The sequence below is a fragment of the Myxocyprinus asiaticus genome, chromosome 14, assembly GCF_019703515.2.
Source record: "Myxocyprinus asiaticus isolate MX2 ecotype Aquarium Trade chromosome 14, UBuf_Myxa_2, whole genome shotgun sequence".
Classification (NCBI taxonomy): domain Eukaryota; kingdom Metazoa; phylum Chordata; class Actinopteri; order Cypriniformes; family Catostomidae; genus Myxocyprinus; species Myxocyprinus asiaticus.
In genome coordinates, this window is record NC_059357.1 from 33746614 (window position 1) to 34034971 (window position 288358).

General features: G+C 39.8%; 1 protein-coding gene across 2 annotated transcripts; it reads right to left on the bottom strand.

The window, feature by feature from the left end:
* Positions 1-115927: 115927 nt before the first annotated feature.
* Positions 115928-213022, bottom strand: LOC127452106 (protein shisa-9B-like). 2 transcript variants are annotated; one of them, XM_051717313.1, is made up of 5 exons: positions 212992-213015; positions 212229-212767; positions 193156-193277; positions 126579-126725; positions 115928-118784 (listed from the first exon to the last, which is right to left on the bottom strand). In XM_051717313.1, exons 1-5 carry the CDS (start codon positions 212992-212994, stop codon positions 118387-118389), a joined length of 1209 nt encoding a protein of 402 aa, XP_051573273.1. In that variant the 5' UTR covers positions 212995-213015; the 3' UTR covers positions 115928-118386. The 2 variants fall into 2 exon arrangements, with proteins under 2 accessions (XP_051573273.1, XP_051573272.1); XM_051717312.1 differs by having other exon boundaries at positions 212229-213022.
* Positions 213023-288358: the final 75336 nt, after the last annotated feature.

Consider the following 288358-nt stretch of genomic DNA (forward strand, 5'->3'; position numbering starts at 1 on the left):
CGCTTTAAGGAATATCTTTGAGCTAAAATCAGCTCCGTTTGGAATTTCCCTCATGCTTTCCCCCCGCGGCTCGCGCTGGGAAATTAGTTGTTCAAGGCAATGCTTTTGTTCGCGAGGGTGTTTCATGCTATCTGGGTACTACATGTTGTTCCCCCATTATATGCTGGGATCAGTTTAGGGTCTAACTGTCATAAACCAGGGTGATGCAAGGTCAAGGGAACTGAGCTCAGGAAAAATGGGGAATGATGGTTCTACACGGGCGGAGGCCCCTATTTTTTTGCCCACAAAGAAGAACCCTGCTCCTGCAGGTGAGGTGGAGGCTCAGATGAAGCCAGAAGCTAGGGACTTGGAGATATACTTGTCCATGGCAGCCCGCTCGGGAGGAGACAATGAGAAGATTCTGCCTCTGGGGGGAGCAGAGCCGGGTAACAGGTCAATAGCGCAGTCGTAGGGCCAGTGCGGGGGAAGTGTGGTTGCCCTACATTTGCTGAAATGTCTTGGAGATTGTGATAGACGGGGGGAACTCAAGAGAGGTCAAGTGACTCTTGTGACTTGGAAATAGACTTGGGAGGGCTCGAGATGAGACAGGTGGATTGGCAGGCTTGATGTGAGGGTTATGGAGAAGGGGCCGGGGTAACCAAGGACTAATGGAAAGTCGGGGGACTCGATGAGGTGGAAGGATATCTCCTCACTGTGCTGGTCAATGGACAGACGGCAGGAAGTAGTGCGCCTAATTATCTCTCCGCCACCCAGAGGTCTTCCATCTAGGGCAGTGACGGTCAAGGGAACAGGGATAGCCTCACAGGGAATATGAAGTTCCTGGGCTAGATTTGAATACATGAAATTTCCAGCCGCACCAGAGTCCACCCAGACTTGGAGGGAGTGCCGCTGGTTTCCCCAGGAGAGTGTGGGAGGTAAGAGCATTCCAGCTTCGGCAGGGGGAGAGAGTCGGGTTACTCCCATCGCAGACCTCCCCTGTCTGCGTGGAACTGGGCTTTTCCCAAAAGCTCGGGACATGAGTCTTTGTAGTGTCCAGGTTGGCCACAGTAGAGACAGCATCGCTCCTTCATTCAGCGATCACGCTCCACAGGTGAAATCCTGGTGCGTCCCAGTTGTATGGGCTCCGGATTTACCTGGGCATCTTGGAAGCAGGGAGATGTATGAATCGGATGAGTTACTGGGATCAAAGGGCTGGCAGTGGACTTACGACTCCAATCTCTCTCTTTCAGACGGTTTTCTAACCGGATGGCCATGTCGATGAGAGTCTCGAGGTCGTTTGGGGTTTCCCGGGTGGGAAGCTCATTCTGAATGGCTGACGAGAAGCCGTTCTGGAAGCAGACAATGAGAGCCTCAGCATTCCAGCCACTGGAGGCAGCGATGGTCTGGAACTTGATGGCATAATCTGCTATAGAGCGGTCCCCTTGCTGAATGGACAGGAGCTTCTTCGACACCTCTCGGCCATGGAGAGGATGGTTGAAGACCTTCAGAAACTCAGCCACAAAGGTGTCATAACTTGCGCAGAAGGGGCTGCGTGCCTCCCAAACTGCAGTGGCCCAGACAAAGCTCTTCCTGAGAGCAAGGCGATGATGTATGCGACCCAGGATCGGTCGGAGGGAAACGAAGAGGGCTGGAGCTCAAAGGTAAGGGCACACTGAATCAGAAAGCCTTGGCAGGTGCTCGGGTCTCCAGAGAAGCATTGAGGAGGTGGAAGATGGGGTTCAGCCACTGGACCGAGACACGGCTGTGTGTTTTGGCACTCGGTGACTGAGGATGGCCTTGGTGGTTCAGGGAGCCATTAAAAAATCTCCTTGAGAGAGGTCATTATATCGGCCAACAGTCCATCATGTCTAGCCATCAGGGTCTTGTGTTGGGCTAGAGTGGCCTCCTGTTGGGCTACAGCATCAACCAGTTCCTAAGCACTGGGGTTCTTTGCTGGGTCCATGGAATGGCTCAGTTTTTCTGTCATAAACCGGGCTGATGAAAGGTCAAGAGAACTGAGCTCAGGGAAAACGGGGAATGTGGACCCAGTTGCAGAAAACGCTTGGAAGTCAGGATAAAGCAAAAACAAGTCTTTAATAATCCAAAGGAGAACTCAGGAGCAATGCCAAAAAGTAAATCCAGTTAAACATAAAGTTCATGGCAGTAAAATTCCACAGGGTTTCAAAGAACATAAATCCAGAAAACAAAAAGTATTTCCAAACAATAACAGTCAGTAAACCACAGAGTTTCGGGAGCAACAGAGAACAGGTCTGATTAAATCAAAAACTGAGCAAGGAATGAACAGAAACAACCAACTTAAATAGATCACAGAAAACGAGGCTCAGTTGAAATGAATGATCAAAAACAAGCATGGGAACACAGGGAAAACACAATGAGGACATCAAGTGTACAAAAATAAGAATGACAGGACCAAAACACTGACAATAACCCATTTGTCAGTACACCAATTTAGTTCAGTTTCACCTGTAATTTACACTGGCGAATGAGCATTGAATATTTTCAGCTTAAGTTTGGCCTCTACCTCCATGACCAACGGTCTTGGGGCACATGTAATAAAACTCAGTGTATGATAAAAGTATGTCTACACATGAGCCTGATGGGCCTTCTGTGTATGAAGGATGAACCCCCATTCAGTGAATGAAATTGGACCATATAAACGTATCCGTTTCTCTCCTGTTTGCCCTTCGGTCAGTATTGGAATGAGTTTGCCATTGTAACATGTGCGAATGTCCGATAACCAGAGTATGGTATAGTTTTCCCCCACAGCTTGCTGGGGAGCGAACATAAAAAAAAGCCTCCCAAATTCAGCCTCTGTCTCCATGACCAAGTGTCTCGAGATATGCGTAACAGAATTCGATGTTCACCAAGAAAAAGTGTACACAAAACACACAGTGAACATAAATGCCACACGTTGTCCCCCCATAAGAATGCTGGAGCCATTGTGGAAGCCTGCTTGCTTTCAATTCCCCTCCATGTTTGCACATTCTTCCCCATTCTATGCTAGGGAAGATGATTTATCTGGTGTCCTCTGCTGTAAATACATTCAGAGTGACCATTATTTATAATTGCCTGATTGAATTCGGCCTCTGTCTCCATGACCAAAGGTTTCGAGACATGTATAACAGAATTAGATGTTCATCGGGCACAAGTGTACACAAAACACACAGTGAACATAAGCACCACACATTGCCCCCCATAAAGAATGCTGTGGCCGTTGTGTCGAACCAGTTTTCTTAAACATTCTCCCCAATGTTAATACATTTTCCCCCATTCAAATACCAGAGAAAAGGTTTATTCTGTCAGCGTCCCTGCTGTAGATACATTTCAGGGTGATCATTATTTATGCCTAAATACAATAAAGGCAAAAAACATTATTAAATTCCCTTCAACCAGCCACAGTATTGGAGAAGTGAAGGCTCCCTCCACTGTGCTGCTGGTTCTGGGGCAGTTGCCAAAGGTAAGCCAAGCATGCCATCTAGTGGTTACAGGTCGCGCTGCAGGCAAAAGCCAAGCATTAATCCCTCTGTCTGCCCATCTGTCGGCTTGACAGCAGCTGTAGGGCATTTCGAACTGGGTACTTAGAATGATAAAGCATGGTTATGTAATTCAATTCAAATTTACTCTCTCTTAGAAAAAGGGGCAATAGAGGAGATAACCTCCTTCTCTGAGAGAATGAGGCTTTTACAGATGGTATTTTCTGTTCCCGATAAAGGCGGCGGCTTGCATCCCATTCTGGATTTTGAGATTTTGCTCTAATGAAATGTCAATTCAGAATGCTGACGCAGAAACAAATAATGTCACAAGTGCAGCCGGGGGACTGGTTTGTGACAATAGATTTGAAGGATGTTTATTTCCATATTCAGATTGTGACGAACCACAGGCATTTTCTCAGATTTGCTTTCGGGGGCAAGCGCATCAATTTTGCATCCTTCCGTTCGGACTTGCACTGGCAACACGCACCTTCACAAAATGCATGGATGCAGCTTATGATACCCTTGAGGATTCAAGGCATCTGTGTTTTGAATTATCACGATGATTGGTTGGTGTTTGCCCACTCAGAGACTTTGGCTGCCCAACATCGAGATGTCATTCTCAGCCATTTGATCTAGGGCTGTGTGTAACCTAGACAAGAGTGTCCTTTTGCCAGGGCAACAGACTCTGTTTCTAGAGGTGGAGCTGGATTCATGAGCGATGCAGGCGCATCTGTCTCCAGTTCACATTCTGTCATTTCGCCAGTGTCTAGCGATGTTCAGAGTGGGACGCGTTCTCCCTGCGAGAACATTTCACAGGCTTTTGGGGCTCATGATCGCAGCTTCCACTGTCATTACCCGGGCATGTTGCATGCAAGTCCTTTGCAGTGCTGAATGAACTCCACAAAGGGACTTCAACCACTGACGCATGCGTTCCATCTATTCAAAGTGATGCGTGGGTGCTACCGAACTCTGTTACCATGGAAACGGACCCGACTTTTGATGTTGGGCATTCCGTTGGGACAGGTGTTTCACTGCAAAGTTATAATGACAGACACCTCTTCCACTGGTTGGGGTGCTGTATACAAGGGTCATCCAGCCTACGGGGTTTGGATGGGCCAGCTGCAATATTGGCACATAAACTGTCTGGAGATGTTCACGGTGCTGCTGGCATTAAATATTTTCCTCCCGGAGATTCAGGGCAGCCATGTCCTCAGTCAGTCAGGCAACAGGACAGTGGTGTCCTACATCAGTCACCAGGGAGAAGTGCGTTCTCATACCATGCTGAGACTGGCACGTCACATTCATCTGTGAGCACAAGAGAATGTGCTGTCTCTATGATCCATGCATGTCACAGGACAGTTGAATTTGGGGGCAGATCTCCTGTCCAGACAGGGCTTGATGCCTGGAGAGTGGACATTACATCCTCAGATTAGGGAACAAATCTGGAAAAGGTTCAGCAGGGTGGAAGGGGACCTGTTCGCTTCGAGCAAAATGTCACATTCTCTCCTCTGGTTTTCTCTCTCATCCTTGGCACCGCTGGGCATCGATGCATTGGCACGAGAGTTTGGGAGGATCAGGTTCGGCTTCTGTTAGTTGTGCCATTTCACAAGTATGGTTTTTGACTCTGGTCTCTCTCCCTGAGAAACTGCCTTGGGAGATTCAAGTCAGATCAGAATGTTATCTCTGACTCAGGGCAGCATTTGGCACCCCGGCCAGACTTGTGGAAGTTATGGGTATGGCCCCTCAATGGGGCGCTCTTTTGAATGATGGGTTATCCCCACTGTGGTTGATACCATTCTGAATGCTAGAGCTCCATAAACTAGGAAGCTTTATATGTTCAAGTGGCATATTTTTGCTTCTTGGAGTACAGTGTGAGGTGAAAATCCAGTTCTCTGCCCTGTCGGTACAGTGCTGGATTTTTTTGTTTTTGCAAGAGCATTTTGGGGCTGGGGTTGCCCCAGCAACATTTAAAGTCTATGTTGCCGCTATAGCGGCTGAGCATGCGCTTATCAATGGAGTCTTTGCCAGTAGGCATTCTTTTGTCTCTCGTTTTATGCACGAGTTATGCAGGCTTAGACCTTTTGGTCCCATCCACGTTCCTTTATGGGATTTATCTTTTGTTTTAGAGGTGCTCTCGTATGCTCCGTTTGAGCCCTTGGTAATAGTCGCTGATACGTTTCTGACTCTTAAAACAGTCCTGCTAGTAGCATTGGCATCGTCATGGGCTTTGGCTACAGGTGCGTCCTCTCTACATACATTTGTTAGATTTTAAAATCTGGATGAGGGTGTGACTCCTGCTTCCCAGTTTTTCTATGTTGGAACAGGAGTAAACTCATAATTCCCTCTGTTTTATTCAGACGCTTTAGCTCACTTGTGTGCCGCTACATGCTTGCCACACATGTATAGACAGTTGGAAGCTACTGTTTGCATGCTGTGATCGTATATCGTTCCCAATGCGATTACGCAGCCCGAGTTCCTACGAAAGGGAACGTGTTTCCCTGAGTGGGAACGAGACACTGCGTAAGCTGGTCATACTCTCTAGCTGATGCATAGGCTCGTGCCTTCCTGCAGAAAATCTGACTCGATGGCACGAAAGCGTGCACTTTTATGGAGCCTGTGACATAGCTCCCTAGGGGCGTCGTTTAAGCTCCATCAGCCAATAAATTGGCGTGATTGTATAAGGGCTTCAGACCACGTGACACTCAGGGTGTGTCCCAGTGCGTTTACACAGCATCTCGTTCTGTTTAATTTTTGTGTAAAGGAAGGATAGGGTTAGGTTTAGGGGTAGGGGTTGGTGTAGGGATGTCTGTGGGACTCTAAATAAACAATAAATATGCTGCAGTGATGCCCCTATACTGTTAGTATTTAAGTAGGGGTGAAAATAGTATCTGCCACTATTTGCATCAGGGTGCAAACAGCATCTACAGTTATTTGTATCAAAGTTGGGATGCTAATAATATTTGCCACTATTTGCACAGGAGTATAAATAACATCTACCTTTTTTTGCACCAGAGTGCAAATAACTCTTTTTAGGATGCAGCGCTTATGTAACATACTAAAAAGAATGCATTTTGTCTGGAGCTGTGTCAAATCCACTAACACTCACTCTTTTCCACTCCCTGTTTCTATTGTGAACTATGTGACTGTGAAATTCGCATTTTCATCCTCTCTTTCCACTCTGACAGCTACTCTCAGTTGGTGTTAAGAAAGTCTCTTGGCTTAGTACTGATGGTTGAATCATTACTATGGCAGCCAATGTAGATATACTGGATATTAATGTCTACTGATTATATCACTTGCAAAATTACATTGCGAAAAGTCAGCATTGATCATCAGCAAATCGTGTGGCAGCAGTGCAATGCATAAAATCATGCAGAAACAGGTCAGGAGCTTCAGTAAATGTTCAAATCAACCATCAGAATGGGGAAAAATGTGATCTCTATAATTCCTAACTTGGCATGATTGTTGGTGCCAGATGCGCTGGTTTGAGTATTTTTATGTAATATGTAAAATCTCCAGGGATTTTCATGCACAACAGTCTCTAGAGTTTACTCAGAATGGTGCCAAAAAAAATATATTTATATACTTATATATATCCAGTGAGCAGCAGTTCTGTGGATGGAAATGCCTTGTTGATGAGAGAGGTCAACAGAGAATGGCCAGACTGGTTTGAGCTGACAGAAAGGCTACGGTAACTCAGATAACCACTCTGTACAATTGTAGTGAACAGAATAGCATTTCAGAATGCACAACACGTCGAACCCAGTACAACTATAGTGTTCCTGATAAAGTGCTCAATTAGTGTATGTGCAGTGTAAACAAAGCCTTAGTTACCAAATCAGATTTGGTTCGGTGTACTTTTTGTCATCACATTTAAAAAACAAAAGCCTAAAATATACAAATACTGTAATATTTAAGCTGTTTGTTTTCCTAGCAAACCCACAGTGCAGAATACAAAACACTCAGAGCACAGAGCATCCGTATTTCTTATTAAAATTGTAGGGGTAGATTGTTCTGTGGTGGAGAAAGTGCATTATGAAAAATGTCATTGACTCTGTTGAGGAACATTCTTTCTACAAATGCATATCAATAGTTTTGTAATTTATTTCCCTGGCTTAAAAACAAATAATTAAACAACCCCCCGCCCCAAACACCACCACCTACTCACAATCTAGGGATGAATGGAATAAATCAGAGGCTTGAAGTGCATTTTAGCTCTGAATAAACAGATAAAACGGTGGGGGAAAAGGGAATGATGAAAGTAGTGCTCTGTAACCAAGCAGCCCTAGGCTAACGCACGAGACTGGGCAAACACAGAGGAACAGAGTAAAATAATAAATTAGGGGAAAAGTATAGGTTAATAACAAAGTAAAATTCTGCCCTGGGATGAGTCAGATACTTTGTTAATGTTGTTTTATTTATATAATTTGTCTTTGGTCCTAGGCTGTACTTTTTAAAGGATGCACCATGCAGTTCACAAGATCTCTCTTTTTCTCACATACTGAGCACATTGCTTTGTGTTGGTTCTGGTGGAAAACGCAACGCGATGTCCGGAAGCAGTGCCTCTACGCAACATTTCAGCACATAGTTTTGCGAGTGGGGATTGTGAAAGAATTCCACACTGATCAAGGCACAACTTTCATGTCACGTACATACATACATACATACATACATACAGTAGATAGACAGTCAGACAGACAGATAGATTTTTCGGTTGAATCCGCTGGTTTCGGCTTGCCTCAGGACACACCCCCATAGGCTTCATCAGCTCCCAGTGCCCCTTGGTGCCCAGAGGCATAAATCCTCCCTCCGGCTCCATTCTCAGGTGAGGGATCCTTTTTATCCCAATGTACTCTGTTATTCATGTAGGTTCTACTGGTTGTTTAGATCAGTTTTACTATCAGAATATAAGAGTTATTAATTCATATTTAAATTACATAATAGAATCTAACTCATTAAAGCCTCATACGGGGCACCAGTAAATGTAGTGCGCTATGTTCAGGAGCGGGTTTGGTTATTAGCAATAATGAATAATATTATCAAAGATAATCATCAATTATTAAAATCAATAGAACATTGATTTGAATCAATGTTAGCTCTTTTAATCCTTCACATCAACAATCAGAGATAACCATCAAATTCAATAGAATATTAATCATTATCAAGGATAATCATTAATTATTAAAATCAATGGAACATTGATTAGAATTAACACTAGCTTATTGATCCTTCAAATTCAACAATCATCAAAGATAATTATCAATTATCAAAATCAATAGAATATTAATAAGGATTAATGTCACTGGGGCACTACCCTGGAATCAGGGACTAATAATCATACAGTATAACAGTCTCAATATTAGATTGTTCTCTTAAGAAAATCGACATTCAAAAGGAAACAATGAAGGCATGAATCCGAGCACTGACATCCCCTGCGAGCATTTGACACAGGTGTATGCAAAACAAACCAAAACACTTCTCTTTGAAATATAACAAAGTTTATTTATGCAGTAATATCAATTAATAATCAATACAATGCAGTCAATAAACTTCTGACTTACAACTACAAACTAAACAGTGATATGATTAGATATGGTAACCAAAATAAGCCTATAACACAAGAGAGGAAAGTGTGTGTGTGTATGTGAATGGATGGGTGTGTGTGTGTGTGTGTGTGTGTAAGGAGTGACGCACACAAAATGGTGAACGTGACTCTCGTGGAGAGTACGTCACGTGAGATTTCTGGCCAGAGAATATGGCCGCGAATGTGGGCGGAGGGAAGCCGGTTAATGGCATCTGCCCGTTTACCGCGTGTCTCCGCTTGTATGATAACTTAGGGACAAAGCTGAGCTTTATCACGAAGTTATCTGCTAGCCAAAAGTGTGTGCGAGAATGTTTGTGAGGGGTCGTGTGTGTGTGTGTGTGTGTGTGTGTGTGTGTGTGTGTGTGGTTAGTACGAGAGAGAGAGAGAATAAAGTGGCGGCACCAAAGCCGGTTTCGCGATCGTGGGAGAGAAAGCAACTGTTAGTTTATCACTCAGAGATGCGGTGGATGGCTCGTAAACCATCCCGCGGTCTTTGGTTCTTTAATGGATAAACTCAGTGTGCCGGTCTCACCCGCGATGGCGGAAATACACAACAGTCCAATGTGGTTGGACTACAACACAGCAGATCTCATTCATGATAACAGTACATTACAATAATACCTTGTGTATTATTAGCAGCAATGAGCGGACTCGGCAGTCCGTAAACTGTACAAGCAATAACCTTGATGCACAAGAATAACACACTATAATATTCTATCTCTGCCCAGACTTAACCTCTTACTTGAATCGCATGAGGATGCAGCTAGAATGTGTGTTCATCCGTCGTTTGACTCCGACTCGGTTCCTCGAGGCTCGGGTGATGACGGGAGGACGTTTCCTCACTCTGTCGGCTGGCAGTATGGCTGCTGATTCTCAGCGGGCTGGCGGAGAAATCAGCGATGTCGACTTGATTGAAGATGGAAGAGAAATCTTTTATCTCTTCACTTCTGCAGGCAAACGGATGAAGATGCGGATTGCTCAGCAGTCTCCTTCGGATCCATTAGAGTGTTCAGTGGAACACAGAGTAATCTCAACTCATCCAGTAAGACTGAGATTGTATGGCCACAGTTTCAAGTTGGAAGTTACTTCCTTGTGCCACGAGGCTACACCTGAGAGCAGCGATGAGCTGCGTCTACACACGGCGAGCAAAGTTGCTGGAAGCAAATCCCGGAAGCATCTCAGGGATATTTCTACTCCTGATGATGTCATGGTTGAGGGGCGTTCTGTCATGTGCCTCATCCAATAGGAGTTGAGAATTCAATCCTTTAGTGAGCAAGGCTTCATGGGATTTGTAGTCTGTTTTGGACTCCCTTTGTTTGATTTTGGCGCGGTTTTTATCAATAAGATTTATGACTTTGTGTGTGGGCCTCAGTTAGGTTTTACGACTGTGTTAGGCCTGCCTTTGTCTTCTATCTGAATACATGAGGCCCAACATTCACTTCGCAGCCCTCTGCTTTCCCATCTGAGAAGGTGAAGGTGGCTAACACCATCCTGCTCCTCACCGGACTGGCTGCCAATTGGGGAATCAGCATGTGGGACAACGAATGCCAGTGTTGCGCCTCATTCCTGGATTTCGGCTAGGAGCTCTGTCAAGTGTTTGACCCAGTCGTGCTGCAGTGTGGTGAATCGATCACTGCTCGGGGGAGGAGGAGCAAGATGCTGTTTCTCTGCCGCTGTCAGTTTCTGCTGCCATGGAGGCAATTTCTCTGCCACTGCCAATTTCCACAGCCATGAGGGCCATACCCCAGTTGCTGCCAGCACTCACAGCCACTGAGACTGTTCCCCTGTCCTTGCCAGTGCCCATGACCGTGGAGGTTGTTCCTCTGTTCCTGCCTGTGTTCACAGCCATGAAGGCTGGTCCCCTGCCACTGTCCATGGCCACGGAGTTCCCCCATCACAGCCTGTGCTCATAGCCACGGAGGCTGTTTCACTGTCTCTGCCAGTACTCACAGCCATGGAGGCTGTTCCCCCATCACAGCCAGTGCTCATTGCCATGGAGGCTGTTCCCTTACCACAGCCTGTGCTCATAGCCAAGGAGGCTCTTCCCCTGTCACTGCCAGTTCTCACAGCTACAGAAGCTGTTCCTCTGTCACTGCCAGTTCTCACAGCCATGGAGGTTGTTCCCCTGTCACTACCTGAGCTCACGGCCACGGAGGCCATTCCCCAGTTGCGGCTGCCAGTGCTCATGGCCACGAAGGCTGTTCCCCTACCACTATCAGTGTCCAAGTTTGAGCTGTCTGCGGCTCTGCCCCACTGCCAGTTCTCACAGCTACAAAAGCTGTTCCCCTGTCACTGCCAGTTCTCACAGCCATGGAGGCTGTTCCCCTGTCACTACCTGAGCTCACGGCCATAAAGGCCATCCCCAAGTTGCGGCTGCCAGTGCTCACGGCCATGAAGGCCGTTCCCCTGCCACTATCAGTGTCCATGTTTGAGCTGTCTGTGTCTCCACCCTCTGAGCCGCTCCCCCCGAACCCTGTCCGGCAGTGGCCACCCAGTTCTCTGTCCTTGCCCTGAGGCCCCCTCACAGGCTGCCAGACCCCTCTCCTTTCCATAAACACCCTCCCTGGTTCCCTCCCTTCCTTACCTTTCTTTGATGTTTCTTGTTCTTTGTGTAATGTTTGTGTTGTTTTTTTCTTTTGTTTGAACCTTTACAAAAAGACTGCCAGTACCATGGTACAGGGATATTGGATGGTAATTGCATGGTAATTTGATATATGGGTAGTTGATGCATAACATGGATTTTTTTTTCAACATCAAGAGTTTATGTTAAATGTATAATATTCATATTTATATGTTAAAATTTATATTAATGTATATAGAAAAGTGTATATATTAAGTCATTTAATTTCTGTTAAGCTTTAACAATTTTAAAAACATTTTTGCTTTCACAAGCTTATTTTAAAAAGTACTGTAATGTAACAAATTAATTTTAAAAAGTATAAATATTCCATGTAGTCTCCCAATGGAGAAGATATAAAAAGATGGAAATAATAAAAAGAAGTCCTATACAAGCAAGAAGAAACCATTCACAGCCACAAAGACTGTTCTCCTGCCACTGCCCACAACCATGGAGGTCGTTTCCCTATCCCAGCCTGGGTTCAAAGCCACAAAGGCTGTTCCCCTGCCATTGCCAGTGCCCAAGCCCACGGAGGCTGTTTCCCCATCACAGCCTGTGCTCATAGTCACGGAGGCTGTTCCCCTGTCTCTGCCAGTACTCACAGCCATGGAGCCCTGTCACAGCCTGTGCTCATGGCTAAGGAGGCCATTCCCCTGTCACTGCCAGTTCTCAAAGCTATTAAAGTTATTCTCCTGTCACTGCCAGTTCTCACAGCCACTGAGGCTGTTCCCCTGTCACTACCTGAGCTCACGGCCACTGAGGCTATTCCCAGTTGCGGCTTGCAGTGCATACGGCCACGAAGGCTGTTCCCCTGCCGCTACCAGTGTCCAAGTTTGAGCTGTCTTCATCTCCGCCCCCTGAACCCTGGTCGGCAGTGGCCACCCAGTTCCCTGTCCTTGCCCTGAGGCCCCCTCCCAGGCCACCAGACCCCTCTCCTTTCCATAAACTCCCTCCCTGGTTTCCCTCCCTTCCCTCTTTGATGATTCTTGTTCTTTGATAAGTGTTTGTGTTGTTTTGTCTTTTTTCTTTTGTTTGATGTTCCGTTGGGACGCCAGGATGTGTCCCTTCGAGGGGGGATACTGTCACGTGTTTTGTGTTTCTTCTTTGTGTAAGTGCACGGTCCGGTTGTTTGGGACCGCTGTGCACGTGTTACCGCCGTGCGCTCTCCGGCGATGTCATGGTCCTGTCAACCGGTCAGGTTGGATTTTGTCTGACGAGGACAATAATATCATTGTTCCCTGTCTGTCTTATGTTTCGTCTCAGGAGATTCGTCTGGGCTTTACTTGCTTTGAGTTTTGAAAAATAACTGTTGAGTTGTAAATAAATTCCCATTGAACTTTCCCTCTGCTTTTGGGTACTGTCTTCCCCGCACCGTGACAGGTGTGGGTGAGAGACAGTTCAATATTTCAAGAAAACATTCCATTTTTGCTAGAAATTCTTCTCCCTGCCCAGTAGGGGTGTATGCATGAAAAATGTGAATCACCAAAAACATAAAAAGAAGAATGTGAAAGTGAAAGTTAAAGTGGAGATTGACTGAGCAGCGAGGAGAATGTATAGTAAAAATGTACTAAAATATTGATCTATTTCTCACCCACACCTATCAAATCGCTTCTGAAGACATTGATTTAACCACTGGAGTCTTATGGATTACTTTTATGGATTAATATTTTTCTTCTAAAAATCTTCATTTGTGTTCTGCTGAAGAAAGAAAGTCATACACATCTGGGATGACATAAGAATTAAAATTTTTGGGTGAACTATTCCTTTAATGATTTGATTTGAATAACAGTCTGTTCATCATCAAGACTTGGAATATGGTGCATGTGTTGCATGGAGTGCTTTTATGACACTGTTGGCTGCTTTTTAAGCTTTAAAGGTAGTTACTATCAAATGCTATTGTACTGAAATCAGCCATTTGAAAATCCATTGATAATTATCCTTTTGTGTTTTGCTGAAGAAAGAAAGTCATAGGAGTTTGGAACAAGATTGGGGTGTGTAAACAATGACAGAATTTTAATTTTGGGGTGAACTATTCCTTCAACATTTTGAAATTTGTGATTACTAATCTCAACATTAAAAGTTTAGAATCTGCGAATCCTTTTTCTTCAGTGGTTTATTTTGTAGTGTTTTGGGAAATGGTGACTTAGCTACTCTATCTAAGTTGATAACTTAAGATGCTCACTCATGCAAGATGTCAAGCAGATTTTTATTAAAGAAGACTTATAGCAGATTTGACAGATCACAAGCTGTTGCAGGCATGGTATCATCTGTTGACAGCTAATTTATAGGCAATTAATTATCTATGAGTAAACAGGAGCTGTATGTTTGTTAAATGGTTAGAAACCATGACTGAGATGTTTGAAGATCTAACCTCAGAATTGGAGCCTGATATTTTGGAAAGTGAAGTTAGATGGGCTTTAAAAGTCATGGCAAAACATAAGGCAGCTGAAACAAACTGAATACCAATTGAGATATTCAGAACAACAGAAAAGCTACAGTCAAACTTTTGACTGCTGTTTGTCAGCAGATATGGAAGAAGATAAAGTGGCCAAATGACTGGACGAGATCTACATTTGTACCTATCCCAAAGAAGGGGGGATGCAAAGGACTCTTCAAACTACCACACAAAAGCCTTGATATTGCATACCAGCAAGATCATGTTGAAAATCATACAAGAAAGAATACAACTATATTTACATGGAATGAGAATTGCTGGATGTGCAAGCTGGATTCAGAAAGGAAGGGGAACATGGGACCAGATTTCCAACAGCCGGTGAATAATCGAAAAAGTAAAATAATTTCAGAATGACATCTATTTTTTTTTCTGAAAAATAGATGTTGAAACATCTAATCGACCTCGTGAAGAACTTGTACACCATTTATGAGGCAATGGTGAGGACTGACTATGGATAAACAGAGTGGTTTAGTGTTGCAAAAGGTGTAAGACAAGGCTGTATTCTGACGCCACACTTCTTCAACCTTTACGCTCTAATTGCAGGAAGTGCACAAGTTCTCAAAGCAATGATTGTCATGATCAAAGAAAATAGTGCTACAGAAGGACTAAAGCTGAACGTAAAAAAGACGAAAATCATGTCAACAGGAACTTTGCAAAGCCTCAGGATTTGTGATGAAGAACTAGAGACCTTTAAAGTTTCTGTGGCGGGTAAGTCAAGACGTAATTGCTGTGCTAAAAACAGAAGACGGCTATTCCTGGGAAGAAAAGCAATGATGAGCTTGGACAAATCAAAGTGTACAGACAACTTTTGGACAACAAAATTATAAATCTTCAAGGATTCTTTCCTGTAACGATGTATGGATGCAAAAGTTGGAAAGTAAAAAAAAAAAACCTATTGTCGGTGGTAGTGTTGGCAGAGGCTTTTGTACATTGGACTGCAAGAGGAATCAATCAATAAATTGTAGATCAAATTAAGCCAGAACTTTTGCCTGAATCATTTATGACTAAACTAAATCTCACACATTTATGGGCACATAATGAGGAGAGAAGACTCTTTGGAAAAAAAAAAAAAACATCATGCTTGGTATGATGGAAGGAAAACAGAGAAGGGGAAGGTCAAGATCATGGTGGTTGGACATTGTCAAAAATGATATGAAAAGGAGTTTCGAAGGTCTTCTTCAAAAATGTCCAAAACCCACTGTATTGCCATGGTGTTTGTCCAAAAAATAATAATAATAATAATAATAATAATAATAACAAAATCATATTATAGTATTTTTGTGTGGCTTTTTTGTTAGTGCAAAAATGTAAACAACAACTTTACACTACATAGAGTATAACAAAACAAACAGTTATTATTATTATTATTATTATTATTATTATTTGGGTTATTTCGAGCTGTAAACCTTTTGAACAAACTTATGAACTTGTGTTAACATTAGCCTTGTTAGACCTCAAAATCCTGTCTTCTTTTTTTTAATAAGATCATTGTTGAGTCATATTTTTTATATTCCAAACAGGACAATCACACACCTGCTCCCATTGTATTGACACACATATGCCCATTCAAACATAGACAGACAAATCAAAGTGAATTGTACTGTCTTGCACAAACAAAGGGCTTGTTGCACGGGGAATTAAATTGCTACCCTGTGGCAGGGAAGGTTAATAAGTTTGGCGGTAGCAGAAGCTAGATTTCAGCCTGTGAAATAGACTTGTTAGTTGCAGTAAGGAGGGCAATAGAAGGTAATTCTATCTCACACTGAGTTTTAAGGAAATCCTACTGCATCAGGCATGGCTGCTGGCACTGGGTAAATGAGGTCTAGTCATGCTTGCTACTACTAAAGGAAAAGTTGGAAAATTAAAATGCTGTGCTACACAGTTACATATTTAAGTGGTTTACGAGGACTTTTTTTTTTTCTTATTTAGGTTAAAAACTGGTAATTACAAGGGTATTATGCTATAAATGTGGTTTATGAGGAGATTTTTAGTGTCCCCATAATTCAAATAGCTTAAAAAACATACTAAATGATGTTTTATTGAAAATGTAAAAATGCAGAAAGTTTTCTTGTGAGGGTTAGGTTTAGGGGTAGGGTTAGGGGATAGAATCTATAGTTCATACAGTATAAAAGTCATTATGTCTATTGAGAGTCCTCATAATGATAGCTGCACCAACAAGTTCGAGTCAAAACTAAGACCAGAAGAGGCTCATTCTGAGACAAGACACATTTAGACCTAATGCAGTTTCAATGAATGTGTTAAATGTAGTGTAAAACTAAATTGACTCTAAAGCCTTGTTCAGACTGCCACTAAAATTCTGATTTTTTGCATATCCAGATTGTATCCAGATGAGATTTTGATAGTCTGGACAGCAAAAAAACCACTTGAAATCAGATTTTTCAGAATCTGATTCAAACCACATCGGGATGTGGTTTCAAATGCAATTGAAATCTGATTTTTTCAGATACGTCTCGGCCTGGACGCTCTGGCTGCTCAAATCGGATTTCAAATGGTCTTTGACATGCTTAACACGACACACAACGATGGTGTCAAAATCGGTGACTGTAGCACGGAACATCACAATATTTACCAGTCTCCTTTGTCGCTGAGTTTTTCTTGTGCGATGGAGGAGTTTTGCACCGTGACTGGACAGGGCGCTTATTTGGAGAGCGAGATGATGCACCTCCATTTTTCCCGCATCTGTTTTGAAAGCATCGTCACGTGGGTATGCTTACGTCATTACCAAAGCAACCCATGAAGATAGGTTGGTTATGTCTGAATGCACAAATCTGATTTGATCACTTGCAATTAATAGTGCAGACAGTCTGCCTGAAAAGATCTGATTTGAGAAAAAAATCAGATTTGCCTGCAGTCTGAACATAGCCTAAGTGCATCATATATCAAAAATGCCTCATATGTTATTTGCTTATGCTTATTTTGTTTTAAACAATACCAGTCACGAATAAAAATTAAATAAATGCAATGTCCTAGGTAAAGTGAACACAATTTTAATAAAATTATGACATGTCAATGTTAACAATCTTTCAGTTAAAAAAACTCAAATTTAAGGTGCAAAGCTCCTTTGGCTTAGCATGGTAATACTACCAGCTTCTGTGTTCTATTATATTACATTCACTGGAAGTCAAGTTAAATTTTCTGGTATATGAAATAGCCTTATTGTACTGTAACTAAAATAAAATAAATACCGTATTTAATGTACCTGTTAATGCAGTAAGTGAACCGAAACCTTTACTTTAAATGTGTTTACAATTTCTTCAGTTGCACTATTATATTTCCTTCACTGTAAGCCATGTAAGCATTTCAGATATATAAAATACAGTATCACTGAATTATAGCTTCAGGTCTTGACAGCTACAGCAGGGAATAATTACTTTTAAAAAAAATATGAGAGAGACCACCCTGTTACCCAAACATGTACCAGGCTCCAGATAACCTCTTTTATTATAGCCATTTATAAATAAAATGGCTATAATAATAAATAAAAAAAACCTAAAAGGTCCCACTAACCTTCGTCTCAACCTCAGATTCACTCAAAGAGCACAATTTGTGTAATGTAATACTATGCACTTTAAAAAGTGATTTAGTCCCTTGTGGCTTTCTGTAGTTAAATCACATTGTGCACAATGGACAATATTATATAACTGTTTCATTGTGTGTTTTATAAGTTAGTTTAGAAGTTAGCAGGCTGTTAAAAATAGGTGCTTATGCTTAAGTTTGGGGGGTTCAAAAATAGTTTTTCAAAAAAACACTAATGTCGTGTCTTAAAGCTTGCAAATTCCTCAGGTACATCTATATAGTACTCTTTGTTTCTGTGGAGAGACCAAGTCAACACAGTTTTTAATATCTCACCAAGACAGGCATTTTGACTGTTCCCAAACACAGACACATTAGCAAATTGCGAATATGTGCTCGAAAGCCAGACAACCCATGATAAAAAGCAGGCTTTTTCTTTTTTTCCAGAGACTGGAGAGGGTCACGTCCATGACAAAACCAAGACCATAAAAATATGGTCTCGAGACCGAGTTCAACACAGAGTTATGCATACAGTATGGATTACAGATGCTTTTCTCTTGCACAGATGTGCAGATGTTTTTCACAATTAAATCAGTTTCAAACCAGTTTCGGACAATTTTCTCAAATGGATCTTAGGGGATAGGGCTTAAAAAAAAAAAAGAAAGAAAGCATTACATCTTGATGGATTTTGGATGTGCTTTGAGATTACAACCTAACATTTTTCACATTTTGTTCATGTTACTCCTGTTAACACACAGAAATTGTTTCTCTCTTCAATAACACAATACATTCTACACATTTATTAATCAAATATGTTTTTATTCCAAAACATCTGTTTCTCCCTAATGAGACTTATATTTGTCATTTACAAAAGAATTTGACCCTCCCTCCTCGACTTGAGTCAATATTTTGTTCAAAGCCTTTTAGCAGTAATTACATTTGGCAGTCTGCACTTACACAATTACATTTTTGCCCATTCATCAATCAAATATGCTTTAAAGGTGTCATGAATTGGATTTTTATTTTATTTTATAATGTTCCTTGAGGTCCACTTATAATGTTAGTGTGATTTTTTCATTAAAAGTAGTCATAATTTATCCAGTTTTCTATCCAGTTTTTGTGCCTCTGATTCAAACGCTCAGTTTTTTGGGTGTCTGTTCTTGAAGACATCAGTGTAAACGCCCACTGCTTGTTCTGCCAACAGAACAAGAAAATATGCTGCTTAGAGATCCCTGTGCATTAAAACTAATACACGAGCGTCTAAAATCACTAGGATCAAATCAAATTCTCAGTACACATCTAACAGTCTGTAACATATGAAGCAATACAACTAACATGGATACTCACACTTGTTTGTTGCAACATCACTGTTGGGTCCAATATAGTTGGCACTGCATCAACTTTTAATTTAAGTCTCTCTGCAAAGCCTGCTTCGAACTGTGTCTTGTTTGTGAAAGAATCATCTGTAAAATGAAGCGAACAAACAAACACGTTCTTACCGATGTGATCAGGGACTTCATTAAAAAAAACCGTCAGCCACTCTTTCTTAATGTTGGGATCCTTGCAAAGGAAATTCAAGAAATCTAGTTTCCCACAACCTGGCACTGCAATGTCTTGACATCTTCGTGGCCATCGTGAGACCTCCTGTTGCTCCAAAAATAATCTCACCGCTCTACTCTAACCGCAAGACCGGTGGGCGGGCATAAGCAGTGTCGACGATAAAGTAGGCGTTGATTTGTTTATGCAGAGGCTGGCCTGTGCTGATGTAATACCTCACTATGACGTATTAGTGAGGAGGAAGTAGAGAACAAGCCAGTTTGGCACCTTGGTTTCAATAAAGCCTTTTTTTTTTTTTTTTTGGACTAATGAAGAAATTTTCGGTTCTGAAATTTACAGTATGTTTTTATAGTGCTATGAACTCTTATATGTCAAAATATCATGGTAAGTTTGATTTTCCAGTTCATGACCCCTTTAACCCTGCAAATTTGAATGGGAAGACTTGGTGGACAACAATTGTCAATTATTTTCAATTAGATTTGCGGTAATGCTTTGGCTGGTTCATTCCAAAATATTTAAATCCCAAAGAAATCGAAATTGAAGTCTTTTGGCTCATAGTCTATGTTTGGTTTAAGGTCATCTATGCTAGTTGCAGTAGAGATTTTAACCACCATGCAAACCACACAATTGCGTGGGGCCCCGGACATCGAGAGGGCCCTCACCCCTGTAGGAAAGCTCAGCAAAAACCACTTGAAGTGACATGTTGTTCTGGGTACATGCATGAACATGCCGTTGTCAGTGCTCTCAGAGCGGTTCACGTTAGAAGCTGCCAAGTTCAGGTCAGTAGGACTTTGGGTTTGTAATTTATGAAAAACTATATAGGCCTTCCGAATTTGTTTCACTCACATGCTCAGATACGCATGAACGGATGAGATAGGGGCCGTTCACACCAAATGTGTTTTTGTGTGCATCTGCTCTGTTTTTTCCTATGTAAATGGACTGGACAAACATCCTTGACTGCTGCACCGTGTCTCGCTGTTTCTTCAGTATCTCACGCAGTGACCGGCACATTTTTAGACACTGTTTGAAGTTAATAAGAACTTCAGGTTTCAAAAACACGTCAGTACACCTGCTTTCTGTTTCATTCATTGTGCTGCGTCTAGACTGTTTTTAGTGCAGGTGTCACAAAGATTTAACGTTCAGGTTGCAAAGAGGTGACTGTTACAATGTTTAACATTATTCCAGATTGTTCTGCACCAAGCAAAGTTTCAGTGCTTGATAAATGGCAGTGTTTTTTTCCCCTTCTTCTCTAGTGTACTGAGGGGCTGCTGTGCTTTTGTGTTTACTGTTACTGTTATAAATGTTGCCTACGATGCTTACAAAAAATACAGCCTTTTGCAACATGGTGAACAATACACTGCAGCATAAGAATATGAGCTCCAGGTGAAAGTAAAGTAAATAAGACAGGAATATAATACTAATGTATAAAACAATCCTCAAAGTAATAATAATAATACTGTATCATGTTATAATGACAAACTGGACAACAATAAATACTGTAATTGATGGGTTATAATATTAATAAATACCACCTAAATTTCAAAATGTTACTGGGTGAAGTAGTAGGTTTTTGCACACCCTGTTCACAAAAAATAATAAAAAATAAATTAAAAAAATGTTTTGTAAAAATATATGTAGGTAAATATTGCTTTTTTACCTGTGGAAAAACTGGAAAACATGTATTCATTATATTTAACTAGATTTTTATTTCATTAAACATTTTGAATGAACTTGGCTATAACAGCTTATAGGATGAATTTAAAATTATGATTTAAAATCAATTTTATGTAATTTTTTAAGCAAAAGTTTTCAAAATGGGGCCCTGAGTTGGTCGGTTGCTTGGGGCCTCAGAAATTGTAAAGCCACCCCTGGCTAGTTGACAAAATTATGTTTAAGCAGATATATGTATTTAAAATGTACAGTATTTATCTTATGGGAATACGGAGGAAAAATTATGATTACTCTTGCACTTTGTTCAATGTTTTCCAATAAAATACTCTCTAGATTGTGAATGACCTTCCCCTTTTACCACATACTGTATCTCTGATTAGCAAGAGCAGGTAGCAAATCATGGCTCAGGACTATGACTTTAACTAAAGGTTATTGGCTATTTTTTTTATTTGGTCAAGCCCTTTGATACATCCCACCTCAACTTCCTGTTTCAATGGGAAATATGTCAACACAGGAAAGAAAACTGTGCAGTTTTCAAAAAAAAAAAAAAAAAAAATCAAGTCATTCTTTCATAGTTTTATTTTTTATTTTTTTTTATACTCTGCTGTTTGATTCACTATATTCATTATTTGCCCTAAACACAGAGCTCTGGATAGCATGTTCTCCTCAAGGATTTGTCTATTTGACTCCATTTATGTTGCCCTTGATGACAACAAGCTTTGCTTTTCTTTTTGCAGCTGCGTTTGCAGGCATGTAGTTACCTGTGTTTGTGCCAAAATATTTGCTTTCTATCTGGAAGTCTTGTCTTATGAAAAAAGATTTTCACACAGTCTATGTCCAGTTTTAATGTCTGGCTTTCTGCAAACTCCAGACATGACTTAATGTTGGCCTTTCACAAAAGTAGCAATTTTATCAGTGTTTAGCCACCTGTCATGTCATTGACAGCTGCCCTTCTTTAAATTTGTTAGGATGGTCTGATCTTTAGTGGCTTGGTTGTGCCATGTTTTTCTGTTTTGTTTCAATGGACAGAGCTTATAGGAAAGATTAAATCTTTTATAATCTCTTCAATTGATTTTCCTCTTAACAGCTTAATCTCAAAATTATTGAACCTGTTCTTTGGTCTTCATTACAGCAGGACTGATCTGATGTTTTAATGTGCAGTAAGACCTGACATCATCATTATTGTGCAATCAAGCATTTGGTAGATTGTTTACACATGTGAATTCAACATGTCAGTGCTTTTAGTCATGTATCTGTGTAGTTTTTCTAAATACTTTTAACATTTTTAAATTTCAATATGCTTTTATTTGACTTTGCAACATGGGGATTTTAGGAAGGCACAGAATGCCCTGATCAAATGTACTCTGATTTTGTTTACTGATAGCCTATTGCAACTGAACAGTTGTCAAGAATGTTTGCAGGGGCGGGCATGCTGTGTGAATCCAAAAAGGTTATTGATCTGCTGACAGTTTTGTTAATAGTTCATTTAATAATGTGTGAATGCATGATTGATAAAGAAACAACTTGATACATAATGGAAACTCTGAAATACCCACAAGTGGACTGTTTAAATTATGATTATTATTGTAATATCTTATTAGAACAGTTCACTGAAATTATTATGGCTATAGCCAACCCAATGTTTTGTTCCCTCTTTCCAAAATCTATTAAGTTTGTTGTTCTTCCCCTGTTTAATGTCCCAGGGCAATGTTTATCTTGTACTGCTGAAACCCATAGCTGTTCATTTTATTCTGCTCTTGTCCTACAAGCTCCTGACAGGAAGAGCAGTTGCCTAATTCCATGGTAAGATGTGGGTGAGAGTCTGTTTAGACTGACAGGGGATTTTAGTACACAGTTTTTATAAACCTCAACCCCACTCTTGCTAAATACTGCAAGTATGAGGTAATACTGTAATATACAAAACAGCTGAAGCTGTGAATTTTATTGCAGATATGCAGCATACATATCATCAGTGTCCTTAAACAAATTCAAATATAGGGTCACACTTTGTTGTGATATAAAATTTGGATATTTTTGACTAAGGCCCAGTAGAACAATCCGACATTATTTAAAAGGACATGTAATGGAATGGAGAGAATGGTGTTGCTTGGCTCTCTAGGTGCAATATGGCCTTTTAAAACTAGAGGGAACTGGACCTTTTCAAAAATTCATCAACTTGACTTTAATTATTCAGCTCTACTCTCACAGGAATAAAACATATTACTCTCTTAAACAATTAATCTAACTTATCAGAACATTGTTCACAATATAGGGCATAAGTCTGCCCTCTAAGGTTTTGTTCTTGTGGTTTTTGTATTGGTCTTATTCTTGTGGGTTTTGGTCTTCTTCTTGTATTTTTGGTCTTGGTTTTGGTCTTGCTCTTGTTTTTTTAGTATTGTTCATGTTCTTGTGGTCTTGGCCTTCTTGTTCGCCAACATTTTTTATTTTATGAAACTTTATCTTTTTTATTTTTTATTTTTTTAATATAGAACATTTTATTATTCTTGGTCTTGTTCTTGTAGTTTTGGTCTTGTTCTTGTGTTTTTTTGTCTCATTCTTAGTCTTGGTCTTGCAGTGCTGGTCTTGGTTTTGGTCTTGTTTTTGAGGTCTAAGTCTAACTCTTGTGTTTTTTGTCTTGTTTTTGAGGTTTTCTTGCAGTTTTGTTCTTGGTTTTGGTCTTGGTTTTGAGGTCTTGTTCTTGTGGTTTTAGTCTTGTTCTTGTAACTTTGGTCTTGTTTATGAGGTCTTGGTCTTGAGGTTTTGTACTTTTGGTTTTGGTCTTGATCATTTTCTTATGGTTTTGTTCTTGTGGTTTGATCTTGTTTGTGAGGTCTTGGTCTAGTTTTGTGGCTTTGGTCTTTATCTTGTTCTTGTGGTTTTGGTCTTGTTCTTGTGGTTTTGGCCTTGGTCTTGTGGTTCTAGCCTTGGTCTTGTTTGTGGTTTTGGTCTTGATCTTGTTCTTGTAGTTTTGGTGTTGGTCTTGTGGTTTTGGTCTTGTAGTTTTGGTCTTGTGGTTTTGGTCCAGACATTGTTCTTGTGGTTTTGGTGTTGGTCTTGTAGTTTTGATCTTGTAGTTTAAGTTTTGGTCTTGGTTTTGATCTTGTGGTTGCGGTCTTGGTCGTGTTCTTGTGGTTTTGGTGTTGGTCTTGTGGTTTTGGTCTTGATCTTGTTCTTGTGGTTTTGGTGTTGTTATTGGTCCTGTGGTTTTGGTCTTGTGGTTTTGGTGCCGGTGCTGGTCTTGTGGTTTTGGTCTTGTAGTTTTCGTCTTGACATTGTTCTTGTGGTTTTGGTGTTGGTCTTGTAGTTTTGGTGCCGGTGCTGGTCTTGTGGTTTTGGTCTTGTAGTTTTCGTCCTGACATTGTTCTTGTGGTTTTGGTGTTGGTCTTGTAGTTTTGATCTTGTAGTTTAAGTTTTGGTCTTGGTCTTGGTTTTGATCTTGTGGTTGCGGTCTTGGTCGTGTTCTTGTGGTTTTGGTCTTGATCTTGTTCTTGTGGTTTTGGTCTTGTGGCTTTGGTCTTGTGGTTTTGGTCTTGACATTGTTCTTGTGGTTTTGGTGTTGGTCTTGTAGTTTTGATCTTGTAGTTTAAGTTTTGGTCTTGGTTTTGATCTTGTGGTTTTGGTGTTGGTCTTGTGGTTTTAGTGTTGATCTTGTTCTTGTGGTTTTGGTGTTGATCTTGTGGTTTTGGTCTTGTGGTTTTGGTGCTGGTGTTGGTCTTGTGGTTTTGGTCTTGGTTTTGGTCTTGTTCTTGAGGTCTTGGCCTTGATCTTGTGGTTGCGATCATGGTCTTCTTTTTGGCCCATTTTTTTTTTCTTCTTTGGAACTTAATCTTTTATTTTATTTATATTACAGAAAATTTTTAGGCAATATCCTAGATTTACTGTGAAGGCTGGAACAAAAGTGAGAAATATTCAGTTGAATACAAAAATCGTACAGAAGTAAATTGGTGCTCTCCTTGTTTATAAGGAGAGTTCTCAATGTACTGTGAATAATGCCCTTGTTCATGCTTCAGAGGGACATATAAGTCCCTTGGGCTGAGAGGGGACTGTGATTCTCCACACCGAGATGTCTCTTATTAAAACTAAGCAAACCATTTTTATTTTTTATTTTTTTTAAAAGATCAAATGCCAACCCTGCTCTTACAAATAAAAGTGAATGTTTTGCCCTCTCCTGCATGCAGTTTATTACAAAGAAATCACTCTTGGTACAGTAGAGGTTACTGTCTCTGTGATTTTTATCTTTTGAGACACACACACACACACACACACACACACACACACCATCTCACACACACATACCATCTCACACACAGCAGAGAGAGATATGAATTATTAAGCAGTCCTACAGTGCTGTAGCTGCAGGAGGACTCATCATTGCACATCAATGTGAGGCGATCCACAGCATTTTGATCAGCAGGGATCTGCTCTTAGTGTACTTAGTGTTTAAAAAAAAAAAAAAAACCTCTATATGGCTCCATCTCTAAGAGGCCTTTCAGAGCTTTTGGGTTCCCTGCCTTCTTTCTCTCCATCGAAACAGTAATAAGGGTTCTATGGAGACACAGAAGTTATTTCCACTGCAAATGACTCATTATGCCCTACACTGCCAGGCTGTCCTGACTGTTGCATCAGTTGCAATTCTGAGTTTATGTTGAAGCTAACTTGAAAATACAAGCTACTAATAATTTAAAGTAACTAAACTACAGTCAAGCTACCCTTTTAAAAGTAGTAGTTAGATACACTGTCTTCGGCTTACTAGCAAAGAGTAGCTAACTGCATTAAAGTTACTTTCCAATGTTTCCAATACCTAAGCAAGAAATCAAATATTGACACTAGGCAAGAGCCCTATGTGTCACTATATAGATACCAAAAATGTCACTCTGCATCCATTTATATCGGCAGCATTGTTTAAGCGCAGTATTTGATGCATTGGAAGTAAGAACCAATTTTTTTTTTGCCTCTTTTTTTCTGACACACACAAAAAAAAAAAAAAAAAAAATGAGGATCTCAATTAAACCAGATACATTTACATTAAATACAACCTACAGAACTTGAAAATAATGATGAACTACATACTGTTTCACGCAATTAATCGTTTTGTTGTTGTTGTTGTTGTTGTTTTTAACTGGTCAATTTACAGGAAATGTCTAAACAAACAGATTTATCGTTTTTGGGTGAACTTTTCCTTTAAATGCCCGGGCACCTGCAACCAACATACAGTAACAAGCAATTGGTTATCGATAGCACAAGATTACAGAAACTAAAAGACATATCATAGCCCTGTGAGAATATTTAGCTTTTTTATTATTTAAAATATAAAAGAAACAAAACAGAAAGGCAATGTCAGTTTGGGCACTCAATGTGGTTTAAATGGATATAGACAATGGATCTTGGCCTTCTAGGTCCCATATTGATTTCATGTATTGAATCAAAAGTTGTAAATATCATGTGGTCTTGGCTTGAATGGTTGAATCTCTAATGGATGCCTAACAATCATCTCTCTAACTGCAAAGTGCATTGTGACAACCATTCCGGACCCCACTGAGGACACTGCGAGGACAAGGCCCTTGACATGATATCTTTGTGAAATTCCTCTGAGAGGGGCATCTTTTAAAGAGCAAGTTTTGTTATCCAGCTGGATGCAGACCAACAAACCTTGTTCCCCTGTGGCAGTGTCATGGATAATTATGCCACAGGAGACTCCAGCACTGTAATACTTCAAGACAAATCACAGTGTAAATACTTTTTATAGACAGTAATTAGGTAACAAATCATTCAGTTAGTCATTCTCCAAACCCACACTGTTTTTGCAATTTATTTTCCCCTAGAGAAAATCAAAGCGTTAAGGATTGCTTTGGGATAGCTGTTGTTTCCTAATGGGAATTTGAAGTGAAGCCCAATGAAGTTTGAAATACAGTTGGAGTATAAAGGACTCAATACATGTGAAAGCACAAAAATTCCAAGCTCAAACAGTAAGAATTTTACAACTGTACTCAAACCCAGCTGAAATGAATGTATTTTATAAGAAGTGGTATTGGAATTAAGACAAGATCATTTACATTTATTCATTCGGCAGACGCTTTTATCCAAAGCAACTTACAAAAGAGGAATAAAATACATCATAAGCAATTCATCTTAAGACAGTGGTATGAAAAGTATCCAAGACAGATTAGAGTGCAACAATATATATATATATATATATATATATATATATATACCAAATCGCACTGGGGGCGATTTGGGGACCCCAGTGGGAGCTGCTCCGCCGGGTAACCCCCCACGGACCTCCCATTCCCCGGCATGCTCGTTCACCCCGGTCGAGTTCTGGGATGAGACTGCCGCTCTCTGGGTGATGAAGGTCACACCGCAGACTCTCGGGCAGGCAATGTCCACCCTTGTGGTCCAGGAACGCCACCTTTGGCTCAACCTGGTCGAGATGAGGGAGGCTGACAAGGCACGGTTCCTTGACGCCCCCATCTCCCAGGTTGGCCTATTCGGTGACACCGTCGAGGACTTTGCCCAGCAGTTCTCGGCGGTTAAGAAGCCAAGGGCGTCCCCCTGCGGCAAAAACACCGGCTCCGCCGCAGCCTGCCCTGGTGGCCCGGCCCCAGCGTGGAGCCAGGAAGAAGACGCCCCCCTGTCTCACGGCCCGCCACCAAGAACCCGAGGAAGGCTTCGAAGCCCCCTGCCCCTGTGTGCCCAGCTTTGGCACAAACACACCCACGCCAGGGTGATTTTGATGGACTATGAGGACGATTTCCCTCCTCCCCCATCCCTGACCAGTCCTATGGTGGGTATCCGGAGCCAGGTAAGTGCTTTGATGTCCACTGACTCAGCATGGCCACGAGTTCGGGGCTCGAGCCCCCTCAACATGGCGCCTCAGGCTCCGCCCTGCCACGAGGCCCCACCCACCAGTATGTCCGACGTGACGTGAACCTGCAAGCGCTGCCCCAGGAGGAGGCGGACCCAGCCTTGTCTTTGCTGTGTCCAGTGTGCACTTTGCACATCTATTTGGATCGCACACAGAGCTTTAGATGCTCTTTGTCTGCTTTGGAGGATAGCGGAAAGGGAGCGCTGTCTCCAAACAGAGGATCGCCAACTGGGTCATTGATGCCATCGCCTTGGCATATCATGCCCAGGACGTGCCGCCCCCCTTGTGGCTACGAGCACACTCTACCAGGACTGTGGCGGCCTCCTGGACCCTGACCAGTGGCGCCTCTTTAGCAGACACCTGTAGAGCAGTGGGCTGGGCAACACCCAATACCTTCGCGAGATTCTACAATCTTGGTTTCGTCCCGTGTATTGTCAGGTACGAACAGGTAAGTGTGCAGGACAACTGGCTGGGTTTACCACTTGCGTACAGCACCTTTCCCCTCCTGAATGGGGAGATGTGCGCCTTTACCCCCAGCCATGTTCACGAGACCGTGGACCTTGGATGACCTTCCTCCTTAGCCCTGTGGCAGGGGAGTTCGCAGAGAAACTCGATGCCGGCCCAGTACATGTGCTAGTAGGCCCTGTACTGGGGTAGGTGCTCCTCATGTGCTGGTTGCCTGTCTGTAACCCCGTGTGATGTATCTTCTGTGAGACGGTTTCCCCGTTGGTAAACCCACGTCTTCCTTGGGCAGAGTCCCCTCTGCCACCGGTCGCCGTGTTTGTAGAGCTCCTTCCCCTCTGGGTAGGACCTACCACGGGGACTTCTCCACATGCGACACTGCCGACAAAACTTGGTAAGACTATGTGACGTATTTCCACACATTACCTCCCCTTCGGGCAGGGTGTGGTCTCCGCGGTGTCTTCCCCTTGGGAGTGACACCCCCCCCCCCCCCCGATGTGGACAATTATGGCCCCCAGTCGATTGATTTCCACTCTTTTTTGGGGAGAAGAAAGAAGAGAAGAGGCCACGGCTGGGGTAGCCTGTCCCCTTTTTTGGGCAGTCGACTTGTCCCAGAGGTGCCAAACAGAGACTGATACTTACCAAGATCTGCTGGATCTTTAGATTTCCGCCATCTCCCCCCAGCCACCCTGAAGTTAGTCCGATGTTCACAAAGAACATCAGAGAGCCAGGGGCTGGGTGGTGTCATATCTGCAGGCCTAGAGGAGAGGTTGTTAGAGTCTAGACAGGTTGTTAAAGTAGAGCCTAGTGTGTCTGTGGCAGTGTTTACATCCAGGTGGAAAATAAGATTTGTGTATGAAGAGAGGTAGAGACAGCAGTGGAAAGGCATGTGGATGAAAGAGAAAGGAGGTTACACCAAAAGGAAACCAAAGGCAGAGTCTGTTTTAATATAGATGGGAGAGTCATGTTGAATTGAACAAATTAGTGATCAGAGACATGTAAAGGAGTAACAAGAATATTTGTGTTGGTACAGTTACATGTAAAAATGAGGTCCAGCTAGTTGCCCGATATGTGAGTTGCTGTAGTGCTTAGTCTTTCCAAGTCAAACGAGGCCAGAAGAGCATTAAGTTCAGTGGCCTGGGGCTTGTCTTTTGTATTTTGAAATCTCCAAGAAACAAAGGTGACCTACCATCTTCAGGGAAGGAGGACAGCAGGACATCCAGCTCCTCAAGAAAGTTTTCCAGCTGACCTGGAGGGCGATAGATGACAACATGGATTTTTGCGGGTTGCATTATAGTAATAGCATGGAATTAAAAAAAAAAAGTATTGTTACATAGAGAGGAGTGTGGTGAAAATGTCCAGTTGTTTGGAATGAGCAAACCAGTTCCCCCACCCCTACCGGTATGTCGAGGGGTATGAGAGAAGAAGAAGTTGTTGGAGAGAGCAGAGGGTGTTGCTGTATCCTCTGGACGTATCCATGTTTCTGTCAGTGCGAGGATGATGAGGGTGGACTGTGTGGCGAAGGCTGGAATGAAGCCAGCTTTGTTCACAGCTGACTGGCAGTTCCAGAGTCCCACCGAAAGTGAGAGTGGAGCAGGTGCTGATGTGCAAAATGACCATAGGTTGTGTGGGTTGTATTGTGTCTTGCGTCTATATCGTGTAAACTGTCTGTAACAGATAACAGGGATGTGCTTGAAGGCACAAGTTATGTGTGGAGTATCCATATGGGAATGTATAAGGAAAATATAAAAAATAAATACAATTTAAAAGATACTTAAGTGCTATGGTGAGTGGCGTCTTGTCGGTGTCCTTGCCAGGTAGACTCGCTGGTCTTTATACAAGTAGGTCTTCACATGAGGAGGGCTTTACACAAGGGCTGCCACTTCCTCTGCCGCAGCATTCATGTCAAATATATACAATCTGCTATCGGATCATTAAGTGAAAAAAGCTGGACATGCCTTAGTGCTGCTTAGCACAACAAAGCTAGTCACATGGGTAACCGAAACTAAGGATCACACAAAACGTGGGAACAAATGTGACTTCAGTACACCGTAAACAAACAATGCTAAACTTTAGCAATAAATAATACTCTAAAACAAGTGAAGCACTGTTTAGAGACACACTAAATACAATGCTAGTTTTACACACACATAAATAAACAACTCTAAACCTAGCAGTGAATATCCTGTCAAGTCAAAACAATGTAGCACACACACACAATGTAACTTAAGCAACGCGAGTTCAACACAGTACAACACAGTAAAAAAACAGCACAAGTCTAGCGATGAATACTACTCTAAAACAAAGTGAAACAATGAAATAAACACACACTTACACGCAACTGCAGACTCCTGTAGATAGATTGCTTCTGATCATATATATTCCACAATGAAATATGAACATTTTGCACACTTCAAGTGACAGATAGTTCAGACAAAAATTAAATCATCATCTACGATATGTGTCGTCATCTACTTACCCTTATGTCAGTCAAAACAAATAATTTTTTTCTTCCTGTGGCGGCGGGTGTGTGGTCGAGCGTTCCTTCGGTGAGAGAGAGAAAGCGGTAAGGCTACACACCTGAGCACTTTGATGTCTAACACCTGTTTCTGATTGCAGCAAGCACTGGGGAGAGTGATATAAGGAGGGACCATGCCAAAGACAAAGGAGAGAGTGCTAGACACCCGCACGCAGAGACGGTGGTGTTTCATGTTATGCTGAAAAGCGAGTTTATGAGTTGGAAAATAAATATATCTTTTGAGTTGAACGTCCCTGAGTCCCACTTCCTCCTTCCATAAGATACAAACTTTGTTAAACTTCCTCTGTGAAACACAAAAGGAGCTGGCAAAATGTCCAGGCTCCTCAATTTCATACAACAAAACTAGGTGGGTTCTTTTAAAGCTATTAAATGGCTCTAAGTGAATAACAGACTGAAAGTTGTTATTTGCAAAAAGTGCTGCTTTCTGTCTTAGCTCTGAAATCTTCTTCCTCTTCTTTTTCCTTTTACTCTTCAATTTCTTCTTCTCCTTCCTTTTTATCTTTTTCTCCTTCATATTCTTCCTTTTTTCATCCTCTTCTTCCTATTCTTCTTCATCTTATTCTTCCTCTTCCTCTTTGTATTTCTCCTTACTCTTCTTCTTTCACTTTATATTCCTCTTCTTCTTCCTCCTCTTTGTCTTATTCTTCATCTGCCTCTTTGTGGTCTTCAACTTCTTCTTCCTCTTTTTTTCTTCTTTTTCCTCTTTCTCTTTGTCTTCTTTCTCTGCTTCTTCCTTCACTTCTTTATCTTCCTCTTCTTCTTCCTCCTCCTCCTCTACTTCTTTTTTGTTTTCTTCTGTTCTTCCACTTCTTTATCTTTATCTTTTTCATATTTTTTCTATACTTCTTTTCCACATCTGTTCTCCTTCCTCATTTTAGTTTTTTTCTTCCTCTTCTTCTTTGTCATCTTCTTAGTTTTCTTCTTCCTCCTCGTTTTCCTCTTCCTTATTTTCTTCTTCCTCCTCTTCCAATTCTTTATCTTCTTCTTCTTCCATATTGTCAATGTTGTTTCCAGCTGTATGCAAACAAAAAAGTTCTTACATATCATGTATAGTGTGAGAACTAGGAAGAAGGCCAGATTTTCAGTGAATAACAACTTTCTGTTCCTCACATATAGCTATCGCATGACTTCAAATATACAACACAAGTTATATGGAATATTTTTATGTTACTGTAACGGGTAGAGTCTCTGCTTAAGGGAAAGCAAAAGCAAAGTTTTAATGATACAAAAAAAAACTGAGACATAACATAAAACCCACAACAGAGTGGCTGTGTGTGTGTGTGTGTGTCTCTCTCTCTATAACTGGCACCTCTGGCTTGTCTTTATCCCCCTCCTGTCTGATGAGGACAAATCAGCGCCGGGCGTGCATCCTCACAACCTGGCCACGCCTGCCTCCTCGTCACACTCCTCCACCGCCCGACTCAGGCCGGGGAAGCCTCAGGCTTGACGTGAGGGTGATTAGATGATGACACTTCATTTTTGAGTTCCCTTTATAAAATATTCATCTTTAATGTGACCTCAAACAAAACAGAAAACTGAAAAACCTAAAAAGATTATATGAATATATATATATATATATATATATATATATATATATATATATATATATATATATATATATATTGTAAATAAATAGGTCAATTCTGTCAGTCTTTTTCACAAGCTCATGAATTTTCAGTCAATGGTTGAAACTGATGTTACAAATCAAATGTGCTAACCTTCACACAAATGTCGTTTTCCCAGTCCGCCTTTATCCGTCTTCACATATTGCTCTCATTAATATTTTTCCTCTGCATTAGTGGGCCACACAGAGGTGAAGACCTAGAAGCCTAATATAGGCCAGCATTTTCTGTGACTTTGATGCTGTGTGTGTGTCCCAGTTCTGAGCAACAGTTGGGGAATGGCAACTTCCATTTATAGAGCAGTCTGTTGGTGCTGCCACTCAATGTGATGGACAATCTGACCAGAGGGACATGAATGCTTCAGATCAGACATCCTGTAACGTTCGTTAGCATATGGTGTTCTTATTAATTGCATGCACAACATGATTCATTGGTTGTTGTCCTTCAGTTAATGAGGATAAACCAAGGGTGTTTTCTCTGAGGAGAGAGCCAGTGCCTCTTCAAACAAACAAACAAACAAAAAAACAAACATAAGAAAATAATTAATAGTAAACAAAAGAAAAAGAAAAAGTAAAACGAAATATTAAAAAATATACCAAATAGTTTGAAAAAACATTTTTTTTTTTTTTTTCCTGAATTAAACTTTTCAATAGCAACTCCAGCAGATAAAATGTTCAGAGGAAGTCAAAATCTCTTTCACCCTTCTTGAATTCACTGTGCTCTTATTGAAGTCCTAAAGTGTGGGGTGAATGTGAGGAGGGTAACTGCAAAATACCCCCCCCCCCCCCCTTTTTTTTTCTTTCTTTTTCTTCTTTCTTTTTCTTTCTTTTTGACAGTGCAATAATGCCTTTCTATCATGTGACTATCACAACTGGTTTTCAAATTGGCCTGAATGGACCAAACAGGTGGTAATGTATAGACTATTTACAAAGTAAACAACTCATCTACTTGGAAATTACCACTTTCAGTCACATTCATATCGAAATTAACTTGAAATTACTTGAAGCTTAAAGGTTCACCTGCGTGCCTGCGACCATCAATACACTTGCAGTGTTTGCAGAGGAGTTGTTGACTAATCATCTTAATAATAATAGTCTAACAACAGCCAGTAGTAGCAAATAAAAAAAGAATGAAATATGCATTTTACTCTGTCATTCCATTCATTTATTTTCTATACCCACATGTCCTATGAAGGGTTGCAGGGGGTGCTGGAGCCTATTCCAGCCACCTAATGCCTAAAGGAGGGAAACACCCTGAACAGGTGGCCAATTACTCTATTATTGTAGTTTTTATTCTGAAGCAATGTAAAACATATTTAAAATGCATAAATTTGAAAAGACTTTGATGTGAATTCAATATATAGTATGTTGATATAAGCATACAAATATATATAGTACTGGTTCCTTGTTGATAATGCCAAATGTGGGGTAAATGGTGCTCTATATGCCCTTAGCCCAAAAACCTTGCTAACAAATGCAGAGAGGGGAGAAAAAAAAAAAAAAAAATATATATATATATATATATATATATATATATATATATATATATATACACTATATTGCCAAAAGTATTCGCTCACCCATCCAAATAATTGAATTCAGGTGTTCCAATCACTTCCATGGCCACAGGTGTATAAAATGAAGCACCTAGGCATGCAGACTGCTTCTACAAACATTTGTGAAAGAATGGGCCGCTCTCAGGAGCTCAGTGAATTCCAGCGTGGTACTGTGATAGGATGCCACCTGTGCAACAAGTCCAGTCATGAAATTTCCTCGCTACTAAATATTCCACAGTCAACTGTCAGTGGTATTATAACAAAGTGGAAACGATTGGGAATGACAGCAACTCAGCCACGAAGTGGTAGGCCACGTAAAATGACAGAGCGGGGTCAGCGGATGCTGAGGCGCATAGTGCGCAGAGGTCGCCAACTTGCTGCAGAGTCAATCGCTACAGACCTCCAGAGTTCATGTGGACTTCAGATTAGCTCAAGAACAGTGTGTAGAGAGCTTCATGGAATGGGTTTCCATGGCCGAGCAGCTGCATCCAAGCCATACATCACCAAGTGCAATGCAAAGCGTCGGATGCAGTGGTGTAAAGCACACCGCCTCTGGACTCTAGAGCAGTGGAGACGCGTTCTCTGGAGTGACGAATCACGCTTCTCCATCTGGCAATCTGATGGACGAGTCTGGGTTTGGCGGTTGCCAGGAGAACGGTACTTGTCTGACTGCATTGTGCTAACTGTGAAGTTTGGTGGAGGGGGGATTATGGTGTGGGGTTGTTTTTCAGGAGATGGGCTTGGCCCCTTAGTTCCAGTGAAAGGAACTCTGAATGCTTCAGCATACCAAGAGATTTTGGACAATTCCATGCTCCCAACTTTGTGGGAACAGTTTGGGGATGGCCCCTTCCTGTTCCAACATGACTGCGCACCAGCGCACAAAGCAAGGTCCATAAAGACATGGATGAGCGAGTTTGGTGTGGAAGAACTTGACTGGCCTGCACAGAGTCCTGACCTCAACCCGATAGAGCACCTTTGGGATGAATTAGAGCGAAGACTGCGAGCCAGGCCTTCTCGTCCAACATCAGTGTCTGACCTCACAAATGCGCTTCTGGAAGAATGGTCAAAAATTCCCATAAACACACTCTTAAACCTTGTGGAAAACCTTCCCAGAAGAGTTGCAAAGGGTGGGCCGACGTCATATTAAACCCTATGGATTAAGAATGGGATGTCACTTAAGTTCATATGCGTCTAAAGGCAGATGAGCGAATACTTTTGGCAATATAGTGTATATATATATATATATATATATATATATATATATATATATATATATATATATATATATATATAAATAATTATTTCTTTAATTTGTCATTTCAAACCGACACAATCTGCTCTCATGGCCTTTTCGGCTAAACTTACAAGAAGTTTAGATATTCTCTTTTTTCCATTAAAGATAATAGTGCTAAAAGCATTTATAATTCTTCTGAAGGCTGTCTGCTAAAACAATATCAGACAGTACTGTTAAAGGAATAGTTCACCCAAAAATGAAAATTTGCTGATAATTTACTCACCCTCAGGCCATCCAAGATCTGAGTATCTTTCTTCATCAAAACTTGAATGACGCACTTCCTGACTCTTCCTCCACGTGACGCGTGACCTTACCAATGAGCTTACGTCATCCCTCTCATGAGCGCACGTCACAGAGATGTACAGAAGCGGACATTTGTAGTTAAAAATATATAAGTATTGTTTTGTTTCTAAAAATAATCAATCGTTTGGGTTCAGAAGAACTTTATTTGTCGACTGGAGTCGTGTGGATTATTTTGATGCACCCTAAATATGCATTTTGGACAATCAAAAAATGGAGGACATTCACTTGCATTGTTTAGAGGAGGTGGCCTGAAATGAAATCTTAAATTCTGTTTTGATGAAGAAAGAAACACCTGAGGGTGAGTAAAATATCAGCAAATTTTCATTTTTGGGTGAACTATTCCTTTAAGATAAGTAATCTTGGGTAACACTTTAGAATACTGTTTCATAGGTTACTATGCAGGAATTAATGCAGGACAAATGAGTATTAGGCTACTGCATTACCACTTTAGTAACTGCTATTAACTAATATGGAAACATGATAAACTAACCATTAAGTAATAGTGAGATAATGACTGTGGTAGTTCAATGTTAGCTAATAAATAATGACTGATTTTGATTTGCCTCGCTGAGAATTATTAATTAACTATGGCTGGGTTAGTGTTCATTTAAAATAACTACTAACAAATTACTCATTAACTCCTCAAAATTCAGTGTCTGAAATGTAAACAATGAAACAATTGAAAATGCATCTTCAGAGATGAATCTGCGTTAAGTGTTTTAACACATCAGTGTTAATCAGTTTTTTGAACGTAACATCACTCTAAATCACAGTGCCTGGTACAGTATCATGACTAGGCAGCTCACCTTAAACAAAGGGATGTTGTATGTGTCCAATGTTTTTATTTTTTGTAGTATCTCTTTTCATCATTACAAATTAATAACTTGTTCATGTTATATAATGACTGAGTTCTTCTCCATAAATGTATACACTGCCTGAAAAAAAAAAAAAAAAAAAAAAGAAAAAGGAAAAAAAAAATACCGTTTGGATTTAAATAAGCAGATACTTAAGAGCCTATGATTGGATCATTATTGCAGTGATTACTATGTTTCAGCTCGCAACAATTCTTTTAACCCTAACTGATGCAGTGTGTAGCTTCTCATTTCCATGTCGGAAGATGTATCCCATGTTCATGGAAAAGATGATACTGTGTTTCAGAAGGGGCAAATTATTGGCCTGCATCAAGCAAAGAAAACAACTAAGAATTGTATTAAGAACTGTCCAACGCATTATTAAAACCTGGAAGGATAGTGGTGAACCGTCAGTTTCATGGAAGAAATGTGGTCAGATAAAAATATTGAATGATCGTGATCGGAGATCACAAAAACGCTTGAAGTCATATCGTAAAAAAAAATCGACATATCAATAGAACTCACGGCTATGTTTAATAGTGAAAGTAAGAGCATTTCCACATGCACAATGTGATGAGAACTTACAGGATTGGTACTAAACAGCTGTGTGGCCACAAGAAAGCCACTTGTTAGTGAGGCTAATCGGAAAAAACTACTTCAGTTTGCTAGGGAGCATAAAGATTGGACTGTGGAGCAATGGAAAAAGGTCACGTGGTCTGATCAGTCCAGATTTACCCTATTCCAAAGCAATGGGCGCGTCAGGGTAAGAAGAGAAGCGCATGAAGCGATGCACCCATCATGCATAGTGCCCACTGTACAAGCCTCTGGAGGAAGTGTTATGATCTGGTGTTGCTTCAGTTGGTTAGGCTCAGCAATGTTATGTGGCAATAGAATGAAGTCAACTGAATACCTGAATGTACTGAATGACCAGGTTATCCCATCAATGGATGTTTTCTTCCTTGACGGCACGGGCGTATTCCAGAATGAAAATGCCAAGATTCATCGCGCTCAAATTGAAAGGGTGGTTCAGGGACAATAAGCAATAATTTTCACACATGAATTGGCCACCACAGAGTCCTGACCTTAACTCCATTGAAAGTCATGTGCTGGAAAATACTTTATGGAGTGGTTTGACTCTCCCGTCATCAATACCAGATTTCGGCCAAAAATTAATGCAACTGTAGGGCTTTACTGGTTGTTTAGATCAGTGTTTCTATCAGAAATAATTAATATTTATTTCTGTAGTTATTAATTAATATTTAAATTAATCAATTGAATCTAACTCATTAAAACCTCATATGGGGCTCCAGTAAATGTAGTGTGCTACGTTTAGGAGCAAGTTTGGTTATTAGCAAAATTATCAAAGATAATTATTAATCATTAAAATCAATAGAACATTGATGAGAATCAATGTTAGCTTTTTTAAATCCTTTAAATCAACAATTATCAAAGATAATCGTTAATTGTTAACATCGATGAAACATTAATTAAAATTAACACTAGCTTATTGATCATTCAAATTCGATCATCAAAGATAATTATCAATTATCAAAAATCAATAGAATATTAATAAGGATTAACATTGACGGGGCACCACCCTGAAATCAGGGACTAATAACCAAATAGTAAATCAATATTAGATTGTTTTCTTAGGAAAATCGACATGAAGAATATCGATTTTCCGGAAAAAAAACAATGAATGAAGGTTTGAATCCGAGCACTGACATCCCGTCAGCATGACACAGGCGTATGCAAAACAAACCAAAACACTTCTCTTTGTAATATAAACAAAGTTTATTTATGCAGTAATATCAATTAATAATTAATACAATGTAGTCAATAAACTTCCGACTTACAACTACAAACTAAACAGTGATATGATTAGATATGGAAATAAAAATAATTCTATAACACACAAGGTGTGTGTGTGTGACAGTGTGTGTGTGACAGTGTGTGTGTGTAAGGAGGGACGCGCACAAAATGGCGGACGTGACTCTCGTGGAGAGTATGTCACGCGAGACTTCCGGCCAGGGAATATGACCGCGAATGGGGGCGGAGATGGCGTCTACCAGTTACCGCGTGTATCCGCTTGTATGATAGCTTAGGGACAAAGCTGGGCTTTAGCATTTAAGCTATCTACGAGCCAAAATGTGTGCCAGAATGTTTGTGAGGGGTCACGTGCCTGCGTGTGTGTGTGTGCGAGTGTGTGGTTAGTACGAGAGAGAGAGAGAAGTGACAGCCCTAAAGCCGATTTCGCGATCGTGGGAGAGAAAGGAGCTGTTTAGTTCATCACTCAGAGACGCGGTGGACGGCTCGTAAACAGTCCCGCGTACTTTGACTATTTAATGGATGAACTCAGTTTACCTGTCTCACCCGCGATGGCGAAATTGCACAACATTCCAATTTGGTTGGACCACAATACAGCAAAACAAAATCGTGATAATTAATACCATGAGTATTAATAATGAGCGGACATGGCGGTCCGTAAACTGTACAAGCAAAAACCTTGAAACACAAGAATAGCACACTATAATATTCTATCTCTGCCCAGACGTAAACCTCTTACTTGAATCGCATGAGGACACAGGTAGAATGTGTTTTCCTCCGTCCTTTAACTCTGACCCGGTTCCTTGAGGCTCGGGTGATGACGGGAGGCCGTTTCTTCGCTCTGTCGGTGGGTGGTATGGCTGTTGATTCTCGGCGGGCTGGCGGAGAACTCAGAAATGTCGACTTGATTGAAGATGGAAGAGAAATCTTTAATCTCTTCACTTCTGTAGGCAAATGGATGAAGATGCGAATTGGTCGGCGGTCTCCTTCAGATCCATTAGAGTGTTCGGTTGAACACAGAGTAATCTCAACTCGTCCAGCAAGATGGAGATTGTATGGCCACAGTTTCAAGTCGGACGTTACTTCCTTGTGCCACGAGGTTGCACCTGAGAGCAGCGAATAAACTACGTCTATACTCGGTGAACAAAGTCGCTGGAAGCAAATCACGAAAGCATTTCAGAGGTATTTCAACTCCTGATGATGTCATGGTTGAGGTGCGTTCTGTTGTGTGCCTCATCCAATAGGAGTTGAGAGTTCGATCCTTTAGTGAGCAAGGCTTCATGGGATTTGTAGTCTGTTTTGGACTCCCTTTGTTTGATTTTGGCACGATTTTTATCAGTAAGATTTACGACTTGGTGTGTGTGGGCTGAGTTAGGTTTCACGACTTGTGTTAGGCCTGCCTTTGTCTTCTATCTGAATCCATGAGCCCAACACAACTCTGGATGGAAATAAATGTTGTGATGTTGCATAAGGTTGTCGAAACAATGGCATGATGAATGCATGCCGTAATCAAAGCTAAAGGCGGTCCAATTAAAATTTTTTTAGGCAGTGGCTAGGCAGTGTATTTATGCATTAAGCAGACGCTTTATCCAAAGCAACTTACAGTACAGTGCATTCAATTTATACATTTTATCAGTTTGTGTGTTCCCTGGTAATCAAACCCATGATCATGGCATTGCAAGCACCATGCTTTACCAGTTGAGCTACAGGAAATTGCTTAGAATAGTAAATTGAAACTCTTGGTTAACCCTTAGAAATGAGTCAAGTGTTACCACATCTTTCTGAAGGAACTACTAATGATCTGGAACAGTATTCTAAAATGAGGCTCATAGTAATGCATTACTAATGAATGAGATCTTATTGTTTCCTTCCTTATGAGTTAATGGATATCTTGAACAGTAAAGTGAAACCACATTATAAACTATTAATGGTAACAGGTCTGTTACTTGTGTGGCAGGATGAATGAGGCACAGACAGACAATTCTCAAGTGCACGGTCCCACAAGTGGGTATTTTATTGTGATTGTGGCAATAGTGAGAGGTTTAAGACTTAATAGTGTGAGGTGTCTTCGGTGCCTGGCCATGGGGTGCGAGTGGGCCAACTCAAGCACGATCTCCGTCTTCATGCGCGGCACCACCAAGAGGCGTTTCTCCTCCCCCTGCCTGTAAGCGACACAGTAAAGCAGACCATTTTCTTTGCCGTTGACTATTCTGACCTGTGACCAGTAGTTCTTTAGATGGTCATCCTCTCGTTGTTCCTTGCCGAATGCGCCCCCTTCCATTATCTGTTGGAACAAGTCAGAATACACATTAGGGGCAATCACTCTCAACTCGCCATCGCTCGTGGTCAGTGGCTAGCAGCACCAGACGTCTCGGTGGCCTCTGGTTGGGACCCCTGCGGCATTGCCCCCGGCGGCTGGCAGGTTGGACAGCATGGGCCAACAGCTGTTCAAACCCCGGCCAGTCTCGTCCTAAGAGCAGGGGCACTGGCAGATCCTTGACAATCCCGACCTCCACTGGCCAGCTTCCTGGTTCGGCCTTGATGGTGACTGTGTCACCGTGCACACAGGTGATTGGAATTGAGGCTTTGCTGTGTGGTCGGGGGGGAACTATCTGGGTCTGTGCCAGGCACACTGTGCTCCCAGAATTCAGGAGGGCTTTCACACAGCAGCCCTCAAACTTCACCTCCCTCTCTGTGGCTTCCCGGGGCACTGCTCGGTGTACGATGCAACCTGCCAGCCAGGCCCGGGTGTCCGGGGGGTTTGGGTCCATGGTCATGGGTTCATCCCGAATGGATGGTGTCGCTGGTCCCCTGATCGTCTGCGAGGTGCCCTCCAGCGGTCGCTTTTCCTGGTGTGTCTTCCGGGAATAGGTGCCAGCTCTCTCTCCGCATCACAGGCTTGCATCACCTGCAAGGGTCTCAGGGTTCCGCATTCCTACAGCCCGCCGTTGCATGCGGGAGAGGCCCGGAGAAACTTGTCCACCACCACTCATTCCGCTACCTACTCTGGTGTTGGCTGCCTGGTTAACAGCCAGAGGCGGGCCAGATGGGACAACTGCAAAGCCTGTACGTGGGCGGGAACCTGAGCATCATACACCCATTCATGGAAGCGCTGCACCACACATATTGGTGAAAGCCCCACCAATGCCAAGATCTCGTTTTTCAGCTCTCTATAGTTTTCAGCGGAGGCTGGGCTGAGTGCGAAATAGGCATGCTGCACTTCCCTCGTCAGGAAGGGCGCAAGCGTTCTCGCCCACTCGCTCTCATCCCACCCCTCCCTTTCAGCTATCACCTCAAACGTGTGCAGATACGCCTCCACATCATCATGCTTCTTTCACTTGGTGATCAGCTGACTAGCTCGGGCACGGGGTTCGGGGATCGGTATGTGAGCAACAGCTTCCAATCACAGCTGTATGAGTTCTCATTCCGCCCGCTCGTCGTGCTGTTAGTTGTTCCATGAACTGTTGCTGGTGGAGGGAGATGTTCACGAGCTGACGCACCAGATCTTCCATCATCTTCAGAGAGAGATACAATATATTTTATCAAACCTAGAACAGGATATGATGCTTTTAAAGGCTGGTGCTCACAGTCACAGTCTATTACACAGGCTGTGTGCTGTAAATGAGTGCTGATCAACTTCCATAATTTCAATATAATGTCTCAGGCTCTGTTTACACTTAGTATTAAGATGCTTTTTGGTGATCCAATCACATGTGGTCAGCCGAGACGCATTCCTGTTTCCACATGGTATTACCATGCGTCTTCTGTGACCACTTATGGTTGCATTTCGAGGAGAGGATCTCTTATTTCATGTGGACATGCATGAATCACTAAGTCAGTGTGTTACAGAATGATAAAAACTGCAAAAAAAAGTCATAAAAGACAAAGAGTAGATGAAAAAACAGCACACATTTTCTCTAAGATGCTGCTGAAATTTGAAACACAGATGCAATATTTCAATCATAATTCTCCATCATTTTAGTATTAACCTGAGCTTCAGATGTGTGTGCATGTCATCTGTGTCTCTAGTGAGGGGTGGCACATCGCAGCTGTCCAGGATGCATTCAGGACGGATTGTGTTTCACACCTCAAATGTGATGAGATGGCATGCGTTTTTGACTACCTCTGTATATTGTTTCAGTTTTCCGTTCACAAAACGTTTTGGAAACGGGGCCTATGTCTGACTCCAATATACAGTATATGCTTAGATGTGGGAGCCGCACTTTCCAGGTAAAACACTGCATATTTCTACTATGGAAACAAAGAAACTTAAGTTAACTAATTTACTTTATTGAGTTATTAAATTTTTATATTTGAAATAAATTATTGGTAGCAAAATGCTTATTCTTAGTCTTCTCTTTGTAACACTATTGTCAGGTTTGACTGTAAGCATAATGTGACATTATTGCAAAAACTGACACTACAAAACGATAAAAAAAGCTAAAAAAACTTTGAAATATAAGTTTGATAGTGACTATATATATTATATATATATATATATATATATATATATATATATATGCACTATACAGCACACAGCCTTATTATTGTCATGACATGATTTTCAAGTCATGTAATTGTTCTTTTTTTCAACCAGATGTCAGCAATTTGCCCCCAATACACGGAACATTCTTATATCTTCTTCATGTTTCAGCTTATATACAGTAAGTGTAGAATTCTACTGAAGTGATGTTAACATACATTTGCTTTGTATATGCAAATGATTGGTGTAATTAAGGAATTTACAGGTAAATAAGATCTAAAACAGCAGCATATCACCCGCAGCACTCGCCTGGTTACCCTCTGAAATTAAGCAGGGCTGAGCCTGGTTAGTACCTGGATGGGAGACCTCCTGGGGAAAACTATGTTTGCTGTTAGAAGAGGTATTAGTCTGTACGGGTCCTAATGCCCCAGTATAGTGACAGTATAGCACCGTCTTTCATATGAGACATTAAAAACCAAGGTCCTGACTCTCTGTGGTCATTAAAAATCCAAGGGCATTTCTCGGAAAGAGTAGGGGTGTAACCCCAGTGTCCTGGCCAAATTTTCCCATTGGCCTCTATCCATCATGTCTTCATAATAATACACTATATACACACACTGAGTACTTTATTAGTAACACCTGTACACCTACTTATTTATGTGATTATCTATCTAATTTAGTTAATGTTCACATCAACCATCAGAATGGGGCAAAAAAAAAAAAAAGATCAGTGATTTAGACTGTGGCATCATTGTTGGTGCCAGATGGGCTGGTTTGAGTATTTCTGTAACTGCTGATCTCCTGGGATTTTCACGTACAACAGTTTCTAGAGTTTACTCAGAATGGTGCCAAAACCAAAAAAACATCCAGTATTTGGCATTTGTGTTGATGGAAATGCCTAATTGATGAGAGTGGTCAACAGAGAATGGCCAGACTGATCTGAGCTGACATAAAGGCTATGGTAACTCAGATAACCACTCTGTACTCTTCCTCAGTTTGAGCATTGAATATCACAATGCCTGATTGTATTAGAGGTTTAACATTAAGTTATTAAAAACATAAAATATAGAAATTAAATAAATTCATATAAAAATTACTTGAACACACCTCTGCTATAATTATCATATTTATGATTAAAAAAGAATGTATTTTTTACCTTGAAAAATATGCTTGATTTTTATTTTTTATTTATTTATTTGTTTATTTTGAGAATAAGGATTAAGTTTCATGGTGCTAGGTCAGTTTTTTTAGTAGGCCTTCTTTTTACTTTTTACGCAAGAAAAAATAAATACATTCTTAGAGTAATTAAATCAAATTGTTTGTCAAAGAAATAGTGCAAATGTTTGTAAAAAAAATTATGAAACCAACATGAATACACATTAAATGTATAAGAACTTGGCACATGCATTGTAAACTAGATTTTTAAAAGAATTTTCCTTTCTCATCATCTTTGACATCCTTATTTGCCATTAGATACCAGAAACTGAAGAATTCTAATATTTTTCCACCAGGCAGTGATTTAGAGGGGTGTTTATAAGTTGATCTGGTTAAGTCTGGTTCATATGTTTGGTAAAAGAACACAGTCACAATGTCATGCTTCTCTGATCATGTTGATTATATAAAAATATAATTATTTAAATTTTTGACACTGTATTTTGAGGAGTTAATGTTGTGATGAGTAATTAATTATAGTTATTTTAATTTACTCATAGTTTGTTAATAGTTCTCAATGAGGCAAATACAATTCAGTAATTACTGATTAGCTAACAGTGATTTACCACTGTCATTAGTTTGCTATTACTTACTGACAGGGTTGGGGAGTAATGGAATACATGTAACGGGATTACATATTTAAAATACAAAATTCCACTACTGTATTCCAGTACAGTTACAATTTAAATCATTGGTAATTAGAATACAGTTACATTCAAAAAGTATTTTGATTACTGAAGAGATTACTTTGCATTTTATTGTCATTTGTTTAATTTAATATTAGGTCCTTTCAAATGGAAAACATATATACATATAAATGATGCGATCAAAAGTGCATTTGAACAGCGGTGAAACATTTTCTTATGATGTGTTACATTCATACGAGCAGACAGAGAAGTAAGTCTGAAGTAAGTTTGGAGCAGAAGAAATATAAATAAATCTTGTGTAAATTGTCAGCTTTACGCTAAGCTAAAATGCTTTTTCTAGCCATTTTACATGCATATGTTACCAGGCACGATCATATATTTATCAAGAAAATTCACGTTGAATCATAATTTCTTTTTTTCTAGTAAGACCTTTGATATTAAGGCAAAAATCATATTCTTGATAATAATTTTTTATTGTTTTCCTGTAAAAATATCTAAAAATTTTATTTATCTTGTTTTAGAAACAACACTGCATAAGATATTTAGGTTTTTCAGAGAATGTATTTTTAACGTGTATTTTGTCTTACTCTACTGGCAGAGTTTTCATAGTCAAAACAAGTGAAAAAATCTACCAGTGCTGAAGAAGTAATCCAGTGTATTTAGAATACGTTACTGACCTTGAGTAACCTAATGGAATATGTTACAAATGACATTTTACAGCATGTTCTGTAATCTGTAGTGGAATACATTTCAAAAGTAACCCTCCTAACCCTGCTTACTGATTAGGTAATTGTGTTTCCATATCAGTTAATAGTAGTAACTAAAGTGTAATTAATGAAGTACTACTCATTTGTCCTGCATTAATTTCTGCATAGTTACCTATTAATGATGGAACAGTATTATAAAGTGTTACCTACTGTAATATTTTCTTGCCAAATAAAATCTTCAGAGTGCCACCAAAAAAAGCAATTCAGTGTGACTCTTGATGTTTTTTAAATGTCTCCTGTAAATTCTTCAATAAATGCGATTTCATTGTTGTTGACAACATTATTGCTATTTCTGTTTTGTTGACGATAATGATGTTTTTGTTGTTGCTGTTCTCATCTCTCCAATATTAAGGGACAGTTGCTCTACAAAGCACTTTGATGAATGCAATGTTCAACCAACACAGTCATTTATTAGAGGAAATCAATTTATCACATGCACTTGAGTGCAAAACAGATTTCAGGTTAGAAAAAATCACTAAGAACAAAAATCAATTGGACCTTCAAGTGCTCCCTTGAGACACGACAGCCTTGTTTTTGCTGCGGTTAACTTTCGTGTTTTGTACTCATTTTATTCATGATCAGATATAAAAGGGAAAATTGACATGCTTATCCATGCTTTCCTGCTTTCATTCCTGGCATGTTAAGAGCTTTTGAAGAGGCTACAGAACATGAGAGCTGGATTAAATGGAGGTGGATTAAATCATAATGCATATGTGACAGTGTGTTCGAGGGAGCTTGCAGTGGGAGACCATGAGTAATGTAATTGCATTGCTAGCTGACAGGCTATAAATATAGCATAATCATTTAACAAGTGCATTTAGGCAAGCGCATACTAGATGCAATGTGTAGCGTCATTCAGACACCCTCTGTCTTATATCAATTGTGGATATAAACTGCAAAAGGATTTAAAATGATACAGTAATACAGTAAAAATGTAATCATGAATTGATACTGCTTCTATTGAATCAACATTTTCCCTATCTGTCACTCACTCGACGTTGTGTCGATGTAGTGACACTAGGGGTCACTCTTGTGAGCCCGAGACACCTCTGGTCTTAGATAAAAGGCCAATGAAAATTGGCGAGTGGTATTTGCATACCACTCCCCTGGACATACGGGTATAAAAAGAGCTGGTATGCAACCACTCATTCAGATTTTCTCTTCGGAGCCGAACGGTCGATGTTTACTGAGCTGACTGTTCATTAACCTCTGCTGGATCTGACAGCGTATTTCAGCGGCTTCTCCCTCCTCTGCACTGGTGCACTGCAGAGAACGCCCCTGGGTGCTTCGGCAGAAAAAAGAGAGTATATTTTTCTGAAAGAGTATATTTCTTTAAAAGAGCAGCACACATGGAACGTCTTTTTAAAGATGCCTTTCCGTTTGTGTGTTATTCCTGGTTGTGGTCATTACCTCTCAACTTTGGATGGTGACGATCGCTGTCTTTCGTGTCTGGGCGCGACCCATGCGGAGACAGCATTCGTGGATGGATCATGTACTCACTGCGAGAACATGACCATGACAACGGAAAGCAAGCCACCCCAGCGGCTCCCTGCCTCGGTCCTTCTACCTATGGGTATGAGGCCAGTGCGGCAAGCACCGGGGGCGATTTGGGGACCCCAGTGGGACCACCTCCGCCGGGTATTCCCCATAGACCTCCCATTCCCCAGCATGCTCGTCTGCCCCAATCAGGCTTCTGGATGAGTCCGCCGGCTCATCTCACGGCGAGTTTGACCTCTTGTTCGGAGCCTGCGAAGCTGATGAGCTCTTGAGCGCAGCATCAGAGAGTGGGCTCGTCCAGTCAAACGCAGAAGCCTCAGCTGAGCTCCCCCCCTCGGGTATGGTTGCCCAGTCACAGGCTGATGCGGAAATGACAAACATGCTTTCCCGGGCGGCCATGAGCATCGGGATACAGAGGAACCCAACGCGCTCCCCTGAACCCTCGCGGCTCGATGATTGGTTCTTGGGCTCGCGGCGCCGCTCAAAGCAGCCACGCCCCACTCCAGTCCCTTTCTTTCCAGAAGTGCAGGAGGAGCTGACAAAATCATGGGAGGCGCCTTTTACTGCCCGGTCCTGATCTTTCAGCTCCCGCCCTCACTACCCTCGATGGCGGGGCAGCCAGGGGCTATTCGGCGATTCCCCGGTGGATAAGGTGCTCGCGCTGCACCTATGCCCGCAGAGCGCCGCCACCTAGCGCGGATGCCCAAACTCCCGTCCAAGGCCTGTAGGTTCACATCGTCCCTGACGGCCAAAGCCTACAATGCCGCTGGACAAGCCGCCTCCGCCCTCCACGCCATGACTCTCCTGCAGGTCCACCAAGCCAAGGCGTTAAAATAACTGCACGAGGATAGTTCTGCCCCAGATTTGATGCAGGAGCTGTGCTCAGTGACCAACCTCACTCTCTGGGCGATGAAGGTCACGGAGCGGTCTCTTGGGTGGGCGATGTCCACCTTCGTGGTCCAAGAGTGCCACCTTTGGCTCAACCTGGTCGAGATGGGTGAGGCCGACAAGGCACGGTTTCTTGCTGCCCCATCTCCCAGGTTGGCCTATTCGGCGACACCGTCGAGGACTTTGCCCAGCAGTCCTCAACGGTGAAGCAGCAGACGGAGGCTATCTGGCACATCCTGCCACGGCACGGCTCAAGATCCCGCACCCCGCCTGCTCATCGCCAAGGGCGTCCCCCTGCGGTGACTGCACTGGCTCCGCTGCAGCCCGCCCCTTCGGCCCGGCCCTGGCGTGGAGCCCACCGCAGGAAGCAGACACCACCCGTCTCATGGCCGGCCACCAAGAACCCACGGAAGGCTTCGAAGCGCCCCTAAGACGGGCGACCCAGGGATGACGAAACCCACCTTGGAGCTGGTAAGCAGACCACTCCATCCCCCGGTGTTCTTCCTGACGGGAAGACCCCCAGAGATGCACAGTCAGATCGGTGCTTTCCTTCCTGCAGGAGAGGTTGGAAGGGCGGCTGTCCCCTTCCACCTTGAAGGTGTATGTAGCCGCTATAGCGGTACACCACGACACAGTGGATGGAAAATCCTTAGGGAAGCATGACCTGATCATCAGGTTCCTGAGAGGCACCAGGAGGCTGAATCCCTCCAGACCGTGCCTCGTTCCCTCATGGGACCTCTCTGTAGTTCTTCAGGGTCTACAGAGAGCCCACTTTGAGCTTTTGCACTCAGCTGAGCTTAAGGCACTCTCCTTGAAGATTGCCCTCCTGACTGCACTCACTTCCATCAAGAGGGTAGGAGACCTGCAAGCGTTCTCTGTCAGCGAAACGTTCCTGGAGTTCGGTCTGGGCTACTCTCACGTGATCCTGAGACCCTGACCGGGCTATGTGCCCAAGGTTCCCATGACCCCTATTAGAGACCAGGTGGTGAACCTGCAAGCGCTGCCCCAGGAGGAGGCAGACCCAGCCCTGATGTTGCTGTGTCCGGTGTGCGCTTTACGCATCTATTTGGATCACACGCAGAGCTTTAGAGTGTCTGAGCAGCTCTTTGTCTGCTTTGGTGCAAAGCAGAAAGGAAGCGCTGTCTCCAAGCAGAGGATCGCCCACTGGCTCATTGACGCCATAACTATGGCATATCACGCCCAGGACATGCCGCCCCCGGTAGGGCTATGAGCCCATTCTACCAGGGGTATAGCGGCCTCCTGGGCCTTGACAGTCGGTTAATCCCCCTTTTTTTGGGGGGAGTGGGAAAAAAAAGGGGATAAGAGGCCACGACTGGGCTAGCCCGTCTCTATCTTTTGGGTAGTCCACTTGTCCCAAAGAGCCGTTCGACACTCATAACAGTGTTGGGGGAGGTTACTTGTCGGCCTGGTGCACTGGCTACGAGGCACACAATGGTCTGCCCGTCACACACCGCCAGTTCACGTAACACAGTTCAGCCAGTTGCGGCGTTTTGTATAGGGATCCCTAGTGTCACTACATTGACTCAGTGTCGAGTGAGTGACAGATAGGGAATGTCCTGGTTACTTGCGTAACCTCCGTTCCCTGATGGAGGGAATGAGACGTTGTGTCCCTCCTACCACAACGCTGAACTACAAGCTGAAATGGCTGGGACCTTGTCTCGGCTCCTCAGCACAAAACCTGAATGAGTGGTTGCATACAAGCTCCTTTTATACCCGTATGTCCGGGGGAGTGGTATGCAAATACCACTCGCCAATTTTCTTTGGCCTTTTATCAAGGACCAGAGGTGTCTCGGGCTCCCAAGAGTGACCCCTAGTGTCACCACATCGACACAATGTCTCGTTCCCTCCATCAGGAAACGGAGGTTACACAAGTAACCAGGACGTTTTCCACCTTAATTACTTGTGCCTTGCATTATGTACTAGGAGGCATCACTTTACCTTCATCTTTTTGGGTTGGACATGTTTGATGTTGTCTGCTTGGCTTTGTGTCGCACCAGCTGAAATTGAATTGTTTTACATCTGTATTTTGATCATCTTTTCTGAATCTGCAGCATCCAGCTCTATTACACTATTCAAACTGTAGCAAACTGACTGCATGTTTTGTAAGTGTTGCGTGCTCAGGGCTGGGTCAAGATGGTAAGGGAGTTTAAAGTGCTGTCATTGTTGATTTTTTTAATCAAGTGTTGAGTTTTCAGTGACTTTCATCCAGTTTCTCAATGTTTAGTTAGCTCCCCTACTCTTTGCGCAAATTAGTAGTTGACAACAAAATAACATAACAAATATCTAACATCATGATCCAAGTTTTTTCTGCCAAATTCCATTTCATCTTCATAATTTCATCATCTCTTCAGTGCATTCAGTTTATCAGACTAAATTATTTTTGGTAATACTATTTTTATTTTGGTTTTAATTGGGTTACAGTTACAAAGAGACTGACCATTCTTGCAACAACACAACAAGAGCATAAAACATATCACAACCCGTTCCAACCCAGCCCACATCTGACAAATGCAACAATTAAAACAAAACCATTTTTCCTATACAGTCAAATACAGATTTGGGTAAGTTACTTAAAAAGACTACTTACTCCTCTAAAATTGTAATCAGCTTACTTTACTGACTACTTTATTTAAAAAAGTAATCACATGACTAATTACTTACTAAAACACGTAACAGAAACGCAAACTTGTTATTTGTATTGCACTGTGGTCATCTGTGCCTTAATTGATTTTTACCTTGAATTTTGTTTACGTGATCAAATATGTTTGATATGATGTTAAAAAGATGCCTCTCACATTCAGCTTTCTCACATATGCTTTCATTGATAACATACCTATTGATCAGCCTTGACATGTTTCTGCTCAGCCCTCTCTGCTTCAGCATGCAATATCTTCCTCCTATTTTAGACTCTCAACATGCCACTCACAGCCTCAGAAGAGGAAGGGTGCTCCAGACTCACTCAATGGAGCCAGTGGAACTTGGCAGACAGTCAGTAATTAGAAACTTAATCATGTAAGTCAAAGTCTGATGGCGGGAAATGAGGCCCTGCAGGAAGAGGAAGGCAAGATGTGGCCACAATTGACAGATGCCTTGAGTGGTGCTTTGCACATGTTTCATGCCACATTTCCTTTTTCCTTTCCCATTAATATGCAGGGAAATGCCATCATAACCAAAATGAAGCTCCAAGTAAAACAGCAGGGTATGACCCACATTTAACCATTTTTATCTATTTTTGCAAATTAGTCTATAATGTGGGTTTATTTGACCCGTTTTGCATGGCAGAAATAGATACCGAAAGGTTGTTGGCAAACCCTCTACACATAAGATGTTTTCTTTGACATTCAGGTTCTTTGAAGTAGGTAACCTGTTTTCACATGGCACTGGAAAGCTGAACCTCAAGATGGATCAGAAAATCAGCTTCTTTTCACAGAAGAGACAAGCTGAAAGTTTTAGGCCAAAACTTTCTCTCTTTCAAGGGCACTTGCAAAACAATGGTGCCAAAATGATTTGATCCAGGTTAACAGAATTTATATCACCCTGTATAAATGTTCACTGCCAGCCCAACATATTCAGTCAGTCAGCCGGTGCACGCTGTGTGATTAATACGCACATCCTGTTATGGGCAGTGTGACCCAAAAAGCGAGGAACATTTCCAAGTAAATAGAGATATGCCAAAGAAAAGAAAGAGTTTTCCCTGCTTAATAAATTAACTTAAACCATCCTAAGCTGGTTTGCTGTTTTTTTTTTTTTTTTTTTTTTTTTTTTTGCTGGCTTAAGCAGGTCAAGCTGATTTCCCAGTCTTGCCAAGCTGGTGTTCAGCTGATTTAACTAGTCAGCAAGTTGATCTCTGACCATGCTGGGAGACCAGCTAAGACCAGCAAAGCAGCTTAGGCCAGAAAAGTAGTCGACTAGTCAACAGGTCAGTATTTCCTTGTGTAAATGTCTCACAATATGCCGTGCAGCTTCAGCTGTCTTACTGTTTCTGGCAGGTCCAATGATTCATTGTGCTTGTGGTGTCATGAAAACAATAATGTCCCATTCACTTTAGGGCGTTCACACGGACAGTGATTTGCAACAACAAAGCGACCATTTTCAATGAGATTTGACAATTTGAGGTCACATGAGCAACAGATACCATTCACAATGGATAGCAAATCTGTTACCTCCAGCGATTGTATCGCTCTCAGTGTGAATGCATTTTTATAGTTTCTGCCAACCATTGGTAAATACTTGAAGATTTTCAGGATGGTTTGCAAGAATTCTGGCTTGCACTGTGTGTGAACACTCTAAATGAACTCAGACCATCTCAGATGTCCACAGCAGGGCATGCGGTGTATGCAGTGTTTTGCTTATAACCTGCTTTGTGAGCACAAAGTGCTCCAGGTTAATTGTTCCAAAGTTCAGCCATGGAACTTTATGTGGTGCAAGCTGATAGGTTCTTTGACTTTTTATCTGTTAGCCAATCGGCTCGCTCACATATGACATGTTAAGCCAATCGTTTGCATTGCATAAGCTGATTGGTTCTCTGAATTGTTATCGGGTAGCCAATCATCTTGTGTATCTATCCTTGACTTTTATTTAATTGGCTCAGTTTTGCCGTTAAGCTGGTTTTTTTGCAGCGCACTGTGAGAGTTTATTCTCTGAAAGTGCTATTTTCTCAGGTGGTTTGCTGGGGGTTCCTTCTTACAGCTTGCACAGTAAGGTCTGCTTTGGCCATGACACATAAAAGCGTGTCTTAATAATATAAGTCTTAAATTAGATTAAATACACTCACTTAGCACTTAGCATAAGGAATACTATAGCCCTAATAAAGTGCCCGACATGGTCTTCTACTGTTGTAGCCAATCCGCCTCAAGGTTTGACAAGTTGTGCATTCCGAGATGCTATTCTGCTCACTACAATTGTAGAGTGGTTATCTGAGTTACCGTAGACTTTCTGTCAGCTTGAACCAGTCTGGCCATTCTCCATTGACCCTTTCTCATCAATAAGGCATTTTGGATGTTTTTTGTTTCTGGCACCATTCTGAGTAAACTCTAGAAACTGTTATGCATGAAAATCCCAGGAGATCAACAGTTACAGAAATACTCAAACCAGCCCATCTAGCACCAACAATCATGCCACGGTCAAAATCACTGAGATCACATTTTTTCCCCATACTGATGGTTGATGTGAACATTAACTGAAGCTCCTGACCTGTATCTGCATGATTTGCCACATGATTGGTTGATTACATAATGGCATGAATAAGAAGGTGTACAGGTGTTCCTAATAAAGTGCTCATTGAGTGTAAATCCACACATAGCTAGTTTAAGTCACTAGTTAAATAATCTCCAGGCTTTCCTAGCTCAGGAACCCACTATGAGTTAGGTCACTAGCGTTTCAGCTATTCGGCTAAGCAGGCCGAGGCACACATATAAATTTAGTTTATTATCATTACACCATTTGGCCTGTGGCCTAGGCTCACCTAGCTAGCATACACTCTGTGCACATGGCTTTTCGGAACAGTAGCAGCACACAAGTCTTGGCGAATTATATGCTTGGTTGGGGTTGTGTTTTGTGTTTATGTATTATGCATTTGTGCAGCTTCCCTGCTTTGTTGGGGGACTGCTTATTTCTATTTGTGCAACAGCATGTAAGAGATGCTCGATGCAGAATACCTTGCATTTTGTCTCATTGTGCAGCAGCAGCAGCAGCAGCATCTCCACATGCTAACTCAGTATGCATGTGTTTTTATAGCAGAAGCAAATCTTCTTACTTGCTCGGCAGCAGTGTAGCAAATTTTGTCCGCCAAGACCAATATCCTATCAATATGTCATACCCAATATTCACCTGCTAAATCATTCTGAGAGTTGGCATAACTGAACTTTATTTTTACTTTTGCATAACTCCAGATATATTTGACCATTTTCCATGAATGGTTGACACTGACCCAACATGTCGACTAGTGGCAGAACTAAATAAGTTTTCGTACTTTAGTTTAATCTAGTTTTCCATCTCTGTAGTGATACTGTGAACCATTATATTGGTTCTGTTTTCTGTTTCCACTTTTTAATGGAACAAACTCTGGAAGAGGAGGTCAGATAAGGTGAGGAAAAAGGGAGTGGAATATTTTTTAAATCAGTAGAATGGCAGAGCAATTATGACTTTATCTCAAGACTGGAATTCCCACCCCGGGCAGGCTTGCGATAGTGAAATGTTAACTTTTCAATTTTGTGAAGGGCAATTAAAAAAAAAAAAAAAAAAGCAGGGGATCCAAAATAATATTCTGTTTAGTGGCATTGATGTTATGACCTTCTATGTAACATGAACCTCATGCAGATTGATATTAGTCTGTTTTATTCTAAATTGACCTTTTCATATTTCTGGTCCAACCCGATGGTTAAGTGGTCATAGGAGATGAGTCAACCCCATCTCTCATGGTCATGGGATGAAGGTTCAAACAAAGCCTTTATTAAAACATTCTAGGGTGAATTCACTAAACAGCTAAGGCACTTTAGAGCATATTATTTCAATGCAAAAACCCGCTTCTTATTCACTAAGCAGATGCAATCTACCAGGCACTAAGCACGCTTAAATTGCACTGCTGCATGAGTATTTAAATTAAGTCATAATCCTTCTTTTCTCACAAACACACAGGGTTGGGAGAGTTACTTTTAAAATGTATTCCACTAAAGATTACAGAATACCTGCTGAAAAATGTCACTTGATGAAAAGCTGGACCTCTAGCAGCCTCTGCAGGACCTGGCGGACATGCTGGATGTGTACCTGGAGATACTGGGAGAAGATCAGTATATCTCCCCGATACACAAACACAAACTGATTCACCATATCATGCAGCACGTCATTAACAAGAGCTTGGAAGACAGCTGGAGCATTGGTGAGCCCAAAAGGCATCACCAGGTACTCAAAGTGCCCCGTGGGTGTGTTGAATGCTGTCACCTGCCAAGTGGTAGGTGTTGCGGAGGTCCAAATTTGTAAAGATGGTCACCCCTGCAACAACTCAAAGACTGAAGTCATCAGAGGTAATGGATACCTATTCTTAACAGTGATGTTGTTCAGCCCCCGATAATCGATGCAGGGATGCAGCAAACCAACCTTCTCCACAAAGAAGGACCCCGCACCTGCCAGAGATGAAGAGGGATGAATTAGGCTGGCTGCCAGGGACTCGTTAATGTACTTCTGCACGGCCTCATGCTGACAAGGAGTACAATCACCCCCGAGATAGAGTAGCACCAGGCAGGAGGTCAATGACACAGTCATGGGGCAATGCAGAGGGAGAGATGCAGCCCTGGACCTACTGAACACCCTCCTCAGATCATGGTTCTCAACAGGAACACCAGTTAGATTTATCAGCTCGTCCTGAAAAACAGAAGAAACAGAGACAGGAGACAGAGCCGATCCCAAACACTCCTTATGACAAAAGCCACTCCAAGAAAGGATCGAGCCATTTCCCAATTAATTTGGGGATTGTGTTTTACCAACCAGGGGTGACCCAGCACAAGAGGTGCTTATGGGTACCTTATTAAGTAAAACATAATCTGTTCCTCGTGATTACCTGAGATCAACAGACTCACCGTGGCTGTGGATTTAGACACTCTCTGCAAAGGCTTGCCACTGATGTCCCTGGTAGCAATCTGGAAACAGGTACACCCCATCGAAGGGCCAAAGCAGAGTCTATGAAGTTCCCCTCAGCCCCAGATTCCACAAATACAGAGCACTGGTGAGTAGTCTTTCCCCACTGCAGCATAGCCGGGAGGAGAGTGCACTGTGCAGGGGCATTTTCCACTGTGTTCACACACACCAGTAAGCCCCTTACTGGTGAGCCGCCACTTTTAACGGACAGGAGTGGGCACGATGTCCAGGCTTGCCGCAATACAGACATAACTCCTGCTCAAGTCGGCAATGTCTCTCCTCCTGACTAAGGCTGGTCCGACCGATCTGCATGGGCTCTGCCTCCTGGTGGTGGTCCGTGGAGACAGCACCAGCAGTTGGCCACGAGAGGATACCCCCTTCCTCTGAGCGATGGGCACAGGGATGGTGACGGCGAAGGGCGAGCCTATTATCCACTCAAATGGCCAAGTCAATCAGATCATCCACCCCGGAAGGCAGATCCATCACATAGATCTCATCTTGGATCCGATCAGAGAGCCCATGCAGAAATCGGCTCCACAGCACCCCCTCATTCCAGTCACAAGCAGCCGCCAGGGTCCGAAATTAAATAGCATAATCCGAGACTGACCTCTCTCCTTGACAAACATCAGCAAGTAGGTGGGCTGCCTCTCTGCCCCGTGAGGAATGATCGAAGACCTTCTTCATTTCAGCAGATAACACCTTGAAGGAACTGCAGCAGGGATGCTTTTTGTCCCAAACTGATGTTCCCCACTCCCGGGCCTATCCAGTGAGGAGAGTAATGACATAAGCGACCTTGGCATCTTCTGAAGGGAAGGCAGAGGGCTGCAGAGCAATGACAAGAAAGCACTGAGATAAGAAAGACTGGCATGATTTTGGCTAACCATCATAGGGTGCTGGGGATTCAGTCAGGGCTCTGAGACCGAAGGAATGGTGTGAGGTGTGGGGGGCACTGTGGCTGCAGATGATGGTTCCATTAGGAGGCTCTGCAGCTGGTGGGAGGGCTCTGTGATGCAGGCAGCCATCTCCTCCATGACTTGGCAAGAGACAATGATGAGTTCTTCATAGCGGCCAAGAAGAATCCCTTTTTGGGTCACAGCAGTTTCCAGGTTCACCTCATCCCCTGGGTCCATATTGGCTAGACTGTAGTATTAGGGGAGGAACAAAGTGCACTCAACCACTGCAGATCAAACAAACAGGGTTTATTGGGTTCTCAACTTAAAGCAAAAACTGTGTAGATGAGGCATCTGACCACAACAAAACCACCAAGGGCAACCAGGGAGGCGAGAATGGTGAGTGTGGCTGTAGGAAGTGGAGTGGTTGGGACTGAGGGGTGAGCCACTGAAAAGCTGGCTAGAAGAAGATTCCGGGAAGCCACCAGGAGAATCCGTTGACCGACTGGAGAGTAGAGCATGGGGGCTGACGGGAACCAATGAAACCAGAGCAGACTGAGAGGTAGGTTGTAATCCACAGAAGAGACAACAAGGGGAGAGCAGAGAGGGACCAGTAGGGAAATGGTGAGACTGATGTGTGACTGATGTGGTAGAGCTGAAATGCCTGGGATGGCAGGAAACAAATAGGCAAGGTAGAAGAAAATACAACAAACAAACTGACCGACTGACAGATGAAGCACAACAGCTTGGCTGAATGCACAAGACAATCTGGCACAAGGCAACACACACAAGGGAGTTAAATAGGGAGGGAGTGCAATTAACAAAACAAGACACAGGTGATGCAAATCAGACAATGGGCTAGCAGGGCTGCAACCCCTGTGGGGAAACCCCACACCAGCTGCCAGCACATGGCAAACAAAAACAGGGAAACACAACAAGGAAACACAAAGGGAATATGGGAACACACAGACACAGAACAGACTCATCAAACAGATCAGCCAGAGAACCTGACAAATATCATTCAACACATTTAAAAAGACTGTCAAGAGTATAATGGTGCTGTCTAAATGGATGAGTCCACAGGGGACCTTGTCTTTATGTCAAGAAGAACATGGTAAATTATGTGCACTTTTTCCTATAGGACCCCTCCTATAGACTGTCAACATTTACTTCAACAGCTATTTCAAAGAACGGTTACTGCTGTTGCCACGGCAACCTCAAAATCCATAAACTAAAACGAGCTGAGCAGAGCAATTCCCCGGAGAGTTCTTCTCATCACTGGATGTTTCATGCTGATACTTTTATGGTATGAGAGTGTCTTTTCTTTGTATGTTTTATGCGTAAGTGTGTGACGTAAAGAGGCATGGTCCACTTATAGCTCACAATGTGGCCGTTCACGGAAATAAGAACTCTGAGTAATCATGTTTACATTCTAGTGCTAGCTGTTCCATCAGAAATGAGTCTCCAATAAAATGTTTCAAATGTGTGCGCACCTTGTTTGTCTTTCAGCTCTTATTGTAAAAGCACCAAAGTATTAGGAAAACAGTAAAGGGAGGAAGACAGCACAAATTTAAAAGCACCTCAGATTCCACTGCAGATGTCATAAATGTTGAAATCTGCAGTCTCCTTGGCACAATCATGATTTGAAGATTGATTACACTTTCTTGTGCTTGACCCATGCACAGAGTGCTGTAAACGCATCAAGCGCGAGAAAGTGTAATCAAAGGGGGCATGATTAACTGGGTTTATTTTTTTAATGGATTCATTTGTATCTAATTAATCACACTGAATTAACATGTTAAATCGACAGCCTTATTACATCAAAATGGATCCATGTGTAGCTTATTTATGACAAAATCACATTTAATCACTACTCATTCATTAAATCACCTCTATATGCACTTGCAAAATGTTTAAGAACATAGAAAGTGCTCTAGGTAACGATGGCTATATGAAAGTAGCAAATCAAACAGAAATATGTGTAAAGGTATCTAACTAAGTTTAACTGGTAAAGCTGCTGCAATTTTGCTTCCTTACATGATGGCACAATGGCCAAATTAGAGCTTTCATGAAACTGAGTTTCCAACTTGTAATTACAAATTCGGCAAAGACGTGAATGATTTTTACTTTTGGAAACTCTTGGAAAATTACAGTTATTCTGACATGATGTGAACGCAGCATAAGAATTGTCTATTGGTTTTAAACCCTAACTTTATAACCTTGTTGGTTGGAAAGAAGTTACATTACTGTTTTAATAGAAGTTGCATTACTGTTTCAATTGTTTTTTCCTTCTCTGCTCTCAATAAATTAAGACCTGTTCCTAGTAGAGATGTTTTCACTTCTTATATCCAATCAAAAAATCCTAACACAGCTACTGGCAGAAGCTGTTTGGTCCTCCCTCTGGGCTTCGCTTGTGAAACATGATTGTATCACCAAGGGGAGAAAACAATTAATCCCTTCCTCCCTTTAGCACTGCCATGAAGTATTTCACCTCGGTGTATGGAAAGACAGGGAGCGTCACCCCAAGAGGTGATTTTTATCTGTCTAATCCACTCTCTCTCTTTCCTTTAAAGGCAAACTTTTAGACACTTGAAGGCTTAAATCTTCAGAAGGTGCCATGGAGAGGTGATGGGACTTCCATCTAAATTTGTCTGCCATGTCTTTGTGGTCTGGACTCGCAATCCTACACATCTAAACTCAACCTGCATGATTTAGTTTGCTCTTCTCTTCACATCTCATACTGGTGATCTATCAGTGTTGCTGTTTCAATGGATGGATGAAACGTTGCAGATTAGCAGAGTTTGGATAACTGGCAGTGGCTCCTACAGCAAAAAGGTCCCTCACTACAGTGCCTCCAGAAAGTATTCACAGCGCTTCACTTTTTCCACATTTAGTTATGTTACAGCCTTATTCCAAAATGGATTAAATTCATTATTTTCCTCAAAATTCTACAAACAATACCCCATAATGACAACGTGAAAGAAGTTTGTTTGAAATCTTTGCAAATTTATTAAAAAGAAAAAAGAAAAAGAAAAAAAAAATCACATGTACATAAGTATTCACAGCCTTTGCTCAATACTTTGTTGAGGCACCTTTGGCACCAATTACAGCCTCAAGTCTTTTTGAGTATGATGCTACAAGCTTGGCACACCTATTTTTGGGCAGTTTCTCCCATTCTTCTTTGCAGGACCTCTCAAGCTCCATCAGGTTGGATGGGGAGCATCGGTGCACAGCCATTTTCAGATCTCTCCAGAGATGTTCAATCGGGAACAAGTCTGGGCTCTGGCTGGGCCACTCAAGGACATTCACAGAGCTGTCCCATAGCCACTCCTTTGTTATCTTGGCTGTGTGCTTAGGGTCGTTGTCCTGTTGGAAGATGAACCTTCACCCCAGTCTGAGGTCCAGAGTGCTCTGGAGCAGGTTTTCATCAAGGAAGTCTCTGTACATTGCTGCATTCATCTTTCCCTCGATCCTGACTTGTCTCCCAGTTCCTGCCGCTGAAAAACATCCCCACAGCATGATGCTGCCACCACCATGCTTCACTGTAGGGATGGTATTGTCCAGGTGATGAGCGGTGCCTTGTTTCCTCCAGGCATGACGCTTGCCATTCAGGCCAAAGAGTTCAATCTTTGTTTCTCATGGTCTGAGAGTCCTTCAGGTGCCTTTTGGCAAACTCCAGGCGGGCTGTCATGTGCCTTTTACTGAGGAGTGGCTTCCGTCCGTTCCGTAACAAAATGTGGAAAAAGTGAAGCGCTCTGAATACTTTCTGGATGCACTGTATTATGCATGTGACTGATGGAAAAGAGTTATAAGTGATTAGCAGAAAATATCTAAAATTACCATAGCAGGAAGTACACGCATCCATTAAAACATCTTCTTCATTAGTTAATGAATAGAACTAAACTTTAAAAGTGCAGAAGGGCCTTGAGAGACATGCTGATGTGAACACTGCTTTGAAGAGCAGGAATACACTAGATTACCTTGTAGGAGCCTCTGGTACCTGTAACACTAATTGCGGTTGTTAAGAGCTCAGAAACATTTAATAGGTATGTAATTATTCTGACATTCCACAAGGATATTCACACGCATTACAGGTCCCCTGGAAAAGTGAGCAGCAATTCGTGGAGCACGGGCATGTCTGACATCCCATATTTTCTGTGTGCTGTGTACCTAATATACTTTTCTATTTTTATTGACTATATGGGGAGTTGAAGAAGGATGGGAAATAATGGGGAGAAGAGGGCGGAACAGGATTGGCAAATGACACAAGCCAGATTTAAATCTGTGTTGCTTGCATGAGCACCATGCAACCAATAGCCCCTGGCCTAGATAGCATGTACAATTGCTCCAAAAAGAATTTGGACACTTAGTTCACACTTACAAAATATATTACACACATAAATGCACACTTGTCCAAAAGAACCAAAACAAAACAAACAAACAACAACAACAACAACAACAACAACAACAAAAAAAAACATTTCACATAAAGATGTTCTTTTACTTCACACTTCAACTAAAAATGATTGTAACATCAATTGGCAAAAAAATGAATGGCAAAAATGGCCAGTAAAGTTAAGTTAGTTCTTGAAAAGAGGTTTTGCATTGTTTTGTTTGCTGATACTTCTTTTGATATTTCATTATCTAATGCAATGAAAATCATACATTTAAATTGAGGAAGTGTCCAAATGCCTTTTGGGACTACTTAATACATACATTAAACACGAAAATTATAGCGAAAATTATTTTTCATGGCAGTGTAGAAAGGATAGTGTCATCTGCATATTTGCCCTACTGTACCTATCACATACAGTGCATCCGGAAAGTATTCACAGAGCTTCACTTTTTCCACATTTTGTTATGTTACAGCCTTATTCCAAAATGGATTAAATTCGTTATTTTCCTCAAAATTCTACAAACAATACCCCATAATGACAACGTGAAAGAAGTTTGTTTGAAATCTTTGCAAATTTATTAAAAATAAAAAAACGAAAAAATCACATGTACATAAGTATTCACAGCCTTTGCCATGACACACAAAATTGAGCTCAGGTGCAACCTGTTTCCACTGATCATCCTTGAGATGTTTCTACAACTTGATTGGAGTCCACCTGTGGTAAATTCAGTTGACTGGACATGATTTGGAAAGGCACACACCTGTCTATATAAGGTCCCACAGTTAACAGTGCATGTCAGAGCACAAACCAAGCCATGAAGTCCAAGGAATTGTCTGTAGACCTCCGAGACAGGATTGTATCAAGGCACAGATCTGGGGAAGGGTACAGAAAAATTTCTGCAGCATTGAAGGTCCCAGTGAGCACAGTGGCCTCCATCATCCGTAAATGGAAGAAGTTTGGAACCACCAGGACTCTTCCTAGAGCTGGCCACTTATAACTCTTGGTCACTTATAACTCTTTTCCATCAGTCACATGCATAATACAGTGCATCCAGAAAGTATTCAGAGCGCTTCACTTTTTCCACATTTTGTTACGGAACGGACGGAAGCCACTCCTCAGTAAAAGGCACATGACAGCCCGCCTGGAGTTTGCCAAAAGGCACCTGAAGGACTCTCAGACCATGAGAAACAAAGATTGAACTCTTTGGCCTGAATGGCAAGTGTCATGCCTGGAGGAAACAAGGCACCGCTCATCACCTGGACAATACCATCCCTACAGTGAAGCATGGTGGTGGCAGCATCATGCTGTGGGGATGTTTTTCAGCGGCAGGAACTGGGAGACAAGTCAGGATCGAGGGAAAGATGAATGCAGCAATGTACAGAGACATCCTTGATGAAAACCTGCTCCAGAGCGCTCTGGACCTCAGACTGGGGTGAAGGTTCATCTTCCAACAGGACAACGACCCTAAGCACACAGCCAAGATAACAAAGGAGTGGCTACGGGACAGCTCTGTGAATGTCCTTGAGTGGCCCAGCCAGAGCCCAGACTTGTTCCCGATTGAACATCTCTGGAGAGATCTGAAAATGGCTGTGCACCGATGCTCCCCATCCAACCTGATGGAGCTTGAGAGGTCCTGCAAAGAAGAATGGGAGAAACTGCCCAAAAATAGGTGTGCCAAGCTTGTAGCATCATACTCAAAAAGACTTGAGGCTGTAATTGGTGCCAAAGGTGCCTCAACAAAGTATTGAGCAAAGGCTGTGAATACTTATGTACGTGTGATTTTTTTTTCTTTTTCTTTTTTCTTTTTAATAAATTTGCAAAGATTTCAAACAAACTTCTTTCACGTTGTCATTATGGGGTATTGTTTGTAGAATTTTGAGGAAAATAATGAATTTAATCCATTTTGGAATAAGGCTGTAACATAACTAAATGTGGAAAAAGTGAAGCGCTGTGAATACTTTTTGGATGCACTGTACCTGTCAACTAAAATAAAGCTATAGCTAATCATTTGCTATTAATTTTATGGCAGAGGCTATTTGCACTTAGTGTAAATAGCAACAAAAAGCATCTTCTTTACACTAAGTGCAAATAGTGTTAGATGCTATTTGCATTCCGGTATTAAATACTAACATACAGTATCACTGCAGTGTGTTTATTGTGTTTATTTAGAGTCACACCAACCCCTCAACCTAACCCTAACCCTACACTAAACCTAACCATGGTTAACAAAAATTAAACATGGTTTTACTACAGTAACCATAGTATAACTATGGTATTTTGTTACCAAAATTATACATGGTTAAGGTATTAACACCATATTACTGTAATAACACCATGATTAATTGCATTAAAACTATGGCTTCCATTGGTTAATTTTACTCAGAAAAAAAACTCTCTCAACTCCCCGACCGTCACCGTTATGAAATCATTGCGAGGCAATCAACCTTTATATTATTAGTATTTTTATTATTATAAGTTTTTTTTTTATTGTTATAAGTTTATTATTATAAGTATTATAAGCATTAATATTAAGAGTGGAAATACTGTAAGGAAGGGAAAAAGAGGGACAAAATGGGGAATCGAACCCTGGCCGTCAACATGAAAAAAAAAAGCACATCCACACCAAATTTACACACTACACCATTGCAGCAACACTTAAAGATGCAGTTTGTCTTCAACTTTTGTTTCTAGACTATTTGGGTGCAAATAGCCTCACTGTGTGGCAGGTGCTATTTAAGCCTAGTATAAATAGTCGCTCTGGAATTTTATTTGTTAGCAAAAACAAATTTTCTAGTTTATTCAAGCATACAAGCTGTTGCAGGGGCGGACTGGAACTAAAAAGTGGCCCTGGACTTTCTGGCCCAGAGCGGCCCATCAAACCCGGCCCGCAACATACCACACCATAACACACCAGTTCATTGATTTAATTTTCCGGCTCAATTTCAAATCTTTGTGTTGAAAAAAAAAAAAAGACATTTCTATTGACTGCTAGTCATGACAACGGGCCCCACTAGTGCAAAAATTGTCAAAACTTTAAAACAAATTAAACCACTGTAAATGTGATGAGTGGATTTTTTTAGAGAAATAACATGTCCGAAAACTTTTTTCCCAACGTACAGATGTTAGGTTAAAATTTACATGAAAGTACAAGGGAAAGTGTGCACTTTAGGAGCTGTAACAAGATCTTAATCACCTTTCAACTTTTTCTAGAAGTGCAAATAAACTATTGTCTTAGTTAATATGAGGTTGTGGAAACAACAAGTATAATATATATATATATATATATATATATATATATATATATATATATATATATATATATATATACATACATACATACATACTATTATTATACTTGTTGTTTCCACAACCTCATATTAACTATAGCTATACAAGTTCATAAAAATTAGTTTAAAATAGTTAGATGAAGAAAGTGCCACACAGCAGGACACTCGTGACAATGCTCAAAATTTCATGTCAATTACTCACATAACTATGTGTAAAAGTTTATAAAAACAAATATAAATATATGTAAAACAAAATAAACATACCTCTTAAAGTGAAGAACTTTGCAGATATTTTGCAGATTAATTGCTCATATTTTCACTCTCTGTGAGTTTGTTGCATCTTTATATCTGCAGTGTTTTAATTCCTTCCCCAGATTATTCTCGAGAATAAATGTAAAGCCCTATGCTTTGACAAGCACTGTTTCTGCTGTCCTTTATACAAAGTAAGCCATCAAAGACTCAAATAGCCACAAAGTAGTCTTTTTCATGACTTATATTAAGCATTTTTATCAGGTGTGAGCATTATTCAGCAAGCTGGACTTCAGCTCCCAGTAATGCTGCTCATAGCTTTACTGTTTGCAGATTTTATATACACTGCTGTTGTAGTTGTTGTAACTTGCAGTTATTTGTCATTTTGTGATTATTCAGAGCTCATTTTATACTTAATATGTGGTCTTTGGTTGTCACCATTATTGTGATTTGTATGTCAAATAATGAGGTCCACACGAGGTACATCGTTAATTCATATGTACGGAGATGCGATTCAATGTGTAATTAATTCCAAAATATATTAATTTCAGTTTTTGAAAAATAAATGTCATTGTGTTGACTTTACCTTACAGAGTTTTTTGAAAATGTATTCTGTACTGGGGTCTGCGCAGGCATGTTGGAGCCCAGGGTGGCTGCCTATATCGCCTGTAGGACGGACCGGTACTTGCGCACTTGTAGTTACCCAGTGGCCTACTGGGAATGTGCCCGGTGCTCCCACCAGCCAGTCCACCCCTGAGCTGTTGTGCTGCACTTACCCTATAACTACATGGAAAAAGGGGGTAACAAGTTGGACTTACACTGTAACAACACGGAACAATGGTATATTTACACAGTAACTACAGAAAAATGTTTTGCAATAGTTCTAATTTTACTTGCCTTGTATTCCCAGTTGCCTTGCCTAGTTTTAATTTTGTTTGACGACCCAACTAAGTCCTCTACTCTTTTGCTATATATATATATGTATATTATAATATAATACCTATGTATTATTACAAAAAGTTATGCAGTGTATGTTCTTGCTAAATTGCTCGCAAATGTAAGATTGTTGTTTAGCATAGTAGGTCATAAATACCACGTAATATTAGAATAGTTACACCTTAGTTATAAAATACTTACAGTATAAATTATTTGTAATTTTCCATGTTGTTTAGCATAGTAGGTCATACATACCACGTAATATTAGAATAGTTACCCCTTAATTATAAAATACTTACAGTATAAATTATTTGTAATTTTCCAGGGTGTTACCCCTTTATTCCCAAAGCTTTGCATATTGTTCCCTTATACCTACACGTAAGTAATTTATAGGTACACTATTATTACAAAAATGTATGCTGTAAATTCGGTGTACTTACGCTGTAAATTGCAGGCTGTAATCTAAAGCGTTACCGAAATGTGCATATGCAATGTCCCACGCACACATCAGGATTTATAAAACATAAACTTGGTGTAAATGCTGTATGTGTGCACATTTTGCACACTTTTGACTGTGTGTACACACACTTTTACTGGTGTGTGTAAACTGGCGACTCCAACTTGACAAGTAATGAACTCTACAGATTGATTCTAAACTCCACTTTTCATTTAATACATTTAACATTTAAAATAAAAGTATAGAATTAAGCACTCGAATTAGAAGTCCATATTAAACTACTGTAAATTAAGTGTACGTAACTAATTGAAAAGGCATTAAAATATGAGCTATAAAAAAGAAATATTGGTAATGCATGTGCTGCTTTTGGAAGACTTTCTGTGGCATCATACGGAGGGAGCATAATTTTAACGGCAGCTAGGATTACTTGGCTCATTATATTTTCGATTGACAAAGGCCAGCCACTTGGAATAGTGTTCTATTACAGAAATCACTTTCTGAGGTAACAGACAACATTGGAATAAAGATAATGTGTGCGTCTCATTACGAAGGCTGTTGCTGGGTAGGATGTATCCTCTGTAGGCAGTGGTATACCAAGCGTCCTCAACTTAGAATTAGCTTCATTTAAACGAGACGGCCTTCGTAGGACAAACGGAAACAGAACATATCATGGTTGCTATGACAGCACGCATCGCTATCAACCTGCATGAGCACTCTGAGTGAGAAGAGAATCTCTGAGGTAAACTTTAGGAGAGTTACAAAAGAGCACAGATAGCACACGTACGTCTCCGAGATGTCTGTTTTAGATGTTTTCATCTGGAAAGCATCACAATCTTAATTAACATGCTAAACATCTTAAAAAGATCAGATTTACAAACATTCTAAATCATAAATGTCTCAAAGACATCTGATGAATGTCTTAATGACATCTGAGAGGAAACGTCTTATAGATGTACTGCAAATGAGTAAACAACCTAAACCTTACATCTTCCAGATGTAAATACACATTGAATAAACATCTGGGTGAAGTACGTGTGCTATAAGGGAGACTATTTAGCAGATACAGACCACTTCTATTAAAATTAATGGGAGAAATTGAAATGCCCAATGGTTGCAAAAAAGGAAGTCCAGCATTACAGCTAGGGAAAAGAGCCAATCAGCTTTTAGACATCGCCTGTCAAAAGAGTTCAACTGTGCCCACCCACTTATTTATTTGAGTCGCTCCGAGGCACATTTTGCGGACTTTGTTGTCAGCGGTTCTCTGATTGGTGAAGCTTTCTCTGCTGGATTATGGGTAATGAAGTTGTTTACCATGAATTCCACTATCAAACACAATTTTTAAACAATGATGTTTAAATTATGCAGACGGATGGCTTCAATGGAAGCATATACCATCGATGAACAACCTTATAGCTCAAGGTAGGTCTGTCTTTAAAGTTTTATAAGTTATCATCGAAAATCAATTTGTGCATGGAAAAAATTAATGGGATTTTTATTTCCGGAACAAGACTGCTGCGCTCTATTAACTCGAGAACGCATATGCGCATAAGCCAAACCAGCCTGAAATTTTTATTTTTTTATTTTTTTATTTTTTTATTTATTACGTGATCCGAGCTAAAAAAACAGTTGTCAGATTTTACTGCTGATTTTAAAGATTATGGATTTTGCAGCTGTACGGCTTTTATTTTACATTATATATTATTATAATTTTCCATATTATATATTTTACACCCATCTACTGAGGTTAGAATCAACATAACTTGCATTTAAACATAATATTTTTGGGTAAATCTGGGTCTTTTTTCCAGAGAAATTATGTGTTTCTGTTGACGCACAGAATTGTGTTTTGTGAGTGCCAGTTAAGGATACACCTCCTGCATCCTCCGAATTCCTGTGAAAGAAGATCGAAGGCTGCATTCAGAGTGTCCTAACTGAACGAGACAGCCTCTGTTACGTGTATGCGGCTGACAAAAGTGACCTCCAAGTCTGCGTTCCACTTCATTTTAACATCCACTCGTTAACTCCCCTAAGTACTTCCCCTCAAGGGAATCCCCACCACCATTTTGGAATTCTGTTCCACTTCATTCAGTGAGCGTGGGAAGTTTCTATTGACAGACCCTCAACCCCTCAATTTTGACAAAGGGAACGAGCCAACTCTGATGATGCAGCTCCATATCCCACAATGCAACATGATTGTGATGTGACAGCAACCCCTCCCCCACACAACTCTAAGGTATAATGAAAGTGAAGGTAGGTCAGTTAAGCAGTTTAGAAAAGTTATATTGCGATTTAACAGCACAATACTTGTAGCTACCTACCTTAAACTATCTGTTTGTCACACAGTTATAGCCTATGTGTTCATTGTTATGTTACCATTTTTATTTTTGTAAAGCTTGATTAATCCTATCAAGTAATTCTAATAAAAAACAAAAAAAAAATAAACATATGAGATTTATACATAAGTCTCTGAAATTACAACTAAACTTTACCTGAATTGGTGGTTGCATCAATCTCTGAAAACGTTGTTTTCTCAGTTGCAAAAATCACTTAATAATTCCACAAATTGACATCAGCCTTCAACGTGCTCCAAGTGATCAAGGGTTTAGGGCAGGGGTCGAGAACCTTTTTTCACTAAGGAGACAATTTTAAACTTTTTGATTGATGCATTTTTTCGAAAGAGCCGTAGCACAAACAAATAATTTACTATTTTCAAAAACAAAGTTTTTCAATAAAATAAAATGTTTATATTGCCCATAGATTACTCAAAAATACAAAAACAAACAAATATGCAAAAATTAATAGGTAACATGTTGCAATATAGAATAGAGTACACGTGTTTGTGTGGGTCTCCATAAAATTACTTCATTTTACAATTTTTCATGAAAATATTAACTTCCCTTTTGGGCTGGGCGATATGTAAAAAATATTTTAACGATAATCGCCTTTAAAATATCGCGATATCCGATTATATGGTCAACCCCCCTGCCAAGGGTCAGTGAATATTTTTGCTTTATTGATTTTGCTTTAAAAATGTAATTATTTTATTGAAACACGAAAAACTAAGACCTAAGACATTTCTAAACTCAAATTGCAGTTTAAATGAAACGAAAAAACAATTAAAACAACGAAGTGATTAAAAAATTGTATATGTAACCACCTCCCCAAATCCAAACATTTACTGTCTCCAATGGCCCCATTTGCTATCACGCAAGCATCTGTCAGTGACACCAGGTGAAAAATTACTAATAGCCTACAAATTAAGAACTAAAGACAATTATAAATGTAAAGATAATTATAATAATCATCATAATAAATAAGCTTAATAAATTCCCTTGTGTTCCCAAAAAAAATGCTGCCAAATGTGTGTTCTTATCTAATGTGTTTGTATTGCATTTTGGTAATACAGTTAATGCTTCCTAAAGGAAATAAACTAGAACTAAATTTTAAGTTCAAGGTGAACGTGTCTTGTATTACTTTATGATTTAATCACTTTCGTCTTTGTTTCTTTAATACAAAGATACCTTTATATATTACTGGACCTGCAGAGTTGCTATCACAATGTGTAAGAGCAAACTGCTCCGTGGAAATAAAGCAAACTAAACTCACAGCACCTCACGAGATGATCAGAGATCATTTGCAGCATTCTCATAGACTACTTTATTCTTGCAGTTTTCAGTTGAATGAAACAGAGAAAAAGGAGTGATAACTCTTTACATGTGCTTGTTCCACATGACAGGCTAGCACTGCACGCCTCTGAACAAACAGCGAATCAGACACAAACATTGACGGCTTTTCTTTTGGCTTTTCTTAAAAATATAAGAAAGTGTGTTTCTAGCACGTGTCTTTTTGAATAACAGCATTTCTTTACACGTGTCACTCCATGACATCTTACAGGTCACCCGCCTGTTGTGGGTAGATGAGCAAAATTACTCACGCATGAAATAACTGTATTTGAATGAGGAGCTCATGAACTGGATTGAGCCTTGTCGCATTTGGAGAGTGGCGGGTGCTATTTCATACCATGGTTGCAAATAAAAAATAACGAACGTTCATCAAATCGCTCGTAGAAAATGCTCTTAACAGCTAAGATAGTTATTGGGAGACAAGAACTCTATGAATGTGCATGTCTTGGAGAAGCACTTTCATTGCACTCGTGAACAGCGGAGCTCACTGCGCACACAAATAAAATCAGATGCGCATCGGCAGCTTTTCTTTCATCTGTTCATCAAAATATAATCACGTTTCGTCAAACACGCATCTTTGTGTCTAATTTCTTGTAATATATGACTCTGAGAAATCTTACAGGTCACCCTCCACAGTGGCTGGTACATCAACAAAATACTCTGCATGAAAAATCCGCATTTGGAGGGTGTTCATTTCAAACCTTGTTCACCAGGAGAAGGCTGTAAGACAAATTCGGGATAAAGGCAATCAAAACAGTGTCACTGACTTCAAGCTTTGCAATTGCACCCACACTTTCTACAGGAAAATGATCTCTAGAAAGTTTTAAACGATCATGTGTTGGTGAATGGCGAGACACCTGGCGAGCCACTTGATTTTTAAAAAAAGATCCACTTGTGGCTCGCGAGCCATAGGTTCCCGACCCCTGGTTAGGGTGTTCCAGTTAAACCCATTGCACGGGTTCCGCCAGTAGTGTGCACTCGTGCAGCATAAGTAATGACATACATCAGAGTCGGTGAGACGGAGGAAAGTTAGTGAGGGAAGGGCATAACACATTTAAGTGGAACGCAGCCCAAAGCATACAGCCTTTGAAACAAGACAGCTAATGTATGATGCGCACTTTACTCTGAATGTCATGGAATGGCCTGGTGAAACACGTTCAGCACTGCACAACATGGGCATAAAATGTGCTGCCAGTCCCATTTATAGGTAATTAAAACATGAAACACAATGATAACTCATCATTGTAAAGAAAAACATAATGAAAAATGTCATTGCTGTTTATCAGTGTTGTGGTATAATAAGCCGAATATAAAACAAAAGATAAGCTTACACATTGCACATTGTATTTCTTTATAAAAGCTGCAATCCAGTGTTGTTAGATAGCGTATTACATTTTATTTTATTTTTTATTATTTTTATTATTATTATTATTATTATTATTATTATATTTATTTTTTTGCTTACAGAAAAAATCTAACATTTAGGGATCTATAAAAATCCTAAAAATTCAGTTTTAAAAATTAACTGAGAGGCATAAATGTAGGTTAGGTTTATGCTCAATATACATTAAACAATAATTTTTAAATGGTGTGAGAATCAGACACTTAATATAATAATAAGATTTATACCATGCTCTGTTCGAAAACTTGATTCTGACTGGCTTGAATGTGTGCGGTTCAAACCTTTGAATGCACAGGTAGTTCCAGTCAGTTTTAATCACCGTTCGATATTAATGTGCTGTTTGTAACCATAGCAACATAACACTACAAAGCAAGCAGAGTGAGCTATGGCAATTGAAAACATTTCCTAATCACTTTCATCAGCATGGCTAATATAATGGAATTCAGCTTGTTTTGCAAGGAGGGTGAGAGAAGGAAATAAGGACCTATTAAATGCGTCTTTTGCTGTCCGGCAAGGCGATGCAAGACGATTTAAACTGTAAAGTGCTGTGTATATTATGTGCTGAAGTGCCGCCTGTAGCCACTAGAGGCCCCCACACTCACTCATCTCTGACTCAAACGCTGAAGTAGAAGCACTGTTGTTCACAAAATGCACGCAGCATTTTGCGGTGAAGCACTACCGTTCATGGACAAATTGCAATTTAATTCTTAATTCAGTCAACCATGCACCCTTGATGGAGGTTCCAGAGTGTTATGAATTGTTTTCCCCTTATCAAACAGTAAGTGCTACTTATACTGTCACTGCCACGTTTGTAACAACAGTTTTTCCACACTTATGTGAAAATTACAATTAAATAATTAAATAATACATTTTCTCTGGAGTGCCAACCCCTCTACTTTCTGTGGATATTATTATTTCTGGATTGTGCATTTAAATTCACAGTTTTGACCAAGTGTGTGGTTGCACTACTTTTTCTCTGTGTCTAAACAGGCGGAGCTGCAGATCTAACGACCATTAGATAAAATTAACCATTATTTTTTTTGTTTTTCCAGTCAGAATTTTCACTGCAAAAAATGTATGACAGCTGTAACTAATCAATTCTGGCAAGTGACCATGGTATAGGAGGGATAATCCATGGCTAGGTGTACATTAAACGATTTTAAATGCACTCCGCTTTGCGTCGGGTGGTTCTTAAAATCGTTTAATGCACACCTATCCGTGGATTATCCCTTATATATTCTCTGTTAAGTCTTATATTAAGTCTTTATATACAATTATGTTTCTTGGTAAATTGTTGTTTAAAAGATGTTTCAATTTTTTATACTAAAACAAGACAAAAATTAAGAAATAATTTTTAGCAGCAATGTCTATCCACATGCAACATATTATCTTCTGTTTTCCTGGTTTCTCTTACTGTTAATTGCAGTAGTGTCATGTGTCTGGGTGATGTAATGCATAGTAAATACAGGAGGTGTATGCTCCATATTATTCCGGGGAGGAGATTGGGAGGGGAATGCCAAGTACATGGGCTAGGAACAACAGCATATGCGCTAAATGGAGCAGAACGTTTATCTCTGTCTGAATCACACACCGGGCCTGCATGACTGCTCAGCGGGCGGCAGAGGTGATCAGCCATGTGGAGGCTGGGGAGGGAGTCACTTGGGACTCATTCAAATGATCCCACTCATTCAAATGATCCCAGATGATACAGTTTGCGAATGTGTGCGTTTGAGTGGGAATGCGCTGACAGATTGTGCCTGACATTAAAGGTATACAGCATATTGGTAAATCCACCAGAGAGCATCAATCAGAAAATATTCTGTCTCCTTTTGGAGGTGAAAATTACTCTAGAATATAACATTAAAACAAGATTCATTAGTTAAAGTATTTCCTCAAAGACATCTGCTCATCTCAACATTTGGTCTAGAGCTCCCAGCTGTGTGCTATCAAGTTTATGCCACTTGTCACAGTGAAATTAGAAAGCTAATCTATTAGGTGTGTGTGTGTGTGTGTGTGCGTGTGTGTGTGTGTGTGTGTGTCCATCCGTGAGAGGGAGTTCTGCATTTGTCAATATCTCAGGCAAGCATCTCGCTGTTTTCCTGCTTTTTGGTTGGCTAGCTGGCTTCACAATGGGAAGTTCTGTTTCCTGTGACCTACTATACTCAATACTCATAAAAAAAAATATTTTTTATCATCAGCATTTTTCTAATTCTTTTATAATTATCATGCGTGCAGTTTTTATGATGTCACATTGAGAAACTACAGTATATGGAATATTTGTTCTTTCAATATTTGTACTTTAAAAACAAAATCAGTTGTCACAACGCAAGACCATTTAAAAGGAATTAGTGAAGCCAAAATGTGATTAAAATGGTGGAAAACATGGTGTACTTGCAAATGGTGAATAGTCACAGCGCCTAAAATATATATTTGCTTAAAACCCGAAATTTTGATGTTGATTCAATATTAAGAATAAAGTAACATTTCAAGATATCACAATGCATGTTCAGTAGACCTACAGTATTGTTTTTCCTCTCACAGTCTACATGCACATACACAAATGGTATTGTAAATGCATTAGTGCAGTGCACTGCTCACAGATACAAATCAATGTCTTGAATAGGCCTGCTTAGTACAGAACGAAGCATACATTTAGCATGCAGCATGTGATTTAATCATGATGTTTCAAGAGGAAATGTAACTGAAGATGAGCACAACAAAAACGAACACTCAAAAACCTGTTGACACACTTTATTTGGTTTTCTGATGGGATGCAGGAGGGGTGGAGTGATTCCCAACTGAGATCCCAGTGTCAAATACTGCCAAATTCAGGATCTTGATGGGCACAGAAGGGTTTTCAATTCGATGGCACTTTGCTGAGGTAGCTACTTAGCTTTACTGACAAAAATGCTCAAAACAATGTTTTAGATCTCTCATAGATAGCAAACAATGTTGAATAAATAAATTCTATGCCATGGACTGAAATCTTTCAGTATATGCATTTCTGCATTTTTGTTTTAGGATCATAAATTAATTTTCAATAATAACTCATATTTCACTTTTATTTTTTGGAATACCATGCAAAGTATTCCTACTACTTGTCACTGAAAGATGTGTCAAGAAATCACACCCAGCTTGGGTGACAGCAAATAGGAGCAGCAGGGGAGTGGCCTCCGGTTTTCTAGCCAACCGGAAAACTATTAAATGAGAAACGCTCTCTGCCTATTAATTGTTTTGCGCATTCAGTTGTTCTGACATCGGGTGGGATTTTGGAGAGAATATGTGTTGTTGATTTTAGCAAGATGGGTTGCTTCTTATTTCTGAAATTATGAATCCTCATTTCCTTTTCTTGCTTCCTTTCCTTGCGTCCTAGCTCCACCCTAGGAATGAGGAAAGAATGAAAGGAAACAAGAATAGGATCCGCAAAGGATCCACCTGTGCATCCTTGCTTAAGCTTACTCAACATGATCCCTCTGTCCTCGTCCTCACCTCCTCACAGTGCATTTAGAAAATGTATACATCCTTCATGCTGGTGGACTTTGATCGGTTTCCACGTCACAGGCTCGAGGACAGAGGAGCAAGGAAACGAGGATGCACTATGTATGAAATGAGAAGCACCCAAGGTGTAAGTATGGTATGCTGCTGCACAATTATACACAAATACAATCCATGTATCAGATCTAGATCTAGTGGATTTGGGGAGATGGAGGGTTTCAGAGAAAATTCTTGCAGCACTCTGCAGTTAAAACCGGCTGTAGAGACGAGGAGGGCGGGGCCGGGTTGGAATGACGCACGCCCAGTCCCCAATCAGCCTGATTGACGCGAGGGATAAAGGCGGCCGGGGACGACAATTTGAGAGAGAGAGAATGACAGGCAGCTGTACTGCGTGTTTATAGTTGTGTGTTTTGTTTAAGTTGTTTATTAAATTATTATTTATTTTCTTAAGCCGGTTCTCGCCTCCTCCTTTCCACCGAACCCCCTTACACTGGTGCCGAAACCCGGGAAGGAGGAGGGATTCCCGTCGCGTGGTCCTCGATCACTAGTCCACCCTCTCAGGCGGACGGCAGCTGCTCCTCCCCGGGCGGACCGGAGTCAGACCTCCGACCCCCAGCGGACAGAACGCCCCTCCGCGTTCCCGGCATCCCGTGGGGACACTCCTCCGCCCCTGGCAGCGGCCCTACCACTCCAGGCGGTCGGGGAGTCGCTTCCTCCCCCGCGGACGGCGGTCTTCTCTCGACCCCTCCGCGTTCTCGGGGGACGGCAGGGCACTCCTCCGCCCCCGGCAGCGGCTCCCTCGCTCCAGGCGGTCGGGGAGTCCCGTCCCCACTCGCCTCGCGGACGGCGGCCGTTCCCCATGTCCGGGTGGTCGGGCTACTCCGTCCCCCGTTGGATGGCAGCGGCGCTCCCCTGGGTGGATGGCAGTGTCGAGGACTCTGCGACGGGAATCCCTCCTCCTTCCCGGGTTTCGGCACCAGTGTAAGGGGGTTCGGTGGAAAGGAGGAGGCGAGAACCGGCTTGACAATTTAAATAATAATTTAATAAACAACTTAAACACACAACCAAAAACCACACAGTACAGCTGCCTGCAATTCTCTCTCTCTCGAACTGTCATCCCCGGCCGCCTTTATCCCTCGCACGCCCCATCAGGCTGATTGGGGACCGGGCGTGCGTCATTCCAACCCGGCCCCGCCCTCCTCGGCTCTACACCGGCTTACTTGCAAAATGAGCAAATTTAAATGTGAGGCAAAGAGAGAGTACGCAAGTTGATTGGCTACCCGATTACACGTCAAAAGACCTGTCAGCTTACACCATGTGAGCCGACTGGCTTGACATATCACATGTGAGCAAACTGATTGGCTAACTGATAACAAGTTCAAAGAACCTTTCAGCTTGCGCCATTCAGAGTTACGTGCCTGAACTTAGTAATTTCAGTCATGACAACTCTCAGAAAGGTTTAGCATGTTAATGTGGGTATGACATATTGATAGGATATTGGTCTTGATGGTGTAGTGATTAGAGACAGAAAAATTATTAAGAGAATAATACAGAGGCCCTGCAAGCCACACTGGAAATTCCTCAAAGCCATAAATGAGATAAACCCCACATCTGGCTAATGTTAACTGCCTTGAAAACAAAGGTAGATCTGTTAAACTCTACCCCCCATATATTCATATATGCTCATATTGTGTGACTTGTACATTGAATATTCATGAAAGTGTTTTATATTTACTATCATTGAGTTTCATTTTGCATGTCTCGAATGCTAATGAAGGATATGTTATTATACACCTTAGTGTATGAATGATATTAAAACGTATGATTGAACATTGCCCTATTTCAAGCAGGAGACTTGAGAACAATGATCATAAATCACCTTTGAAGAAGGAGGGAAAGAGGTGACCATGTGACATAGCAAAAGACACTTCTGATTGGCTCAAGAAACCTTTGGGGTGCAGCCAAACTCAACTCAAAATCTCCCCGCCTTGAACAATAGTTGTCCTTCTCTTCCCAGAAAAGTTCCAGCAAGATGAGTTCTCATGTTACCATCACGCTAGTTTCCAAGGCAAACTCTCCTGAGACCACGAGGTCCCTCGTGGCTGTCCTCGTTTCAAATTCTGCGATGTCTCTAGAATGTAGTAGTTGCAAACGTCTCCTGCAGCCGTCTCTGAGGCTCCGCTGAGCTTTCCATCATCCGCTGGGCTTTCCAGTGTGCATAATCAATTTCTGACGAAATCGACTCTCCAGCTGCATCGGAACCTCAAGACCATCGAACTCAACACAGACCTCCCTGAACCCAACCCAAGGACTTCTCTTCAATGCAACGTAAGGCAAGTACATTACCTGGTAATAAATCTGGTGCTTTGATATATAATTTGAGGAACCTGATCTCAAATGGAGATGTTGTGAATGAAGTATTGTGGTTGTTAAGGACAAACTGATCTCTAGACTCAACACACATTCCTTTTCCTCTGTTACGGTTAAATTCCATTAATTTCTTGTCAAAACTCATCCAATAACCTGTGTTCATGTTTGGCTATATGTATTAGTTTAGTTTATGTTGTAGATTAGTAAATACATTTTGTTTGTATTCAAAAGAGTAGTTGACTGGTAAATAAATATATTCTGTCCCTTGAACTTTAAGATCCAAAAAACTGATGCTCATAAACAATATTTCAATATATTTGTGATGTTATTTTCAATGGCCAAGAGAGTAAAATTGCTAATATTTAAGAGTTAACAAATACATCACATCAACTCAATGCTGGCTGCCGGTTGATTAGACGTAGCCATTAATTATTTGAGTGGTGGTGGTGTAGTGGACTAAAGCACTGAACTGGTAAGCAGAAGGTTGTTGGTTCAATCCCCATAGCCACCACCATTGTGTACTTGAGCAAGGCACTTAACGCCAGGTTGCTCCAGGGGGATTGTCCCTGTAATCAGGACACTGTAAGTTGCTTTGGATAAAAGCATAGCCAAATGCATAAATGTAAATGTAATTATTTCAAGATTCCCCAGAATTAATCATAATTATTTTCTTGAGGTAAATTCCTTACATTATTACATAAAAGGGTGAATAACGCAGACATACATTCCAGTGTTGCTAAATCCCCTACATATTGTAAATGCAAGACATGCGGGCAAGTCCAGCCTGATGTCTTACATTTAATGGTGGTGTATATTTGAAATCAGTTTTCTAAACTGACCCTTGTCGTAATCCTAAACATTTTGTTTGAGAAGTCTAGGCAGATTTCCTACATATAATGATGGAGAATGCTAGGCAGATTTCCTACAGTGGACTAGATCTGCAAGTACAGAGACTTGCTTCTGCTAGAACATACTAACTGAGATAAGCATGTGGATATGCTGCTGCTGCTGCTGCACATTTAAAAAACACAAGACATGCTGTGGCAAGTATGCATGACATGCTGCTGCACAATTAGCCATAAACACAATCCCCAAACAAAGCAGGGAAGCTGCAAAAACACATAACACAAAACACAACCACCCAAACAAGCAGATCTACCACCACGTCTTGTGTACTGCTGCTGTTCCAAAGAGCCATGCGCACACACCATGTGTGTGCTAGCTAAGTGTGCCTTGACCTGCTTTGCCGATTGACATAATGTTAATGAACTAAATCTCTATGTGTGTGTAACAGAATAAGGATGGGCAAGGAGGAGGTGGGAACCGGCTGAACAGTCAACATAAAGTTTAATGTAAAACTCAACTTAAAACAACATAAAACAAACACACAAACATGCAGCACGGCCATGTACATCTCTCTCTCTTGAACCGGTGTCTCCAGCTGCCCTTTATCTCGCTCTCCCACAGAGCAGCTGATTCAGTGCCAGCCGTGCTCCATCACGGTCCGGCCATGCCCTCTTCCTCGTCACAATGTGTTTGGGCCTGCTTAGACGGAATGCTTAAATGGCTAGTGAAATGGCCAGGAAAGCCCAGAGCTTTTTTAACTAATGACTAGCCTAGCTATGTGTAATTTATTTAATCTGATGAAGCTCATGGTCCGATTAAAACTCGCATTGTCTACTGCGTATGAAAGAAAAATAAATAAAATACTTTCCCATTATATGTATCTGAGTCATGCACATTAGTAGTTAAATTGACCAAAACAACTGTTAATTTTATCACTTTAGTTGTTATGTTCATTTTTAATGCATTTTTGAGGAGTCTCAGCCATCCTTACTTTCTCTGAAGGATCGCCAATGTATGTAATATGAAACGTTACTACAGTACTGTATCACATAACTGTTCCACACTTAGAAGGAAGGGTGGGCCACACTATGTGTGTCACCTCTGATTTCAACAGCCAATCAGAAAACTGGAACAGGAAGGCACCAAACTGACCCTTCACAAAGCTCCGTCCCCCCTTGGTTACGGTCGCTCGCTCTGACAAGCTCTGCAGAACTCCCCATACGAATGAATGGGAGATTCAGGGCTTCATCTGTATGTTCCAGATTGCAAGGACCATTTCAGTGCTCCAGGAGATCAGGATTACTCAGCGCTTCTTTCAAGGTGTTGAAACGGTATCCAGCTCCTTTTCCCACTGCAACACAGATGAGCATGACCAGTGGAAGACGTGGCCAGCACCAAGCTCATCACTCGATCAAGCAGAACATAAATGTCACTATCCAAATAGAGACCTTGGCATTAGTGTATACAACCAGTGTACAATTATCTAATGTTCTTTTGATATTGCGTAACTGATATCACATGTCTTGCAATTAATCTTGAATTATTTTTTAATGAGAAAGTAGGTCATCACCTTATTAGTTAACAGAGAAACAGCAGTTTATCTTTCCATTTGATAACAATAATATCCAACTCAAACACTTGCATCTTTCTATTCTAAGCACTTTATTTTCTTTACCATTCCAAGTATTCTTTAACATAATAGTACAATCCCATAGGTGTTGGTATTCCGTCTGATTTATTTGGATATTTTTTAGACTGTTAAGGTGAAATTCCTTAGCTGGTGCTCCAAAGTAAATGGAGGGAAGGGCCATCTGATATTCATACACATACACACACTTACAAAATCACCAAAAAATAATTACATACTTTGATGTCTTGTGTGAGGTCCTCTACATATTTGGGTGGCCTTGTGATTATTACTACATCTGGAGTATCTGGAAATAAAGTGTAGCAACAGGGAATAAAAATAGCAAAGCCGTCCTCAGACATTTCTCCATTGCTGTGGAGAAAGGTGCTTACTGATAAAGCCGCATGTATTGAACTGTTTCATGTGACATCACTGTATGAACATGTTGCCATGTTTGTGCTGTGCTGTGGGATGCGGCAAAAGCCAGCAATGTTTTTTTTTTTTTTTTTTTTCCTATTTAGAAATCATGAAAAGGTGATACTGCTGTTTAATTACCAAAGCCAAAATGTAATTTTTCTTTCAATAAAGTTTTATTTTTTAAGTGACGGCTTCATTTCCCCAAAGTCAAGCAGTGATGAAGGGGGAAGAGCAGGGATAAAAACACTTGTGGGTTTTTGCTCATTTATTCAGACATGTTAGTTATCTTTACATGTGTCAATTATATTTATAACATCATCAATTTGGAAACAATTAAACTGGAAATGCACATGTTATTCATAACACCCAGTATGTCCTAAAAAAACAAAAACAAACAAAAAACACTATAATGTGAATATATGGTATATATTTAATGTGTATATACTAATGTTAGTCGATAAACAACACATCATAAGCTCATGAAGGACAGATTTTATTCCCTCCACCAGACGACAACATAAACATATTAGTCTTATACACTGATATGCCTTGGTTGCTTTCTGTGTATTCTTCATGAGTTTAAAGCAGCTATTACATTCATACAGACGGGATCATCACAGATATTTTTTAAATATTGTGGCCAAATCAAAGCAGAAACTTCTTAATGAGAGATGTTAATGGTGACGTATCACTGGGTGTGTGCACTTGCCAGTATACGGAGATGAATTGTGGATAAAATATATTTAAATGTCCGCGAAAGTCAAATTTGGCAATATTTGTGCTGACTTCAGACCTGTATACACCTTTCCTGGGACTTGGCATGGATCAAAAGCATTTTTTGAGGTTTTTCTTGACATCGTTTTATGGGTGTTTTTACATTCACCACCATTGTTTCCTTCCGATGATGGTCACAAATATGGCCACTGTGGAGAAAAAGTGAGGTCACTGAAACAGGTCAATACGGGGGTAAAGAGAAAGTCGCTAACAGTAACTACGTTTCCATCCAAGTGGGTTTTTTTGCGACAAAAAGTGTAGCGCATCAATAAGTTTACCGATATAGCTGATGGAAACATAAATTATCGCTAAAATGTGTCTACATAATATTTTTCCGTTTAACTCTAGTGCATAAACTCTTATGTCGATAATTCAAATGTCACGAAAAACTGAAAATTGGTATTAATGCAAAAATGTTGTGTCACATGACAGAATTTACCCAAATCGTTAGCCTGTGTTAATCATGACGACAAGGTATACATCCTTGAAAGACAATACATTGTACATGAAGCATTACTCGCACTGTTATGGATTGGTCTTAATGGCATACCTGCACCGATCCGATGCTGCAAACACATCTGCATCATGACACTTCCAGGAATGCCAACACATATATCTCGTATCATAAATGGCCACTCTTTGTGATTAACTTAATCACGGTAGCCATCCATTTATTTAATAAAGCTGCTTTTCCATACCATTTAAAACAATAGACGGCAGTCATGGAATTAGCCCACAATACAAAAAAAAAAAAAAACATAATTTATATGCACAAATATGTTTTAAATTAAAAATTATTACAAAATACTAGGAGAAAAGATTCAGTGTTCTTTGTTTGGAATACTAACACATAGCCATCTATAAAATTGTTTAGTTTTTACATTTTACTTTTGAAAAAATGCTGGCAAAATTCCCTGTATTAAATAAAATAAATTACCAAACGAATAAAGCATTAAATAAAAATAATAAATTACCAAATGAAAAAAATATATTGTTAGGCCTATATACTTGCCTTTTCTTTACACAAACTTAAATTAGCCTTACCCTGTTCTGTAAACGAAAAAAGTCGGCTGAATGACATTCTCAGAATGTTCTACACATTTTTTTTAAAGACTAGATATAACTATTTGTCCAATGCTGAGTTCACTTTCAGAAAGCTAGCTTTTGAAAATTGTACAACTTTTAAATATTTTAAATCTAACCCCTTTTACCTTGGATCGCATTTGCTGAGCTTCTTCAGAAAATGTAAATTGCATTATGACGCTACAATTAATTTGAGATGACAATCAAGTTCAGTTGCTTGTTAAAAGTTGCTGGAAAAATATGCGGGACATAATGCAGTTGTGATGGCAATGCTTTAGATTAGATGATTGTTCAAAATAGCCTATTGAATTTCAGGAATGTATCATATATGTAAGCCCTGATATTATACCACATACATTTTTCTCCTGTTGCTGACGGAATGCTGCACGAGTGTTTGTAGCTTGCTAGCCTGCTTTGCATTGCTTATTCTTATACGTTCATCATTTTATCCTTTGCCATTTTACCACGTGCTTTAGGGTTTTCCCCTTTTCTACTGTTTCATCTGTGTACATTATACTGCGCACACCTGTTTCTCTTTTTTTCTCTCGCTTTTTTCCGCTTGTCTACATCTCGCATTTCAACTGCGTGTATTCATTTTCTCCACTGTGTTTTACACGGATTATTGCATCAATCTCAAACATCTGCCGATTAGGAACCACATCAATCTCAAACCCTCGCCACTCAAGAACAACCATAACAACAACAACAGCAATTGCTGTAAGTCATGGCATCTACTCATGTTATTGCTTCCTGCATTACATGCCACATGTTTACTATAGCTTCTTCCATCAGCAGTGAGGGATTTATTAGTCAGGCGGATGGAGAGGGTTAACGAGTTAGAGGCACACATCCGAACACTAGTGGAGGTCAATGAGAAAGAGAAGCCGGTAGATACTGTTTCGGATGCGGGTTGTACAGCAAGCTACACACACAATTTGGTTCCGCCTCTAGTGCCCCCGCAGCAGGGCGAATGGGTGACGTCTCAGCAGCATACTCGCTCAGCAAAGCAACACCACTCTCCCGTTCCTGTTAGGGTTTCCAATCAATTCTCAGTGATGCATCCTTTCATGTTGAAAGAGCCCTAATAATTGATGATTCTATTGTAAGGAACGTGGAAATATCATTGTTAAATGCAATTCGGGGGCTCAGGCATCTGACATCAGATCAAATTTACAAGTGCTGGCAAATGCTAAACATAGATTTTCTAAAATTGTTATTCATGTCGGCACTAATGATGTCTGGCTTCACCAGTCGGAGATCACTAGAGATAATGTTAAAGAGGTGTGTGAACTTGCAAAATTATGTCAGACACTATAGTATGCTCAGGCCCTCTCCTTAATCGTGTCACTGAATGGCAGGATGTCTGAGTGGTGTCTGGAGAATAGCATAGGATTTATAGACAATTGGAAGAGTTTTTGGGGTAGACCTGACCTGCTAAAGAGAGAAGGACTCCATCCCTCCAGGAAATGTGCCACTCTCCTCTCTAGTAATTTGGCTCATGGTCTTAATAATGATAGTATTTGACTAACTGGGGCCCAGGTCAGGAAGCAGACAAACTGGTTAATTTGAACGTCTGCTAGCTGCCTTGAGACATCACATAGGTCACATAAACTACAACACATAGAGACTGTATCACCTGGATATCATATAGGGACTGTGTCTGTTCCCCAAACTACCAAACACAAAACTCTCACTAAATCATTTAGAAAAAAATTGTATTACGGTCAAACTTAAAAAAATAATAATTAAGATAAACGTCATATAAAGGTAGGGCTACTAAAAATGAGATCTCTTTCTACCAAAGCACTAATTGTAAATGAAATTATTACAGATCATAGTTTGGATGTGTTATACAAGATGAATATATTCGTTTAAATGAATCTATTCCCCCAGGTTATTGTTATAAACATGAGCCTCCTCTGAAGGGTCGAGGAGGAGGTGTTGCTATAATTTACAGTGACGTTTTTGGTGTTACTCAGAGAACAGGATATAAGTTTAAGTCTTTTGAACTAATAATGCTTAATATGACACGGTCAGATATAATAAAAAAACTCTGTCATCTTTTACCTTTGCTACATTATATAGATCACTCGGGCCTTACTCTGGTTTCCTTGGTGAATTTGCAGTCTGATCTAGTAGTTAATGTAGATAGAGCTTTAATTGTTGGTGACTTCAACATTCACATATATAATGAAAATTACACATTGGGATATGCATTTATTGATATTCTCAACTCTCTTGGAGTCAGACAAAATGTGACAGGACCAACTCATCGGCATAATCATATGCTAGATTTAATTCTGTCATATGGAGTTGATGTTGATACTATAGAAGTTCTACCGCAGAGCGATGACATCTCTGATCATTACCTCATCTCTTGTTTGTTGCGATCTGCTAATGTCACTCAATCTACACCATGCTATCGTTCAGGTAGAACTATTCTTTCAACCACTAAAGATAGCTTCACTAATAATCTTCCAGAATTGTTTCACATACTCATTTGCCAAAAAGTCTAGAAGTACTTGATGAAATAACAGAAAATATAAATACTTCTTCTCTAGCACTCTTGATAGTGTCATCCCCCTTCAATTAAAGAAAATTAAAAGAAAAAAATCCTTGCAACATGGTACAATGATCAGCTCAGAAAATGGAGCGCAAGTGAAAGAATACAAAATTATAGGTATTTCGCTGTGCATGGAAGGATAGTGTCTGTAGCTACAGACAAGCACTAAAAACTGCCAGGTCCGCATATTTTAGCAATAATTTATTCAGTACTGTGGGCCAGTATCCCCCCAAAATCAGTTTTAGGGCCTCTGCTTTTCTCCTTATTTATGCTTATCCTGGGAGATATTATCAGGAATCGTGGAATAAGTTTTCACTGTTATGCCAACAACACCCAACTTTATATTTCTTCTTAACCCAACGAAAATTCACAATTCTCCAAATTAGCAGTGTATCAATGAAATCTGATTGGAAGGCTAGAAGTTTCCTTCTACTCAATTCCGACAAAACAGAGGTACTAATGATTGGACCAAAAAACCTCTAAAAATAAGCAGCTAAAATATAATTTGACTCTTGATGGATGTACTGTTACATTGTCTTCTACAGCAAAGAACTTAGGTGTTATATTTGATACCAATCTGTCCTTCAAAAATCAAATTTCCAATGTTTGTAGAACAGCATTCTTCCACCTGAGAAATATTGCTAAATTACGACACATGCTCTCTGTTGCTGATGCCGAAAAATGTATTCATGCGTTCATGACCTCAAGACTAGATTATTGTAATGCATTACTGGGAGGATGTCCAGCAAGTTCAATAAATAAACTTCAGTTGGTTCAAAATGCAGCTGCCAGAGTGCTGACTAGAACTAAGATATACGATCATATTAGCCCAATTTTATTGTCGTTACATTGGCTACCTGTTAAATTTCATATAAATTTTAAAATTCTGTTAACTACATACAAAGCTTTGAATGGTCTAGCTCCACAGTATTTAAGTGACCTTCTGACATGCTATATTCCATCACGTTCATTACGATCACAAAATTTTGGCTTGTTAATAATTCCAAGAATATCAAAATCCACAAAAGGAGGTAGATCCTTTTCATATTTGGCTCCTAAACTATGGAATAGTCTCCCTAACACTGTTCGAGATGCAGACACACTCACTCAGTTTAAGTCTAGACTAAAGACTCATCTATTTAGCCAGGCATACACCTAATTTATCCTTCAACTCACAATTAGGCTACTTTAGTTGGGTCTGCCGGAACCTGAACTTCTATCATGATCTATAACTCTATATAAAATTGAATGGCATCTACACTAATATTATTCTATTTGTTTCCATGTCTCAACCTCAGGATTCATATCTCGAGGTTACCAGAGCTTGCCAGATCCAGCTCCGTTCCTGCTTGGTGTGGGACTCCACTGCTACATGTTGCTGAGAGATGACGACAAACTACAGCTGATACTAGCCAGACATCAATTCCATTTTTTTACTTCAGAGAATGAACTGATGCCAACTCCAACTGTAAGACATCTGATTTTTCATATGCCACTGCCTGAACCTTGGACTTAGGATGGACCCCACCGAACCTCACCGAAATGACCTGCAGGTTGAACTGCGACACACCTCATCATTTATCTCTGCCTGCATTACCCTTGTCTATTGATGGACTACACACTTGAAATGGAATACATACAGTACACTATCATTTAATTGCCAACAAAGGACATTGCATCTATTTAAACGTCTGCAGTTAATCCAGAATCAAATCAATCAGAATCAAATCATTTTTATTGTCACACAACCATATGCACAAGTGCAACAGTGGGGGAAAGTCTTGGGTGCAGTTCTGAGCAACATAGCAGTCATGACATTGATGAGACATATACCAATTTACAATAAACATCAGATTTACACAACACAATTTACATATCTAATATACACATAATTACACAACATAATAATAATATATAATGTACAGTATACAATATACACAATATAGAACACACATACAATAAAAATAGTATATAAATTATATATAAAATATACAGTAGGTTGTATTGTACTGTATTGACATTCAGGCTGTCGGTTGATAGTCAGTTGCCAGTGTGTTGTTAAGAGAGAATATAATTTATGACAGTCCGGTGTGAGATAATAAGATTAATAAAGTGCAGTGCTGATGTATATTGATCGTGAGAGATCAAGGGTTCAAAAGTCTGATTGCTTGGAGGAAGAAGCTGTCATGGAGTAGGCTGGTGCGGGTCCTGATACTGCGATACGGCCTGCCTGATGGTAGCAGTGAGAGCAGCCCATGGCTCGGGTGACTGGAGTCTCTGATGATCCTCCGAGCTTTTTTCACACATCGCCTGGTATATATGTCCTGGAGGGAGGGAAGCTCACCTCCGATGATGTGTCTGGCAGTTCGCACCAACCTTTTCAGGGCTTTGCGGTTGTGGGTGGTGCTATTGCCGTACCAGGCAGTGATGCAGCCAGTCAGGATGCTCTCCACAGTGCTGGTGTAGAACCGTGTGAGGATGTGGTGGTTCATTCCAAACTTCCTCAGCCATCTCAAGAAGAAGAGGCGCTGATGATCCTTCTTCACAACAGCCTCAGTGTGGACGGACCATGTGAGTTCCTCTGTGATGTGAACACCAAGGAACTTGAAGCTGCTGACTCTCTCCACCGGTGCTCCATTGATGGTGATGGGGCTGTGTTCTCTGTCTTTTTTCCTGAAGTCCACCACAATCTCCTTGGTCTTGCTGATGTTGAGGGAGAGGTTGTGCTCCTGACACCATTATGTCAGAGTGTGCATCTCCTCTCTGTAGGCTGTTTCATCATTGTCAGTGATCAGACCTACCACTGTCATCTCATCAGCAAACTTAATGATGCATTGGAGCTATGTGATGCCACACAGTCATGTGTGTACAGGGAATACAGGAGTGGGCTGAGAACACAGCCCTGCGGGGCTCCAGTGTTGAGGGTCAGTGATGAGGAGAAATTACTGCCCATTCTATCCACCTGGTGTCTGCTTGACAGGAAGTCCAGGATCAAGATGCACAGCGAGCCGTTTAAGCCCAGAGCCCAGTGTTTCACATCAAGCTTGGAGGGCATTATGGGGGTTGAATGCTGAGCTGTAGTCTACAAACAGCATTCTCACATAAGTGTTCCTTTTTTCCAGGTGGGAGAGAGAAGTGTGTAGTGTAGATGCAATGGCATCATCAGTGGAGCAGTTGTTGTGGTAAGCAAACTGCAATGGGTCCAGTGAGGCAGGCAGCACAGAGCAGATGTAATCTCTTATTAGTCTCTCAAAGCATTTGCTGATGATGGGGGTCAGAGCAACAGGACGCCAGTCATTTAAGCAAGTGATTTTGGATTGCTTTGGTACAGGCACAATAGTGGACGTTTTGAAGCATGTGGGGACTACAGACAAGGAGAGGGAAAGGTTGAAAATGTCCGTAAAACACCAGCCAGTTGGTTTGCGCACGCTCTGATGACACAGCCTGGAATGCCGTCTGGACCCGCGGCTTTACAGCTATTCAACTGTCGGAAGGATTGGGTTACATCCGCTACAGAGACAGAAGTGAACTAACCTCTGTAGCTTCGGCCACGAGAGCTCTCTCTGCAAGGGCAGTGTTATTTCCCTCAAAATGAGCATAAAAAGTATTTAGATCATCCGGGAGAGAGGCAACGGTATTCACGGCGGAGTTTTTATTCCCTTTGTAGTCCGTGATGATATTAATTCCCTGCCACATGCTTCTAGAGTCGGTGGTGTTGAACTGTCCTTCAATCTTTTCCCTGTACTGGTGTTTTGCTGTTCTGACAGTTTTGCAGAGGGCATAACTGGCTTGTATATGCTCCTCCGCGTTCCCGGAATTAAAAGCGGAGGTCCACGCATTAAGTGCTACACGAACATCGCAATTAATCCATGGTTTCTGGTTGGGGTAGATCCGTAATGTTTTTGTCAGAACAACGTCCTCTACGCACTTTCTGATGAAACAAGTTACGCCATCAGCGTAAACCTCGATGTCGTCATCAGAGGCGGACCAGAACATCTCCCAGTCCACATGATCAAAACAGTCTTGTAGCGTAGAATCTGATTGGTCCGACCAGCACTAGATCATTCTGAAGGTTGGTGCTTCCTGTTTCAGTTTCTGCCTGTAAGCGGGCAGGAGAACGGAAGAGTGATCTGATTTGCCAAATGGTGGGCAGGGGAGGGATCTGTAGCCATCCCGGAAGGGAGAGTAGCAATGGTCCAATACCCGGTCCCCTCATGTGTTGAAACTGATATGTTGGTGGTAATTTGGTGCGACTGATTTCAGATTGGTTAAAGTCCCAAAGTCACAATGAATGCAGCCTCAGGGTGCATGGTTTCCTGCTCACTTATACTCCCATACAGTTCATTGAGTGCCCACTCTGTGTCAGTGGATGGTCCTTATACTAAGACCGAAAGATTCCCCCACTACTTGGTGCAGGTTGCCAGCTTGAACAGGGCCATGACGATTCACTTTCAAGTCAGAACCAGTGGCAACCTGCAATAGGCACAACATCAGGACCAATATTACATTTTACATTTATGCATTTGGCAGATGCTTTTATCCAAAGCGACTTACAGTGCCCTTATTACAGGGACAAGCCCCCTGGAGCAACCTGGAGTTAAGTGCCTTGCTCAAGGACACAATGGTGGTGGCTGTGGGGATTGAACCAACAACCTTTTGCTTACCAGTTCAGTGCTTTAGTCCACTACGTCACCACCACTCCATTACAGTTCTATCAGAAGGGCAACTGTTCCCTTTTGATTGCAGTTCCTCCTCTTCTGATTGCATTTATCTGTGAAATTAAAATGACAGAAAGCTGGCTAATTTCAATGAATTGTCTCAATACTCTCCCCATTTTACCAAAACTTTGGTGGGGAAAAAATGTAGGACATCTGGGAGGTGATTTTTTACTCATTTTATCTTTGTCGATAACAAAACAGCGCAAACAGTGGATGGAAACTAGGTTAGTGAATGTAACAAGCTCAATGAAAACTTTTGCTTTTACATCCATGCCTATAGAGCCCAAAACCACACAAGAAAGAAAAATAAATACTTGTAACATGTTCCTTGGTGGTTATTTTCCATGAAAATATTGAAAGGTCTCAAATGAATCCCCTATATGTGAGCCCACACTTTGGAATGGTTAGTTTTAATCAGTGAGTGTGTCACACTGTGGGTTGACTGCAGGTCACTGTTCTTCTGGACTGTCATTTAAAAAAGTGGGCCTGCAGAAACTCTGTATCCTCTGAATTTAATTCTCTATATAACTCCATTAAGTGCTTTTAACTGTGTATTACACAAGGTCTTGCTCCCATATGCAGTGAAGTATTTTCACCCTGACAGGTCAAAGAGAATAATGGTTTCTCATTCTGTACACTACTCCATTCTGTGCACTATTGTCAGCTGGTTTTGCTTCAGAACCCAAAATTTACATTGGACATCAAGTAGACAAAACAAAAATGTCTTTAAAATTAAACATGACATTTTATTAATATTACCATAAACTGCATTGACCCAACAATATGCAAAATTATATCACATTTAAATTTTGTAAATGCCCAAAAACAGTAGAAGTGTGATTTACAAGCCTAACACATAGAACAAACACTAGTCCAAATATTATATTTTAAATAGTAATTTTACTAAGTGACAGATGAATCGGCACCAAAATACTGTAGTTTAGTAGATGCATGCACAGTGTTGGGGAGTAACAGAATACAAGGCAATACGTATTTAAAATACAAAATATAAGTAACTGTATTCCACTAGTTATGATTTAAATAACTGGTAATTAGAATACAGTTACATTCAAAAATTATTTTGATTACTGAAGTGATTACTTTGCATTTTATTGTCATTTGTTTCATTTAATATTTAGTCCTTTCAGATGGAAAACATTTATACTTAAATGATGCAATCCAAAGTGCATTTGAACAGCGGTGAAACAATTTCTTATGATGCGTTACATTCATACGAGCAGACAGAGAAGTTTGAAGTAAGTTTGGAGCAGAAGAAATAGAAATAAACCTTGTGTAAATTGTCAGCTTTATGCTAAGCTAAAATGCCATTTCTAACCATTTTACATGCACGTTACCAGGTATGATCATATTTATCAAGAAAATTCACGTTGGATAATTTCATTTTTTCTAGTAAGACCTTTGATATTAGGACAAAAATCATTCTTGTATTGTTTTCCTGTAAAAATATCTAAAAATCCTTAAAACAAGATAGATTAGATTTATCTGGTTTTAGAAACAACACTGCATAAGATTTGTTTTTCAGAGAATGTATTTTTAACATGTGTTTTTTTTTGTCTTTTGGCAGAGTTTTTAAAGTCAAAACAAGTGGGGGGAAAAAAAAAATAAAAATACCAGTGCTGTAGTAATCCAAAGTATTTAGAATACGTTACTGACCTTGAGTAATCTAACGGAATACATTACAAATTACATTTTACAGCATGTATTCTGTAATCTGTGGTGGAATACATTTCAAAGTAACCCACACAACACTGTGCATGCATGCAGTCTTTGGCATCAACAACAAAAAATGTTGTATGTGTTTAAAAGCTGATAAGCCTTGGGTTTGTTTCGCTATCCTAACTATGAACGATTAGTTAGTTGCATTTTATTGTTTGTATTTATACCTGTAGCTGTGAGGAGGCAGGCGAGGAATGTGGATCTAAATGCAGCTTTTAAATGGAAACCAAAGATAAACAAAGTATACAAAATAAAACTAAACAAAACACGGGAAACCAGGCGGGAAACCAGGCACAAAAAGTGACAACACATGTGAAGACTGACACACACACAAAAAAATAAAAACAGAGGAAACAAGGGCTTAAATACAAATTGGTAAACAAGGAAACGAGAAACACCTGGGGAAAACAATCAAGGGAAAACCAATCATGAAAGAAACTACAAAGGACTACAAAATTAACAGGAAACAGGAACGGGGAACTAAACAAGAATTTCAAAATAAAAGTCTAAGCAAAAACACAGGGAATACGTGACAGTAGCATTGTTTTTAACCACTGCTCTATTCAGTATTCATTTGAATGTTGTTTATTTTGGGCTGCACTCAATCTTGAGTCTGCTGAATATTAAAAACAACTAATATCCAATGCATAGTTTTTTATTTTCTCCTGGAATAGCTGAGCATATAGGCTCTTACACTGTAGTTGGCTTTCCGTCCCAGGAGCTTAAACATGTAAGGTTACCAGGTCCACAAGCAGACCGAACAAGCACGATCCATGACTCCAGATGTTCACAGACCATGGAATGACTTTAAATGTCAGAAACAACCTTGTGGCATGTGCAGTTATGAATAATTGCCATAGGTACTCACCCATACAGTACATACGCAGACACAATAACCAGACACATTATCAAAGTTACAAATTGACATTCAAATACCTTAATACACTTATTTTTAGAATACCTTTGTCCATATGTTGTCTGTGAACTATATTTCTGCATGGCTCGGTTGCAGTAGGCTTGATATATGAGCATCGTTCACACTGATGGCGTTGCCATTATCACTGTTCCTAAGAGACATACAGTAAAAACACACATCTGTGTGATGGTTTGACAGTTGGCTATGACAAACTACCACAAAATGACAATGGAGAGAAATGGAGAGATGACATTGGTGAGATAAAACAAAAAAGACAATTAAAAAAAAGCATGTCACATTGTCCAGAATACTGTACACAACTATCCCACAAAGACTGTTAAAGCTGTAGTCTCTATTCACCTAACAAAATTCTCATAGGAACACTGAGAGCTATTATATGATTTTAATATTTATGCACTAGTACATAATGATATTCATTCCTCATTTACTCTTTTTTAGCCATTACAGACAAGTCTCAGTGCTCATTTTATACTCTTAAAATAAGCGTAAAAAACATTTTAATTCCATAATAGTACACAGTCAAACAGGATATTTTACGAGAAACAATTTAGGGTGTGTTAAGTATTATAAGGACCAGTAATGTTAATTAAGAAAGTAAGTCAATTTTTATATCATGCTGACTTTAAAATGTATTCAAGGGACCTTATTCTAAACTTCTGTAGCATCTTTGTTATTTTTTGTGAAGTCCACTTATAATGGGGCCATTTTCAACCCTCTCTCTTACCCTTGAACTTAAACAGGCTTTATATATATATATATATATTGTACCTTTAAGACTTTCAGCACAGTTCACAAGGTCATTAAAATGTCAAATTGCAAATTACTGAATATTCTGAATACTAATTGTATGTAAATGTACATGTCAACTCCATGTGACGTCAACACCATTGCAAATTCTGAACGTTTTTGCAGTTTATTTTACATAAATGGTCATGGAGGAGGGAGTTTTGCATTGTGAATATTCAAAATATGTCAGCATAGTACAAACTTATTTTAAAAGACCAAGGAAATTCCTTTTGTTCACATAATGTGCTCTAGTGTTGGGAGTAACTCGTTTAAAGTAGCGACGCTATTAACTTACGGTAACTACATTTGTCAGTAGTGACAGTAGTTCAGCTATTTTCGCAACAGTGAGGCTACATTTTGTCAATGCAGTAAAAAGCCCAAAACATTTAGTTGAATCACTTTGCTCGGACATTGCATGTAAATGAACCAGCTCAAATAAACAATTCACAGATTCACTTGAGCCCCTGCACAGTCCATGCATCTTTTTTGAAGCAAAATATTTATAAAATAATGTATACATTTGTTTTCAATGTTCATTTAGTTGTATTTAGAATAAATGTTTGTTGTATTTATGTTCAGTTTAACGTTGCCACCCTGAGGTCTTCATTGCCTAACGTTGGCTACATGTTGTTAGTAGCTTGTAGTGTAGCTAATTACTTTTTTAAAAGAGTAACTTGAATGTAGTTTAACTGCTTTTAGTTATAAGTATATTGTAGCATGCAAAGCTACAGTTTTAAAGCAGCTTTCCTAACACTGATATGATCCCCTTAATGAATGCTATGCCATTTAATTGAAATTATTGAAACATTTTCAGCATCAGTCTGTTGGTGGTAAAGAGGCTATCTCTTTCAGAGTAAACTCATTCTTGCCAACTTTTCAAATAAAAAAATTGACTTTTGCCACAATCAGTTAGTTCCATGTAATATACTTTATAAATAGCATGCATGTGTGAAGCATTTAAGGAAATCCTGCGAGCGTTGTGGAGGGAGTGTGAAAAAGCTCTGTCAAAAAGTCTCCAGAGTAAATATAAATCTAGGAAAACATGACCAATGAGCTCCAAATGCATTTATAATTAATTTAATACAGCAGTAGCAGATTGTCCTCCCACCCACCCATCTGCTAGCTGGCCCGGTGCCTCGTCCATAGGGCATTAAGAAGGACCAGGTCAGTCAAATATCACCGTTAAACTCAGCTGGACACTTCACCTGACCACAGAACAACATTGTTGTTGAGGGTTTGGGTATCTAATGTGTTTACAGGGATCAGGGTAAGGTTTAATGGTGACAGAAGATACATTTCATATGTCTTGTTGGAGGTATATTACTGGGGGCTGTTTAAATAGTGAGAGGCATACAGTATCATAAAACGATGACAGATGTGTTAAAAAGATGCAGCGATAAGTCTAGAGAGGAGACAGAAAATATGTTGCTTTATTTACAGATTATTCATGTCATTTAGAGCCTTCTAAATGAACTCGAAGTATGTACTTTTTTATCTCTTCAGATATAATGTGTGTGTGTAACTGAAATATGTTTTATTTACTTAAAACATGCTTGAACTGGGAGAAAATAGGTGGCAGTATACAGACAAAGGGTGACATTTTGGTGGTGCAGGCAGAGTTGCTTTAGTGGAATTTCGGTACGAGAGTGTGTTAATCTGAACCATGCTATCCACATTCATTTTAAATCTCTATTTTTTTTTTTCTCCAAGGGAATTAAAAAAAATAATAAAATACTGAGATACTACATTTTATATTCAAGTTAAGTTACAGTTGTCCTCTGGGAGGAAAATTGTACAATTTGACGAGGCCCAGGGAGCAAAGGATGTCCTCATGTCTAAGGGAATAACCTGCCGTGAAAAAATCATGAGAACTGTGCAGCAGAAATACCAAGAACAAATCTGGCTTTTCCTAAATCACAGCATGTGTTTATTAGTTTAGAAGTTTGGTGTCTTTTTTCCTTGATTAGCTTGGATTCAGCAGAAATCACATAACCAATAGTAGTAAATCAAAGACAACGTATTAAAGACAACTCAAAGATGCCTAAAAGGAAAAATGTCCTATTTAAGTCAGTCTGACTCTTTTTGTAACACCCCTATGATCAGAAACATCGAATTTACCATGAATCAAATGCTATGGGTTGTTTTAATGTTTTAATAAACCCTGCTTTCCTATAATTCACATACAAAGAATTACATGCTTTTATAAACCATGTTATTCAAATTTACTTGTAATTCACTCTAGCACAATGTTCAGTTCAGCAACTTATTGAATGTGCATTCTCCCCCTCGACAGTGAGAGTGCACTGCATGACTCTGCATTAGAGGAAGATCTCTTGCACAAGTCAATGGCAAACAAGCAAAAGTAGGTTAACTGCAGGAGACAATACAATAAATACCCTTTTCCCACTTGTTTTGAAAAGAAACGTCTCTGCACCTGTGTTGAAGCAAGCCCATTTAAATGTGCCTCAAACTTGGATGTATTCAAACGTAATGGCCCTTTTCTATCTAAAATAGTGTGACCCATTTCTACTGACACAAAAAGATTAATACATTCTGTTTATATGTTGGCACTGGCATTTAGGGCACCTTTTCTCTGTGGTTCATGGGAACTGAAAATATCAGGATCTATTGAAGCCTTCATTTTGACTTCTTGGTGCACACAAATGTGCACTCAAAATTTTTTCATTATAGTTCATATTTTCTCTCTCTCTCTCTTTTTTTTTTTTTTTTTGTCTTTTTGCCATTTTATAGACAGGAACTGACAGAGAGGAGACAGGAAACAATTGCAGGAAGAAGAGTATGGTGGCACACATGCACCACTCACCAATCCACGGCTTTGTCCAAAAATGAAGGCAGCTGCCTTGCTGCCCGGTCAGTCAATGACTTAACAGATAGTGTTTTTGTATGAATGTATCTTTTAAGGACACTGTATTCAGACATAATTCTAAGGCACCATAACATCATGTCTGATGATTCAGAACAAATTTAAATGAACTTTGGAAATACCCAAGCAAATAGGTAATGACTACAAAACTTGTTTCTCAGTAGAATTCTAATCGTGATAATGAATTTTTTACCCTTTCCATCATTTCAGTAGTTCAGATGTAATCTTGTGTTAAAGCAGTAAACGTATTTGGTTTGGTGTCCGTATACTGGAGGGCTCGGAGCTCGAGACTCGACTCAAGTCCTGATTACCCCCAAAAAAGCCATTAAGATGCAAGAACAATACCATGACTGTGGCAGGAAGTATTTAGGACAGCAAGTCAGCAACAATACTATTTGGTAAATTGGCTTGGCGGATGCTTCTAAATTGTTCTTCCCCCCCAAAATCTGTAGAGAGGGAGTGCTTTAAGCATTTGTTTGAAGGCGTGTTCTTGTATGATGGCTGGTTGAGAGCACTACGTTGCGATTCATACGAGAGACCACCACTCGTCATAGAAGTGGGTGGGTTCACGGTATGCAAACAGGGAAGATGAAAATGAGAGTTGGCTCATGCTGCGTTCGAAAGGGAGGGCTCACACTGTGATTCAAACGGGAGACTATTCTAAGAGAGCGGTTTAGCTCACGGCATTTGAACGGGTAAGCCCAGCATGCATTCGAACGGGGAAGGTGAGAATGAGTTGGCTCGCACTGCGTTCGAAAGGGAGGGCTCACACTTCGATTCAAATGGGAGACTGTTCTATTGAGAGAGAGCACTTACAGTATTTGAACGGGTAAGCCCAGCAAGCAGTCGAATGGAGAAATGAGAATGAGAGTTGGTTTGCGCTGCGTTCAAAAGGGAGGGCTCACACTGCGATTCGAATGGGAGACTGTTTTATAGAGAGAGACCACTCGCAGCATTCGAACGGGTAAGCCCAGTAAGCAGTCGAATGGAGAGTTGGCTCACGCTGTGTTCGAAAGGGAGGGCTCACACTGCGATTCGAATGGGAGACTGCTCTATATAGAGAGAGCACTCACTGCATCGAACGGGTAAGCCCAGCAAGCAGTCAGAAGGAGAGTTGGCTTGCGCTGTGTACAAAAGGGAGGGCTCACACTGCGATTCGAACAGGTGACTGCTCTATAGAGAGAGAGTGCTCACTGCATTCGAATGGGTAAGCCCAGCAAGCAATTGAACGGGTGCCACTCTTTATCTGAAACAAAAAGCCGATTGGTAGCCTCAGAGGGGAGAGCTCGTGATACAAGGATGTGGATGAGTTTGTGTGGCATTTGATGGAGAGGACTATGCTGTGATTCAAATGGGAGGACTACTAATTTAAATATATATATATACCCACACACATACACACTCATGCCTATACGTACGTGTGCACGTATGCGCATGTGTATGTAGAATGTATCCACGTGGCGGCGGGTGGTGATATGCGTGATGGTGACAGGTGGTACTGATAAGGAATTTAGTTGATTAGTGATTGACAAGCTTTCCTGATGTGGAAACGATTGGATCTGATGAAGGTGTGATATGTGTCTGAGGACCAACGACCGAGATATTGAATTTGTTGTTCCGATAAACCTTTTTGGGTAGGCAGTGGTTGCTGTGCTGATACGGAATGAATGACTGGAGTAAAAGTTTGCCAGGATGTTGGAATGGAGGAGGACTGATTTAAGGTGCTTTTGAAACCAGAATCTGTGTGGTTATTATCATCGGTAAATTCTGAAAGGAAAAGCGGGAAAGCAATTTGGTTCTTTGATCCTGGTATGTGTCTAGCAGACATTATGAATTGGTTTCAGGCTGAAATTCAAATTAGACGTCTTAGAAACGGCACGATTTCGGGGGCACGAGAACGGCCCTTGTTGATGCAGTGAACTATAGCCTGATTATCGCAGTGGACTATGATGCTTTTGAAGTCCATTCATTTCCCCACAGAAATGCTGCGACCACGATGGGGTCTCTTTATGGATTAGTTCATCCACCACTTCGGGTTCAGCTAGCGTGGATTACAAATTATTGTAAATAATGCTAGTGGAGGGCAAGTTTTCTAGCCCGGGGTTGAAGCCAGATTTTAAACCATTCAGGAGGTAGTTTGTAAATTGGGCGTCGGGATGGTTTGCAAGTTCTTTAGCAAGAGAAGAAAAATAGACAGGAGTGCGGAGATTTTTTGTTTTGTTTTTTTTTTTTAAAGATTTCGATACAGGGCAGATAGGGTGGGCATGCGCACCACCGCAATAGGAACAGACATGCAGGAAACGACAGCGTTGCCTAGGGCAACCAAACTCATTGAAGTTGTTGCAAACTTGTCTGCCAGTTGAAACTCTTACTACATTTCCTCTGTAATCGCGATCTGTTTGATCAGGGGTAGGGTTGTTGGAGGGGCGTGGGACATAGCTGGTAGAGTTTTCGGATCTTTGGGCTGACCGGGTGGGAAGGTTAGAATTTATGAGAGGGCATATTTCAGTTTGATGGTCTGATGATCTACATACTGTGCAGGAAATGCTGCGGCAGCCCAGAAAAACTCTGTATTGGAGATCTAAGTCGAGGGCTACCCAGCATGGACACTGGTTCCATTGCGCGACTCGAACAGCGCAGGAGAGATGACTGCCGCGGAGAGAGAGAGCTCTGCAATGATCACCATGTAATCATTTAGCTCACGTCATCTGTGTGGAATCACAGAGCAAATAACTTCTGTATAATGGCTGAACGAAATACAGAATTCTACCAAGGAGAGCGTACGGGTGGAGGCAATTTTTGTGTTTTTAAGCGTTACTGAAAAGTCACCGCAATCTAAAAGGCGTTGTGGCTCGTTGGTGGGGAAGAGAGAGAAGAGAGCAGAAAGGTCTATATCTGCACCTGACAAAATCTGGGTCCGGAGATTATTGGACACTTGCAGAAGTTCCATGGCTGCGGCATTTGGGGGATTTGCTAGAGGCGTAGTTGTATGGAGGGTGAAAGTAGAGGGGTGGGCTGATTGAGGCCCACTTGGTGAAGTTTATTAACTGTTCGTTTTGAAATTACATGTATAGTTGAGTCGTCAGCAGAGGTTGAAGATCTGAGTGATCTGGACGGCGGAGGAGAGGGCTGTTTCCTCCGTCTTGGAGTGCGGGTTGCTGAGCGAGAAGCCCTGCGTCCCCAGCTTGGAGCAGCCGGATCGATGACGTCGTTGGACGGAGGAGAGTCTTTGCCAGAATCGGATGGCTGTGATGAAGCAATGATGAGAGAGTTGAAGAGTTTCTCGTCTGAGGGAAATAGATCCAGTTCAGACATCTTTGCTGGCTTGAGGGTGGGACCCACTTGTCAGGAGAGTTGTCACAGGAAGCAGGTAAGCAGTGGCTTATATACTCCTGCTCGTGGGCTGTGATTTGTCAGATTAAAATTAACATGCTCCTCCCGAACCTCTGTTAATTAACTCCATTTTGTGTCACTTTGATCCAGAAACACATTTTGAATGTTATGCACAAAAGTAAAAAGTAAAGCATTTAACTGATTATATCATCATCAACAGGTTATATCTCTGCAATAGTGGCAGCTGGTGCTTTTCAAATGTGTGGCAGCACAAATTTTATTTGATTGTTTTTGGTGTCTGCAATGTTGCTCAAACTACTACTCAGTGAAATTTCTTAACAAAAATAATTAAACTCAATATAGGCAAACTATCCAATTATGAAAACTGAAACGGTAACACTCAATAAGATTCCATTTATTAACAGTAGTTAACAACATTAGGTTATATGAACTAACAATGAACAATACTTCTACATCATTTATTAATCTTGGTTAATGTTAATTTCAACATATATTAATAAAGTTTTTAAATCAAAAGTTGTATATGTTAACATTAGTTAATGCACTATGAACTAACATGAAATAATGAACAATTGTATTATTATTAACTAACATTAACAAAGATTATTAAATGCTAAAAAAAGTATATTGTTCATTGTTAGTTCATGATACCTAATGCATTAACTACTGTTAATGTATGGAACCTTATTATAAAGTGTTACCACTGAAATAAATGTGTTACATCAGACTGAAATTAACTGTGCCTGTATCTCCAAGCCGGCAAACTCTTTGCACGTGACAAAGGTGTTTTTGCATCACCATTTTACTAACTGGCAATTGTGTGTGTCAAATCAGATGTATTGAATGAAAATAGCACTTATGAATCCGTATGAAGCTCCCACAGACTCCCAGAAAATCACGGTGTCCGAGCAGGACTCAAAATTTCGTGCTTAAAGCCTCTCGTCCAATGAACATCGATTTTTACTCCTCCGAAATCTAATGGTACAGGTATCTGACATAGACTCAAACTGAAGCCATGCTGTATGGGCCGTGCGTCCACAGACTATAGGACATATTTACATAGAAAAAAGCAGATTGCGTTATTTGAACGAATAGCACATTAGTGATCTCTTTTATACGCTAAAATAAAATGAGTAATATGTAATTTAAATGTTATTGAACTTGTCATTGTCACATTTCTTATGACATTTTAAGGGAAGCCATGCTTCCAATGTAGTCTTAAAGCAATCGCCACTACTCTGCAATAAATGCATAATTAAATTGTTAGAAAGCTGAAATTTTCACGTTAGCGCATAAAACTGAAGAAAATGTTTTTCTGGGTCAAAGTGACTCAAAATGGAGCAGGTCACATCCACATTCAACCGTTCCATCAGACACTTTTTATTATTTATTTTTTTATATCAGCAGTGGAACTACATGCCCATGGTTGTTGGATATCATAGACAGTGAAGAAAACATTTATGCTGCCTATCTAGATGTCTTCAAAAGCATCTAGACAAGATGTTACACAAACTATGGATTTGGTTGTGCCTTGATGCCTTCCTACATCCGTATACTGCCTGCGAAGGCAGTATTTTTTTCCTATTACACAGGTGGTATGAATTAGTGTGTACTGGTTTAGATTAAAAAGTATTGCAAATACCAAACATACAAAGTACCACCAATCAAAAGATTTTGACATTTCTACGCTACCAAAATATAGGCTTCCATTTTGATTTTAATCACAGTTGCATTTCCATTTGCCTTTCATCCAGGTTCAGTTGCCTATGTCTCTTTCTTCTCCCCTTAAATTCCATAGACCGCTGCCTGAGACAGATGCCAAACAACAAAAGGTACTTTCTTCCCTGATATGAAAATGCAGCTGCGGCACCATGTACCTGCGGACCATGAGATCAGTTAAACCTGCTGCTGCTTCTGGCAAATGTAAATTGCCTCTCCCATCCATCTTTGAAATGTAGATTTGGACATTCAGGATTTGTTCTGTTTCATTTATCTGAATAAGTCCTTTGGTAATCTAAATTTCAGTTTCCTTTTAATGGACCGTTGAAGCATGTGGGTATTTTTGTCCTCCTAAAGCCAAACATTCAAGCAAAGCCATCCAGATGTGCCCTATTACGCTCCCTAATTCTATTCTGTAGGCGACAGCCATGTGAAAATAGTGTTGCACAGGGAGATCCTGCCTGCGAGAGGAAACATAATTTCTAAAGAGCTCTACCGTGACATTATTTACTGAATGGGTTTAATCAGCCATAATAATGAGGCCATGCTTTAGGCAGGTGAGAGACACTTTTACACCTGAAACAGCGTCACGGGAGAAACAGGACACTGTTATGTCCTTGTCACTGTCGAGGGGAGCTTTAAAAATTACAACAGGCAACCGCACTGTTGATATACAATTTTACCTGGGTTTCTAGGTTAATACTCAATTGTCTGAAGCAAAAATAGCATTGCTTTAGGACAAAACTCTATTTTACACTTTATAAATTAGAATGTGTTTGCAGATGTTCCATTTCTCATGTCATTTGTTGGCAGTGCATTGAGTCGGGATTGCTAATGCATTCCAGAAAGGCTTGTTTTGCCACAAAATTTTGGGTAGAAGATAAGCCTTTATTGACCACATCCTCTGAAAGCGACGGTTTCTGTAAGGTTTGTGGTAGCAGCGGGAGTCTGTCTGAGACTGAGACAGAGGCCTCACTCAGAATGTCAATACTTTAATCCCCTCATACTCTCTAAGTCTTTCTGTCTTCTGTCAACACAGAAAAAATGCGCTCTGTTGGCTCTGATGCAACCACCTCTCGCTGAAACGTTGCTGCTTGTAGTCTGGCTCAACGTACCGCTCACAGTATTATCAGATTGGTTATATGTCACGAGTAAATGACCAATCAACACTGTATTCCATATTTGTGGGGGAGAGGTGGGAAAAGGAAAGCAGCGAGAGAAAGATGTATCACTGAGAGGACATGCTGTTTTCAAAGGTAAGAATGCAGATACTGAAGTTGCAATAAACATCACAGTCATCACAATCGATTTCTATAATGACAATACCCAGGGCGGTAGAGATAAGGACTGATTTAATGGAGTACTTGCCCATATGAGTTGGTGTTCCATGTTTTAGCTGATAATAGCATAGCTAACCACATTTTTGCACTTGACTAAATGGGCTAGCAACTCCAATAATGTTGAGTCTCATCTGTTATCACATGTTAATACATAACATTCATAGAAATGAAACCAACTTACACACAAGTACTTGAATACTTTCAAACATAAACACTTTAATTTAATTGTAAATCTCTGTAGTCAAATCACCACATTACTGTCATATGGTGAACATTATATTAGGCTGCACATGACAAATTGAATAAAATTAAAGAAATCACCAAACATAATAACAATAATGAAATGAAAACTAAAAGAAATCTGAAAAGCACATAAATGAACCTATGCAGTTTTAAGCATATCTTTACCTAATTTTTAACAAATATGTATTTTTACTTTGACTTATATTGATGTGAAGAATATTCCAGACAGCTGAACCTCGATACAACAGTTCTTTTCATCGAGTTTGTTTGTGGACATGGTAAAAAGTTGAGCCCTGCTCACTTGACAAGTTCTATATTTGTAACCACAACCCACAACTTCAAGCTTTTCAAAAAAGAAACATGGTATGTGATACCTGATGACTTTATAAATGTATACCATGATTCTTAGATCCAACTTAGCCTGCACAGAGAGCCATGTTAATTTTCTGTGCATTTCACAATATTGGTATTAAAAGGGCAATGAAGCACTAGTCTTGCTGCTCTATTCTGTAAGATATTTCTCAAATTCACTTGACCATAGTATTGGGCAGTACTCAGTGTGTGATAAAACTAGTGACTGCACCACTACTATGATGAATCAAACGGAAAGCACTTCCTAGAGACAGCAATGCCTTTTCCCATCATGCTTACAATGTGATCAGTATGATCAGACCAAGACATCAAATTATCAAGTTTCACCTCTAGTTATTTAACTTTTGTAACCTGTTCCACTGGAATCCCATCAGTTGATACATTCAAATCAGTAGCCTTGATGAGTATATTCCTGTTACCAAAGACAATACATTTTGTTTTTGCTATATTCAGTATTAGTCTATTAGTTCTAACCCATTTTGTAATTGTTTGAAACTCAACACTTAGATTACTTTGAAGCTCAGCTGATATTGATGCTGCAGAGAACATTGTGGAATCATCTGCATAACTATATTAGTAGATTCAACAACACATGGTAAATCATTTATGAAAATAGAAAATAAGTGGACCTAAGCAACTGCCTTGTGGGACACTGTAACATTGGGTACTTGGAGTGGAAGAGAGGAGACGCAGGAGTAAATACTTTATGGAATGGAATACAGGTGAGGATGAGCAGATGGAAGTGATGAGGACAGTGTACTATGGGAGATGTATTCCAGGGGAAAACTTCAAAATAAGAGTCCTTGAAGAACATGAGGGAGACAACTGTGACATTACCCCCCCCCCCTTTAAAGGGCGACTCCTGGCACCCAAAGATGGATGAGGAGGGTAGGGTGACGCAGAAGGTGAAGAAGGATCCAAGTAGGATGATCAGGAGGCCTGGGGGAGGCCTTGGCTCTGGCTCTGGGACGGTCGAGGCCACAGGCTCTGGCTCTGGCCCGGTCGAGGCCACAGGCTCTGGCTCTGGCCCGGTCGAGGCCACAGGCTCTGGCTCTGGCCCGGTCGAGGCCACAGGCTCTGGCTCTGGCCCGGTCGAGGCCACAGGCTCTGGCTCTGGCCCGGTCGAGGCCACAGGCTCTGGCTCTGGCCCGGTCGAGGCCACAGGCTCTGGCTCTGGCCCGGTCGAGGCCACAGGCTCTGGCTCTGGCCCGGTCGAGGCCACAGGCTCTGGCTCTGGCCCGGTCGAGGCCACAGGCTCTGGCCCTGGCCCGAGGCCACAGGCTCTGGCCCTGGCCCGAGGCCACAGGCTCTGGCCCTGGCCCGAGGCCACAGGCTCTGGCCCTGGCCCGAGGCCACAGGCTCTGGCCCTGGCTCGAGGCCACAGGCTCTGGCCCTGGCCCGAGGCCACAGGCTCTGGCCCTGGCCCGAGGCCACAGGCTCTGGCCCTGGCTCGAGGCCACAGGCTCTGGCCCTGGCTCGAGGCCACAGGCTCTGGCCCTGGCTCGAGGCCACAGGCTCTGGCTCTGGCTCGAGGCCACAGGCTCTGGCTCGGTCGAGGCCACAGGCTCTGGCTCGGTCGAGGCCACAGGCTCTGGCTCGGTCGAGGCCACAGGCTCTGGCTCGGTCGAGGCCACAGGCTCTGGCTCGGTCGAGGCCACAGGCTCTGGCTCGGTCGAGGCCACAGGCTCTGGCTCGGTCGAGGCCACAGGCTCTGGCTCGGTCGAGGCCACAGGCTCTGGCTCGGTCGAGGCCACAGGCTCTGGCTCGGTCGAGGCCACAGGCTCTGGCTCATTGACCGTGGCAGGCGTGGGTGCTGGCTCATTGACCGTGGCAGGCGCGGGTGCTGGTTGAGACCCGGGGTTCCCACCATAATTCACAGCGTACGGGGGATCTACCACCGGGTCTCAGTGAGGGTCTTCCTTGTGGGTCGGTAGAGGTGAGAGGATATGTATGGACAGCGTGGCTCGGACATATTCCAAAAAGGGAAGATTCTCCACTTGTGGAAGGGCTGTGGGATGATGGAAGTTCAAGCCCATTCCATAAATGGTACAGAGGTAGGAGTCTGAGACAGTGGTGGAAGAGACGAGTTGGCAGACTTGATGGTGTATTCCAGGAGAGGAAGGTCTTGTCAAAATAAAACCATAAATGAACCAGTAAGCTCCATTTCTCCATGGTGGGTGCTAAGTCCGTTTGTAGGTCAGTCCTTCTGTAATGTTGGGTACTTGGAGTGGAAGAGAGGAGACGCAGGAGTAAATACATTAAATCTTTTAATGACAATCGCTGGAGTGGAACAAACGCTGGAGCAGAACAAACAATAAAGGTTAACATCATAACTTAACACAACGTAACACTTCAAGGACTGACAAATGAATGAACAAAACTAGAGGTATTTAAACACAAGGAGCTAAATGAGGGAATGGAATACAGGCGAGGATGTTGAGGAGCAGATGGAAGTGATGAGGGCAGTGCACTATGGGAGATGTAGTCCAGGGGAAAACTTCAAAATAAGAGTCCTTGAAGAACATGAGGGAGACAGATTGTGACAGACACCACAATAAGTATGTTTACCATCAGAAAAGGATACATTAAAAAACACTCGCTGTGTTCTGTCAGAGAAATAGCTTTCTATCCAGACAAGGGTTAAAGGTGAGAAACCACAATATTTAAACTTAGCAACAAGAATACAATGGTCAATGACATAAAAAGCTGCAGTGAAATCTAAAAGAACAGCTCCAACTAATGTCTTGTCATCCACACGTTAACCACTCAACAGTCATATGTATCAGAGCAATGCTGGTAGAGTGTCCTAGCCTGATTAGTAAGTAGCTCATTTACACCAAAATAATGTAAAATTTGATAAAAATTATCTTCTCCAGAATCTTATTCAAAATAGGAAGAATAGTAATTGGCCTGCAGTTAGAACCAGTAAAATCAGCTTTCTCCCCTTTAAGTAAAGGTATAATTTTAGATTCTTTCCAAAGCCTTGGACAAGTTCCACTAAGTAAGCATCTATTAAAAAATATGGCATATCGGTTGAGAAAGTTGCCTAGCTACAATTGTTATTAATTTTCCATCTAAATTATCTGCTCCACAAGGTTTGTCATATTGTAACATCTTCACTGTGTCTGGATCAACCTAATTAAATATAAAACTATAAATATTTTATTTATTTTTTCTCTCATCATATTTACAATAGGATCACAAGCTAATTCATCATTGCAGTGCATACTAGATCTTAAATTATACAAATTATTGATAAAGAAGTTGTTAAAATAATTAGCTATATCCAAAGGTTTAGTAATAAACTGTCCATCCCTTTCCAAATACACATGATTTAATTCAAAGTTTTCCATAATGTTTTGCTACTACTAGCTGCGCAGCTTATTTTTTGCTTAAAAAATTGCCTCTTTTAATGTAGTTTAATTTTGTAACCTTATTCCTTAACTGTTTATCCAGATAAATGCCTGATTTTTGTGCAACTTCCTTTGCATTGTCTCTTTGAAGCATTAATAATCTCAGCTCAGCATTGAGCCAGGGAGCATTATTACATTTCACTGACCTTTTTCTAAGTAGGGCATGTTTATTCACTATCTTTAGTAATGTCCATAAAATATTTCAGGGCATTGTCTGCATAATTTTCCTGACATACTCCAGACCATTGCACACTCTGCATTTCATTGACAAATAAGTCTCCATTAAACCTTTTGTATGACCTCTGTAAAATAATCCTTGTTCCTGAATTTGGCATTTTTGACTTTATAATTAAAGCAATCAAATTATGGTCACTGCAACTGATATTGGCTTAGAGCACAGCTCCTGGATGTTGGTAAATATAAGATCAATACAAGTGGAAGTATTAACACCACTGACCATCACAGAAATTCATGTTTGTTGGGTAACCATTTGAGTAAGATTACAAGCATCAGACATAGATTTTAACTTCTTCATTAATGAGCAGTATTTAGTAGACCAATCAATTTTAAAATCAAAAGAAAAATGTATCCTTATTTTCCTCTGTAACTTTATCCATAATTTCACATATACTATCAAAATACTACACATTAGAACTGGGAGACCTATATCAACAACCAAACAAAATGGGTTTGAAATGTGGAACAAAAATTAACCATATAGCGTCAACGATATTTTTCATAAGATCTTTCCGTAAAAAAAGAAGATTTTTTTTTTTTTTTTCCTGAATATAAAAAGCAACTCCACCTCCATACTTATCCCTATCTTTTCTGTACAATTTATATCCATTAACAGTGAGCTTAGAATTATTAATGGTTGAGTTCAGATGGGTTTCTGACAATGCTAAAACATGAATATTATCTACAGTACATATTCTCACCACCTCATGAATTTTATTCCTAAGACTACATATATTTAAATGAGCAATAGTTCAACCTTTTCTTGGTGAACTTGTCAAAAGAGATGATTTAGTGTTGACCTGGCTCATAAAAAAACAGTAATCAAAACTTTAAAAGACAAAAAAGATTTTAGAAGCAATAAAAACAGTTAAACCAGAGTTCATAATGTCCACCTATAGATGTTTGAGTATCTCCATTCCTGGGCATGATAACTAATGTCATACTTTAAGATGGCTCTATCACCCCTGTCCCGTGCAGCTCTTAATTTTGGCAACAGCTCCCTCCTTCTTAACAGCAAAGCTTCAGAAAAATCTTAATTGATATAAAAGTTTGTACCCTTCAGCTTCTGATAGTTTGTTGTCTTTGAAGCGCAAACGTTAACAAAAAATTTTCTGGGCTTACCCCCCTCCTGATACTCACCGATCCTGTGGGCATGCTCGATTTCAATTTCTGAGCCATCTAGTCCCAAATTTCTTGTAAGAATTTGCCAGACTTTAATCTCTGATTTCACCCAATTTTCATCAACAATCCCATCCACAACAACATTTGTCCTAGTCTGGTTTTCAATGTAGTCCAGTTTGGTAAACATTCCATCAAGTTCCTCCTTAGATTTATTAATATCCTTTTCAAACTGCTTTATCTTTAACTCAGGCATGCTTTGCCCAGTCATCAATCCTTCCACCTTCTCTTGTGTGAATTGCAAGCTGGCCTTTACATCTTGAACATCTTTGATCACTCCATCCAGTCTATTGTTAGTTCCATCTAATATCAGCTAGACAAAGCATTTGAAGTTTCCTTGTTGTTGCAGTATCATCTCTCTATAAAATTATTTTTGCTGTTCCAATAACTGAGAGAGTACACTTATTGTAACCACTGAATCATCCTCAAATGGTATTGTTTTAGTATGTTTAAGAGGCATAATGTCTTACCACGATGTACCTGATAGATGAGTTGCAGATCAGACCCAGCTGGCCTATATGTTAGAGGCCTAGTCAGATTGAGAAACCCCAAAAAATGGAAGCTAAGCAAAACCCCAAAATATGAACTAATATTGTCCAACCTTAATACAAATAAATAGTTCTCACTTCATTAAATTCAAAGTCCAAACATATATGGCATTTCTGATTAAGATTGATAACAACTGGATTGAAATCATCCCAATCTCAGAGATACATAGCAGCAGCCATCTTGAAAATCTTATTTTTCAAGGTGATTCTCTCCTCTGCACATCAACGACACAAATCTAAACCTTGAGTCAAGCTGTCTCATTTGTTTATTTATGTTATTTTATTTTATTTTTATTTATTTTTTTGCTGCTGAACAATTCAGGATATGCCCGTAAAGACTTCAGGATTCTGATGCTGTCATCCCTGTCAGATCTATCTGTTTTATTCATTCTGTATTTTTTGACTTATAAATGATATAGGATACTCCAGAAGCAGTACTTCAGTATTGCACATAAAAATGGCAAGAGCTGGCTCAAATCAATATTTCAATCTAATTGGTTGGTTGCTCTACAGATTGTGCAGTCAGTGTGCCCAGATTTTGTTTGCAAAGTTTTATTTACAAATTACCAGGCTTTGAGGGAAAATGAGTCGCTCATGAGTTGCAAGATTTATTGCATCCAATCTTTTAAATTTATTCGAGAACTTTGTTTAAGAGGAATAGTTAGTGCTTATTATACTTGGATGAACAAATTTTGCACTAATTCCGTCTTCTGTAAAACATTGACTGCTTATCTGAATGAGCTATCACTAACTGTTATGTTACATTTACTTATGAAGCCAAATTACTTTAGTCTTTCTTAAGGAAAGTCTTAACAAAATGTAGTAAAGTTTATGCTTATAACATGAAAAAAGTATTTGCCAATGGGGTAAGAAAAAACTTGTTTATTTTTGCAAACCCCATTGGCAAATAGTTTTTTTCTTCTTGTTTTAAGCATAAACCCCACAAAACATAATATTATGTCATTCTGCCTGTCAAGTAATTTTTTAAAGGATGTTTAGATATTTTACTGTAAAAATACTCAGTAAGATTGTTTTTGTTGTTGTTGTTGTTGTTTACAGTGTATTGAGCATTTCCGATTTACTTGCCTCTAAATGCCACAAAGAATAACAAATGAATTGTGGTCAGTTGCTTTAACGTGTTGACCAGACAGCCCCTTAAAGGAACAGTTCACAAAATTTAAAAAAATAAATAAATAATAATTCTTCCAAACTTGTTCCAAAAAATACAATAAAAATACCCCATAAAAATATGATAAAGCAACTTAAAAGCTGCAGCATAAGGGTACATTTTCTTAAACCAAGCTTTTGTATGGCTTCAAAAGACTGACTATAGTGCACAAGTCATATTGACTATTTATTTATGTATTTGGGTTCTTCTATATTGATTTCCGGTACTTGTAGGAGCTTGACAACCAAGGTCACTACATGAGTTGTCGTGTGAACAATGAAGATTCTTTCAGAACCATTATTTCCACGGAAAAAAGTAACAGTATACAGGTTTGGTACAACAGGAGGGTGTAAATGATCACAGGATTTTGTAGTTTTTCGGCTGAGTGATTCCTTTAAGTGGGTGATCTTGGCCCGAATAAGCTACAATGTGGACCAGACTTTATGCACAATGTCAAAAGTCTGGCTCTGTGAGACTACACACTTTGTGCCTAATAGCCTAAATAAGAAAGCTATGGCTCCCAGAAGACAAAATATTTCCTTGTCTGACATAATTTGACATTCATTACATAAGTCAAAAATGCACATGTAGAGAAGAGACATTTATTGTACAAATCACAAAATAATGGTTGAATAAATGACACTCAGGTGTTATAGTGTGATTTGAGCATGTGCAGGTATATTTGGTAGGTATCATTTCAATCTTCAATGCTTTGTTTACGTGATTCACAATATAGACCACTGAACTGGACAACTTGGTCTGATCAGCAACTACGATGCTACAACTTTCAAATATCAAGTTATTGTGTAACTATTCTGGATTCATGTGAAAAATATGACAATATCATATCATAGAAGAGTATGATACTATAGTATACCATCAGCATGTCCATATCTATTACCAGAATAAACAAATAACAATTAATTCTGTTATAACAGTGGGTTTCTACTTATCGCAGTTATTTGAGGTATTACTTTTAAAAATAAATTGTATAAAATCATGTGTGTTTAAAACAAACCAGTTACAGACACAAATACAATTCAATTGCAATGGGTCGTGAAGCTTTTTAACATGAAATAAAGGGCAATAACATTTTAGCACAGCTGCATACAACCTCTGCCTACACATTTCAAATGTCACTGAGTCTTTGACTGTGAGAGACATAATCTATTTGTGCCAATCTCAACATCCAACAAATGTCTTTAATTTGCTCTTGGTTCACCAAGACATGATCACAGCATTAAAGTTTCTCTGTAATTTTCAACCCTTTGTGATGTAGTGTACTGCCTGGTTGTTGAAGATTGCATCTGTTGTTATATACCAGTCCATATTTTCTCTAAATGAAAAGACTTATGCTAATATCAAATGATAAAAAAAATCCTTTCCAGCACTTTACACAAATAGGGCCTGAAACTTATGCATTATATATATATATATATATATATATATATATATATATATATATATATATATATATATATATACATACATACATTTTTGAATGATTAAAATACTTTTTTTTTCACTACAATTAATTGAAAAACAAATTATGTAAACATATGACAATGCTGTATAATTTTAATTGTTGGATACAGTCAAGAAGGTCAAGACCTCTGACGTGGGACAGGCCAAAATTCCCATTTCATGCTAGGTTAATTTTATGTAAGATAATAGTTTCTCTAACATATTTTATAGTTCTCACAACAAAAACACATTTGTGCCCCTAATGGTTTTACAAAAAAATAATAGGACACCAAAGTGTACCATATTCATGAAACGTGCCATCCACATTCTTTGCATTCATCCATGGACATTTGCGCAAGCACTCTATAAGATTTATAAACACAACCAAAAGCATAAATTGAATGATGAATGATTCAACAGGTGAAAACAGGTGTCTATTAATGATCAGCAAAACGGCAAGGCACAATGAGAGGTGAAAACAATAATCAGTACTTCCGTAATAAGTCTCCCTATGTAGGCTCAAAGTAACATGCGCTTTCATACATATCAACACATTAAGTGCTAACATCGTGATTTAAATAATAATTTCACACATGACTGATTTCCATTGCAAGATCCCCCACTTTAGACAATGCAGCTTGACAATCCAGCTGTGATGGCTTATTCTTATCTGCAGTGTTCCGAAATGGGGAAAAAGGTATTCACTACATTATTTAAATCAAAGAAATGTCCCCCCTGGTGAGCAATCCTGTAGTGTGCTCTGAGTCATGAGCTGACCTATGGTGAGACACTCAGGCTTAATAGATGTTGAGTGGACTCAGTGACTGACAGACTAACAGGCATTATGTCAGCCTTAAGTAGTGGTTTGTCGCAGTCTGTTTTGTGACGCACAAAGTCGGTTTTCAATAACATGAAGAAGAGATGCAGTTAAACTGTGGGCAGGGCTTATTTTGCTGGTGTATTTCCTTTTAGGAGGAAATCTTCAGGGTTCAATACAAGTTAAGCTTAATTGACAGCATTTGTGGCATTATGTTGATTACCACACAAAATATTTATCACTCATTTCTCTTTTTCTTAAAAAAAAAAAAAAAAAAAAAATCGAGGTTACAGTGATGCACTAACAATGGAAGTGAATGGGGCCAGTTTTAGGAGGGTTTAAAGGCAGAACTTGAAGCTTATAATTTTATAAAAGCAATTACATTAATTCTTTAGTTGCAACATGCATGTTGTTTCTGAGAGTTCCAGTACCCTAGGATCAGCCACATTATGCAGATTCACTGACAAGCACCAGCACTTATCAGACATGTTTGCATTAGCTGCAGCATGTTTACCTTTCCAAAAGCACTTCATCAGCATGGGAGACCCGGGTTTGGATCCCCCGTTGAAACCAGGATGTAATCGCATTCGCATAATCAGTGACAAAGTGACAGTGCAATTCGGAGGTTGCATTTTTCCCTCTAACATTAAATTTTTACTCCACTTATGGTTAGGTTTAGGGTTTGGGGATACAGTTTATAAAATATGCATTCCTCTTCACTGTAGTACAGCCTGTACAGCCGAAAACAACTCAATGCTCTTTTTGCACCCTCCATGGACATTACACCCTGAAAATGGAGCTCACACCATATGTCCAACAACACTTCCTACTTTGGTGAAACACTGGGGGCAGTGTTTCGTATTTCCTTTAGCACAGACCGATTTTAGCTAAAGAAAACCTCCTGGTTACTTTTGTAACCTCCATTCCCTGATGGAGGGAACGAGACGTTGTGTCGATGTAGTGATGCTAGGGGTCACCCTTGGGAGCCCCAAACACCTCTGATCTTTGAGAAAAGGCCAATGGGAATTGGTGAGTGGAATTTGCATGCCATTCCCCTGGACATACGGGTTAAAAGGGGCTGGCTCGCAACCACTCATTCAGGTTTTGTGCTGAGGAGCCGGTCACTTCAGCGGGTAGTTCAGTGTTGTGGTAGGAGGGACACAACATCTCGTTCCCTCCATCAGGGAACAGAGGTTATGAAAGTAACCAGGATGTTCCCTATCTGTCACTCACTAGACGTTGTGTCGATGTAGTGACACTAGGGGTTCCTATACGAAACGCCACAACTAGCTGAACTGTGTTAGGTGGACTGGCGGTGTGAGATGGGTAGACCATTGCGTGCCTCGTAGCCAGTGCAACTGATCGTCACGTAACCTCCCCCAACGCTCCTACGAGCATCGTATGGTCCCCTGCACCTTGGGGACAAGTCGACTACCCAAAAAATAGGGACAGGCTACCTCAGCCGTGGCCTCTTCTCTTCTTTTTTCTCCCCAAAAAAGAGTGGAAATCGATCGACTGGGGGCCATAAGTGTCCGTGTCGGGGGGGTGTCACTCCTAAGGGGAAGACACCGCGGAGACCACACCCTGCCTGAGGGGGAAGTAATGTATGGAAATACGTCACATGGTCTTACCAAGTTTTGTCGGCAGTGTAGCATATGGAGAAGACTCCGTGGTAGATCCTACCCAGGGGGGACGGAGCTCTACAAACACAGCGACCAGTGGCAGAGGGGACTCTGCCCAAGGAAGACGCACGTTTACCAACAGGGAAACCGTCTAGCGGAAGATACATCACACAGGATTACAGACAGGTAACCAGCGCATGCGGAGCACCTACCCCAGTGAAGGGCCTACTAGCACACGTACTGGGCCGGCATTGAGTTTCTCCATGAACTCGCCAGCCACAGGGCTAAGGAGGAAGGACATCCAGGGTCCACGGTCTCATGAACACGGCTGGGGGGTAAAAGCGCACGTCTCCCCCTCCAGGAGGGCAAAGGTGCTATGTGCAAGCGGTACACCAGGCCAGATGTCCCGTACACTTACCTGTTCGTACCTGACAATACACAGGACGAAACTGGCTCAACCCAGAGATTGTAGAACCTCGTGAAGTTATTGGGTGTTGCCCAGCCCGCTGCTCTACAGATGTCTGCTAAATAGGTGCCATTGGTCAGGGCCCAGGAGGCCGCCACACTCCTGGTAGAGTGTGCTCATAGCCCCAAGGGGGGTGGCACGTCCTGATATGCTAAGGAGATGGTGTCAATGACTCAGTGGGCAATCCTCTGTTTGGAGACAGTGCTCCATTTCCACTGTCCTCCAAAGCAGACAAAGAGCTGCTCAGAGCGTCTAAAGCTCTGAGTGCGATCCAAATAGATGCACAAAGTGCGAAGATGCGCAAAGCACGCACCGGACACAGCAATGACAAGGCTGGGTCTGCTTCCTCCTGGGGCAGCACTTGCAGTTTCACAACCTGATCCCAAAACGGGGTTGTGGGAACCTTGGGCACATAGCCCGGTCGGGGTCTCAGGACCACGTGAGAGTATTCCGGATTCCAGGCACGTCACTGACAGAGAACGCCTGCATGTCCCCTACCCTCTTGATGGATGTGAGTGCAGTCAGGAGGGCAGTCTTCAAAGAGAGTGCCTATAGCTCAACTGACTCCAGGGGCTCAAACAGGGCTCCCTGCAGGCCCTGTAGGACCATGGAGAGATCCCATGAGGGAATGAGGTGTGGTCTGAGAGGGTTCAGCCTCCTCACGCCTCTAAGGAACCTGGTCATCAGGTCATGCTTCCCGAGAGACTTACCGTCAACTGCATTGTGGTGTGCCGCTATAGCTCTAGCTTGCCACTCAGGTCTTCCACGTCCCGTCCAAGGGCCAGCCATGGAGATTCCAGAGGTCTGGTCGTGAAAGAAGGTCCTTCCTCAGAGGAATTCACCAGGGGGGCTGTCGCGAGGAGTGTGAGGTCCAAGAACCAGCCTCCCTCATCTCAACCAGGCTGAGCCAGAGGTGGCGTTCCTGGACCACGAGGGTGGACATCGCCTGCCCGAGAGTCCGCGCCGTGACCATCACCCGGAGAGCGAGATCGGTCACCTAATGCAGCTCCTGCATCAATCCCAGGTCAGAACTACCCTCGTGCAGTTCTTTTATCTCCTTGGCATGGTGAACTTGCAGGAGAGCCATGGCGTGGTGCCTGTCCAGCGGCACCATAGGCCTTAGTCGCCAGAGACGACGTAAACCTACAGGCCCTGGACAGGAGTCTCGGGCGGTTCCGCCAGATGGCGGCGTTCTGCGGGCACAGGTGCACCGCAACAGCCTTATCCACCTGGGGAATTGCCGAGTACCCCCTGGCAGCCCCACCATCGAGGGTAGTGAGAGCGGAGGAGCCTAGAGACCGGGTCTGGGCAGTGAAAGGTGCCTGCCACAACCTCGTAAGCTCCTCATGCACCTCCGGGAATAAAGGAACCAGGGCAGGGCGTGGCCGTGAGCGGTGCTCTGAGCCCAGGAACCAATCGTCAAGCCGCGAGGGTTTGGGGGGGAGAGGAGGGTTCCACTCCAGTCCGACGCTCACAGCCGCCCAGGCAAGCATGGCCACCAGCTCCGCGTTGGCCTGCGACTGGGTGACCGCACCCGAAGGTGGGAGCCCAGCCAAGTCCTCAGCATCAGACTGGACGAGCTCGCTCTCTGATGCTGCGATCGACAGCTCATCCTCTTCGCGAACCCCAAATGAGACTGTGAACTCGCCCTGAGACGAGCTGGCGGTCTCATCCCAGAACTCGACGGGGCGAAGGAGAGTGCTGGGGAATGGGAGGTCCGTGGGGGGTTACCTGGTGGACCGGCTCCCATTGGGATCCCCAAATCGCCCCCAGTGCTAACCGACACGGCCTCATACCTGTAGGTAGAAGGACCGAGGCGGGGAGCCACTGGGGTGGCTTTCCCTCTGACGAAAGAAAGCCGTGACTGCAACATTTCCATGGTCATGTTCTCGCAGTAAGGACATGACCCGTCCACAAACACTGTCTCCGCGTGGGCAGCGCCCAAGCACGTATGACAGCGATCGTGGCTGTCGGAAGTGGAGAGGTAACGACCGCAACCAGGAATTAAACACAAACGGAAAGACATCTTTAAAAAATGCTCTCCGTGAGTGCCACTCTTTTAGAAGGGAAAATATACTCTTTTAGTAGAAGAATATACCCTTTTAGCTGCTGAAGCACCAAGGGGTGTTCTCTGCACTGCACTGGTGCACAAGGGGGAGAAAGCACTTTATATCCAACAGCTTTCGAGGTGAATGGATCGGCAGAGTAATTCAGCTCACTGAATACAACCGCTCGGCTCCGGAGAGAAAATCTGAATGAGTGGTTGCGAGCCAGCTCCTTTTATACCCGTATGGCCGGGGGAGTGGCATGCAAATTCCACTCGCCAGTTCCCATTGGCCTTTTCTCAAAGATCAGAGGTGTTTGGGGCACCCAAGGGCGACCCCTAGTGTCACTACATCGACACAACGTCGAGTGAATGACAGATAGGGAAGTCAACCTACAGTTTCCGATTTCAAAGCTTGTGTAAAGTTTTTTAAAATTGGCTATACTTTACACAGAGAAGGTTGGTAAGTGTTCTTATCACACTAAAATCATGTTAACATGCATGTGGCTATACTTGTGGCTATACTTTTGAAATAGTGAGTATTTTAATGTTTACAGATTGGCCCCATTCACTTCCATTGTAAGTGCCTCACCGGAAACCATTTTTGCTTTTTTTAAAGAAAAGGAGGGACAAATACATTTTTTTTTTTGTGGTAATCAATTTTATGCCACAAATGCTGTAGATTGCGCTTAACTTGTATTAAACCCAGAATATTCTTTTAATTCCTTGCAGCAACATTTTTTATCTTATTATAATCAGACTCTTATTCACATACAACATGATTCAAAATCATGATATGCAGATGTGTTTTTAATATAGCAGCTAAGGTATTCACACTAGATTTGTTAGAACACAAAAATTACGTCATGCTCTAGGACTGTTTCAAATAAATACAAAATTATAAATAATTATATTTCTAAATAATAATAAATTAAAAATAATAATGAATATTCCCAGTGACACTGCAAACCATGCAGCTTCTCTTCTTAATTGAAGTGTGTATTCTTTTAAACATTAATTGAAGCAAAAAATTTGTTTTCTCCATGTTTGATTTTCAGAAAATCTGTGATTTTTAGATTCATTGTTCAAACATCTTTTCAATATAAAAATTCTCAAGTTAGCATTCACCAAACATGAACTTTAGTACACAGTAAAATAAAAAAAATATATATTTTGCACTTGCACATTCACATAGTAGGAATGGAGGTGAATAGAACACAAAATCTAGTGTGACCACCTACTGAAAATACTGAGAATGAGTTTCCTACCGGCAACATATAAGAGAATGATATTGCAAAAAAGTCCTAATAGATATGTAGATAAGTCTTTATTGTCAGTATAATTTAGCCTGCCAATCTGCCAGCTTTATTTAGAAAATAGTACAAGTGTACTGAGATAAAGCCACTTGTTCGAGAGCAAATAAAGTGACCAACATTACAGTATGCTTCAACTTTAAAACCAGATACTTTGAATTATTTGGGTGTGGTTGAGAAAAAGCACAGCTTATTTTGCTGTGCAACTACTTTCAGATATATTGTAGTGTTTTTGTTCTTATGCTAAATTATGATAAAGAAAAAAAGAACTACTGAATCAGCTATCAAAACCAAACAGGGGTGAATTTCCCAACTACAAAACATGCTGCTTAACCACCATAGTACGATGCATCGTAGGAGAAATTAACTAGCTAGTCACGACTGTTTCCTGAAAAAGTAGTAACTATGTTGCACATCCATTGTTTGAACCAGGTTGGTTCAACAATATAGAGCTGTCGTTATTGACGTTACACAGGGGGTGGAGTAATAACTAATGTGGATATCAAACAAATGTACTCAAGATAGCTGTTTAATACGCAAAAGCTGCTGTAGAAATTAAAGCTCCGTGCCCTATATGTAAATGCCACAGATACGTATATTGGGCTGCAATTATGGGGTTTCCCTCTACATCAGACTTCGGGGTTCCCCCAACGCACTTGAGCATATACACACGTGCACTCTTGAAAAATCTATAACAATGCACCCTATTCATTAACATGGACACATAAACCGTGTTCTCTGACAGAAACCATGTGTGAAAAAGTGCTTTCTCTTAACAGCCTTTAATCCCTTGAACGGCTTCATCTGCGTTTATGCGACGTTTCAGAACGGCACTGTCTGCAAAACCCCCAAATAAGCAGTTTTCTTGAGTGCATGTAAATGTGGTCACAGTTTTGATAGAATTTGAGATACACTGTAGAAGCCTCAGTGAAGTGAATTTATTTCCACACAGTAAAATAACAATAAACTATGCTTCTAACCACTGGTAAAGAGCTACAGAACTACAGTTTCGGGAAAAACCAAATCGTTGAACTATGTTGGTAACAATGGAACTTGCGACCATATTTGGCTAACTATGCTTTTGGTAAATGCACCCCAGATTGGGAATGCAGTGATGAAATTGTTGTAATTACAACAATCATGTCCGGTATTAGATAAAAAAAGTAGCCTTTCACCTTTATCATAACTAACATTGAAAATTATGAACGCTTATCATTAATCCTACTTTCTTCAAATTCTACCATCTACAGTTGCACTAACAAACAGATAGGGTCATACAGTATGCGAACATATCAGAGAAAAATGGTGTGACACAGGGGATAAAAACACTGACAATTAACATTTTCTACTGAAATATGAGCATTAAATAATAGATTTGTTTATATTTTATGCATCTTTGTTATTGAAGATACACTATGTGCTTACAAGCGCAAGAGCTCTTAGATAAGGATTTCTTCTCTTTTTGGAAAGGCACGAGCCCAGTGTTTGTCGGAATATAGTGTGTTAAATTGCTACAGGAGGTTTTTAGTACAAGCACTATGGAAAGTCTTTGAGAGGAACTAGAGACACGATTGTCCTTATGTGATCTTTTATCTTCCAGACTGATTATTAGATGTTCTTTGACTAATTGAGGAAGCTTAAATGTCCTTGGTAACTTTCTGTTATGTACAAGATTCTGAGAAAAAACAAAGTGTCTTCTCACCAGGGCTGCACAAGTTTTCAGGTTCAATATGGGTTGATGAGAAACATTTGTTTCAGGAAATGATTGCGGTCTCACCTTGATGCTGAATGTACGTTTGATTGCATTGAATGTCTAATTTTTTCTCATCACTTCGATGGATGGCACTGTGTGGATGTCCCTGTGCCTTATCTCTACAGGTCAGATTATACATTTGAATTGAAACGGAATGGACACAGAAAGAGTATATAACATTACGCTTTCCCTTTCAAATGAGGCAGAAGTCCAATGTACGGCCTGTTCCATGCACCACTGTTCAAAGACAAACAGCAAACAGACACCCAACAGAGAATGGGCCCTGCAGATCTTGAGCCAAACTGCTTGGCCAATCTTTCCATAAGGATAGGGTCCCAATCCACACTTCTTCCACCATCACGCTTTCTCTGTTATCCTCATACTCTGTTTCACAGATCCACTCCGAGCTGGGCTTGAGAAACCTAGAGTTGTGGCCCCTTTTACACGGTCACCTCAGTCTTGCTGTTGGTGACAAAGTACGGATGTGGCGGCAGGTAGTGCTGGCTGTGAGCGGACATCAGCTTGTTCACTTGCTCCATGGTGGTCCCTTGTTTCTTGGGGCCATAAGCGTGCTGTTGGCCCAATGTCTCTGTTGCATCCCAGCCCTTCAGCATGCCGGGGTTGGCAATGGTGTTGGAGCCAAAATCCAGCGGGTGGGAGCTGTGGACCCTGGAGCTTTTGGACTTGTGTCCGTTCTGCTTTTGGCAGGGCAGCTCGGGGCTGTACGGGTTGGTGGGCTCTTGCTCCAGGCTCACAGAGTGCAGAGGAAGAGTGCCTTTTGCTGCCATGTCGGCCAAGTGCCGTCTGTTAGTATAGAAGTTTTCACTGGCTTTTTCAGCTAGAAACAGAGAGATAAGGAGAGCAAAGGGGATGAAAAATCAATAACACTTCAATATTATTTAGAAACAAAAAACAATCTGATTGCTGAATGTTTTATTTCTCATAAGTACCACAGAATTACACATTTAAGGGTTATCACTTGTCCCCCCCCCCCCCCCCCAAATAAGCCCTTCTTCTCTGATAATAATTGACCCAATATTTTCCCCCAACATTCAACAAAAACCTGGATGTTTTTTTTTTAAAGAAACAGTTCACCCAAAAACAAAAATGCTTACTATTAGTAGTCATTATTTACTCACCCTCATGTCGTTCCAAACCTGTATGCTGTAATTTTTTTTCTGTGGAACACAAAAGGAGAATTTTTGAAGAAATCAAAACAGATCTTTTCCATACCACAACAGCTTATTGTAACCTTGTCTGTCATGCTTCAAAAAGAACCAAAACATCACAATAAAAGGGTCATAAAAGAAGTCTACACAACTTTATAGGCTATGTGTCAAGTCTTCTGAAGCTATACAATAACTGTATAATAAGTGAGGAACAGCCCGAAATGTAAGTTTTTATTCACTGAAAATCTTCCCCTCTGGCAAAGCTCTAAAATCTTATTCTCGCCTGTATTCAAGTTAAAAAAAATGTTACGTTGATGTGTTGAGCCAGGTTTGACGACACTGACACCAAATGTCATTGATTTTTGCACATGTCGGTTGCGCCACAATATGTAGAATGGAGAATGACATTTAATACCTGCAGAAAAGGGGAATAAGAAAATTCAGTGAATAACAATTAAAATGTGCGCTGTTCCTCACACAAAGCCATCGTATGGCTTTAGAAGACACAGCATACAAGTCATATAGACTACTTTTATGGTTTTGTTCTTTTCGGACCCTCACAGACATGGCTACTATGAACTGTCATTGTATGGAAAAGAGTTGCATGAAGATTCTTCAAAATTTCTCCTTTTGCATTCCACAGAAAACATAACAGCATTAAGGGTTTGGAATGACAAAATTGTCATTTTTGGATTCATTAAAAAAAATATTTTGTTAATCATGCATAGTGCACTGTCAACAAACATTAAGGTTTGCTTAAAAAAATAACTTAAACTTTAAAAGTAAAATGCAAATCTCGGCGTGCCTCACATATTATGTTAGGTGAGTTGACGATGTGAATGCAGATGTGACAAAAAGTAGTTAAATAATTTGGAGCTGTTTGCAACATGGTAATGATTCATTTCACCCCAGGTTTCTGTTTGTTTCAACAATGACACATGTAAATGTGTTTCTTTAAATGCGAATTGGTCTGGATTCGCTACAAACATGCAGCTTTCTATTATTCCAGAAGATGGTGGGGTTTTGGCTATTTGGTCAAAACCACTTTTTTATTGTTGTTTTTTTATTTTTATTATTTGTTTCTATTGATCTGAATCAGTAGTAATCACATACTTGTAAATCACAGAGTCACTTTGCTACTCTACTAAAATGGCCTGTCATGTTATTTTTGGACAAAACAAGTCACACAATGCCATCTGACATGGCAGACAACAAAATCAGCTGCATCAACATCGACATTCAAATGGCGCCCAAAAACTTCTTTGCAAAGGAGTTATAAATGTTTGCTGTTTGTTGCAAGCATTGTAAACCAGCACCATTCAATATTTATTCTGTAAAGACCAGCATTGCTGGTCACTGGCATATGTTATGTTTTAGATGCAGCAAAAAAAAAAAAAAAAACATTTTGTCTTGTTTTCCACTAAAAATGCCCAAACATCCTTTAAAAAACATTTAATTAAGAAGCAAAATTACATAAGATATTAAGTCTTGTTTTAAGATCTGTTGTTTTAGGGCTTGTTGCATCCTGATTTTTTGGCATGGTCACCCTAAAACCCAGTGACAGGGTAAATTAAGACTCACAGACCCTACAACTTAGCATAAACTAGGCTAATATGTTTCCAGACTGTGTCACTAATAATTTCTTCTGGCACAACATTTTTCAAACATCTAGGCAATGCTAACCTTCAAACTCAGCCTGGTCTTAATTGAGATGACTAAACTCTGCTTGAAGTCCTTCTGATTTCAGCATGACATTTTAGAATTTTTAATTAAAAATATCCTTCAGATGATTTAAATTAGAATTTTAACAGCCTTGACACCCCCACGAGTCGCTGCAAACGACAGATCTAAAAGCTCATACCAGGAGAGCGAGCACAAAAAATGCAGGCAGATGAGAGAACAGTTGATATCTGAGAATGAGACTCTTTCATTCACGTCAATACCTTGAGATTAAAACACATCACAGAGGATGACTCCCATGATTCAGATAGCCCTGGCTACTAGGTACACTGCAGTCTGTAAGGTTTGTCTTCTGGGCCGGTCATGACTGAGGTCAACCTGGTCTTATAAAAAGTCATAATAACAGTATAAGACAGTAAAATCTATGCATGCATTATATATTAATGTGAATTCTGTGCTCCAGTCTTCACTGACCAGATTTATTAAGGAACACGTTCAACACAATCCTGTCTCTTAAAAAAAAAATGTATTTAGTGATACAACATTAGGTCAAGTAGCAAGAGCATTCAGTAAATTTGTTTTATTAATTTATGAATGTCTGTTTACAAGTGTTTTGTACACCTCACTGCCTTTTGATAATTTTTTAGGACGTTACCATAGTATGTTTTTTATATGACTCCTTTTTTCCAGACTCATCATCATTTCTGTAGATATTGATAGCATACTTATCTATGTTGCTTGCTTGGGTTACCTGTTGGGTTATTTTTAACCTAACTGTCTTAAGTAAGAAATCACACAAGCTACTTTTACTCCCATAGAGTAAAAAAAAAATAAAATAAATAAATAACCACAAAAAAATATATAATAATTCAGATTTTTCCAGTCTGATCTCATGAAAACTGTGTAAAAACTGAAATAACATGGTTCATTACATGTTTCGCTGCAGTTCCGAGGTGAAATCTTCACTGAGGGGCGCTAAAAGCAAGTTTAATATTCTCCCAAAAAGATGAGGTTTTTACGGTTAATGCTCTATGGAGTTTTAAAGCTACACTATCTAACTTTTGGTCCTCTAGCAGTTAAAAAATAAAACTACATGCGTCTTGTGGAAGGACATTGTTTTGTTTGTGGTTCAGCTCTGCTCCTCTGCGTGGATGAATGTGGTTCGAGGTGTACACATGGATACAGGACATTTTATCAGAGCGAATGGACAAATAAATAACGAAAGAAAGAACAAGACAGATATCCGAAAACGTCATCTGAGCAGATAAGTACCATATCTTATGCTGTTGTTTTGACTTATTGGAAAAATTGATGTTTTGAAATAAATTACATTACAAAAGTTAGGCAAGGTTTGTTAACATTGAGACATAATGATTGCTAGCACCTATTACAGTATAATTATTGTATTTTACTACACACACATACAGTCGTGTGTGTGTGTATGATTACACAACTATACATAAACCATATCAATAATATATCTTACCTGTTGAGTAAGAAAAAAGCCATCTCTGGGTCGCTTTTAAATCTCTTGAGATGTCGCCACCTCTGAAAAGCCAAGCCAGTGTTGGTTCGGGTTTTATTATGGACTCTGTCGCTTTCACTTTTTGCTTGTAAACTCTTCTCTGTTTGGGGTTTCTTTGTTTTTCACAAAGTGATTCCCTGGATGTTTGCCGTTTTGAATGATCCATGGTCAATTTTTCTCGTTCGTTGTGACAACAAACTTTCAGCTATTCCCACACACGCGCTACAGAAGACGGATCTTATTTTCTCTGTGTATGGATATGACGGGCGAATTACGTATGTATGCAATTTCCCGCGAAATCCGTCCCAACAGCTCTAAGATATTTATAATATAATATCATTATTATAGGTTTATCAAATTGTATTTGGGTAAAGTAAAAACATGGTTTGGAAGATGGATTTTTGTTGCACTCTCTCATTAATAACATTTTGTTATTTTTTAACAAAACAAATTTACATAGTGTAGCTTTAAGTAAATAAAACCTACCTCCATAACCTAGACCTTTAACAAAAACCTAACCAATAGTGTTCTAAAAAGCAAATGTGAGATGATCTTTTTTTCTATCTTGAAATTAACAAAAACCAACATCCCTACCCTAAACCTGACACCTAAACCTAACCGATAGTGTCATAAAAGCAAATGAGAGATGAACAATTCAATAGTTGAAGCAGCCACATCATTTCGAGGTGCTTTTATGGCACTTTTGGCTCACAGGTTGGCTCGTGCACATTGTTGGTCCAAAGCCCTGGCCCCTGTTTTCCACATTCAAAGTCCACCGCTCTATCAGTTGTGCCACTGAACAAGTCAGTCATGCTTTAATAAGCTTGTATATAAATTGGTTATGTAAAGCAAGAGTTAAAATGTATCGTCTTTCAAATCATGCATTATAGTAAAAGTGTTTGATGTAATAAAATAGCATTGTGTGGGGAACACAGCGAAAAATAATGGTTTATAAAATGTAAATCTGCCGTTTTACTTATAATTTGTGTGGAAGTGAATAAAAATCATTGTTTCCCCTAATACTTATTTCACCAGAAAACTGCTGCTATATGTAGAACGAGGCACGTCAAACAATTTTGCAAAAATTTTGTTTAATTACGATGGAGTTCAGAGGATGAACTGATGCCAACTCCAACCATAAGACATGGGATACATTATATTCCATTGCCTGGACCTTGGACTTAGGATAGACCTCACCGGAATTACCGGCCGGTTGAACTACGATGCACCTCACTGATCTCTGCCTGCACCACCTCGGTCTAATGATGGACAACTCTCTAATTGTATTGTATTGTTTTTGTATTGTTGTAAACTGGAAGCTCCTGTCACCAAGACACATTCCTTGTATGTGTAAGCATACTTGGCAATAAAGCTCATTCTGATTCTGATTCTGAATAATGGAATACATAGACTATCAATTAATTGCCAACAAAACCCTTCATCAGCCAACTAACAAGGACAATGCATCTAAGTGAAATTCTGCAGTTAATCCAGAATACGGACTTCAGATACATTAATCATTAATCTTACAGTTCATACAAAATCTTTGTTTTAAACACTGACCCTTAACACTTAGTTTAATCATTTTAAACCATGACTTGCACTATACATAAGTAATATTGGCATTATATTCATGATGTTAGCCAGAGGGGAACTGGCCCCCACACTGAGCCTGGTTTCTACCAAGGTTATTTTTCTCCATTAACCAACATCTAATGGAGTTTTGTATTCCTTGCTACAGTCACCTTCGGCTTGCTCACTGGGGTTCTAAATACAATTATTATTTAATTACTTATTTATAAACACAATTCACAATCGTATTTTATCAAACTACACAATGATGACTCTAAGATATTATAGATATTACAGTTTCATTTTCTGTTAATGCAAGATTTTCTGTAAAACTGCTTTGAAACGATGTGTGTTGTGAAAGGCGCTATACAAATAAAAATGACTTGACTTGATTATGTAACGTTTGAGTTTAAGCAACCTAAACCTTATCATAAAGTCTAACCCTTTCCCAAACTATAATTTTAATAGAAAAATAACTTTATTAACATCAGGGATTGGAACGAGATGAGGAAATCATATTACAAGTTATTGACATATCAGTCATTCATAGGTGCTAATTTATGTTTCTGCCTGTGGGTGCCCTAACAAATGGCCATTAACTATAAAAAAATTGTATACAAAATAATAGTAAGGAAAATAAGATTGTGCATGCGCATCCTACTCAATTACATTTGGATTTAAATTTTTGTTTGTGGATTGGTTGGTTTCTTTGGAAATAAAAGTTGCATCTTTTAGTCGTACGATATCTTACAATTTTGCCACCTCACCACAAATTATTACGAGTTGTCATGAGACTATGTTGGTGAGGTCGACAAATCCAGATTTTTTTATATGTTTTTACATTTTTTAGTGCCGGTACTTTAATAAGTAGTATGCTTTGCTTTATGCAATGTAAAACCCTCTCAGAAATGTAATGTCTTTAAAGCTCTTTTTTAACACAAGAACATGTCTTATGTAAACACCACCTAAGAGATGCATCCGATCGAGGTCAGGTGAAACCAGCCTAATTATACAGGGCTTCCTTAAGACTGATTAGTCAAAAAGTCATTCGGGCAATCTACTGACTTGTCGATTTTGCAAATATGTAGTTTTTACATTCCTAGTACAAAATGTCACCACCTTTGTTTTCTCAGTATTTGTTCTGCACAGACAGAACTTCATTGGATTAGTAACTGAGAAATTTCATCTGTGGCTGAATGTCACAGAGAAAATCTGCCATCACACATGTCTGGTGCTTCTGATGTTTGTCTGTCTGCTGTCTATACCAGCTGTCATCTCACTCTAGTCTTTTGATAGCCTTCTCTCTGATGCCAGACTCATTGGTTTTGGTTTAAATGTGAAAGGTTTTAGAACATCAATTTAAATGTGAAAGGTTGTCTGTTCATTTTAAATTATATTAAACACGATCTGAAATTCCAGAAATGTTAATGCTTGGTATGTACTTTATGTGATGTGCATATGTTTTCCGGTGTTAAAATGAGGAATGTTCAGGAAACTTGTTTGAAAACAAGCATTGTTTTTGCAATTTCATTTGGTGACACTATAGTTGCTCAGCCATAATCACTTTGTATTGTACAAACAATAACTGTAGTAACTATAATTTTGTTTTCTGAAACTTCTGATACTTAAGTAAAGAGTAAAAGAAAGAGTAGTGAGAAATTTACACAGGCATTCTTGGTTTAGCAGCATTATAAATCATAAATATAAATGTGCTTTTTTTAATTCTGGTTTATTACTTTCTTGTCTGAGCAAGTCTCTAGACTCATCATTAACCTTAGCAAAAGCATCTGAATAAGGAATAGCCGATTGCATTACTGGCCCTAATGTGGGCTGACATCATAATTTGCATAAAAATCAACAAAAAACACTTAAACAGCAGGGACATTTTTATGCTGATGGAATTCACGATTGAGCAGGTCAGGGCACTATTAGTCTCATTTCATAATTACAGCATTATGCCATGTTTTTTGTTTTTTTTTTTGGGTGGGGGGGGGGGGGGGGTACAAATAGACAAATATGAAATAAATCCCAAAATATAATGGAAACTTTATTTATAACTCCATTATTTGTGCCATTTGAGCTTGTCAGTAATTTCTAAAAAATCTGATTTGCTCCATATAGTGAAGGAAAAGCAGCCAACAAGTGCCCAGCATACATGGGAACTCCTTCAAAAAATTTGGAAAAGCATCCCATACTGAATTTACTGAAGATTAGAGAATGCCTAGAGTGTGCAGAACTGTAATCTTGGCAAATGGTGGCAACTTTGAAGAAGCTAAAATACAAGTACATTTTAGAAAAGATGATTTAAGATAATTCTTCTTCTTCTTCTTTATTATTATTATTATTATTATTATTATTATTTATAATTATTATAATTATTACTATTATTATTAATTGTACATTTTTGGTCTCTTCATAATTCTGATACTTTCAAAGTTTTGATGACTCTACTATTATTTTAAAAGTAACAAAATAGTAATAATGAATAAGTGTTCACAAACTTGTCACATACTTGATTACAGTACAACAAGATTTAAGGAGGCCTCATCTCATATCAGCCTTACTACAAAAAATAATATATAAAGAAGAAAATCTGTAGTGTCCTGATCATGATCTTGATTAGCACCCTAATAGCACAGGGTTTGATTGAATGCACATACAGGCTAATTAAGCATGGCAGTCTTACCAACAGCCTTGAGTGAAGCGTACTTGTTAAGCTCCTTTCCAGCTTGAGATGCCTCATATGGGTGGGATACCTGTCCAACGGCAGGGTACTGTGTCATGGTTTGCATCAGAGAAGAACCTGATACCACACTGTTCATCTGGCCACCCTCTAAAGAGAGAGAGAGAGAGAGAGAGAGAGAGAGAGAGAGAGAGAGAGAGAGAGAGAGACATTAAAAGAAAATATATGGGATAAATGTAATGCATCTATCATGTAATGAAATGTTTTCATTCAAAAGAAAAAATATTATGCTGCTGCTTATGGGTAGTTCATGCATAACATGTAAATTTGTATTATATAAACATCAAGATTTTATGTTTATCTTTATATAAAGTATATTATATAAATATAGGCTACTAATGAATGTAAGAAAAAAAATATATATTTTAGGTGCTGTGACTGGTCACCATTATAGCTTAATGTGCAAAGACAATTACACTCAATGAGCACTTTATTAAGGAGACCTGGATACCTACTTTGCCAATTACATGCCAATTTTGTGGCAGCAGTGTAATGCATAAAATTATTCAGGTACGGGTCAGGAGCTTCAGTTAATGTTCACATCAACCATCAGAACAGGGAAAAAATGTGATCTCAGTGATTTTGACCATGGCATGATTGTTGGTGCCAGATGGGCTGGTTTGAGTATTTCTGTATCTGCTGATCTCCTGGGATTTCCACACACAACAGTCTCTAGTTTAATCAGAATGGTGACAAAAACAAAACACATCCAGTGAGCAGCAGTTCTGCGGACAGAAATGCTTTGTTGATGAGAGAGCTCAATGAAAAATGGCCAGACTGGTTCAAGCTGACAGAAAGGCTACGGTAACACAGATAACCACTCTGTACAATTGTAATAAGCAGAATAGCATTTGCTGCTACTGAGGTTGAGGTACGGGTTGGTTTAGGGTTTAGGGTAAGGGTTGGAGTAGAGTTAGGTTTAGGAGTAGGGTTAGGGTTGGGCCCTAGGTATACTTCCATTTAGACACAAACACTCAGCGTTTGTGTACATCTGAACGCGAGCCTGTCAAAGTATACTCCATATAACTGTGCGCACACAAAGATGGTTGCCACATGCGCACTATAACTGCTATATGACACCGGACTTTCTCTTCAAGATTTAGACCCATAAAGATGTCTTTATATTTCTTCAGACTCTAGTTATACAAATGCAGGTATCCCCAGACCTCCTCACACACACGCTCTTGACTTTCACATCCACTGTTGTTGTTTTTACCTTCATCTCCTGATGTTTAGTTGCAAATCCATTTTCTTCTTAGCAATTCTTCGTGACAGCAATGGCTCAAATGTGAGTGTTGCCACATTGTGGACCCACTAATTAGTACAAATAACTCCAGGCGCATGCACATTCGGTTAGAAAAATCTGACTGCATGTGTTTAGTGCTCGCGCCCTCTGCTGATGACAAAATTTGCGTTGCGTCCGCGTCTGACCAAAGTATACTTTGGGCTTTACAGTTAGGGTTTAGGGTAAGGGATGTGGTAGGGTTAGGTTTAGGATTAAGAGTAAGGTTAAAAGTGTAACTACAGATGTAATTAAATTAAGGTATATTAAATGCAAGTACAATGCAACTATATGGATGTACATAATAAGTACGTTGTTTCAAATGCTTAAGTACATAGTAGTTAAAGACACCTAATACAAATTGGGTCTGGCTTTTTATCCTAGAAGCAAAATCTGAGGAGGAGATGGAACTGAAAGTCTCCATTTGATCTTTATTTAATTTCATTGCTATTTAAAAAAAATAAAAAAAAAATAAAAAAAGAGATGTTAAAGAGATGTAATGTGTGTGAAGTTCTTCTACATTCTGCCGCCCTCAGATGTTTTTCCTCAGTATGTTCTTTTTTGTTTGAGCTCATAAGAGTCTTGATGCCTGCCTTGCATCCGAGTTAAAATTGAACAATTTCTTAAGCTGCTTGAGGTCTGTTTCATCCACCAATCAACACAAATTCTGAATTTTCTCTTTGGTGATTCACTCTATGCCACCCCCAGGAAGTAGATCATTAGCCATGGGGTTTTGGAGCTCCAGCAAGCCTCTCCTGTGCTACTAATCGAATCCTTTTGAACTGCTAATGTCATAACTGTCAGAGTTTTCTGCTTTAATGTTTTATTTTGACCACTAGAGGCCCTCATTGTATTTCTTTTCAGTTTCCCGCCATTTTATCATGTGTTATTGTTTTCACCTGTGCCTCGTTCTGGACTGTGTATTTAAGTTGTCCACTTCCTTTGTTTCTTTGCTTGGTTATTGATGTTCCTAGCCAGTTACTGCCATAAGTTTGCTCTAGTTCCAAGTACTAAACTTTGTAAGCCTTTTGCTTTGTTCTTTCCCCGTGTTTATTTTTTGCTGTTTTTTTTTTTTTTTTATATCTTTCTCCTGAGTTTTTTGGAGATTATTTTTTCCTCCTTTCAGATCCTTTTCTGGACTAAAGATTTTTCTGTTTTTTGTGATTGTCAGTAAGAAATTGCTTTTGTACTCTTTTGCTATTTTGTTAATAAACTCTTCTGAGCTCTTTTAAGAGCGCGTCTGACTACTGGGTTCAACTCCCTTCTGTGGCTCAGTGGTAGAAATTAAGACTCTTGCGCCAGAGACCCAAGTTTGATTCCTGGCTCTGACAGAATAACCAAGCCACACTATGAACCCAGAGATGTCTAATGCTCAAGAACTCCTGGCCACAATTGCTCAGCAGGAGTCCACAGTCCAATACCATGAGTCAGCACTAGTCCAGCAGGAGACTGTGATGGTTAAACACTCACAAATGCTGCCTGATCTCATGATTTCTATTTGTCAGATCCTAGACCGGCTGCTCTCTACTTCAGCTACTGCTTCTCCTGCTGCCTCTGTACCCCTTCTGGATTCTTGAGTACTCTCTCCCATGATTGAACCTCGCCTACCTCCACCGCAACATTTCTCAGGTGATCACAGTGCATGTGATGGGTTCCTGACTCAATGCTCTCTCACATTTGAATTACAACCATCTTCCTTCCCCTCAGATTGGGCCAAGATCGCATATGTTATTACCCTCCTTTCTGGCAAGGCTCTCTCTTGGGCAACATCGGTCTGGAAGGCACAGGCACCCTTCTGTTCCAGTTATTCTGTGTTTGAAAAGGAGTTCAAGCGAGTCTTTGACCACCCCCTCAGTGGCCGGCAAGCCTCTAAGAGACTTCTCACCCTCCAACAAGGTAATGGCAGCGCGGCTGAATATGCCATACAGTTTCGGACAGTTGCAGCAGGGAGCAGCTGGAACGACAAGGCCCTCATGGTGTGTTTCCTGAATGGTCTGTCTGAGGCAATCAAGGATGATATGGCTACCAGAGAACCTGCTCGTGATCTCGAGACCCTCATGGATCAAGCAATCTGGCTGGATAATCGCCTGAGGGAGAGAAGCCTGAACCGACCATCTGTTTCCACATTGTCTGCCAGTCCAGCACTTGCTCCAATGCTACCAGTGCCCCACGAGTCCTCGGAACCCAAGCAATTGGGAAGGACTAGGCTTTCCCCATCAGAACGAGACCATCGCATAAGAGCGCTGTTGTCTATATTTGGAGTGTATGGTCATTTTTGCTCTGCCTGCCCCGAGCTTTCGAGAAACGCCCAGTCCCGTACAGGCAAGGAAGGACTGTAACGGGAGTTACACACACAGCTTCACCTTCCAACTCTGGATTGTTCCTTCCCATCACACTCACTAGGGGAGATAAAAAACACCAACTCCGGGCATGATTGATTCTGGTGCTGCCGGGAATTTCATGGATAGTTCCCTTGCCAAGAATCTCCAGATTCCTATTAATTCCCTTCCTGCCCCCCTAACTGCGACAGCCTTGGATGGAAGACCGTTAGCTCCAGGGAAAATAACCCACCTCACCTCTCTCCTTGGTCTCGTCACTTACCAGCACCAGGAGAGAATGTGCTTTCACCTTATACAGACTCCAGAGTTCCCTATTATCCTCGGTCACCCCTGGCTCCTCCAGCATAACCCACACTTTGACTGGTCCACTGGCGCTGTTCTCAGTTGGGGTCCCACCTGTCAGACTACATGCTTGGCCCAGAATTCCCCTGATCTTGTTCTCGAGTCCCAAGAAACCCTAGATCTGTCTCAAGTCCCTGCTCAGTACCACCTCCTCAAGGCAGTGTTCAGCAAAAGGAAGGCCACCTCCTTACCTCCTCATCGCCCCTATGATTGCGCCATTGAGCTGTTCCCAGGAACCTGCCCCCCCAGAGGTCGTATATTCTCTTTGTCTCCCCCCGAACGAACTGCTATGGACAAATACATTAACGAATCCCTTGCGGCAGGTCTCATCCAACCATCCACTTCCCCTGCTGGAGCTGGATTCTTTTTCGTTGGGAAGAAGGATGGCGGACTCCGGCCATGTATTGATTACAGGGGCCTTAATAAGATCACTGTTCGAAACCGCTATCCCTTGCCATTAATGACCACTGCTTTTGAAATTCTGCAAGAAGCCTCCATCTTCACTAAGCTTGACTTGCGCAATGCCTACCATCTCATGCGCATCAGGCAAGGAGATGAATGGAAGACCGCCTTCAACACGCTCACTGGGCACTATGAATATTTGGTTATGGCCTTCGGTCTCACCAATGCTCCTGCAGTATTTCAAGCTCTCATTAATGATGTTCTCCGAGACATGCTCAACCAATTTGTGTTTGTCTACTTGGACGATATCCTCATCTTCTCGAGTTCCCTCCAAGAACATGTAAAACACGTCAGTAAGGTTCTCCGATGTCTTCTTGATAACCATCTTTATGTTAAACCTGAGAAATGCGAGTTCCATGTGACCAAAGTTCAGTTCCTGGGGTTCATTATCAAGCCTGGCCAGATACAAATGGACCCTCAAAAGGTTCAAGCAGTTGTGGATTGGCCCTCCCCCTCATCGGTAAAGGAAGTACAGTGTTTCCTTTGGTTTCGCCAATTTTTATCGCAAGTTCATCCGGAACATCATTACTGTGGTGGCTCCTTTATCTGCCCTCACCAAGGGGAACACAACCAGCTTTAATTGGGGACATGAAGCAGAGTTGGCCTTCAGCAAACTCAAAAGCCATTTTACCTCTGCACCTATTCTCATTCTCCCTAACCCAGATAAACCCTTCATCGTGGAGGTCGATGCTTCGGACGTAGGGGTTGGAGCTGTGCTGTCCCAAAGAGGGGAGGACAAGTTGCATCCATGTGCATTCCTTTCCCACCGCCTTACACCGACTGAGATGAACTATCATGTTGGGGATCGAGAGTTACTGGCAGTTAAGCTAGCGCTTGAAGAGTGGAGGCATTGGCTTGAGGGGGCCAAACACCCATTCCAAGTATTCACGGACCACAAAAATCTGGAATACATTCAGCAGGCAAAGCGACTCAACCCCCGCCAGGCACGTTGGTCCTTATTCTTCAACCGTTTCCAGTTCATCTTATCCTACCGCCCCGGCTCTAAAAACCTAAAACCTGATGCTTTGTCCCGAGTATATGTAAACACTCCTCAGGAAGATTCTATTGCATCAGTTATTCCCAGTTCCAAGATAATAGCTCCTATCAGGTGGGATCTGGAAAATACTGTAAAACAAGCCCAAGCCCGAGAACCTAACCCAGGAGGGGGGCCAACCCACTGCCTGTTTGTCCCTAAAGCTGTCCGCTCCCAGATCCTCCAGTGGGGACACTCCTCTCGTCTCACTTGTCATCCTGGTACCTCTCGCACTCTTGAGATCCTCCAAAGACGATTTTGGTGGCCAACTATCAAGGAGGATGTGACAACATTTGTAAACGCATGTCCCACGTGCAACCAAAATAAGGTCCCTCACCGCTCTCCACAGGGGCTATTGCATCCTCTCTCCATACCTCATAGACCTTGGTCTCATCTTTCTATGGATTTTATCACTGGACTTCCGCTATCACGAGGCAACACCACTAACATGGTCAGATTCTCCAAGGCCGCCGATTTATTCCTCTGCCCAAACTACCCACCGCTAAAGAAACTTCTGAATTGGTTATAAACCACGTCTTCCGAGTCTTTGGCATCCCACAAGACATCGTCTCTGATCGAGGACCCCAATTTTCCTCCCGATTCTGGCGGGCATTTTGTCAATCTCTGGGGGCTACAGTGAGTCTATCTTCTGGGTTCCACCCAGAGTCCAATGGGCAAACAGAGAGGCTTAATCAGGATCTTGAGACTACACTGAGGTGTATGGTAGCTAACAACCCGTCCTCTTGGTCTTCCTTCATCATGTGGGCAGAATACGCTCACAATACCCTTCGCTCCTCAGCTACAGGCATGTCCCCTTTTGAGTGCCAGTTGGGATACACCCCTCCTCTATTCCCTAAGCAAGAAGTGGAGGTTGCAGTTCCCTCTGCTCAACAGTTCGTTAAACGTTGCTGCCAGACATGGAAAAAAGCCCGACTCAAGCTCTTGAAGGTCTCTCGGCAGTATCAGCACCAGGCCAATCGTAGACGCAGACCTGCCCCCACTCTGCACCCTGGCCAAAGAGTCTGGCTCTCCACCAAGAACATTCCCTTGCGGGTGGAATCCCGTAAACTTTCCCAGAGGTTCATTGGCCCCTTCAGGATTGCCAGGAAAGTAAACCCAGTTACTTACCGTTTATATTTGCCTAGGTCTTTGAAGATAAATCCCACTTTTCATGTCTCACTGTTAAAACCGTCTTCACTGTCTCACTGTCTTCTCCTTTTGTGACAGGTAAACCTCCCCCTCGTATCATTGGTGGCCAGCCAGCCTACACAGTCCACAGAATACTGGATGCCCGTCGAGTACGTGGGTCCCGGCAGTATCTTGTGGACTGGGAAGGATATGGCCCTGAGGAGCGCTCCTGGGTCCCTGCCAAGGACATCTTGGACCCCAAACTAATTCAAGAATTTCACGCTCGCAAGTCCAGTCGCCCAGGAGGGAACGTCAGGAGCCGTTCCTAGAGGGAGGCCCTCATTGTATTTCTTTTCAGTTTCCCGCCATTTTATCATGTGGAATTGTTTTCACCTGTGCCTCGTTCTGGACTGTGTATTTAAGTTGTTCACTTCCTTTGTTTCTTTGCTTGGTTATTGATGTTCCTAGCCAGTTACTGCCGTAAGTTTGCTCTAGTTCCAAGTACTAAACTTTGTAAGCCTTTTTGGTTTGTTCTTTCCCCGTGTTTATTTTTTGCTGTGTGTGTGTGTTTTTTTTTTTTGTTTGTTTGTTTTTTGTTTTCTTTTTTGATATCTTTCCAAAAAACTCAGAGATTATTTATTCCTCCTTTCAGATCCTTTTCTGGACTAAAGATTTTTCTGTTTTTTGTGATTGTCAGTAAGAAATTGCTTTTGTACTCTTTTGCTATTTTGTTAATAAACTCTTCTGAGTTCTTAGAGCGCGTCTGACTATTGGGTTCAACTCCCTTCTGTGGCTCAGTGGTAGAAATTAAGACTCTTGCGCCAGAGACCCAAGTTCAGTTCCTGGCTCTGAAACTAACATGTTAATGCCAAAAGCATGGAAAGCTCCTTTTGGAATATCATCCGATATTCATGATTTGAACATGGTCACAATAGAAGATTAATTGTTTTGTCACATTTTTTCTTGATTAAAGCGTATACTGTCAAATTTAGGATCGCAGACAGTCTAAATCGTAAATTCTATTTTAGAGATTACATTAGTTCAATGGTAGACATCTGGCCAACTGGAGGGGGGCACAGGGCATGGCAAATAGACTGGCCCTCTGCCATCTGGTATGAGGGGCCAACCAGATGTTGTGGGTGTAATTTCTAACTATTTTGATGAGTCACAGGAGACAGAAACTGGAGAGGAACTGATAAACAATAAACAGCATAGACTAGCTATCACAAGCATATTTTTTACTTCCTCCATTGTGAATTACACACAAAATGAGTTATGTATCCACAATGGAAAGTGTGCTGTGTTACACTGTGCTACAATAGAATAGTGCTGCTTGATCTTTTTCTGTTCTTCAGAAGTGCTTAGTTTTTGAACTCTCCTTGATGTGTTGTTGTCTTGGAAACCTCTTTAAGTCTATTTTTCCAGTCTGGATGACTATTTTCTACAGGATTGTTCAGTCTTTAGGAATTACTGAAAGGCTCTTCCATTCTGAATGAAACACACATCATACACTGGTGGACTAAAGCTGTTTCGTGTGAAATAATAAGTTGGAAAAAAAAACCTTAGTGTTTAAATTTTTTTCAGTCTGTATACCATTTTTTATACATACAGTATATACTGTATGTACGGGCTTTTTGTCTTTGTAAAGGAATATTCCAGGTTCAATACAAGTGAAGCTCAATCGGCAGCATTTGTAGCATAATGCTGATTACCACAAAAATAATTTAGACTAAAGCAAAAACATTTTACATTTTAACATGATTTTTGTGTGATAAAATGACTTACATTATATGTGTAAAGTTATATACAATATTACAACTTTGTTGCCATGATGTAACGGCGGTAAACCCTGTAAGTGATTTTGTCACAGTACAATCATCTTTAAATGTATAATGTTTATGTCTTGTGGCTATACTTTTGAAAGAGTGTGTATTTTAGCATTAATGGACTGGCCCTGTTCACTTCCATTTTAAGTGCCTTACTGTAAATGAAAAATTGCAGTTACAGTAAGGCTCTTAAAATGGAAGTGGATTTTTTTTTTTTTTTTTTTTTTTTAATAAACGAGGGGCAAGTCTAACTAATATTTTTTGGTAACAAACATTATGCCAAAAATGCTGTCCACTGAGCTTATTTTGTACTTCTAATGTGGTTTTACTCCAGTAATTAAGGCAATAGAAACGCCATCCATCTGGGGTGCATTTCCCAAAAGCATCATTAACCAACTATGCTCGCAAGTTCCATCATTACCAACACAGTTCAACGATTTGGTATTTCCTGAAACCATAGTTCGATGAACATTCGCAAACACCATTGCAGAATTGTGTGGTTGGAACTACAGCTCTTTACCTGTGGTTAGAAGCATAGTTCATTGTTAGTTTGCTGTCTGGACATCATTTCACTTCGCTGAGGCTTCTACATCTTTTATTCCATATATATCTTTCATTCTGTCATGACTTTGACATGTTTACATGCATTTAAGATGCCAATTTATTACGGGATTTTGCAGAAAGCTGCATTCTGAAATGGAACGTAAACGCAAGTGCAGCCGTTTAAGGGATTAAAGGCAGTTAAGAGAAAGCGCTTTATCACACATGGCTTTTATGTGTTTATGTTAATGCATAAGTGGCGTTAATATGTTTCTGAAGAGTGCACATGTGTGTCTATGCTCAAGTGCATCAGGGGAACCCTGAAGTGTGATGTAGAGGGAAACCCCACTATTGCAGCATACGTATCTGTCACATTACAAAGTGCATGGTGCTTTCGTGTCTTCAGCAGCTTTCTTGCATTAAACAGCTTTCTGGTGTACATGTAAATGAGCTTTTATAATTTAATATTTGCAGAAGTTATTACTCCACCCCCTGAGAAACATCATTAATGACAGCTCAACCAATGTGGTTTGAACGATGAATGTGCAACAGAGTTACTACGGTTTCGTGACAAGCTATTTAATTTCTACAACAATGCATGGAACTATGGTGGTTACGCACCACTGACCAGTTATATTTGTTAATCAATGTCACATTTTTTTTTTTTTCAAAAGTAATCACAAAAGCATATTCAAGTACATTTTTAAAGCCGATGGCAAAAGCAACTTGTGAAACTAAAACTTGCTTTACCGTGCTAATGCATTTGGTTCTGCATTTATGTGTGGATTAGATTGTGAATCCAAAATGATGTGTATTTAGGCATTCTGATGCGTTTGATGAAAAAAAATAACAAATAAATAAACCTTTCCAAAGACATAGTGGCATGATTATATGACACACAGGGTGATAATTCAAATAATAATTAAAATGTGTTTGTCAGGAGTTGGTTAGATATGCAGTGTAGAGTTGAGAAAACATGCAAGCACACCTCTAAATGCATCTTTAGATTTTACATGGAATTCATGCAGTGAATGTGATAGTAAATTTTGGAAAACACAGTGATATTTTTGCCCTGTGTGTCCTTAAAAGTGAAGTGATTTTTGTAAATTCAGTGGTCAAATGCTGAGTGAGACCTCTTCATCTTCAGTGTGATTACAGCCACCTGGCTAGTGGCTAGTATCAAGTCTGTATGTGCAACTCCACAACTCTCCACCTCCCCTCCCCCTCTCTTTTGAAAACACTCACTAAAATAAACGGTTACTTTCTTCTGTGTCTTTCTTCTGCTCTAACTTCTGTATTACTCCAGCTATAAAAATAATTTAGCAGTGCAATACTGCGGATATTGTTGGCATTTGTATGATGAATTGCTTATGTTCCTCATTTTGTAAGTTGCTTTGGATAAAAGCATCTGCTAAATTACTAAATATAAATACAAATATAATACATTATGAACAGTTTACTGTCATTGCCTTATTAATATGTAATCACGTAATCCATCCAAAAGTAACTGTAATCTTATTAAGACTATTTTCAAATTAAATGTGGCCTGATAACAAGTACTTGATTTGTGTAATTTGATTACGTAATCCAGCTAACATGGAATCTGTTACTACCCAGCACTGTTGGCCGGACAAACAGTTTTCCCCCAAACTCACACCAATGGTTGAGCCAATGTTGCTGGTCAATGATGAAAGCATCACAGAGCTACAGTATTTACACTTTTTCAAAAAATCACCCAATGAATGGCTTGCCTAGTTTTCTTCTTGAACATAGAAGAATTCAGGAGAAGAAAGTATTTTAACATTGAACAAATTACACACATCACCATTAAGGTATCTCTGAAAGTGTAATGTAATATTATATGGGAACTGTGCAAATCAAAACACATTTTGACTTATAATCAAACCACCTGCATCATTTAAAATTTTGCTCATAAAGGAAATGACTATACCCATAAACAAATAATCTCAAATAATTCGAATTGGTTCGACAGTTCCGTACCCAGACTTTCAAACATGAAGATCCCAGAGATGCATCAGTTAATATGCTTATAAACCAGGTGTTCAGAATATCTAATTAAATGTGCAGAAATTAATTACACTGTGATCCATACAATCTCTTAATTTAGGCAGTAAGATTAATTTCAGTTCTATAATCAAAAGACAGGATGGAAACAAACTGGAACTGTAATAAAGGCATGTTAATACGTCCCTTCACGGAAAATGAAATGCTTGTCCTGGGGTCCGTAAATTATTACTGAGTGCCTCCAGAATCCATCCTTCAAACAAATATCTTAACCTAACGCAACCTTTTCTACACAACAAACTTCTAAATCGCTGTTTCTGCAGTCCCCAGTTTCAATTGTGGAGACAATCTGCATCTGTTGGTTCTGACACAGCAGCTGTAGGCATGATGGCAGGTAGCGCTTTTTCATATCCGCTGACAGTGACAAATTCTCTTTTTTACATGATCATTACTCAAACCGAGAATGACACTACCTCCTGGTTATTAGTACTGATGCAGAGAGACACTTGTGGCATTATACCTGATTTACCATCGATCTTTACGTTATTACCATTAACCTTGAGATGTGTTCTTAATTTTAGACCTCATGTTTTTTACAGTATAGACATACTACAAGTCTGTTTGTTTACACAGGTATTCCAATATTGCCATGCATTTATTACAGCTGTGTTTATCCACTATATGTGGCATGTGAGCAGCCAAGAGAAAGTTGCTAAGTCAATATGCATCACATATTCAATGTAAATAACTATAAATATATATGCATATACTGTATATATATATATATATTTTATATATTCCCTGCTGTATCAGTACCACATATTTAACCAGATTGAGGAAGGTTTATGAAGGTGAAAAACCATCCCTTATTTCACATAATTGGATTGGCACATTTGTTGTACAGTACAATCACACCCCAAGGGAAGGTACTGCAACATGGATTTGGGAATAACTAGCCACTGATTCTTCATCTGTGGGCATGAATCTACAATTTCTTTGAAAATTTCTGTCTTTGTAGTGTTGCCATGCAACATCCAATGCCGTAATGAGAACTGCAGGCTTGATTTAGGATACCATAAGGATGGTGTTTCTTTTTCCACAATTTTCTGGTCCCTCATTTGGGTGGATACAGTAGAAAGTAGATTGCATTTTCCATATGGTACACTTAGTTGTGCCATTAGAGGTACAAATCCCAATTATACTGTATATGTTAGATAAAACAGGGTTGCAAAAATTGCAAACCTTATTATACAATTAATAGAAAATAAAACTATTCATATAAAATTAGTTTAATAGTTCGATCTCTTGAGGTTGACTATCAAGATTTTCTTAAGTTTTATTATTATTATTATTATTATTATTATTATTATTGTTGTTGTTTCAAATCCCATTTTGTTTCCTCTTTGCGGAAAGTGTCAGATCTGTTCTGGAAACATGATCACACAGGATTTTTTTTTTTTTTTGCACCTACAGTATATTCGGACCCTACTCAAAAAATTTTACTTTATGAAGTTTAATTTAATAACAAAATTCCATCAAATTGAACTGAGAAATCTTTTATAAAATAAAATAAATATTTTAAGTTTTATTAATTACAATTTTGTTAAACCGATCACAGTTCAGTTTGATGGAATTTTGTTATGAAATTTAAATGCAAAATTGTAAAAATAGGCTAAAACATTTTTTGAGTGAATGTGCCAAATTCCAGACAAGCATCACCATGTGGTGAATCTTTTGATCTTCAGCTAGCGATATGCTACATTTGCAAAGAAGTGAAAGAATGCTGTTTTTTTTTTTTTTTTTGTTGTTTGTTTTTTTTTTTTTTTTGCTCTCTGTACAGTTTGGGGTTGCCAACTTTCTGCCATGTGAATACGGGACGTTTGAGCATTTTTAGTGCTTCAATACGAGACAAATAGCCTTCAATGGCCGGTATGCTATTTTCGCCACATCGAGCGTCTTGCCACTAAAATAGCCTAAATTTCAGACAAAATACGGGACATTACAGCTATTATGGGACAGTTATGGTTAAGGTTTGGGTTAGGATTTTATTAATGTCATTATTACTAAATTAATTTTTCCACAAATTTGGACGTGCTGTGCCTTTCACATCTATTCAAAGAAATAAGTGAAACAATGCTGTTTTGGTCTCAGTAATGTTATGGTTAGGGATAAGGTTTGGGTTAGGTTAGTATATTAGTGTAAAAACTCAAATGTTTGAACAAATCTGACGTGCTGTACATTTCAAGTCACATCCATTCAAAGAAATAGACCAATTTTAGCACAGAAATCATTTAACCTCTTATCGCTGATTTTGTGATCAGTCTGTTTATGGAGGAAAATGATCGTGAAAATTTACACATTCTATAATCAACCCTTGAACTGCACTGTTTACACATTCATATGTAGGAGCAAACTGTTGGGCAAGGGGTAAATAGCAGACAAAGCTGCATATACAGTATTTGGCCGAAAATAGATTTTCAATTGACAAAACTAAATGCCGGACTGGCAGAAATTGCTGTAATTTGTGAACTGTTCAGAGAGAGAGAGGCCATTTATCTGGGAGAAGATGTCAGCTATGCGTGAGATGTCACCCTGGTTCGAGTTCTCATCATTTTCTCTGCCAGGTTGTCTGACTGGAATTTAGCTCATTTTTGAAAGAGAGCAACTTAATGAATATGCCATTTTTAGTTATGGTACACGCTGAATCTGTTCAATTCCCTCCTGACCTGTGATTCACAAACCTTATCTAACAACACAGCTAGTAAACATAAAAAAATGGTAACACTTTATAATAACAGTACATTAATAATCATGAGTTTATGCCTGAATTAATAGTTACTTCTGCATGAATTAATGATGAGTTAAGATATGGACTAATCAGGAAATAATAAAGAGCTAACATTAACTACAACATGAGTCATATGAATTCATCCATTAATAACAGCCACCTTAATTACATGTTAGTACATGTTTGATAGTTAATGCATTAATCAACATTAGGGAATAAACTAAATCAAACAGGCTTTATAAGATAGAATATTAAGTATTTCAACCTTGAATTAAATATGCATATTTAATATTGTCATAATTAAAATATTTTATACTTTTAGCTGTCTGCAGTTTTGCCACAAATGTCATTGAATGATGCAGTATAATTCTGCCATTTTTTAAATGGACATAAAAAAAAAAAAAAAAATCTGAAAAAAACATAATAATGATCACCAATAATTTGATCTCAACCCATTTTACGTTATTCTCTGTCCCATTTATTTCATACTCACCCTACCACTCAATTCACTAGTCATCCAGAAATAGAAAGGTTGTCTTTATGTGTTGGATCAATATTTGCTTATATATATATATATATTATATATATATATTTCTCAATATTTTTTATTGTTACTTTGTGAGTTTTATCAGAACTCAAAATCAAAATTCATCAAAATTCATGATAATGATAATGATTATCATCATCATCATCATCTTCTTCAACATCGTTGTTAATAATAGTATTTTGTTGTTGTTGTTGTTCATTTTTCTGTGGACATTTGTGCTTGTAAACAGTTAATCATTTGTTGTGTGAACAAATTTGTTGCCCAGAACAATAGTATGTGGAGAGTTTGTTTCTGATGTGGCACTCTAGGTGTTGGCTGGCACCTTGCAACTTTTCCTATGGTAATGCTGACATTTTTAATCTTAAATGATTGGTTGTTTTGTTGAAGCAAATTAAGGATTGAAGTCTGAGTGTTCATAATATCCATTTTGACAATGTTATGTGCAGTATTTGAATTAATTTTGTTATTTGAACTTTTTAAGTGCTAACATTCGAATTTTTAGCATTTTCGATTTGACATCAGGAGAGACACACCTTATAAGTGTATTGTATGTCTTAAGTATGTTTGGCTTTTCTTTTAACTCTGTATATGTTTTAAAAGAGATTTCATTAATTTAAAGCATCTTGGTGGAAGATTGACACTTGTATTTCAGTATTTTTATTTTTATTTTTCATATTAAAAGTGTTTTTCCATTTATTTTTTTAATTTATTTTTTAAATGTCATATATGCTGGTGGATTTGTATTTTTATATAAGCAGATCTTTAAAAAATCTTGGTCTTTATGTCACTGGTGCATGTGTATTAAATGATTTGTTAATGCAGCATAATGTCATGACTTAGAGGGGCACATCATTATTAACTCATTAATAACTACACATGAACCCATGACTTGTTAATGCATCATAATGTCAAGACTTTACTTGATGGGGCACATCATTATTAACTCATTGTTAACTACTCATGAACTATAATCAACAGATGACTTGTTAATGCAGCATCATGTCATGACTTTACTTAGTGGAGCAGATCATTATAAACTTACTATCAACTAACCATGTATTACACTAGTATTCATCCCAGTAAAATCATATAATTTTTAGCATCATTTGGTTTGTTTGCCATGATGTTAAAACTGAGATGCGGACATTGCCTGCATTTGGATGACAAGTGAACTGAGTGGTAGGACACATGGTGGTAGGGTGAGTATGAAGGGAAAGGAATGGAGAATCACACAGAATGGGTTGAGATCAATTATTATTATTATTAAGAATAATTATTTGTGGCAATCATTAAAGGAAAAGTTCACCCAAAAATGTAAATTCTCTTATCATTTACTTACCCTCATGCAATTCCAGATGTGTATGACTTCTGCAGAACACAAACAATGATTTTTAGAAGAATACTGTATCTCAGCTCTGTAGGTCCATAAAATGGTGAATGATGACCAAAACTTTGAAGCTCCAAAAAGCATATATATGCAGCAGAAAAGTAATCCATTTGACTCCAGTGGTTTAATCCATGTCTTCTGAAGTTGTCCAGTCGCTTTTCAGTGAGATCAGACAAAAATATAACTCCTTTTTCACAATAGATTTCCTTGGCCATCATGATTTCAAACTCGATTACACTTTCTTGTACCATCTAGCACTCTGCATATACATCAAGCACTAGAAAATGTAATCAAGCTTGAAATCATGATTGTGCCTTGAGGCTGAAATGGCAAGTTGTACAGTGAAAAATTAGATACATTTTGGTTCATTCTCACCCAAAACCGATTGCATCACTTTAGAAGCCATGGATTAAACCACTGGAGTCATACAGATTACTTTTAAGCTGTTTTATGTGCTTTTTCGAACTTCAAAAATATGGTAACCATTCACTTGCATTATGTATTATATGGGCATGGAGCTGAAATATTCTTCTAAAAATCTCAGTTTCTGTTCTGCAGACAAAACAAAGTCATTCACATCTGGAATGGCATGAGGGTGAGTAAATGATGGGAGAACTATTCCTTTAATAAGTACAACATTTGATAAGGATGATCCAAGTGATGGGCCAGTGACGTTTGTGACCAATTGTTTTTAATTATGATCATATTAAATTATGCACATTTAATTCAAGGTTAACGTACTTCACATTATTTCTTATAAAGCCTGTTTGATTTAGTTTATTCCCTAATGTTAATTAGTGCATTAACTAACAAACATGTACTAACATGTAATTAAGGTGATCGTTATTAATGCATGAATTCAAATGAGTCATGTTGTAGTTAATGTTAGCTCTTCATTATTTCCTGATTAGTCCATTCCTTAACTCATCATTAATTTATGCAGAAGTAGCTATTAATGCAGGTATTAATTCATGATTATTCATGTACTGTTATTAGAAGTGTTACCATTTTTTTATGCTTACTAGCTGCATGAGACATTTTCGTCAATTCCTAATGAAAAAAAAATAATAATTCAGTGCGTATACCAATAGAAATATTGCCCCTGGGAGATATACACTTTATTGGGAACACCTGTACACCTACTTATTCATGCAATTATCTAATCAGCCAATTGTGTGGCAGCAGTGCAATGCATAAAATCATGCAGTTACAGAACAGGAGTTTGAGTTAATGTTCACATCAACCATCAGAGTGGGGAAAAAAAATTTATATCAGTGATTTTGACCGTGGCATGATTGTTGTTGCCAGCCGGGCTGGTTTGAGTATTTCTGTAACTGCTAATCTCCTGGGATTTTCACACACAACAGTCTCTAGGGTTTACTCAGAATGGTCCAGTAAGCGGCAGTTCTGTGGACGGAAACACCTTGTTGATGAGAGAGGTGAACGGAGAATGGGCAGACTGGTTTGAGCTGACAGAAAGGCTATGGTAACTCAGATAACCACTCTGTACAATTGTAGTGAGCAGAATAGCATCTCAGAATGCACAACATGTCAAAACTTGAGCCGTATGGGCTACAACAGCAGAAGACCTCGTCTGGGACTTTATAATGACCATAGTGTTCCTAATAAAGCGCTCAGGGAGTGTATGTTAATAAGATTACTGCAGAACTTTTTTTTTTTTTTTTTTTTAAGAAAACAATAATAAATATACTGTACCTGTGCTTCTCCAATAAATAACTAATATTACCAAAGCAACCTTTAGATCATAGGTTTCTGGGAATAAGTGTGTTCTCTATTACTCTTTTTTTTACACAGTATTTCTACTTTGTAAATTTTTAGAGAAATTCGTACTTTTCTAGAAATGGCTCTGTTTGTGTTTATAATCAGTAGATCAGTGTAGCTTGTGAATCTGTGACAAATTTTAAATCCTCCCTTAATTGGATAGTTCACCCAAAAATGAAAATTCTCTCATCATTTACTCATCCTCACGCAATTCCAGATGTGTATGACATTCTTTATTCTGCTGAACACAAACAAAGATTTTTTTGCCTCTGGAATGTATTTGAAGTACATTCAACACCATACACAGGAGGGTTTGTGTACAGGGAGACTAAAAGTAAAGGTCCAACAACATCCAAATTACTGTTATAAAACACCAAACTCCAGTACTTGTGGAATCAAGTTTTAGTGTTAAGGAGCCCAAAAAAGAGATAAAAAGAGATAATGAACACAGAAATTGGGCTAATTACAGCCTTATTCCCCACTGATCAAAAACAGATATCAGTGCCAAGCTAATTACTTTAGAGAGAGGCATGAACAGTATTAACTAAATAGTGCAGGCTATGAAGACGTATTTGACATATACAAAAGAACAGTTGAAGTCAGAAGTTTACATACAGTTAGGTTGAAGTCATTAAAACTAATTTTTGAACCACTCCACAGATTTCATATTAGCAAACTATAGTTTTGGCAAGTCGTTTAGGACACCTACTTTGTGCATGACATGAGTAATTTTTTCCAACAATTGTTTACAGATTGTTTCACTTTTTATTGACTATATCACAATTCTAGTGGTCAGAACTTTATATACACTAAGTTAACTGTGCCTTTAAGCAGCTTGGAAAATTCCAGAAAATGATGTGAAGCCTTTAGGCAGTTAGCAAATTAGCTTCTGATAGGCTAATTGGCTAATTGGAGTCAACTGGAGGTGTACCTGTGGATGTATTTTAAGGTCTACCTTTAAACTCAGTGCCTCTTTGCTTGACATCATGGGAAAATCAAAAGAAATAAGCCAAGACCTCAGAAAAAAACAATTGGGGACCTCTACAAGTCTGGATCATCCTTGGGAGAAATTTACAAATGCCTGAAGGTATCACATTCATCTGTACAAACAATAGTATGCAAGAATAAACACCATGGGACCACGCAGCCATCATACCGTTCAGGAAGGAGACACATTCTGTCTCCTAGAGATGCGCATAGTTTGGTGCAAAAAGTGCAAATCAATCCCAGAACAACAGCAAAGGACCTTGTGAAGATGCTGGAGGAAACAGGTAGACAAGTATCTATATCCACAGTAAAATGAGTCCTATATCTACATAACTTGAAAGGCTGCTCAGCAAGGAAGAAGCCACTGCTCCAAAACTGCCATAAAAAAGCCAGACTACAGTTTGCAAGTGCACATGGGGACAAAGATCTTACTTTTTGGAGAAATGTCCTCGGGTCTGATGAAACAAAAATGTAACTGTTTGGCCAAAATGACCATCATTATGTTTGGAGGAGGCCTGCAAGCCGAAGAACACCCAACCGTGAAGCATGGGGGTGGCAGCAACATGTTGTGGGTGTGCTTTGCTGCAGGAGGGACTGGTGCACTTCACAAAATAGATGGCATCAAGAGGAAGGAAAATTATGTGGATATATTGAAGCAGCATCTCAAGACATCAGCCAGAAAGTTAATGCTCGGTCGCAAATGGGTCTTCCAGATGGACAATGACCCCAAGCATACCTCCAAAGTTGTGGCAAAATGGTTTAAGGACAACAAAGACAAGGTACTGGAGTGGCCATCACAAAGCCCTGACCTCAATCTGATTTGTGGGCAGAACTGAAAAAGCATGTGTGAGCAAGGAAGCCTACAAACCTGACTCAGTTACACCAGTTCTGTCTGGAGTAATGGGCCAATATTCCAGCAACATATTGTGAGAAGCTTGTGGAAGGCTACCCAAAACGTTTGGCCCAAGTTAAACAATTTAAAGGCAATGCTACCAAATACTAACAAAGTGTATGTAAACTTCTTACTCACTGTGAATGTGATGAAAGAAATAAAATCTGAAATAAATAATTCTCTCTATTATTATCCTGACATTTCACATTCTTTTTTTTTCTTCTTTTTTGGAGGGGGATTTAATTTTGGATTTCCCAAGTCCACGTGGTGGCATAGTGACTCGCCTCAATCCGGTTGGCGGAGGACGAATCTAAGTTGCCTCCGCGTCTGAGACCGCCAACCCACACATCTTATCACGTGGCTTGTTGAGCGCATTACTGCAGAGATATAGCATGTGGAGGCTTCACGCCATCCACCGCAGCATCCACACACAACTCACCACATGTCCCACCAGCCACATTATAGCGATCACAAGGAGGTTACCCCATGTGACTCTACCCTCCTTAGCAACCGGGCCAATTTGGTTGCTTATGTAATATCTCATCCCATGAACAGTTCATCCCGCCACCAGAGGGAGCCGTCACCTGAGTTTTAGTGGCACTTCCTGTTTGTATTCTCACTTCCTGTTTGTAGCTTTATAAGCCATGTGCTTCACTGAACACGTTGCGAAGTATTGCCAGTTTACCCTGTATTTTCCATTGCCATTGTTTCTTGATTCATGTTATGACCATTGCCTGTTTTTCTGGATTTAATGCTTTTTGGATTACCCTTTGTTTTGTTTCCCTGGTTGGACTGTCTATTTGGTTTATTGGATTTATCTGCCTGCTTTACGACTACGTCTCTCTACCTGCTGTTTTGGATTGTTTGCTTGTGTCTCTTTTAATAAACTTCCTTCACATGGATCCTAACACCGTCTCCATGGCCAGTTCATTACAGAATACTTCGCCTAACATGGATCCAGTGGAAGTTTCACAGCTCAGAGCCACGATCGCTTATCAAAGTGATGTACTACAGGGATTTCAAGAACAACTTGTGAATCTTCGAGCTGCTAATGAACATTTGACACACTATATCCAGTCGATGCCTTCCCCACGCCCCGAAAAGTTTGATGGATCTCCTGACAAATGCAAGGGATTTCTGAGGCAATGTTCAATATATTTCACTCACCAACCCAACTCCTTTAATCAAGAGAGCATCAGCTGGATCTTCTCTAAGGGTGAGCATCACATTTGATTCAGTTTCCAGTCAGAATTTTACTCTTCCTGTGACCATTTTTATTGAAGAAAACCAATCATGTGTTACACCGCTAGTGGATTCAGGAGCTGCATTGAACCTCATTGATCATAAGATAGTTACCAAATTCAATATCCCTACAATACCATGTAATCCTCCCATCCGAATCACTGCAGTAGTTAATGCACCCATAGGCATGGGTCAGATAACCCATAAAACCATCCCTATCCAGATCCAAATAGGAATTTTCCATGTCAAAACCTTAACACTCTATGTCATCATATCTACTCGCCACCCCATTATACTAGGATACCCATGGCTATCACTCCATGACCCATTGATCTGGAGAAAAGGGGAATTGCTGTGTTGGTCTCCATTCTGTCAAGAGCATTGTCTAACCACCGAGTTAATATTACCATGCATGACCACGAGTGTGGAGAGCCCCCAGACTAACATCCATGCTCACATCTCCAAGGAATATTCTGAACTCATAGTGGTATTTAGCAAAGACAAAGCCACCCAATTACCACCCCACAGACCTTGGGACTGTGCCATAGACTTGCTACCCAATTCATCTCCCCCCAGAAGCAAGGCTTACCCTCTATCCCTCCCTGAAACACAGGCTATGGAGGATTACATCAAGAAGGCACTAGCATCTGGCTTCATCCGTCTCTCTACGTCACCAGCCACAGCTGGATTTTTCTTTGTGGAAAAGAAGGATGGTGGACTCCGGCCATGTATAGACTACAGGGGTCTGAATGCCTCACAGTTAAATACCGCTATCCCCTGCCATTTGTCCAATCTGCCTTAGAACAACTAAGAGAAGCCAAGATTTTTACTAAGCTGGATCTCAGAAGTGCCTACAACTTGGTCCATATCAAAGAAGGGGATGAGTGTAAGACTGCATTTATTACCACTAGGGGGCACTATGAGTACTTGGTCATGCCCTATGGCCTTGCCAATGCACCTTCAGTTTTCAAGTCATTTGTCAATGAAATTTTCAGAGACCTTCTCAACAGCTGAGTAATAGTTTACATTGATGATATCCTTGTTTACTCAAAGACAAGGGATGAACATATTCAACAAGTCAAGACAGTGCTCAACCGTCTACTCCACCATCAGCTATATGTGAAAGCAGAAAAATGTGAGTTTTACACCACCACCACAACCTTCTTAGGATATAACTTCAGCCCAAAAGGAGTAGAGAATGATGAGTCCAAAATCAAGGCAGTCACTGTGTGGCCAGCCCCCACAACCATCAAGGAACCACAACGATTTCTTGGGTTTGCAAACTTTTACAGGCAATTCATAAGGAACTACAGCATCTATGCAGCCCCTCTCACTGCATTAATCAGAGGAAAACCTAGGAGGTTGACTTGGCCCGAGAGTGCACAAGATGCTTTTAAAAGACTCAAGTCTAGTTTCACCACTGCTCCCATCTTGAAACACCCAGATCCAGACCTCCACTTCATAGTGGAAGTGGATGCTTCAGACTGTGGCATCGGAGCTGTACTCTCCCAGCATCATCGTTATCCGGGTAAACTCCACCCATGTGCCTTTTTCTCCAAAAAACTCAACTCTGCAGAGACTAATTACGATGTAGGCAACAAGGAACTGCTGTCCATCAAATCTGCCCTAGTGGAGTGGAGGCACTGGTTGGAGGGATCCAGGCACCCAATTCAAGTCATCACTGACCACAAAAATTTGGAATATATTAAGAACGCCAAGAGAATTAATCCACGACAGGCCAGGTGGGCACTCTTCTTCACCTGATTCAATTTCACTGTTACTTATTATCCAGGCAGAAAGAATGACAAAGCAGATGCCCTGTCACGAAGACATGATCCAGTTCATTCATCACCTCTCCCAGAACCCATTCTGCCACAGTCTGTTGTCATCGCACCCATCCGCTGGGATATTATGGAGGAGATCCATCGTGGACAATAAGATGAACCACCACCATCGGAATGTCCTTCCAATAGGCAGTACGTACCCCAGAAATCTCAGACAGAGGGTCTTACATTGGGTGCACACTTCCCTAGGCTCTGGTCACTCAGGAACTGCAATGTTGGTATTTAACTCTTTCTGGTAGCCCACTCTTCTCCATGATGTGACTACTTATGTTAATGCCTGCCATGTCTGTGCACAAGTTAGAACCTCTTGTCGACTCCCTGTAGGGCTGCTGGAACCTCTGCCCATCCCTCAACGACCATGGTCAAACCTAGCAGTAGACTTCATCACCGATCTCCCTAATTCCAATGGTTTCACTGCCATCTGTGTCATTGTTGATCATTTTTCTAAATCATGTCATCTGATCCCCATGAAAGGTCTACCCACAGCTATGGAGACTGCAGAGGTCCTGTTCAGCCAGGTTTTCAGGGTGTATGGACTCCCAGACAACATTGTCACAGACCGGGGACCACAGTTCACATCACGGGTATGGAAGGCCGTTTGTCATCATTTATATATCAATGTCAGTTTAACCTCTGGCTATCACCCTCAGGCTAACATCAAGTGGAGAGAGTAAACCAAGAAATTGGATGCTACTTACACTCCTATTGTAGTCGTGAACAGCACCATTGGAGCACTTTCCTGTCATGAGCCGAGTGTGTTCTGGGTTATCAACCACCACTGTTCCCTTGGTCTGGAGAACCATCAGAGGTGCCTGTGGTTGATGACTGGATTAGGAGGAGTGAGAGGGTGTGAGACAGCACCCATGTCTGGCTTCAGCGAGCCGTCTTACCAAGCGTTTTTCCATTGCCATTGTTTCTTGATTCATGTTATGACCATTGTCTGTTTTTCTGGATTTACTGCTTATTGGATTACCCTTTGTTTTGTTTCCCTGGTTGGACTGTCTATATGGTTTATTGGATTTGTCTGCCTGCTTTACGACTACGTCTCTCTGCCTGCTGTTTCGGGTTGTTTGCTTGTGTCTCTTTTAAACTTCCTGCACATGGATCCTAACACCGTCTCCATGGCCAGTTCGTTACAGCTTAGGAGACCTGGCTGGAGTCACTCAGCATGCCCTGGGATTCAAACTAGCGAACTCCAAGGGTGGTGGCCAGCGTCTTTACCATTGAGCTACCCAGGCCTGACATTTCACATTCTTAAAATAAAGTAGTGATCCTAACTGACCTAAGACAGGCAATGTTTTCTACGATTAAATGCCAGTACTTGTGGGAAACTGAGTTTAAATGTATTTGGCTATGGTGTATGTAAACTTCTGACTTCGACTGTATATGTCCTTGGTCTAGCATAGGTTAATATGTAAGATTTTTAATCCATTCTCACTTGCTTTTGAAATTTTATCCAAAGAATCTTATTCAAGCTATACATTTTATCAGTATTTATGTTCCCTGGAAATCGAGCCCACAAACTTGGCATTGATTTCAACATACTCCACCATTTAAGCTACAGGAACACATTAGGTCATATTTATGTCCTCAAGTCAACAAATCACTGTTAATGATAAGGTGGGCTAGTGTGGTCAATGGGTAGTGTTGTTTTATAGATTCAAGCATATCAAAGTCTAAAAAGTCAGATTCCTTATTTGTAAATTTTTTTTACTGCACACTCAAAAACAGTGTATGCTGAACTTGATTCAATCATGGACATGTTTTAAATAAGTTTTCCTAACTTAAAATTACTAATTGCCATGTCTTTGTCACAAAAAACACTTTGTGTAGAACGAACCTAGTTGAATTGGGTAAACCCAACAAAATTTGACATGTCAAAGTAACTGAAATAAATCTCTTGTATTTATTTATGTACTAGATAGTGAAAGTGAATGTTAGCATGCTAAATACATGCTGGTTGGAAGCACTACAGAGTGTAGTTTAGTAACTATGCTACGGTTAGCACAGCATTTACTCAACAATGTAACAATCAATATCATGTGCGACATCTACCTGTCCTCATCGTTAGCTCAAGCTCCACTCTTCACATAATAGTAACCCCCAAAACTCAAACATAACAGAAACTCTTCTAAATCTCAACATAAGAAAACATTAATCACTAACAAGCATCCCCCTTTATATTCATCCCATGCAAAGCATGTTGTGAAATGGAAATCCCCTGCCCAGTTTCATCAATGTTACATTAACACCACAAAAAGTATTCATGTAGTCCCGACTCAAAAGTAAATTTCCATTTTACAAATTTAAATGAATAGAACACAATGAAATAAAGTTGAGAAAAAATGTTCTAGAATTGTGTTGCTTTTGTTCATTTTAATTAAGTAAATTGATTAAGCAGCTAAACAAATTTTCTTGACTGCAGCATTAAACCAAATTTGTCAAGGCCTTAAAGCAGAACGACACAAAAGTTGTCTGAAAAAAATCAAAGACCAGCTCATGGAGAGTCAAAAAGGTATAGAGATACTCTGCAAGGCCTCATTAAAAATGCAAAGGGGTATTTTGGGGTCTAAACACAATAGTGCCATAGGAAGGGCACAGACAGTATCACACAAAGATAACTAGTATCCAGACCAAACCGGTATTTCAATGTCTTATTCAATATATATATATATATATATATATATATATATATATATATATATATATATATATATATATATATACACGTATATACACAACAGTATGTGTTGGTAATTTAAAAGGCAGAGGCTATATTGTGATAGTACACTTAGTACACTGTAAATAGCAACCAAAAAATCTTCTATGCACTAAATGCAAATAGTGTTAGATGCTATTTGCACTCCTAATTAAATACTAACATACAGTATCAAAGCAGTGTGTTTATTGTGTTTATTTAGAGTCCCACAGTCACCCTAAACTAACCCCTAATCTTAACCCTAACCTTCCACTTAAAAAAATAACCTTGGTTTTACTACAGTTACCATAGTACCACCATGATGGTTTGTAGTAAAATCATAGTAACCACTAAATTAAACATGGTTACTATATTAACACCAAATTACTGTTGTAACACCATGGTTAATTGCATTAAAACTATGGCGTCTGCCAAAAAATTGGTTACTGGGGTTCCGATTTGGCAATGTGAGGTGAAGACACGTGTCGGCAGAGCTCCCGACATTTTCTGATAATCTTAATTCTAATAGTACTATTTAAGCAATCCAAATTGGATTTTTCTTTCTTTTTGTTTTCGTTAGTGTTAAAGGGGTGTTCGTTGCAGTCGTACTGATATAGCAAGATGAGTAAAAACAAATCAGCAGTAAATGCCCCGCCAGCAACGAGAACCAGTATAGCTAGCAAGCTAGCTTTGATGCTAGCTTTGATGGCTAGTGCGGGGAAGTCTGAAGAATCCCCTTCAGATAATGATGGTGTTTCCATGAGCCAACTAGTAACAGAGCTGACAAAGCAACGAGCTTCGATAAAGGAAGATATTTCAGCCCTGATCCAAGAGTCGATGGTGCCGCTTCAAGCATCAGTGAATGCACTAACAGAGGCTTTGGCAGGTTTTCAGTCTCGCTTGTGTGCCACAGAGACACTCGCAGGCGATAACTTCGCTGCATTGGCGGTGGCCGAAACAACTATTAAAACTCTGAAAGAACCAAATGTGATACTTCTGGATCGAGTTGATGATTTGGAAAATCGGTCGCGGAGAGCAAATCTCAGGATTTTAAACGTTCCAGAGAACAGCGAGAAAGGCCAGTGTACAATTAAGTTTGTGTCTGAGATGCTAATGGAAGTCATGGGTCAAGAAGTTTTTGAAAAACCTCCCGAACTGGAACATGCACACCAATCTTTGGGCCCAAACCCACAGGAAGGAAGACCTCCTTGTCCACTGGTTGTGTGTTTTCATAGATTCCAGGAGAAGGAAAAAGGCATTAAGATGGTCCAGACATAATGAGGCAAAATATAAGGACTTTGAGGATTTATCCAGACATCTCCGCCGCTCTTGCCAGAAAGCGTGCTGCCTTTAAAAACGTCAAACAGTTGCTGTACCAGAAGGATGTACTATTTCAGCTGCTTCATCCAGCATGACTACGAGTTCATTATGATGATGAAACATTACTCTTCAACACGCCTGAAGAAGCTCAGCAGTTTTATGATCAGTGGACTGCTACATGTGAATAACTCTTGATGGGGCAATGATGCTGTGAATTACAGAAGAGTCATGTGGACTATTAGGTAGGCCTAAGACATTACAAGGATTGAAAGACTTAATTTACATTTAGGTACACAGTTTTAGGGTGGTTTATAAGTTGTTCTCTGTGTTGACAATCACAATGCCTTGTTTTTATAATTCATTAAGTACATTAGCATCCAGCATTTGAGGTCAGGGTTAAAACTCTGTATGTATGTTTTGCATTTATAGCTTTGTTTACTAATGTTGCACTGGGTTTATTAATAGTGCCTGTGATACGTTACACACTTATTTATACGCCTGATCTTATATCTTATGTTCCCCCCTTTTTTTTCTCTCTTTCTCTTCCTTATTATTGTCGCATCATGTCGGGAGCTCTGGGGAAACAACATGTAAGGATATGGAATTGGACCAACGGGAGCCGAGAAACAGTTGTGAGCTGCAGTTTGTCTTTTTCAACAGACAAATCTAGATTATATCATAGTTATAAGTTTTGTTGTTTGTAAAGGGTTACCAGTTAGATTTTCTCCCTTTTTTTTTCTTCTCCCTTCCCTCCTTACCCCCCTTTCTCTCCTGTTTCTATCTATGGGACTTCAGTCACAGAAAAAGATACATCTTTATATGGACACAGCATTTTAGCACATAGACAAATATTGATAAATAATGACAGATACTGGCAATAGAAGGACAGGTGCAGGAGGATCAGCGGTACATTTTATTAGTTGGAATGTTAGAGGTTTAAACGGACCAGTGAAGAGAACTCATATATTTACAAATTTGAAGAGATTAAATACAGAAATAGCCTTTTTACAAGAAACACACTTACGCACTCAAGATCATAACTGACTCAGGAAGACTTGGGTTGGGCAGGTCTACCACTCCAGTTTTAATCATAGGGCTAGGGGTGCAGCGATAATAATCCACAAAAAACACTGTTTACTGCATCTGGAAAGATATCATATCCCCAAGGGCGGTGCATCATTGTATCAGGCCAGCTTTTTAATACCCCGGTAGTCTTGGTTAGTGTCTATGCCCCCAGTTGGGATGATGTTAACTTTGTGAGAAAGATATTTACCTTGCTACCGGATCTAAATACTCACCATCTTATATTTGGGGGAGATTTGAACTGTGTGATGGACACAACTATGGATCGTTCCAACCCCAAAACGGTACCCCTCCTAAAAATGTCTCAAACTCTTGCTGGATATATGACTCAAATTGGCTGTGTGGATCCAAGGAGATTTTTATTTTCTGACAAAAAATAATGATCTTGTTTTTCACATGTCCACCAGACTTATTCAAAGATATATTATTTATTTATTGATAAAAAGCTTATCCCCTCAATAAAACATTTAGAACACACAGCTATTGTTGAATCGGACCATGCCCCCGTAATTCTTGATATTTGTTTCTCTTATAAATATTCAGCACGGCCAGTGTGGAGGCTAAATACAACTTTACTCTCAGACTCAACCTTTTGCCAATTCATATCTAGTGCGATTGACAATTTTCTACTAACAAATAAAACAGACTCTATACTGCCATCATTACTATGGGAGATGTTTAAAGCGGTAATAAGGGGGGAAATAATATCGCATACCGCTTTACGTAACAGAGTAAAGAAACAAGCACAGGAGAAACTTATTGAATCTATACAGGAAAATTATCACCAATATGTTATGGCTCCAACTTCTGAGTTATATAGAGAAAAACTGTGTCTTAAGATGAAATATTATTTTTGACAGAAAAAACAGATCTGGTTTTTGCTTGGGCTAGGTTTTATGAACACGGTGAAAAGGCAGGTCGTCTTCTCGCCCAACAATGAAAAAGTAAATCAGCATCTCAGCTTATTCCCAAGATTAGGAAAACATCTCAAGCAACTACAGTCGATCCTCAATAAATTAATTATATTTTTCAAAAATACTATGCAGACTTACACTTCGGAAAATTCCCACAAGATGACTCTCATATGTCAACATTCCTGGCTAACGTGAACTTACCCACAGTTAAACAAGAACAAAAGAGAAATTTAGATAAGCCTTTACAACTTCAAGAAATAGAGGATTCAATTAAAGCCATGAAGAGTGGCAAAGCCCCAGGACTGGATGGATTTCCTGTCGAGTTCTACAAAAAAATTATCCTCAAAATTGGCCCCGCTGCTCCTTAGGATGTTCAATCATTCTCTTGAACAGTCGGCACTCCCATCAAGCCTTACACAGGCCCATATCACAGTTCTCCTGAAGTCGGTAAAGATGCTCTTGACTGTAGTTCATATAGGCTGATTTCCTTATTAAATATGGATGTTAAAATTGTATCTAAAATATTAGCCTCAAGAATTGAGCATATAATACCAGATGTTATTTCACAAGACCAGACAGGCTTCATTAAGGGGCATCACTCCTTCACTAGTATTCAAAAACTTCTTAATGTTGTGCATTCTGCTGCGTCAGAGAGTAGTCCTGAGGTGATTATTTCTCCAGACACAGAGAAAGCATTTGATAGAGTCAAATGGAATTATTTATTTGCGGTATTAGACAAATTTGGATTTGGCTCAAAATTTATTTCCTGGATTCGCATGCTTTATCATCAACCAAAGGAGGCTGTAATCACAAATAAGATATTCTCAATATATTTTGATCTGTCTAGAGGTACATGGCAAGGCTATCCCCTTAGCCCTCTGCTATTTATCTTGACCATAGAACCATTGTCGTCAACACTCAGAACATCACAATCTATCAGTGGTATTAAAGAATGGGTGTCGAGTATAAAGTTTCCTTATATGCCAACGATCTCTTACTATATTTAACTGACCTACTATCATGTTCCCCTGAAGTTGTGAAAATACTAGAAAACTATGGGCACTTTTCAGGTTATAAATTAAATGTCTCTAAAAGTATATGCTTCCCTATAAACCATAAGGCAGATCAGATTGTGGATACAGACTTACTATTTTGTATATCAAAATCAGGATTTAAATACTTAGGAATTAATATCACTCGCTTATACTCGGGTCTGTTTAAAGCGAATTACAACCCTATACTTAAAAAAACTTGAATCTGACTTCCAACAATGGAGTGTTATATATTTATCTATAGCTGGTAAAGTTAATTGTGTTAAAATGAATGTACTACCCAGACTATTGTATTTGTTTCAGAGTCTCCCACTTTTCTTGCCAAAATCCTTTTTTCAATCGACTAACAGCTTGCTGTCGTCTTTTATATGGGGGGGGGAGGGGAGCCAAGAATATTTAGAGTTTCTTGAGAGACAAAAAAAGGATGGAGGGCTGGCTCTCCCAAATCTGATAAATTATTATTGGGCAGAAAACTTACAAAATGTTGTTTATTGGTTTCAGTCTCCACATACAGATTGGTGCGCAGCAGAGGCTAAATCGTGTAAGTCAACTTCACTTGCTGTGCTGGTTACAATGAAGTCACCATTCTCACCATCGCAATTTTCCTCAAGTCCAGTTGTAATTTCAACTCTCAAAATATATAATCAGTTCAAACATGCATTTCAACTTACAGGTTTTTCCTTAGAAAATCCTATATGTAATTGTGGAGCGGGACGTGGTCGTGTGTCTGTCACTGGGGAGAGAGGAAGTGGTAAGGGCCATCACCTGGTGATTAATGATGCGTAACACCTGTTTCTCGTTACAGTGACGACAGGGATGGGCTTGAAAAGGCCACTGAGAACACCAGTGAGAGAGAGTCCCAGTCACACAGACCTGCTAGATCATGAAGCTAAATGCTGCAAAGCTGTTAACCTAAATTATTTATGAGTTTATATTGCCTCTTATGACTAAATCTAGAGTAGATACCTTGTTGTGAAGCTGAAGAGAAAATGCACTGCTGTGAATCTGAAAAGCCAAAGACTGTTTGTTAGACTGGGAAACCATTAAAGCTTGATTTACCTGGACTGCCACCCTGCTTCCTTATTGTTGATACTTCTACAGTAATAATCATCTTTTTCCAGCTGCCAAACTAGACTCTACTTTCAAGCAATGGCAAGACCTGGGCCTAGTTAAATGTAGTGACTTTTTTATTGATAACATTTTTGCTACCTACAACGATCTTGTTAAAAAATTGAATGTTCAAAAATCCAGTTTTTTTTTTTTTCTTCATTATCTTCAAGTTCGTCACTTCATCCAAGCTCAGTGTTCGGGGTTCCCTCAAAGACCTCCTGAATCAAGATTAGATTTAGTTCTGCAGGTCCCACCACATCTTAAGGGATCCATCTAAAAAATATACAACTTAATTATGTCCTTTCAAAATACATCAATAGAAAAGATCAAAGCAGCATGGGTAGAGCTAGGCACTGATATATCCAAAGACACTTGGGACAAAGCCACTGAAAGAGTGAATGGGATTTAATCTTGTGCACGACTCAATCTGATTCAGATGAAAGTGCTATACCGTATTCATTATAGTAAAACCAAGTTGGCCAAACTGTATCCAAATGAAGATGAAACCTGTGATCGTTGCAGTGCTTTTAAGGCAGATTTAACCCATATGCTCTCATGCTCCAAACTGAGACAATTTTGGTTCTCAGTTTTTGATATTTTAAATTCAGTTTTCAAAATTAAGAATTCACCCTAACCCAATATTGGCTTTGTTTGGTGCCAGTGAAGATAACTAAAATAAAACTCAAATAACTAAAGATAAAGAGCATGCTATGGCTTTTGCAACCTTAATAGCTAGAAGGAGAATTCTTCTAGAATGGAAGTCACCCAACCCACCAAATCATTGTGAGGATATAAATATTTATATAAATTGTTATTATTATTATTATTATTATTATTATTATTATAAGCAGTATTAAAAGGTAATATTAAGAGTGGAAATAGGATGGGAAAAAGTGGGACAAAAGGGTCGTCTGCATAAACAAAAAGCACATCTACATAGTCTTAACACACTACGCCATTGCAGAAGAACTTGGGGATGCAGTTCGTCTTCAGTTTCTCTGTTTCCTCTTGGCATGTGATGGTATTATTCGGTAACATGGTATATCACAGAAATTAACATGCAAGATTCACAACACTGCGTGTATGCGGCACAAATGACACATGCACACTCTGATGTAAACAAAAGTATGGCTGAAGAAGGAACGCAGCCGACCCTTTATCCGGATTGTTGGTCGAAGATGGTTTCCCTTTGTGTAAAATATGTGGCAGAAAAGTGGCAACGTAACACAGGAACACCTCCAACATGTTCTCTCACCTGCTGGACAGATAAGTTGTGACAGTTCTGCCCGTTTTTCCAAACTGTTTTTAAAAAATGAGAGACAACACTCTTAAGAGACAACCAGGTAAGGGACAACTAAGATGACAAAGAAAGTGAACTGTTGCTGCCATTTTCAGATAATGTGTAGCTTGCTTTAAGTGGCCGAAGAGTAGTTCGCTAAAACTCTGCTAGCTACAGAACACAGCAACGTTTGCATCTTGTAGTAACAACTAAAATACAGTTGTAATCAGCTAATACTAAGTCCTATAATAAATAATGGCAATGTGGCACAATGATGATTTCAATATTGAGCTCAAGTTGGAATGCAATGCAATCGTACGTTGCCATACTGTGTTAGTGAACTTGTGGTTATTCAATTTGTAGCTAGCAGCAATATATTAGCAATTGGCTTGCTATCCATAAACAAATATGCATACCATTGTTGTAGTCTAGCAGCTGGCTCGATAAAATTAGTATAGCCTTAGTTTAACATTTGCCTCAATGACAAGTTGTAGGTCTGTATTGATTTGTAATGTGGCCCCATGATATAGTGACCATTTAAATATTAAGACATCAACTTAATGTTATATTTGGCTATGTATCTATGGTGCTGATGGTACTTTTTTAAATGTTCAGGGTTTTTTTTAAAGTTCTTTGTTATCTGTTAATTTAAAAGACCAGTCTGGTATTGGGAAAAGTAATTAATCTTGTTATTAAGAGAACAACAATGAAGTTTGTTTATCGTTCAACCCATTTTTGTAATGTAATTCAATAATGTTATAATACCGTATACTGTGATAAAAGCTTCAGAAATAATGCCTAGTTTCCACCAGACTATTTGAGTGCAAATAGCCACACTGTGTGGCAGGTGCTATTTACACCTAGTGCAATAGTCGCTCCGAATTAAAAAGGCTTGCTTGTGTCAGTCTGAGATTCTTTTTCAGGTATGTTATTACCTGCAGCTTCTCCTGTCACAGATTATGGGCTGTGAAATGTTTGCCTTAAAAATAAATCGAAATGTTTATTTTCCTGCACAGGAGCTCCAGATAAGTTTTACAGAGCACAAACTGTGTTAACTGCTGCTTCAGATTTGCTGCATTCCTGTTTATAGTTTTACTTTCTTTTTTAATGAGAAAAAAAAAAACAAAAAACTAAAATCCTGCCTAAAAGAAAAATGTCTCTCTCTATTTCAAAGTGATGAACAGTAGTGATGTTGTTAAGGCTTTGTTCACCAACATTGAATTGTAAGTCTTTCTTAAGTGCACTGTAGTCTTTTCTGTCATGTATGAATACCCTTTCCAGTATTTGTTTGTTGTTTTATAAAGGATTATTATGTGATTGATCACAAAACTGCTAGCAGAGAACAGGGCAAGCATTAACTTATTTTGATTTTATGATCTACATTAACATGACTCATGACACTAAACTTCACACGTGGGCAACCATTTCAAATTTAGAAATCTTGATCTGCATCCATCTATCTATCCCCTGAGCCGCTCCCTATTGATCTCTGGATGTTATGTTGTGTTGTCAGTGGCCCTTTGTTTCAGGCTAAATATGCCTCACATGAGCTGTACAGAAGATGCTGTATGCAACGTCATCCAGACTCAAAGCAACGACGCATGTCTGGTTCTTCTTTCGTGAGGCATTAAATGTGGCCCATCAGACTAATAGGATAGCACTAATTCCCACTACGAATATTCTGCTAATGAACTCGGTCTTTGCTTACCAAAATTCAACCCACTGCCCCCAGTGGCAGAAGATTGAATGATTGACTTTTGCAAGCTTCAGTTTCTGGGTGAAATGCCCACAGAGTGGCACCAAAAGCAAGTTGTAAAGCAAGTTTTATTTTTTAGTTGTAAATTATGTAATACAGTCAGCAGGAAAGCAAATATAATTAGCCATGCACCCTAACCTCAACCCTAAACCTAACACCTGGAATCAGTGGAGTAAAAATGTTATTTTAGAGCAAAAATGAAACCTCAGAACCTCGCTTACCATTGTGCATGATTACTTTCTGGTTTCCACAGGACCAGAACCCGTGTCAAGGAATTTGCTCGTGCAACGTGCTATTAGTAGCGTTAGAGCAGGTGTTCTCAACGGGGGCGTTCAAAGGATGACGGGGCGCTGAGAGCAAATTAGTAGAGAGGGGGGCATTAGAATACAAATGGGGGGCGTTTATCACTCATAATATTCAAATTTATTGTCAAGTTCCACTTTGCATTAAAACATTTATCTAGACTTGGAGTATATCAGTTGGTTCTCAATTATATGGGTTGGTATGCATTTGTACCACGGTTCATCTGATTTTGAAGTCTAGCGACACATCTGAAGTATCTGGTTTAGCAGCATCAAATACACAGGTGGAGGCACAACCTCCGCTAATGCACCTGTATGGCTCTGTAGATGGATATGGCTCAATGGACAGAGCAGCGTGAGCGCAAAGCTCTTAAAGCTCGAGCTCTTAAACGAGCAGCTCTGCAAGAATCAGTGAGAAGCACGGTGCGAGATGCGGAAACCATATGAATTCAGCACAGAATTCTACATCACGACCCTTGAACTGACTATAGTAACCTAACTGTACTTTAGGCAGAAATAGATTGATAATAAATATCATCATATCACTACATCAGCTCTATTAAATGTGTCATAGGCTACATTAGGGGAGTGAGGGAATATAATAAATTTTTGTTACAACTTATATTTTTATTTTGTATTTATTGTTTTTACATGTGTTTAGAGTAGGTCTACTGTTTATAATTTCAAAAATGCCATAGTTTTTTTTATAGAAATCATGTTACATCTAACCATGCTAGTGAAGAAGATCCATGCTTCCATGTGCTTGCTTATTATGGTCTTGTTAAAAATACCATTGTTAAAAAATATATATAATTACTAAATAAATAAAAATATTCAAAAGGGTACATGCAAAATACACTATTTTTTTTTTTAAGATGAAATAGAAATGTGTAAATGTCACGGTCCTGTCACTCTGTCAGTCTGGGTTTTTGTCTGACAGGACTGTGGCATCATTGTCCCATGTCTGTCTTGTGTTTCGTTGTCTGTCTTTGTGTGAGCGCACGCTCTTCGGTCTGTCTTATTTCATGTCTGGAGCATGGTGTCTGGTTCCTGACCTCCTGTCTGGTTTGGTTTCGGTCTGTGTCGGGATCCGGACACTCATGCTCCATGTTCTGTATGTTACTGACGTGGGTGCATCGTGCTTATGTCATCTTGGCAGCATGCACTCGCATCAATATATTATGTCTGTCTCTTCATGTTGTGCTGAGGTTCGGTCACTTTGGTCTGAGATTTGTGTGTGGCTGAACTATCACACAGGTGTCCTATCTTGTTTTTGTCACCTGTTGCATGCATCGTGTGGCGTTTGCCTCGCAATGTACGCTCAGGTTTTATTTAGTGTGAGAATGCATGGAATCGCTTTGTTTGGTGTTGCTACGCATTCTCTTGTCATATCGGAGACTCCGCATGTGGAGGTTCATGCTACTCTCTGCGATCCACGCACAACTTACCACGCACCCCATTGAGAGCGAGAATCACTAACCACTTGTCGGCCTTATTGTCTTGGCGATGTGCACTCATGCCATTCGGGTGTTTTGTTGTCTTGTGAGAGCATGTGGCTTTGTTTCGTTTCTGTATCGCTGTGTATCTCTCTGTCTTACATCATACCCCACATCCTTGTTTGCTTATTATTAGTTCATTTGCCTCACCTGTCCCCTGTTAACCTGTTTGATTTCTCTCCCTATTTAATCCTCGTGGTGTGTGCTGTCCAATGCCAGTTCATCATGTTAATCGGTCTTGTTTCCTGTCTCGTGTCAGTCCTGTTAATCATCCCATCCCTACCCAGTCCGGTCGGTCCTGTATCCTGTGCCCTGTTTTCCATACCCCAGCCTGGATACCCTTTTCCCCCTTCGGGGTAGTTTGTTTATTTTTTCTTCGCTTTGTGGGAGTTTGAGTATTACTCCTTTATTTTTTGTATTAATAAATTCCTGTTTTTTTAACTCTGCTATTGGGTCCTGTCTCTGCAACCGTGACAGAACTGATTCCCATGCCGCTGCAAGTGCCTGAGCCTTCCACGGCTCCGCCCCCTGATCCTTCCATGGCTCAACCCCTGAGCACTCCCTCCTGTCCCTCCAGCATTCACCATCCAGTTCACTGCCCCCTGTCAAGCAGCCGCTGTCCAGTTCACTGCCAGACTGCCAGACCCTGCCTCCACCCTGAGGCCTGCTCCCAGGCCGCAAGACCCTGCCTCCGCCCTGAGGTCTCCTCCCAGGCCGCCGGACCCTGCCCCTTTCCTGAAGCTCCCTCCCTGGTTTCCCTCCATTCCCTCCCTTTCTGTTGTGTTTTCTGTTTTCTGTTAGTGCTCATTTTGTCTGTCTTGTGTATTGTTTGATGTTCCCATTTTTTAAATCCTTGAAAATAGGCAAAAATATTTTTGTTTGAGTGTAAGAAAAAAATAATTGTTTTACTTTTTATAGATGTTATAGATAACCTTACTGTTGTTGATACGAGTAAATTTCAGAATCAGAAAAAGAATGAGCTTTATTGCCAAGTATGCTTACACATACAAGGAATTTGTCTTGGTGACAGAAGCTTCCAGTGCAGACAAAACAACAACAAGACTATAAAAATAAAAAAGCAGATAGAAAATATAAGTATAGAAATACACAATAAGACAAAAAATATATACAGTATATATACATCTGTACAAATACAAATCTGTTATATACAGATAGAGCAAGGGAATGTAATGGCAGAAGAGGTAGAATATGTTGGATAAATATAATAGACTAAGCTGTGTATTGCACATAATTATTGCTCAATGGGGCAGTTTAACTGTTCATTAGATGGATAGCCTGAGGGAAAAACTGTTCTTGTGCCTGACGGTTCTGGTGCTCAGTGCTCTGTAGCACCGGCCTGAAGGCAACAGTTCAAAAAGGTAGTGGGCTGGGTGAGTGGGGTCCACATTTTACTTTTTTGGATTTTTACAGCCCTTTTCCTCACTCTGGAAGTGTACATTTCTTGAAGGGAGGGCAGGGAGCAACCAATAACCCGCTCAGCAGTCCAAACTGTCCTTTGTAGTCTTCTGATGTCCTATTTCATAGCTGAACCAAACCAGATAGTTACTGAAGTGCAGAGGACAGACTCAATGACTGCTGAATAGAACTGTATCAGCAGCGCCTGTGGCAGGTTGAACTTCCTCAGCTGGCCATGCTGTCACGACCGGGAGAAGAACAGTCCTCACTTATTAGCTCACACAATAAACTTATGTCACGTGTGTGTGTGAGTGTGATGAGCTTTGGCCCATTAACAGATGAGTTTACATTTGCATCCAACTCAAAATCAATGTTGTAAGTAGAATGAGTATTTCACTGGGACAAAATATGCACAATTATTGGTCTTTTAACAAATTTTTGAAATATATGAATATCACTTCTATTATTAGTTTCTGTTATTCAGTTATGGTAGGGGGCGTTCATCAAAAATAGTTTGAGAACTACTGATCTAGAGGATAAGGTGATCATTGTTGAAATTAGTGATAGACCATTAGATCAGCCATGCCGATTAATTGGCCGATATTTGTCCATTTTGCGATTATCAGCATCGGCCGATAACCATGTTCCCTTGGCCGATTAACAGAAGTGTTAACATACCCTTATGTCAGTTACAAAATCTACCAATAGTTCTGTCAATGGATAGTCAACACTTTCTGTTTTAAATTTATGCAAATTTGAGTAAATATTGCATAAAATAAGTGTTTGTTACACTTTAGAAATTTTGTCCACATCTGATTTGTCATTGTTAAATTGTATTATGTTTATCTACATTTAAAGTATATTGGCCATCCTGCTCTCTAGATATCGGTATCAGCATCGGCCATTGAAAAACCCGATCAGAAGTTGAAATGATGCAAAAATGTCTAATGTGGGATGACGCTTGTCAGTAATTCGGCTAAAAAGATCCATGAATAAATACCCCGTTTTTTTTTATTTTTCAGACAGCCGAGAAAAATGTTAGATAACACTATTACCCAAAGCATAAATTCTACTTTCTCACTGACTAAGAACAGCAAAAATGGGGGCCTGGGTAGCTCAGCGTGTATTGACACTGACGACCACCCCTGGTGTCACGAGTTCGAACCCAGGGTGTGCTGAGTGACTCCAGCCAGGTCTCCTAAGCAACCAAATTGGCTCAGTTGCTAGGAAGGGTAGAGTCACATGGGGTAACCTCCTCGTGGTCACGATTAGTGGTTCTCGCTCTCAATGGGGTGCGTGGTAAGTTGTGCATGGATCGTGGAGTGTAGCATGAACCTCCACATGTGGAGTCTCCGCGTGCCATGCACAACCAGCCACGTAATGAGATGCGCAAATTGACAGTCTCAGAAGCGGAGGCAACTGAGACTTGTCCTCAGGCACCCGGATTGAGATGAGTAACCATGCCACCACGAGGACCTACTAAGTAGTGGGAATTGGGCATTCCAAATCGGGAGAAAAAGGGGATAAAAAAAAAGAAAAAAAAAAAAGAACGGCAAAAATAAGGTGCCCTGCTTTATCCCTTACAAGTTGATAGGGTCCTAACCTTACCCTCAGAAGGCCTGTTCACACCAAGAGCAAAAAAGTGAAGCTAACAATGTCTTTTTCACATAAAAAAAAAAATTAAAAAAAATCATTTTTAACAAAAGCCAAATTCCAATAAAACAAATAAGCACTCCAATTCATCTCAATGGCACCTCCATGATGTCATTTTTAATAATTTTCAGAACCTTTTTTTTTTCAATCACCTTAGCCGTAAATGCCATTATTGTCTGCCATCTGCCACAGACTGCTAAACACTAGCCACTTTCACACATGGAACCCATTAAACTGCAGTAAAATTGTTGGATTGCCTTTACTGGTAAAAGTACCCCATCTGCTTTTCACACATGCAACAACTCTACATCATTTTTTTTTCCATTTTGCTACCATTCACACATCAGCACCAAAATGCCATTAAACTCTGAGATGTACACTACCAGTCAAAACTTTTGAAACACTTGACTGAAATGTTTCTCATGATCTTAAAAATCTTTTGATCTGAAGGCATTTCCTTAAATGTTTGAAATTAATTTTGTAGACAAAAATATAATTGTGCCACCATATTAATTTATTTCATTATAAAAATACATTTAATAAAAAAAAAAAAAAAAATTTTTTAAAAAGTTTTTGAAATTGATGACTTGGACCAAATAATAAAGAAAAGCAGCCAATAAGTGCCCAACATAGATGGGAACTCCTTCAATACTGTTTAAAAAGCATCCCAGGGTGATACCTCAAGAAGTTGGTTGAGAAAATGTCAAGAGTACATGTCTGCAAATTCTAGGCTAAGGGTGACTACTTTGAAGATGCTAAAATATAACACAGTTTTGAATTCATTTGGATTTTGTTTAGTCACAACATAATTCCCATAGTTCCATTTATGTTATTCCATAGTTTTGATGACTTTACTATTATTCCAAAATGTGAAGAAAAAAAAAAATAAAGAAAAAAGAATTATAATAAAGAATGAGTGTTTTTCAAAACTTTTGACTGGTAGTGTACGTAGTTATTTTATCTGTTGATAAATTTCTTTATCTGCTCGGATGAAGAGAAGTGCTTTAAGGCTGGATTACACAACAACACTTCTAAAATCTAGACAGAATCTAAAAACACTTAGTATCACACACTTACAGACTATGTTAATGGCAACAGACAAAAACTATGCAACACACAATAAATGACTGAGGTCCCTCCGGCTGTCAAGTCGATCCATTTCGATCACGAATACACGCAGAAACACATGAGTTCTAGAACCCGCATGACAGATATAAACAAACATGGATATATGGAAATATTGCCATTGTTGTTCTCTGTTCAATACTGTTGACTCATTCAATATTCAAAAACAGTCAAAGCAATAACATTTACATAATTTTGTGACAAAAACCCACATAAGATCAGAAAAAAGTTGTGCTTTCAAAGTTAATGTGATATCACGAAGGAGAAGGTTAGGTAAGTAGGTATATGTTTAATGCTGTTCATTTTTAAGCTGTTAACGCATTTACTTACTATGGCGTGTTTCATTCCATTCAATTTGATTCCTAAAGACTGGTTGGAGTAGCCAGGCTGATCAGCCTGCCAGGCATAAAGTGAGGGATAGCTCAAGAATCACCCCTTGCAGGGTTCAAACCTGCAATCTCTTGGTTGCCAGTCCAGATCTTAAATCACAAGACTACACAATCCCAGAACAAGTTGGTCTTGTTACCCTGGTTTTCATCATTAGAACTGCAGTTGTACTGCAGGCCCACTCTCTTCATAGAAAGAAATACCCAGTAGAGAGGGTCTGTGGTGGTTCTGGCTTACTTGGTGCCCTAGTCAAGATCCGACGTGGTGCCCCCCTTAACTTACCAGCTGCTTGTGCTATTACACATAATTCCTAATTTCAAATTTAACCCTCCCCTTCTAGTTTTCACTGATACAAAATCATCAATGACTTTGTCAAATCTGCCCAGCAATCACATGGTTGATACTTATTTTCTCAAGACCACTGAGTCACGGTGTACCTATACTGTTGGTTATGGTTATCTTATGTTTGTTCAGAATGTAAGAATGCATTATGAACATCTATAATCCTAACCATTTAGAGCCTTTTAGGCTGAGTAGCCTGTCAGGAACCTTTCCCCCATCGTGATCTTGCGAGCTCTGTGTGGGGTGCCATGATTTGTGGCAACTCTCTCCCATCGCAATCTTGCGAGCTCGGGGTGGGTTGGCACTATTTGGGGCACATTTCACCCATCGCGAGTCAGGGAAGGGGTGGCAGAATTCAGGGCACCTTTCTCCCATCGCGATCTTGCGAGCTCTGTGCAGGGGTGATCGATCAGGTACCCTGTCGTGCTGCCCCAGGCGCCTGCCTATATCGCCTATGCCAGGATACACTACTGAATAAACAGGGTAAATAATAGAGTGTCTTGGTAAATATCAAGAGGATATTCACTGGGCAAGTTTTCTGCAATTTGTTTTAGCAAACTTGCCTTATGGCGGTTTTTAGCGTACATAGCCTTGAACCTGTGATATGCCTATTTATTTGCAAGACTGTACATTTGATATTTACAAGGGAATGCAGGCCATTTATTGTAAACAATCAGTATATCTCAAATAATAATTATGAAAGATTGCAATTTACTGAGGGGTTTTCACCAGGATTTCTATTGAGTTCTGTCTGTACCAAATCATTAGTATAGTAGTGCCTCGTGTGGTTATTATCCATAAATATTCAACACCTCTTCCTCAGCCTCAAATTCAATAAATATTAATGGACAGAGATCAACACAAGCATTGCCCAATTATTCCCATAGTCATTACTCAGTACTAATGTGTGCTTCTCTGCTGCAAATGGCTTCACACTGTACATAGTCTTGAGAGACTGAAAGACCAGAAATGGAAAAATGAGTAACAGCAGAAGCATGTTATTTGATTTTCTGTGAGCCACAACACAGTAACCAGAGAGTTTCGGTAACATCTCAGAGTTTAATGGCATTTTGGTGCTGATGTGTGAATGGTAGCAAAATGGAAAAAAAAAGACGTAAAGTTGTTGCATGTGTGAATAGCAGATGGGGTACTTTTACCAGTAAAGGCAATCCAACAATTTTATTGCAATTTAATGGGTTTCATGTGTGAAAGTGGCTAGTATTTAGCAGACAGTGGCAGAAGGCAGACAATAATGGCATTTACGGCTATGGTAATTGAAAAAATAAAAAAAAATCTGGAAAAGTATTGCCCATGGGCAAAAATGACACCATGGAGGTGCCATTGAAATGAATTGGAGTGCTTTTTTGCTTTATTGGAATTTGGCTTTTGTTAAGGGTTTTTTTTTTTTTTTATGTGAAAAAGCCATCGTCAGCTTCACTTTTTTGCTCTTGGTGTGAACAGGCCTGCTGAGGGTAAGGTTAAGACCCCATCAGCTTGTAGGGATACAGCAGGGCACCTTATTTTTGCAGTTCTTAGTCAGTGAGAAAGTAGAATTTATGCTTTGGGCAATAGTTTCATCTAACATTTTTCTCGGCTGTCTGAAAAATAAACAAAACAGTGTATCCATGATGTGAATGGAACTAGCACAATCACACTGGGACTCAGCATATTGCTTCCGAATGATCATGTAACCTAAAATCAACCCTTTTTACCTGAATTACTGACAAGTGGCATCCCACATTAGACATTTTGCATAATTTCAACTTCTGATCGTGTTTTTCAATGGCTGATGCCTAGATATCTAGAGAGCAGGATGGCCAATATACTTTATATACAAATCAACATAATACAGTTTAATAACAGCAAATCAGATGTGGACAAAAATGTCTAAAGTGTAACAAACACTTATTTTATGCAATATTTACTCAAATTTGAATACATTTAAAACAGAAAGTGTTGACTATCCATTGACAAAACTATTGGTAGGTTTTGGAACTGACAAGAAAATGTTAACACTACTGTTAATCGGCCAAGGGAACATGGTTACACGATTGGCATATTAGATTATCGCATGGATGATTGTTGGTGCCAGCAGGGTTGGAGAGTAATGGAATACATGTAATGGGAATATGTATTTAAAATACAAAATATAAATAACTGTATTTCACTACAGTCACAATTTAAATCATTGATATTTAGAATACAGTTACATTCAAAAAGTATTTTGATTACTGAAGAGATTACTTTGCATTTTATTGTCATTTGTTTCATTTAATATTTAGTCCTTTCAGATGGAAAACATTTATACATATAAATGATGTGATCCAAAGAGCATTTGAACAGCGGTGAAACACTTTCTTATGATGTGTTACATTCATACGAGCAGACAGAGAAGTAAGTTTGAAGTAAGTTTGGAGCAGAAGAAATAGAAATAAACCTTGTGTAAATTGTCAGTTTTACGCTAAGCTAAAATGCTATTTCTAGCCATTTTACATGCATGTTACCATGCACGATCATATTGTTTTTATCAAGAAAATTCACGTTGGATCATAATTTCTTTTTTCTAGTAAGACCTTTGATATTAGGGCAAAAATCGTATTCTTGATAATTTTTGTACTGTTTTCCTGTAAAAATATCTAAAAATCCTTAAAACAAGATCAATTTGATTTATCTTGTTTTAGCAACAACACTGCATAAGATATTTAGGTTTTTCAGAGAATGTATTTTTAACATGTGTATTTTGTCTTCCTGTACTGGCAGAGTTTTTATAGTCAAAACAAGTGGGAAAAATCAACTAGTGCTGAAGAAGTAATCCAAAGTATTTAGATTATAATACGTTACTGACCTTGAGTAATCTAACAGAATACGTTACAAATTACATTTCACAGCATGTATTCAGTAATCTGTAGTGCAATACATTTCAAAAGTAACCCTCCCAACCCTGGGTGCCAGACAGGCTGGTTTGAGTATTTCTGTAACTGCTGATTTGGCTGATTTTTACACACAACAGTCTCTAGAATTTACTCAGAATGGTGCCAAAAACAAAACAAAAAATCCAGTGAGCGACAGTTCTGTGGATGGAAATGCCTCGTTGATGAGAGAGGTCGACAGAGAATGGCCAAACTGGTTCAAACTGACAAAGTCTATGGTAACTCAGATAACCGCTCTGTACAATTGTGGTGAGAAGAATAGCATCTCAGAATGCTATTCTGAGATGTGGGTTTCCACTGTTTTGGCGGCACAAGGGGGACCTACACAATATTAGGCAGGTGGTTTTAATGTTGTGGCTGATGTATGTTAGTATTTAATTAGGGGTGTAAATAGTATCTGCCACTATTTGCAATTAGTGCAAAGATGCTTTTGGTTAGCATCTATAGCAAAAATTTTGGTCTAGGAAAATTAGCAGATTACTGAGGTTTTAGAAATCTGAGAATCAGGAGACTCTCCATTTAATATCATTGTTGTCTAGGAGAAACAAATGAGATATTAAGCAGATCTCGCTTGTGATTTTTCTTTTCCAAAAGAAAGCTCAAAATCAGCATACATTAATAAATTCCCCAAAGCAGATTTGGACAACTGATCTGCATTCCCTCACACTAACCAAACATAGTAATAACCTGATTTTTTTTGCTCTCTGAACGCTTCAAACAAACAGTCCCAAAACTTTGGAAGATAATGCTCTCGAGACTAAATTCTGCCACTAAAGAATGTAGACCAAAAAAGAAAAAAAAGAAAAAAAAAAGTGGTGTGGACCCATTTCTCATCAGTGCTATAAAATCCAGATTGGACTGACCCACTTCAGGAGTGTACATCACCACTGGGCTTACATTTTGACTGAGTGGAGGTGTTCTGCCAGCCAGTCAATGACGTGCTTTTTAAATAAGAGGAAATACTGCTCCCAGCTTGACCATCAGCAGTAAAAAGAGGCCACACTACAGTAAGTGCTCCAGTTGCCATGGGAGGCTTTTGCCACAGAGACATGACAAGAACAGGAAGTAGCACTTGCGTGCCACACGGGCACATGTCAGCTGTCCATTACACAGAAGAGCCAAAATATGGTTCTGCCAGGGGACAGCATGTTGACACTGTTACACCTAGTGAAATGCCTAAATAAAAGCACACCCAGACCAATAGCCAAAGAGAATTTGGGTGGAGATTTATTTTATGTACAAAAATAAATATTTTTAAAATCAACTAGTGGTTTCCTGAATGACTAGTTGACTAATTGGTCTTCAAAGAAAAGTTCACCCCAGAATGAAAATTACATGGTCATTTAGACAGGATTTTAGCCTCAGTCAACATTCACTACCATTGTATGGAAAATAGATTAAATAGCAATAAATTCTGTCTAACATCTTCTTTTGTCCATGGGTGAAATATCTCTAGAAGTAATGTACTGTATATTTAAGCAGGTTTCAGATGCAATTCTTAGGGGTCCTTTGCATAATACATTTGCTTGCTTTTAAAAACAGCTATATCGCAATGGAATGGAACAGAATGCGGGAGTCTCAAGGCCCATTTTGGATTAGTTGGACTATTGTTACCTTGACATGGCATCTTAAAAGCACAATGCTCATTGCAGGACACAAAAAAAAAAAAAAAAAAAAAAAAAAGTGATAACGCAAAACAACAGCCAAAGATGTTCTTTAAAAATACAAAAAAAGTTCTGTAGGGAAGTGGTTCTGAACCTTATTGACCTTGAGGCCCCCTGCTGTCTGAAAACTGTTAGCATGCTAATTAAACCACCTGACTATAAACATTACAAAAATAAAAAATCTAGATAAACTATATATTTGCCCTCACTAAACGGCTATCTTGTTTTGGATATCTTAATTCATGGCTTTTTTAAATTATATTCTTTGAAATGTTATTCTTTAAGATGCTATTTTTACTGACAATTCTACCTTGTTTACAGACAAAGTGTTTATTGATTTAGACTTTGAATGTCCTTCTGTCAGTCTAACCATACTGTTCGAATATATAAGGATGATTATTTTTATGCTGTTTTTGATGGCTCTGCACTTGCATAACAACAGCAGCTCTTGTAGGGTGCCATTATGCTACCAGAATACAGAAGTACAGAAAGAATTATAACGTTACTGACCAATATCCCACATTGCAAAAATTACACTAAACTACTGTTCAATAGGAGATTGTAGACGCAATCTAATAGATTTTTCCCCTTTGAAATGAGGAACAGTAAAAATCACAGACATGAAGGAATTCAGCCTACATGATTATTCCACCTTGGCATGCAATATTGCGTGTATAGTATTATTGAGCTATATTGCCTCCGCTACAGGAAATTATTGGGTATTATTGATTTATCTGCCCTACACTCAACATCTCATCTTCCCTGAAGATGAAAACCAAACTGCAGCATACAGATAAAATTATTACTAGAAAAATATTTCATAAGCATTGTTTTTAAAGGAATAGTTCACCCAAAAATTTAAATACTGTCATCATTTGCTCATCCTCATGTTGTTCCAAACCCATATGACTTTGTATTTTACATGGAATACAAACTGTAATTTTAAAGTATTTTTAAAATCATCCTGACTGCTATATTCCATCTCATGGAAGTCGAAGGGGAATAGGTCTGTCAAGCTCCAAAATGACACACAAAAAAAACCCACCATAAAGTAATATAAAATATTCCAAGTCTTCTGAAGACAAAAATAGCTTTATGTGATGAACAGGACCAAAATGTAAGTTATTCACTGAAAACCTCCCCCTCTGCTGTAGCTCTCAAATAAAATACAGCGCCAATCCCATTTGTTCAAAAGTCACGAGAACCAAGAGTATGCCATCAATGGTGTCAAATTACGTTTGGCATGCCAGTTTTGTAGTCCATACGACTTTTGTAGTTCATTTAAAAGCTTCAGATGAGATGTATGGACCACATTTATGATCCTTTAATGGTGCTTTTTTGTCAATGGGATGCTTGACGGACTCGGCCCCAATTCACTTTTATTATATGGAATAGAGCAGCCAGAATAGTCTTCAAAAATCCTCCTTTTCTTTTCCACGGAAGAAAGATGGTCATACAGGTTCAGAACAACATGAGGGTGGAAAAAAATAATTGTTTCCATTTTTGGGTGAACTATCTCTTTCAGGTTTAGCCAGGCTCTATGAGGACTAACATAATATCAAGTGGGCAACTGCTCCTCTACACTCATCTATGGCCGTTTCCATCTCAGGCAGTGGAAGTGTTTGACTAATGGTGGGATGTATGAAGGTCTGCAGCAATCCACCCCCTATTGTGACACAACTCTCAAAGAGCCAATTTGAGCCCGATGAAAAACAAGCCTTTCTCAGCTCTCATCTTCCCAACAGTTGCTTTAGCACTGTAAGCTCCATACACTCTCTGAAGAGCCAGACATGTGATTCATGTCACAGCTCCAATTTAGGATTATTTATATGTTGTGCTTGTTTTTGATGGTTTGCATATATTTGTTTTTTCTAATTATAAAGTGTTAACTCAGAGCCTTACCACCCTGGCGGTATGCGATCTGAGAAGTTCACACCATTGGAGCCTTCCTCGGATGCCACTGGTTTACATAGCCACCTACCTGTCAACACGTCACTGGCGGGGCAGGGGTGGAGGGGGGGGTGTTTAAGAGGGATTATTTGCATTAGAGGGAAGAGGGATTTCTGTTTAAAAAGTGATAATTGTGCCTGCCAGGGCTCTAACTATCCTTGACTAAATTCATTAAAATCAATAACAGTCATTTCAGCAATGGGAGTGGTGCGCTCATGCTGTCCGCTGATATATCCAAGTCACTGCACCATTATGTGAGGCTGAGATGAAAAGACTGCTAAAATGAAGAGCGGGGTCATGTATGAAGCAGTTAAACAGGAGTGGCCACTCATTTCTCAGCAGTGTTCAATTCCCTCAGTATGTGGAATAGGCTCATAACACAATCCACTATTTCCCTGATGGAGAAAATAGGTAATTTCAGCAAAAAAACTATTTGTGCATTTTAACTCTGCTAAAAGAAAATCTTCTTAAACCAGACAAAGATGGTTTGCTGGTCTTAGCTGGTTTAAGATGGTCTAGATGGTCTCCCAGCCTGGCCAAACTGGTCTACAGCTGGTCTCCCAGCAGGCAAGTGCGGTGTTTGTAGGTGGGCAACTGCATTATACCTTAAATGTCCTCTGAACATATATAACAAAATGTGCTATTTTAGTATTTGCTAACATAATAATTTGATAACAACCAAAGATTTACCAACCAAAATTGTGTAAAAATGATGATGAAAAATGATAAAATATTAATACACTCGAATTTTCTGGGTTTGCCCACAAATCAGTCCACTCGACGGCCATCTTGGAAATGCACCCGGGCAGCTATTTTATATGGATACAAGCAGTATAAAAGTACAACTCCTATCTACTTGAATGGGGAAAGACAAAAATCTACAAAATGGCTGGTCAAGATTACATTTAAAGAACATACAGTGCATCTGGAAAGTATTCACAGCACTTCACTTTTTCCACATTTTGTTATGTTACAGCCTTATTCCAAAATGGATTAAATTCATTATTTTCTGCAAAATTCTACAAACAATACCCCATAATGACAACGTGAAAGAAGTTTGTTTGAAATCTTTGCATATTTATTAAAAATAAAAAACGAAAAAAAAATCACGTACGTAAGTATTCACAGCCTAACTCAAAACTGAGCTCAGGTGCATCCTGTTTCCACTGATCATCCTTGAGATGTTTCTACAACTTGATTGGAGTCCACCTGTGATAAATTCAGTTGATTGGACATGATTTGGAAAGGCACACACCTGTCTATATAAGTTCCCACAGTTAACAGTGCATGCCAGAGCACAAACCAAGCCATGAAGTCCAAGGAATTGTCTGTAGACCTCCGAGACAGGATTGTATCGAGGCACAGATCTGGGGAAGGGTACAGAAACATTTCTGAAGCATTGAAGGTCCCAATGAGCACAGTGGCCTCCATCATCCATAAATGGAAGAAGTTTGGAACCACCAGGACTCTTCCTAGAGCTGGCTGCCCGGCCAAACTGAGCAATCGAGGGAGAAGGGCCTTAGTCAGGGAGGTGACCAAGAACCCGATGGTTACTCTGACAGAGCTCCAGCATTTCTCTGTGGAGAGGAGAACCTTCCAGAAGAACAACCATCTCTGCAGCACTCCACCACTCAGGCCTGTATGGTAGAGTGGCCAGACGGAAGCCACTCCTCAGTAAAAGGCACACGACAGCCCGCCTGGAGTTTGCCAAAAGGCACCTGAAGGACTCTCAGACCATGAGAAACAAAGATTGAACTCTTTGGCCTGATTGGCAAGTGTCATGTCTGGAGGAAACCAGGCACCGCTCATCACCTGGCCAATACCATCCCTACAGTGAAGAGTGGTGGTGGCAGCATCATGCTGTGGGGATGTTTTTCAGAGGCAGGAACTGGGAGACTAGTCAGGATCGAGGGAAAGATGAATGCAGCAATGTACAGAGACATCCTTGATGAAAACCTGCTCCAGTGCGCTCTGGACCTCAGACTGGGGCGAAGGTTCATCTTCCAACAGGACAACGACCCTAAGCACACAGCCAAGATAACAAAGGATAGATAACGGGACAACTCTGTGAATGTCCTTGAGTGGCCCAGCCAGAGCCCAGACTTGAACCCGATTGAACATCTCTGGAGTGATCTGAAAATGGCTGTGCACCGATGCTCCCCATCCAACCTGATGGAGCTTGAGAGGTCCTGCAAAGAAGAATGGGAGAAACTGCCCCAAAATAGGTGTGCCAAGCTTGTAGCATCATACTCAAAAAGACTTGAGGCTGTTGGTGCCAAAGGTGCTTCAACAAAGTATTGAGCAAAGGCTGTGAATACTTATGTACATGTGTTTTTTTTTTTTTTTTTTTTTTTTTTTAATTAAATTTGGAAAGATTTCAAACAAACTTCTTTCACATTGTCATTATGGGGTATTGTTCATAGAATTGAGGAAAATAATGAATTTAATCCATTTTGGAATAAGGCTGTAACATAACAAAATGTGGAAAAAGTGAAGCGCTGTGAATACTTTCCGGATGCACTGTATTTCAAATCAGTAGTAAAATCTGAACATAATTGAACATGGTAACATAATTGTGTTTCTTTAGCTCAGATCACGCTAAAAAAGCTTAATTTTTCAGGCCCGTTCATCTAATGCGCATGCACGTTCTCGAGTTGACTGACAGGCAAGGTCTATATCTAAAAGGTGATTGGCTCTTTTACCTCTATGGCAAGACCAAATTTTCTACATCCGCCATATTAGGTGTTCCAATTTCTCCCTATCATTTTAATATAACTGCTGTCTTAGGCTAAACAGTCTCCGTCTAAGCTATCTTGCCACGTTGTTCTTTAGAATGACAAATTGTTGTGTAAGGAAAGTGTACAGGTCTTGTAAATTGTGCCTATTTCTTTTAAGATTGTCTCCATTTTAAGTACAAATAGTATGTAGAATATGTATGTAGAATATCAATTATTATGAATTCTTAAAAGCTACATGCATAATATTTACACATACATTTTAAAATGTTGTTTAAAATGTTTTAGATGGAGTATTGCATGTCAAACCACAGGACATGCTAACTTCCCAATAGTATTTAGTGTCAGAAAAAGTGTACTGATCATACTGTACTGATTTATTGTGCAAAACATAAAATTAATGTTTTTTGTCAAAAAATAACTCGGAATATTAACATTATTCTATAGGTATATGTTGTTTCATAAATGAATACCTGACAAACATACAAACTAATATGTTTATCTGTCAGGTCCAAAGATGCTGAACAAACACTAAAACTATGACCAAGATATTATTAGCACAATTAGGTGACATCCATAAAACATTGTGCTCAAAACAGTCAATGCTTGCTGTAGCAGCAAAATTATGCCTGTTGCCTAAAAATGCTCTGACAAGCTTTCATTGCCTAGCATACATAAGGGACCGTCTGAAAATTACACCCCAAGTGCTAAATCATCGACAGTGTCCAAGCATTCATTCAATTGATGTGTAAAGTTATACATAAAAAAACTACAGCCATTAGAATGTGGAAATATTTTTGTAATAACGATGGCTGTTAAAGATGAAGTATGTAATTTCTGCACCACTAGCACCACCAAACGGAATTGCAAAAATAAACTTTGTTTTTAAAACAGCTTTCTGAAAACGCCCTCCAACTGCCGTTGGTCAAACAAAGAGATAGTCCCAGCTCCAACTCATGGCATTGGTTGAGTAACATTGTCAGGGCGGGTCTAAGTGGGTCCCTCAAAACAAATAAAGCAATTTTCACAGAGCAACAGAAACACAGTGTTTCAGTTTTTGAGAAAATTAACCTATGAATGGCTTACTTATAATTGTCTCTGCGTATTAAGCTGGGATAGGAGAAAGTATTTTAACACAGAAAAAGTTACATACTCCAGCTTTAAGATAGAACATGCAAGTCATCTGAATGAACGTTTGGACACTAGCAATGTTTTAGCGCAGTGTGTGGTCTTTTTAGACTGTTCCACTCCACTCTAAATTTAGGGGGCAAGGCTTATTGACTCTGGGACACTGGTATCACCCCACTACCCCCCCCCCACCCCATGGTAAAAGGTGCATGTGATCCCTTTATAATTGGTTATTCTGCCATTTTTTTTTTCAGTCCAGTTGTATTTTTTTGAGAGAGGAAAAACAATGGTCAGCAAAATCTTTTTGCTATCGCCATGGAAACAGCAGTGCTGCAAACCAGGTAATGCTGTCAACCACAGCTGAACTTTGACAGGAATATTCACTCCTAGTAAAATTTTATCTATAGTGTTATTTTTTTCTTCCACTGTAAGAGTAGGGAACCAGGCGTCATATAATTATCATAATAAAGATTTGTCTATGCAACACACTTTAACTCCACTATAGTGTTAAGAACACCAGGGTATTGCATTTTGATTCAATTTAATTTTGCATTTACCTCTAGCAGTTATTAACATCTTTAAGCTCGCTAAACATTCTGATGTTTAAACAGAAGGCTGGACTTGATTAGGTTTACTGGCAAAGTAATGAATCATCTTTAGTTTCTTTGCCCAATGGATTGCAAGTTTAAGCAAACCCTCATGAGTAAAACAGTGCTGTTTAAACACGTGCTCTGGGGGTGAATTAATTATATATCACTGCTGTCACCTGTTAAAAAAAAAAAACTACTCCTCACCCTACTCTCGAACTGTGCTGGTAAATGCGTGCAGTGTGTTGATGTGATGTTTGGGCCTGCAGCCCACTGAAATATGCAAAGTAGTCTAATTATTGGTGTTTTTGAAATCACAGTGGTGATAAACAATTATCATGCACTCGAATGCTATATATTTAACAAAATTCTCCTGCTTCTGAACGAAAACATGACAGAAGACGTGCGCTGGTTTTCATTTATCTTTTCCCCGGCTGCTTCTGTCAAATGTGGCGTCCGTGTAACGTTTAACAGCCGATATCTCACACAACTCACTTGAAAGGAGTGTGATTCAGGTCCATTTTCCTGATTTATGAAACATTCTCGGCAGTTTGAGTTAGAGCCCAAATGATATGGGATTTTTGAGACCGAAACCGATATCGATTTTAGAGAGGGAAAATTCACCGATTACCGATATGGTGACCGATATAGTTAATTTTTGAGCTGGAATTAAAACAGACCTTTTCTATGTATTGTGTACCGATTTTGCACTGATATGACTATGCAAAGGTACTCAGAAGGCTGCTTTCTTAAACAAATACTTTTATCAAGGAACATTTTATATTATTATTAACACTGTCAACAAATTCTAGAAATGAACACTGAGAAAATAAAGAATAAATAAAAATACAATAAATAGCTTAATAAACATCAGTACTGTTAGTATAAGTCAATTGCTGACCACTTAAATAAAGAATAAATAAAATAAAATAAACATCAGTACAGTATGTTTAGTATCAGTCAAATGCTGACCATTAAAATAAATGATAAATTCAAATAAAATAAATAGCTAAATAAAAATCAGTACTGTATGTTTAGTATAAGTCAATTGCCCACCATTAAAATAAAGAATAAATTCAAATAAAATGAATAGCTTAATTAACATCAGTACTGTATGTTTAGTATAAGTCAATTGCTGACCATTTAAATAAAGAATAAATAAAAATACAATAAATAGCTAAATAAACATCAGTACTGTTTAGTATCAGTCAAATGCTGATCATTTAAATAAAGAATAAATAAAAATACAATAAATTGTTAAATAAACATCAGTACTGTTTAGTATCAGTCAATTGCTGACCATTTAAATAAAGAATAAATACAAATACAAAAAAATAGCTAAATAAACATCAGTACTGTTTAGTATCAGTCAATGGCTGACCATTTAAATAAAGAATAAATAAAAATTAAATAAATATCTAAATAAACATCAAGGGCCGGTTGCACCAGCTATACGTACGTTACAACTTAGCCTAGTTGTGGCGTAAATGGGCAATAAGTCACAATTTACGCTCTACTAAATATGTGAGCGTTGCACCATTACATTTATGTAGGACGTAACCCTACGTATAAACTAAATATATACGGAAGCCTCCGACCAGGAGTAACTGATGTAATAAAAAGCAGACTCATTTAATGACATCAATGAGCTCATGTTTTTGTTGACAGGCATCAGTCCTTTCGACATATATAATGTTGGCATTTACACTCATTTACATTTAAGTGCTTTTTAAAAAAAAAAAAAAAAAAAAAAAAACGCACTTTTAAGCATATCTTCAGTGTGAAACCAATCTAACGGTGCTGTTTTTAGGGTGTATCGCCCGGTGTCAAGTTTCAACACATTCAAAATATATATAATAGTATATTAATATGAATAAATGTCTATTTTTCCAGCCTGTTGTTTAAGTATTTATCACCCCTCATTTATTTTAGATAAGGTTCCTATATATTATTATTTATGCAGGGCAAATATCCTATTTATTAAATCTGCTTTTATTACACATCCTATTTAACATCTGGAAAACCAGACTTTTAAATATTACATTTTGTAAATGCAATGACTGGAATTTTTCAGTTGAAGGGGGTACCAAACTGTGAATCCTGAACAAAACAGTTTGGTGAATACATGTTTACTCATTAGCTTCCACTCAGCTGACAACAATGAAAGCAGCTATGTGGTTAGCTAGTTAGCTATAAGCTCGTTGCCACGGAGAGTAAAAGATGGACTTTATTTACTTTCCAGCATTGTGTCTCACCAACTAGGTAACAGCGAAGTGTGAAATCAACACTCACCACACGCAATCCACCACCGCACCGTTGTCTGTTGAGCTACAAAAAGATGCTCTGATGTTTACCTTTCAATCTGCTACATTACTGACTGCACTGACAAACTATAGCTAGCTAACAGCAGTGACATGGTTGTCAGGGATACTATATTAGTTATATAAAATGATGGGGTCACTTTTTATTAACTTTCCAGTATGTATTCCACAAACTAGTTAGCAATTTAACGAGAAGAGATTTCCTCAAATCCGCACTGTTTAACTCCGCCTTGTCTGCAGAGCCACCGTCAGCTCAGAGTCAGTTCTGTAAACAATGGAGACGGAGCGCACTCTGCTGGACAAACTACGCTATGACACCAATTCTAAAGCATTGTATTCTGCATTATATGTTCTGAAAAAAAGTTTTAATATTGGCGCATATCGGTAAAATATACACCGATACCGATATATCGGTGAAAGGCTAATATCGGCCGGGCACTAGTTTGGGTGGGAGACACTAAAATACGGGGCAAACGGCGTCCCATATGTATTTCATAAGGAACGCAACTTTGTTCCCTCAAATATGGGACAATTCCGTATTATACGAGACGATTCCATATTATACGGGACGGTTGGCAACCCTACTCCCAACACAAAGGCTGTTCCAAAAGGTTGGAATCCCAAATTTAGGGCAGCATCAAATATGTCCATAGTGGAGAAGGCAATCCCAGAATGCACTGTAATAAGTTCTCTGATAACGAAAGAAATGTTGATTGTAAATGTACTCACGGTGCATTCAAGTCATATCGGTAATGATTACACTGTAATTATGTAATTACAATTTTCGAGTTTGTAAGAACAAACTTCCAAGGAGGACTTAAATGCAGCAAGATAATTAATTCATTACCAAAAAATATTGATAAACTTTCAAACAGTTCAATGTAATATAAAATGACCTATTGTAACCAATATTTGTGTGTGCTATGTATTTTTATGCTTACTAGGGCACTGTATCGTTTCCAGAAAGATGCCATGGTTCATGCATGAGAGGCTAATACTGTAGTTAGCTTAGCACCATGCTTATGGCAAACTCTACTAAAAACCATTGAGACTGACTAAGTAGAGTGTTCCAAATCAGTCACTTATGAGGTTCCATCTCCGTGAGGATACTGCCTTAGAAGGCAGCTGCCTTTGTAGGCAGTGAGGCAGTGAGGCAGCTTTTGGGACAGACCAATAATGCTAGTCATGGGCATCATACACCTATTTATTTTCATTTTATTTATTTTTTGAGGGGGCACCAAGGTCAACATAAACACAATCTATATTAGACTATAAAAAAAACTGATTGACTGTTCCACAGAGATCACACATAGTTGGCAAATGTTAAATGCACTGAAGTTGATACAATTAATTAGTTTTTAATACCATAACTCCACGCTTTCCTTTAAATACCTTTCGTGTAAACGTGATCTCTGAAGCAGCCATAGGACGCTGCGTGAAGAGGAACATGTGACTCGACTGTATTGACAAAATTTAGAGGTATGAATAAAGAGTTCTGCCACAGACATTCTTTTTAACTTTAAGTAATCATGTAATGTAATTATCAAAGGTACAAATAAGTATTTGGAATTTCAAATAATCCATCCAAAAAATTTAAGGGGGCCCATGCCCCCTCAGTCTGAATGGGCATGATACCTCTGGTGCTAGTTTGATCTGTATGGTAATGTGAAACTGTAGTGGTCAGGCAGTAATATATAAATATGAATCCAGATGCTCCTCTATTTCTTTTGCTCAGTTAACCCAGCTTGCTGGACTGAGACTATAAATTGCATTTCAATGATTGATTTATTCATGCTAATTTTCTGTTTTCCCAAACACAAGATGACTCAGTTTTGTGAATACGAATGTCAAGTGTCATTTCAAGTCTGCGTGTTGTGGAACAGGGCTATTCTTTTTTATTTTTGGGCATTTGACTCTATTCCTCTCTATGAGACAGATACAGCAGAGAGTGACAGGAAATTATTGGTAGAGACAGTATAAGGAGAAGGAGAAATTGCAACATTCAATATGGTGGCTATAGGAATGAATTAAAAGAGACTCTCAATTAAAAGAGCCAATCGCCATACTGGTAATGACACCACCTTTAGTCTTCAACCTTTTTCAGGCCAAAGACCCCTTGGTTGACCGAGAGGCAGAGCAAGAACTCCCTGTTATACAGTAAATTGTATAAAATTGAGTGTTGCATTTTAATCCTGATCAATAATAAGGGCATAGAGTGCCATTTTAATGTTTTCACATACTTTGTCATGACATTAACATTGCAATGGCATTAAACAATCCTACATCAAGTGGGAAAGACAATAAAAAATTTAGCTGAACTTCAGCTTTGGTTGATGTTAACTTTATATGTTTTTGTTGTTTAATGTATATTTTCTTCTTCTATGCCTAGAAAATAGCAAGCTATGATGGCCACCAAGTGAAAGAACATGCTCCAATAAGGACTTATTGAATAACCCTACTGAAAAAAATAGTATTGCTGGTCACCAGCATATGTTGTGTTTTGAATGTTGGTCCACAACACAGGATACTGGTGTTCCACCAAAGCTTTTTGACTAGCTTAACCAGCAAGGCTTCCTTAATTAAACAATATACTAGAAAAAAAAAAAAAAACATATTTGTCAACCAGCTTCACCAGCTACATTAAGTTTTGCTGGTGAACAACACAGCTATACTGGTCGACCAGCACCAAACCAGCACCAAACCAGCACTAATTAGATTAAAAAAGCCTAAACCAACATGGGAAATGCAAGTTGGTTAAGCTGGTCTTTTCAGCATGGGAGAAAGAGGGGGATGGGATCAGGACACACTGCAGGCCAGACTAGTAACTGCATCACCCACATGAGCACCACGGCTCAATATGTCAGGAGCAGTAGTGGCTCGTGACCACAGATATATGTGGGGCAGATTAACACCAGAATGGCATACACTTTGTCATCATACAAAACATAAAATTTCTTATCACCTACCCTTAACTTTTTATTGTCAACTTCTATATCTGGCTCTTCAGGATCAAGTTGTTTGATGGCCAATTTGTCTTGAATTTGCAATAGAAAGGACACGCTGTTACACACACGTTCACCGATAGTGCTCGCCATTGTAAAAGATGAGGCGAGAAGCAGTTTTCCTTCTTAGGTGAGGCTTTATTCTTTCCTCTTCGCCACACCACTTTACAGTTTACCTTGAAGCACTAAACTAATACACACTGCTTTCGCAATAAACTTTCACTACTAAAAATCCTTGCTCTGACTCGGCTCTGTCGTATCGTCTCTCTCTCCACTAAGTGCTGTGTCGCTCTATTTATGCCGCTCTCCCCGTGCTCACTGAAATTAGAGACAGGTGTTAGACATAATTTAGCTCAGGTGTAAGCGCCCTTACCGCTTTCTCTCTCTCCGGAGAGATGCTTGACCACGCCCCCGCTGCCACAGCCATGTTTGCTATCTGTCACACTGCTGGCGCGCACTAATACTAATGTTACTTTTGGATTGGCGCTACGTTTATGGGCAGATTTATTTCTGCCCCAATGGGTCTCAACAAGGGCTCATTGCAGTACCATACTTGACCACAGACTTCCATTGGGAAAACTGAGAGGCGCTGTGGAGTTCGGGAGGGCAGCAGACTTTCTGCCCACAAGCTCGTATATCTATACCAAACACTGTGTAACAGAGCTTTCAGCTATACTATGACTTAAAAACAGGATAAAAAACTTATACTAGGCCTGCTTTTGAATACATATGTCAGCATTTTGAACACATATTCAGGCAAACAAATTACATTATTGGCAGTTTATAGTATGGCTCTATGTTTTCAAGTGGATGAATATTTAGGCAGGGCTCTGCCCTACTTGCCCATATAGACCAGCCGCGCCTGGTCAGGAGCATATTTGCCAAATGCTATACAACAGCTCTGACATATTTGAATGTTTTCAACATTTCTACTCTACTCACCAATGTATACATTAATGAATATCATAGTTCTGGACTTTTCTCTGCCTTTATTTATGTAACCTTATTTTAAACAACACCAAGCGAAGTCCCAGTGTGGCATCAGTCAGCAGTTCTCCAGTCAACGCTTTAATAGGTTTCTGGCCAGAGAGACTTGAATGTGAGTTGGGCAGCTGTTTGCACTGTTTTCCCCAGTCTGTTCAGCGAGATGCCTTACAGTAGTTCCCTGCAGATCTCCCTTCTCTCATAATGTTATTCTCCCATGCATTCACCGAGACAGCTCTTCAGAGGAGCAGCACCTGTGTTGCTCTGCTCTCCTCTGTTGCACTTTCAGCAGCAAGCTCAATCACTCAGCCGGCCTGTTAACATACATTCCCCATTGCCTCTCAAGTGTTGTTGCAGAAAAACACAGGTGTGCGCTACAATTTTCAATCCCAGACAGCTATCTTTAAGTGCTCTATTTGTTTTCTTTCAGTCAAATCCATTTTTTTCCATCTCAGAGAGTGGGCAGAGACCAACCGAAAAAGACAAGCATGCTTCCTGTATTATGATAACAGCTGAATTTCATCAAAGAGCTTCAAAAATTACTCTACAATCTCTCTGTCCAGTTAAAGGACAAGTTCATCCAAAAATAAAAATTCTGCTATCTCTTACTCAACCATTCCAAACCTGTATAACTTACTTTCTTCCATAGAACACAAAATGAATTTTTATAGCAGAATGCCCAAGATGCTCTTTTCCATACAGTACAATGAAAGTAATTAGTGACCATGGCTGTCAAGCAAGATTTACAGTAAATAACAACTTAATTTTCAGTCTGTTCCTCGCACAGAGCTATTGTATGGCTTCAGAATATACTTGGAATATAGTGTATGTACTACTTTTATGATGCTTTTATGGTGTTTTTTGTGCTTTTTAGAGTTTGACAGCCCCTGGTTCCCATCCCCTTTCATTGTATGGAAGAGAGCAGCTCGGACATTCTACTAAACTTCTTTTTTGGTGTTCCACAGAAGAAAGAAAGTCATATGGATTTGGAAGGACATGAGGGTGAATTAATGATCATAGAATATATATATATATTAAATCAATATCACACGAGCAAGAGTGATGTATGTCCAGCTATTAGCACAGCTGTGATTCAGCCATAGGTCATTACAGCCATGCTGATAGATGGACAATACAGCATGATTGCGATTGTGATATTGCTTTTATACAACAGTTCAACAAACAAGTAAATTAATAAGTAGGGAAAAATGAAGGACTGTCCCAAAAAAACACTCTTGTGTGTGGAACTACTTTCTTACACTACAGGATCTGTTGCTAGTTTGAAAGATTCGCCCAAGCCTCCATTACTAATTCGAAAATCCCACTTTAGAACTAGTAACAACAGCTTGGGCTGTTTTTAACAAGTTACTGGAGAAACATGGACATGTGTGTGTGTGTGTGTGTGTGTGAGAGAGAGAGAGTGAGAGAGAGAGAGAGAGAGAGTGAGAGCGACTGAGTGTGTGATTACCTTGCAGTTGTTAGTTTAACTAAATTCCTCAGCTGTAATCCGCTACAATCATGGAGTGATGCTGCCAAACGTGCTATCAGAATAATCCTATGAGTATTTCACTCACTTTCAAGTGTTTTGTTGTTGGTGAGAAAACATGAAGGACACCAGTTTCTTGTGGAACTCATGTTTTGACAGAAAGCGTTCCCTCCCTCCGCCATGTTGAAAGTTTATGTCTCCTCACAACTTCAAACACCCTGAGCATGATTGATTACTCTGTGTGTGTCGACTGTCAGCTGTGATGGACAGTATTGCAGTTTGTTTAACTCTATTTCTCAGCTATAGTGTAGTAGTAATCCAAGCGATCATGGAGTGAGAGACAATTCCGGATGACTTCAAAGAAATTCACGCACTGACTGACGACACAGTTTGCCAACATCAGCTCAACTCATTCATAGCACACACAAAACAGTCTTTTATCACCACATGTTGGCTGTAAAAGAGATGAATGAAAATTCAGACATTTAGCTGCTCTTACACATCTGCACTACTCTTACATGTTTGGAATGCCACGAACACAAGCGGAGTGATACAAACAGTAAAGTGTCCCAGTGCTAATGGTGTGAGCTGTCAGCACTCTTGGAACACCTCTCGTCCAATCAGATTTGAGGACCAGAACTAACTGATGTGTGTGCGTGTGTGTATATATATATATATATATATATATATATATATATATATATATATATATATTAGGGGTGTAAAAAAATATTGTATCATATTGTATCGTACGATACGATGCTCACTATACAATACCATATGTATCGTACGATACATAAGCACATCATAGTGTAATTAAAACTAAGCAAGCAATATTGAGAGCTGCAGAACAGTCTCCTCCCGCTCACAGGAAAACAGAGCATCACATTTTTACAGTACATAGGCAGGAAGATTGATGGAAAATGGCAAGTACGTAAATTGTACTGTAGCGGAACAGTTTGTTGAATTTGACAAACAACGGTGTCATGTCCTGGTGCTACAGTACATCAAACATGTTGTTTTATTCACGCCGACCTCACTGCGCAAATTGGTGGATTTGTGAGGCAGAAAAAGCAGCAGTAAGTTTAAACACCCACCTCTCCCAACCAACACTGAGCGTGACATGCACAACAAGACGCTCATAAGTTATGAGTCATAACTATCAAAAAACAGCTTATTAAAAAAACCGACAAGGTAAGAAACCCACGATTACATGAGACAGAATTATCTGCTTTTGACTTTGAAATGTAAACAGCTGTGAGAACAACAATTGTGCTAGTGTTATAAGCTGGTAATAATGCTGGTAAAGTTTACATGCAAAGTGAAACAAGGGGAAGAGGGCAAAAAACATTAAGTGTACCCATCCGTTTTAACTCAAGCCACTAAATAATATTGAAAGGAGTTGTTCCCTATCTGTCACTCACTCGACGTTGGTGTCGATGTAGTGACACTAGGAGTCACTCTTAGGAGCCCGAGACACCTCTGGTCTTTGATAAAAGGCCAATGAAAATCGGCGAGTGGTATTTGCATGCCACTCCCCCGGACATATGGGTATAAAAGGAGCTGGTATGCAACCACTCATTCAGATTTTCTCTTCGGAGCCGAACGGTCATGCTCATTGAGCTGAATACTACTGTTCATTCACCTCTGCTGGATCTGGCGGCGCATTTCAGCGGCTTCTCCCCCCTCTGCACTGGTGCACTGCAGAGAACGCCCCTGGGCTCTTCGGCAGAAAAACTAGAGAGTATATTTTCTGAAAGAGCATTTTTCCCCTCTAAAAGAGTATATATTTCTCTAAAAGAGCACACACACGGAACGTCTTTTTAAAGATGCTTTTCCGATTGTGTGTTATTCCTGGTTGTGCTCATTATCTCTCGCCTTCTAATGGTCACGATCACTGTCATTCATGTCTGGGCACTGCTCACGCAGTGACAGCGTTCGTGGATGGTCATGTTCTCATTGCGAGAATATGTCCATGGCAACGTTGCGGTCGCGGCTCGCCTTCGTAAGAAAGCGAGCCACCCCAGAGGCGGTGGGTTGAGGCCAACCTTGGACCTGTGAGTTCTGAACTAGGCTTTACACAGACTCCTGTTCAAGATGCTGACGCGAAAACGCATTCTGGCGAGCGTCCGGCATCAAGATTGGTTCGCGGCGGTAGACCTGAAGGATGCGTACTTCCACGCCTCGATCCTTCCTCGACACAGACCCTTCCTGCGGTTCGCGTTCGAGGGTCAGGAGTATCAGTACAAAGTCCTCCCTTTCGGCCTGTCCCTGTCTCCTCGCGTCTTTATGAAGGTCGCCGAGGCTGCCCTTGCCCCGTTAAGGGAGGTGGGCATTCGCGTTCTCAACTATCTCGACGACTGGCTAATCCTAGCTCACTCTCGAGACGTGTTGTGCGCACACAGGGACTTGGTGCTCTCACACCTCAGCCGACTAGGGCTTCGGGTCAACTGGGAAAAGAGCAAGCTCCTCCCAGTTCAGAGCATCTCTTTTCTCGGTTTGGAGTTGGACTCAGTCTCCTTGACGGCGCGCCTTACGAACAAGCGTGCCGAGTCGGTGCTGGCCTGTTTGAAGGCGTTCAAACAGGGAACAGTGGTTCCACTGAAACTTCTTCAGAGGCTCCTGGGGCATATGGCATCCTCGGCGGTGGCCACCCCGCTCGTGTTGATGCATATGAGGCCGCTTCAGCACTGGCTCCAGACTCGAGCCCCGAGATGGCCATGGAGCCACAGGACACACTGCGTGGCCATCACGTTGGTCTGTCACTGTCTTTTCAGCCCTTGGACCGACCTCTCGTTCCTACGGGCAGGTGTACCTCTAGAACTGGTCCCCAGGTGCGTCGTGGTCACGACAGACGCCTCCAAAACGGGCTGGGGCACCGTTTGCAACAGGCACGCAGCCGCCGGCCTCTGGACAGGTCCGCGACTGCACTGGCACATCAACTGCCTCGAATTGTTGGCAATTCTGCTTGCCCTGCGGAGGTTTTGGCCATTGATCCAGGGCAAGCACGTGTTAGTCCAGACAGACAACATGACAACGGTAGCATATGTCAACAGCCAAGGTGGTTTGTGCTCTCGTTGTATGTCACAACTCGCCCGCCGTCTCCTCCTCTGGTGTCAGCAGCACCTCAAGTCGCTACAAGCCACTCACATCCCGGGCAACCTCAACACTACGGCGGACGTGCCGTCACAACAGGTTACCCTCAGGGGAGAGTGGAGACTCCACTCTCAGGTGATCCAGCTGATTTGGAGTCGATTCGACAGGCACAGGTGCACCTGTTCACCTCCCAAGAATCCTCCCCACTGCCCGCTCTGGTACGCTCTGACCGAGGCCTCCCTCGGCATAGACGCGCTGGCACACAGCTGGAACCCTGGCATTCGCAAATATGCGTTTCCCCCAGTAAGCCTGCTTGCACAGACCCTGTACAAGGTCAGGGAGGACAAGGAGCAGGTCGTCCTGATAGCACCCTACTGGCCCACCCAGACGTGGTGCTCGGACCTCACGCTCCTCGCGACAGCTCCCCCCTGGCAAATTCCCCTGAGGAAGGACCTTCTTTTTCAGGGAAGGGGCACCATCCGGCACCCGCGCCCAGACCTCTCCATGTCTGGCCCCTGGACGGGACGCGGAAGACCTAAGCTGTCTCCCACCTGCGATGGTAGACACGATCACTCAGGCTAGGGCTCCCTCTACGAGGCGCCTGTATGCCTTTAAGTGGCATCTGTTCGCTAAGTGGTGTTCTTCCCGTCAGGAAGACCCCCAGAGATGCGCAGTCAGATCAGTGCTTTCCTTCCTGCAAGAGAGGTTGGAAGGGAGGCTGTCCCCATCCACCTTGAAGGTGTACGTTGCTGCCATAGCAGCACACCATGACGCAGTCGACGGTAAGTCCTTAGGGAAGCACGACCTGATCATCAGGTTCCTAAGAGGCGCCAGGAGGCTGAATCCCTCCAGGCCACTCCTCGTTCCCTCATCGGACCTCTGTAGGTCTTCAGGGTCTACAGAGAGCCCCCTCTGAGCCTTTGCAGTCAGCCAAGCTTAAGGCACTCTCCTTGAAGACTGCCCTCCTGACTGCGCTCACTTCCATCAAGAGGGTAGGTGACCTGCAAGCGTTCTCTGTCAGCAAAACATTCCTGGAGTTCAGTCCAGGTTACTCTCACGTGATCCTGAGACCCTGACCGGGCTATGTGCCCAAGGTTCCCACCAACCCTTTAGGGACTAGGTGGTGAACCTGCAAGTGCTGCCCCAGGAGGAGGCAGACCCAGCCCTGTCGTCGCTGTGGCCGGTGCGCACTTTACGCATCTATTTGGATCGTACGCAGAGCTTTAGAATCTCTGAGCAGCTCTTTGTCTGCTTTTGGTGCACAGCGGAAAGGAAGCACTGTCTCCAAGCAGAGGATTGCCCACTGGCTCGTTGACACCATAACTATGGCATATCTCGCCCAAAACATGTCACTCATGCCATACGAGCCCATTCTACCCATGGTGTAGCGGCTTCTTGGGCCTTGGCCAGAGGTGCCTCTCTAACAGACATTTGCAGAGCAGCGGGCTGGGCAACACCCAACACCTTTGCAAGGTTCTACAACCTCCGGGTGGAACCGGTTTCATCCCAGGTAGTGGCACGCAAAACAAGCGGATAAGCACGGAATAGCCGGCCGGGTGTATCGCTTGCACATAGCGCCTTCCACCTCCTTTTGAGCTGAAGACGTGCGCCGTTAATTCCTAGTAGTGTTCACAACATTTGTTCCCTGGTTGACTTCCTCCTGGCCCTGTGGCAGTCGAGTTTTCGGAGAGACTCGCTGCCGGCCCAGTACACGTGCTAACTAAGAGCCCGGTTCTTGGGTAGGTGCTCCGCATGTGGCGGTTCCCGGTAAGGCTAACCCCATGCGATCTATATCTTCCGCTAATTCATTTCCCTGCTGGCAAACTGCGTCTTCCTTGGGCAGAGCCCCTCTGCCCCAGTCTCCATGTTTGTAGTAACTCCTCCCCCATTGGGCAGGATCTACCTTGAAGGCTCTCCACATGGTTGGAAAGACCATGTGACATATTCTTCCACTTAAATATCCCCCCCTCTCTTGGGGCGAGGTGTGGTCTCTGCGGTGTCCTCCCCTAGACCTGGCGGCCCAGTCGGATAATTCCCCTTCTTTTTTAGGGAGTGGAAAAAGAGAAGGGGAAAAGAGGCCATGACTGGGTTAAGCCTGTCTCTATCTTTGGGTAGTCGACTTGTCCCCAAAAAGGGCCGTTCGACACTCATAACTGTGTTGGGGGAGGTTATGTGTCGACCTGGTGTGCTGGCTATGAGGCACACAGCAAGTCTGCCCACCACACACCGCCAGTTCACGTAACACAGTTCAGCCTTGTGACGTTTTGTATAGGGACCTCTAGTGTCACTATATCGACACCAACGTCGAGTGAGTGACAGATAGGGAACGCAATGGTTACTGGTGTAACCTCCATTCCCTGATGGAGGGAACGAGATGTTGGTCCCTCCTGCCACAACGCTGAACTACCCACTGAAATGGCCGGACCTTATATCAGCTCCTCAGCATAATACCTGAATGAGTGGTTGCATACCAGCTCCTTTTATACCCGTATGTCCGGGGGAGTGGCATGCAAACACCACTCGCCAATTTTCATTGGCCTTTTATCAAAGACCAGAGGTGTCTCGGGCTCCCAAGAGTGACCCCTAGTGTCACTACATCGACACCAACGTCTCGTTCCCTCCATCAGGGAACGGAGGTTACACCAGTAACCATGACGTTTGCTTGCTACAGTCACTTTAGCTTGTTCACAGGGGGCCTTTCAGACATTAAGGTATGATTTTCTAAAAATGTGTATTGTGAAAAGTGCTATACAAATATAAATGACTAGTGTCACGTTTAATGTGTTTTTGTTCATGTTTTGTGTTCATGTCTTTTATTTTGGAAGTTTAGTTCCGGTTCTATAGTCATGTGTTTCATGTCATGTGATTTCCTGTTCCCTCATGTGATCCTGTCATGTGGTTCCCCTGTTCATGTGTCTTGTTTTCATTGGTTCATTGTTTGAGTTACTCATTATCAGTCTTGTCTTTTCATTGGTTAAAGTTTATTAGTCTTGTTATTTTGTTTATAGTTCTGTCTGTTCATTGGTTGTCTTGTTACCCTTGTCCATGTGTTTAAACCCTCATGTTTGCCATGGTCGTTTGTCAGGTATTGTTAATGTAACGTAGTTAAGTCATGTCATGTCATGTCAAGTCAAGTCAATTAAATGTTTGCATGAAACACATGGGTTACAAAAAGAGCATATGACATCTACTACAGCTGCTTTTCTTAGTTCATTAAGAGGGTTTCAGATAAAGCTTAACTGGTAAATAAAGAGTACCTAATGACAGGCATGTTGATCTAAACATCCGGAAGACAACTGGGAAACAGATCGGGAAATCCGTCAGAGCCATGGCAACACTCTGACATGTCACAAGACAATGTTGTGCTGTCTGTGGGCTGAAGTTTATTGAATTAGACTTCCTAGCTTGTAATATTTTATGATATTGTAATATCATTATTATATATTATTATTTAATCTACTCAACTGTGATTTGTTTATGTCAAGCATCTTTAAAATAAAGCCAAATCAAAATGGGAAACACATATTTACAGCCTAGTACTGGAAAGGCATTCTCTGATCATTTTTGCCTAAGCTAAATTGAAGGCAGTTACTCGATATTAACGTATTGTTTATAGAACTGTTGTATAAAAGCAATATCATACAAGCAAGAGTGCTGTTGTACTGAATATCATCAATACCGAATATCGGATATTAGCAAAACTAAGAGCTGGGTAATTTTACTGTGATAATTGGCCAATTCTTTTATTTTCCTACACATTTGCATTATGTGCAAGAAATAACAGCTTGAGTGAGATGAAGAGAGGGGAAAAAAGCGGGAGAGAGAGTGAGTGGTGTGTGTTTGTGTGTGAACGTGTGTGTGTGCGTGTGTGTGCATGTGTGTGTGTGTTTGCATTGGCTGTGTGTGTTAGTCAGCCTCTTAGCCTCTGATAATTACTATCTCAGCATGTTAAATGATCACTATAGACGAAAGTGCTATTGCAGCCCACCAGACACACCAAAAATGGGCCTCTGTAACTACTTCCCCTGTTCTCAGTAGGAGTCAAATCAAGCAGGCAAAGATATTTACTGATGAATAGCCATAGGACCTCACAGCTGCTTCTCTAGGGTGAAGAAGAAGACACATCTGCTTTGATTGGTTTGTCAGAGTGGACAGTGTATTCCAGAGTTTAGTGCAGGCAAGCTAAAATGAAAAACTTAAGCGGCATGGATTCAACCTGTTGTGTATCAGCTCTATGGCAAAAAGCAGCTGTACTTACGCAGGTTGTTTCCTGTTGCTCTGGCTTGCATGTTCTCAAAGTGTTGTCCATGCACAGCCAAACTCTCCTCCCTCTCTATGTGTTCTCCTGGAGCGGTTTGGCGCATCACCTGGGCCAGGGCTCTGTGGAGAAGATATACATTTCTCACTCATCTTACAAAGACAATGAATTAATGTGAAGTAATTTAATACAGTTGTTCTCAACTGGTGGAGGTCTGTTCTGATAGAGTTGCGGACAGCACAGGAAAAAAATGCTAAATGCAAATAATAAAGTGCAACTAACCATATAATTGTACCTAATTAAGATAGCAAAATAAAAAGTTCCCATATATTTTGTTGTTGACATCAAAGGCCATGCGTCCATCAAACGCTAAAGTATTTTGGAGAAAAGTCACTTCGTAGAAGCTAGCCAAATTAGGCAAATGCCAATGCGGACATGCTTGACATCCTCTAATTTTTAAAATTCATGAACAAACCTATGTAAGGTAAAAGAGAAAGACAACACTTTAAATACGGGGTACTTTTGGTATTGTGTTGAATTGCCATTTGACATTCTTTCACACTTGGTTTTTGATTTGAACCCAAGTTTGTTTCCACTATCTCCCCCTGCCCCCGCTGGTCTCTGTTCACATCATGTTATTTGGGTCCAAACCGCAGTCTGCTTGTGTCATCAACGGGTGTACAAGTGGCAGCTGTTTTATCACTGTAACTAGGTAACAACTCAAGAAGACATTAGCTTTACTGTGTTCTTGAAATATTTAACTTTACATGCACAGAATCGACACTTGTGTTTGTCTGCCACGGATGCATTGAATGTGCAATGATGTGAAGAATGTGAGCTGCTCTCTGATGGCGATTTATTTGGAAAAAGCAGGTATGAAAATGCATTTTACCATAATAATTGTGATTGGGAGCATGTAAAGACGTGAAATATACATCATCACAGCCTGTTTACTTCCACGATTTGGTGCTATTGCATTCATATCAACAACGAACTGTACAGTAGTTCACATGAACTGTACCCCAGACCACCTTTTCAAAAGGATTCGGGTACGGTTCGTGAGTTCGCACCCGAGTTTGGAAAACAGCATTCACATCATCCAAACAAAACAAACTTAGACGTCTTTCAAACAAGAGTGAGCACCAAAAATGCTGGTGTAAAAGCTCCCTTGATGTCCAGCAAGGTTAGAAAAGGAAAACTGGTTCTTATTTGGAACTGGTTAATTTTTATTTTTATTTTTTTAATACAAGGACCTTATGATTTTCAGGATTTTCAGTTCACTTTCAGTAATGGTTCTTAAATCTGCATTTTATTTGATAATTAAAATGTGTTAATGGAACCTTTAAAGGGGTCATGTCATACCATTTTTTATTATTTAAATGTTCATTGAGGTTCACTTATAATAGTTGTAAATTATATATATTATATATATATATATATATATATATATATATATATATATATATATATATATATATATATATATATATTTGTAAAACATGATAATTTTCCACCCTTATTCTGACCCTCTGTCAGAAATGCTTGGTCTTGGTGCTGCTTCTCCTTCAAGACTTGGCAGTAAATTCCCACTGTTTTGATTGGCTCTCTGCTCTTGACTGACCTGCTCTCTCTACTCACTGCTCACCACTGTTAGTCGGGGCTACGGAAGTGATAAGGTAGAGTAGGTGTTGATGTGTTGTTTTGGAGGTGGTCAGATGCAAATGTCTACCACAGTGTGACATCATAATCTGGAGGAAGTAGTGAATGAGTCGTTTTGGCAGCTTGGTTTCAACAAATGGGCTTTTTGAAGTGAGGGGTGAAGTTTTGAGTTCTGAAACTTACAGTATTTAAAAAAATGTTTTACATTGACCGCTTATATGTCAAAAGCTCAAGGAAAATTTGATTCCTCTTATCATGACCCCTTTAAGAAATCAGAATTGTTTAGAATAATCGGAACTGGAACCAGAATCTGTAAATTCCTTACGATTCCCACACCTAATTTCCAATATTACATCTGGGCTCTGAAGCAAAACCTGCTGACAACCACTGATTCAAGGGATATTTGCATTCTTCTTTACATATACTTTCTCCTCAAAGTGAATTAAAAGAAAAGATTAAAGGAGTATTTTGGATTCAATACAAGTTAAGATCAAATGAAAGCATTTGTGGCACAATGTTGATTTCAACCAAAACATTCGACTAGTCCCTCCCTTTCTTTAAAATAGCTGCCCCCTTCAGCATATTGCGGCGCCGTTTTGTGGCCTGCTCTGCATAACGCGGCGGCCCGTTTCAGCTTATCGTGGCCCATTCGGCCCTGTTCCACAGCCGGCCCATCGGGAAAAGTCCCGGTTCTCTTGATGGCCACTCCGCCCTTGCCACTGTGGCTGCAGTTGACCATATTCTGGATATGTGGTTTAGAGTGTTTGAGAAAAATCAGAGTGGATTCAAGACTAAATCAATCATCTTATCATAACAACAGCAGTTCCAGCAGAGACATAATGATGAGTTAACCCCAGAGAACAAGACAACATTCCTGAGAAAACTTGACATGATCAGAGTGGAGTGGTGCTTATATTGCTTTTCATGCTTAATGAATCAAATTTCTCTGGGGAAACTGTATTGTGCTTACCACTGTGTTTGGTGAAATGTTTAATTAATAAAGTGAAGTTGCAATGTTGTAAAATGTTTAGGTACACAGTACTGGGTATGAATGTATACTTAGGTCTATTAGCACTGTCTTTACTGCCAAACAAAGTACTTATTAAAAAGAAACAATAATGAAAACTGCTAATGATTAAATGGAGTTAATTAACAGAGGTTCGGGAGGAGCATGTTAATTTTAATCTGACAAATCACAGCCCACGAGCAGGAGTATATAAGCCGCTGCTTACCTGCTTCCTATGACAACTCTCCTGACATGAGAGTCTTTCCGGCATTCGGCCCCACCCATTTCCCCACAAACAGACACAGGTAGACGGATCATCGGATGCAACTTCCCTGCAAAGCATTCGACTCCACCAGAACAGCTCTTCCATCAAAACAGTGTCGTTATTCATCAGAAGCTGCCACAGCAGCTCTTTGTTTTTTAGCAGTATTGACGGCTACAACGTTAAGTGTTATATATATATATATTTATATATTTTTTACCTTGTCTGTCTTTCTATGCTCCATTCGACGAAGCAGTTTGTAGCGTGAAGTTGCTGCCACAAACTGGCTGCTCCTGCACTTTGAAAATGTGAAACAGCACTCTACAACTGCTCATATGTTCTCTTATCTAAACTTTCCACCCAGAAAAACTTTTTTGCCAGCTGCCTCCGCGAATGGGCGCCGTTCCGGCTTCATGCCATTAGAATTCAATTTTATTTGAAAGCGAAAGAAACAAAGATTAACTATTCAATCCAACCACCATTTCAACCCCCAGCATTTTTAATCAGGTTCTGCCACACAGGTGATGCCTGTCAGCCTCATTACCATGCCACAGCTTGTTTAGGGGGCGTGCTTTATACAGCGATTGTTCCTCATCCTCATTATTGACATGTATTGATGTATATTATACAGCAGGGGGCAGTCATACTCCTAAGGAGCGAATGACCACAAGTGTATCCTTCAGTAATGATTGCAAGTCCATTTCTCCTGCATATCTGCATGCAGTACAGAGCCAAAGTTCTTATTTCTCAGATCATTTTATGCTGTTTTTTTCACACTGTTTATTAAGATGTACTGTATTTCCCAGCACATATCTCCTGCATTTCTGTATGCAGTGCAGAGCTGCAACTCAATGCATTCCTAGATAATTCACACCTATTGCTGTGATGCATTTCCTATGCAAGAAGTATATTGTACTACAGGTGACAGTAATACTCCTAAAGTGCGAATGGCCTAAAAGTGAATCCTTCAATGATGATTGCAAGTCCATGCATATCTGTATGCAGTACAGAGTCAAAGCTCTTATTTCTCAGATCATTTTGTGCTATTTTTTCACATTGTTTATGAAGATGTACTGTATTCCCTAGCAAATTTTTTCTAAAGTTTCACCTAAATATGATTATTTTGTCTTTCTACAGCAACGCCTGAAATTGCGCCTTCCGCAGGGTCTCACCAATATTACTTCCAGCAGGCCTCTGTGAGAGCCCATTTTAATTCCTTTCACTGGATTGTATGCAGGTTTACCTCTCACTTTCTCTATCTAGGTGTCTTTCCACTTCACCATTACCTACCGAGGAGCCAAAGATGGCAACCATTTTAGATAAGAAAGCACAACTGCGGTGCTTCTGCCTTTGGCTCAAAATGTCCCTAAGCAGCACAAATGTGCTGTCCACGTGCCACAACTACGGCATATTTTGGGTCATCTAACAAACCCCCACGACACCACAAAGCAGCGCAAACGTGCTGTACAGGTGCCGCAACTGCGGTGTCCTTTGACCATGCGACAAACTCCCACCACACCGCAAAGCAGCGCAAACGTGCTGTACAGGTGCCGCAACTGCGGTATCCTTCGGACCATGCAAAAAACTCCCACCACACCACAAAGCAGCGCAAATGTGTTTTTCCAGGTGCCGCAACTGCGGAACCTTTCAGGCCCTGCCACTAAATCTCCCACAACACCGCAATCATGTTTCCTGTTTCCTCTTATGTTTCCTCTTATTGTTTCCTCGAGGGGCACAGCTCATAAATATATACCCATCACAAACCGCTATTCAGCAAGATTCTTTACTCTGAGCCACCCACCATTCGAATGCAGTGTGGGCCCTCCCGTTCGAACACTATGCAGGCTTTCCAATCGAATTGCAGTGTGGGCTCTCCCATTCGAACGCAATGTGAACCTCAGCGCATTGGTCGCAGGCTCTCCCGTTCGAATCGCGGTATGGGCCCTCCCGTTCGACCGCAATGCAGGCTCTCCCGTTCGAATCACAAGGTGGGCTCTCCTATTCGAATGCAGTGTGAGATTTCATGTCATTCATTCCGTGGGCTCTCCCGTCTGAGTATGAGCTCTCCTGTTCAAGTGCAGTGGTGGTGCAGTACTCTAAAGACCCTTTTAGCTTTTCCTGTTAACCGTGGCATTGGCATTTCCTTTGCTCATGGTCGAAATGAGCCCGACACACAATAAGGTGTGCCTAAATGTGATAAACTATGTGTGCCCTATTTGATACTGCACAGTACCCCACCAGATAATGTGCCACAGCATCACCCCTTTCACATTTTGATACTGCCACAGCAGTGCCCTGCCATGACAAACGTAATAAAGTTGTATTCTTAACTAACCTTTCACTTCCCTCAAAGCTGCATATAAACATAATTTACACATTTTCCATAACTAACCTTCTGCTTCCCTTACAGACATATATAAAGGTACATATTCCTAACTAATATTTGCTCCCCCTACAGGTAAGTACAAACTAACCTTTGCTTCCCTTACAGGTGTTGATGATTCTAATGAAGTCTTTTGTGCCCTACTTAATACCACAGCAACAGTGCCCTGCCATGACAAATGTAATAAAGTTGTATTTTTAACAAAATTTTTGCTTTCCTCAAAGCTGCATATGAACGTAATTGACACGTTTTCAATAAATAACTTTTGCTTCCCTTACAGACGTATATAAAGGTAATACATTTATGTGTTCCTAACTAACCATTTGCTCCACTACAGGTAAGTACAAACTAACCTTTGCTTCCATTACAGGTGTTAATAAATCTAATGAAGTCTTTTGTGCCCTACTCGATACCACAGCAACAGTGCCCCACCCATACAAATTGTGTGTACACAGTTGTTAATATTTTCTCCACAAGCGCTTTCAATGTCTAAGTTCCATACTTTCATAGAAGAGCATCTCCTGCAATGGAAACACAGCAGAGTCCCACAGGAGCTCCTTCACTCTGCCCCAAATACTCAATCCACTGCCGCCTCAGTGCTTTAAACTCCGCTCCCGCGGAAGGCCCTCTTTACTCTACTGCCGCAGCAGCTTTTTTTTACCATGCTTCCGCCGAAGCCTTTCTTTCTTCGCTTCTCAGCAGCTGCAGCTAGCATTACAGGAGATAGCGGTCACCACCTCCTCTTCTCAAAGCACCATATTTCCCAATCTATGGGTAGTCTATTGAGTGAGGCTACCCCTGCAAACAAGCCTCGTTCCTCTCGTTCTCATTTTCCCCGTTCGATTGCTTGCTGGGGTTACCCGTTCGAATGCCGTGAGCGCTCTCTCTCTATGGAGCAGTCTCCTGTTCGAATCGCAGTTTGAGCCCTCCCTTTCGAACACAACACGAGCCAACTCTTGTTTTCATTCTTCCCGTTCAACTGCTTGCTGGGCTTACCCATTCGAATGCCGTGAGCGCTCTCTCTCTATAGAGCAGTCTCCCGTTCGAATCGCAGTGTGAGCCCTCCCTTTCGAATGCAGCACGATCAACTAGTGCTCATTTTCCCTGTTCGACTGCTTGCTGGGCTTACCTGTTCGAATGCCATGAGCGTTTTCTCTTTATAGAGCAGTCTCCCATTCGAATCGCAGTATGAGCCCTCCCTTTCGAACACAGCGCGAGTCTTCTCCCCGTTCAACTGCTTGCTGGGCTTACCTGTTCGAATGCCTTGAGCGCTCTCTCTCTATAGTGCGAGCCAACTCTCATTCTCACCTTCCCTGTTCGACTGCTTGCTGGGCTTACCTGATCAAATGCCGTGAGCTAAACCTCTCTCTCTTAGAATAGTCTCCCGTTTGAATCGCAGTGTGAGTCCTCCCTTTCAAACGCAGCACGAGCCAACTCTTGTTTTCATTCTTCCCGTTCGACTGCTTGCTGGGCTTACCCATTCGAATGCCGTGAGCGTTTTCTCTTTATAGAGCAGTCTCCCATTCGAATCGCAGTATGAGCCCTCCCTTTCGAACACAGCGCGAGTCTTCTCCCCGTTCAACTGCTTGCTGGGCTTACCTGTTCGAATGCCTTGAGCGCTCTCTCTCTATAGTGCGAGCCAACTCTCATTCTCACCTTCCCTGTTCGACTGCTTGCTGGGCTTACCTGATCAAATGCCGTGAGCTAAACCTCTCTCTCTTAGAATAGTCTCCCGTTTGAATCGCAGTGTGAGTCCTCCCTTTCAAACGCAGCACGAGCCAACTCTCATTTTTCACCTTCCCTGTTCGCATACTGTGAGCCCACCCACTTCTACGATGAGTGGTGGTCTCTCGTTCGAATCACAGCGTAGCCCTCTGGACCAGCATTCGTAGAAGAACGCACCTTCAAACAAATGCTTAAAGCACTCCCTCTGTACAAATTTTTTTGGGGAAAACAATTCAGAAGCATCCGCCAAGCCAATTTACCAAACAGAATTGTAGCAAGCCAAATATTACATTAATATACAAACTACTGAAATGTAGTTAATTAACAGAGTTTCGGGAGGAGCATGTTAATTTTAATCTGACAAATCACAGCCCATAAGCAGGAGTATATAAGCTGCTGCTTACCTGCTTCCTATGACAACTCTCCTGACATCCCACCTCCACCCCATCTCCACATATTCTCCAATTCATTATCTAAATAAGTAAAGTCCGGGGGGGGGGTAATCGGGACTCGAGTCGAGTCTCGAGCTCCGAGCCCTCCAGTATACGGACAGGAAGCCAAATACATTTACTGCTTCAACACAAGATTATATTAACCTTACGAACTACTGAAATACTTAATTGTTGTTAAATTGCATATTTTGTTTTGCTAAATGTTATAGTTTAATTGTTTGCCTACTATTTTAACCTAACCAAAGTTTAAGCCTACTTGCATTGTCCGCTAAGGCTGTAAATTGTGTTATAAAAATAATTAAAGGTCTTCCATTGAAATCGCATTAGCCATATCACAGGTTTCACCTCTTAAATTTGAGCTATTTTATGTGTAAAATAATTTCAAAATATAATTAATGTGTATACAGCACTTTAATAATCATATTAAGAGATATAAAAGTGTTGATGATAATAAACAAAGCAGTTAAAATGTTTTAGGTATCAAATCGAATAACAAAACCTTAACATGAAAATCGTAAATGTAAACTTCTGTCCTGAGACCGCTGAACTGTATGACTGTGCAGCTCAACAGCTTGCAGCCGCAGTGGTCATCTTTAGGCTTCTATATTTGTTGGTTCAAAAACTGTTCAGAGTTTTTGGGCTTTGTCTGAAGTTCTTTTACTAGTTTTTCATCATTTTGGTCACATTTTAGCTTTTAAAAATGAACAAATCAATGTATTTAATTAATAAATATGATATTATATTGCATATATTATATTTAGTAAAATTGTTATTGTTTAATTGCATAATTTGTAGGCCGTAACATGTCTTGAACATTGGGGCGGACCAAACCATTTTAGGGGTGGGGGGTCGCGGATGTCCTCGTTCTTTAAAATAGTAAATGTGGTAAATGCAACAATTTTCTGAATAAAGGCTTTAAATATGTTAAAGTTTTTTTTTTTTAAATGTGACAAATTTTATAATTTTTGGTTTTAAATAGGTTTTTTTTAAGTTCACACAGTACAAGACAAACACTCTGTCTGCATTAGTAGCAATTTGCCTGTTTCAGTCATCTTTTCTTTCTTTTTTGTGCTGTATCAAAGAAAAGACAAATATGATTTGAATTTCTTTTTATCATTGATGTATCTGTAAAATGACATGACATCAGCAGGCTAGCAAAAAGAAAACATACAAAATTATTTACTGTCCTCAAGCTGTCCCTCATTGTTTTTTCCCCCAATAGAATCTTGACACAATATTTTCTTCAAGAATCCTAACGATGCTCTTTTACATATAAAAAACTACATTTTGACCACTGCTGGTTATTTTTCTCCATTAACCAACATCTTATGGTGTTTTGTGTTCCTTGGCACAGTCACCTTCAGCTTGCTCACAGGGGTTCTAAATACAATTATTGTATTTTTATACACAATGATCACTCTAAGACTTTATAGATATTACAGTTTCACTGTTTTGTAAATGCATGATTTCCTGTAAAGCTTCTTTGAAACGATGTGTGTTGTAAAAAGCGCTATACAAATAAAAAATAACTTGACTTGACTGCTGTCAAGGTCCAAAGAGGAAATAAATCATCATGAAAAAACCATAAGAGTAGTCCATACAACACTAAGATTTTCTATTGCCCCTGAAGGCTTGGAATAAAGTGCACAAGTCATATGGACTACTGTTGTGATTGTCTTTATACTGAACCTGATTTATAGTATTTGTCCTTTATAAAGATTGACAGCTCCTGCTCACTATAAACTGTTATTCTATGGAATAGAGCTGCTTAAAATATCTATTTTTATGTTCCAAGAAAATGTAACAGCATATGGGTTTTGAACAACATAATGGTGAATAAATGAGTAAATGTACATTTTCCATGTATAGGTGAACTACTCCTTTAACTGGTGGCTTATTTTTTGAGCACAGTCCTGACAAGACATACTCAAAATAAAATGGTCTCTTTTAAAAGAAGACTCTTAGGAGATGCTGTACAAAATTCAGAATTAAAGACACAAGAAATTTAGATTGATAGATTGATAAATAAATTGATCTGAGAGTGATGACACTCTACTTTGTGTTTTATCAATTCTTTTCTTAGACAATGTCAAGTGAATTTTTAGATATGGGGCAATTTGGCCATATCTGATTATTGGGCGGGGGGAGACTTGTCCCCCTCAATGTATATTGCGGTTACGGCCCTGATTTGTACTTTTAGAGATGTAGCAGGATAGATTGTCACCTTCCTGCTTTAGGTAATGGCATCATTCATTTACAACCTATCAGTGCATAGACAGTCTATTTAAGGCTGTTGAATGTTACCTGGAGAGGTGTCTTTATCAACCCTGCCCTCCTTCTGATGTCACATGGGTCAGCTCAGTGCTACTTTCTTTTAGCTAAGTCATGGCCTGTTGTTTGGTCAATGCCAGCTTACTGGTAGAAAACTTGAGGATGTTTCTGATGTTGAGAATCTTGATGTTGGCTGTTCATACCCAGGTATTTTAAACCTTTGTTTATGTTTGCCACTCGGAGCTGTTACAGCATTGTAAATTAGCTGCTCTCTTTTGTTTTTGCTTAGCAACTGTATCTGTCATGTAACTGCATTGCCGGCTTCGACATGGTCAAACCAGCCACTTTGTTGTTCTGGTATGTGTGCTGATTAGCATTTTTAACTGTCACAGTTTCTTTCTGTGTTTTGTAATATTTTTAATGTATGTATTTATGTACTTACACACACATACATGTGTGCTATTTGTTTGCTGTTCCTTGTTATATTGTGCTGGTGAGTTGGGCTCTGATTTGGGCTTAATTTAGCCCTAAAGATTTTACTACCCATCGTAGTGTTTTGCCAACTCAATGCTTGCAATATAGTGTCCAGTTGTTATTTTGACTTGATATTTTGAACATTGTCTGTTTTGAATGTTAACTTCTGTTTTGTTTTTCTTTTTTAGGAGCTATTTTTTGGTACTCAAGTGTGTATGTGTGTGAGCACGTGTGATTTGTGGTGTTTTCCAGGACAGATAGTGTCTTCTATTAGCCACTCCTTGCTGGTAAGACAGAGCTCTGTTTAGTTTTGTGGGTTCAAACAAGTGTGTATTTCTATGGGTTTGCCCCTTTGTATTTTATTTCTTAATTGTGATGTGAACATTTCAGTGCTACAGAGTTTAAGTGCTTCCTTTTTAAACCTTTTATTGATATGTGACAAATAAAGAAATATGTATTTTGTACTTTTATTCCTGTCTCTTAACCTTTTCCTTGGGGAAACATACCTGTGTGTTCCTTTTTTTGTGGGTGGCTTAATCGCCACATCATTGTATATTCCCAGGGTGGCACATTTGACTACCTTCTTACCTACAGTCTTGCAAATTGTAATGTAGGTTCCATCTTCCTATGTTTAACTTCACTGTTACTGCTCCGTACTACTCGCCACACAGGTATTTACATTGATTTGTTGAACACATGCTAAAAACCGGTACTGTCTCTTTAAGGAAATTCGACATTTCTGTAAACAAGTGTTTTTAAATTAGCGCATGTTAACAAGAGAAACTTGAATGGCTTTATCTCATCTGTGCTATGCCTGATTACTGTTAAATATTTCTTTTTTATGATCAAGAACTGACTGTAAAGAACAGAAAGGGTATTGAAAGAGACATTATTAAATGGCAAATCGGTTGCATGGATCTTGTCTTTGGACACACACAGAACAACTTTTACTCTCAACATGCAGTGAAAGTATCTTGATGCTGAATACTCCACCACTATACTACACAATTACTGGTGAGTGAAATCTAGACATTTACCAGCCAATTGCCAAATATATAAATTTTTAGTCGCATAGCGCAAAATTTGGTTGCAAATGCAAGAGATTTCCTCTCATTGTAGTGGAGGGTTGCGCATAGTTTAAAAGATCGATCCATAGCTTTTGAGAACGATATCGAATCGACCAAATAAAAAAAATAAAAAAATATTCGAAGAAAAATTTTTTGCCCAGCCCTATTGCCAACTGTATCTATTAGGTGGAGGGAAGATTCTCACTCTAGTAGGGGTGTGACGAGATCTCACGTTATTAAAATGTGACGATATTTCTCGTTGAGGTGAAAAGCTGTCTCACGATATCAGCATGACGGAGTGTGAGGGAGAAATTAGTATAGAAGATGCCCCCGCCACTTTTAAATCGTTTGTGTGGCAGCATTTTAGGTACCCGGTGGAAACAATAAACGGCGACAGAGTGACAGACAAGACATGAACAAAAGCTGTGTCTCGTTTGGAAGGCTGTGTCCTCTGGAGGTCACATTTGTCGACCGTATACGTCATCTAGGCTGTCTCGTTTCATTTTATTTTATTTTATTTATTTATTTTTCTGTTGTCAATGCCTTTTATGTACACTGAAAAAAGTGAAACGACCGTGTCATTTATTTAAAGTGCATTTTTATATTGGTCTAATCGAAAATCATGTTTTCCGGTTTAAACCTGTTTTGTTCAGTTTGGCCAAAAGCAAATAACATTCCCCTTAGAAAAACTTAAAAGAAACAGTTTTGGTTAAATAGTATTTTCGCTTGACACCAGAGGTTTTCGCCTTAAGTCAATGGCACGCAACAACTACTTTACAAAGACATTCTGTACTAGTTGTCCATCCTGCCACTAACCTTAACTATAAACGGAGATAAGAGTACACCTTTTAAATACCAGAAAAGTAAATGGAAAAATACCTTTTGCAATTTTATGAATTAATACTTTTGCATGTGAAATCAATTCTTGCATGCCTGTATGTATACTGAACAAGAGTTATTGGTGGCAATTATTCCTTCTATCTATACAGGCATATCACTAATGAAAGAGAAAGACAACATTTGCTGTCCTTATTCAATGTAAAAATGAGACTCTGCTAAACCTAACATAAGGCCTTAGCAGTTTCACAAATCTTGGGAATGTCTTAAAGTAATATTTAGTATAAAATGTCACCATCCACCAGAATTCTGGAAAGGGAGAATTGTGAATCAATGAATTTGTTAATGTGAAATACATCCAATTTTGTACTACAACTAATACTACTGTTTTAATTCTTGCTTTTACTAGATCCTTTTGGATGGGCGAGTTATTCTGAATCCTGATGACACCAGAAAGCTAATTCTGCCTGATGGAATTCCAGAGACAATGGAACAGCTTATGGATGAAGTCAGAAAAGTGTGTGGGTTAAATGGGAAATTAAGACTGCAGTACCAAGACAGAGACTTTGGAGATGCACTAGTAAACTTGACATCTACTGCGGAACTTGATGATTTGGCAACTGTCAAGGTCATCCCAATAACTAATTATTGCAGCCCAGGATTTAATCTCACTGTCTGTGATACTCAGTCGGATGACACAGAGCTCCTGTCCACACCCTCCAGCACGGTCTCTACAAGAACTCAGATGTGGCCAAGAGATTTTCCGGTACCAAACTTTCTCCTATGACACTGAACTGCAGTTAAAAAAGGGAAATGCGGTGTATAGGTCAAACATGACAAGGCTGACACCGAGTTAAAAAAAATGTCAGATATTATGGAAAAGATAGCTGAAGAGATATTCAAGTACAAAGCCTACCCAACAGATGCTGACTTCAGTGATGTTGCTGAAGCACTAATCAAGAAGCATCCATGCCTCTCTGAATCTGGTTTGTACAATGGTTGCTACGGGTGGAAGCAGTGGCTTCAGACAAAAATGGGCAACTACCGAACTCAGCTAAAGGGCACTGGGTGTTCTGAAGTCCAAAGCTCCAGAGGACGCATTGCCAGCAAAAAAAGTAAAGAGACCTAGGAGAGGAGAGGCCAACCACATACCCGACATTCCAACTGGAATTGGAAAATGAGAGACAGACACTTTTAAGTGCAGTTAAGAAGCGAAACAATCGTGCAGTGATAAAGGACAAAATGGCCATGACTTTTTCACTGCAAAGACAGGAAATTGTGGAAGAGTTGAAAGAGAGATGGCCTGCATTGTTCACAATGGATGAGGTAAGTTTTGTTTTTTATAGATCAATGCTGAATTTCTGAGAATTACAACCATTCCACTTCAACCACAATTCCTGGCTTCCTTGGACAAGCACCACAGCAAGCTGATTGAGATAATCAGAAACAAGGGAGGAGTTGTCAGAGAGAAGACCCAGAATATACTAATAGTTCTTGATCAGATATTTACTACTTGCTCAGTACATCAAAATTAGTCTTATATCAAATAAATAGTAACACTGTAAATAAAGCAATAGTGTTCATTTTGTCAACACATTTGATTGTGAAGTTAGATTACACATTGGAAGATGTACTATGTTTATCTTCTGAGCTTGACAGGCATTTTAACTGGTTTGCCCAAAGCATTTGTAAATCACATTTACTGTAACTCTAAATGCCCATTTGTGTATTGTGTAGTGTTTGCATCTTCAGTCAAGCTGCAAAATTGGACAGCATAATTTTGCATTATGTGTGTGTTGCGCTCTCACCTAGAGCCTCGAGGTGAATCTAAAAAGAGAGTGTCTGCTGAAGTGCCTCATTGTGTACCTTGGAGAAGACGTGGACAAACTTATCAAGGAGTATCTGGTAAGTAGTTTTGCATTAATCACTTAAATTTTAGACAAGACAAAACATTGAATATTTAAACTTTAATGCCCCTATACATGGTCTCAGGTCCAACAAAATTACTCAGGCTTATAGTATATTTGCATATTTGCCTATGCCTATAATTATTGTTAAGATCTCTGTTCCCCAGTGGTAAATAATCTACACAGTTTTTTTTATTTTTTTTATTTAATATGTCTAATACACAGACTAAGTTTTCTGTGCTGGTTTATATTTTGTAAAACACTGTATAGTGTGGCTATACTGTATGTGGTTGGAACATATCAAGATATTTTAATTACAGTGTGAAATATTTGCCACTTTAGAGCAGCAGCAGTGCAGATGGAGCAGTAAAAACCTGGACATAAAATGGATATTATATCCAAATATTGCATTGTGGAAAGTGTCAGTCTGTGGTCAGATTATGAAATTAATGAAAATATGAAAACACAAGGTAGTTTTATCTTTTAACATTATAGTGAATCTTAATTGAAGTAAATGTATACTACTGTATTGTACTATTTGATATTTTTTGTCACAGCTGATGTCAAAAGTTTTTGGAGGATAGCTATTATTAATACTTCTACCAATGCTTTATTTGCAATAAAGTCAAATGTTTGCTATGAGAAAAATACTTGGAGGAGCCTTCGTTAACTCTGTTGGACTTTGCAAGTCATTACATTTTTTGCATCACTAGAACCTCAATTTAATTTTTTTATTGAGATTTGATTGGGAGAATTGTGTAGATACTTGTTTCATCAGAATAACTTTTTAATAAATGTCTTTTATCAGGTTGTTCAGAACGATGAAGCTAAAACGGAGTTTGAGAGGTGTACAATGGCAGTGTTTGTCATCAGGGAGGAGGAGGATCCTCTCCGGCCACCACATGAAATTGGGATTGTTATTGAAGGTGTGAAAGTCCTTAATGAGTTACCATCAGTTGCACATGCATTTGCTATGTTATTTGGCCTCATCTATGCTCTAAACTTGAGCTATCCAAGTGAGCTCAAATACACTTGATGCGCTGCAGAAAATATTCTTGGAGATAGAACCAAAGAAAATGACACGCAGAGTGTGCAGTCTGAGTGTCAAGCTCTAAATATTGGATTATTCAACAGAAGACATTTGGATACAGCATGTTTTTTGTTCTGTTTTATAGCTTGTATTCAAATTCATTCTGGTCATTTTTTCAAAGGATAGCCAAGTTTTAACACTGTTAGAAAGTCTATTTTTACACTTATTAATGGATATTACATTACATATCTCAAGTTTTAAAGGAGAGATGTAGACCAGTTTTACATGTCAAGATTTGTGGTTAAGGTTGCAGAATGTTTAAAACATATAGAAAAGACCACAATTTACTTAATTTTATACTTGGTATGTTTTTTGTTTTTTTTCCCCTCAACAAATGTTGATGTGTAAAAAACATACTGGATAGCTTTACTGGCTGCAAAAATGATTGTGGGTTTTATTTATTTTGTTGGTGTTTTTTGTTGTTGTACATAACAGAAAAGGTGATGCATATTTTGAAAAGACATCACAATAAATATCAAGGTTTTACGAAGAGAATATTCCTGTCTTTATTAATAGTAAGTCAACTAAATTAAGCATTGACTAACAAAATGTTTTTATTTTTATCTTAAGTGAAATATCTACTTTTTATATTATAGCTATAGCTTTTGATTATGGTGAAATTTAAGTTAAGCAAAAAAAACAAAAAAAAAAAAATGTATATTGACCTACATTACGTAACATTTTGGCTTGTGTCTAAAGAAAATATATTGATTAAGTTATAATTTGAAATTATAGTTTTTACATAATCAGAAATTTAATTTGAGAAGTTAATAAAATTGCCTGTAACAAAATGAGTTTTGTAATAAGTTTATTCAAAAGTAAAAACTATATTTAGATGTAATTGTAAATATTAGGTCATTCCAAAATTAAAAAATTAAGTTGTAACAAAGTAAAAAAAAAAATGGTGTACGGTCTTTATAATAAATAATCTTTTTACTTTGTATGAATGTAAATTTTTGTCTTAGGGAGAATAAATATTTTTTTATTAATATTAAATCAAAATTTAAGGCTTAAACCAAATCATAAATATAATTTGAGAAAAACTAAAAAATTTGGTCCAAAGTATCATTTTTTTCAGTGTATATGCACTTACATTTATACAATTGTTAACCTTTTTTGCATTCCCAATAAAAATTCTGAATAAATAAATGAAACTAGACAGCCTCGATGACGTATCCAGCCGACAAATGCGACCTCCGGAGGACACAGCCTTCCAAACGAGACACAGCAAATATGTAAGCACTGTAAGAAAATAGTGACGTACACCGCGGCTAACAAGAGCACTATGCAAAGACACCTACAGAACCACCGCAGCTCTCAACTATAATCAACCAGGTCTGAAGAGACTCATGTGAAATCATACAGGAGAGAAGCCAGTCAGTTGAGTTTGTAGCAAAAACCTTTTACAGTGCTTGCATATTGTTCTGTCTTTTACTGCATATAATAATTCATACTCAGAAAGTAGAACTGAAGTGACATTCATTACAAGATGATTAGTTAAAACATTTCAAAATGCACCTGCATTGTTTTGCATTTTGACTTTCAGTCGAATAAAATACTATTTTTCCAGTCATATACACTACCAGTCAAAAGTTTTGAAACACTTGACTGAAATGTTTCTCATGATCTTAAAAATCTTTTGATCTGAAGGCATATGCTTAAATGTTTGAAATTAGTTTTGTAGACAAAAATATAATTGTGCCACCGTATTAATTTATTTCATTATAAAACTAAAATTTACTTAAAATAAATAAATAAATAAATAAATTGAAATTGATGACTTGGACCAAATAATAAAGAAAAATAGCCAATAAGTGCCCAACATAGATGGGAACTCCTCCAATACTGTTTAAAAAGCATCCCAGGGTGATACCTCAAAAAGCTGGTTGAGAAAATGTCAAGAGTACATGTCTGCAAATTCTAGGTAAAGGGTGACTACTCTGAAGATGCTCAAATATAACACAGTTTTGATTTATTTTGGATTTTGTTTAGTCACAACATAATTCCCATAGTTCCATTTGTTATTCCATAGTTTTAATGACTTTACTATTATTCTAAAATGTGAAAATAAATTATAATAAAGAATGAGTAAGTGTTTCAAAACTTTTGACCGGTAGTGTATATAGTGTTAAAATATTGTCTCGTCTCGTTCTCGTGAACCCAGTATTGTGTATCGTCTCGTCTCGTGAGCTAAGTGTATCGTCACACCCCTACACTCAAGAGACCATTTTATTTGACAAAAATTTAGACGCGTCCATAAGTGCAAGATGTGTTATCAATATTTTAGGTCAGTTTTCCTAGAAAAGAAAAAAAATCAATTTTAAAAGTGTATATCTACTAAAAGTTAATTGTGTCAACTTTTAAGAGTACACTGGCATACGGATGCCCTAAAAGCCACCAGACATGGACCAAAAGTCACAAAACACCAGTTTTGATTTCATGGGGTCTTCAAACAGCACCGTGGACATCCAAATGGTAGATTAATTCCCCCCTGTGCTTTGATATGGTAAGAGAAACCTTTTTTTGTGGAAATAAGTCAAAATATCATCATAAAATTATTAAAATAGTAAACTCAGTATGATGCAGTATTTAAAAGGCACTTGATTAAAAGGGTGTAAATGGCTCCTTGTGGGTGGTGGATATTGCCCATGCGAGTTATGATTGTGCTTACGGTTGTATGGTCAATCTAAATTTAGTGAAATGTGAGTGCACAAACAGAATGTCCTTGAAACATTAGTATCATTAGCTACGGATCAGTGTCCATTATCCTATTAATGTCACGGACACCTCTTTACTGATGTTTAGTAGAGTGAACGCATGTGAGTGTTCTTTTGTTTAGAGTTAAGGCTTATTTAGAGGCAAAATCTGTGCCTCACCACAGAGATAATTGGAGACTTATGGAGATGCTGATGGATGTTTAAAACATTGCTGCTCAACAGATGAATTAGACAACAATGCCACTCATATTTTGTAGTATACTTACGCTTTCATCAGCACTTTGTTTACTCTCTATCTTTACATTTTACTGAAAGAATTTGTTTCTTGGTTCATAAGAAAAGTTGCTTTTAACATTCCAAATCGTAAATATCACATCTTGCACTTCAAATAAATCCCTATTTGTTACATATTCTGCGGTTCTGTATGACAGTGCTGAAGACTGGCTTAGTAATAAACAGACGGGCACATTAAGCTAGTAGGAATTGTAGAAAATGGATAACTAAAAGGTCATGTTGATAGTGATGTTTTAGTGTAATTCTTGAAAGCTCTGACCTTCACTTTAGCAACCCAGAGGAAACTCTGCTTCATTTTTGTATTAACTTTGTAATAAATGTTTCTCCTAAAATTCCTTTGAAGAAGTATGGACAGATACAAATGAGACAATTGTTGTCGTTCAGTACAGAGCTTTACATGAATGTTAATAGCATAGCTCAGATAAGTTTATTTTGAATATGACTTTTCAATTGCAGATATTGGCATATAGCCTACAGTTTGAGCACAGTTTGTGACATTGTTGAGATTCCTTTGAGATCCCTCTACCCTGAAAAATTTGAGCCTAAAAATGTGCTTCATGTCATAACATCTAAATAAACTGGTTTGATTCAAGTGAAAAATATTATTTAACATGTCTGACTCAACCTGACACCAACAAAAATAATTTTAAGGGTTAGACTGGGTAGAAATAGCTCGTTAAGGTAACAATTGCCGGCAGTGTACATTAAAATCTCATTAGGAGAAACAATTACGTGAAATTAAGTAAATTTAATTTGCATTTTTTCTTTCCTGTCAGATAAAAAGCTCAGCGCAACAGCAACACAAACAAATGACTGTACATCCGTCTCTTGTTTTTAACTTGAACTCGAGACTCTCAGCTAATCATTTAACAGCACGTAACCTAAATATTTAACCTACATATTTCCAATAATAATCTCAAATCATTTACCTGGACATGTTCTCCCTATGTGGTCGATGCGCCTTCTCCAAACCAAGTTTGGTGAATATCCCAACCAACGCCATTATAGCAACAACTCCACATATGAAATACACAATCAAATTAGTTTTATCCTTAGTAGGATCGTGTTGGTCCATCATCTTTGGCGGTGGTCTACCCGTCATGGACCACGGTGGTGTGTCGTAGTTTTTACAGGTCGTCTGATCTAACCTGGAGTTTTTAAACTCGCAGCAGAACCTGAAGCCACAGGTCCCGCAGCAGTAAAGGTAACTGCCCGTCCGGCACACGAACGGAGGATCCCACTGACCCATCACATCATAATAACCCCGACACCTGTCCTCCGTGTGAGGGGTCTCGGAGAGACCGTTTTCTCCGTCTCGGGAGTCGTTAGTCCCCGACGCCGTCACTAAAGCGTCCAGGTTCTTCCCGGGTTCTCCCACTGCGTCGCACACGAGAACTTTCATCAAAAAGTAACCTAGTAGTAAGCCAGTGCTTTTCATCCTGGGCTCTTCTCTCCGGCTGATCTGACACTGAAAGATAGAGATAGATGTCTTTTGACATGAAGTGCCAGCACGCATATCTCCATCAACAACATCACCACCATCCGAGATGATGGTCATGTTTGGGAAGACTTCAGAGCCACGAGTGGGTTATGGAGGATTTAAAGTCTGCAAATGTTTGATTATAATGAGATTTATCTGACTCCAATGGTTGCTTTACAACGAATACGGGTTTGTTTACTATTATAGCCTACCATAAAGTCCAGTGGTGTCACGCACTTGGGTGCGTTGAGCGACTCAAACGCAATGAGCAGCTGCGCGTGAACTGAGCGCTAAGTGAGACTGAATGCGTAATGATGAGAGAGGAGGAGGAGACCCAAGTATGGGCACATGGAAGTAACAAAAGGAAAGAGAGAGCGAAAGCAGAAATGTGTCCGGCAATGTCGACGGCAATGCAATTCTTATATAAAGAACGTGTTGCGCATAAAATGTTTATGCGCAACTCAAACAAAACGGCCAATGCAGCGTAGAGTGGCCAGTTCGTTTGATTCTTATTATTGATGATTTTGACTATTTGTTTTATATAGCATTATACAGTATGATGTCTCGTTTTGTCATATCATGTTGTTTGGTTCTCTGTTGCAGAGAATGAGAATTCTGGGAATAATGAGAACCTTATTCGTTTGAATAGGATTCATACCTGTCAGCTAAACATAACTTACTAATTCAATGCTGAAATACAACCAGTTTTCTATTGCACAGAGTCATTTATTCTCCATAAAAAGAAAGCTAGACAGCTTTAAAAATATTTATATATTTTCCTCAATAAAAACATTTAGGTAATACTTTACATTAATCTTCCCTTTATTAAGGGTGTACAAAGGGGTTCATTATTGACAATTGAGTCATTTACAAATGCATTATAAGTCATTGATATGCAGTTATAACAACATTAATGAAAATGCAATGCTTGCCAAATAAGGAGCATTTTAACTTAAATGTTATACATGCTTAATAAATACACTTATTCGTACCTATATTAATCAAAGACATAAAACGGCCTAATTCATGATTTAAGGTATGTCACAATGCAGCAAAAATAGACTATTATAGTAAGACTAAAAGGAGGGATTATGTCATTTTGCTGCAGTACACCTTGTGTTCAAGATAAATATTGTACTGTCTTGACTCACTTGTGTTGTCACTTCCCTTTTCATGTGTATGTCAAAAGAATGGTGCTACTATGAGTGGTGTCCCAACCCTTTTCAGGTCTCTATGCTCATTCACAGCATATATAATAAAGCCTGATGACTATTAAACCATACTGTATGTTTCTAATGTTGCTGCGAAAGGACGTGATAGAGCCTGTCCCTCCAGCCAAGATGAAGAAGGGATTCTACAGCCCCTACTTCATCGCACCAAAGAAAGGCGGTGGGTTGTGTCCAATCTTGGACCTGCGAGTACTGAACCGGGACTTGCACAGACTCCTGCTCAAGATACTGATGCAGGAATACATTTTGGCGAGCATACGGCATCAAGATTGATTCGTGGCAGTAGACCTGAAGGACGCATATTTCCATGTCTCGGTTTTACCTCGGCACAGGCCCTTTCTGCGGTTCACCTTCAAGGGCCGGGCGTACCAGTACAAGGTCCTCCCATTCGGTCTGTCCCTGTCGCCTCGCATCTTCACGAAAGTCGCAGAGGCAGCCCTTGCCCCATTAAGGGAAGTGGGCATCCGCATCCTCAATTGTCTTGACGACTGGCTGATTCTAACTCACTCTCGAGACTTGTTGTGTGCGCACAGGGACCTGGTGCTCAGGCACCTCAGCTGGTTGGGGCTTCGGGTCAATTGGGAAAAGAGCAAGCTCTGCCCGGTTCAGAGCATCTCTTTTCTCAGGATGGAGTTAGACTCAGTCTCTATGATGTGCGCCTCACGAGCGAGCGCACACATCGTGTGGTCATCATGCCGATCTGCTGCCGCTTGTTCAGCCCTTGGCAGGCTCCTGGACAGGGAAGCGACTGCGTTGGCATATCAACTGCCTCAAGTTGCTGCCGGTATTGCTCGCCTTGTGAAGGCTTCGGCCATTGATCCAGGGCAAGCACTTGTTGGTCCGGACGGACAACACAGCAATGGTAGCGTACATCAACCGCCAAGGCGGTTTACGCTCGCGTCGCATGTCACAACACTCAAGTCATTGCGAGCCACTCACATCCCGGGTGACTTCAACAGCGCAGCAGATGCGCTGTCATCGCAGGTTATGATCAGGGCAGAGTGGAGACTCCATCCCCAAGTGGTCCAGCTGATTTTGAGTCGATTCGGTCAAGCGCAGGCAGACCTGCTCGCTTCCCGGGATTCCTCTCACTGCCCGCTCTGATATGCCCTGACCAAGGCTCCCCTCAGCACAGATGCACTGGCACACAGCTGGCCCCGGGGTCTGCACAAGTATGCGTTCCCCCCAGTGAGCCTACTCGCACGGACCCTGTGCAAGGTCAGGGAGGACGAGGAGCAGGTCATCCTAGTGGCACCCTACTGGCCCGCCCAGACTTGGTTCTCTGACCTGACACTCCTCGCAACAGCCCCTCCCTGGTGAATTCCCCTGAGGAGGGATATCCTCTCTCAGGGACAGGGCACCATCTGGCATCCACGACCAGACCTCTGGAATCTCCATGTCTGGCCCTTGGACGGGACACAGAAGATCTAAGTGGCCTACCACCCATGGTGGTAGACACAATCACTCAGGCCAGGGCTCCATTTACGAGGCGCCTGTATGCCTTGAAGTGGCGTCTGTTCACTAAGTGGTGTTCTTCCCAACGCGAAGACCCCCAGAGATGCGCAATCGGGTTGGTGCTTTCCTTCTTACAGGAGAAGCTGGAGGGGCGGCTGTCCACCGCCACCTTAGGTGAGCGTGGCCACTATAGCTGCGCACCATGGCGCAGTTGACAGTAAGTCTCTCGGGAAGCACGACCTGATCATCAGGTTCCTTAGAGGTGCAAGGAGCTGAATCCTCTCAGACCATGCCTTGTTCCCTCATGGGACCTCTCTGTAGTTCTTCAGGGTCTACAGAGAGCCCCCTTTGAGCTTTTGCAGTCAGCTGAGCTTAAGGCACTCTCTTTGAAGACTGCCCTCCTGACTGCGCTCACTTCCATCAAGAGGGTTGGGGACCTGCAGGCGTTCTCTGTCAGCGATACCTGCCTGGAGTTCGGTACGGCATACTCTCACATGATCCTGAGACCCCGACCAGGATATGTGCCCAAGGTTCCCACAACCCTATTTAGGGATCAGGTGGTGAACCTGCAAGCGAAGCTGCCCCAGGAGGAGGCAGACCCAGCCTTGTCATTGCTGTGCCCGGTGCATGCTTTGCGCATCTACTTGGATCGCACGCAGAGCCTTAGACAATCTGAGCAGCTCTTTGTCTGCTTCGGAGGACAGTGGAAAGGGAGCGCTGTCTCCAAACAGAGGATCGCCTACTGGGTTGTTGACGCCATCGCTTTGGCATACCATGCCCAGTACGTGCCACCCCCCTTGGGGCTTCGAGCACACTCCACCGCCTCCTGGGCCCTGACCAACGCCGCCTCTTTAGCAGACATCTGTAGAGCAGCAGGCTGGGCAACACCCAAAACCTTCGAGATTCTACAATCTCCGGGTTGAGCCAGTTTCGTCCCGTGTGTTGTCAGGTATGAACAGGTAAGTATGCGGGACAACTGGCTGGGTGTATACTTGAGTACAGCACCTTTTCCCTCCGGGAGGGGGAGACGTGTGCTTTTTACCCCCCAGCCGAGTTCACGAGACTGTGAACCCTGGATGTCCTTCCTACTTAGCCCTGTGGATGGCAAATTCGTGGAGAAATTCGATACCGGCCCAGTACGTGTGCTTGTAGGCCCTGTACTGGGATAGGCGCTCCACATGTGCTGGTTGCCTGCGAGTAACCACATGTGATGTATCTTCCGTGATACAGTTTCCCTGTTGGTAAACCCGCGTCTTCCTTGGGCAGAGTCCCCCTCAGTTTGTAGAGCTCCATCCCATCTGGGTAGGACCTACCACGGGGACTTCTCCATATGTGACACTGCTGACAAGACTCGGTAAGACCTTGTGACATATTTCCACACAATTGCCTCCCCTTTGGGCAGGGTGTGATCTCCACAGTGTCTTCCCCTTGGAAAGGACACCCCCCCCCGACGCAGACACTTATGGCCCCCAGCTGAATGATTTCCACTTATTTTGGGGGAGAAAAAGAAGAGAAGAGGCCACGGCTGGGGCGGCCTGTCCACATTTTGGGCAGTCGACTTGTCCCCGAGGTGCGGGGGACCGTACGACGTAGGAGCGTTGGGGGAGGTTATGTGACGGCCGGGTGCACTGGCTACATGGCACGCAATGGTTTGCCCATCTCACACCGCCAGTCCACGTTCAGCAAGTTGTGGCATTTCGTATAGGGACCCCTAATGTCACTACATCGACACAACGTCGAGTGAGTGACAGATAGGGAACTTGGTTACTTTCGTAACCTCCGTTCCCTGATGGAGGGAACGAGACATTGTGTCCCTCCTGCCACAACACTGAACTACCCGCTGAAATGGCCGGGACCCTGTCTCGGCTCCTCAGCACAAAACCTGAATGAGTGGTTGTGAGCCAGCTCCTTTTATACCCGTATGTCCGGGGGAGTGGCATGCAAATTCCACTCGCCAATTCCCATTGGCCTTTTCTCAATGATCAGGGGTGTTTGGGTCTCCCAAGGGCGACCCCTAGTGTCACTACATCGACACAATGTCTTGTTCCCTCCATCAGGGAACGGAGGTTACGAAAGTAACCAAGATGTTTTCATGTTGATATTATGTTATGCGATTAAACAAATGGAAATATTACTTGCTTTGCTGAAGATAAACAACACTTCTATTTACATATTTGAATGAATTTTACACTTAAATCGCTTTTCTGACACAACACTCAAAGCACTTTTAAATAGAGAACAGAGGACTCTCCTTAAGTGTTTTATGTACTATTAATGTTTGAATTGTACTACAATTTTCAATTTAAGAGGTTAAACTCGTGATATGGCTGATACGAGTTCAATAGAAGACTTTATTATTTTTATACTATATTTGTCCAGCCTCAGTTATTACAATAGCATGTCTATGCAATGCACACAATAACACATAAACTAAAAACATAAAACGAGGATTCAATAATGATAGGAATAAAATATACTTTATTAAATGTAAAAATAATATGCTTAAATATGCAATATAACAATTACAAGAAGTCAATTTCAGAAGTCATACATATTAAACATGTCTCAGTAACTTAACCGGACAATGTAGATACATTGTGATCGGCTAACACACGAGTAATGTTCGATTCATAAAAGCATGACAAGCAATATAAGCTTCAGCAACCATACCAGAAAACATATCCAAGCATTAGAGCAGGTAAACAACTTTGCCAAATGGATAACAGATAAACATCCATCTAGACTGCAACGATGCTGTCCTGAACTGTATGAGTGTTACTGAGTTGAACAGCGTAGTTAGCCTCTCCAGCCAGAACATGAGACAGCCGGTACTTCCTGTGTGTGCGGACATGATGTAAGGACGCAATGATGAACGTCATAAGCCAGCGATTTCGTGTCAAATCGAACCCAACAGCTCAAAGTACAAATCATTTTTATAGGCTTACTGTGATTCGGGGTAAGGTAAGGAAATTGTTTTGAACACTGATTGTTTATATACTGGCAATTTGTTCATTTTTAACCATAGTTAAAAGTAGTTTAGTTTTAACAAGACAATAGGCCTACATTTTTAGATGTAAAAATTATAACTTCACCGTATAATTAATGGTAAAAATGTATATTATGTTCAACAAGAGAATGCATGTGCTTTTTACAGTAAACTATCATTGAAATTATGGTGAAAAACAATAATTGGGCGTTCCCAGAAGTCCCTGCTTGATCCATCACATTTCATTATATTTTATGGGAAATGTTTTTCCTTATTTTTAATATCAGCTATGTGCATTGGGGTGTTCTGTGTTATATTTTATGTAGTTTAGTTATGTAGTGTAGTTTGTTACATTATTTTAGTGTCATGTGTTATCCTGGTGATGTTTTGTGTTTGTGTAGTACATGTGTATTACTTATTAATATAAGGGTCACTCTTGATGAACTTGAAGCCATCATGTGGCCTTTTGTTGTTACTACAGTGATGAAGAATATACTGTATTTTAAAGTGGAAAGCGACTTTTATACTTCCAGAAGGTTAGTATATCAAGTTTATATAATTTAATAATATAAACAGAACTGTAAAATATACATGCATCAAAATGAAATCCTGTAAGCCTGAAACATGGTCAACGTATTTTTTTGGTATGTTTCTGGCAACCACAGCTGCCGGTATTTTATCGTAAATGTAACAGATTTTTTTTTTATAATGTGGCAACTCCTTAATAAATTCTTCATACGTGTCCAATTTACATAAAAGGATTAGTTTACCCAAAAATGACAGTTCAGTCATTGTTTACTCACCCCTGTGTTGTTATAACCCTATATGACATTCTTTATTTTTCTTAACACAAAGGGAGAAATTGTGAAAAAAAAATTGTGCTCAGTGATTTCATAAAATGGCAGTTTATGATGACCACCTCTTCAAGCTTCAAAAGAACGCAAAAGTGTAATTCAGAAGTCTAAAAAATTATTCCATGAGACTCATGATTGTTATACGATACGATAAGGTTTGGTGAGAAACAAACTGAAATATAATGTACTATGTTGTGAAAATGTCCACTGACCATTGATCTCCTGTGTGCGTTCATGATAGGGCACGAGAGCAACGGTTCACACAGCTCCCTTGCATTATTGGGGCAGTCAAGCTAAAACTTTTGTTGATCTAAAAACAGGTCCTTCACAGCAATAGTGACAACAGAACACAACACAGCTGCATACAAACCAGAGAACAGAACTTACTAAACATGTCTGAAGAGTTTGTAGTCAAAGAATGTATGCATTTCTATGCCCAGCCTTATTTTAAAAAAGTTTTTGGTTTCATAGCGGACGAAGTTACCCACACGATGAGGAAAATAGGAAACAAGCGATCGATTGAATGTCGCTCATCACTGCTGGTTAGAAACTCAGATTAACAAAGAAAATATACCTTTTATCACTTTTTGTTTGCCATCAGGTTAGGACACCGCCTGACTGTGGCTGCCTGAGGCCTCTAAGTTTCTGCTTGATTTCCGAGGACTCAAATAAGGCTGGGCATAGAAATGAATAAATTCTTCGACTACAAACTCTTCAGTCATGTTTAGTAAGTTCTGTTCTCTGGTTTGTTTTCAGCTGTGTTGTGTTCTGTTGTCTCTATTGCTGTGGCGGACCTGTTTTTAGATAAACAAAATTAATTTTCATTTGAACACCTCAAAGTTGTGAGGGGGCTGCGTGAACTGTTGCTCTCATACCCTATCATGAATGCGCACAGGAGATCAATGGTCAGTGAACATTTTTCCACGGTACACAAGCAGGAACGAGGACCCAAAGGCAGGAATGAGTAAAATAAATTATTTTATTAAACAAAAGAAAAACAAACAGGAAACACAAAACTCACGGGGGAGGAAACTGGTAAGAACACAAAAAGAACTAAACACGATAACAAACTGATAAACAAGATAACAAACCAGAGAGAGGAGAAACATATGAACGCCGGTCAACACACATGGGAATGAAATGATCCGACAAACACAAGAGGAAAGGGAGCACATTATATACAGACAAGGCACAAGAGGAAACAGGTGAAGACAATCAACATAACAAGGACTAAACAAGGGGTGAGGCCAGAGGGAACGAGGGGGCGGAGTTGGGAGAGCACATGGCAAATGTAAACATTAGCCTAAGCCATGTGCTTATACATAAAACAAACTCACACAGATGAAAAACAAAGACAGAAGGGCAGACAGAGAAGGATCATGACAGTGTTGGGTGCTGGTTACTGGGCTGAGCAACAGACTGGTGACTGGTGTCTGATGGATGATGGTTACTGGACTGAGCAACAGACTGGTGACTGGTGTCTGACGGGTGCTGGCTACTGGGCTGAGCAACAGACCAGTAGCTGGTGTCTGATGGGTGTTGGCCACTGGATTGAGCAAAGGGCTGGTTGAAAGGAACTGGATAGACTTGTCGACAGCCACGGGGAACTGGACAGGCTCGTCGACAGCCTCAGGGAACTGAACAGACTTTTCGACAGCCTCAGGGAACTGGACGGACTTGTTGACGACTACAGGGAAATGGGCAGGCTCGTCGAGAGCCTTAGGGAACTGGACAGACTCAATGACCACAGGGAACTGGACAGGCTCATCAACGGCCTCAGGGAACTGGACAGACTCAATGACCACGGGGAACTGGACGGGCTCGTCGTCGGCCGCCGAGGTCTGGAGCGCTGGCAGCGACTGGGGAACGGCCTCCATGGCCAAGGCACAAGAGGAAACAGGTGAAGACAATCAACATAACGAGGACTAAACTAGGGGTGAGGCCAGAGGGAATGAGGGGGTGGAGTTGGGAGAACACATGGCAAAATAATCATTAGCCTAAGCCATGTGTTCATACATAAAACAAACTCACACAGATGAAAAACTGACAAAGACAGAAGGGCAGACAGAGAAGGATCATGACACTTTTTCACTAAATAACACATTTGATTTCTGATTGTTTCTCACCAAACATATTGTATGCTTTCATAACAATCATGACACTCATGGAATAATTTATTAGCCTTCTGAATAATGCTTTTGCATTCTTTAGAAGCTTGAAGAGGTGGTCACCATAAACTGCCATTTAATGACATCACTGAGCACAATTTTTTTTTTTTTTCACAATTTCTCCTTTTGTGTTAATAAAAAGAAAGAAAGTCATGGTTATAACAACACAGAGGTGAGTAAACAATGACTGAATTTTCATTTTTGGGCGAACTACTGCTTTAAGGCACATTTTTTAAGGTTATCAATGTTGAATAATTGTTATTAAGCATTTATAACGTGATGGAGAATGGCTCACTATTTGGTAGGTATTGCATAAAGACATCCTTTTATTGATGTTGTTATAACCGCATGCCGGTGATTTATAATGTATTTGTAAATGACTTATTATTAGTTATTAATGAACCCTTAATAAAACCTTAACAAAGGGAACATTAATGTAAAGTGTTATCAAGATTCATATTTATAGTTCATTTATTCATATTTAAGTTTTCATGCTGAGCTTGAACCACTTACTAAACCAAGTAGTTTAGTTGTGTTGCCAGGTAGGCTACTCAGTTGATTCCACATGCAATTACAATTTAAACCCCTGAAAGACTTACATATCTCGAGAACGATCATATATAATAATTGTATTGTCTTTATGGTTTCTGGTTTAGTCCCTTGTTTGATATATTCTGTATATGATTGCTGAGAAACCATCAGCTCTTATAGACATTTGGCACAGCAAACAAAACCTATGCTCAGAATAAGCTAATTATATACAGATGCAGATGAATGAGCAATTTGTATTGTTTGTCTTTCGGAGGACAAATAGATCTGTCTAAGGTGGCAGAAACTGTAAGTTATGAAAAGAAAACTAGAGCACTAATGAAACAAATAGGACATTGCTTACAGTTCTCTTCTGGAATATTCATGTTTTTCACAGATTCATAATATCTAACATGAAAACAACAGAATAGAGGCAGGAATAAAGGTTATCAGAATGCACAAGTCAATGAGGACATCTGTATAGTACTTGAAAGACACCAAGGGATCACTTGGTCTTGTTATTGCCATGGTAACAAGGTGCATAATGGCCTAATTTCATTTTCCAGGCCCTATTGACTTAGCAGAGTGATTTTCAAAACATACAGAGTGCAAGGGAAAAGTGGGAGCTTTCCATTTTTTCCCTTACCATTTTCCCTTATAAGAAAAACGTGTATGAAAGAACCTTGCCACCACTATTTCTTATTTCACAAGCTATGTGCTGACTAATTTGTGCACAAGACTTGTCAGAGTGTAAAGTCCTTCCCATGTCTATTCCATTTAGGACCTGCAGGTTAATATTATTCAACAGATCAATGAAAGGACTTCCTGATTTTACAATTTTGTAAACTGTGTGGAAACATCTGTCAGTGGTAAGGAAATGATCCCTCATCATCTCAGTGGTTAAAGTTTCTAAGGTTTTGTCTTTCACTTTTTGTAAAATGTATCTGCTGAGCTGTGATAATCTGATGTTCTGTGTTTGTGTATTTTTTTTATGCAGAGACTGCTGCTGTGAGTTTTTAGTTGACCCTGAAGGCATCACTTTTACTTTGGCCCATTCCTCAGCGACATGCATGTGTCCAGAACCTGCCTCTGGCCCAGATGCTTTTACCTTCTGACAAATGGAGCAGCCAAAACTTTTGTTTTTGCAAATAAGCCAAGGATAAAAAAAAATATGAACATGTAAAAGTTGTATAAAGGACAGCTGAAGCTGAGTGACGTTTTGTGCAAAAAATGCACCCTGTTGTTCAAAGGTCAATACGTTGTGAATTATCCTACTTTGTCAGTTGTGCATCATTGCAGGACCTCCTTTTCTGTTATAGCATACACAAAAGTCTTTCAGAAACTCTTTTCCAGGTCTGTTTTTTTTTTAATTTTTTTTTTATTTTTTTGACTGAATAATGCCATTTTCTGTGTGGATAACCTCTTCAGTGGTGATTGATATATACTATATATATATATATATATATATATATATATATATATATATATATATATATATATATATATATCAACAAAGAACAACAAGAAATGTAAGTCAGCACATTAAAGCCTTGCTGGGAAACAAGTGAACTAAAAGAAGCATCATAATGCATAAGATTTGATCAAAATAAAAGGTATAATTAAGAAAAACAGGTCCATAGGATATACCAATTGAGATAACTGATAGAAAGAGTTAGGTGAAATAGTGTAATAATAATAATAATAATAATTATTATTATTATTAATATTATACAATTTTGAATATCTTTGTGTCATGACTACAAAGTGGGAAAAATCCCCAACAATATGAAGCATCTAAGGGTGGTAATCAGCCCTTCAAAAATGAATTGTAGTGGCTTTTCTGAATCCAGAACCTCACATAATGTCTTGGAGAAAACTTCTCTAGTGGAGGGCCAACAAATAAAGAGTAGTGCTGAAATGCTTTGAAGCTCTAGACTTGACCTTGCTGTGTTATTTAAAATGTTCATCTGGCTAAAGCCATGCTCACACTCTGCTGTGGAAATAACCAGTGTGTTTACCGCCTGCAAGAGGGGTTTCAGCTCAGGGGTTGCATTTACCAGTGGTCTTAACATTGTCAATGTATTCCCTCATGCCGCTCTGTATTTTCCTACCATTGTAGAGCTGGAAAAGAGAGTAGAGTTCCTGTACTTCATTCTCAGCATAACAGACATCACACTCTTCTGGCCAGCTAGAGGGATCCAGTGCTTTATTGTTGTTTAGAAAACTCTCATACTGTTCTTTGCTCTGATAACCAGACAGAAAATCCATTCTCCTCTCTAGACCTTTAGCTAAAGCATCAAATAACAGCTGCTGATTGATGTCTCTGTCATTCCTTGTATGATTTGTCAATGACAGTCCTTTAAATAGCTTCAGATCTACTGCTCTCTGTGCCTCCTGTACCCGTAGACCAGGTATCTCAGCCATGGACTTTAACACACGGACCTGCCAAGTGAGACATGCGTCCGCCCTGGGAAGAGTCAGGTTTCTGTCCTGAAGTAACATTGACATTTCTGATAGCTCCTCTAGGGCATCATACATGACTGCAAGACTGTGCACAAAGGTGACGCTACAGAGACGATTTGCTAAATCAACAAACATGCATCTCTCTGTGGAGCTTCGTTTTGGATCAGTCGAGGCATCTGAAAAGTGTTTGTGAAGTGCTGGGTACTGTTGCCATACAGCTTTGGTGGTTCTATAACTAGAGGCTATCCATCTAGTGCCAAAAATCCTGCCTATATTCAGAAATTGCAATGCAAGTTCTAGACAGCATGAAGTTAGTTCACGGCGGTTTTTAGCAGAAGCATGATAAAGACTGTAGACCTTGTCAAAAAATTACTGGAACTGGTTCAGCCCAGCAACCTCTTCTACAGCATCTCCAACACTTAGTTCAAGCCGGTGGTTCATACAGTGCCACACTGGGAAACAGTTTAATGATTTTTGCTGCAACACCTTATTTACTTCCATGCATGAGAGAGGCACCATCTGAAGCAAAACAAACAAAACATTCTTTCAGAACAGCTTCAGTGAAACCATGGTGCGCAAGGTTTTCCATAAGTGCTTGATAAATTCCCTCTGCATTAGTAGCTGCAAGTTCCACTAAATCTAAAAATAATGTTAGTGGCTCTTCATCTCCATCTAAGCTTGCTCTAATATAGATGATCAACACAGATATCTTACTGATAGTTGTGGATTCATCTATCATAATGGAAAAATTTGTTCTGCTCTCAAGGACCCTTGCCAGCACTATTTCTTATTTCACAAGCTATGTGCTGACTAATTTGTGCACAAGACTTGTCAGAGTGTAAAGTCCTTCCCATGTCTATTCCATTTAGGACCTGCAGGTCAATATTAGTCCCCAGATCAATGAACAGTCTTCCTGATTTGAAAATTTTGTAAACTGTGCAGAAACCTCTGTCAGTGGTAAGGAAATGATCCCTCATCATCTCAGTGGTTAAAGTTTCTAAGGTTTTGTCTTTCACTTTTTGTAAAATGTCTCTGCTGAGCTGTGATAATCTGATGTTCTATGTTTGTGTATTTTTTTAATGCAGAGACTGCTGCTGTGCGTTTTTAGTTGACCCCGAAGGCATCACTTTTACTTTGGCCCATTCCTCAGCGACATGCATGTGTCCAGAACCTGCCTCTGGCCCAGATGCTTTTACCTTCTGACAAATGGAGCAGCCAAGACTTTTGTTTTAGCAAATAAGCCATGGATAAAAAAAATGTTGTTGTTGTTTTTTTGTTTTTTGTCTCTCAACATTTGTGCTGTCCAGCATTCTGGGAAATCATCTTGAATATCAACGTCCCTCTCTCCCTGCTCACTCTTGTCTTCACAGCCTGAGCGACTGGCATCTTCAGAGCTGTCTTAACCTGCTGCTACATCTTTCCTCTTACTGAATTCTACAACAGCAACAAAATTGCAAATACATTTTGCAAATACATTTTAATTTGTTTAATGTCGTGTACAGCAGTGTTGGGTAGATTATTGCTGAAATGTAATCTGGTACAGATAACACAATAAACAACAGCAATTGTAACCTGGCTGTAACAATCTTTTAGACTGCACTTTTTAGGTAATAAATAATAGTTTTGGATCACTTAATGTTATGAAAATCATTAATTTTAAATACTATAACTGTATTAACTAATCTGATTAAACAAATTTTAGACTTTAAATGTAATATAATTACAAGTACATGATTTTAGTAATTTGTTTTTTGTTATCCAGATTACATGTAGTACATTACCACCCAACACTGGTTTACAGCTGTCAAATTTGGGTGTCTGAGGTTCTGAACATCAGATTTAAGAACGATCACACCTTCTTCCCCTACTCTTGCTGCATCAGCTGCAACCTCTCCCATTTCATCCTGGCCATGGCTTTCATCTGAAAAGAGGAGAATAAAAATATACATAGGCATTATTCATGTAATAATGTATATGACTGTAGTCTGTATGACTGAGCACCAGACTCTCTCTCTCTCTCTCTCTCTCTCTCTCTCTCTCTCTCTCTCTCTCTCTCTCTCTCTCTCTCTCTCTCTCTCTCTCACACACACACACACGCACACGCACACTCCCTGCATACCAAACGACCTGAATGATTCCTTCGGAGGGCACTTCAGGGGTTTATAGTCTAATCATTATCGCCATGCTCTAAAGTCATTCTAAACAGAATATTTTATAAAAATAACTAAAAGTGAGTTCCAAATGGCCATTATTTTTGAGCCCCACACTTTTCAGCACTCCAAAGCTCTCACAGTGGATGGTAAATACTTCGAAGGCAATAGGGTGATCATTTCTGAATGGAATGGATCCTCTCTCTCTCTCTCTCTCTCTCTCTCTCTCTCTCTCTCTCTCTTTTTCTCTCTCTCTCAGAATTGTTGTCTCTCAGTCCCTCACAGTCACACATACAGTACGCATCCTTTCTATTCTAAATAACTGGATAGAAACAGCCAGAATCTCCACCAAAAGAGGCGCTTTCGAGCCATTGACGGCGGCTTGACTGCTGATGTTGAGCTATTAGTGGCAGCTTGGGTGCTTTCTATGCAGATTGCCTAAAAAATGGCATAAGAAAATAGCTAAACTCTTTAGGGACTAAACCTGACTTTTCTTTTTTTTTTTTTTTTTAATAAACACACGTACATTTACCTAGCATAGGCATGTGTGCATTACCACCTCGGTGAGTGCATTCATTTTCAATAATTCAATGCAACCTTGACAGTGATCCCTTACTGAATCAATGTGCTTTATGTTTGTTATTCTTTCTAATGTTACGTCAGGGGAATGTCCGAAACACTAGTCATAGCAATATCTTACCTTCTGTTCTCTTCCTTTTAAAGATTGTATAAGATTTCCTTGTACTGTTCTCTTGGCCATTTTTGAAGAGCACGAAACTGATGAAAACTTGCATGACCTTGTGCACAGCTTGTTGGAATATTAAGTTCTGATTGGCCAATCGCCGTTATTTATAGATCCTAAATTATCATACGAAGAGAATTTTAATATTTCATTAGCATGATGAGTTTTACAGAATACACGACACAGTTAATCTAAAGGGGATGGTAAGGGGGATGGTGGTTTTACAAGGGGGATGCTTTTTTTTTCATCTCCTCACATCCCCCCTCAACTCGAGCCCTGCCTCTATGTCCCATCACCAGTGCTTGAAGTGAATAAGTACTGTCTTCTATCCCAACTAGAGAAAAACTGTAATGCCGCAATCTTCTGCATATTTCATCATCTTATTCTAGCCAAGAACCACTCATTCATTCAGATATGAAATGTCTGACTACTTTCCCATGTGATGTTTTGGGGTGTGTATAAAATCGATGTGTGCATCATAAGTATTTTTGTTTAAACATGCTGGGATATCAAATTTACTTAAAACTATCTGCCTCAAACAAAGTTTAAAAAAAGATACAATGCCACATTGCCATGAAACTTGTAAACAGATTTTTTTTTTTTTTTTTTAATCATAATCATGTGTTGGAGTTAAAATTAAATAATACACATATCAATTTTGTAATTAGCAGAAAGTTGAGCCTGTTTTTATTTTCTTTCATAATGTAATGCATTCAGTCTTAATACATAGTATGACTCTTAAGAAAAGATGCAAAATTATTATTATTATTATTATTATTATTATTATTATTATTATTATTACTATTATTTGGAGATCAGGAAAACAGTTTTAATATCAAATTAAGTAAGATGTTTTTAGAAAACTTTTTAATTAAATAATCAAATTATATTTGGCAGTCCAAATATATGGCTAAATTGAGTATCCTACACAAAACTGAAATCCATGCACATTCTTTATGTGTAGGCCTATGATAAGATTAAGAAATATCTTCAATATATTCTTTATTTACTTAAAATAAAACAATAGCCTACTTGATGGTATTACGTCACACCATGGTAGTGTCATCTCTCCAACACTAAAACTCCACAAAATTGCACAGAACTACCGTGTTCATATAAGCAGTGCTCATAACATTTATGCAGTTTAAAGACACACAATATACATAAAAAATTATACTGTAATACTATATATATATATATATATATATATATATATATATATATATATATATAAAATGCTATTTGGAGTCTTCTGTGTTTTGCAGTATTAACAATGAATCATTTATTTTGCTAAGTAATATTTGACTATTAAAAATTCCTGAAAATGTACATATCTTATTAGTATTGTTATAATTAAAATCAGGGATGTTGAGTTACACTTCATGCCACCCGTGAATGAGTCTGTGCCCCACATGGGCCACCTCAGTCAAGTCTGGACACGCCACTGGTCTTGATCATGCATAAACTTGCGCAAAGTTTGCATTAGATCATTTATTTTTGGAGCTGGCATTAATCTGGAATTTTAACAGTGTTTTTGAAAGCACCATCTGCCACCTGAGAAATCTAGCTCATTTGCGTTTGATGTTCATCCGAGCCACAGAATGCTTCTTTTATTCACAATTGGCTGTCAAGGGAATCATGGCTCTTTTCTCTTTGTATCTTTAAAGATTGCTGTAAATAGTGCAGTCACTCCTCAAGGATTCTACATCTAAAGTTTGCTTAGAGAGACAAAACTCTGCATGCATATATCAGAGATCTCAGCTGTCAGCTCCAGATCAGACATTGAAAAGAACTCTGATTGCATCACTTTGACTGAGGAAGAATAGCAATTGCCAAGCAATGAAATATCACGCTCAATTTAACATGTCAATACTTTACTTTTCTTCTTGGCCAGACTGTTTTAGAGGCGGCAGCATATCTTGAGTGAATAGACACTGTAAGATTTATGGATTCTGGCTGCAGTAGAATAGAGCTATGTGGCACAGAGAAAAAGAGACCTGACAGATAAAACCAAACCTTAAACAATTTTTGAATTACTGTACTGTTCTCAGACATGGTGTGTGCACAAAACTCTGTAGTCTACAGTCATTTTATATCTCATTTTGGAATATCATTTATCCTTTGAGGCTCTTTTATGCCTGCTGCCTAGTTAAATTTATTAGAAAGGTGCAAGTATAAAAACTCATGTTTCATTATTGAGGAGAGAGCAAAGGAACCTTGGGGCCCATTAACAAACATCAAAGAAAATGGGACAAGATATAATGTTACTATGAGGGAAATAAGCCATGCTTTATTGTCATTAATCAAACATTGTAGATGTACAAAAGTTTGTAAACAATCTTAATTGTCTTGGGTTTTGATATACACACAAGGTTAAGACAGATTGTTGGTCAAGGCTTACACTCACAGACCACTTTAGTAGGTACACCTGTACACCAACTTATTAATGCAATTATCTAATCAGCCAATTGTATTGCAGGAGTGCAATGAATAAAATCATGCAGATGCGGGTCAGGAGCTTATTAATTTTTTCTAAGTAATCTGTATTTGTAACAGATTACATTTAAAAGTAACCCTCCCAACTCACAAGTGAGGATATTAAGTATGCTAATTAGTTTTAAACAAAATGAACTTGTGAATACAAAAGTATTTCTTTACCCTTTTAAATAACTATAGGGAACACACATTCCCACACACATCACCCAATACGCATCCCACACTCTTTATTCATGATTATTATAAGCCACATTTCTCAGATATGCTACGTGTGCTCAGAGTCTGGTGAAAAGTTACCCTCACTCCCCCAGTCTTCTGTCAGGTCTGGCGGATCTCTGTCTTTGGCCATGTGGAGTGTGACGTGAGCCTTGATCACTTGTTGCTTGCTAGAAAATGACTCCAGATTCTGTGTGACTCTCCCTTGTGAAGAGTAACCTGACAGTGACTCAGATTAATAATATGATTTCAAGACATCTAACAGCATCCCACAGAGGAGTATTAAGTGAAAAATGTGTGTAAAGAGATTGATGGGATTATATGTTTACATCATCACTGACAGCATTATCTCTAGTGCTTTACGTCATGTGGTGGAATCAGTCCGGTGCTTGCATTTTATTCTTCATGGTTGCATTCGATAAACTAGAATTAGAAGCCTTGAAAAAGAGTCTTCTGGAGTTTTGTGGCTTTTTGTCCTGCTTTGAGGTCATTTACATGTCAGTGCGCTCCTAAAAGTTTATTAAATTAACTTTTAGCAGAGATACACATTTAATACACATTTCTTTTCTGGGAAAACAGACCAAAGATATTGATGACTCATCTTACACTCACAGGTGTATCCAAATTTTTGTTCAATAAAATGCTGTGTAGAATGAGAATGTCCCCATCTCTGCTACCATCTAGTAAAAGCAAGTAGCAAGTCATGGTTCATGATTGTGATGAAAACTAAAGCCGACTGGCTATTTCAAAAAAGTCTCCTATATGTAGTGCCCCAACTTTCTGTTTTATTAGAAAATACATTACCAGACAGAATCTGTGCATGCAGAACTCAGCAGAAAACTCACCAGATTTGTCGAATTGTCGTTCAGCCATTTCAGAATTGTCGTCAAGCCATTCATGGGGCCTTTAAAGGGAAAGAGTATAATTTCTGTGCCACTAGCAGTATGAGCCCCAAAACTGACTGGGCCAGAAATTGAGATATTGGACTAATGAAAGTAACACTTATCTTTACCAATGCTATCAAACTGAATAGCAGACACAACAACACCGCAAAACATGGGCCGCCATCTTGATTGTTTTGTGTTACATGACCGTGTCACATGACAACAGATACATCATTGTTTACTGATATCTCTATTTCCTCCGTCCACACTACAATTTAAAGACAGCATTTTCAAATTTATCCAGTGGGGAGAGCGTTTTCTAAAAGCTCAGTATTCGCTGTCAAAAATGCTGTCTCAGTGTGGGCGGCAGGCAAAAACGTAGAGAAAATGATGGACGTGCATACATTTTTGAGTGCTAGCAAATAGCCACAAACTTACCGCAAATTTGCAACAAATTTGCCACTCATTATTTTCACATGCAAATGTGTCATGGTCCTGTCACTTTGTCAGTCTGGGTTTTGGTCTGACAGGACTGTGGCATTATTCGCCCATGTTTGTCTTTGTGTTAGTGCGCGGTTTCGGTTATATTCCCTGCCGCACGCTCTTCAGTCTATTGTGTTTCATGTCTGGAGTGTGATGTCTGGGTCCTGACTTCCTGTCTAGTTTGGATCCGGTCTGGGTCAGGACCCAGACATTCATACTCCTTGTCTGTCTGTTATTGACATGGGCACTTGTGTCATCTTGGCTGCATGCACTCAATAATCTATGTTGGTCTTTATGTCTGTCTCTCACGTACGCGGACACACATTGCACTTTCTTTGCGCTGCGCGCCTGGGTAGCGAGCTGTCTTCATGTTGTGCTGAGGTTCAGTCACTTCGGTAAGGTATCGGATGTGTGTATGGCCGAACTCTCACAAGTGTCCTGTCTCGTCTTGTTTTTCGATTGACATGAGTGTACATCTCCTCGTTGTCTAGACGATGTGTGCTCATGCCACTCAGATGTTTTGCCTTCTTGTGTGAGCACGCGGCTTTGTTATTGTTTCCGTATTGCCACGTGCTTCTCTGTCTTGTGTCACAACCCACCTCCTTGTTTGCTCATTATTGTTTCATTAGTTACACCTGCCCTTTATTAGCCCGCTTGATTTCTCTCCCTATTTTAGTCTCCTCGTTTTTGCTGTCCAGTGCCAGTTCATCTTGTTATCTTGTTAGTCCTGTTTGTGTCTCCCAGTGTTCTTGTCTGTCCTGATCACCTTCCTGGTTCCAGTTCACTCTGGTTGGTCCTGTTCCCCGTTTCACCTCTGCCCCAGCCTGGATTCCTTTTTCCCCTATGGGGTAGTTTTTGTTGTTTTGCCCCATGTGGGAGTTTGAGTTAGTAAATAAAGTATTTTTGGTTTTTGACTCTGCATTTGGGTCCTCATTTCTGCATAAGCGTGACACAAATGAGCTTGTGATTCACCGCAAATATTTGCCTGAAGTTTGCAGCTCTTCACCGGTAGTGGTGAACCTGCAGCAAAACTTTGGCAACAATAGACAATTTGCACTCCTTTAAGTGCCTATACTTCTCCTTTGAGAAAAATAGTTCAGGCCTGATTTTGTTTTAATTGAACTTATAAATGTATATTGATCATTTACATTACATTTACATTTATTCATTTGGCAGACGCTTTTATCCAAAGCAGTGGTATGAAATGTGCTGTATTACAAAGTATCACTAGCATCATAATAGTATTCAAAACAGAATAAAGTGCAACAGAATTATTTTTATTTTTTTTAATGACTGGTTAAGTGCTCATGGAAAAGATGTGTTTTTAGTCATTTTTTGAAGACAGTGAGTGAGTCAGCTTCACGGATGGAGTGAGGAAGGTCGTTCCACCAACGTGGTACGATGAAGCTGAAAGTCCGGGAAATTGTTTTGGTGCCTCTTTGTGTTGGTACAACGAGGCGACGTTCCTTAGCCGACCGCAGGCTTCTAGTGGGCGCGTAGCATAAATGATTTTAGGTATGCTGGAGCAGACCCAGTGACTGTTCTGTATGCCAGCATCAGAGCCTTGAATTTTATACGTTCATCAACCGGTAGCCAGTGGAGAGAGACAAGGAGTGGTGTAACATGTGCTCTCTTTGGTTCATTAAAGACTAGACGTGCTGCTGCATTCTGGATCATTTGGAGGGGTCTAGTTGCACATGCAGGGAGGCCTGCAATGAGAGCGTTACAGTAGTCCAGTCTAGTTATGACAAGTGACTGGACAAGCAGTTGTATGGCATGTTCAGAGAGGAAGGGTCTTATCTTCCTGATATTGTAGAGTGTAAATCTACATGATCTTGTGGTCTTTGAGATGTGGTCTGTGAAATTTAGTCTGTTGTCGATGGTTACCCTTAGATTTCTGACCGATTTGGAAGGCATTATTGTAGTTGCACCCAGCTGCGCGGTGATGTTGTGTTCAACAGCAGGGTTGGCTGGAAAGACAAGGAGTTCAGTCTTGGCTGGGTTGAGTTGCAGGTGGTGCTCCTTCATCCAGACCAAGATGTCCGCCAGGCAGGCAGAAATTCGAGCAGTCACTGTGGTGTCGTTGGGCTGGAAAGACAAGTAGAGTTGCGTGTCATCAGCGTAGCAGTGTTAAGAGAAACCATGTGCCTGAATGTTGGGTCCCAGTGATGTTGTGCATATAGAGAAGAGAAGTGGCACAAGCACTGATTCCTGAGGTACCCCAGTAAGTAGCTGATGTGGCTTGGATACCTCACTTCTCCAGGCTACCTTGAAGGACCTACCTGAGAGATAGGAATTAAACCAGTCAAGCACATTTCCTGTGATGCCCAGTGAGGAGAGGGTAGAGAGTAAGATCTGATGGTTGACTGTGTCAAAGGCTGCAGAAAGGATCACAATATAAAGGTTTTGCAAATGACAAAGCAATAACCCTTTTGCAATTGCATGAGGTCATGAAAATAATAGATTTTTTGGTTGTTTATAATAAAAGGAAGTGAGCAGGCATACTCACACAGAAAATGACAGTTGACATTGAAGGGGATTGTGTGACAGAGGAGAAAATAAATCTGCAAATTGCATTTGTTTCTCAATTCCCATATCCAGCCTTGCTTTAGCAGCTGGCATTTCAAGATAAAACAAACCGTATTTGAAGGTATCAAAAAGCTTGTAATGCCCCTCTAGAAAACAAACCAACTATTTTTGATGTGCCAAAATGCTTAGCTCCCATGAAAGATTTTCCTTAGTATGATAAATATGCTGGTTCCTAGAGCTGTAGCAAGCACATGTCCCAGATATGTACACTAAAACAGTTTTAGTATGTTTTACTATTTTATAAAACATAAAAAAAAATACTAAAAATACGTTAACAAATTAATAAATAAGTTTTGATTTATCTTTTGTGTTTTGAATGAACATATGTCAGTTAATTAAAGCATAGCAGAAAGAAAAAAAAAGTTGGTTTAGGTTTTTAGGGAGAGTGGCCATAAGCTCTTGCACCTGAACATTTAATGATGTATACCTGTGCAAGTTATGGGGGCTTAGGGGTAATGTAAATAATAGGGTTATAGTTTACAGTTCTACTCAAAAAGGTTACCTCAAGGAGCTATTTCTACCTGATATTACCCTGATATTAAAATAGGGGCAAGAACTTCCTGTTCAATACAAAACCAGGGAGGGGCTCTCTCAGGTGGAAGCGACCAATGAGCCAATAATAAAATTATGCATAATAATAAAACAAAATCTTGGGTAGGCCTAGCCCACCTTTGTCAATCGGCCTATACAGCTTACTGAAATGTAATCTGGGACGTTTACCATTCCAAATGAAGGACTTCGCTATGCTATCAAATTGCTTGAAATAAGAGAGGGGGACATCTATAGGGAGAGACTTTAGCAGGTAGTTGAATTTTGGAATACAATTCATTTTAATAACATTAACCTTCCCAATAATAGATAAATGTAATGAAGCCCACCTGCCCACATCGCTCGAAAGCCTTTTTAGTAAAGGGTCAAAATGAACTAAAATTAGCTAAAATTAACTAAATCACACAAATTTGCTGGGAATAAAATACCCAAATACTTAATGCCCTGTTTGGCCCACTGAAAGGTGCCCGGCTGAAAAGCCGTTACCGGGCAGTACGCTGTCAGAGCCAAAGCTTCGGATTTAGACCAATTAACTCTGTATCCCGAGAACTTGGAAAAGGAATTAATAATTACGTGGTGGCAAGGCATAGATCTAGTAGGGTTGGAGACGAATAATAAAATATCATCTGCGTAAAGCAAAAGCTTATGTGAATTTGGAAACCCCTGGAAAATCATGTTCCTTTCTTATCGTGACTGCTAATGGTTCCAGGGCAAGACATAACAATAATGGGGAAAGAGGGCAACCTTGCTGGGTGCCCCTATCCAGAGTAAAATAATCTGAAATTAATCCATAGGTTTGTACCGCCGTTACCGGGTATCAAAAAAGAAACTTAATCCATCCAATAAAAGTATTCCCGAACCCATATATTTCCAAAATCTTAAAAAGATAATCCCATTCTACCATATCAAATGCCTTTTCTGCGTCAAGTGAGATGGCAGTGACCGGAGTCTGATCATTCGCCGCTAACCACATGATATTGATGAAATGCCTAATGATATCAGAAGAGCTGCTGCCCCGAATAAACCCCACCTGATCTATATGTATAAGAGATGTCATAACTTTAATCGGTTAGCCAAAATGTTTGACAATATTTTTACGTCTAGTTGGATCAGGGAAATTGGACGGTAACTCTTACACTCACTTGAATCTTTGTCCTTTTTAAGAATCAGACTGATCCGGGCTTGAGTCATGGTTGGCGGAAGCTTTCCATTCTTTAATGATTCCGTAAAAACTTCTAGCAAAAGTGGAGCCAGTTTTAAGATCTAAAAAATTCAGCGGCAAAGCCATCTGGCCCCAGAGCCTTACCTGTAGGCAAAGCCTTAGTTATTGCCAAGCTCCTCCAAGGTTATCTCAGAATCAAGAGTATTTTTTTGCTCAGTTGTCAGTTTAGGGAGTTCTAGTGGTTCCACAAAGTTTCTATTATCTTCGTCAGTAGACAAAGATGTGGAACTATAGAGATCAAGGTAGCATTCTTTAAAAGCATTATTAATATCAATGGCCGAGGTAAATATTTCACTACGAGAAGATTTTTACACAGGGAATGGTAGAAAAAGTCTCTCTCTGTTTTATATATCTAACCAAAAGCTTCCCGGCTTTGTCCGCTGACTCAAAGTATGACTGTCTTGCTCTGAATAGCCAAAACTCCACCTTCCGTGACAAAATAGTATTATATCTGTATTTCAATCGGGTCAATTCTCTGAGGCCAACAGATGACATTAGGCACTTCAGCTCTGCCTCGGCACTTTTAATATTCCTTTCCAACTCACGAGTTCTCGTGCTTTGGATTTTTTTGATGAATGAGGCATACTGTATGATCTGACCCCTAAGAACCACCTTAAGTGCCTCCCACGCCATGCCCACAGATGATTCTGAGGACCAGCTGGTCTCCATATAAACATTGATTTCAGCCTTTAACATTTGTTGAAATTCAGGATTTTGCAAAAGGGATCCATTAAAGCACCAACTATATGATTTATTTTGCTCCGTATGTGGCAACACCTCTAAACTCACCAGTGCATGATCTGAGACTAAGATGTTTCCAATTGAGCAGTCAACAACAGATGAAATGAGGGACTTGGATAAAAATAAATAAATAAATAAATAAATAAAAATCTATTCTGGAATAAATCTTATGGACTGATGAAAAAAAGATTTTTACACATGCTGTGAAGTGTCAATGTTGCTCTAGGGGGCATGCACACTTTTGCTTCACTATGATAAAGTACTGAGTCCATCAAAAGATTAAAGTCTCCAGCGACATCCCTTCCAGGTCTATAAAAAAGCCCTGATCATCAATGTTAGGTGAGTAAATATTTGCCAAAATAAGACTTTGCCCATGAATTTCTGCTAAAGCAATGACTCTTCCTAATTTATCTTTAATCTGTTTGAGACATCTGAATTGTAGATGTTTACTTATCAGTGTAATGACTCCCCTGCTCTTACTTGAGCCAGCACTAAAGAAAACCTGTCCACCCCATATCTTCCCAAATTTTTCAGCTTCCTGCAGGGAAAGATGCGTTTCTTGAAGAAACACTATATCATATTTCTTACATTTAAGAAAAATAATAACTTTCCTTCTTTTTATGGGGTGCCCCAACCCATTCACATCCCACATGGAGAGAGACAATCCACTCAAACTAACATTTGACATTTTGACATATTAGAAGAAACAGATTGTGTGTCAAAAACAAAATTATAAAGACCACATTCCAACATTAGTGCAACAATCAAACCCCGAACTTCCCCCAGAAGCAAACAAACAGAAAAAAGAAAAACGTGCGCATTAACCCCGCACACGACAGCACCAACTGGCATCCATCCTTCTAAACTCAAACAGTCCATGTACGCCTATGAGTGCCCCCGCGACAACTTTGCTGTTGGATTGCTCAAGTGGACTCAAGTTTCTATAAAAATTTTGTGAAACAGAATTACACAACAAAAGATAATCTATAAAACAAACTCTGGCCAATAGGCAGGATAAACACAAAGAATGTGTAGATTCATCCACATAACTGTCCTGAAGGTGTGTTCCTCCACAAAACAAGTTTCAGCCGCTAGCGGAACCAGCACAAAAAAAAGCAAAAAAGCAAAAAAAGCTGTTCAGTTTCCTCAAGCAGTCAAACGAATGTTCAGTGAGTCAGGTCCATTCGACTGTTACATGAGCGCAACAAATGACCTAATCACTCCAAAGTCCTGCAAGAAATACTCCACAAAACAAACTCTAACCAATAGGAGGCATAAGCACAAAGAATGTGCAGATTCATCCACAACACTGTCCTGAAGGAGTGTTACTACACAAAACAAACTCCAGCTGTTAGGCGGAACCAGCACAAAAAGAAACAAAAAAGGCACCCAGTTTCCTCGGACGGTCAAGTGAATGTTCAGTGAGTCAGACCCACTCGGTTGCAACGTGAGTATCGTGAGTACACAATGACTTACTCACTCCACTGACTTTATGAAGAACAATGATTGTTAAGGACATGTAAATACTTTGTGGTCATCCTTAGCATCTATTCTCAATTTGGCCAGGAACATCAGTGCAGAAGCAGCCTTCTGTTGATGTAACAGTTTCTTGCATTCCTTGAATCATTTACGTTTCTTTCTTGTCGAATTCACAAAGTCTGGGAACAAGAAAATGTTGTGGTTCTTCCAAGAAAGCCTTCCTTTACTCCTCGCCTCACGTAACACAAGATCTTTTTTGGATGATCTCAGAAATTTGGCCAGAATTGATCGGGGCCTGTCTCACTCAGCGGATTGCCGAGCCAGAACTCTGTGAGCTCACTCGATTTCCAGTTTATGGCCTGTTATGTCAACCAGACTTGGAAAGAGCCCGTCCAGAAATTCCACCATATTCTGACCCTCTGCTCACTCAGGAATTCCAACAATTCGGACATTGTTCCACCGACTACAATTTCCCATATTCTCCAACTTTTCCCAGACACACTCCAAGTCTGCTTTGGTCGTTAGCGGATTAGCAGCTAATTCCCTCTCCGATGACTCCATATAATCGATCCGTTTCTCGACATCTGCCACTCTTGTAACCATCTCAGTGAATTTTGTCTCCATGGCAGTGATCGATCGACGTATTGCAGCAAGATCCTCCAAGTCAGCAATGACCTTTGTCAGTATTGCCGACACATTCAGCAATTCACGCCAAATCTCTTTCACCTCTCCGGCCAAATTGACTCCCTGGTCCGAGGCCTATGGGGGGGTGCATCAGCTTGAGCACGTAAGTGTCTTTTGATGTCTCCAGAGCCTGAGGATTTTGAATTCTTTGACAGGTTGTCTTCCTAGAACAGTTATGAATCAGGGTGTATCAAATCTCACCGGTTTATTTAATTAAAAGTATCAAAACTAGCAAAGTGCGCAGAGCTCGCCGTTCACATGGTTCACATGGTGTCCATCTCAGCTCCAACCTTGTGCAGTTTAAGATATTTCTACATAATGTACATAAGAGTTACAAGTGCAGGTATTGTAGCACCAACAGTGTCTGGGACCTGGAGAATAAAGGTCAAAAATGGTAGATCTAATTGTTACTTTCCATTACATCTCTTTGCTAAAATGCACTAATGTAAACTGAAGATGAACATCTTTGGTAGCATAGGATATAAATGTTTCTATAAAAAATAAAAATGATTAGAAATCGTTGTAATTATCCACTTTACTCAGTATAATTGAACTGCTATAACCAAAGTAAAAAAGTAAGTTCAACAAATAATATATCTGAGTGCAAATGGATAATTTTCGTGCAACTGATTACCTTAAAAAAAAATAAAATAATAAAATTAAATAAAAAAAACTTGTATGAATGGAATAGCTGAATATCTCATTTCATTTTCAGGATTGTCATTGAAGTTCTTGTCTTGCAAGTGTGGAATTCATTTAGATAAAATCTCTACACTGATATATTGCACCTGAGCCACTGTTCAAGCCTTCCTTCAGTCTCTCATTCTAAAATTCTATTAAAAGTTTTTTTGATTTGATGTGCTATTTTACTCTTGTGTGATATTCACAAAAGCAAATATTATACATGAATAGTTAAATGAATAACATTACCCTTGACAGCTCAAACTCTGTTAGTGCCAGCTTTATAAGATGTCATTTTTATGTACATATAAACTACACTTTTCCACCTTATTACAGTTATATGCATTAAATCAACATGAAATCAAAATTGAGCCTATATTTACTTTCTTAATTCAAGTTCCAGGTCTTATTGTGCACATTTGTCAGTGCACGTTATTCCAAAGGAAAAAAAAAAATATTTAGGAAATGACTTTTTGGCTGATGTCATATCCTTCTTATTTTTCAACCCTCCCCTGCAACCACTTTCATTTTGTTGTGTTATGCCCACTTTTCACAATTCTCAGTGGAAATGATTTTAGGAAAAAAGTCTCAGCCTATTTTATTTGTCTTATATCCTGTTATGGTTAAATATCCCATGATACTTCTTATTAGGATTAGGGTTAGATAAAATGGTAAAATGGAAGTAACATGGGTTGCAAACGAAGTGTAGACTAACATATTCTGTGACACAATGATAGAAAACTGGTTTTGCACTATCTTGTGACAAATAAAATGTAAAGTAATGTTTTATTAACTACATGTTTCATGCATCTGATTAGCATGGCTCTTGATTGACAGTTCTACAATACTTGCAGGGTACATCTCAGCTATAATGAGCAAACTGTCAGAGATATACCGTCAGTGTCAATGCTTCAATTTGTTTTGTCTGAAATTTCCATACCTACTCTCTCTCTCCTCATACCCTTTCCTCATATGTCTTTCACTTCCTATTACACCCCTCTCCCTCACATTTCTCTTTCCTGGCAGAAATGTAAAAAAATAAAAATAAAATACACAGAACAAGTTGTCCAATTTTCTTTCTCCATTTCCTTGGTGTAGTCGGGGCATTTGAAAAGTCGTTCTTGTGTTTCATCTGGCATGCTGCCTGTGCTCCTCTGCTCCATCGGACTGTGATTAAGCAGCCAAACCTCACCATCAGAGCTGGTCTTGCTCTGCTTTCTCACCATGGCCAGCCCACTGCCACTCCGTTGGTAATTGAAAAAGTAAATGAAATGTGTTACCTGCTGTGCATGACTTCACTGCCTCACCTGAGGGATCGTGCTGATGTGAATTTCACTATTTTCAAGGAAAACAAGACAGAATGGAATGATGGAGTACATTGGGGGAGGGTGGTGTCAGAGAAACAACTGTCTAAGCTCACCAAGATGCACAGGTCATGGTTTACTTGTTAAAATATTTACATATTCACATGATGTGTAACACACAAATATCATATAGTTCAGAGACTGGATAGTAAAAGTGGTCAAATTCAAGAACATTATATATGAGGCACAGATATAAGATACAAAGTCTTTCAGTTAAAAACAAATTCTATGTTTGCTAAGATGCAAAGATAATACAAAGTTATTATAGTAGTCGTTCATCTTCTTTTTTTTTTAATCCAAAGCAAATGTGCAGTAACAATTCTTCCTTGAGCATGCTCAGCACTCAAATTCTCCAGGGACACAAACACAATATAGTCCAGCCAAATTGTTCCCTTATGTTTTCTTTTCATCAAATGTTTTCATCATGTTTTCTTGGTTTCATATGGGAAAATCATATGGGTTTGCAATGGAATGAGGGTGAGTAAATGATGACAGAGTTTTCATTTTTGAGGATAACAATTCTTCTACATTCAGTAACATATTGAGCAGGCTCTCTCTAGTTTACTTAGAAGAATGAAATGCAATGAAATTGAAAAATCCTAAGCATTGAAAACATCCAGGTTCCAGTGGATAAACCCACACTAAATTTCCCCACCTTCAGTCTATGTTTTCTTAAATCCATCGGTGGGCATATCATTTATTGGATACATACTGTTCTGTACATACAGGTGCATCACAATAAATTAGAATGTCGTGAAAAAGTTCATTTATTTCAGTAATTCAACTCAAATTGTGAAACTCGTGTATTAAATAAATTCAATGCACACAGACTGAAGTAGTTTAAGTCTTTGGTTCTTTTAATTGTGATGATTTTGGCACACATTTAACAAAAACCCACCAATTCACTATCTCAAAAAATTAGAATACATCATAAGACCAATAAAAAAAACATTTTTAGTGAATTGTTGGCCTTCTGGAAAGTATGTTCATTTACTGTATATGTACTCAATACTTGGTAGGGGCTCCTTTTGCTTTAATTACTGCCTAGAAGGTGATCAGTTTGTGGCACTGCTGAGGTGGTATGGAAGCCCAGGTTTCTTTGACAGTGGCCTTCAGCTCATCTGCATTTTTTGGTCTCTTGTTTCTCATTTTCCTCTTGACAATACCCCATAGATTCTCTATGGGGTTCAGGTCTGGTGAGTTTGCTGGCCAGTCAAGCACACCAACACCATGGTCATTTAACCAACTTTTGGTGCTTTTGGCAGTGTGGGCAGGTGCCAAATCCTGCTGGAAAATGAAATCAGCATCTTTAAAAAGCTGGTCAGCAGAAGGAAGCATGAAGTGCTTCAAAATTTCTTGGTAAACGGGTGCAGTGACTTTGGTTTTCAAAAAACACAATGGACCAACACCAGCAGATGACATTGCACCCCAAATCACCACAGACTGTGGAAACTTAACACTGGACTTCAAGCAACTTGGGCTATGAGCTTCTCCACCCTTCCTCCAGACTCTAGGACCTTGGTTTCCAAATGAAATACAAAACTTGCTCTCATCTGAAAAGAGGACTTTGGACCACTGGGCAACAGTCCAGTTCTTCTTCTCCTTAGCCCAGGTAAGACGCCTCTGACGTTGTCTGTGGTTCAGGAGTGGCTTAACAAGAGGAATACAACAACTGTAGCCAAATTCCTTGACACGTCTGTGTGTGGTGGCTCTTGATGCCTTGACCCCAGCCTCAGTCCATTCCTTGTGAAGTTCACCCAAATTCTTGAATCGATTTTGCTTGACAATCCTCATTAGGCTGCGGTTCTCTCGGTTGGTTGTGCATCTTTTTCTTCCACACTTTTTCCTTCCACTCAACTTTCTGTTAACATGCTTGGATACAGCACTCTGTGAACAGCCAGCTTCTTTGGCAATGAATGTTTGTGGCTTACCCTCCTTGTGAAGGGTGTCAATGATTGTCTTCTGGACAACTGTCAGATCAGCAGTCTTCCCCATGATTGTGTAGCCTAGTGAAGCAAACTGAGAGACCATTTTGAAGGCTCAGGAAACCTTTGCAGGTGTTTTGAGTTGATTAGCTGATTGGCATGTCACCATATTCTAATTTTTTGAGATAGTGAATTGGTGGGTTTTTGTTAAATGTGAGCCAAAATCATCACAATTAAAAGAACCAAAAACTTAAACTACTTCAGTCTGTGTGCACTGAATTTATTTAATACACGAGTTTCACAATTTGAGTAGAATTACTGAAATAAATGAACTTTTCCACGACATTCTAATTTTTTGAGATGCACCTTGAGCCTCATTTCTGATTAAGGAAACACCCTTCTATTTTAGGAATACATTTTGGTGGTCTTTTCTGGACAAGGACACTTCAACCTGGAAGGCCTGTGTGTCCGTAATCAGTCATATAGGCAATGTCTCCTGAGATGACTGCCTATTCCTAATCACTCTTAGTCTCACTTTACAGTGCTTTATCAATGACCTGCCAGTTTCACAATGTTTCCCTTGCATCATATGGACAGATTTTCAAAAACATTCTATCAGTTTGTCATTGGTTGACATCCACAGTTGAACTGACCAGTGTAATGTCTAAACCAGGAGACTTGTTCCCAAACTCCTATTGCAGCAACTATCAAAGACTGTATCCATGGGAAATAAATAATTCAGAATTCACAAATAAAGGACCAATGACTAAAGCCATGCAAGCCACAGCTACTGAATAGCATAAGCCTCATGCAGCACAACCCAGATTGACACAAACTGTCTGATGCATATTGCCCACAAAAATTCCAACAAGTTCCAATCTGGGGTGCTTTTTACAAAAGCATCTTTAGCCGACTATTGTTGCAAGTTCCATCGTTAACAACATAGTTCAGCGATTTGGTGTTTCCAGAAACCGTAGTTCCAACAAACATCACTACAGCTCTTTACCTGTGCTTAGAAGCATAGTTTCTTGTTAGTTTGCTGTGTGGACATCATTTCACTTTGCTGAGGATTCTTCGTCATTTATTCCATATATATCTTTAATTCTGTCAAGACTTTGACCACGTTTACATGCAATTAAGAAAACTATTTATTCCGGGGTTTTACAGAAAGTGGTGTTCTGAAATGTCACGTAAACATGAATGCTGCCGTTTAAGGTAATAAAGACTGTTAAGGGAAAGTGCTTTATCACACATTTATAAACAGCTTTTATGTGTTTATGTTAATGCATAAGTAGTGTTTATATGTTTTTGAAGGGTGCGCATGTGCATATGCTCAGGTGTGTCGGGAAACCCCACTATTTGCAGCGCAATGCATCTGTCGCTTTCGTGTTTTCAGCAGCTTTTGCGCATTAAACGGCTTTCTGGTTAACGACAGCTCTCTGTTGAACCAAAGTGGTTTGAACGATGGATGTGCGATATATTTATTATGGTTTCGGGAAGAGGTCATGACTAGCTAGTTAATCTCTTCAACGGTGCATTGAACTATGGTGGTTAAGCAGTGAGTTACATCACTGCATGCAAAACGTGCCCCTGATTGGTTAGCTACTACGCAACTTAGAAGTCAGAGTGTGCAGGGTTTTATCAGTATTTGGGAAAACACATGCTTTACTAGGTACCAGGTTGCTACAATGAGAAATTTCAATGAAGAACTAGTAATATTTTTTAGTAAATTTTCTAGGTTTGTGCATCAAATCTTTGAAAGGTATTCAGACAGTTCCCACATACTGTAAGGCCTGTAACCCACTTCTGCCTGGGCAGAAGTCTCATGAGATCATGTGGTGATCATGAGATTATCTAGTCTTCAGTTTCCTGTTTCTTTTAAAAGCCTAAACAACCAACTAACCTATTTACTTATGGATTGCAACTGCTTTCTGGTTATTTCACCATCATTGTACATGGTTCTTATCAAACTTGTTCCAGGTCAGATCCCTCCCCTCCACTAGATGTGACAGTGTGCAAATTAATGAAATTTAGGATTGAAATGAAAGGTCTATCAAAGAAAGGTCTTGGGTACCAGCAGAACACTTCTTGGACCCATATCCCATCAATGATTTCCAGATCAATCAGACGTGGACCCTGACATTGGAGCAGTTCATCCCCAAGGATCATCTACAGGGGCGTCGGTCTGTGGGTAATGATGGACCTGAGTGACAGGGGTCCTCACTGGAAGGGGGCCCACAGAAAGGCTTCATTGATATTTCATCACATTATCATTTGTTACATACAGTAATAACATTCCATTGGTTGGAATAAAATGTCACAAGACTCTGTTTTCCTCCTGTAAAAATTAGTTCCCCTATAATCTGCCTTGTCACCCCCCACCCTGGTCTGGTCCATCAGCCAGTGCGTGGTCCAAACTAAGTACACGTCATGATGTCATTTGCTTAGTCTGTTAATGTATCTACAGAAATGAATCCAAAATTGGACATTCAAAAGAAAGAGGAGCGGAGAAAGAGAGGGAGGCAGCAGACAATTTCTGAGTTTTTTACAGAAGAAAAGTGAGCCATACATGTCAGCATAGCTACTTTTATTTGATATTCATGTAAACATCGTCCAAAATTAACACTTTCAAAAATTGCTTTTGGCAGAAAAATTAAATGGAAATATTCACCAAGTGGTAGGTAGCATTATTAGCAGCTGCATCATTACATGATTTTCATTAAACAGTGAACAACAATCAGAACCTTGCTTAATAAAGTGACATGTACAATTCAAATCAAACTGTCAACATCTGCCGCTACTCACGCATCTACTGTATAAACATATTTTACTTCAATGCAAAATTTACCATCAGATGTTTATCCATGATGCCTAAATGTTATTTTTTTCCAGAACTCCATGAGATACATGTGAAATTTTCCTCACATTAAGCCACCAAAATAATATGTGAGGAACAAAATCACCTGTAGTTGCATTTAGATGCGTTGTCTATTTAAAGAGACATTACCGATTTAGCACGTGTTCTGAGTATCTATGTAAATAACTGTAAATAGAACAATTTATGCAGGTAAACAATAAACATGAAACAAATATATATTCAAAATAATAAATGCAGTTTCCAGACATTTATTGATGAAATATAATTAATTTATATGAAACCAATATGATGAAAAACTGACAAAATATAATTTGTAAAATTAATATTTTCAAATTGTACCTAGAAGGGGTTATCTAGAAGGTTAGAACAGCATGAGCTGATAAATAATTTATTTTATATTTAAGTTAAATGGAACATACATTTATATAATACATCTTAATTTATTTTGTTAGTAGGCTTTGCTTTTATTTTATTTTATATATATATATATATATAAAACGTAATGCTTGATTCAAATAATATTTGCATTTGAAAATAAAAAGTTATGAATTAGCACTGTTAAATATCCATCTAAAATGTTTATACTGGATATTGTCCCTACTACAAACCGGTACAGGGTCAGGGGGCCCTAAAATAGTTCTGTCCCCGTGGCCCAAAATTTGGTGCTACGCCCTTGGTCATCTATACTGTATGAAGGAGAGTTCAGTCACATTCATGCATAGCCATCCCCAATACCATCACCAAAGATTCCAGTCATCACACTTTTTTAGTTGCATGAGGTACTCGTCTTCTTTGTTCTCTCATAATTATTCACAGGTTGAACACCCTGTCTAGTTCTTATTAGTTCTTTCTACAGATATGCAATTTCCTATAGGAAAAGAATTGCTGTCATTCCACACAGAGTTCTGTATGATTACGGTGTGTATTGGGCATGATTTTGTTAAGCTGGTTGGATTTTAGAACATCATAACTGTGGAGAGAGCTATGGATTGATAAGATTTGAAATCAGACTGAGTAGGACTTTGATGGTTATTCTTTGAGATAAATTATGAAAGCTATCAGAATGCTTCTTACAGAGGTTTTAATTAATATGACACTCAGCCAGCAGATTTATTAGTGTTCTGAATATTACAGACTATACATATTGTAGTGTTCAGAGAGAAATGTATTGTTACATAAGCATGATTTGGAGGTAATAATGGGTGTTGCTAGCAGTGCTATTATAGTTAACGAAAACTAAAACGAAAACAAACTAAAATCATTTTCGTTAACTAAAATAAATGAAATTATTGGAAAAAAAAAAAACTGAAACTAAACTAAAATACTTTTTCATAACTCCAAAACTAACTAAAATAAAAATAAAAAAAAATATCACAAATTCATTTTAGTTTTTAGCTTTTGATATACTAGGGTGAATATGGGCAAAGTGGGACATGACTGGGAATTGTATTTTTCTTGACACTTTGAATTATGATCCAAGCACCACATAACCTAATATTTTTCCTTTGAAGAAAGCTTAGGATGTCTTCTACCTTAATCAAAAGCAAAAATGATGACATTTTCAATACTGGGAAGTAGAACTTTTGAAGACCCTCTTTTAAACAAATCCCAGATTGTTTTAAAGCAGTACTGGTAAAGTGGGACAGAGGAAAATATCTACAAAGTATTTGGAATTAATTTTGATATTTTCTAATACACTTTCACATCATAATATTAAGTTAACTTGTGTAATGTTAGACTTTTTAAAATACACCAGTAAACACTCAGCTTTGGCAGCCATGAAAAAAATGACTAAAACTAAAATAAAAACTAACTAAACTGAAACTACAAAACACAGAGAAAATGAAAACTAAACTAAAACTAACAGACAAACTGTGAAAACCAATGAAAACTAAACTAAATTGTAATGACAAATTAGAAATAAAAACTAAATTAACAATCAAAAACTATAACAACACTGGTTGCTAGTCTTAAAAGAGAACAAAACATTTACAGCACATTGATAGTCCTATAGCTCTCACCACATTTCCTGTATGCCAGTATCTCATTGAAATACAATTCACAGAGCTTCAGTATGAAATAGTATATAAAGAGTGAGAGGGACATTAAAGGTTATGCAATGCCCTCATACGATTATGGATAAAACAGGGATATTAATTTATAGATTTATAATTCATCATGAATAAATGAGAAAATAAAAATACAAATGTTATGTCTGCAAGGTACCAACAATGGTCATGTACTCAAGGTTTTTAAAATGAAATAGCAGATTATAACATTATAATTTATGTATTGTATAGAAAATACATTGCATGGAAATATCAAATTACACAAATATTGTTAAGAACATGTACTCTGCATGTACTCTGTTTTGATCATTTCTTGATGATTCTGTTTTGTCATAACTGTGTCGACTCGCTTATGTAATTAACCGAGGTGTGAAGAAATTTTATTTATTTGATTATTTTATTTTTTGTCACTTCTAACTGAAGGTTTGCTACATCAATCAAAAGTATTGACGACATTCTCTGATGTCACTGTATTAAAATAACCAGATGCTTTTGTATGAAGTTACTAATTTTGGATAAATAACAAGTCATCAAAGAAGCGTATCAGATCACAAGATTTATATATATCAAACGCTTTCAGTTTTGATAGGTATTAATGTGGTTTACTGTTGTGAATTTAAGGTTAAACCATTGAATTCCATTTGATTTTGGGAGAAGAAAAATCCACTTTCAAATATGAAAGTCAACCGCAGATTTTTTAAAGACATTCTCTACTCTATATATTGTTTATAGTAAAGGCATTTTTTGTACATACTGTATGTAGGCTGTGCCAAGTCATCATGGCCCAGTGAGCATCACTTCCTGAGAAAACAAAAGAACTTTTGAGAAAATCTGCATACAAACCTTTCAAATCTCTCTCTCAAGCACACCCATCTGAGTGACAACTTTGTTGTCTTTTCACATTTGTTCTCTCTCCCCCTCTCCCCTCATCCCTCCTCCTTCTTCCAGCTCAGAATCACCTTAAACTCATCTAAATTCTGTATGTACAAATGTATCTCATCCTATGTATACAAAGAATGTAACTACATGTTTAGTATCATTTAAAATGTCTCAGTGTGACTAGTACTATAGTCTCAATCCCACAGCTGTAGACTTGGTCATAAAAGATTTGGTATTTAAAGAAATTATGTCTCTGCTCTGGGGGTGTCTCCCAGGGGTCCTCAATGTAAATTACTTTCAGGGTGTTACCTCCTGAGTCACTGAACTCTATAAAATTCCAAATTCCTATTGTTTACCATTGGCCGATGATGTTTATTCTGGTCTGGATTCTTAAGGGGAACGCACATTATAAAAGTCTGGTATGCATCTTTTATTTTTAAGATTCATCTTTGAGCATTAGATGTTTTGTATTGATTATCTATGTAATTGGCATGATACATATTTACCTGACTAATAAATTGTTAATTTTGATTATTCAGGATTCACCTGAACTCATTATTACCAGTAAAATTAAGTGCATATGTTGTTAGATGACGTTATATCTAAAATGATGATCAGAAACCATTCGAAATGTGAGGTCTATTAATTGGAGTCAGATTAAATTATTAATGGAGTCAGATTCAGTCTTAACAAAGTCGTTAAACTAAAACACGTTAAACTAAATGTGCGCCAGAAAAGATGAACACGCGCAGACCTTTGCCATTCTGCTGAATACCAACATCGGAACAGGGGAATGGCCTCTTACACAGACAGTCTTAAATATTATGTTGTTTTTAGTATTCTGTGTACACTGTGTAAGAGTTCCAGGTGTCTCAACTGACTAATGGCATTTTAATTATTGAAAGAGGCCTTCAAAACATGACCACAAACACAAAATCATAAAAGGAGAATGTGCCAATACGGCAATAACAACAAAGGGAGGGGGATGTTTGTTTGTGCTCACTGTGTATTATCGAGTGTTTGTCAGCTTTTGGTAAATCTCAATTGCTTTCATGTCAAATTTGATAAATTCCCTTCAGCTCTCCACCCCTTAATTATCATTTAAAAACATAACATGCAATTTGCCAGTAATTTAGGTGGTACTTTCACTCAAAGCAGCTGACGCATTTTACTGTAAACACACAGATACGAGAAAAGGTGTGATACTGTGTCATAGCAAACCACGTTCAACCAGCCCACTCTACATGATTCATTCTGGATGGAATGTGTGAGACTTTAAATAATTGCTGGAGAATGATCCCAATAGTCTGATCCCAATTTATCATGTATTTTCTCACAGATGACTCATAACTACATTGTAAATGCTACTGAAAAAACAAAACAAAAAAAAAAATAGTTAATTGATTAATGAGTATTAACTGTAAAATATACAGTAAACATTTTTAATATATTTTAAAAGACAATACAGTAGTTTTTACAATAAAATGTTGAAAAATTACATGTTTTAGATGTAAAAAGTATGATTTTCCTGGATAATTAATGGTAAAAATTTACATTAAGTTTAACAAGAGAGTACATGTACTTTTTACAGTAAATTATTGTTAAAATTGCAGTAAAAAACAATAATCGGGTGTTCCCACAATGCCCTGCATGACCCATCTTATTTCATTATATTTTATGGGAATAATTATGTTTCTTCTTATTTTTAATATCAGTTACGTACACTGGGGTGTTCTGTTTTATATTTAATGTAGTTTAAAGTTTACTGCATTATTTTAATTTCACATGTGTTACCCTGATGGTGTTTAGTGTTTGTGTGAGTGACTCTACATGTTTAATGGTCATTGCTTCTGGAAGAGAAGAGCCACTATTGGTGAACTTCATGTCATCATGTGCTCTTCTGTAGTTTTTTACGGTGATTAACAATACCTTATAAAGTATAAAGTAGATTTTTACAGTTTCAGAAGATTAATATCAAGTTTAAGATGTTTTTTACTGTAACTTTAACTGAATTTTATTTTATTTTATTTTATTTTATTTTATTTTATTTTATTTTATTTTTACAGTGCCAGCATGGTAATGTAAATTATAACAGTTTTAAACTGTAAAATTTACAGGTTGTTCTGTAAAGTTGTGTACATTTTTAGTGTATTTTTTACATAATTATTCTAGCAACCACAGCTGCCAGTTTTTTTTTGTTTGCTTGTTTTTTTTTTCTTTGTTTTTTTGTAAAAACAACAGGATTTTTTTTATAGTGTACATATGAGTTTTGAACTTACTTATACATATTGTACATCAGAGATTTTTTTTTTTTACCTTGCAATAGATTGTCTTATAACCATGGAATAGGGCAGCACTTTGATGATCATTTGAACAGTGGCTTGCAGCAGTTCAAATGTATGTCCCAGACCTGGGCCTCGTTTCCCAGTAACGATCGATCTTAGCTATTAAGAGCGTTTTCTACGAGCAATTTTAAGAATGTTCCTTATTTTTTACACACATTTCCCAAAACTGCACTTAACATGAACGCGTGAAGACGCACTTTAAGTGCTACTTAAAATCGTTGCTGTCCATGTGACAATGCTGAAATGTGAATGTATAGTGCTGCTTGTCATTGTAACTTTATTATATTTGTGCGTAACTTTACAATCATTTGCAATTTACCTCGCTAATATTTGTTTAAAAATATTTTCTTAAATATTCGACGTAATTAACTACATATTTACATATTGTTATACAATAATTTTGTGCAGAATTATCTATTTCTTTTACACAATCTGCATCCATAATCAGGCATGCATGTGTAATATTTCGTTTTCACACATTTCTCTCGATATGAAAGCTTCCTGGATTAGTGAAAACAGCGGAGGCCCTGTGTATGATCCTGCTGTACAAGCTTTCATTGAATATTACGAGGTTCACCGTGTGTATGCAGCACAAAATAAGGAAATGTTTAGAAGATGCACTTTAGGGACATTCACCAATAAAGCAGAGGTCTGCTTTTTACTCCCAAATGTAGATAATGGTGACAGCAATGCTGCATGTGCGGTGCAACAACTTGACGTGCTGGCGAGAGAGCCTTTGGGTGTCAGATAGGAAGAGGAGACAAGGACTGATGATTTTCATTCAGTTACGGACTTTTTTCTTCTCTCTCTCTGATCTTAATTTATACTGTTGTCTGCATCAATCATGCCACCACTTTGCTGTTACCAACTAGTCCACACAAATATATGTATTTGTTTACTAATTAATCTATTCATCCATTTATATAGACTGTCTATTTTATGCATTTTGTTATTATTATTATTATTATTATTATTATTATTATTATTATTAGACTTGTCTGTTAAAATAAAAATAAATAAAACATAGGTATCCTGATATTAAATTTTAGCATAATGTGTAGCTATTGGTGTTTAAATTGTATCAGGTGTAATTTTGCAAGTTTATGCTCTTACGATGCTCTTAGCGCTGTACGAGTACTCCAGAGCACTCGTAAATCTACAAGCATTTTCAAGTACTTTTTAAGTTACGATGCTTTTGGGAAATGGGCCACGAAACTAAGATAAAATGTAAGATGGATTCTATGATCTACTTAAGCTTATGTTGCTTTTGTGTAACGAGGCCTTGGTGATTTTCAGAGCCACACCAAATGATAAAAAAGGAGCACCTTTAATTATATATATATATATATATATATATATGTTTACATATATTTATTAGTGTTGGGTTTGAGTCCATCTTAGTCGAGTCTGAGTCAAAACCAACTGCCAGTTGCAAGAAACCCCTTTAAGTTAATAAATAAAATAAAAAAAACTTAAGTGACAATACACCTATTTAGTGCAATTATTTATATGAAAAATAAATTCCATAATAAGCAATTCTCCTACCATCGGAGCAACATGCCTTGATGTTTTGGAAAATCCGGAGCAGTAGGGGGCAGTGAGTGCCACCTCAGCTTGAATTGGCAACAAGCTTCATCAAGAGTAGCAGAGATGGGGCTGTGGGGAGGTAGTTTCCAGAATGTAACCTTCCAAATGCAACATTCATACACTGCGTTTATTGTGTTTATTTGGAGTCCTACAGAAACCCTAAACCTACCTCTAAACCTAACCTTAACCTTAACCCTAGCACTCAATCTAACCCTAAACGTAACCTAAGTAACAGCATATGCGACTGTCATGAGAGATTGGGGGTGTTCTTTGACCACTATCTGCCCTTCAAAAACGTATAACGTGCGTGGAAGGGCAGGCAGTGCACTTTTTGGGGGTTGGTGCCCTACAAAGACTGCGTAACCTGTGGATAAGAAGCGGTGGTATTGCATCTCTGTACATGCAGTATATATACAGACGCAACGGTTAAGTAGGTCCATCTAGAGCTTAAATACATTGAAAAACAGTGCGAACGGACGCAAATGCGCGGCCAGTGTGAGCAGCCCCTATAAAATGAAAAATGCTTTAATACAACAACCAGGAAGAAGACAGAAAGTGAGAGAAAGGCTTAATATGAAAATAGTTTATTTCTCCTTGGATTAGTGTCATTGTTTTGGCAGTAAATAGTGTTTATCACAAGAGAAATGTAAAAAAAAAAAAAAAAATGTAACTAAACCTGTATAACTGTATCTCTCTCTTCCAGAACGAGCACTGACATATGCATTCATCTACACAGATGATCCAAAACATTATGGCCACTCAAAGGTGAAGTGTGTAATGATGATCATCTCCTAACAATGCCACATGTCAAGGTCTGGGTAGATTAGATGGTAAGTGAACAATCAGTTATTGTAGTCAACGTGTTGACTGCAGGAGAAATGGGCAAGAGTAAAGACCTTATCAACTTTGACAAGGGCCAAATTGTCGTGGACAGACAAATGGATCAGAGCATCTCTGGAACAGCAAGGCTTGTGGGGTTCTCCTGGTGCAGCAGTGGTGAGTACCTACTGACTGTGGTCCGAAGAGAGACAAACCACAAACCAGTGACAGGTTGTTGGGCACCCTAGGCTCAACGAAGTCTATCCCGTCTGGTCCAAACCGACAGAAGGTCTAATGTGGCACAAGTCACAGAAAATGTTAATGATGGTTATGAGAGGAATGTGTCACAACACAGTGCATCGCACCCTGCTGCGTATGGGGCTGCATAGTTGCAGACCGGTCAGAGTGCCCAAGATGACCCCTGTCCACCATCCAAAGCACCTACAAGTGTCATAACTGGACCTTGGAGCAGTGGAAGAATGGACCCTGGCATCCAAATTCCCCAGATCTCAGTCAGATTGAGCATATGTGGGATATGCTGAACCAACAAGTCCGATCCACGGCAGCTTCACCTCACAACTTACAGGACTTGAAAGATCTGCTGCTAATGTCTTGGTGCCAGATACCACAAGACACCTTCAGGGGTCTTGTAGAGTCCACGCCTCAGTCAGTGCTGTTTTGTCGGTACGCAGAGGACCAACAGCATGTTAGGGAGGTGGTCATAATGTTTATGCTCATCAGTGTAAAATCACAATGGTTGGAAACAATTAACATGCACTCAAATGATGTTTTTTCACAAAATTCTCCTGCTTCTGACAGAAAACATGACAGAAGACTCAAATATTGATCCTTAGAAGTCATATACACAAACAGCTCTGGGAAAAAAGTAAGCACACAGCATATACGTGTGTATGGCCCCAACTAGTGGTTTCTTGCAACTGGGCCTTGGTTGACCAATCAAGATTGAGTGAAGTCCAAAGGGGTTCGTGTTGGACTCCAGAAGACTAAGTCCATAACAGCCAAGCCGAGACCGAAAAGTGAATCTGTTTATGAACCTGAATTCAAATTGTAATTGTAAACTCAACACTAAGTTATTGAATCAATATTTTACGCTTATTTTAACGTTCACAGCTAAGAAAAACAATGTTTCGATATCAGGGGCACAACTATTCATTTATGGATATAGTTGGACTCGAGACCATACACAAGTCTGAGTCTGAGTCCGGACTCAAGTAACCCAACTCTATTTAAAAAGTATAGTTTGAATGCATTTTATAGAAACTTTCGTTCCTGTGGCTCAGCTGGTAGCGTATTGCACTAACAACACCAAGTTCAGGACTTTGATTTTCAGGGAACATATAAAAATAAAATTTATAGCTTGACTAAGTCATTTTAGATAAATGTGTCTGCCAAATATACAAATGTAAACCAGTAATTAAAATGAAGCCACAATATTTTTTGCAAGCTCCACCCCAACCTCTGCTCTCCAAAAGAAGTCAGAAGAAATCAAATATGTAATGTTGGGCTCAAAATCAGTCGAGTGTAAATAGCTTCTTTTGAATTCTGTTGAGACGCTTCCAGGCTGCAGCACTGTTCTCACAGTCGGATCTATGAGGCTCTGGATGAAGGAAAGGACATTTCTGCAGCATGGTCTGTGCTCTCCTATGGCTATTGGAGGTAACCATAATCTCCTGGCTCATTTGTTTAGCTCTGCAAGCGGCTGTTCCATGGGGCCAGACTCACTCCTCTCAGAAAAAATCTTTGATCTGAGTAATATTTCACTTTTTTTTTTTCACTTTCACTTTCAGTTTTCTCATTAACACTGCCCATCTTTCCATACAACCAGCTCATTGGTGGGACCCGTAGGATACAGTGGCTGCTGGCCAATTTCTTGTCTATTTCATTAGGCAATGTGAGGGCGGAATATTTCACAATTACTGTCACTTAGATCAAGTTTTACGTGTCAGTGATGAGTAAAAAGTCCACAAGTCAAATGTTTCAAATGAGTTGGAGCACTTTGTGGATTATCTTGGGGATACATTTTTTTCTGTAACTTGATTCATAATAACCATTAGGAGTGGGAATTAGCAGGGACCTGGCGATGCGTTCTATATTCAAAATATCTAGGTTGTGATTCAACACTGCAGTTCTTTATGCTTAGAGTATTGCAATTCAAAACTGTGATATATTGTGATCTTTACTAACTTTTTTCTTCATTCATCTTCATTGAACTTCAGTTGCTGTTTTACCAAAAAATATTGATGTTGTATTTAAAAAAATAAAATATTTATTCCTTGTGTGAAAATACTGAAAGTGTATCATGAGGAAAATATAGCAATACTTTGAATATTTTCCATCATCTCTAATCACCATCCTTATTCCAGTCTGAAGATATATTTCTACAAAGCCTTCTTCATTTCATAATTGTATAGGTGGTCAAGATTCCAAACCAAAATAGCACATCTTAATGTGCCAAGTTGGAACATTTAGGTATAAAACCCCTTTTGTAATTATATTTGCCATGGTGGTGCACAACAGAGCATGACTTCTTGGACACAGGCATGGTCCAGAGCTGATAGCAGGTATTCATAGCCCAGCATTCAGTCACACATACATCGTGAAAGTGGCTGATGAGGATTAAGAGCTCTTCTGTTGGTTTAACTTCAGCTGGATGACAATCAGAGGTGCCCACATAGCAATTTTTGTCTGGCCCAGCTCCGGTCCACATAATGTTTTCCCTCGGCCCACATACAGCAATGAATTACGTCCCTCTAGTGGCCCAGATCCGGATTTTTAGACAAGGGCCATATCTGGCCCAAATCTCAGCCAATAACCAGCCCTGCACTGGGCCAGAACATGTATAATATCAGTACCAAATCTCAGCCTTATGTATACCATATCAACACCAGCCTTTAACCAGAAACCTCATAACTGAGCCACACCCCTCATCTAACCCAGTTTCTGCACAGAATTTCTTCTGAGCCATAATATCCCCAAAGCATATACATGTAGAATAAACCACAAAACAACTATTGCATGAAAATTTTTTATTTTTGTATATATATAAAAAATCAGGTCCTTTAGACGGATTAACATTTTGTTAATTTTGTGTGTTTTTTGTTCAGTTCACATACACAAAACATTTGCAATGATCTTAACTAAAAGTAAAATAAACCAAATAAATTGAACACCTGCAACAGGTAAAATGCAATTAATTCAATGTTTTCCAATTACCACAGTTATACATTTTGCAGGGGGACTAAAGGGAAGCCTTGCATTCATGCAATATACATGCACATTCTAAACAAATTAAAGGGATCAAACAACAGATAAAAAACAATACATTTGTATGATCACAGTAGTTATTTTATTGCCCACCCTAATAGCTGCATTTGTCTCTCTCTCTCTCTCTCTCTCTCTCTCTCTCTCTGTGAGTGTGTGTGTGTGTGTGTGTGGGGGGGGGGGGGGGGGGGGCATGTTTATGTGGTTTACGAGGACAAGTTTTTAGGTTACAAACTGGTAATTACTAGGGTATTATGCTATAAATGTGGTTTATGAGGACATTTCTAGTGTCCCCATAATTTAAATCGCTTAAAAAAAACATTCTAAATGATGTTTTATTGAAAATGTAAAAATGCAGAAAGTTTTTTTGTGAGGGTTAGGTTTAGGGGTAGGGTTAGGGAATAGAATCAATAGTTCGTACAGTATAAAAATAATTATGTCTATGGAAAATCCTCATAATGATAGGTAGACCAACATGTGTGTATGTGTGTGTGTGTGTGTGTGTGTGTGTGTGTTTGGGCAGGTTTGGGTGGTTTACGAGGACTTTTTTTAGGTTACAAACTGGTAATTACAAGGGTATTATGCTATAAATGTGGTTTATGAGGAAATTTCTAGTGTCCCCATAATTCACTTAAAAAACATACTAAATTATGTTTTATTGAAAATGTAAAAATGCTGAAAGTTTTTTGTGAGGGTTAGGTTTAGGGATAGGGTTAGGGGATATAATCTATAGCTCGTATAGTATAAAAATCATTATGTCTATGGAGAGTCCTCATATTGATAGCTGCACCAACGTGTGTGTGTGTGTGTGTGTGTGTGTGTGAGAGAGAGAGAGAGAGAGAGAGGTTGAATAAATAATTAAATCACAAATGTACAAATTCTTATGTTTTCCTTGGTCTTGCCAAGACATTCTTCTCAGTGGTGACAGCCCCTTGAGAGCTAGGAAGAGATGAGCGAAAAATCTGCTGTCCACTAGGCAGTTCTTCTAGTCCGCACACTAAACGAGAGAGAGAGGGGAGAGAGAGAGAGAGAGAGAGAGAGAGAGAGAGAGAGAGAGAGAGAGAAATCTAATTGACAGTTTATAAACTGATTATAGAAAAACAAACTTCTAGAAACTGGAACTTACACTTTCCTTGGCTTTGGTTTCTTCTTAGCGAAGAAATCACCTTGGAAGTCAGGAACCAATGTGTGTAAGATCTTCGGTGCACTAAACAGGTTTTCTGGTCTGTACAGAAAGAGAGTGAGAGGCAAATATAACAGGCATTTCATAAATTGCTTATAGGAAAAAAGAGTCAAACGTAACCGAAACTTACATTTTCTTTGGCTTCATTTTTTCCAAGACAGACTTCAAGGGTGAACAATTACCCTTGGGAGTGAGGAATAAATGAGTAAAAGATGTTTGGTGCACTAGGCAGTTCTTGTGCTCTGTATACAGAGAGAGAGATATGTAAATATAATATTGATGTTTTTATATTGTTTACAGAAAATTTAACCCAGAAAAGCTACAGAAAGATACATTTGACTTTAATTAGCTTTTGAGAAGTAATTTTCGACTTCATCTTCCCCAGGGAAAAGGATGTTCTTTGGCCAAATGAAGCACTTTATTACATTTTGGTTGGATATCATACATTTTCTCACACAGAAAAAAAAAAATGAAAGATAAATTGCATTCTTCTTCATTTGACTTCTATTGGAGAATCCTCTGTCCCAGGGTCTGTGTGTTCAACATCTCCTGGTAGCTTTAATCTTGCTTTATTGTAATTACCTACAAAAAAGGACTGTCCCCATACAGTCCATTGTTTTGCACCAGCAACATTTCAGAATAATCAATTTGACAGATCTCTGACATAGCATGTGAAATTATACTGTATGGCTTTATGATATGTCAAGGTAAGATATTATTCTACATGTGTGGGACATGTGCACTCGTTCGTGAGGCGCGCTGTCATCGAGACTGAGTCCAACTCCAAACCGAGAAAAGAGATGCTCTGAACCGGGGAGAGCTTGCTCTTTTCCCAGTTGACCCAAAGCCCCAGTTGGCTGAGGTGCCAGAGCATGAGGTCCCTGTGTGCGCACAGCAACTCTCAAGAGTGAGCTAGGATTAGCCAGTCGTCGAGATAGTTGAGGATGCAGACACCCACTTCCCTTAGTGGGGCAAGGGCTGCCTCTGCAACCTTCGTGAAGACGCGAGGGGACCAGGACAGGCCGAAGGGGAGGACCTTGTACTGGTACACCTGACCTTCAAGGGAAACCGCAGGAAGGGTCTGTGTTGAGGTAAGACCAAGACGTGGCAGTACGCATCCTTCAGGTCTACCGCCGTGAACCAATCTTGATGCCGGATGCTCATTAGAGTGCATTTTTGCATCAGCATCTTGGATGGGAGTCTGTGCAAAGACCGGTTCAGTACTCACAGGTCCAGGATTGGTCGCAACTCACCACCTTTCTTCGGTACGATGAAGTGCTGTAGAACCCTTTTTTCTCACCCCTCACCGAGGTGAAGCGGACGCCGCTGAATCTGGGCGGGCGCCTGGCGAACTGAATCGCATAGCCGAGTCGGATGGTCCGGGTCAGCCATCGTGACTGGTTGGAAAGCGCGAGCCATGTGCCCAAACTCCGGGCAAGGGGGACCATGGGAATGATCACATCGGTACCGGCAGGTGTGGCCTCACGGTGGGGCGGAACTCGAGGTGCCACGTCGAGGGGACTCGAGCCCCGTGGCCGTGCTGAGTCCAGGGACGACGTAAACCTACAGGCCCTGGACGGGAGCCTTGGGTGCCCGTGCCAGGTGGCGGCGCTCTGCGGACACAAGTGCACCGCGAGCGCCTTATCCACCTGGGGGATCACCGAATACCCCCTGGCCGCTCCACCATCGAGGGTAGTGAGAGGGGGGAGCTGAAAGACCGGGACCGGGCAGTAAAAGGTGCCTCCCACGATCTTGTCAGCTCCTCATGCACTTCCGGTAAGAAAGGAATGGGGGCGGGGCGTGGCTATGGGCGGTGCCTCGAGTCCAGGAACCAATCGTCAAGCCGCGAGGGTTCCACTCTCCACCCGGGAAAGCATGTCCGTCATTTCCGCATTGGCGTGAGACTGGGCGACCGTTCCCGAAGGAGGAAGCCCAGCCAAAGCCTCTGCATCAGACTGGACGAGCCCACTCTCCGATGCTGCACTCGATAACTCATCGTCTTCCCGAGCTCCGAACAAGAAGTCGAACTCGCGCTGAGATGAGCCGGCGGTCTCGTGCGAGAGCCCGTTTGGGGCAAGCGAGCGTGCTGGGGAATGGGAGGTCCTTGGGGGGATACCCGGTGGAGGTGGTCCCATTGATGTCCCCAAATTGCCCCCAGTGCTAACCGACGCGGCCTCAAACCCATGGTAGAAGGACCAGTGCCGCGACCGCAACGTTGCCATGGTCATGTTCTCGCAATGAGGACATGACTCATCCACGAACGATGTCTCCGCGTGGGCAGTGCCCAGACACCTAAGACAGTGATCGTTGCCATTAGAAGTGGAGAGATAACGACCGCAACCAGGAATAACACTCAAACGGAAAGGCATCTTTAAAAAGACGTTCTGTGTGGGTGCCGCTCTTTTTGTGAATGAAAATATACTCTTTTAGAATATACTCTCTTATTTTCGCTCTGCCGAAGTGCCCAGGGGCATTCTCTGCACTCCACGGGTGCAGAGGGGAGAAGCCGCTGAAATGCCCCGTAAATCCAACAGTTTTGTGCGTCTTTGGAGGGAATTAAATTCAGTGAACTAAATACAACCGCTCGGTTCCAAAGAGAAAATCTGAATGAGTGGTTGTATACCAGCTCCTTTTATACCCATATGTCCGGGGGAGTGGCATGCAAATTCCACTCGCCAATTCTCATTGTCCTTTTTTCAAAAAAGCAGAGGTGTTTGGGGCTCCCAAGAGTGACCCCTAGTGTCACTACAGTGACACAACGTCGAGTGAGTGACAGATAGGGAATGAAAGATATACATTAAAAATCACTAAACTGTTTTGTTTTAAGACACTGATCCTTATGAATCATCATTATAATCACAATAATGTCTGGTGTACTACATAGATGCATACTAAACATATATTCATTTCTGCACTTGTTATTTTTAAATCATGCTGCATTATCAGAACCTGCTAAAAATTATATAAGCAACTGAACAATAAAGCACTGTAAATTATAACAGATTACATCACTGGAGATGTGAGATAATGTACCTATGGTCAGTGTTGGGTGCAACAGACTACATCTAAATAATACAATCGATTACTGTTTCATTATGATTACATATTAATTACATTATATATATCAGTCACTGCAATAAATTAGTTGCTTATTAATTTGTTTGGTAGGCCTTGTGTGATAGCATTAAAACACTGAAAGTGGTCTCGTTCCTCATTTACTTAGACTACAGAAATAACAACATACAAGAAGACAATATGATAATATCACAATGTTATCTGAGCTAAAGAAGCACAGTTTATGATAACTTTGTTGTCAGATATTACTGCTGAATTTAAATTTGTTCTTTGAATGTAATCTTGACAACCTTGACCTATTTTTTAATAAATATCAAACATTTTCAATATTTAACAAATGTGATGGAAAAAATAAGTCTATACAAACATGGGTCATGCAGGTGGCTTACAAAAGACTTATAACAATGAACAATGTCTTGATTTTTTTATTATCAATTATTCTAACATTTATTAAAATTATTATTTCTAAGAAGAAGAATAAAATCTAGGGATCCATTTAAAAATATATATATATAAAATCAATAACTTTTCAAATGTGTCCCATGATTCAGAAGCCTGATCTGGGCCACACACCTCCCACCAACATGTCGTTTGCCATCACGTATACAGTGCCGCCATTGCCAGACATGGCCCATCTTTGGCTGACAGGACGCATACCATTGCCGATATGAGGCCATCAGTGCCAGATTAAGGCCACACTTGGGCCAAGTCTGTCTGCTATGCGGGGGGCTATGTCTTGAGGGTTCACGCAACCTTGGGTAAATACAAAATATATCCAGAGATTAGGTATTCTTTAATCATCTTCACTACTTTATTGGCAAAGTGCTTTATAAGGAACCTCTGGGAGGAAACTTCCAGGTTTGACTTTGATCAGTGCAAATCCATTCATCCTTAAAGAGCACCTATTATGGTTTTTCAAATATTACCTTTCATGTAGTGTGTTATATAGCTGTTTGTGAATGTAAAAAAGTCTGCAAAGTTTAAAAAATCAAAGTGCACGACAAATGGAGTTATTGACTCCCAAAAAAAAGAACTGATTCTGAACACCTGAAATGAGTCGTTAGTAATTCCAGACTTACTTCCTGTACTAACCTATGTAATTTGGTAACAAAAAACCCGCCTCTGGTCTTCATTCGCTGCTCACGACCAGCTTTGACCCGCCCTCAAACACTACACTAAGCGGTAGACCAATCACAACAGACTGGGACATCTGACCAATCAGAGCAGAGCAGGTTCTCTGAAAGGAGGTGTTTAGAATGAATCCTTTAGAACGGATCATTGAACGAGTCGTTTTTGACACTGGGAAAAAAAAGGTAATGCTGCAATTTAAATTATGAGCAAATAAAAATGTTTTTTGACCTTGGATGCATGTAAATCTATTGTATGAGACCTTTAAAACAAAATTAGGCACATTTAAATACCATAATAGGTGCTCTTTAAAGATCTACAAGCTTGTCTTTCAGTATGCCCATTTAGCTGTAATAATGGAAGAAGGAACGATTATTTTAGCAATATGGTGTATTGGCTCATTTGTATTGGTAAACATGGTATGTGTGTGTAATAAGAAGGAAAAAATCTGGCACTTTAAGTGTTAGTTCACCCAAAAATGAAAATCCTCTCATGATTTAGCCTACTTACCTTTAAGCCATCCCAGATGTGAATGACTGTCCTTCTTCAGCAAAACCGAAGTGAAGATATTTATTATCATATTTCAGCTCTTTTTGTCAATAAAATGCAAGTAAATGGGTGCCATCAAGCTGCTGACTGTTTGACGGTCCAAAAGGCATATTTAGGCAGCATAATATTAATCCACATGACTCCAGTAGATCAATTAATGTCTTCAGAAGCAAATCGATAGGTTTGTTTAAAGAAATAAAACAATAATTAAAACTTTATTACATTTTTGAACAGTTGACGCATCAGTGACATTTTATTAACTTGAAAAAAACGCTTCCTGCCAGCAGTCGAAGCATCAGTGATGTAAGCGCAATGGCGCATTCACACAAGAAGTCGGAAGCACACGCTTTGTATAAAGGAACAAATGTCACGAGAGAGTCATTTTAAACAACAATACAGCGCCTACCGGAAGCAAAGATTTAAAGTTAAAAACATTTTAATTATCGATTTGTTTCTTACACCAACAAAACGGTTTACTTCAGAAGACATTAATTGATCGACTGGAGTCATTGTTATCATTAAGTACTTTTATGCTGCCTAAATTTGCCTTTTGGACCATCAAATAGCCAGCAGCCTGATGGCACCTGTATACGTGCATTGTATGGACAAAAGGAGCTGAAATCTGCTTATAAAAATTTTCACTTCTGTTCTACTGAAGAAGGAAAGTCATACACATCTGGAATGGCTTAAAGGTAAGTAAATCATGAGAGAATTGTCATTTTTGGGTGAACTAACCCTTCTATTGTCCTAAGCAACCAACAGCACCCACCAGAGATCCTTGAGTCAAATTTGACCAACATCGAAACACTTTCAAATCCTATGAATCGATGATTAGTGTACAATAAGAAAAAAAAATCATATTTTTTTCTGGTCCCAAAGTGTATTATGATAGAATATATATATATATATATATATATATATATATATATATATATATATATATATATATATATATATATATATTTCTTTTTATTGAATATTGATAAACACAATTTGTGTAAAAACTAAAAATGTTACCTGTGTATTTTAATCACTTTTGGCATTTCAAAATATCTCACAAATTTTTAACAACTTCTGTATTGTTTTTCTATGAATAAATAAATAGTGTAAATCTTCCTAAATTAATCTCCATTGCAGTTGAAGCAGTCATTATGGGCTCACTTTGGAGAACATAAGTAGAGTGCTTAATCTCATAAAATGTATAATAGTTTAGGGTCAAATTAATTAACAGATTTACAAAAAAATATTTAAAGCTTTATAATCGGCCCAATCTCATTATTAGCCTATAAGTAGCTATTCATCTGTAACATATAGGCTAAACGTTTGGATGTATGCTGAATTGTACAATATGGACATATTGATAGCATCTAAAATGCAAACAATTTTACTTTTTTGTAGCTTAAGAATTGTACAATATTTACAAAACCATTTTTTAGATCCCTTAACCCTACCCCTACACATAGACACTTACGTGTAAAAATAAATAAATAATAATAAAAAATTAAAAAACTTACAGGCAGATAAATGTATAGTGACAATAATTTTAGCTACAATATACTATTTCCTATAGTAAAAAAACAACACCTGTTGTTTAAAAAAAACAACAGGCATTTCAATTTAATCACAATAGTTTATTTAGAAAAATGGCAAAAGACAGTGCAAAAGTAGTCCAAACAATGATTTGCTCCATTCGAAGTGCTCTCTGACAGCATACAGTACAACAGCTTTATGTGAGTTAGAGAGTGGAATTTTAGTTGTTAATCACTAAAAATCTTATCCTGATGTACTCCATGAAGGCGATCACATCTCATTCAAATGAACACATCAAGGAATATGGCATGTTGCAATCGGTCCTGAGACACTTTCACATCACTGCTGTAAAACTGTGTCGTAATACTTCTTGAGGTTGCAATTTTTTTATATTTAAATGAGCACGGGATTTGACTGTTACGGGCGCTACGGCAGATGGAGACTAAGATCATTGAATAGAGACTTAAATTTGGGTATATTCCTCACACAGATCTATCATTTGGCTTCTGAAGACTTGGATTGTAGTGCACAAATAGAATGGATTAGTTTAGTTTTACGATTGTTTTCTGGTGCTTTTGTGGTTTATTTTATGGTCTTTTCTTCTTCTTTTTTTTTTTTTTTTTGAGCCACAACATATTCCAAAAACCTCATTTTGTGTCCCATGGCAAACAAAATAAAAATTAAACATTTAAATGATGGTTAAACAATTGCAGAATTTTTACCAGCATTTTAAAGTTTAGTCTTTTAAAAACTTTTATCAGCATTTTAAACTTTAAAAGTGATATGATAGGTGTGGGTGAGAAACAGATCAATATTTAAGTCCTTTTTTACTATAAATTCTCCTTCCTGCCCAGTAGGTGGTGATATGCATTAAGAATGCAAATCGCCAAAAACAAAAGAAGAAGAATGTGAAAGTGAACGTAAATTGGAGATTTATAACAAAAAAGGGCTTAAATATGAAACTGTTTCTCACCCACACTAATAATATAACTTCTGAAGATATTAAACCACTGGATTCTTATGGATTACTTTTATGCCGCATTTATGAACATTTTGGAGCTTCAAAATTTTGGTACCCATTCACATGCATTGTGAGGACCTACAGAGTTGAAATATTCTTCTACAAATCTTCGTTTGTTGAACATCTTGGATGGCATTAGGGTGAGTGAATGATGAGAGAATTTTAATTATTTTGGGGTCAACTATCCCTTTAACCAACAATCAAGCAAAAACATTTTTTGATTCTGATGACATGATTCTGAGGTCTATTCCTGTGAGAAACCTGCCTTACTATGCAGGTATTATCCAACTCTCCCATTCAAGATCCTGATCTTCATGTAAGAGACTGTGATCTCTCCCTGAGGATGTGGTTTAAAGAACTAAGGCTTGCACCCTTCCTTCTCCTCAAAGCTGTGACCAAGTCTTAAATGAAGAGATGAAAGAGAGTTTTGAACCCCAGTAGAAAGCCTCCGGATAATGATAAAGAATAAAGGGCTTATTAATGATCATTTAGCATGCTGTTCAAGCAGAATAATTTTTGTCAGTGAAGTAATGGAACCTTCTAGCAGAAACAACAGATATACATGATTTAGCCAATAACTTATCTATTCAGTATGAATAATAGTTTATTTTTATTTATCACAACATTTTCCACAATTTGCCAGGTCTGACATTGATGATGCAAACAATATCTGTATCATGTGATGATTGCGAAGGGCGGGCGAATTTGAATATGCATGAGTTAAATTTAAGAGTTACCATGGAGGGGAAGATTTCAGTGAATAAAAAGATTTGTATTTCAGTCTGTTTATCACACAAAGCTAACGTATGGCATCAGAAGACTTATATAGAAAAGAGTGCATAAGACTTATGGACTATTTTGATGGTACTTATTTTGTCCTGCTACTGTAAATTGTTTTGTGAGTTTTATGGAAGAAAGAAAGTCATACAGGTTTGGAATGACAAGCTATGGATTGATCCACCCTCTCAGTCTTCCTCTATTTATTAAACATGAACTGTACTGTATATGCTCCAGGGATCTGGGTCTAGTATAATTCCATCTCAGATACTTTTTGTATGACATGTCCGCCCTTGTGTTGACAAGCCTTTTGAACATGTGAACTGTTTGAGTGGAGAAAATAATTCAAATTTTTTGATGACACAGTTAAGGTTTTTCAGCCCTCACTCATGGTCAAGAATTTTCATTTACCAATATCAAAAACGTTCAAGACTGAATTATGGTCACCAGTGTTTAAAGACACCATAAAATGACATTCGCAAATTTCAAGTAATTTTACTTCAGTATTGTGGTGTATTTCCAAGTGAAACTGGATATTCAAAAAGAAAAGATATTAGGTCAGGAGTAGGGACTTGATTGTATCCATCTGGTCGTGAAAAGCGGGAGATCAATTCCAGAATGTAGCCAGACATGAATGCAAGTTTTTTGTTAATTGTTGAGGACTACTTCCCTTCTGAATCACTGCCAGCACCTACTTTTAAGGATGTTTTTCAACCAGGATGATGAAAGTCAAGTTTACCCTCAAGACCAACTCATAGTATCCCAGTGGTAACATTTCCTTGACAAATCTATAATTGTCTGCTATTATTGCTGTAATCTTTATTACATTAACATTATGAAGGATTGAAGTACTGTTTACAATTGATATTTTAGAGAGTCTGTAATATCTACAATTTTAGATTAAAAAATACCTAAAAGATATTTGGTTATTGATTAGCATTAACCGTATCTAATTGTCAAGCAACTGTCTAGCAACCCCCTAGCAATGACTTAATGACCATTCTGACTACCTTAGCATCAGCTGTCAAACTGTCAAACAAAATGTCTCATTAAATGAATATTCTGGGTTTGATACAAATTAAGCTCAATGGACAGCATTTGTGGCATCATTTTGTTTAACACAAAAATTTATTTCGACCTTTCCCTTTTCTTCAATTAAAAAAGCTGGGTTACAGTGAAGCACTTACAATGAAAATGAATGGGGCCAATCTGTAAACATTAAAATACTCAGGGGCGAATTCACTAAACAGCTGTGCCACTTTTTGCATGGTATTTCAGCACAAAAACCTGTGTCTTCTTCACTAACCACCTGCAATCTAGTTTAAGCAGGCACAATCAGCACTGAAACTGCACTGTGTCCTGCATCTCACAATCAGCTCGTAAGATTGGAATTGCATGTGCAATTGCATTCAGCAGCGATTTTGTGGGTGCTTGTGCACCATTGCCTGATAATTGCTTTAGTGAATCGGTCGCTAAACCAGCGCAGAAAGCGCGTGCAAATAACCTGCCTTTTTAACGGCTGTAATTTATTCTTAGTGAATTCCCCTGACATTGTTTTAAAAGTATAGCCACAAGATGTAAACAGTTTGCATGTTAACATGATTTTAATGTGGTAAAATCGCTTACTAACCTTTTCTGTGTAGTTATATGCAATTTTACAACTTTGTTGCCATGACAGCATAACACTGTAAACCCTACATTTACTGTAAAAACGACAATTTAAACAACTTTACAGCTCAAATTATGCATGAGTTGTAACATAAGAAGTATTTTAAGTGCTTTTATAAAATTATAAGCTTCACATTTCTGCCTTTAAACCCTCCAAAAATTGGCCCCATTCACATCCATTGTAAGTGCCTCACTGTGACCTTGATTTTTTTATTTTTGAGGAGGCATGAGTCAAAATAATTTTTTTTTGTGGTAATCAACATTATGCCACAAATGTTGATTGAGTTTAACTTGTATTGAATATTCCTTTTAACTGGCCATGAATTCAAACTACATAAGGCCTAGAGTACATGCCGTTCCAACTTCAAAATGTCTTTTTAAACTGCCCAAGTTTTCAAATTACACAAGAAACCTTCCAACTTAAAATCTCATTTCAGACTGGCTAAGTGTTGAAACTAAAGAAGGCCTAAATTACCTTCATACTCAAAGGCGTTTTTTCTTTTTTCTTTTTTTCTCAAATCTTAGACAAGTCTTTGTCAAGCCAACATTCAATGTTTTCTTGATGAAATTTTTTGTCTAAATGCTATGTGATATCAAGACGTTTTTCAGTCTCTCAATTAAATCTTAGGTGACAATGAATCTTCAGCACTAGTGAATGTCACTGTCTCAAGCTCTACAGAGTACTTATCTCTTCAAGTCATAATCCATTCACTTTATCCTTACCACATATCAGTAATGTGGATTGATTAGGTGTTTTCACAAGCAATAGGCTTTAATATAACACTTCTGATCTTTGTTTCTGGGAAGTGAAATACAAATAGCAGAAAAGTGCTGTGCAAACAGTCCCAGAGCACAAGTGTGTACATGTTTATGTAACAATCTGAGACTTCCAACTTCAAATTAGCCAATGTCATAAACAAAGTCCACCTACCCTTCAAAATCTAGCACACAGATACTAATCAGCATAGCCTGTTATTCCTTTATTCATACTGTCAATTGGCAGCACACCCTTCCTGTCTCAAATAATTCTTGTTTCAATGTTAATCTTTGTCTGAAATTTTCATATTTTAAAATCTAAAAAATTAGCTCCAGGAATTTTGTTCTCGTTTCATGGCTGATCTGGAACACTGATAAGGGCTTCGCCATGTTTCACAAACATATTGTGTGCTCTTTAAGAGGCACTGAAGCCCTGTCAAGTGATTTTTTTCAATCTTCTTTTGATTAAGATGCTGCAATGGTGCGTTAATTATGATTTGCAATTGCACAAGTGTGTTGCCCTATATTTCAAAAGCAGACACCAATGTGATTTGGCAAAGGACAGCTTAAAGCTAAACAAATGTTTTCTTTATTATTCCTTTCAGAAAATTAATTTTTTGGTACTTTTCAGAGCAGTAAACTCACTAATGCTTAAGCTTTAATTTTTGTATTGTCAGACCTCCACACATTGTAAATCCCTTGCTGTTGACATGCAGCCAATAATCTGTAGTACCCACATTTCCTGTTTGTCCATCTTAACATCGCTCTTGCATATTGAGTTTTTGGTGGCTGCGTTGAGCAGAATCAGCGAGTCCACTGGGAACTGGATGGAGCGTGCAATGAAGTCCAGAACTTCAGCCATTCCCGCTGAAAGGCTTGAATGCTAATCCTGCCATATCCCAAGCAAAACACCCCCCAGTCGCGGGACTGATAGGCACATCAATCCTGGATTTGGCCACTCGCCAAATGGCCCCATCTCCTGTGCATACTCAAGCTGTAACCTCTCACATCTCAGAATTGTACGTGGATCATTCCTGTTATGCAGTACATTTTGAGCTCTGTACCTCTTCAAAAAATAAATATGCTTGTTTTATCACTGAAGTACTCCTATCAAAGGCAAACAAATATATGCTCTTAAACTCTTAAAATGTTATATTGTGGTTGTGGGAATGTGAAAATGTCCAGGGGGGTTCGTTAAAACAGAAAGCAATGAAAGCACAGACAGTTGACTCTAACATTGGGAATAATGGGGTATTGTGAGAGTTGTGAAATGAAGAATGTAGAGACAAAGCGGAATCGAATGCTTTGAGAGTAGATGGGGCAATACCATGCCTTATTACAGTGCATCCGGAAAGTATTAACAGCGCTTCACTTTTTCCACATTTTGTTATGTTACAGCCTTATTCCAAAATGGATTAAATTCATTATTTTCCTCAAAATTCTACAAACAATACCCCATAATGACAACATGAAAGAAGTTTGTTTGAAATCTTCGCTGTGAATACTTTCTGGATGCACTGTAAATCTTTAGCGGAATCTAGCAGGGGCAAAAGGGTTTAAACATATAGTGTGGAGCTGTGAGAGGACAGGAATAGAGGAGCAGAGGATCAGAGCAAGTGCGTATGGACAGAAACTTAAAATATTGGAAGGATCCAGATAAGCCCGCCGACAGAGAATTTAATGTGGGAACTACTTCTACACTCAGTTGTGAACCGGACAGAGAATTTTTTTTTTTCACATGATGCCGAAATGGGCCAGTCAGCGGGGTGAGTAGGTATAATTTTGGAGCATCTTGATGTTTGCTTTGGTGAGGGCACCATGCCCAGCCTTGAATGGGATTAAAGTATGTGAAGTCAAATATGTGATATTTTAAGTTGAAGCTCTGATAAAGCCCATAAAACCAGCAACACAACGCATGGTCCATGACATGTAAAGTTTCAGTCGACTAAATATTCAGTATCTGCTTTGCAAGAACACTAATCCGGCATGGTTTATCAAGAGAGAACAAATCGTACTTACCTGTTGCTAAATGGAAGTTGCCCTGACCGCAAATATATTAACAGTGAAAGGATCGGAGAGCAAAATATATTGTAACTTGTAACTCTAAACACATGTGTCTCATTTCAGTGACGGCAGAGACGGGTTTTAAAAGGCCGGCGGAATGCCAGATCGGGAGAGGGAGAGCCGGGTCACACACCCACAACCTGTCTGGAGCTAAACGCTGAAAAGGTGTTAATTTTGTTGTATCTGATGAGTTTATGTTGACCGTTACCCCTAAAGCTGATGTGTGTGATCTAAAGTTCCTACTGAAAAGACATAGTGTGAGTGAAACCTTGAGAATAAAGAGAATGCTTATGTGGACTGTGACGCCGACTCCCGCTTCCTTCTTTCCACCCCACTCTGAGAACGTTACACTGGTGCTGAAACCCAGGAATTGGAAGAAGTCCGGCTGCCATGGACACCTCACGACTGGGCGAGGTCATCCATGCCTTGGCTAGCATCCAAGAGACCCACCATCAAGCTCTCCTTGCCCAGGAGCTTTGCTTCCTGGAGCTCCTTCAGGCACAGGCCGAGGATCGGTAGGCCTTACGGAGTTGGTTGGTTCCAGGCGGGTCCTCCACCATGGCCCCGGAAGCAGAGATGAAGCTGCACGTCCTCCTGGACAAGATCCAGAGGCGTTTGTGAGCTTGTTCATGCAGTCGGCCACAGCCTCAGGCTGGCCACGAATTCAATGGGCCCTCCACCAGCTGCCGTTGTTTCCGGGGGGGCCCAGTTCGTGGCGCAGCAATTACCCACCGAGGACCGCCTGGACTACCCACAACTGAAGTCGGCTGTCCTGCAACGAGTCGGCCGCACACCGGAACAACATTGCCAGTGGTTCCGCTCCCTCACCCTGAGCGAAGCCAGCCGCCCATTTATGTTTGCCCAGCAGCTCCATGATGCCTGCTGGAAGTGGGTGCTAGCCGAGGAAGGCCGCGACGTGGAGGGAATTATCGAAATAGAAATAAAATATTGCCACTTGAATGTGATATTGATGCAGATGAGGTTTGTGATGAAATGCAACAGAAAGCCCAACACCTTTAAAGCATCCTCTAAATATGAATTGATGAATATGATGAGAACTTAGCATATTTCTGGTGGGGATCAGCTGTTGCCTTGATGCAATGTTTTTAACGGCCTTCCAGCACCGGGTCATGCATTCCGGTTGCGGTAGATGCGGTGGCTCAACTGAGGGAGGTCTCTTACATGACTGAGATCTGGATGAAGATCCTGATTTGCTGATCGTTTATGCCTTGTAGTTTTGAAAGTTGAAATGGAGCGGTGGCATCGTCAAGGAGGGAAGGCAGCTTCCCAAGATGTGTGAGCTGGTTCACCTGTGGTCTGGAGCGATCGGGGTTGAAAGAGATGCCTCGTTAACATATCTATTATTATTATTCCAAGAGGGCCGCGATCCCATTGAGACTCCGGAATTTCAGACACGCACTGCTGCAAGGAGCTGCTCATCCTGGATATAAGGTAAGGAACAGTGATTACATAACATATTAGCTCATTGGGGAGCGAAGCTGGCTCGACGTCGGACATAGTAAGTTGTAGATATAATTGCCACGTAGACACCTGAAGGCAGCAGAGTGGTTGGCTGCTGGCGGACTTTTAAAGCAAGAGGTGAACAGTAATTGGTTAAAGGAAATTATGAATGAACCGATGACGTGTACATTGTGAGTCTCCCTGACAGAACTACCACTTACGTAAAAAAATCTATATAGAATGCGATTTGTCCCATATATAAGATGGTACGATGGGCATCATGGCGAAACTGTAGCGTAGCACCCCCTTGAAAATGGGCATACCCATTTTCACCTACAGTCACCAAAATTGGTATGTATATAGTTCTCATCAAGCCAAACAATTTTCATACTCACAGTCATTAGCTCCGCCTAACAGGAAGTCTGCCATTTTAGATTTTCTGAAAATCGCAGGCTCTGAAGTTGTACATATTTTTTTCAATTTGTGTGATTTTTATGAAAATTCACATCACATTGATGTGGCTATTATGGGTCACAGTCATAGCGCCACCAACTGGCAGCAGGAAGTATGGCACTTTTAACAGACTTTGAAATAGCAGAAGTGTTTACATGAATTGCTTCAAAATTCTTTAGAATAATGTCAAGACACTCCTGATGTAAAATTGTAAAGGAATATTTGATATCTTAAATACTGTTGCCATGGCAATGCATTAATTGTTATTATTCCTTTCTTCCTATATTTAGGTGTTTTTGAGGCACTTGGCATGCTTAAAATTTCATGACATTTTGCACACACATCAGAGTCGCTGGCCATTAGGACTGGGCAAAATTTCACACATGGGTGTGTGGGGGGCTCTGTAGCACCCCCTTGAAAATGGGCATGTAAGGAGGGCTCTGTAGCACACCCATTTTCACCTACAGTCACCAAAATTGGTATGTATACAGTTCTCATAAAGCTGAACAACTTTCATACAGTCATTAGCTCCGCCCAACAGGACGTTGGCCATTTAGGATTTTCTGCAAATCGCAGGCTCTGAACTTTTAAATACTCCTCCTAGGGGATTCATGAGACTGTAACCACATTTAGACAACATTATGCCAAGACATGTAAGATGCTAAATTGTGAACAGATTTTTGATATATCGAATGGTGTGGCCAAAAATGGGAAACATGAAGTGTCTAATATCTTCTTTATGCAATGTGTGATTGAGATCAATATTGAGATGTATGTTTAGCCTTGGAGGCTAATCAGATGAATGTGACAATTTTGGGTCACAGTCATAGAGTCAACACCTTGCAGCAGGAAGTGTGGCTCTCACAACAGATTTTAAAATAGTCCTCTTATATTTAACCACATTGCTTCAAAATTGTTTAGAATAATGTCAAATGCTAAATGCATGTGTCCACTGAAGGGGGAACATTTTCATCACTCTTTGCTCTTGAAAGCGATATCTTATATTTCATAATCCTCACTTATTCTTAATATATTTTTAATGTTCTGTTCTCTTTTCCTAAAAGGTACAAGTAATATGTATGTAATCTGAGGGGTGACTGAGGGTCTGTCCCATGTCAGGAGTGCAGTAACCGTGTTTACTCATTCAGCTCGGCCTCCGGGGAGTGTGCATTTTATGTTGTATTGCATTTATTCCATTTCTATTTCTATTTTTCTTACATAATGAATCATATACCCTATTTAACCATTTGATTATATTGAGGATTGATTATCACAAGTAGTAATGTAAGAGAGAGTGATCGTAGTTATGATTTTTTGTTATTATCTTTGTTTTATGGTTTGTAAAAGTAACCATGACTGGACAACACATCAACCTCATGTCATCAATTAATTGAAACATGAATTTACTTCAAATAGGTGCAGCAATATTGTGCTCTCTTGTGTTCTTTTGTGCCCTTTTGTCTCTCTCTGTGCTCTGTCCTAATGTTCCACAGATGGTGAGGCCTGGCATTCCAGCAAGGTTGGGGAGAAGGCCTCTATTCCTGAGAAGGAGATAACACCTACACATTGCAAGTCTAAATAACTTATGTCTCTGAATTATTTAAGGTTATTGTGCCTATTGTGACTTTGCCATAGTCAAAAACAACTTCCAAGGATTTTAATTGCTCTCTTTGGTATCTCTTTGATGTAAAGAAATAAGGAGTAGCCATAACTGATAGCTAACCTTTTATATCTGACCATAAGTTGTTTCAACCAAGGATGAGACCTCGATTCATGTTGTGGCTAACAATTATTGTTTGCACGAAGATGGAAACAGTCCATATTTGTAATATGTTAAAATGTTTGAAGTAGTTGACTGTGGCAGCGGGGGCGTGGTCAAGCATCTCTCCAGAGAGAGAGAAAGCGGTAAGGGCACTTACACCTGAGCTAAATTATGTCTAATACCTGTCTCTAATTTCAGTGAGCATGGGGAGAGCGGCATAAAAGGAGCCACACCGCCAGTAGAGAGAGAGAGAGCCTGGGCACCAGAGAGCCGATTGTGAAGCCAAGAGTTTATTATTGAGTTGAGAGTTTATTTTTGTGAAATAGTTTGTGGATTTTAGAGTGAGTCATTGAACAGTGTAAGAGCCCTGAACGAGTGCATTTGCTGCAGTAAGGAGAATAAAACGCTTACCTGAACCAGGAGATCTGCTTCTTGCCTCCTCCTTCCACTGAGAAGTGTTGCATTGACCTACCAGAATGCTAGAAATTGTGGAACGATGACACACTTAATGTAATTTGCATATGACTATAATTGCTTTGGAAAGTTTGTAAAATGGCACTTCGACTTCCTGTCTTTCTAACTGTTGTATCTTATCGACTTGTGATGCCTATTGAACCTACAGAGAACAATCAGTAAACTCTCTCTCATTTGATTATTGCAAAACCTGGCTCTTGAGTTTTTATTCTTCAATATCCATATTGAGGACCCAGGCAATGCAGGCAATTTTATCAGTGTAAACTTCAAAAATAAGGTAGGTAGATTTTTATTTTGTTAGGGACTGTCTGGTGGAGAGATTGAATGAGGCGCTGCTGTTAGTACTTGAAAAAAGAGGCCTAAGACACCCCGCACTCTGTACCGAGAGTGAGCGGGAGTGGTTGTGACTGTCCACCCTTATGTTCTAGTCCTTACTTAGAGTTTTTATTAAGAATCTAGCAGTGGCTAGATATCACACCCGGATGTATTGGTATTTTGATTAGAATGTGAGGATGTCCTTGTGACATCAGAGACATCCGCAGAAGGATGGCACAAATAATAGTCTGCAGACTTTGAATGGGAAAACCTCATCTCTCTTGGTGTCTCCACTCAGACAGGGGTGCCCCGAGTTTAGGAAAAGATAGATAGCAGATTATTTTAGTTCAGATTAGATATTCATTTTTCTTTTATTTCTTGTTTTATATACACAGTGTAGGCATTGGATGATCATGGGTACACTGAGATCTGCCTTTGAGACTAAAATTAAAGGAAAAGAAATTCAATGATGATTTGGATCATTTCATGTTCTCTGCTTTTTCAATTCACTGAAGTCATGCTCTTAATACCTGTTCTCCTGATGTTTATGTGTGGCAGCCTTGCCAATATTTTGTTTTTCCAATGGGTATGATCTGTGACCAATTGAGCTAAATATAATGGAAAGCCAAGCCCAAACCTCCAATAAGGTTCCAATAATATACTCTAAGAAGTATATTGAAGTAATTAAGAAAATGGTTAGTCAGGGATTTAATTCAGACTGGAAAGTAGTACAACAGCTTGAATGGTTGGAAACGAGGAAGGATAGAGAGAAGTACAAATTTGGAGTTGTGTGTGCGAATTCTTGGGTGAGCAAAATGGGTGGAGTTCCATTAAACCCAGAGGGAAAAATTGTAGAGGTGGTTGAAGGGGTTCAAACACTGATGGCATTACAAGACAAAGTTGTTGAGATTACAGGCATAAATGTCTGTTACAATCTGGGTGATTTAGGAAATGGTTTAGGGGTTGTGTTTAAACAATATGAAGAAATGAAAAAAGAAAAAGAAAACAAATCCGCCGCTGTGGTGTCAATCATAATTTATGCTCAGTAAATGTCACAAATGTGGAAAAATAGGTCATATCCGGAGAACCTGTGGTTACAGAGCAAAAGGACATAGGCTGGAGGGTAGCAATAAAAAAGAGGGAGGGAAGAGGGATGATAACATGAAGAATGTTAGGCTAATTGATCCCAGCTCTTGAAGCTCCAGCTGTTATTAGAGGAGGAGGATGTATAGGGGTCAGCTGCATCTGGATCTTGTGATAAAACTGATTCTCGTCCTTTCATTCACGCATTCAAACATTTTATTATCACAAGATAAGATTGTGCTTGGTTGCAATGAAGTACTCTGCTTATCCCATGTTGGTCCCCACCAGAATGGCCCAGATTATTCAGTCGCAGCTGTTACGGCCGTAACAGAGAAGTACATGAATGGAAACTTTTGATTTCTAAATTCCCTGCAGTGTGGGCTAAAGATAGATTTCACTGTGGTCTTGCTAAAATGTCACCAATCAGCGTTCTAGGTCCTATGCATGAAGCCATATGTAAATATTCCCTCAAAAATGAAGCTCGAAAAGGAGCAGAGATAGTTGTAGAGGAACTAAGCAAATGAGGATTATTGTTCCTTGAAAATCTCCCATTAACTCTCCCATGTGGCCTGTCAGCAAGCCTGATGGAAGCTGGCACTTGACACTTTATTATACTGCACTAAATGCAGTTTCACATAAAGTGCACCCCCTAGTGGCCAACCCTACGACAATTCTCAATGAGATAGGATCTCAGCGTGCTTATTTTACTGCTTTGGATATTTCTAATGGATTTTGGACATGTCCCATCATTGTAGAGGATCAGCCAAAGTTTGCTTTTACCTGTGGGGGTCAACAATGGATATGGACCCGTGTACCACAGGGGTTTTGCAATTCTCTGACATTATTTAATCAGACTCTGGCTACTTTTATTAATCCTATTTGCAAAGCACTCGGGGATAATGGATCTATTGTTTTGCAGTATGCTGATGACATTCTCTTTGCCAGCCCCACCATGTTTAAGCACATAGCTGCTGTTCAGACTGTTTTGAAAGCTCTAAAAAATGGGGGTTGCAAAGTGAATTTGAAAAAAGCTCAGCTGGCATCATCTGAGGTAACCTATTTGGGACAGTTAGTTGGCATTCATGGCTGACGCATAACCCCTGAAAGAGTTAAAGCAATAGTCGAATTGTCAAAACCACAAACTGTTACTGGTTTGAGACAGGTGATGGGACTTTTGAATTACTGTAACCAGTTTATCACAGAATACACTGAACTGTCTAAACCCTCACTGAGGCTCTGAAGGGAGGTAAGCCAGGGTCTGAATAGATTGACTGGACAGAGGAAATGGATGAGGCATTTGTGAGCATTAAAAAGACACTTGCTTCTATGCTTGCATTGAGACATGTTGATGTTAACAAGCCTTTTCATCTGTGGATTTGGGTGGGTAAAAAATCTTACTCTGTTGCATTAGGACAATGCGTTCCAGGGAGAAAAAACTCTTTTTCTATATGATAGAAAAAACTATCATATGGAATAGTCGGCTATTACTCTACCCCTGTGCCTCCTTCTATGGCAGGACAGCATCCTTGTTTGTTGATTTGTTGTGACTGTGCAGAGTGGGCTGTGAGAGTTACTGAGGAAGTGTTAAGTCATCAGAGATTTGTTGTACACACACGACACCAGATTTTAAAGCTGCTCACTAACAGTCATTTGGGCTCCATTTAAAATCAGAGATGTGCTAAATGGGAAACTACTTTTTAACTGGGGCAACTAACAGAGGAGAATTTTCTCCAAGCTCAAGAAGGACAGAGCTGACTATATGATAGGGGAACTCGGCTACGGGAATTTGCACCAGGAGATAAGGTACTCGTATTACTTCCCACATCGAGCTCCAAATTACTCACCAAGTGGCAAGGAAACCTTTGAGGTCACACGATGAGTGGGGGATCTTGATTATGAGGTAAAGCGAACCGATAGAGGGGGCACACTTCAAATATATCACCTCAACCTCCTGAAATTGTGGAGGGAGGCGGTCCCTGTGACGTTGGCTATGGTAGTCCCGGAGAGGGCGGAGCTCGGGCCAGAGGTGAATACAAAACACAATAATTGTACAATAATAAGTGGTAGACAGGCCGGATGTCTCCCCAGCCTGTGTCGGGTGGTGGGGATATGTAGCAGCGGGGGCATGGTCAAGCATCCGTCCAGAGAGAGAGAAAGCGGTAAGGGTGCTTGCACCTGAGCTGGATTATGTGTAACACCTGTCTCTAATTCCAGTGAGCATGGGGAGAGCGGCATATAAGCAGCCATGCCACCAGCAGAGAGAGAGAGAGAGAGTCTGGCACAAGGAAGGCCACGGTGCTCCTGAAGCTGCTACGTTTAATCTGTTATGTTTGTGAAGCTGATGTGTTTAAGTTGCTACGTGCCTGTGAAGCTGATGAATTTGTGAAGTTGTAAAGCATTGAAGTGGCCGATTAAAAGTCCTACCTGAGCCTGGAAAAACCTGCTTCCCTGTGTTCTCCTTCCCTTTTGTTTGTGAGCTGTTACAAATTGAAACATGAATTCAACTAGATGCAGCAATAGTGCGCTCTCTTGAGCTCTTTTGCCTCTCTCTGTGCTCTGTCTTAATGTTCCACAGATGGTGAGGCCCGGCATTCCAGCAAGGTTGGGAAGAAGGCCTCTATTCCTGAGAAGGAGATAACACTGCATGTATGCATGCAGATAACACTGCATGTCTAAATATCTCATGTCTCTGAATTATTTACGGTTATTGTGCCCTCTCAGATGTGACTTTGCCATAGTCGAAAACAATTTCCAAGGATTTTAATTGCTCTCCTTGGTACCCCTTTGACGTAAAGAAATAAGGAGTAGCCATAACTGATAGCTAACCTTTTATATCTGACCATAAGTTGTTTCAACCAAGGATGGGACCTCAATTCATGTTGTGGCTGACAATTACTGTTTGCACAATGACGGAAACTGTCCATATTTGAAATATGTTAAAATATTTGAAGTAGTTGACCTATAAGAATGCTAGAAATTGTAGTATCATGACAGCCTTAATGTAATTTGCATATGACTATAATTGCTTTGGAAAGTTTGTAAAACAACACTTTGACTTTCTGTCTTTCTAACTGTTGTGTCTTATCGACTTGTGATGCCTATTGAACCTACAGAGAATAATCAGTAAAATCTCTCTCATTTAATTATTGCAATACCTAACTCTGAGTTTTTATTCTTCAGTATCCCTATTGAGAACCCAGCTGTTGCCCCCTACACCACCTTGCATTGTTTTCCGAAAGCTACTAGGTGGAAATTGACCCATGGTGCTTAGGCCCGTCATCGCTGCTTGCAGCTATATTTTTACCTTGATATTCATTGGAACTTTTGCCTAGAGTGGGTAAGGGACTGTCTGAAAAGTCCACACATTGTGCTAAATGTACTAAAACTGTGGAGAGTTTGGTAAGAGACCACTAGAGTTAGGTATACCAGACTTTCAGAATTATGCTATGGTAAAGCTCAGGCTTTTATCATTCTAGTTTGAATATTCACCAAACAGCAAGTAAATTAACAGGATGCCTAACTGAATGGAAATAAAGAGCTAACACTATAGTCATTGCTCAGTGAGGGATTGACATTTAGCCTAACTTCAATTACTCTTACTTTAAATAAATTGTAATATATTTTTAGCTACTTTTTGATGATATCATTCTGATTTCTGATGTTTCTGTTTTAGAGTAAGTCAAACCAACTAATACCACAAAACATTACAGAATTCATAAAATGCATTGCTAATACCTTCTGATGTTTGTGCTGTTGGTTTCATACCAAAAGTAATGACACCTCCTAGAGTATAATTTAATTAAAGAACTACCTTTTGTTAGTTAAAGGGATATTAGAAAAGACTAACAGGATGGAAAGTGAAATTGAGGACAAAGAAAAACCTTATATAATAAATTATTAATTAAAATAATATTCCCAAGAAAACATGTTTTGTTTGAAACATTTCAATTGGAGAATGCTAAAAATTAGGAAACACCTGGACAATTTCATAATAAATTGGCAGTTTTTCATTTCAGAAGTTAGTATGTAGCACCCAGGGACATGGACAAACATGGCAACATCCGCTCAAACCAAAGTAGTGAAATTATTAAAAATTCCTCCCTGTGTTCATTTAATTGTTCATATGATTTCAATATTTACAAATTGTGAGTTTAATAATTAATAGTTTTTATAATATTATAACATATTTGATGGTGACTTAAAAATATACTGCATAAAGGTGTTGTCACATTTACCTTTGCACGTCGAAAATACCACGGGCAAAATACAGCCATCTCGATTGGAATCCGCGTGATCATAAATTCAGCGCTATGGATTTCCCCTCTGAGATTTCGCATGGAGTTCAAGTTTGGTGAACTTTGACAGGCTAATACGTCATGTTGACCAGTAGGAAGTTGCTTGGTTTGGCAGTGACCTCTGTGTGGGCAATGCTTGGTACGCAACTACACTGAATATTCACAATGGACAGGGATATCATTTTAGCCATTTAGTTTCTTTTTAACATATCTCTCACAGAGTATAAAGTGCAGCATTAAAAATAGGCAGCTTGGCAATTAGTTTTTTGCTAATTTCATGCACACACAATGTCCGTCCACGTCTTCTTTCGCCATGCTAAGGTAAATATGACCACACCTTAATAGGAATGACCAACATCAATGAGCAGTATAGTCGGACACTCACACTCTCAATATCACGTCACATCATTCTCCCACTTCTATTGCATTTCTCTTTTAAAATGTGTCACTATAGCAAAGCTACATGCTGTAATTATGTCTAGCACTTTCCTTGCTCTCAGTGGCGTTCACCAAAAACTTGTCACCTTTATTTGTATCTTCATATGGCTCATGGTTTCTTCACTTCGAGAAATTACTTCATCTTCCGTCGCTCTCTGCCTCTATTACTCTCTTTCACTCTAGCTGCTCACATTAGCTGAACTTTCAGGCTTCTCAGACTGTGACAATGGACCTGTCTTGTCTGCCAATATGCAGGACTCACAGGAAAAGGACTAGCTGCTTGACATTACCTATTCAGCACAGAGCTTCCTAAACCCATCGCAGGACTTTTGCTTTGTGACAGATTACATTAACGGCAGAAGACGTTGATGGATTTGCTCTCTTGCAAGGAGCAGTCTCTGCTTTTTCACACCCAAATCACATACATCAATCAGAAAACTTGTGGTGAAAAGCCTGTTCCTTTTGGACATTTCCTCACATATTGCTGTTCTAGCAATATGGTACCAGATTGCTGATGTTGAGTGGGGATATCGGGATGTGAAACTCAAATTACCCCACTGAGTTAATTTTCTCAGTCTAATGAAAGCCTAAGATTGAATTTTGCAGTGATAGATCAGTTCCTCTGACTGAAGCAATAATGTTCATAAGCCTGATGTAGAAGGTGCATCTTCTCCTTGCCTTAAAGACCACATGTTCATTTATAAAGGTGTAATCTGCTGAAAGTGAATTTGGTCAATGTTTAGGAGTACGCTATTGTATATTATAAATGGCCTCAAAACAAACAGAGACTGAAGCAACAAACGTGTTTACCATTTTATACTTATTAAGCTCAAAATATAAAGATTAAGTAATTTCTACACCACTTCGATCACCAAAATCAATTGCAAAAACAATATTTTTAAAGAGGATTCATGAACACTCCCCTGTGTGCCATTGGTCAAACATAGAGATAGTACTGCCCCAAACTCACACCATTGGTTGAGCCAATGTTGCTGTGTCAAGTGGGTCAGAATTCTCAAACAAACAGAGCAATGTTCTGATAGTGTCAACGCGTTTACACTTTTTGGAGGAAATCTACCTAAAATTGGCTTACTTATAGTTGTCTATTTTCATTAAGCTTAGAAATAAGAAATTGAAAAAATTACATCACCTTTAAATTCGAAAGCACATGCCAAAACAATACATCAGTATATCTGTTTATTTAGGGTATTCCTTAAATGTCATTTTTCTGTAGAGATTTAGGAGCTGCTGTAAATGAGATTTTCCTTAAGTTAATCCAGAAAACAAAATGAGCATGTTTATGCATATTCAACACAAATGTAGGAGTAATAAAAAAACTGCTAATTTGAAGACGCTTAGCAAAATGTTACATTATCTCATTACATTTATCTCATTTAAAGCCTTAATAGGTTCTCATTTGAAGCCTACTACTATGTTAAGAACTCTCAACCATTAGAGCCACAACATTCAATATGACCCTTTATGGGTCAATACAAAATCTTTACCTTCTTTAGTTTTTCCATTTTCACACATACTGCCTGAGGACCCTACAATGTTTGTTTTCTTTTTTTTTTTTTATTCTCTCAGGAGAGTTTTTCTGTCTTTGGGAGCACTTTTTATAATTTCAGGGTTAGTAGACAAAAACATTTTAGTTCCCAGAGACCTGGTGGTGGATGAATTGATAGCCAAAGGGCTCGTGACAAAAAATGACAGGCAATGACATTCATGCACACAGAGTGGCTATACTGGATATCCACTTCAATATACTCAGTAAAATAAATAAAAATACAGTCAGAAACAGGGTTGTTTGCCTTTGAATGTGTTTGAAATTCCAAATCCAAATTCCAGAAGTAGAATTCAAATGGAATGAAAGTGGTCAGTGTGTTTTTTTTTTGTTTGTTTATATATATATATATATATATATATATATATATATATATATATATATATATATATGTGTGTGTGTGTGTGTGTGTGTGTGATATAATTCATTATTTTATGTTTGAAAATACTTCGTACAAACATTGTTCACTAGTTCGTTTATTTTTCTCAATTGAAATAAAAGTTGTAATTTTTTGTATGAGCCAGCTTGTACTATTTCTTACGATTCTGCCATCTCTAAGTATTACGATTTGTCAGCACAAAAAATGTATAGTTCTGACAAACTTTCTGCAAACTTGCCACACATTTCCCACTCATTATTTTCATATGCGCATGTGATCTGCCGCAAATGTTTGCCAGAAGTTTGCAGCTCTTCACCCAAGAGTGTGCCACAAAACTGATTTGTATGTGAAAATAATGATTAGCAAATTTGCTGTGAATTTACGACAAATTTGCTGTGAATTTACAACAAATTTGCTGCAAATTTGCGGTAAGTTTGCAGCAAGTTTGCCAGAACTCTCGAATTTTGTAATGGATGTTACTGGGTTAGAAAGCCTCCTCAAGTAATGATGCCTTCCAGGTAGTGCCTAATTTGAGGCGGATCCTGCCGGATCCTGTTCTGGAAGATGTTAGATTTGGGATATATGTATTCCGGTTTGTTTTAAACGATCTGGCATTAACCAGTGCATTGTCAATTGATGTGCATTGTCAAATGATGACAGTCTGTGTGTGTGTGTGTTTGAGAGAGAGGGAGAGAGAGAGAGTGCAGGTGTGCACAGCTTAGTGCTGTGCACACATGCTTAAAATCTCTTAAAATCTCTCTCATTGGTTGATGCTTATCGTTGTATGTGCAGTGAACACATGAAAGCGAGCATCTAACTGAATAATAGTAGGCTAATATTAGTGAAAATGTCAAAAAGACAGTCGAGCATATATTCATTTTTAAAAACTGCAGCAAATAAAGCTGATGGTGTTTCTGATCAAAAGAGATCACGAGAAAGTGAAAACGCACCCCTAGATCACACTGCTAATAGCAATGCTAGTCAGGAGGACAGCGAGAGACACGAGGAGGTGAATCAGTCAGAAACCGATTGGGCCTAACGGACGAGGAAACGTAATCAGTGAGAGAGGATGTCACTCACCTGGATTGTATTTGGTCTCAAGAACAGTTTATAAACAAGCAGGCTGTATATCCGAGGTTGATAATGGAAAATCAAAGACTGGGCTGCCGTACATTTGGAGATTGGGCTCATTCGGGCCTGAGCAAACTGTTGGAATGAAATTAGCAACGGAGTGGGTGAGTTGTACAGTGACATCCACGGCGCCGGATAAAACAAAACAGCAGTGGGCACTTCATGAAATGTGTTTGAACACAGTCACACTACATCACATATGGCTGCAGAAAGCATTCTGCAAAGAGCAAGTCAGAATACAATCACATAAAGTGTTGTTAAGGCCCAGGCTGAACAAATTGAAACTACGGCTAGAGTATTTTGAACAGCCTACAAGGAGGCAAAGCGCAATAGACCTGCACATGGATTTGAGCATGAAACAGATTGCCAAGAGTTAAATGGCATAAATAGCGGATGAATCTTACATTCTCATACATATCTCATCTGAAATGAGAAGAAAACTGTAGTGCAATAAAAGAATTGTGCAATGTGCCCCCAAAGTAAGCCTAATTATTGACGAGGCAACAAGTTTAAGCAAGAAAAGTGCCCTGAAGAGACTGCAGTTACATGACATGGACATGCTTGCCGATATATTTGTGGATCAGATAAAACTACATGATTTAAGTGCTGAGGGGATTGTTAACAGCTATCGTGTCAAGAAACACACAACTTTACGAAAGATTGATTGGCATAACAAGTGATGGAGCATCTGTGATGTTTGGACATAGAAGTGGGGTAATAGCTCGAAAGCAGGCCCTGTTCCCCGATGTCACATGTTGGCATTGTGCAGCTCATAGACTTGAGCTTGCCGTGAGTGACACACTCAAAGAAATTAGAGCAATCAATCATTTCAAAATCCTCATGAATCAGCTTTACTCTTTTTACCACACAGCCAACAATAATAGACTGGAACTGAAAGAATGTGCAGAAAGTCTAGACATTCAGCTGCGCAAAATTGGGAGAATTCTGGACACTCGTTGGGTCGCATCAAGCTTCAGAACAGTCAAGGCAAAATTACCCCACTCTCCATAAGCACTTCAGCACAGCAGCTGGTGATGCATCTCGCGACAGTGTGACTTGCAGTACCTACAGTGGTCTTGTGGTGCGTGTATCTTCTCATGACTTTATTAACAATTTGGGACTGATGTGTAATGCACTTCAGGAACTTTCTGAGTTGCGAGTTTTTGACGCTATGTCATATCAACCTGGATGACACACAGTTATAAGCCAAAGGACAATGCAAGAGAATTCCTTCCAAGGTGTCACGTTGAATACGGGAAAATCCAGTGACAGGATTTAAAAGGAGTTTTTCAAGGCTGTTGCAAGGAATGTTGAGAAAGGTTTATTGTGTGAAGGTGGATGAGCATCAGACATAATGGGGTACAGCAAGATGATTGAGGAGTTGAAAGTGCTCTATCCCCAGTACTGGCCTGAAAACACAGTGGCATTTTATGGAGATAGTGGAGTTGAGGCTGTAAATTGGATGGCAATAGTTGTGGTACATAATAATCATACACTGTAAAAATTATTCTGTGCTTTAGTAGTTTTAATGAAAATAAAATTAAATTAATTTCCATAATCCTAATTTATAGAATAATTTGAGATGTCGGTCAGAGGAGCTTGTTCATGCTATGCTGTAGTTGGGGTCGCTGCATTGCATATACTTATTATGCTCTTGCGATCCATGGGTCAGCGTTTAGTGATGTCATTGTGTGATCCAGGAAAACTGAGGTCAGATCATCGGCATTGGTCTCAATGCCTTTTAATCATTGTTTTTGATCTGGCAATTCTTCATTTACAAATTAAGCATTGCTTCCGGGTTGGCCTGCATATGAAGATTGAACAGCTCTATTGTGATGAAAATCCAGTCAAGTGCTTAATGGTAATTATACAGAAAGATTTTACTAAGATTTATAACATTGGTTATTTGGAGGGGCATATTTAGATCAATGCGATCATCTGTGATGTCCAAATTGATGTCTCGATGATAAAGATGGCTTGATTACATGTCATTTGCATCATTACTATTAATGGTAATGCAGTCATTTGCTACAAGACTGCACTGCATCACAGATTGGCATAGCTATCACTGACACACTTTCTTGCTCTGAAATCATTCTGGTTGCAGCAAATGTAGAATGATACTGTTGTTGTCAGACTCTGAAGGGTTTTATTCTCCTCCGCTCCCATAGAGGACCTCAGTGACTCTTTATTTTGCCTTGTTCTGTTGTCTGGTTGCTAATTACCACCCACCTGTTCCTTTTTTGCTGTAGAGTGTATTTACTGTATGTAAAGTGCACACTTTTAAGTGTGTAGCTAGAGAGTGTGCAAGTATTGAGACATACAGTACTATTACGTCATAAAATTGTGTCATGAAACCACAGACCACTTGGTCGCATAGTCACGTGCATCCTGCAACCACACCGTGTAACGATTGGCTGTTGGCATTGACAAAGTCGATGACGTGAAGAACCCAAGTGCAATTTTATTGACAAATGTGATATCCAAAAACCTTAACTATAGATGTGAACTAAACAAAACAAAAACATGAACAATTAACATGAACATAAACTTGACTTGACTTGTACTTGACTTAACCTTGACTTGACATAGCATGACAAGTTACCAAACACACATAATACTTGACAAAGGACAATGGAAAACATGAGGGTTTAAATACATGGACATGGGAGAACACATGATAAAGACAACCAGTAAACAGACAGAACTGATAACAAGAATCAACCAACAAACCAATGAAAACAAGACACATGAACATGGAGGGAAAACAGTACATCACATGACCAGCAGGAACTAAACTTTTCAAAATAAAAGACATGAAAAACATGAATCAACAAAATACACATGACATATCCCCCCACTAAGACATGAACAAACACATAAAACATGAATCAACCTAAAGTTCTGTAGGGAGCTGGGGGGGGGGTCCTTGAAGCGTGGCTATGAATGGCATGGCATGGGGCGTGGCCTGGCGAGACAGGGTGTGGGGCATGGGACCACAGAGTCAATGGAAGGTGGGGCCCTGAGAGGCTCGAGGGGTGGAGCCATGGAAGGTGGGGTAAGAGAGAGACTTGAGGGGCAGAGCCATGGAAGGCAGAACCGTGAAAGACTTGAAGGGCGACACCAGGGAACTTGGTACCCAGAGAGTAGCCGAAGACTCGAAGGGCCAGGGTGGAGCTGATGGCAGGGAGGACCAAGTTGGCGCTGGAGGCTCGGTGGAGCAAGGCGGAGCTGGGGGATCAGAAGACTGAGGCAGAGCCGGTGGGACTGAGGACTAAGGTGGAGCCACAGAGAAGGAGGTCCCCGGTGGAGCTGACGGATCGGAGGGATGAGGCGCAGCCAGAGGATCGGAGAGCCAAGGCAGAGCCAGGTGACCAACAAACCAAGGAGGAGCCGGAGGGACGAGGGACCCTGGCAAAGCCGACAGGCTGAAGGACCACAGTGGAGCCGAGGGAACGCAGAGCTGAGGCGATGTCGAGGGACCGACAGGCCAAGGCGGAGTCCAGGGCTCGGAAGGTCCAGGCGGGGTCAGAGGGTTAAAAGTTCCCCTTGCCTGCTCAGGAGGACTAAGGGTGGGTACAAGGGCGGGAACCATCTCCAGGTCTAATAGCTCAGATGTGGCTATGACAAGGCATGGAGCAGACTTAGGCATTGCTGTGACATGACATGGAGCAGGCTGAGGCATTGCTGTGACATGGCATGGAGCAGGCCGAGGCATTGCTGTGACATGGCATGGAGCAGGCCGAGGCGTTGCTGTGACATGGCATGGAGCAAAATATGGATCCGGAGCAAAAGATGGTGCTAGTCCAGCGACCATAACGAGGAACTCTGGCTCTGTGGCCAAGACGTGAAACTCTGGCTCGGCGGCCATGTCGTGAGATGCTGGCTCGTCGTCCATGACGTGGGACGCTGGCTCGTCGTCCATGACGTGGGATGCTGGCTCGTCGTCCATGACGTGGGACGCAGGCTTGGCATTCTCCTCCCCCACAGTGAACGTAGAACAGTCATCTTCAGGGCAAGGTCGATATACTGAGCCAGGCTGAGGAAACTGCAACTGCCAGGCATCAAAGTGGAGATTGGCTCACTCAATCCAAAACGGAAACAGTCTTTGAGGGCGACCTCATTAAAGTCCACCCGCCAGGCCAAATCGCAGAAGTCCTCTATATAATCCTCCAGGGGACGACTCCCCTGACGTAGGCGAAGAAGCTGAACTGCTGGGTTCATTATGGGCAGTCAGGTATTTCTGTAACGATTGGCTGCTGGCAACGACGAAGACAATGACGTGAAGAACCCAAGTGCAATTTTATTGACAAACGTGATATCCAAAAACCCTAACTATAGATATGAACTCAGCAAAACATAAACATGAACAATTAACATGAACATAAACTTGACTTGACTTGTACTTGACTTAACCTTGACTAGACATAGCATGACAAGTTACCAAACGCACATAATACTTGACCAAGGACAATGGAAACTTTATTCTTAAATATATTTAAATATCCTTTATTGGATTACTTGTGTTCTGTCCTTTTCCTTTTTTGACCTTTTTCCTTGGATTTTTTTGCCTGTAATATTTTCCCTCACTGGAACCTCGATTTTTGCTTTTTTTAAAGAAAAGGAGGAACTAGTCTAAATTAATTTTTGTGGTAATTAACATTATGCTACAAATGCTGTCGATTTAGCTTAACTTGTATTGAACCCGGAACGTTTCTTTAAGGAT

What these genes read in the sequence shown, in the direction of transcription:
- LOC127452106 (XM_051717312.1), bottom strand. Translation starts at nt 212,857, where the DNA reads ATGACCATCATCTCGGATGGTGGTGATGTTGTTGATGGAGATATGCGT. An exon ending in AGCAACAGGAAACAACCTGC is followed by an intron (nt 126,726 to 193,155) that starts GTAAGTACAGCT and finishes CTCTCTCTTTAG; the next exon opens with AGGGTGGCCAGATGAACAGT. An exon ending in CGCTTCACTCAAGGCTGTTG is followed by an intron (nt 118,785 to 126,578) that starts GTAAGACTGCCA and finishes CTCTGTTTCTAG; the next exon opens with CTGAAAAAGCCAGTGAAAAC.